At 40.1% G+C, this 288,358-nt stretch overlaps 5 protein-coding genes, 3 long non-coding RNA genes and 1 pseudogene across 15 annotated transcripts in view; 6 read left to right on the forward strand and 3 right to left on the reverse strand.

The window, feature by feature from the left end:
- Positions 1-628: 628 nt before the first annotated feature.
- Positions 629-1,112, reverse strand: LOC124512086 (40S ribosomal protein S11-like; annotated as a pseudogene).
- Positions 1,113-15,003: 13,891 nt separating this feature from the next.
- Positions 15,004-68,030, forward strand: CDKL1 (cyclin dependent kinase like 1). Of its 3 annotated transcripts, none has more exons than XM_047079692.1 (9): positions 15,004-15,174; positions 44,558-44,679; positions 55,593-55,665; positions 58,071-58,161; positions 58,771-58,971; positions 61,170-61,252; positions 64,080-64,136; positions 65,340-65,530; positions 67,844-68,030. In XM_047079692.1, the coding sequence occupies exons 1-9, from the start codon at positions 15,004-15,006 to the stop codon at positions 67,950-67,952; spliced, it is 1,098 nt and encodes a 365-aa protein (XP_046935648.1). In that variant the 3' UTR covers positions 67,953-68,030. The 3 variants fall into 3 exon arrangements, with proteins under 3 accessions (XP_046935648.1, XP_046935649.1, XP_046935650.1); XM_047079693.1 differs by having other exon boundaries at positions 65,340-65,495; positions 67,845-68,030; XM_047079694.1 differs by lacking the exon at positions 65,340-65,530 and having other exon boundaries at positions 67,845-68,030.
- On the reverse strand, positions 64,679-80,804 carry DMAC2L (distal membrane arm assembly component 2 like). 5 transcript variants are annotated; one of them, XM_047079696.1, is made up of 6 exons: positions 80,762-80,804; positions 74,259-74,370; positions 72,940-73,148; positions 72,196-72,367; positions 71,031-71,141; positions 67,626-68,126 (listed from the first exon to the last, which is right to left on the reverse strand). In XM_047079696.1, the coding sequence occupies exons 2-6, from the start codon at positions 74,363-74,365 to the stop codon at positions 68,042-68,044; spliced, it is 684 nt and encodes a 227-aa protein (XP_046935652.1). In that variant the 5' UTR covers positions 74,366-74,370; positions 80,762-80,804; the 3' UTR covers positions 67,626-68,041. The 5 variants fall into 5 exon arrangements, with proteins under 5 accessions (XP_046935655.1, XP_046935652.1, XP_046935653.1 ...); XM_047079697.1 differs by lacking the exon at positions 80,762-80,804 and adding an exon at positions 80,668-80,753; XM_047079695.1 differs by lacking the exon at positions 80,762-80,804 and adding an exon at positions 77,487-77,649.
- A 157-nt stretch (positions 80,805-80,961) lies between these two features.
- On the forward strand, positions 80,962-121,942 carry L2HGDH (L-2-hydroxyglutarate dehydrogenase). The gene is made up of 10 exons (XM_047079700.1): positions 80,962-81,143; positions 84,879-84,994; positions 85,724-85,875; positions 92,385-92,516; positions 99,258-99,420; positions 101,411-101,445; positions 107,602-107,769; positions 108,727-108,884; positions 110,347-110,478; positions 121,545-121,942. Exons 1-10 carry the CDS (start codon positions 81,004-81,006, stop codon positions 121,738-121,740), a joined length of 1,392 nt encoding a protein of 463 aa, XP_046935656.1. The 5' UTR covers positions 80,962-81,003; the 3' UTR covers positions 121,741-121,942.
- Positions 121,943-128,084: 6,142 nt separating this feature from the next.
- Positions 128,085-217,363, forward strand: SOS2 (SOS Ras/Rho guanine nucleotide exchange factor 2). 2 transcript variants are annotated; one of them, XM_047079702.1, is made up of 23 exons: positions 128,086-128,190; positions 151,694-151,819; positions 154,448-154,579; positions 155,693-155,857; positions 159,353-159,556; positions 162,716-162,859; positions 165,764-165,874; positions 169,923-170,021; positions 181,672-181,799; positions 182,533-183,188; positions 184,627-184,708; positions 186,084-186,206; positions 190,310-190,413; positions 192,228-192,450; positions 195,607-195,726; positions 195,895-196,057; positions 199,789-199,906; positions 200,897-201,069; positions 204,144-204,260; positions 205,540-205,801; positions 206,332-206,373; positions 214,688-214,797; positions 215,628-217,363. In XM_047079702.1, exons 1-23 carry the CDS (start codon positions 128,104-128,106, stop codon positions 216,135-216,137), a joined length of 3,999 nt encoding a protein of 1,332 aa, XP_046935658.1. In that variant the 5' UTR covers positions 128,086-128,103; the 3' UTR covers positions 216,138-217,363. The 2 variants fall into 2 exon arrangements, with proteins under 2 accessions (XP_046935659.1, XP_046935658.1); XM_047079703.1 differs by lacking the exon at positions 206,332-206,373 and having other exon boundaries at positions 128,085-128,190.
- Positions 217,364-217,466: 103 nt separating this feature from the next.
- On the forward strand, positions 217,467-225,485 carry VCPKMT (valosin containing protein lysine methyltransferase). Its single transcript, XM_047079704.1, has 6 exons — positions 217,467-218,281; positions 218,379-218,489; positions 218,658-218,730; positions 219,547-219,666; positions 220,907-221,011; positions 224,366-225,485. Exons 1-6 carry the CDS (start codon positions 218,016-218,018, stop codon positions 224,378-224,380), a joined length of 690 nt encoding a protein of 229 aa, XP_046935660.1. The 5' UTR covers positions 217,467-218,015; the 3' UTR covers positions 224,381-225,485.
- Positions 225,486-251,933: 26,448 nt separating this feature from the next.
- On the forward strand, positions 251,934-261,930 carry LOC124512354 (uncharacterized). Its single transcript, XR_006962108.1, has 3 exons — positions 251,934-252,144; positions 253,578-253,676; positions 261,291-261,930. It is a non-coding gene; the product is annotated as an uncharacterized LOC124512354 (long non-coding RNA).
- Positions 261,931-278,472: 16,542 nt separating this feature from the next.
- The window catches only part of LOC124512213 (uncharacterized), a 10,855-nt gene continuing 969 nt past the window's right edge, over positions 278,473-288,358 (forward strand). The window contains exon 1 of the long non-coding RNA XR_006962091.1: positions 278,473-278,625. This is a non-coding gene — a long non-coding RNA (uncharacterized LOC124512213). The remainder of the gene's footprint in view (positions 278,626-288,358) is intronic.
- The window catches only part of LOC124512212 (uncharacterized), a 1,330-nt gene continuing 108 nt past the window's right edge, over positions 287,137-288,358 (reverse strand). The window contains exons 1-3 of the long non-coding RNA XR_006962090.1: positions 288,350-288,358; positions 287,427-287,512; positions 287,137-287,302 (exon numbers count right to left, since the gene is read on the reverse strand). The exon at positions 288,350-288,358 is cut by the window's right edge and continues 108 nt beyond it. This is a non-coding gene — a long non-coding RNA (uncharacterized LOC124512212). The remainder of the gene's footprint in view (positions 287,303-287,426; positions 287,513-288,349) is intronic.

Genomic DNA, 288,358 nt, shown 5'->3' on the forward strand with positions numbered 1-288,358 from the left:
TCTTTTTCCCATCCATTTATACCTGACTTGTGGGACTTTTGTTTGAAAGACCAGTGTTCCCAATTAGATTCACATGATGTACCTATTTTTATAATTTCTGAACATCCTTCTTCAGACTAAGTTAGGGACATGGAATAGCAGTGACTGACCAATGCACTAAAGCCCATTTCTAAGTGCCAGAAATGGCATTTTTATTCAACAAATTTTAGTTAGGTACCTGCTATGTACCAGAAAGCATATTTTTAGACTATTTCTGTCACACTTAGGCAAAATGAACCTGTGGCACTCATGGTAGACCAAAGATAAGAGTGACGTAGATTATAAAACAAAGGAATGGAATATAGAACAGTCCAGTTAGCAGGGTGGCTCCATGTCTGCCTTGCCCATAAGGACAGAATTTCAAGATAATTAAGTAATCCACAAAATGTTTTTTCTTTCTTTCTTTCGTTCTTTCTTTCTTTCTGTCTTTCTGTCTTTTTCTTTCTTTCTTTCTTTCTTTCTTTCTTTCTTTCTTTCTTTCTTTCTTTCTTTTTCTTCTTCTTCTTCTTCTTCTTCTTCTTCTTCTTCTTCTTTTTTTGACTGAGAAAATAACTTTATTTCTTTAGGGGTGTGGGGTAGATGTCAAGTTTCAAAACTTCTGGAACTTCTTCTTGGTGCCAGTGGCCTTCGTGACTTTGAGCACGTTGAAGCGCACAGTCGTGCTCAGGGGTGGGCACTCGCCCACTGTGACGATGTCACTGATCTGGACATCCCTGAAGCAGGGGGACAGGTGCATGGACATGTTCTTGTGGTGTTTCTCAAAGTGATTGTACTTTCTGATGTAGTGGAGACAGTTTCAGGGGGTGACAGTGGTCCTATGCATCTTCATCCTGGTCACCACACCAGACAGAATCCACCCTCAGATGGAGACATTACCAGGAAAGGGGCATTTTTTGTCAATATAGGTGCCCTCGATGGCCTCCTTGGGTATCTTGAAGCCCAGACCAGTTTCTGTAGTATCATGGGAGATTCTCCTTGCCAGGTCCTCCAAGCAGGACCCTTTTCTTATTTTGAAAGACAGTTGGTGACTTTTGGTAGGCAGGCTCAGTCTGAATGACCACCATCTCCTCGGCCGCCTGAAGAAAAGGTAATCCACAAAATCTTGACTTTTCTGCCACTTGTTGTGCTAATGTTTTTACTGAGTCCTGCTAGCGGCCGCAGAGGCACTGGAAAGAGCACACCCTCCCTCATCATTCTGAGGTCCTTTGGTGTCCTTTTTTTCCCCCAGGAGTTCGAATCTTTCAAGGGCACAGATATTTCTGCTTTCTCTTTTTAATTTGTTTTTTATGTTTATTTCTGAGACAGAGACAGAGCATGAGTGGGGGAGGGGCATAGAGAGACAGGGAGACAGAGAATCAGAAGCAGGCTCCAGGCTCTGAGTAAGCTGTCAGCACAGAGCCCGACGCGGGGCTCAAACTCACAAACCATTTATGGCCTGAGCCGAAGTCGGTCGCTCAACCGACTGAGCCACCCAGGTGCCCCTTAAATTTTTTTTAATGTTTATTTATTTTTGAGAGACAGAGCATGAGCAGGGGAGGGGCAGAGAGAGAGGGAGACACAGAATCTGAAGCAGGCTCTGAGCTGTCAGCACAGAGCCTGACGTGGGGCTCAAACTCACAAACCACAAAGTCATGATCTGAGCCGAAGTCGGACGCTTAACCGACTGAGCCACCCAGGCGTCCCATCTGCTTTGTCCTTTCTGCTCCACATCAGAACCTGCTCTCCAAAGCCTCCATTTATAGCTCCAAAGAGCTAGATGGTGATTCGGTACCTCACACTCCTTCTCGTAGAGGAGAAAAGCCGAGAAAGGGTAACCAGTTGCTCAGGATCACACAGTTATTTACAAGGAGATGGGATTTGAGCTCAGACCTCTTGATGCCCAGGTGAGCATTCTTTCCAACATATGAGGTGGTCTTGTATTAACACGTCATTTATAGCCTAATGGCCCTCCTTTTTCAGATATTTGCATTTTCTCAAGAATCACAACTTAAGTAAAATAGTAACATGGAGCTTTATATTAGCTAGGACATTAAGGGAGTCATAGAGCTCTTTTGAGGTTCCTAAAAGTATATCCTATAGCTGCCTACATAACACCCTAATGTCACCCAGGAAGTAACTCACAGCTTGCATTTTATTGAGACAAAGGAGAAGGATAACATGATTGGCACCTGCCATGTGCCAGACATGGTGTTACACATTTTACCTCGGGGACCTCAGTTCATCTTTAAAACAAGTCTGTTAGGTAGCTATGACTATCCCTATTTATAAACAGGGTGGGGGAGTAGAGTATATATTTCTTATGCCTTGTGGCTGTCTGTGAAAACTTTTCCTATGCTGGAATAATTTCCTTCACTAGGAATCTGGACTCTAGGAGGCAGAAACTCAGACTCCCTTTCCCAGCGTCTTAGCAGCCGGGGTACAGATGCTCCCAGCCAGACTCACACAAGTCTCAGTCGGAAAGAGAGCAGCATGAAGCAGCGGTGCTGTCCCGAATCCCCTCTTCTGGCTTGGATGGAAGAGAGGAGTCTGGTCTTCAGTAGCCTGAATGATGGAGAGTCTTGCGTGTAGTGTCCCGCCACCTGTAGCACCGCCAGCAGCAGCCCCGGGGTCTAGCTATGCAGCCCCGAGCCCTAACTATCTGACTTTCCTGGAGATGCTACAAACTATTTAATATCTCTTAATCAATCCCTTTCTGCTTAAACTAGCTGAAGCGGCTTCTATGGTTGGCAACTAAGATCCCAGTCCACAAATGAAAACCACAGTGAGATGCCACCCCACACCCACTAGAATGACTACCATCAAGAAAATAAAAAAAAAAGAAAGTAACGAATGTTAGTGAGGATGTGGAGAAATTGGAACCCTTGTGTACTGTTGGTGAGAATGTAAAATGGGGCAGCTGCTGTGGCAAACGGTATGGTAGTTCCTCAAAAAATTAAAAATAGAACTACCCTATGATCCAGCAATCCCACTTCTGGGTATACCCACAAGATTGAAGTCAGGGTCTCAAAGAGATATCTGTGCATCTGTATCAATAGCAGCATTGCTCACAATTGCTAAAATATGAAAGGTACCTAGAGTAGTGAAAACCATAGAGACAGGAAGTAGAATGACAATCGCCAGGGGCTGGGGTGGGGGGAAGGGGAAGTTATTGGACACTGGGTACAGTTTCCATTTTACAAGATGAAAAGAGCTCTAAGCTGGTGGTAATGGTGGCAGAACAGCAGGAAAGCACTCAGTTCCACTCAACTGTCCACTGAACATGATAAAGACAGTAAATTTTATGTTATGTGCCTCTCAGCACAATTTAAAAACAAAGAAAAGACTGATGGCGCCAAACACTTTCAGAGACGTAGAGCACCTGGGACTCTCGCATTTTGCTGGAGAGCGTGCAGAATGGCACAGCCATTTTGAAAAGCCATATGGCAGTGCCTTAGGAGGTTAAACAGACATTTGCTGTGCAGTCCAACCATGTCGTCTCTGGGTATTTATTTACCCACCTATGCCCACAGAACTTATTCCCAAGCAGGGGTCAGAGAGGGGGATGAAGGGCGATATGAGGGATGCTGTGGTGATAGAACTGTTCTGTAGGTTGGGGCACCTGGGTGGCTCGGTCGGTTAAGCGTCCGACTTCGGCTCAGGTCATGATCTCACGGTCCGTGAGTTCAAGCCCCGCGTCGGGCTCTGTGCTGACGGCTCAGAGCCTGGAGCCCATTTCAGATTCTGTGTCTCCCTCTCTCTGCCCCTCCCCTGTTCATACTCTGTCTCTCTCTGTCTCAAAAATAAAGTAAAACATTAAAAAAAAAATTAAAAAAAAAAAGAACTGTTCTGTAGGTTGACTTCATCAACATGCATATCCCGCTGTGATGCTGAACCATAATTTGGCAAGATGTTACCACTGGGGGAAACTGGGGAGACAGTTTACAGAATCTCTACAGCTGCATGGGAATCAGCAATTACCTCAAAAAATTTAATTAAAAAAAAAGAAACTGAAAGAAGAAAAAAAGTCCCAGACTAATACAAGAAGTAATTTTCCTGGTTTCACACAGCAAAAAAAAAAAAAAAAAAAAAAAAAAAGGGTAGAACCCAGGTTTGAACCCGGGTCTGATTGGCCCTCCATCATACCCTGCCTCCTTCCTTGGAGACCTTCCATCCAGCGGCAGCGCCTTGTGGTGGAAACAGGGCTGCTCTCCCAGTGAGAAGCACTGGCTTCCTGAGAAGAACCCTGCAAGTGTTGCTTAGGCCTCTGAGTGACTAAAAGGATATTCTTCCTTGACTGGTAGGTGTTGAATGAATCTATAAATTTACATGTGCTCTCAGTGAGGTATGGAATACGTTTTATTTAAGATTTACTCTTTGTGGGTTTTTTTTTTATTTTTATTTTTATTTATTTATTTTTTTTTAAATGTGTATTTATTTTTGAGACAGAGAGAGACAGAGCATGAACGGGGGAGGGTCAGAGAGAGGGAGACACAGAGTCTGAAACAGGCTCCAGGCTCCGAGCTGTCAGCACAGAGCGCGATACGGGGCTTGAACTCATGGACCATGAGATCATGACCTGAGCCGAAGTCGGCCGCTCAACCGACTGAGCCACCCAGGCGCCCCTGTGGGTTTTTTTTAATGTTTATTTTTGAGAGAGAGAGAGAGAGCACAAGTGGGGTAGGGGCAGAGAGAGAAAGGGACAGAGGATCCCAAACGGTCTCTGGGCTGACAGCAGTGCCTGATGCGGGGCTGCAACTCACGAACTGTGAGATCATGACCTGAGCCAAAGTTGGACGCTTAACCGACTGAGCCACCCAGGTGCTCCTGGAATACATTTTAGTAGTAATTGAAATTCCCACCTGAACAGAAAATAGTGTGTAGATTATTATTAGCATGGCGATAATAACAGTAAAAGCTAATATGGATATAGCATGCCTGTAATCCCCATAACAACTTGGAAGGTAGCTAATTCCTGTGTTGCAGATGACACATATGAAGCATAACGAGGTCAAGGAACTTGCCTGACTCCTGACAGACGGCTCACAGCAGAACTAGAATGGATCCCAGCCTGTCTGGCTCCAGAGTTCACTCTCTTTGTAGGAAAATCAGGTCAGATGATACTGTAGGAAAATAAAGATGTTGCTGTGTGAGATGCAGGATTTCTATTATGCAGGGGGAGATATTTAAATGTGTATTTTTTATAAGGACCTGCATATGGATTTGTTTTCGATGCCTCCAGGACCTCACTGCTAATACTTGATGAGCCGTTCCTGTGAAAGCTGCTCACAATGATAGGATTTCCTCCTGTGGTCGTAACTATGATCTTCACTCAATCCTTGGCATGTATGCAGCTTCAAGAGGATCTTATGAAACTGTTTAGATCTTTTGGATCAACAGACGCCTGAGAATTCAATGGTTGACATGGGAAATGTATCTAGGGTGCCAGTAGTTTCTGTTTGTTTGTACAAAAAGTTATTTAGAAACCAGTGAATAAGCATCACAGAGTCTCTGTAAGGAGGGAAAGTTGAGAGGACTTAAACTATTAACTCCATTCGAGAAAGGGGTGCATTTTTATAACAATCTATATGAAAAGAAATCTCACGATAAGGAAAAAGTATTTTTAAAGTGCAAATAATTCACACTCCCTGTCCTCTCTTTCCTCCTCCCCCACCTTATCACACACATGAATATTTCTATTTCGATACTGGGTTTTTTCAAAGCAGATTTCTATTTCTTTAGCCATATAATTAGAGTCACCTAGGGGAGCCTGGGTGGCTCAGTCGGTTAAGCGTTTGACTTAGGCTTAGGTCATGATCTCGCAGTTCGTGAGTTTGAGCCCCACGTCGGGCTCTGTGCTGACAGCTCAGAGTCTAGAGCCTGCTTCAGATTCTGTGTCTCCCTCTCTCTGCCCCTCCCCTACTCATGCTCCATCTCTCACTCTCTCTCTCTTTCTCTCAAAAATAAATAAACATTAAAAAAAATATTTTTTTAGGGGCGCCTGGGTGGCGCAGTCGGTTAAGCGTCCGACTTCAGCCAGGTCACGATCTCGCGGTCCGTGAGTTCGAGCCCCGCGTCGGGCTCTGGGCTGATGATGGCCCAGAGCCTGGAGCCTGCTTCCGATTCTGTGTCTCCCTCTCTCTTTGCCCCTCCCCCGTTCATGCTCTGTCTCTCTCTGTCCCAAAAATAAATAAACGTTGAAAAAAAAAATTATAAAAAAAAATATATTTTTTTAGATAATAGAGTTACCTAATTTGAAGCAGCGTTGTGGCATGGCAGGTGGAAAGAATACAAATCAGAATACAAACCAGAATTTTGGCCTGTTTGCTGCCTAAAACAATTTTTTTTTTTTTTTTTTACTTTGAATGAGTCCTTTGCCTTTTCTCTGTGTCTTCAAATTTCTTCAAATACCCTTGGGAAGTAGTAACACCTTGGATTGTGAGTAACTTGTTCTGTGAGTGTTTCGCAAGACGAACAAACATTTCTAATAAATTTTAACTTGATAAAAATGAGCGATGTCTTGCAATACGAGTAGTACCTGACGCCAAACATCACATGATCACAACTGAGCCAATGGTTCTTGAAATTCCCTTTGATATACATGTGCTTTGGATCACAAGCATGTTTCTGGAATGAATTATGCTCACAAACCAAGGTTCTACTGAAAAGCCCTCCATGTTCTCCTCTCTAGTTTCCTTCTTGCTGTAAGTGGACTTGGAAAGGAAATCGTTTCATGGGCACGTACAGAAAATAGTTCATAACCACCACTTAGGGACACTTATGTTTCAGGCTCAGTAACCACATGATATCCAATCTTTATAATAATCCTACGTGTTGGACATATTAACTAGTTGGAATTAATGGCCCCATTTTATAAAAGGAGAAGCTGAGGGTGGAGAGACAGGAGCGCTGGCTACACACGCTGACACGGTGCATCAACAGCAGGGAAGGAAACAGGAGAAGCTGAACCTGAGAGTGAGCAGAGCCGGGTGCTGGTTTCAGCTGGCACCTTGAGTCTCTGGTCATCTTTGAGCAAGTCTCACCCCCTTTCTGAGCCTCTGGTGCCCAGCGTGGTGGCGGGCACATGCCAGCACTCAGGGAAAGCCTGCTTTCCAAACAGCTGTTTGTGTGTAACAGCTTTAAGCTGAAGTTCAGAAAGTCACTAATGTTCTTTCCTATTTCTTCAGTCTCATAAATTTACCTTTGGGAATGTACCTTTTTCCCCTAGAACATACGATTCAAAATCATAAAACAGAAACGTACATAGATTGCCTTATTTAAGATAAGTATGGTTAGCAATCCATTGTCCAAAGTGGCAAAGAGATGTACACCCTGAGGTTTTGACACTTTCCTGAAGACGGATCATGGATCATCGGATACAGTGACTCACCCACTGGTAGTCCAGGGTCAGCCACATAAATCTCCCAAGGTTTTAGTGTTAATGTTGCTGAGCTCTTGTGGCATGTAGGTTCAAGGGCGAAGGTACTGGGTGGTGGTTTTAAAATCTGGAAAGGCAAAAAGGTGTTGAGGTTGTTAAAGGGAGATTCAGAAACAAAGAAAGCCCTTAGAAGAGGAGGTGCTTTAAAAGGATGGTTTGCCAAATGGGAAATGCAAGAAGTACTTAAAGGGAAAACACCCACACAAAATGACTAAGGTTATGTTAATAGGGATGAAAATACTCACTTTTACTGTTGGCTAGGCCCACAGAGAAAGTCAAGGACGATAGGCCCTTATTTTATTTACATTTATTTTCCAGTATTTTGGAATTGATTCACCAGTCTCCAGATAAAGGGAAAAGTTACTTACACGCCTGGCTTTGTAACATTTAGTAGTGATTTGTCAGGATGAACTTGGGTGACACCTGGCTTCTCTTTAGGCTGTTCACAGGGTGTTCTTAGTTGCCACAGTTACGTGTTAGCACCTCCAGAGCATGGGCTTTGGAAATAGGTGGGGCTGAGTTTGAAACCTGCCTTTCTTTAGCCCTGGATACCTGGATGGCCTTGTCTACTTTGACCAACCTCCCAGATCCCCAGCTTCTTCTTTTATAAAATGGGGCAGTTAATAATTCCAACCAGTTAATATATCCAACCATGTAGGAATGTTATAAAGATTAGACATCATGTGGTTATTGAACCTGAAACATAAGTGTCCCTGAATGGTAGTCATTAACCATTTTCTGAATGTGCCATGAAATGATTTCCTTTCCAAATCCACCTAAAGCAGGGAAAGTAAAGTCAAGGATTTCCTCGAGCAGCTGTATTGTGTCATTGTAAGATCACTGTGACTCAACTCCCTTTCCTTAAGGAAATATAATTGGAAAACTAACAAGCAGAGAAACTTCCAGCATCGCCCTGTGTTCAGCACTCGGATGAGGTGTCAGCACTCTGCCCTGACCTTGGGGAGGTTAATTCTCCAAAGTGTCAGAGCCGCACACAGATGAAGTTTCTGGTCTTCTGTGAGAAGGAAGCGTAATGACAAGACTCATCTTCCAGGCAGCTGAAAAAAAAAAAAAAAGGAGAGCGCTACACTGTGTGTGGGAAGTACAGTGGATCAACTCCCAGGGTCCTATACCCTCATTCCAAAATCCTGACAGCCACCCCCAAACATTCGGTGATATTAGCAAAAACAGTTAGGAGTAAAGGTTCTGGACTCACTGCCTACAATCCCATGCCTGCTTCACAACTCACTAGCTTTGTGCCCTCAGACAAATCACCCATTCTTTTTTTGTTTTTTATGATTCATTTTATATTTGAGAGAGAAAGAGAGAGACAGAGCGTGAGCAGAGGAGGGGCAGAGAGACAGAGATAGAATCCTAAGTAGGCTCCAGGCTCCAAGCTCCGAGCACAGAGCCTGACGCCGAGCTTGAACTCAGGAACCGTGAGATCATGACCTGAGCCAAAGTCAGACGCTCAACAGACTGAGCCACCCGGGTGCCCCTCACTTACCCATTCTAAAGCTCACTTTCCTCATCTGAAACCTCATCTGAAATTATCTAGTGATGATGTGGATGCCCATCTCCCAGGGTTGTTGTGGGGCTCACACAGAAAATACTCCAAGCACAATGCCTGTCACGAGGTTCACACTAGTTAACTGGCTGTTGTTATTGTTTAGGCAACAGTAACTATCTTGCACAAGATCAAACACTAGTAAGAAGGTAGAAATCCTAGTCTTCCGACTCCAAATCCCAGGCTCTTTGTCTTATCGTGTGTTTCCTTACTGAATGCTTATTGCTTCCTTAAGTGATTAAAATACCACAGCACTGTTTATGTAATACAGGGACATTGACGTATTCTAATTATGCAGAGTTACAAATAAAAGATCACTGTAAGTAGGAAATGATAATGTTCTTTCGCTGTTCTTTGCTCTCGCTTGAGAAAAAGAGCCCACATATCAGACCATTTCTCAGCTTCCCAAGAACTTTATTTCCCAGGAGCTGTAATTCTTTTACATCAAAACCAGTTTCAGTCCTGCCAACTGAAAGCACTGCCTGTGATTTGACAGTAGAGAGGCCACAGTATCCTCTCTGTTTGGTGCTAAATGGTGACATCAACTGTCTGTCTCCTTTTCAAAGCTGTCCTCTACTATTTTGCTCCAACTTCCTCCAAACAAAACAACTGGTCCAGCTGCCAGTCACGCTGACTTTCTGGTCCACTGCCTACTTAGGCGTAAATAAATAGTGCACTTGCTCCCTACTTTAACTACCACCGAGCTTGGTACAATTCCAGGCCCCTTGGGTACTGAACCTTGTAGAGTCCATAAAGTTAATTTTCCAGACTAACCGTAGCCTGGTATGAACTTCAGACAAGGCAGCTCTGGAGCAACTCACACTGACTTTCTCATATCACTTAAAAATAATTTTTTTTAACTGTCAAAAAAGAAACATTCACCAACATAGACCATATGCTGGGTCATAAAACAAATCTTAACACATTTCGGAGAATTTAAATCATACAAAGAGAGTTCTCTGAAAATGGTGGAGTTGAGCTAGAAAACAGTAATAAAAAGATTATCTAGAAAATCCGCAACTAGTTTGAAATTAAACAACACACCTCAAATAACCCATGGGTCAGATAGGAAATCACAAAAGAAACTGAAAATACTTTGAGCTGAATGAAAATGAAAACACAACATATAAATAGTTCTGGGATGTATTTAAAGTAGTGCTTTGAGAAAAATGTATGGCAGCAAAGGCTTATATTATAAAGAAGAAATACATAATGATCTAGGGGCACCTGCACGGCTCAGTCAGTTAAGCGTCTGACTCTTGATTTTCAGCTCAGGTCACGATCTCATGGCTTGTGACCTAGAGCCCGTACTGGGCTCTGTGATGAGTGTGGAGGCTGCTTGGGATTTCTGTCTCCCTCTCTCTCTGCCTCTTCCCTGCTAGTGCATGATCTCTCTCTCTCTCTCAAAATAAATAAATAAACATAAAAAATAAAAACAAAATTAGTGACCTCTAGGTGTCCATCTTAAAAAACTAGAAAAGGCAGCTAAAAGCAAAGCAAGCAGAAAAAAGAGGTGAAATCATTGAAATGAAAAAGAGAAAAAAATAGAAAATAAATTAAATCAAAAGCTGTTTCTTTTAAAAGATGAATAAAATCAATAAGACTTAGTCACACTGATCAAGAAAAAGGAGAAAAAAACAATTACTAATATCAAGAATGACATAGGGAACACCACTATGTGTACTATAGATATTAAAAGGGTAATAATGTAATAGTATTATGTATGAACAACATTAAAAAGATAATAGTGTAATATTAGTATATATGAACAACCTTATGCCCATAAATTTAAATATCTAGACAAAATAGACAAATTCCTTGAAGACACAAACTACCAAAATTCACTCAAGAAGAAACAGATATCCTGAATAGCCCTATACTTTATTTTTTTTTTTCAACGTTTATTTATTTTTGGGACAGAGAGAGACAGAGCATGAACGGGGGAGGGGCAAAGAGAGAGGGAGACACAGAATCGGAAGCAGGCTCCAGGCTTTGGGCCATCATCAGCCCAGAGCCCGACGCGGGGCTCGAACTCACGGACCGCGAGATCGTGACCTGGCTGAAGTCGGACGCTTAACCGACTGCGCCACCCAGGCGCCCCATTAGCCCTATACTTTATAGAAGAAATAGAATTTATGATTTAAAACATTTCAACAAGGAAAACTGCATACTCAGGTGGCTCTACTGAAAAATCACAACAAACATTTAAGAAGTAAATAATACAATTTAATGTAAGCTTCTCCAGAAAACAGAGGAGAAGGAAACACTTCCCACTCAGTTTATGAGATTAGTATTACCCTGGCTCCAAAGCTAGACAAAGACATTATAGGAAAACTACAGATCAATATCTCTCAGATATATTAATGCAAAAGCCCTCAATAAAATATGACTAATTGACTCCAGCATGTATCAAAATGATGGAACATCATGCAAGTTGGGTTTATTCCAGGAATGCAAGGTTGATTTAACATTTTTAAATCTATGAATGTAATTCACTATATCGACAAACTAAATAGGAAAAATCATGTGCTCATCTCAATAGATATAGAAAAATATTTGGCAAATTCAACATCGATTCAATATATTTTTAAAAATTCTCAGTAAAAGGAGATTACAGAAAACATTCTCGATCTAATAAAGGGCTTCTGTGTTAAATTTATATTGCAGCATAACAACCCCAAAACATAAATATTAAACCTTTGTTATCTCATGGTTCCTGGAGATTAGGAATCCAGATATGACTAGCTAAATGCCTCTGATTCAAGGTCGCTCATAAGATTGAAATTTCATTGTCACTTGGAGCTACAGTCTCATATGAGGGCTCCCTGGAGCGGGAGCTCACTCACATGGTTGTTGGCAAGATTCAGTGCCTCACAGAATATGAAACTGAGTGCCTAATTTCTTGGCTGTTTGCCTCTTCAGAACCTTGCTATAGGGATCTCACAACACGGCATCTTGATTCCATCAGGGAAAGTGAGCAAGAGAGTTCCCAAGGCGGAAATCTGTCTCTTTGTAAACTAATCTTGGAAGTGATATTCCATTACTTATGCCATATCTTATTCCTTAGAAGAAGGTTATTAGGTCAGGCCTACACTGAAGGGAAGGGGAACACATAAGGGCATGAATACCAGGAGGCAGGGCTCCTTAAGGGCCATCTTGGAGGCTGCCTGCCACAGCATCTACGAAGTGATCTAACTAACATCCTACCTAATGGTACAAGACTGAATGCTTTCCTCCTAAGATCAGTAATAAAAATGGCTGCTCTCATTGTTCCTATTTAATGCACCTACCAAGTGCAATAAGTCAAGAAAAAGAAATAAAATGTATACCAGTTAGGAAGCACTAAACCTGTCCCTATTTGCAGATGACAGGGCTGTCTACTTAGAAAACCCCAAGGAATTTACAAAAAGCTAGAACTTATAAGTGAGAAAACATCCAGAGAGTAAAAAGTGCATGGAAAAACTATTCAACATTAGTCATTAGGGAAAAGCAAATTAAAACCACAAGAGACAATTACCTACCTATTAGAATGGATAAAAATCAAAAGAACTGACTGCCAAGTGCTGGCAAAGATGCAGAGTAATTGAACATTGTTGGCAGGAATGTGAAATGGAATGGTCACTTTGGAAAACATTTTGGCAATTACTTACAATAACATATACTTATCCGATGACCTAACAGTAGTCCTAGTATTTTCCCAAGAGAAATAAAAACGTATGTTCACACAAAAGACCATGCATGAATGTTTATAATGGCCGCAAAACTAGAAACAACTAAAATGTTCTTCAACTGGGATAAAGTGTGGTTTATCTATACAATGGAATACTACTCAATGAAAAAAAAAATGAACTAGTGATAAATGCAACAACATGGATCAATCTCAAATGCATTATGTTAAATAAAGGAAGCTTAGTTAGCCTCAAAAGCTTACATAATGTAAAAATCCATTTATATGACAATCTGGAAAACACAAAACTATAGAGACAGGAAATGCATCAGTGGTTGCCATCTGCAAACAGTTTCTAGGAGGTTCACAGACCACCTCTAGCTCATCCCTGGACCCTATCTATATGTGACTTCAGCCAAGGCAGCCCTAATTCCTCTCCTCCCAGTTTCAGCTCCTTCCTGAACCGTATCCAGATTTACTTTTAATGGTATGCTGCTTGGTGTGGAATTGGTCCCTGTTTCATAGACAGTATGGCACTTTCCTCTCCTCAGATATCACTTCCCCAGCAAACAGCCATCTCAGTGCTGGGCATATGGAATGGGATAGATGATAAAGTACTGGGGCAGTCTGCCTAGTAGCAAATTATTTCATTATTTCCCCAGGTCCATTAACTTCCCACTATTGTGCTTAGACCTGGGTGAGTAGGACCCAGTTGGGACAAGGATGGGAATAAGTAAGCTAAGACAGGGGCATCTGGCTGGCTCAGTCGGTACAGCATAAGACTCCTCATTTCAGGGTCCTGAGTTTGAGCCCCACACTGGGTGTAGAGATCACTTAAGAAAAGTCAGAAAGGGAGGGGAGGAAAGAAAAAATAAAGAGGAAGGAAGGAAGGAAGGAAGGAAGGAAGGAAGGAAGGAAGGAAGGAAGGAAGGAAGGAAGGAAGGAAGAGGAAAAAAAAAAAGAAAAGAAAAAAAACCCCTCCTAAACCAAGGCGGGCTCTGTAAGTCTCCCATATCAGAAAGCCCAGCTATAGAGGAAGTTAATGGTGATGGATCCCAAACTAGTGGAAGGAAGTGCTGACTGCAACCAGTTTCAGTCATCATACCTTCCTCTCCCTCTTTTCCTCACTCTGCTTTCATTCATTCATCATTCACTGGACTGGATGCTACAGCACTGATGAGCACAGACACAGAAGCTGCCCTCAATCCGTTTACATCCTAGCGGAGGGCACGGGGGAGTAATCCCGCGTAGTACCGGTAGGATCTGCCCCGCCGGTGAAGTACAGATTGCACGAGGGTTGGGGAGGGGTGCTCCCGGCGCAGGCGTCTTCCCAGCCGACTCTGCTATAGCTGCGTTCTACACGACCTGCTGGAGTTTGCAGTCCCGCAGGCCTCCTCTCCCGGCAGAGGGTCGCGCGGGCAACCGGGCCCTAGGGCCCCCCCACCCCCCAGGGCCCTTCCCCGCAGCCTGGCTGGCGGCCCGCTCCAGAAGGGCAGCCGGGGCGCGGCGGCCCCGCCCAGGCCAGTCCGGGGCGGGGGCCGGTTCCCATAGGGATTGCGGCCGGGGCGGCGGCGAGCGGAGCCGGCAGAGAGGCGGCGAGGCGGGAGCAGGGCCAGGCCGGGCCGCGCGGCGCCGTGAGTCCCGGGCGGGGAAAGGCGCGCGGGCCCGGACGGCGGGCCTGGCCGCCACGTGGTGCCGCTCGAGGCTGCGCTGCGCGGACCGGGCGCGGGTGGGCAACCGGGTGGCGCTGGCGGCCGGGCCCCGCGGGGGCGGCGGGAAGGCGCGGCCCCGCTCCCCGCCGAGGCCTGCCCGCGCCTGGGGTCGCCGGGCTCCCCCTTCGGGCGCCTGCCTCGCCCCCGCGGGGACCCGGGCGGTGTCTCCTTGCCCAAAGGAAATGAGACCCGAAATTAGAACCGGGGAATCCCTGAGTCTTCCTTCTCCGTCCTCTAGCAGGCTCATGTGTCTTAGATCGGATGAACTATAACATTAAACAAGATAGATTATCTTACAACTCCGTCCGATTTAGGATAACGGGTTGCATTTTAACTTGCAGGGTGTGTACCAGACGATTAGAATTGGATTACCGGAGACGAGCTCTAGGCTGTCATCCCGGATCTCGTTGCGGTTGCTGAGGGGCGAGGCTTTAAGGACAGGGGTCGATTCCTAATTCTTTAACAAGTGCCCTTCTGTTCTAGGTGCTTGACAAAGACCCATCGTTGAGTGGGGCTCTAGTACAGTCAGTCTGTTCGTGCCAGTATTTCATAAGCGACATTTTCAAACTATGTGAAGATCCATTTTAAGATTTATTCCTCCTCTATGATGGAGAAGTATGAAAAAATTGGGAAAATTGGCGAAGGATCCTATGGAGTTGTTTTCAAATGCAGAAACAGGGACACGGGCCAGATTGTAGCCATCAAGAGATTTCTGGAATCAGAAGATGACCCTGTCATAAAGAAAATCGCCCTTCGAGAAATCCGCATGCTCAAGGTAATGGATTATTTAAAGTGAATTATCAGGGACTAAAAAACTTAAGTGAGTCGTGTTATGTTTAGTAAATGTGTTAAGATGTACAGGTCACCAAATGCATAATGAACCAGAAAGCAGAGACATCAGTGCAGAGAAAGATGCTATTCCTTTTCAGAGATGCTGTGGGGTATTTTATTTTTCTTCCCCATCGCTTCTTGATGTCAGCTCTAGATCTGAGTCTTCAAGAGCCCTCAACTTTGATAGTACAGGAACAACTCCAATTTTCTGGCATTCATGAGCTTTAAACTTTCAGGCCATCTTCTGTTGATATTCTCAGTCCATTAAGATAATTAATCATTCACCTGTTTTCAAACTGTTGGAAGCTGACAGGTTTTCTTTGCACCTCACGTTTTATCTGCTGCTGAACACCCTAATGTCCTTTCTCTAGGAAAAGGGTTCTTCTTAAAAAAGTGAAATGATCACTTTTAAAATGTTTATTAGTTAGCTATAGGAGACCATAAAATCAGAGCAGTGGAAACAGTTGTTACTTACAAGCTGAAAGTATTTTTTTTCCGTAATAGAAAGAGGCCACTTTTCTGAATTTCTGTGAAGATGAGACCCAAATCCCAACACAGGACATGCCATGTAATGAACACAGTGGGGTTAACTTGGTTTCAAACAGGGCCTCTGTGTTCCAGCATGTATAACCAAATAAATGATCAGGAAAGAGCAACCTAGTGGGAGATGAGTGGAACATTCAGGGGATTTTCTCTTATCGCTGCCTCTCTGTTTTCTCCAGGCCTCTCTAATAGTCTTCTCTTCCCCATGGCTGGAGTGTATGGGGTTATCTGAATGTGAAGTAGCAGGCTTTGGGTAAATTTAAATGGGTGGAAAATAGGAAAACTCTCTCTTTAGGTTTAGGATGGTCTTTACCAGCAGGATGCTATCTATTGTGAGAGGACACTTCCAGGGTTTCCCCACCCCCACCCTGTTAGGCCCTCCCCTAGGAAGGGCTGAGACCAGCAGGGCCCATCTCAGGGCCTGGACTACTCTGCCCTTCCCCACTGTCTACACACAGGGACAGGTTCTCACCCTTTCTTTTGGGCTGATGGGGGTTTTTCACTTTCTCAGGTTTCCCTTAGGGCAGAAGGCGATAATCGTATTTAAAGGATTCATTTACTCTAAAGAAAAGACAATCTGGTTCTAGTGGAGAGGTACTCTTTTTCTGATGCTGAAGGTCACCTGTGAATGCCTCGGAACCCTCTCAGCACCCTTTAGCAATACTGGGTTTACAGGTGTAGCTCCCTGAGTTAATTGAGTTCCTCCAGGATGGAAAGCTCTGTTTTTCTGTGTGGACTTCTAAGCAAGTGTGCAGCGGGCTGGGCCCCCAATAAATAAATGTTACTGTTGGACTGAAAAATAATGTTAACAAAATAAGCTCTTAGGTAGGGTGGTTGTTCACAATATATTAGGAAGTCAGAATGCATTCTCCCGAATAACTGAGTATTGATACGCCTTAAAGGAAAGAGTTATGGGCACAGGAGCCCATTTTCAAAGCACAGAGCTCCCCATTCTTCAAAATCAAGTGCACAAATGTAGACTCCCCTAATCTATATGAGAGAAGACTAGATTATTGATAGAGTCTGCTCTCTAACGCCCTAACTTTTTAGCTTTCTGTGATATTCCTAACACATAATAGGTCCTTAAATATTTGCTGAAAAAGTGAATTGAGAGTTTAAATGAAGTCACATTTTCTCCATATATTTATTCAGTAAGTATGTATAGAGCCTCATTGTGCCTAAAACAGTGTTTATAAGAAGTTGTACATCCTATGTTTCAGATGCTTAATTCACAGAAGGGAAGGAAGATAAATTTCCCCTTGGCTCTCACTCCTGATAAACTGGGTTCCTATTGGGGCGGGGTTTGTGTCATTTACCTTGTATCCCCATGCCTGCCTGACAAGAACCCTCTAAATAAAGTGATTAGAGGTATGTTTAAGCTACATTTTGAGGTATTTAAGGATGCATGGAATGAGAAATAAGGCATTAGGGCAGACAGTCTGTCCCAGGAAAAGGTGTATGTGTGGAAAGCAGTATATTGAGGGAACACAGGTTATAACCCTAAAGTCTTAGCCAGGATTGCCTGCTGGATGACAACAGGAGAGGGAGAGAAGGAAAGCAAAGGAAGCCAGGGTTCAGTAGAAGGGGGTGTGAGGAATTTCCTGGAAGATAGGTCTGGCCTGGGTTAAGTGATGCTTAGCCCAAAGCGGCACCTTGGTCCCAGGTGGCCTTTGGGGTTTGGTGCCTGACTCCAGAGGACATGTTGTAGTCCCAGAGAACAGGAAACTGGTGACATCTAGGCAAACAGTTTAGGGCCCCCATCTGAGCTGGAATTCAAGGGAGAGCTCCAGTGGGCTGTGGGAAGAAGAATACTAAACTGTGAGCAAAGCACAGCTCTGTGGGCCCAGGGGAAAGTTGCAGCTCAGTGAGTTTGAGTTCCTGGTGTTTTCCTTGCACACCTCTTGCAGAGCTGGGGCTTTTAATGACCCTTACTAAGGTCAGGAACTAGGAACCAGGGAGGTTGAGGCTGAAGGTTACCTCAGAAGCCTTAGCCAGAGTAGGTGAGGACTGGCAGGGGCTGACCCCCTGACTGCTCCTATTATAAGGAAATCAAGACAAATAGATTAAGACCACATGTAGAAGACTTTGAATGCCTGGCTAAGGAGTTTGGCTTTCTTCTGAAAAGAAAGAAGCTAACCAAGATGCCTTTAATTAGAAGGTTGTCATTTGTAGACTTTTGGATTTTTTTCTCTCCCCCCCCATTTATTAAGATATAATTGACATGTAACGTTGTGTAAATTTAAGGCATACAATGTGATATTTGTTACACATGTATTATGAAATGATTACCACAATAAGGTAGTTAACCCCTCCATCACCTCGCATAATTACCATTGTTTTGGTAGTTAGAACATTTAAGATTTACTCTCTTAGCAGCTTTCATTTATATAATGTGTATTGTTAACTGTAGTTACCACATGTATATTTAATCACTTGGAACTTACTCATCTTATAACTGGAAGTTTGTACCCATCTCCCCACCCTCCAGCTACTGCCAACCACCATTCTACCTTCTATTTTTATGAATTCAGCTTTTTTAGATTCCATGCATAAATGAAAACATTCAGTATTTGTCTTTCTCTGTCTGACTTATTTCACTTAGCATAATTGCCTCAAAGTCTATCCATGTTGTTGTAAGTGGCAGGATTTTCTTCTTTTTATGGCTGAACTATATTCCATCACACACACATACACACACACACACACACACACATGCACACATTTCACGTGTGGATTTTTGGATTTCATGTACCTGTAAAATTTAAAAAATTTTTTTTTTTTTTACAGATTGGGATAGTGTCCGCATTTTAAAAAACCAACTACCAACTACTTTCACCATCATTTCATAAAAGACAGGACATTTTAGTATTTAAAAAAAAAACATAGGGGCGCCTGGGTGGCGCAGTCGGTTAAGCGGCCGACTTCAGCCAGGTCACGATCTCGCGGTCCGTGAGTTCGAGCCCCGCGTCAGGCTCTGGGCGGATGGCTCGGAGCCTGGAGCCTGTTTCCGATTCTGTGTCTCCCTCTCTCTCTGCCCCTCCCCCGTTCATGCTCTGTCTCTCTCTGTCCCAAAAATAAATAAACGTTGAAAAAAAAAATTAAAAAAAAAAAAAAAACATAGGGGCCCTTGGGTGGCTCATTCAGTTAAGTGTCCAACTCCTGATTTCAGCTCAGTTCACGATCTCACAGTTGTGAGATTGAGCCCCACAATGGGCTCTGTGCTGAGTGTGGAGCCTGCTTGGGATTCTTTCTCTCCTCCCTCTGCCCCTCTCCCCTGCTCACTCACTCTCTCTAAAATAAAAATTAAAAACAAAAAAAACCTAGGAAAAACACAATTTTCGAAAAAAGCACAGTCTTCCTGAGAGAGTAGTTGGCAACTACAAATAACATCTATACAGATACCTTCCTGCCGTATGTGAATAATGGATTGTGTAATTATGTGTGTGTGTGTGTGTGTGTGTGTGTGTGTGTGTGTGTGTACCATTGCCCTTATTTTCTCACTTCACTATCCACTGATGAAAATGGTGACGTCATTTGTTTTGTGCGGCTCAATGTCAGGAAAGTTAGCACTATGTCTGAGAAGGAGAAGCTTCCCCAGATCAGGTGATGCCCTGCTTAGAGGATCCATAGCTGATACAATGAAATACTAGCACACGACAGAAGAACTGCATGGTCCTTGGATTTTGTAATAATATTTGGCCTCCCTCCATCCTCAGAGAATTCCTTGTGTGTGTGTTTTTAAAACTTTACAGTTTAGAGTAACTCCCGATAGTTGCTGTTGGACTGTTCTGAAAATTATGGTTGTTTTCTTGGAAGCAGATGAGATCATGGGAGTGTGTTGTCCAGCGTTTAGCTGCATAATTTCAAGGCAGCACACCTGCAATGGTTTCCGTTCTTGGTGTGGAAGCTTATATAAGGACGTAACCATCCATTGGTAAATGCTCTTGAGGATAATAATTATCAAAAAACTGGTTTGCTAGTATTTTTAGAAAACATTTTTTCCTGAAAACTTGAAACACTTTTTAAATAACATTCTTTTGCACCATTTGAAAAAAAAAGTGACACATTTTTATGAGATAAATGTAGTGTTTGTACTAGCAAACTGCTTTCAAAATTTTTTTAAGTGTTTATTTTTTTATTTTTTAACATTTATTTATTTTTGAGACAGAGAGAGACAGAGCATGAACGGGGGAGGGTTAGAGAGAGAGGGAGACACAGAATCCGAAAAAGGCTCCAGGCTCTGAGTGGTCAGCACAGAGCCCGATGCAGGGCTCGAACTCACAGACTGCGAGATCATGACCTCAGCTGAAGTCGGACGCTTAACCGACTGAGCCACCCAGGCGCCCCTAAGTGTTTATTTTTGAGAGGAAGAGACAGAGTACAAGCAGAGGAGGGGCAGAGAGAGAGAGACACACACACACAGAGACACAGATTCCAAAGCAGGCTCTAGGCTCTGAGCTGTCAGCACAGAGCCTGCCTGACATGGGGCCCAAACTCATGAACCATGAGATCATGACCTGAGCCAAAGTCGGATGCTTAACCAACTGAGCCACCCAGGTGCCCCTAACAAACTGCTTTTTAAACTAAATATAATTCACTGTTCACCAAGAGGTCCTATTGCAGTCAATCCTTTAATGTTTAATTCTGAATCTTATTTTTTCCCAGTTACATAGTTAGGCTTTTAAAAATATAAACGCTTGGAACAGTTATAATCAGCCCCCTCATACTCTAAAGACATACTCTAAATTAAGTACTATTTAGTGACAGTAATAAAATTATACTGCAGTACCTGAGCTCAAAGCAGCTCTCCTACCCTTTCTTAAACTGACTTTCCAATGTGGAAAAAAAAAAAAAAGGAATTCAACATTTTCATTGTTTTTGATGAGACACTTGTGCATAAGAGGGTTGCCACATGTTAATCTGGGAGCTTTTTACAGAACTTCTGTATGTAGCAGGCATTGTTCTTAGCCCTTGCCCTCCAAGTAAGGAGAGACTGACAGTAAAGAAATAATTATATGTCAAGTGGTAAAATACAAAGCGTGGTAAAGGGGTAAAAGGTGATGAAGGGGCTGGCTTGCTTTTTTTATAGAGAGGGGTTAGGAAGAGCCTTTCTGAAGAATGACATTTGAAGAGATAACAGAAGGAAATGGGAAGGAGTGAGTGATGCAGGCTTTCCAGGCAGAGGGAATAGTAAGTACAAAGGCCACAGGCAGGATCAAGTGATGTGTATTAGGCGTGGTGTGTTCTGGTGTGTTCTAGGAGGAGTAAAGAGATCAGTAGGTCTGAGGCACAGTAAACAAAGGGCAAAGGTCATAGAAGATGAAGTTAGAGTGGTAAGGGGTCAGAAGTTAGAGGGGTAAGGGCTTGTGGGTCTTGGTAGGAACTGTGGATTTTACTTTGAATGAGATGGGAGCCATGAAAGGATTTTGAGCAGAGAGGTGCCTTGGCATGACATACATTCCAGAAGAATTCCTCCAGCTACTGATTGCTCCAGCTCTTTAAGCAAGACAATCAGAAGACTGTTAGAGCAATCCAACAGTTAGATTAGGTGGTTAGATTCAAGATTAATTCTGAGAGAAGGGTACATAGGAATCTGGTTGTTGGATGAGGAATCAAGAACGGATCCAATGGGGCACCTGGGTGGCTCAGCCGGTTGGGCGTCCAACTTTGGCTCAGGTCATGATCTCAAGGTTCATGGGTTCAAATCCCGCCTCAGGCTCTGTACTGACAGCTCATAGACTGGAGCCTGCATCAGATTCTGTGTCTCCTTCCCTCTCTCTGCCCCTCCCCACTCATGCTCTTTCTCTCAAAAACAAATAAACATTAAAAATTTTTTAAAAGAACGAATCCAAAGTTCCTGACTTGAGTAACTAACTACAAGAATGAAAAGATCGGGTCATTCATTGTGATAGGGAGACCCAGGTGCAAATCTAGGGGAAAGGAAATCAAGAATTCTATTTTGGATATGGTAAATTTGAGATGCAAATCTAAGGAGACTATTAGGTAGGCATTTAAATATACAAGTCCGGCATTTGGGGGAAATCCAGGTTGGAGATATAAAATTGGGAGATATCAGCATAACAAAAGCATTTAAGGGCCTGAGCCTGGGTTGCCATGGGGAATGGAGAGACAAACACCAAAGACTGAACCCTGGAGTTCCAGCATTTGGAGGTCAGGAAGATGAGGAGGAACCAGCAAAGGAGGAATAAAAGGGGGTGATCATTAACGTAGGAAAATCTCTAGAGCAATGTTCTTAAATGTCACAGACTATGAGTCTGGAGTTCTCTCTTGTCCAGTAAGAGAGCAGGCACAGAATTGAGGCTAATGTCTGGGACAGATAAGAGCCCCAAACAAGGGGTTTGCTTCCATATTTATTGAGCTCTCAAGATCTTACATACGTGGTGAATGTGAAGAAAACGATCAGACAGTTGTGTGTGTAAGAAGCAAAGGGTCTGGAGAGCAAGTGCAGTGTGTGATCAAAATATATTGGTGCCAGATGGAAAGTAGTTTCCTGCAGGTGATATAACTTGTGTAACTTGTGTTACTCTTGATCCTATTATAATATCTCACTAACTAACCTTGGGCACTTCCGCCCTGTGGTGGCAGCTTTCCGCCCTAAGCTTGTTTAACCCATTTATGTAAATATAAGGAATTCTTGCACCTATTTCCCCACACTTAAATGCTTAGTGAAGAAAAGTTTCAAGAATGAGGGGATGGTCAGAATGAAATCTTGCCCTTTGCAGTGACGTGGATGGAGCTAGAGGAGATTATGCTAAGTGAAATAAGTCAGAGAAAGACAAATACCATAAATACCATATGATATCACTCAGACATGGAATTTAAGAAACAAACAAAAATGATCATGGGGGAAAAAAGAAAGAGGCAAGCCAAGAAACAGAGTCTTAACTATAGAGAACAAATTGATGGTTACCAAAGGGGAGGTAGGTGGGGGGATGAGTGAAATAGGTGATGGGGATTAAGGAGTGCACTTGTGATGAGCACTGGGTGTGGAGGTGTTGAATCACTACAGTTTACACCTGAAACTAATATTATACTGTGTTAACTAACTGGAATTCAAATAAAAGCTCTTATAAAGAAGAACAAGGGAATGGTCCAAAGTGTCAAAGGTCATGATTAGTATAGACTTAGAATTAGTCAGTGGCTTTGAAGATATGAGGGTCATTTGAGATCTTGACAGGAGCTGTTAGGTGGAGTGGCAGGAATGAAGGCTTCATCAGAGAGGATTTGACCGAGGATGGGGAGAGCAAAGTGGAGACGGTGATGGTGATATAGGCAACTCTTTTGGCGAGTTTGATTATTTAAAAAAAACTGAGAAATAGGATCAAGAGAGTTTTAATAGTTGTTTTTAATATGGGAGAATAAGTATATTTGTATGCTAATGGTATCAGTCCAGCAGACAAAGAAACTTGATGTTTTTTTGGAGGGAGAGAATTCCTGGAGCCATGACCTTGAGTTAATAACCTGCACTAAGGCCAAAAATAGCTGTAATAGTGTAATAAAAGACCGATTCATGGACCAGCTAGATTAGGCTACTTGGAATGTTGCTAGGTTCTTAACATATCCTTAATCTTTACAGGACCTACAGTTATCTCCAAGCTATGTGTGTAGAACTTCTTCCACCTAAGTATGTGACATGTCCTGATTTGCATGTGACCCATGAACCCTATAGGAAAAATTCAACCCCCTTCCATGACTAGGGTTTCAAGCATATAAAGATATTTTAGATGGGAAGTGGGGCAGTCATGACAGAAGCTAGATTACGCAGAGACACAAGGATCCTGCAAGAAAATCACCTTACATCAAGAAGTCTGGCACGATAGGCTAGAGTCATCACAGGCCTTGTGTTGGGAAGTAAGTACTGGCTCTGCATAAAACAGGTGGCTTAACTGAACCCAACCCAACTCCTGGGGACTATCTATTTGTCCAGGAAAGAAAGGGCCTTGTGGTTGAAAACAATGTGAGCCAGCCAACCCAGGAGAATTGTATTACTGAAGCCCCCCAGCCTTTATGATGTTAAACCTTCTTTCTGTGGCATGAAAATGGTAGAACAATTGGAAGAGGAAGCAGAGATTTCCAACAGGAGTGGTAGGAAGAGTAGATGCTCCCAGAGGAGTTGAGGTAAAGGACAGGACAGAACCACTATGCGGTGCCTGGGCAGACCTTTAGCAGTGTGGAACATGGTATGGGGGCCTGAGAGTAGATCAGACCGACATCAGTCAAGGGCTGAAAGCAGCAGCTAGGACATTGTCTGTGGTAACCTGCCTCCAGAAGACAAAACAAGATAGAAGCAAGCAGAAGGAATGACGTATCGCCATTTGGTGACCCAGTAGACTTAGGCAAAGTGCCAAGTATCATTACCCAGGAGGCACAAATCATATTTATCATGACCTTAGTAGGTGGGTATTGTTATCTCATTTTACATATGGATTCAGGCTGGTTAATGATATGCCATGGCCTCCTGGTTAGTAAGCTGGAATGCAGACACAGTTCTGTCTGTCCCCAAGTCCATGCTTTGCTGCTCCCACACATCAGAACCATCACGTTATACCAAACACCACACTCTGAAGTCTCTCAGTGACCGTCCTCAGGATTTGTCCTATCTGGCAGGGTGTTAGCTGTGGGACTTATGGCTTCCATGGAGCCTGGGTGCAGATTCTTGCTGGAATGGCAGTTCTTTCCAACTCTCATTCCATGACCCTGTAGATTATTTTAAAGGGCAAAATTTATGGTTTGCGACCAACAAAGACAAGAATAAGCACGGGGGAAAATGTCCATTTACAGCTTTACTATAAACATTACAGTACCTGCTTTCTTAATGAGAACAACATCACCCCCAAGAGGATGAAAATTGGTCTCAGGGAATGGGTAGGGGTAGTGTAACTTTTACTGTATAAAGCACAGATTCTGTACAGCACATATACAGTAGATGTGTGGAGTTAAAATTTCATTGGGAAATGATAAGGGGAAAAAAGACTCATTTGGGGATAAATATGGGGGAAAAGCTCCTTTGGGGTTGGTGAGAATATTGAGTGTGTTCTATGTGCCAGAAACATGCTCTCATTTGATTTTAATTAATCATGAATAGTAAGAACCTACGGAATGTTCAGAACATTCCCTTTTTTTTTTTTTCCTGTTGTCTCCTCGCTTTCAGTAACCTTCCAATGAGGCTGTCAGGCTGTGTGACTGCATGGGGACAGGAGCCACAGTTGAGACTTGCAGTTTCTGAAATAGCTCAGAGCTGTGGGGTGACCTTGGGCAAGCTCTGGTGCGGCTTGGAACCTGGCCCACCAATTCACCTTGATTTATGTCTGTGTTTGGCACTGTTATGCTGACTTTTTGCTGAGGGGAGCAAGAGTGCTCTTGGGCCAAACATTGAACAGTGGTCAAACAGCCTTAAGGATGCAAGGGCCGAAAAATAGAGGGTCAAACAAACAAACAAAACAGTTGCATAGGGAAAGACGCATATGTGGAAAGGCAGAGAGGTGGGACTTAATACCAAAGATAGGCACTGTAGGTGAAGGACTTCACACGGTCTGTCCTGAGAGGTTCACTGCAGTAAACTGGGCAAATTACCATCCCAGGGATGAGAAGGCACTGTGGCAAATACATCTGACATGGTTCCCTGTTATGCAAAGAACTTATGAAGTGTTTAATTCCATGTGCTCTTGTGCCAGGGCCCCCATTCCACCGAATGCTAACAGAGTACCGTGTAAATGCTCCCTAGTGTTAGGATCTAATTAGAGACTTCATAATTTTAAATTTTCTTTATGTCTATTTATTTTTGAGAGAGAGAGAGAGCACATGCATGAGCCAGGGAGGGACAAAGAGATGGGGGGACAGAGGGTCTGAGGCAGGCTCTATGCTGACAGTACAGAGCCCAACATGGGGCTCAAACCCAGGAACTGTGAGATCATGACCTGAGCCCAAGTCGGACACTCAGCCGACTGAGCCACCCAGGTGCCCTAGATATTTCATAATTTTTAAAGGCTTCTGTTCCCCTAGTATTAGTTGAAGGAATATTTTCCCAGTATTAGTGGAATAATATTCCACAACTCAATAGAAGTCTCAATGGGAAGTTCTGTGACATTTAGTGCTGCCGTTGCTAGTGTAGATGTCATTTCTAGGTTCCTTCTCTTCAGATTGTTTAATTGGCTTGTTGAAATGGATTTGTAACACATTTCTAGAAATTGCTTTAGCCATGTTCAAAATTCTCTGTTATGGTTTATGTGAGATTGCAAACTCAAATGTTTGTGGGGATCACACTGGAGACAAAGGATTGAAGCAGGCTGAATGTACGACAAGATAGAAAGTGGACTTGGGCAGACCAGAGACTTCATGGCTTGTAGGGTGTGTAGGTGGGTGGCTACCCCTCCACCCACAGAATGCAAGCCCAGGGTGCTAGATTTTCAGAGTCTTTTTCTAAAAACCCCCAAATAATTTTATGTAAAATCTCTGGGTTTTTCCCCCCACAATTCTTTGTTTTGAAAAAAAATTACAAAATACATATATAGAAGTGGAAAGAATAGTATAATGAATTCCTGCATTCCCTTAACTGGATTCATTAATCAGTTGTGAAAATTCTGCTTCATTTCCTTTCTGTCTCTGACACACACACACACACACACACACACACCACACTTTTTTGGCTGAATCATTTCCTTAAGTATGCAGCATGAATCTGCTAGAATTCTTCTGTGTAACCACAATATGATTTCCACAATATGATTTATCATTGACTCAATACCATTATCTGACATACAGGCTGTGCTCAAATTTCTCATATTGTTCCAATAATAGTTATGTAGCTATAACTATATAACTGTAACTATAACTACACCTATATATTTAAATCCAGGATCTAATCAATGACCACACATTGCATTTAGTTATCATGTCTCTTTAGTCTCTCTTAATATTGGCATTTTTGAAGAGTGCAGACCAGTTTGTTAGAATGTGCTTCAACATAGATTGTCTGGCTATTTCCACTATAGGAGTGAGGATGGGTCCGTCACACTAGTTCTCAGCAGGAGGACACTAGTTCTCTACACAGTATCAGTGTGTCCCATAACTGGTGCTCTCAGCTTTGATCTCTTGGTCCTGATGGGTCTTCCATATTTCCTAACTGTAAAGAAACATCTTCTCCTTTACAGTTAATGTGTAATCTGTGGGGAGATACGCTGAGACTCTTTGACCACCTTGTGCACCAACAACTTTCACCCAGTAATCTTTGCTTGAATAGATTATAATAAGAGTTATTGTAACAGGTGATTTTCTCTTTTTTAATATTTCTTTGAGAGAGAGAGAGAGAGAATGAGCAGGGCACAGGCAGAGAGAGAGCAAGAGAGAATCCCAAGCAAGCTCTGTGCTGACAGAGCAGAGCCTGATGTGGGGCTCAATTTTATGAACTGTGAGATTATGACCTGAGCCTAAATCAAGAGTTGGACGCCTAACAAACTGAGCCATCCAGGTGCCCCATAAAATGATGATTTTTAACAGTTCTTTCTACATTCATTATTTAACAGTTTTTCTGCTCACAACAACAACAACAACAAAACAACCTTTCCTTCACATACTACCCCTCCCACCACCTCATACACTGTTCAGTATCACTGTGAATTTGTGGATTTTTTTTTTCTTCAGTTTGTTCCAAACCATCACTGTCATTCTTCTTTTTGATTCTCAAATTGTCACATGTTTGGCCCTGTGGGACTCTTTAGATCCCACTCCTCTGTCCTGAGAGATGCTACCATTCCTTGAATACTTTTTTAAAGTTTATTTATTTATTTTTTGAGAGAGGTGCCAGCACAAGTAGGGGGAGGGGCAGAGAGAGAAGAACCCCAAGAAGGCCCCATGCTGTCAGCGCAGAGCCCAACATGGGGCTCGAACTCACAATACCATGAGATCATGACCTGAGCCAAAACCAAGAATCAGACGCTTAACCGACTGAGCCACCCAGCCTCCCCTCCTTGAATATTTTTTTATTGTGTGTCATAACAAAATGTACCAGGCTCATCCTGCCCCAGGTGTGGAACCAGCCATTTTTCCAAGGAGCCGTGGTTCATTTCAGTATGAAATCTGACTTTAAAAATGTTGACAAGCAATTTTTTAAAATGTCGAACACCGTTCAGGCCAAACAGAACACATCTGCAGGTAACGTTTGACCCACAGATTCAGTTTTGGGCCTTTGGAATGTACAGCTTTCATTATATGCAGATGTTCTCAGTAGAGACTGGCAGATCTGGCCCTTCGATGTTCATTGCTAATACATAGATAGGTATTGGGGGTTCATGGAAACTGGTTGTCAATAGTGCGGAGGACAAAGCAGGGCATTCCCTTGCCCACAGTGATAGAAACTAAACAAATTCCCCTTATCATCATCTTTCCCTATTTGTTCAACAAGTGGAGACCTGTTTAATTTGAGTTTTACAAGATAACATACTACCTGCAAATAGTAACAGGCTGTTTTGTTTGTTTATTATAAGATGTTTTGGCTTAGCTCACAATTTGTTTATACAGAAAGATTGTATTTCTGCTGTGTAGTGAACTCCTAAGTAATAAAGCTGCCGTACAAATACTTCAAGAACAAAAGTAGCAGAAATCAACAGGCTGGCTCATTACCGTCATAGAGACACTTAGTTTATATGGAGATTAAGCACATGCCACTGTGTATCAGTCCCCTAAACGCTCCTACACACATCCTGCCTACACCTTACACTGTAGAAAATTAAAAAATATCACAGAGCAATAGAAGAAAATAAGCGATTTTAGAGTGCACATTGCTAAAAAAAAAAATGTAATTAAGCTATTACTTTCTTAGCTACTCAAATTGCTTTTATTTTCAGCAAATAAAAAATTTATAAGTAGACAGTCTGTGTTACATACAGTCATTATAGAACAGTGAAACCATACTAGGAGGTAGTACTTTTTATACAGAATGGAAAATTTTTTTAATGGGCTAGGCTTGTCTTTCATTTCCGTTTAAATTTTTTTACTGTTTTACTTCACCTTTTTATTTGGCAGGATTGATGTCTTAGCCACAAATTTGCTTTCACAGGCATATGTTCTTGCTAATTATTAGCCTTCTTGATTACTTAGTAACTTTAAAAGCACTGTAGTAAAAATGCTATTGGATAGAATTGCCTGGTTGAAAACTTTGAACTCAATTCCTCTTTTTGTTTAGAAAGGTGACTTTCTAAACTGGTGGAAGCTATCAACCTGTGTATAAACCAAAGAAATAATTTGTTTTTAACTATCAGTACATTGCTGCTTTAATTTTTGGCTATGCCATTGTTAACTTTCATTTTGACCCCATTTGCACTATTGCTTCTTTTCTGGAACTTTTCATACACTTTATTAGTCAACAAACCAAATCGAACATCCACTGTGCACATCCTTAGACTGTGCTGGGAAGAATCCAGAAGAGATTTCATGACCAGCCTGGCATACCCTGTTCTGTCCACGTTGTCTACAGGAAACTTAAAATAAATACACATCAAGCCCCTCCCCACCTCTCCACTTGTGATTCCAGCTTTTTCAATACTTTCCTGCTTCATATGTCACACCCTTTCCTTCTCTACTCGTCCCCAAAACAAAACATTAGCCAGGGTATCTACCGTGGCATTTGGAAGAAATACGAGATGAAGACAGCTTTCCTTTAGCAAAAGCGTTAAAGAATGATTCCTCAGCCACACCGTGAGGGGTAAAGAATATTTTCCTCTTGGCTGGAGATGGTGGTAGTAATTAAATAGCCTTTTATTTTATTTTATTTTATTTTATTTTATTTTATTTTATTTTATTTAAAAAAAATTTTTTAATGTTTATTTATTTATTTTTTTTTTTTAAATTTTTTTTTTTTCAACGTTTATTTATTTTTGGGACAGAGAGAGACAGAGCATGAACGGGGGAGGGGCAGAGAGAGAGGGAGACACAGAATCGGAAACAGGCTCCAGGCTCTGAGCCATCAGCCCAGAGCCTGACGCGGGGCTCGAACTCACGGACCGCGAGATCATGACCTGGCTGAAGTCGGACGCTCAACCGACTGCGCCACCCAGGCGCCCCTAATGTTTATTTATTTTTGAGACAGAGAGACAGAGCATGAATGGGGGAGGGCAGAGAGAGAGGGAGACACAGAATCGGAAGCAGGCTCCAGGCTCTGAGCCATCAGCCCAGAGCCCGACGCGGGGCTCAAACTCACGGACTGCGAGATCGTGACCTGAGCTGAAGTCGGCCGCTTAACCAACTGAGCCACCCAGGCGCCCCTAAATAGCCTTTTAAAGAATGAAAATAGCTTTTTTCCCCCCAAAGGTGGTGTATTAACTCTCTGAAACTAACTTCAAAATATTTATTTTGGTTTTATAATACAGTGAAGACACATAAATCTTTTTATTTTTTAAAATTTAATTTAATTTTACTTTTTAAAGTTTATTTTACTTATTTTGTGAGAAAGAGAAAGAGAAGGAACATGGGTAGTGCAGAGAGAGGGAGAGAGACAATCCTAGGCAGGCTGTGCACAGTCAGCGCAGAGCTTGATGTGGGGCTCGAACTCACAAACCATGAGATCATGACCTGAACCAAAATCAAGAGCCAGATGCTTAACCAACTGAGACACCCAGGCACCCCTAAATCTTTTTAAAACCATTTGTATGATGAAGTAATATATGCTCATGTAAGAAAAAACTGAAGGTATAGAAGAATGTAAAGTGAAAAGGAAATTGACTTTACCCTCTCTCTCTGGCATTACCCCAGAGGATTTCTGTGCTTGTACAAAGACATATATTTCTTTTTAAAAAATACATACAAATACTATCATATAGTGTATACATTCTGTAATTTCTGTTTTACACTTAACACTGTATCTTGGACATCTTTCTAAGTCAACACATACGGATATGCTTTATTCTTTTTAGCAACTGCATATTGTTTTATCATTTGAATGCAATATAAAGTCCTATAGTTTATTTAACTAATCACCTCTTAATAGACATTCAGTCAATAATGTAAACATAGAGCTCTGCAAATTTGAGAGAATATTGGGAATAGGAAGCATGATTTCCACAAGTAGATCATTAGGAGTGATGATAGAGAGTCCAGTCCTATTTCTGCTCCTGGTTCCCAGACCCACTGGGAATTAGCCAGAGTGGATCAGCCACTGAAGACACAGCACCATGTGGGTCAGTGCAGATACCCCTGAAGGGCTGAGGTACGAATTCCATCTTCCATTAGGCTGGTTAGTTGTAGTTGATGAGGTATATAGCAGAACTAGTGGATCCCATGGCCATGTGCTAACTGTCATGTCTCCTTTGCTATAAAAATGGGCCTCTTGGTCTGATGTTATGTGAATTTCCATGCCAGTAAGGCAGGCTTTCTCTAAGCCCTTGGATTGTGGTGTAGGAAGGAAAGGCAAAACTCGTCTCTAAAGTTAGTATTGGGGAGCGGGGGGGCGCCTGGTTGGCTCAGTCAGTTGAATGTCCAACTTCGGCTCAGGACATGATCTTACGTTTGTGGGTTCGAACCCTGCATCAGGCTCTGTGCTCACAGCTCAGAGCCTGGAGCCTGCTTTGGATTCTGTGTCTCTCTCTCCTCTCTGATCCTACCTCACTTGCACTCTGTCTCTCTTTGTCTCTCAAAAAATAAAAGAAAACATTAAAAACATTTTTTTTTTAGTTAGTATCAGGGCACCTGGGTGGCTAAGTCAGTTAAGCGTCGGACTTCAGCTCAGGTCATGATCTCATGGTTTGTGAGTTTGAGCCCCACTGTCAGCAAGGAGTCTGGAGCCTGCTTCAGATTCTGTGTCCCCTTCTGTCTCTGGCCCTCCCCCACTCACGCTCTGTCTCTCTCTGTCTCTCAAAAATAAAATAAACAAAAATAAATAAAACATTAAAGCTAGTATCAATTCCAGTGAGGACAAATCACTATCCCCTCCACATAGCAGCCACTGTCCTTAAAGGACAGCGCACCTCTGCGCCTCAGTATCAGTCGTTTCTGCTGTCAGGTTGGGTAACTCAGTAGCAGCAGTAGCCAGATCAGCCTTGCAGAGAGGGGGCCGTGCTTTGGGGCCATTCATAACCACCATTTCTGCAGCCATGACCACTGTGTTCATGGGTCAGTTACACAGGCACTGGGGTGGCCAAGAACGGAGCAGGCTCACCCCCACCAGAAATACATCTGCCAGGTTTCTCAGTGAGTTTTCTGTAGTAGATGCTCTCTGGTGGGCATTAGTGTGAAGCCCAAAGATCCTCAAGGTCTGTGCTCACTCCCACAAGTGCAATTTATGCCTCTTCTCCAAATGACCTTTCAGCCTTGTCCCTTCCATACTCTTAGTCAACTAGAAAGCTATCTGCCTCTACCCACGGGTCCATATATATCTCAGGTCCTTTCTACCTTCATACAAAGTGAGCCATTGAGTGCACCACTTGAAGCTATGTTCGGTGGAAGGATGCCCTTTCACCATTGTCCTTCAAGGCCCCTCCTGGTGGCAGTTCATTTTCAGGTAGGGCCAGCATACTGAGCTGAGCCATCTGTGAGTTGGACTTGAGGTTTTTCTCCCATTACCTGGAAACTCCCATTAAACCATGTATGTACGTTGAAGGAGAGGTGACAGTACAATAAAATAGATGGCATGGGAGAATTGACCACCTCTTTTTGTCTTGCCCGTTCCCTCCAGACCTGCTTGAGCCTGATCACACATGTATCGTTGTCACAGCATAGAGTACTGCTGCTGCCTCCGTGCAATCTTATGGGATGGGTCTCTGTTACCCACTTCACAGCGGGCAGCTCTGGCAGCTCTTGGGCACATAATCACTCGATGTCTCGTGGTCAGGTGCTCAGTCTCCATTAGGGCTCGTGACACACCAGAGGCTAGACAGCACTAGCGTGATTGGATATACTGACTCACGTCTATGGCCACAGTGCCCTGAACACACCCGATCTTGTCTGGATGTACTGACTCATATGACCTGAGTGGTACGGTAGCTTTGATGTGCTGTAAAGTTCTATCTTGGGTCCTACTCAGTATTGGCAGCCTTCCTGATTACCTGGTGAACGAGAGCAGTATTCCCAAGAGCTAGTCCGTGGTGCACATGTTTAAGATATGCTGCCTCCCGAATCTAAAGAGACCCACCTAGTGCAATGCCTTGTTTTAGTGGTGGGCAATACAAGGTGCAACAATTTGTCCTTTAGAGTGGATGTCTCAGCATGCCCCAGGCCTTTGGACCCCTAGAACGTTAACCCATGACATACCCATGAACGTTTCTGCCACCCTCTGGCATTAATTGGGCATTCAGAATACTTGTCATTTCCTGCTCACCAGAAGGTCCATTTAACTTGAAGTCATGAATACGGTAGACCAGCATGATATTCTGTGGAATGTCAAGATGATCAAAGTCCCTTTAGACTCTATTGTAACACAGAGCAGAAGAGTTAACCTAGGCCTTGGGCAAAATAGTGAATGTGGACTGCTGTCTGTTCCACAAAAAATGAACTGCTTTTGATCCTCCTTACTGATAGGGATTGGGAAGAATACACTTATCAGATCAATGATGAATGCATGATCTGATGAATTGCATGTCAGGTGCCAGAGACTGTGTAGATCTCTTCCAGGAGAGATACCACGTCTGGCCCAGCACCTGCATTTGGAGGTATGACTTGGTTGAGTTTATAGTAGTCTACCAGGTGAATTGAGTGGGATTATGATGCGGACTGCCACCCCTGCATCCTTTACGTCTTTGATGGTGCTAATCCATCATTTCCTTTTGGGATGTGGTTTGTTCCGATTTCCTCTTTTGGCCAGGATTGGGTTGGGGAGTGTGTGCAATTTCAAGGCCTTCTCTTTGGCCCTTTCTGCCATATTGCCTCTTACTCCCAACTGGTTGTGAAACCAGTGTGAAGGTTTGTGAACTACTAGTGTATCCATCCTTATTATGCACTTGGAAGTGGAGGAAATAACCTCAAGGGCAGAACTGTGGACCCAATAGGCCCCACTGTGAGCCATTACTCGAAGCTGGGGCCATGACAGCATTTTGGATCCCCAGATGTCAGTGCCAGCTCAGACTTTGCAGCTAGCCACAGCCCTTGAAAGGTCTGAGTATTTCCCTTTCCCCTGTTACTCTGGTAAACAGCCACAGATCCCTTTGGGAAAGGATTGAGAAATACTTGTGGTGGCATTGCAGGATCCCTCGGCACAGGACTCAATCAACAGCACTTTGGTACACACCGACTTAGATCTAGAAACTGGGTGAGAAACTGTAGTTTTCCATTCTGACGGGCAACCTTCTGTTTGTCATTTCTCAATTGTTTCTGGTAACACAAGTCAAGTAACACACCTGCCAGCCGCTCTTCTATTTCACTTATAAGAACACCATGGTTAGTTTTTATCTGGGCATCAGCACAGATTTCGGGAAGCATCGGGCCTCGCTTCCCATAATGGTACCAGAGGGCCTAGTTCCATGGGAGCATCTCCAGCCGAGAGAGGATGGCTGCCACTGAGCTTCTCAAAGATACCAGTGACCTCCTTGCCTGTGCCTTCTATACTGCGTTAGTGGAGGAAGGAAAGACTGTCTCCAGGTGTCCTTGTCAGGAAATAAGTCCCAAGTCACAGGACAGTGCTCCCATATCAGTGAATTTCCCTCTCCAGCCTTATATGTCACCACTGCCATGGTCGAAGGCCCCAAGATTTCTGCCGTACTTACCAGCCAGGTCTTGTAACGCTTTCAGTTATTTCCTCCTGGATCAAGAGCCACCTTTCCCTGCTTGAGCTCTGCTCCAGCTGCATCCTAGTTACACAGGTCTGTGGCCCTGGGAAGAGTGGGGATAGAATCTAAGGAGGACATGCATCATCCTCCCAAGAAGACACCTGCCTCAGTGATATTTCTGGTATTCCCACAGTCTCTGTATGAGAGGAAGTGTTTCACCTTTGGCAAAAGAGCAGAAGCTGTTTCTCCCAGCCCAGAGGGTTCAGGGCAATTTGAGAATTTAAGATTCTCAGGCTCATTACCCTAAGTGTCTCTATTCCAGATCTCAGCGCCCCTCTCTTTTCTCACCAGAGCCTTGCCTTTGGCATAAGAGACCCGTTGAAGCTGTACATCGTCTCCTTTGTATCTCTGCTGTTCTTAAGTCCTAAGCCTGATTTTAGCACCATCTGTCCTGTGTCCGCAGGAGATAAATGTCTCTTTAAATACTACATAGAGGCCTTCTGATTCTCACAGTTTGCTGGTGGCTAACCCAAACCTGTCATTCTCTTTTTTTTCCTTCAACGACCTGAAGGTGTTAACAAAAGCCAGCTCTCTCAATAACCCTGTAATTACCGTTAGCCCATACCACTCACCAGCCGCTGCTATTGTATGAGCCAACCGCACTGCCTTCAAAACCACTCCTGACAACAGCCTTACTAATTATGTTGAGGCAGTTCCCCAGGGCTTCCTCTCACCTCACTTACCACCAGCAGTGGGGTCCCTGTTGCCATCTGCCTGGTGGATGGATCCAGTTCCAGAATCCCATTCTGAAGATCCGCTAGCTACGGCCACTTCTAGTACCAACTATCTCAGCCTGTGCACCTCCTATAAAGTCAAGTCTGAGATCAGGGATTGCACGTTCGTAGTTTATTTGGGGGAAGTAATACCAGGGAGCAGGAGTAAGGGACAGGGGAGAGGGAAATGGGGAAGGAGGGAAAAGCAATGAAAGAGACAACAGGGACTCAACCTGCCAGGTCTCTGTAAGGAGCCAGAGGACTGAAGAGATAAGCATATAGCTACCACTTCCTGTCCCCCTTGCTCAAGGGTTCCCCCATGGAGGACTGAAGAGATAAGCATATACCTACCACTTCCTGGCCCCCTTGGTCAAGGGTTCCCCCATGGAATGTTAACTGCTGCAAGTTTGAGTCACCCACCAGCATCCTGTACCTCAGCACCCCAGAAGCCCTGGGGCAGAAGGCAAAAGATACAGAATGTAGCTGAGATGAGGGCCTGTTGGATACATCCACATGAAGCTGGTTGCTGCAGCAACAGTTAAATTAGAAGATGGGCTGACACTGACCTTGCTGTTCGAAATACTCCAGGCAGGAGTGAGACCCATTGGAATGGTAGATCCTTCTGCCTGGAACATGTTTCTGGCCATCTCCATGGCTTGTACCTTCTTCAGATCTTTTTTTAATTTGTCACCTTTGCCCTGAAGTCTTCCCTGATCACCCTGTTTTAAATTGTATCCCCCACCATGCTACTACTGTGCCCCATACCTTCTTTCTTTCTTTCCGTAAAATTTATCACCATCCAGGGTACTCAACTATAAGCTCCCTGAGAGCAGAGATTTTTCTTAGCCATGTTAAGTATGGTAATCTCAGAGCTTACAGTAATGTCCAGCACAAAGTAGGGCTCAGCATAGGTTTTTGAGTAATAATATATAAAAATGAATATATGAAAATAGAACTTTTTCATATTTTTGGATTACTTCCTATTTTCCTACATATTTTTAAAATTTTTATTACTGAAGTATAGTTGAAATACCATGTTATATTAGTTTCAGGTGCACAATGTAGTGATTCAACAATTCCATACATGACTCAGTGCTCACCATGATAAGTATAGTCACCATCTGTCACCATATAATGTTTTTACAGTCTTATTGACTGTCTTCCTTCTGCTGTAATTTTCATCCTGTGACTTATGTATTTTATAACTGGAAGTTTGTACCTCCTAATCCCCTTCACCTATTTCTCGCATCTCCCCCACCCTATTTGAATACATACATATATATGTAAAAATATACATTAATTTATAATATACAATATTATACATAAATATATATATTTAAATTATGAGTGGGGGAGGGGCAGAGGAAGAGGAAAAGAGAATCCCAAGCTCCACATGGACAGCGCAAAGCCCAGTGTGGGACTTGAATGCACAAACTGTGAAATCATGACCTGAGCCACCTAGCTGCCCCAATTTTTTTTTCAGTTTATTTATTTTTGGCAGAGAGAGAGCGCAGGAAAGGGGCAGAGAGAGACGGAGAAAGAGAATCCAAAGCAGGCTGTGCACTGGGATCGTAGAGCCCGACACAGGGTTTGAACCCACAAACCTGAGCAGAAACCAAGAGTCAGACATTGAACTGACTGAACCACCCAGGTGCACGTAGGTGCCCCTATTTTTATATATTTTTAATGAAATTATTCAGTAGTTTCTATTTTCATATATTTTTATAAAATCATTCAGTGACTTGCCTTCTTTATTCAACATTCCATCATTGTCATTGGGCCAGTAGATAGACCCATGTTAATTTTGTTCTTTTTAACCATTACAAAGTATTCAGTATTTCATGCTTTGAATGTACCACAATTTATTTTACCATCCTCTTTAATAAAAGATGTTGGCGTTGTTTTAATTTTTTGCTTTTACAAATAATGCTGCAATAAATACCCCTGTACATATATTTTTATACAATGGGCTTTTATTTATGTAAGGTATATTTCTGGAAGTGGTGTGCTGGGTAAGATAGGTGATGTGCGTGTATTTCCATAAACTTTATTTTTTAGAACAGTTTTAGATTTCCAGAAAAATTGAGATGATCATGCAGAGAGTATCTACATAAATTACTTGGAATTCCTGTACATAGACTTACTTATTCTCCCCTAATCATTCATTCATTCACTCATTCAATCAGTCATTTATTTATGTTAGTAGAGACTCATGGATATTTGTGTCGCTATGACATATCCCCATCAATGCAGTGTTAGTGTTTGTTTTGTCCTAGCACTTTCCTTGATGGCACTATAAGATGCCCCAGCCTCATCTTGTATTTCTCATGCCTTATCTAGAATTATCCATTTTCTCTGAGGAACTCTGGTTCCTTCTGCTGGAGAATGAATGGTATTAGAAACCAAGATCTGGGCTCCATGTGTACTTCTTGCTGCTAGGGTGTGGTTGCTTCTAGGCTCTCTCAGCTGACAGAGCAAGGAAATATGTGTGTGTATACTAACCTGTGCGTATAGACGTACCTGTAGTTATTCCTGTATGTAACCACCTGTATCAATACTAAGCTAAACATGAGTTCCTGCTGATGTCTCCAACTCTAACCCATGGATGGAGCAGATCATGGATTACACTAGCCTCTTCTCCTTGCTTATCATTAACCCTGTGCCAACAGGGGAAACTGGTTTTCATTATCCAGCATTCATTTACTTGTTTAATTCAGTGTATAATGTTATTAGAATTGTCAATTCCGGGGTGCCTGGATGGCTCAGTGGGTTAAGCGCCTGACTCTTGATTTGGGCTCAGGTCATGACCTCACAGTTCATGACATGGAGCTCTGCGGTTGGCCTTTTGGCTTTGCCCTGACAGTGTGGAGTCTGCTTGGGATTCTCTCTCTCTCTCACTCCCTCTGCCCCTCCCCTACTGGCGCGCACATATGCACTCTCTCTCTCAATATAAATAGACATAAAAAACAAACAAACCAGAATTGTCAATTCCTATTCCCCTGAGAAACAACTTTATCACTAAGAGTACCTTATTGATACTTTTATGTGTAGTTCCTTTTGCCTTTAGTCTTACAGACTCTAACCACCTCCAAAGTTACTCCCCTCGCCCCCACCCCCACTGCCACTGAAGTTGTTTCATACATTAGTAATACAGGTAGATTTTTTTGTTATTAGATTCTGCATTCTAACATAGGATTCCCCAACCTCCTAAATGATTTTTTAAAATTTGCATACATTAAGGTTCACTCTTGGTGCCGTAACATTCTGTGGGTTTGGACAAATGCATAATGTCACATATCTTCCAATACAGTATCATGCAGAATAATTTTACTGACCTAAAAATCCTGTTTCACCTTGTATTTCCCCCCGTGTCCCCTGAACTCCTGGCAATCACTGATCTTTTTACTGTCTCCATAGTTTTGCTTTTGCTGGAATGTCATATAATTGGAATCATACAATATGTAGTCTTTCCAAACTGGCTTCTTTCACTTAATATGCATTTAAATTTTATACATGTCTTGTCATGACTTGATAGCTCATTTCTTTTTATCTCTGATGAATATCCCACTCCACTGTGGATAGAGCACAATCTTTTATCCTTTTGCCTATAGGAAGACCATTTGCTTCCAATTTATGGTGATTATAAATAAAGCCATCATAAACATTTGTGTGTTTTTTAAAAAATTTTTATTTTAGAGGAAAAGAGAGAGAGTGCACACACATGCATGAACTGAGGTGGGGAGGGGCAGAGGGAGAGAAAGGGAGAATCCTAAGCAGGCTTCCACTCTGCATGGAGCCCCACATGGAGCTCAATCCCACCACCCTGGGATCATGACCTGAGCTGAAATGAAGAGTTGGATGCTCAACCGACTGAGGCACCCGGGTCCCCCTGTGTGCAGCTTTTTATGTGACATAAATTTTCAAATGATTTGGGTAAATACCTAGGGGTGTGACTGCTGGATCATATAGTACAACTATGTTTAGCTTTGTGAGAAACTACCAAACTGGCTTCCAAAGTGGCTGCCCCATCTTGCATTCCCACCAGCAGTGAATGAGAGTTCTGTTGCTCAGTATTGTCATCAGTATTTGGTGTCCTCAGCTGTTTTTGGATTTTAACCATTCTAATAGGTGTGTAATGGTAGCTCATTATTTTTTTTATTTATTTTTAAATTTTTAAAAATATTTTAAAAAACTTTTTTACATTCATTTATTTTTGAGAGAGACAGATCATGAGTGGGGGAGGGGCAGTGAGAGAGAGAGAGAGAGAGAGAGAGAGAAAGAGAGAGAGAGACACACACACACACAGAATCCGAAGCAGTCTCCAGGTTCTGAGCAGTCAGCACAGAGCCTGACGTGGGGCTCAAACCCACAAACCGTGAGATCATGACCTGAGCCAAAGTCAGACGCTCAATGGACTGAGCCACCCAGGGGCCCCAATGTTTATTTATTTTTGAGAGAGAGAGAGAGAGAGAGACAGAGACAGAGACAGAGTATGAGTGGGGGGAGGGGCAGAAAGAGAGGGAGACACAGAATCTGAAGCAGCCTCCAGGCTCCGAGCTGTCAGCACAGAGCCCGACACAGGGCTCAAACTCATGGACCTTGAGATCATGACCTGAGCTGAAGTTGGATGCTTAACCCACTGAGCCACCCAGGCACTCCGGTGTCTCATTATTTTTGTAATTTGCAATTCCCCAGTGAAAATATGTTGATCATCTTTTCATATGCTTATTTCCCATCTGTATCTCTTCTTTGGTGAGGTATCTGCTCAGATCTTTTGCCCACGTGTTTTGGGTATATTGTTTTAATAAATACTGCTCGTAACTTTTCCAAAAAGTCTAACCAACCAAGTATGAGAAGATCTGTTTCCCTATATCCTTGGAAGCACTGGATGTTAGGAGTTTGTGAAATGTTTACCTGTTAGGAACCTGAGTCGCCTTACCTTGTTGCTCTGGTTTGCCTTTCTCTGACTACTAGTGAGATTGAGTATCTTTCCATGTCTCTTGGATCATTTGTATTTCCTCTTCTGTGTATTACCTACTTATATCTTTTGCCCATTTCCCTGCATAGGTGTCTTTTTCTTCATAATACATGAAGTATCTTTGTAATAGAAGGGCTATCACCCTTTATTTGTCATGACACACATTTCCCTGCCAATTATGTGTCTTTTGACATCGTCTTGAGTGTTTTTGTTTTTTGTTTTTGTTTTTGTTTATTGTGGTAAGTTACACAGAACATAAATTTTACCATTTTAACCATTTTTAAGTGTTTAGTCCGGTGATGTTAGGGCATTCACAGTGGCATGCAGCCATCACCACTGCCTCTACCACCCCTCCTGACTTTGGTCTGGTCAGACCTTTCTCTCCCTCCAGGACTCAGCTCAAGGCCACTTACTCAGGGACAGTTTCTCTGAGGTAGCCTAATCCCTTGTATATGTGGAGCTCTTCGTGACACTTCTTTGTTTAATGCCTGAGTCTCCTGTCCCCTTTGACCAGTGTGCCTCTAGTGCCTAGAACAGTGTCTGAGATGAAGCAGGTGCTCTGTGGATCTTTGTTGAATAAATGAACACAGCCAGGACAGGGAATGATTTTAAAATATCTGCTGCTCTGGAATGTTTTCTGATCACCCAGAATCCTGGCAACCTAGAGACCGTTAATAATTTAGTTTAAAGTATTTAATATTTAAAAGTCCCAGTCAGAATTTAGTCTTAGCAATCAATTTTTCTAAATTAAACTTGTTCTTAAAATAAGTGGAGAAACAATTTATTACCCATTTTCAGTTATATGCAGATTATCTCGTGGGGGGAGTTAGGAGAGACAGGTGGTTTAAAAGCCATATGACCTGTCTTGCTAGAAGCAATTTGATGATATATATCACAAATCTTAAATGTCTAAGTCCCTATCTGTTTGTCTATCTATATCTATAGATAAATTTATATGTAGCTATCTATATATAACTATAGATCTATATATATAGCTGGCCAATGTATGGTAAAAAGTACTCTCATGCTCCTGACCTAGGTGTAAATATCTGTGATCCTTTTGGAAAGCAATTTGGCCTTCTTTAGAACCATAAAGCTGTATTTTTGGTGCTCTAGATAGTGTCTACCTAACTTCCTCAAGATCTTCCCTGGACCACCCACCATCCGCAAACTAGGCACCCTTGCCTTGCTTTTGGTAGCATTTATCATAGCTGTAATTACTTGTTCAGTATCTCCTTTCCCTCTTAGATTCTAGGCTCTTGGAGGGTAGGGGCGTGACTCACTTTGTCTCTATGTCCTTAAGACTTTATCTCATGCACACTAAAATCAATAAGTAGCTGTTGAATACTCTGAGTAGAGAAAATCATCCTACGTAAAAATAGATTTAACTCCAAATAATAATATCAGCAGTTACCCTTCATGAAGAGGCTACTGCACTCAACTGACACTGTTCAGTGCTCCTTGTGTGGCATTATCACAGCAACCCTTGAGCTTCCTGCTCTCACTGATGGAGGTTGAGGCCTGAAGTGAATGTATTCAAAGTTAAGGTCAACCAGTGAGTAATTTGTTCACCAAAACCTTACTTACAACAGCCACAAATTGGAAAGAATCTACGTGTTATCTGAAGAGACTATCTTACAGTTACTAGGGTTTTGGCTTTGCAAAGGTGTATAGTAATAGAAAGACGGGTGTAGTATATGTTTAGTCCCCCTTGGTTCAGTGGATACTGTTGTAACAGTGCCCTTCACCTCTCACGGGGTACCCACGCTCGGGCTCCAGCACTACAGTGCCTGGTTAGTGCCCACTAGGTGCATCAGGGTTGCGGGGGAGGAAGCCAGACAGAGAAAGTGACATCCGGATGAAGGGAGTGTTCCAGAGAGAGAGCCAGGTGAGCAGGTCCTGAGAGGAAAGGGAGCACCAGCCTTCAGGGAAGTGAGTGAAGTTGAGGGCCTTTGGGAGGAAGTTATGAGAGATGAAGCTGGAGACATAAGCAGAAGCCAGACTGAGAGGACCTTTGGGGTTTATCCTGAGGTAGCAGCACCCTGCCACAATCCCTGCAGATGTGCACATGACAAGGTGGGGGCACCAGTCTTGGTATCCAGAGAAGGTCTGGGTATTCATTTGGGTACAATTGATCTATCTGTACTTGTGCTTCAAAGGCTGGCTGGAGATATAAATGAGGACTGCATATCGAACATGGAAAATTAAAAGAATCTAACATTTGAAGTCTGGACCTGTGGACAGCGATTTTTCAGAGCCTGAAAGAAAACCCCTGCTTTCTGCTAATTATGTCGTAATGCTACTGTTTCGGCCCTTTGAGCTGATTGTTTGCTGTTTGAGACATCTAAGTCCGTGCAGTTTTTTTTTTTAGTTCAAGACAGCAGTCAGATCTGCCCTACTCTGTCTGGAAAATGTTAGTTCAGGCTAAACGTTTCCAGGTATGTTAACATAAATAAGAGATTTTATAGTTTGTAGGGCCCTCTGTTCTAAGGCCCACCTGGGACTAATGGCCCTTAGAGTATCGTGGCTTTGTTTTACCAAGTGTAATATCTACGGGAAGAATTTCATATCTTGATGGTTACAGAGGGATTTTACAAAGAAAGCGAGAAAGTACCTGTCTCGTTTAGTATTTCCCTTGCTGGCTGCTTCTCTTCTCACTGCGCGTACAAATATCACATGCAGTTCAAGATCTTCACTTTTTCTCCTACCTTTTTTACCTTTTATGAAGTATCTGCTCATCCGTGATTAATACCTCTGGCTACCTCTTGAATCACCTGGAGAATTTTGAGAGAAAACAAGATGCTTGACCCCTAAGACCAATTCAGTGTCTCTGGGCATGGGGCCTACACATCTGTGGTTTCAAAAGACCCCCTGTGAGCTGGTACAGGTTCTCCACTGTGGCATAAACTTAGTAGTTTCAAGAAAGAGTGATGTTTTATTTCTCACAATTCTGTGGCTTGGGGAAGGGTTCCTTCAGTCGGTCTTGCCCGGTTCACTCAGGCAGCTGAATTTAAGTTGGCGGCGGCTGGGGAATGAGCTCAGCGAGGACACCTGGGCCTCTCTGCCTGAGGTACTTCATCCCGGGCTTCTTCAGGACTGAGCCTTGTGCTTTGTTTTCTTGGACTTCTAGAATGAAGCGGCAGTAGTGTCCCCTGGCTTCTAGGACCGGCCTTAGGAAGCCTTATGGCTCCTTCTTTTGTTTCTTAGACCAGTGCCTGGAGGCCTTCACATCCTGGAGAAAGTTAATCACTGTGTCTCCCTTCACAATTATTAGTTTGCCTAGTTGTAGTTCAGACAGGATTATGGACAGAAGCGTCCAGGAAGCTAAGCGCAAGGTTTATCTTTGGCAACACAATATCTATTCCCCACTTTTTTTTTTTTTTCCTCTACATGCACACCTTCAGGCACATCATTTTTCTGTCTTAAAACGTTTCATCAAGCTAGGAAACATGATTTACTCCTTCTTTCACAAATAATTATCAAATGTCTATTATGCTTAACCGACTGAGCCACCCAGGCACCCCCCATCTATTATGTGCAAAGCCCTGGGCTGGGAGGACAGCCACATCGTTTTGAGGCAACAGGAGAATCCTGAGGTCATGATTCTTCTTTTCATGGAATATTGTATCTATTGACAGCAGAGGATGTTAATCAAATGAATGATCTTAGTAATTCCAAAGGATTGCCAAGGAGACATAGTTCAGGGGGGCTAGGAGACATACAAGGACACTGAACCAGCCTGGGGAGGTCCAAAGACACCTCTTTAGGAAGGGACATTTGATCCTCATCTGAAGATGAACTTGCATTAACTAAATATCGCCCCCTCTTTTTCATTCTCCTTTCTTTTCTGGCCTTCCCATCTCTCTCTTTGCCTTCACCAACCACCTAGGTTATGCTGTAATCATTTTTTTTTATAACTTTGTTTTTATTTTTAATTTCTTTTTAATGTTTATTTTTGAGAGAGAGAGTGCACAAGTGGGGGAGGAGCTGAGAGAGAGCTGGGGATAGAGGATCTGAAGCAGGCTCCTCACAGACAGCACAGAGCCTGACGTGGGGCTTGAACTCATGAACCCTGAGATCATGACCTGAGCCAAAGTCAGAGGCTTAACCGACTGAGCCACCCAGGTGCCCTTATGCTGTAATTATTTACAAGCCGCTGACAAACAGCTCCTCGAGAGAAGTAAGATCATACTGTTTACAGCCTCCTTCAGTCCAAGACAAGAAAGTTCCCAAAGGACAAACAGCTCTCTTTTAATTGGATCAAAGTTGGAGAAAGCGGTCTTTCACGGCCCCAGCTTAGCACCTTGCTTTTTGTGTTTTCAGCAACTCAAGCATCCCAACCTGGTTAACCTTATCGAAGTCTTCAGAAGGAAGCGGAAACTTCACCTGGTGTTTGAGTACTGTGACCACACCGTTCTCCATGAGTTGGACAGACACCAAAGAGGGTGAGTGATCCATCCCTTACAAATGAAACACGGCACCACACGCCAGGATTCATGAGGGAAAATTAGCAATGGCCCCTTTTGCAGATCGGGCAAGAACAGGTTTAGTCCGCTGCTGGGCCTGACAGCAGAAGAGTTACTGAAAAGGCTGGGAAGCGGGTCATAACTAATTGTTTTCATGAAGAAAGCAGCAGCATTATTAGGTTGAACTTCATTTCTTTGTTATATTATCTGTGCATAGAAGCCCTCTTGGTCTCTAAGAAAGAAAAGGAAGATTACTGGTTAGTCGTGCCTGACTAGGGAGGTATAAGGACTCAGAGATTGAAGGCAAGAGTCCAAAGACGACGGCCAATAGGAGGCTTAAGGCGAAAACAAATTTAACACTTCAGCTGAAGCGATCTGGGAGTCTGGTCTGGTGTCTTGGTCAGGAATTCTTTGGTTACAGGTGACAAGAACCCACTTAAGGCAAGTGTAGGTGAAAAAGGAATGTTGGGGTGGCTGTGGCCGGGAAGGATGGCATGACTTGGGGGCTCTGGTGACCTTATCACACACCCCTTTCTGGCATGGGCAGCTGCTTTGTGTGCATTACAGGAAGGCTTGGTGAGCAGACAGAGCTTTTGTTTGAAAAAAGAAAAAAAACACACAAAAGTGTGTGTGTCCCTTCCTCTGGTTGACAGTAGCCTCTTGCCAGAGTAAGCGGAGTGCAGGCTGGACTTGGGCACCCACCCACTCCTCAACTGGATGCTTAAAGCACCGTCAGTGGTGCATTTTCTCTCTCTCCCAACTCTTCTCTGTGCTGGCTTCATTCTGCCTTGCAGAGGAGTCTTATAAGGTGGCTTTGGGAGAGTATGTGTCAATGGTATACGATAGAAGGGGGAAAATACGAAATAGGAAGCATTGCCACGGGCTTTTATCAACCTATGTAGCTATTCTAGAGGAAAGAAAGTTCTAGAAGAAGGTAGCATCTGCATATAAAGTCATTGGAAGACTCTGCTTCAGTTCAAGTGATGGAGCTAACCTGGAGGCTAATCACTGTGGCCAGATGGAGAGGGTAGAATGTTTAGCAGGCCTGGAAGATAGGATTCAACGTGGATCCAAGAAGACTTCCTGGAGGAGGTGGCCTTTGAGTTGAATAGTGAGAGACTTCAAACATGTGAGCAGGGAAGGATAGCCCATCCCCTCCTTTTGCTGTGCTCCTGGGAGCCCAGCTTTGGCTGAGGACAATATGCAGAGTGGCCTCGTGTATCAGAATGGTGGACTGGTGCCCCATCCCTGCTCACAATCACACCCCGTGACTGGAACCTGTGGCTCTCTCAACAGTGCTTTCAAACCCCGGCCAAGTGTTTGCTCTTTGCCACGTGGTGGTAGTTATGTGATCAGCCATGATATCCAGACAAATAGGATTAAAGCAGCTTGTGGTTTGTGAGTGACCATGGCATAGGCTTTTCGTGTTAATTTACACAGCCAGAGAGAGCCCAGAGAACAGACGCTTCTCTGCAGAAAGTCATTGATACAGAGAAATTATGTGTTCAAGGGAGGAAAACTGTTAGTATGTTGATATTTGCTCTTTTGATAGCTTGCAACTGACATTTCAGTTAAACCTATTAGTATAAATTACTCCTGGCTATGTGCTACTAGGGAGATGTTGCAGGGAGCTTGATGAATCATGTTAGGTTGAGTCACTTGGAAACACTGATCAGTGGGGGGCTGAAAGCAGTTGGGAGTCAATTCTTTTTTTGGCATATAGTTTGAGCAGAAGAAAAAAGGAAAGGACAAGGAGTGATTAGAGTTTGGAAGCAGATTTTTTTTTTAACTCCACTGGCTAAAATATGTTATGCATGTTCCAGGAAATAGAAAGTGCTTTAATATGGAGGTGGGTAAGGGAAGGACCAGTAGATACATGTGAGGTTAAGTACAAGCAACATTTCCAAATGATGATGTGCTGTGGTTTGTTAAATAGAAGATTGACTGAAGGAATGCTGATAAATGAGCAAACTTAAAAAATAAGATTTATTCTAAACCAAATTATATTCATTTATTTATTTTGAAGTTTTTTTTGTTTTTAAAAATAAAAGTTACTTTCCATTATACTGAATAGTTGACAATTCTCCAATCTATTTTAAATGCTATTTCAAATTTTTGCTTGTCATCATTAAGGAGTAAATGTCATTAAACTGCATCAACCAAAGATTTTGAAATTCATAGGAAACCTTTTGTTTTTCAACTTAGAAATTTCCCATATCATAAAATAGCACTTTATAAGTACATCCCCCGTAAAAGTGGGTCAACATCACATGTGTGACCTTTGGCAAGTTGCTTTCAGGTGTTCTCACCTGTGAAAATGAGAGTTTAGGACCAGGTGAAGTTTAAGGGGACTCTCAGGTCTAAAGTGCTATGAATTGTTGATCTGATACCCTAGAGGTCAGAAGACGGCAGGTCTCCTTCAACATCATGTTTAATCTGTTGGATAATATCAACAAAGGATAGCATGCGGACGCCGGTGTTTTCCTGGTGTCAGGTGGGGTCCTCCTTCGGTTTGTGCACTCACTCCAGAATGTCCCGTGATCACCATTTTGTATTTCTAAGTACAAATTTCTGAAATACAAAGTGGATATTACCAGTCCTCTTTATAAAACCCTGTAATAGCTCCCCAAAGCTTACTGATGTGATCCTAACATGGGACACCAGGTTTCACAGCCCCATTTCTCCCCAGATTGCCACATAAAACGTGACACTGCCCCATGGAATCATTTCCATTCTGAGCCTCGTTCAGTAGGACAGTTGCTTTCTCAGTCTGCATTGCCCTACCTTCTCTACTCTGCCTACACACCCCTGCCTGTCCTTCAGATATGACTCAAATATGACCTCCTGTGTGGTAACTATTTTAGCTGATGGTGAGAAGAGTCAGGAGTTCCTTTCTTTGGTATCCATAGTATCTTCTGGGATTATTTCTATTACAGACTCCATTTGCACAGTAAATTGTAAAAATCTTCAAGGGCAAGAGCTGTGCCTTCCTCCCCTGTGTATCCCCAGTATCTTGTACCTTAATTCTCGGCACTTGGTATATCCCTAATACTTGTTGTGGGATGACCAAGTTAGCAGACCAATAAACTGATACTTACAAAATGATTTTGAAGAAGGGTAATAACAACAGTGTTTCGATTATTTTTCACTTTAAGATAGTTACTTTGACTAAAACTTCTAAAATCTGGGGAGCCTGGCTCGCTTAGTTGGTAGAGCATGTGACTCTTGATCTCAGGGTAGCGAGTTCAAGTCCCACTTTGGGCGTGGCGCCTACCTAAAAAATAAATAAAATTCTAAAACCTAATATTGTGAAAGGAAATGATCAGTACACTGCTGGAGCAGCCTCTCCAGAGGGCAGTTTGGCGCATTGTGTATTAACAGCTTTAGAGACAAATCTTAGACCAAGCAACTCTACTTCTAATAATTTATCATAAGAAAATAATTGAGTATATGCACAAAGGTTTAGTTATACAAGTGTTTATTATTAAAGGATTTTCTATGTTTTTTTTTATTAAAAAAAATTTTTAAGTAAGCTCTACACCTACTGTGGGGCTTGAACTCACGACCCTGAGATCAAGAGTTGCACTCTTTACCACCTGAGCCAGCCAAGTGCCCCGTTAAAGGATTTTTTTATAGTGTAAACATTGGAAACAACTGAAATGTCCAATAATAGATGGCTGGTTAAGTAAATTACGGTATGTCTTTACAATGAAATACAGTGGGGCCACTAAGAATCATGCTTATAGATAAAACATACATTGAAATAGGGGTGCCTGGGTGGCTCAGTCGTTTGAGTGTCTGACTTCAGCTCAGGTCATGATCTCACCATTCATGGGTTTGAGCCTCATGGTGGGCTCTGTGCTGACAGCTCAGAGCCTGGAACCTGCTTTGTATTCTGTGTCTCCCTCTGTCTCTGTCCCTCCCCCACTTGCACTCTGTCTCTGTCTCTCAAAAATAAATAAATGTTAAAAAAAAAAAAACCCAAACACTGAAATAGAAAAATGTTCATGAGTAATTGCAAAATGAAGAAAAATGCTATAATAAAAATACATAATTTCCTTTCATAGAATTCATATATATATAGAAAAAAAGAAAAATAATTAATACACTTAATATTTTAATAGTGATACCTTGAATTATGATTGTTATAGTTTTCATTTTACTTATTTTTTAATGTTTATTTATTTTTGAGAGAGAGAGTACAAGTGGGGGAGGTGCAGAGAGAGAGGGGGACAGAGGATCCCAAGCTGGCTCTGCGCTGATAGCAGAGAGCCTGACATGGGGCTCGAACCCACAAACCATGAGATCATGACCTGAGCTGAAATCAGATGCTCAACTGACTGAGCCACCCAGGCGCCCCTGTTTATGTTTTTTAAAATACTTCCCCCATGTTGCATGTATCACTGTGGTTACATTTTAATCATTAAAAATAATTCCTGACAAATAAAACTCAAAAGACCTGTCTCTACTTTGAATCTGAAATGGACACTAATTCATTTCCTCATTATCATGTTTGTAACTTCTTGTACTCCTTTGGAAAGCTTTTGGAAAAGATTCAAATTCATGTTGCTACTAACAAGCAAGTTTGTGCCACAAGACATGTATCCTGCTACAGTGACATAAATATGTATCCATTATAATTTCCAGTGTGGTGCTTATGTTGTTTATATTTGCCCTCAAACAAACATATTACCGTTCCTTATCTTCTGAAGAACTTAATATACTTATTCTTAAACTGTTGGTCTGTCCCCAGTCAAAGTTTGGTAAGTGACTAGTTTCTGGATTCCCTCCTCATTTTCCTATCCCTCTGTAAGTGCAGCCAGACATAATACTTCTTTCCCATTACCACTGGTTCTGCCTCTGACTCTGATGGAGTTTGTTCAAAGAACATCTGGTGGGGGAAGGTTATTACTGCAAGTTTTCAGTTTCTGGCAATGGAATTCCACAACTTTTATAAAACACTAAAACTCTTTATTTTTAGATTAAAAGTGATACATTGTTTGTTGCAATAATGTTTCAAGCAACACAGAAACATAGAAATAAAATTAACAGGTTGAGAAATAGTTTTCTAATTATTTTTCTATGTATATCCATATTTAAATAGATTGTATTCTACATCATTCAGTTCTGTGTTTTTTAAAGAGTATTCAGGCACTATCTCCTGATTCAAACATACCTACTTTTAGGGACACCTGGGTGGCTCAGTCGGTTAAGTGTCCCATTCTTGATTTCCGCTCAGGTCATGATGACCTCATGCTGTTAGCATGGAGCTTGCTTGGGATTCTCTCTCTGCCTATCCCCTGCATGCGCTCTCTCTCTCTTTCTCTCTCTCTCTCTCTCTCTCTCTCACTGTCTCTCAAAATAAGTAAATAAACTTTAAAAAAATAGATAAAATGGACTGATTATATATGTTTTATAACTTGCATTGTTTTATAATTGCATCCCCTAATTTGGAGATGGATGCAAAGAAGCTAGCCCAGGCTAGCAGTCATACTGCCTACTTTCCCTCATCCCAATCCTTTGCCTGCCAAACACCATTCTGATTATAACTTGACTTTGTTTATGGAATTGCACACAAGAAAAGTATAGCCTGGTACTCAAAATTTGAACATGGATGTAGACTCTTCCAAAGCATCTGTTTGTTAAATACGTTCATATTTATTTGAGATGGTATAAGGCAGAGGGCATGGTGGTGACAACCCTCAACATGCCTGGCTCTTGAGTCAGCTATTCCAATCTGGACAAGTTGTTTTCCATGCCTGGAATGCCGTTATCATAGAACATCTCCCTTCACTATCCTCCAGGAGATTCCTGTTGCTTCCTTCTTGTGTGTCAGGCATCCAGTTTTCTCTGTTTCAAGTAATCTTTTATAGTCTACTTCTTTGGGTGGGGTGCTTCCTCCAGGGGCTCCCTGAGAAACGGTGTATGAGAGGTCTAAAAAAGAGAGTTGGGGGGGTGCCTGGGTGGCTCAGTCAGTTGGGTGTCCAACTTTGGCTCAGGTTCATGGTCTCACCACTTGTGAGTTCAAGCCCTGTGTCAGGCTCTGTGCTGACAGCTCAGAGCCTGGAGCCTGCTTCCCTTTTTGTGTCTCCCTCTCTCTTTCTGCCCTTCTCCTGCTCACACTCTGTCTCTTTCTCTCAAAAATAAACAAACATTAAAAAAATAATAAAAATAAAAAAGAGAGATTGAAGTCTTGCCTTTGCACTTTAAAAATTCTTTCACACAGTTGATTGGTATTTTGTGTGAATATAGATTTGTATGTTTGTTTTTTTTAGAAAATAATAGTCCTTCAAAAAAATTTTTTGATATTTATTTATTTTTGAGACAGAGTATGAGCAGGGAGGGGGAGAGAGAGAGGGAGAGAGAGAATCCCAGGCAGTTTCCACGCTCAACGCAGGGCCTGATGCAGGGCTGACCTCACAAGGTCATGACCTGAACTGAGATCAAGAGTCAGACCCTTAACTGCCTGAGCCACCCAGGCTCCCCTTGAAAGCATTTTTGAAGTGCCCTCTATCTTCCAGTGTTAAGAAGTCTGTTGCCATTCTATTTTCTGCTCCTTTGTGAAGTCCGTTTCTTTTTTTATTTCCAGAAGCTTCCTCTCTTTGTTCACAGAATTCTGCATTATGAAAATCATGGGCCTTGCTTTTTACCCCTTATGCTGGCACTTGGTGGGCTCCTTTTGTCTGAGAAAGAAAATTTGAATTGTTTTATTACTGATTTACTATCCTTTGTTTTCTGTATTTCCTTGTTCTGGGCCTTTTGTTATTTGGATTCTGGACTCTAATTGGTCCTTTTGCTTTTTTTATAGTGTCTTTTTCTTGTTTCGTGGATGCAACAGCTTTCCTTTTCTCTATTAATGTTTTTCTTTTTTTCTTTTTCTTTTCTTTAAAAAAATTTTTTTTTTTTAATTTTTTTTTTCAACGTTTATTTATTTTTGGAACAGAGAGAGACAGAGCATGAATGGGGGAGGGGCAGAGAGAGAGGGAGACACAGAATCGGAAACAGGCTCCAGGCTCTGAGCCATCAGCCCAGAGCCCGACGCGGGGCTCGAACTCACTGACCCCGCGAGATCGTGACCTGGCTGAAGTCGGACGCCTAACCGACTGCGCCACCCAGGCACCCCTCTTTAAAAATTTTTAATGTTTTATTTATTTTTGAGAGAGAGAGAGGGCATGTGTGTGAGCGGGGGAGGGGCAGAGAGAGAAGGAGACACAGAATCCGAAGCAGGCTCCAGGCTCTGAGCTGACAGCACAGAGCCTGACGCTGGTTTCAAACTCATGAACCTGATCATGACCTGAGCAGAAGTCGGCTGCTTAACTGACTCAGCCACCCAGGTGCCCCTGTTTTTCTTTTTTTAAAGTTCTTGTCACCCTCCACGGTTTCTGTTTCTTTTAAGTTGTTTTCTTTCTGTTTGTTTTGATCTCTACCCTTCTCATTTCAGGCTTTCCTTGGACATTAGATAATGCCCATGGTTAAGAGTAGGGTGCTATTGGAAGCTCTGGGCTTCACTGTGGGGTTATCTGGCTGGTTCATTTGCTGGGGAACCCTAATGTCAGAATTTTCAGATCTTTCCTCCTGAGCTTCCTCCATAAAAGTCTTCCAGTATTTTCCTTGGAGTGTGAAGTCTGGCCGCCAGCTTTGTTAGAGCCAGTGAGGGAAGAAGCCTGGGGAGTCTCAGCATTCGCCAGTTAGTATGTACATAATCATTTAATCCTCCGTTTTGGGAACAGTATCCACCATCTCAACTGTACCAAACATCCTCTGTTTTACACTCTCCAGAAAACAAAACTCCAGCCTTCTACTAGGTTGGGGGAAGAGTGCTCCCTACTGGGATACAATAGGGGGAGGGATCTAGAGATTTCAATTTTTCCAAAACAGATTTTCCACACTCCTCTGCCCCTCCCACTTCCAGAGGGATCTTGGCTGCCAGGTCTTGCACCCTTGGAGGTGCACCCCCACCTTTGGAGGATTCTTTGGGACAAATTGGTTGGTCTTCCACTCTCTCCTCTTCTGGCTTAGGTTTTGGCTTTCTTGGATCTGCTGTCAGTTTTCATTCATCCGCCTGCTTTCCAAATTCCAGAATGTGTTGCTATTATCTCTTCTCCTGTTCTGACCATGTAGGTTTTGGTCTTGGAAAAAACCTCTCAGTGTGGCTATAGTCAGGTTTGGAGAGGGAGTGAAATTAGATGGGCTTGTTCAACCTACTGTCTTAATCCACAAGTCCTTTGAAACACTCCCTTCACTTGGCTTTGGCGACACTGCTTTTCTGAGTGTCACCTTATTTTCCCCCATACTCAGCCCCAGTCTCTTGCTGAATTCCTCTCTGCTCTCTGACCTCCACCTGTTGTAGGGCCTCAGGACTTTGACCTTCTCTTCTTTTTCTGTATTCACTTCCGTGGCTTCCATCTAGCCCTAGGGCTCCAAATATCATCCATATGTATATACTTCCCAAATTTATATTTCCAGCCTGACCTCCCTTGTGAATTCAGAACTGCCAACCCAGAGGCTTTCTTTTGCTGTCCAATAAGCATCTCAATATATTCACCTTTCCTCCCCCAAACCAGATCTTCCCTCAGCATTCTCCTCAGTAAGGAGCCCCACCATGGACCAGCTAGTCAAGCTGAAACCTTGGTATCATTCCTTGGTTCCTTTCTGTCTCTCCTATCCAATCTTTCAGAAAATCCTGAAGATTCTATTTTGAAAATATTGCCCAAATCTGGCCACTTCTCACTCCCGTAACCACTACTTCAAATGTTAACTTAAGCAGAGAAGCTCTCTGGACCACGCTACAGAAAATAGTGCCCCTTCCAGCACAGAACCCTGTGTACCTACGTGTATATCCAGTTCCAACCCAACACAACAGAACGGATTCTATTTATTTCCCTCTTATCTTTGTAACTCCCTTCTTCAGCAGTGAAAAACTTGCCTCCTATCATCATCAGCTAAGAAGGATCTTAGAGATGGACTCTGAGGCCCTGGCATTTTAGAGAAGAAACAGAGTAATAAAGTGAAGTGAGTAGCTAGCTCAAGATGACCACTGGATGGTTTTGATGTTTGAGGACTGTGTAATAATGGGCCCAGCTTTAGAGGAGTATTAATAAGTATGCTGTTATGATTTACTTTTAAGTGCTCCTTTTGCATAATTTCTTTAGGGAAATGTTTTTAGAGACTAAAGTGGTCTGGCACTGATAACCTTATATTAATATTTAATTCATTAAATAATCAAAGTATGGTCCATATTTTTTCTGGACAAGAAGGTGAGGCTGGGGGAAGCATTTTCTCTAAAGTGCCCTCTTCTTAGTTGTATTTTTCTAGGCCTTCTTTCTAAACAGGTGAGCTTTCCTGGCATTGTAACAGTGTAGCACTAGGACAAGGAAGAGAATTTAGAGAGAAGATACTTCAATCCCAGGGACATGGTTCTGGTCCAGAAATGTCCCAGCTCTTCCTGGCGGTGGCCTCTTCATTTCCTCCACATTGTCCCATCCTCTGTTCAAGCATCCTCTGATCTACTTGAAAGGATTTCCTGAACATCTGGTCTGGTGACAACAGTGGCCTCCTGGCCCATCCCAGAGCCTAGAAGTGACTTGTTTTGGTCACCTAAACACAACTACTAGAGAGAGTTTCCTCCCTGGTTTACTTATTAGTTCTGGCTGAGGACCATAACACCATTGTTTAACGTCTGATTCATAAAAACAGTAAGTCCGGATGGTGGGTGGGAGGCTCTAAAAATAAATGTACTCTCTCTGTAGTCATTTCACTCATTGCCCGATATATATTTTAAAGGCTCCCAGAAGAGGAGTCTCTTCCTAATTCGCACGAAGCATCTGACAGGGCTACTGGTTGCCCTGGTTATGTAAGCTGAGAGTCAGGGAAGAAGTGGGAGGCTGGGGGCAGTGGCACCAAGTGTAGACGACGGTGATAGAGGACAGGGCAGAGAGATGTGGAGTGGGATGCGGCTAGCTGCCAGAGAGAAGCAGTGTGGGAAAGAACCACTTATTCACTTTTGTTACATGCTGTGCAATGTAAACCTCTTCCCTCTTGGCAGTAAAATCTTCATTACTTAAAAAAAAAAAAAAAAAAAAAAATGCTGCCTGGGGAGTCTGGAGAAACCATGTGCCCATGCATGAAAGATGAATTCTGTCTCAAGGCATCAGTTTGAAGCCACTTGAAAAAAGCAAACAAACAACAATACCTTTTATGCTATGTATTAGCTAACTTTTCATCAACAAAAAGCTCCTGGTAGAAATGGAGCTCAAATTACCAGGCAGGTTTCCAGTGGTGTCACAGATGTTTGAGGTAGGTGATCCTAAGTATTTGTGGAAATCCCTCAGTCTTCATGGTCCCTTTCTGTAGACGTCGATGTTAGTATTGCTATTACCTTGCTGTCCCTAGAATCCCACTGTGTGTTGATCACATGCTCTTTACACTTTGGATTTGCTCTGTGAGGTAGATGACGGTATGTGTCACTACATAAGCCTGTCTTAGTTTACTCTTTCCTTCCTTCTTTCTTCCTTCCTTTCCTTCCTTTCTTTCCTTCCTACCTCCTTCCTTCCTTTCCTTCCTTTCTTTCCTTCCTACCTCCTTCCTTCCTTTCCTTCCTTTCTTTCCTTCCTTTCTTTCCTTCCTTCCTTCCCTTCCTTCCTTTCCTTCCTTCCTTCCCTTTCTTCCCTTCCTTTCCTTCCTTCCTTCCCTTCCTTTCCTTCCTTCCTTCCTTCTTCCTTCCTATCCTTCCTTCCTTCTTCCTTCCTTTCCTTCCTTCCTTCCCTCCTTCTTCCTTTCCTTTCCTTTCCTTCCTTCCTTCCTTCCTTCCTTCCTTCCTTCCTTCCTTCCTTCCGCTGAGTTCCATGGCTACACTAAAGAATGTGTTTATGTTGCTTCTTTATTTTTATTAGGGTACCAGAACATCTTGTGAAGAGCATAACTTGGCAGACATTGCAAGCTGTAAATTTTTGCCATAAACACAACGTAAGTCTCATGATCGCCCTTGAAAAATCAGAAGGCTGCCCTTAAGCTGAGGTAGAGCCTTTGTACAAAATTTACATCCTACTTTTGTGGATATGATTTTCACCCAAATCTTCTGAAGCCTGGTCGGGGTTAACAGAGGCTAAAAATGCCAACCTGGCTATTCTTACTTGTTCAGGTTACATAAAAGATGTATTGTTACAATGTTAAGAAAGTAGTTATAGGTTTATATTGGTGAGAAACTGCTTAAAGTAGAATCTGGAGTCTGCATTGATCTGGCACCCTCAAAAAGCTCTGAAACTGGAGAGAGGAGCCCCAGGTGGCTCATGCCTGTTTAGTTGCAGGAGGTGGAGTCCCACGCGCCATGCACAAATGCTGGTGTCTGTGTTGGTGAGATAAGAATGCCAACGCTGGAGCACAGCAGCCCAGCGGACGTCTCTGAGAGTCCTGGTCAGAGCTAGGCTGCGTGGGAGGCACAGGGGGCTGCTGCCCAGGTGGTAAGACACCATGAACACTGGGCAAGTGACTGCTCCCTCCAGTACAGCACTGCCCCCTCCCTGCACATGGAAGCCAGATTCCAATATTTGAGCTTCATTTTGGCCATCAGGGCACCTTGACTGCAATATGTCATATCCTATCTACTGCCAGGCTCAATTTAGCCGGTGGGCTGAATCCCCTACCTTAGGAGGTCCTAAATGATTTTTCTTGAAACTGCCTTTCTGGAAGGAGAAAATACAGAAGTCGCCAGCACTTCCCCCTGTGGAGCCTCCACTCAGCTGAAGGCTACAATCCTTGTCAAAATGCATGTATCCCAGAGAGCATGGACACCTTATGCTGCTATTTATTGCAAGTGGGGGTGAGCACTTTCCTGAAGGCAGGTGTTAAGACGGGGGAGCAAGAGACACCTCCTAAAGGCCCTGGTGGGGAAAATCAGAGACAGTAAAGAGGAATACAACACATACCACTGTTCCCTGGAGAGTCCCTGAAGCTCTGGGCGGCCACATATACTGATGTGGGGAGGGTGTAGAACCTTGTAAAAGAATTCCCAGAACAGAATAGGAACACATTCTTGCTTGTGAGTCCTTCTGACCATCTGTCATCATGATATTCATGGGTGTACCCATTTATAGTAATATGTGAAGCCAGTGGGAAAAGAATGGCGATCTCAGGAACATTAATTGCCGAGAACCAGATAGATAGTAACAAAATAATTGAGAAATTGTCTCCCCCCACCCCCAGATTTTCAAGAATAATAAATACCCATGGGGAAACATGCACACTGATCTCTCACCCTGAAGGTCCTTTGGAGGGAGAACTAGGCCAGGCCCAAGAAGAACCTCTGTCCTCTCTCCAAATTCTAGAAAGTCAAGAATACCCCAGGGTTTCAGCTGTAAGCTAACGAGGGTCTCTCAGATTGCAGCAGGATCCAACATTCTTCTCCAGAGAGGAAAATGCTTGGGAGAAGGGAAGATTATTGGAAATTGGGATTTTGACCCAAATGTTGTTTTTATGTAATCCTTAATTAGGTTGTTGATTTGTTCTTTGCCAAGAGAATTGTTATTTAATAAGAAAATCATGTGAAGATTCTTCAACTTTCTTCTAACATTAGCCTGTTAAACAATGTCAGCTGTGGTTTGGAAACCACAGGTGATTTGAGTCTAAGTTATGGAGTGGGGGCTATGTCCCGTGGGGGTGGATGTCGCTCTAAGAACGCTTGTGTGTGGGACAGAGCTGACATCTAGCGACTCTCCCCAGAGGCTAAGCTCTGTCTACCCTTGTTTATCTTGTCAGGATGAATTCCAAGAGCTGGAAGGGAGGTCTCTTGGCAAGCTCTGGTTCCCGCCCTTCTCTTCCCCAGCTTATCTCAGCAGGCCCAGGGCTTGTCCTGTTTACCAGGCGGACTGTGTTCTGTTCTCAGCTAAACAACTGAACTGTGAATTCTGCTTATGTATCAACTTGCAGCTTCTGCAGCCCCGATGCAGGCCTCACCCAGAGGCTTTTAACATTTTCCCTTCCACCTAGGCTTACCAGAATAAATATAGGGCACCCAGTTAAATTTGAATTTCAGAGAAACAATCTTAACTTTTTAGTATAAGTATGTCCCAAATATTTCATGGGATGTACTTACACTGAAAACTTATTTGTTGTTTATCTGCCTACCCTGTTTTCATTTTTTCTTTCTTCCTTTTTGGTCCTCTTGGGTCCTTTAGGAATTTGGAGTGATTCAGGCTATAATAAGTATGGTACTAGATTTATTTTAGGCTGCTATTTTGTAGCCTATTATCCAAACAGCCAGTACAAGGTTTTAATGATTTTTCAGATATTTGCTAAATATTCATGAGTTCTGTTTATCCCATACATTATAGTTCTCCTTGCTAATCTGTTTTTGTTTTGATTTTTGTGACTAGTGCATACATAGAGATGTGAAGCCAGAAAATATCCTCATCACAAAACATTCAGTGATTAAGCTTTGTGACTTTGGATTTGCTCGGCTTTTGAGTGAGTGCTGATATTTTCTTAAATAATTGTAAAAGAGAGAGAGATTTCTTTATATGAGAAAGGCTCCTGATGCTATAAAAAGCTAGTTCTTATATGTTTAGGGCATAAGCATGCCCTAAATTACAATTCTGCAATTACTGAAAACATGTAGATACATACAGTGGCTTAGAAATGTATGCTATATAAATTATACCACAGTAGTTATTATTAAAGAGTATGTTATTCTCCTGGTTTCTCCCTTTTTTTTTTTTTTTTTTCTTAAATAGTGATCTCAGAAGTACTATTTTAGAAGAGTGGTGGTTTTCAGCTTTGGCTGCAGATTAGAATCATCTGGGGAACTATTAACTATAACTATAAAAACTACACTGAGAACTCACCAGCCTCTCCCCCAGGAGTTCTGGTCTCACTGGACTGAGATGGGGCCCAAGCATTAGTAATTTAACAAATACTACATTAATGATTTTAATATGCAACCAGTATGGAGAACCATTGATTTACAAAAGCCACAAGATGGGGCACAAGCTTGATTTCTTAGGTCTTCCCCCTCCCTGTTTTGATTCCAGTCTTCCACTGCTCTCTCTCTGTTTTCCATGTACCATCACTGGCCAGCTGGACCAAGTGACTACTACACAGACTATGTGGCTACCAGGTGGTACCGCTCCCCGGAACTATTGGTGGGGGACACCCAGTACGGCCCCCCAGTAGATGTGTGGGCTGTTGGCTGTGTCTTTGCTGAGCTGCTGTCAGGGGTGCCTCTGTGGCCGGGGAAATCAGATGTGGATCAGCTCTATCTGATTAGGAAAACCTTGGGTAAGTGGTGTTTTTGTTATGCCTTTTGGGAAACTGAATAGTTTGACCCGTGTCAATACAGGACGGAGCCAAGTTCCCAGTCTCATTCGATGCCCTTTACAGTCACAAAGGAGGGGTACTCTAGAAGCCTCACTTAAATAATTCCATTAAAGGTGTCCACATTTGGGGGTACCTGGCTGACTCAGTCCATAGAGCATGCAACTCTTGATCTCGGGGTTGTGAGTTTGAGCCCACCTTGGGCATACAGATTATTTAAAAAAAAAAAAAAGGAAAAAGTTGTCCACGTTTGTTTTTAATAAAAAGAATTAACTAGAGTGAATACATACCGATTGTTCAAAAGGACACAAGGTTCTCTCTTCAGCATAGTTTGGATAAAGTTAAACTCTGAATAATGATCATAGCAACAGTAAAAGCTACGTTTCTGTATGGGCCTAACAGTTTACAGAATGCTACTGTGTTTTATTTCATTTATTAGGATTTCATTTATTAGGATTTATTCTTTATTATTGTAATTTATTCTTTGGGTATCCTTCACTCTAGCCTGCCAGGCTAGATTGGATCACTGAGATGCTATAGAAGATTCTAAACCTTCTAAGTGTCAGGAAGAAAGGCTGGATCTTCTGGTGTCACTTTCGTTGTCTTTCTCTCTACTCTTGGGGTGGGATGGGGGAGGGAAGGGGAGGAGAAGAGAGACTTGGAGAGGAATGGATGAAAAGATCTATAGTCAGTGACTGCCTTCTTCAAAAGTCAGGGAATTGCTACTACTCCTCAATTGAAAGCAAACTTCCTCCTCTAAACTCTTGGAGCATCTACCATCACCCTGTCTTGTCTTGTACTTTTATCTCTCCAAAGATACTGTAAGCTACCTGAGGGTGAGATCATGTCTTACATTTCTAGATTTCCTCCACCAATATCTGCACATAGTAGGTAGTAGGTATTTGCTGATGGGTTTTTTTGAGTAGTATGTAAGGCACCTTGGAGCGATTCCAGGGGCACTCAGCCTTCCTTTGTTTCAGGGCACCCTCTTGTGTCTCCACTTCCAGCACCCTGATGGAAGAAAGTTGTTAAGATACAAGCAGTGTGCTCATGATGAAGTTCACTGAGATCCGGGGCAAGGTAGTAGAGAGTTGTTTTGGCTGCTTGTACAAAATGGGGCAAGACAACAGTTTTTGGATTTGCATGAGAGGTAAAGTTCCAAAACAAATCTATAAAATTAGACAACTTGATACCCTGGGGTGGAAACTCCAGTCCAGTTTCTGGGTTAGCAGTATTTCTGGGTCCCTGATTGGGAGGTTTTTGCCGTTCACTCTGCTTTGGGAAGTGGGCCTGGGTGTACCCCAGGGGCACCCTGCTGAGTATCTTCTGGTATTCTTGGAACAAAATTCCTCTTCACATGTAATATCCCTAGAATTTTACACAAGGGTGATTTTAGCTGATTTGGCTGAAATGTGGGTAGGATGAGCCTCACCTTATCCTCCAGAATATAGAAATGCTTCTTTTGTTTCATTGATTCATATTGTAAATGCTTTCTAAGCAGTAGGTAAAATGGGATTTCCAAGTGATCACTATTTGATGAAACAAGAAAAGGTGGTTCCAATTTGGAAATGAATTCCTTCTAGCTAGAAGATCTTCCATGATTTCTTCTTGCCTTCTTACCTTGTTTTCCTCCTCCTACCCCTCCTCCTTCCTTCCCTCCTTTCATCCCTCTTTCTTCCTTCCTCTCTTCCTTTTTCCCTTGCTTTTATCCTCGGATATTTATTGATTGCTTGTATGTGTCGGGCACTGTTCTAAGTGGTAGGCCAGTACCCTTTTATATCCACCCATCAGAATTCAGTTGATACGATTTTGCTTTGTATTTGTTGCACGTTGGCTATTTTTTTAAAAGGCATTATTGTGTGTGTGTGTGTGTGTGTGTGTGTGTGTATGCTTCTGAGTTGTTTGGATTCCTCAAATACATTGTGAGTCTTTGAGGGGCAAGAACCTCATAGCCTTCAGTTTCTGTGCATGCCTTCTCTACACCTAACATGGTGCTTCATCCACTGAGGTCTTAGTACATGTTGTTGAGGGTTGCCTCAACATATCCTTCTGACTGAAAGAGCAGACTACAGCCTTCACTGGTGGTAGGCACAGACCCAGCACTGATGGAGACAAACCGTAGATCAGCCCTTGCTAACCAGTCTCTTTCTTCTTGTCCAAAGGAGATCTCATTCCTAGACACCAGCAAGTATTTAGTACGAATCAGTACTTCAGCGGGGTGAAAATTCCAGACCCTGAGGATATGGTGAGTGACCCATTTTGGAAAGAGCTCTGAATATGGAGGCTAAGGTTACCAGGGTGTTTAGGTGGTAATCATTCTCTTTATATGGGGAGTTGCAGACTAACGAGGTTTTGGTAGTTACTTGCCTGCCTTAGTGCCGTGGCCCACTCTGCACTGGAAAGTCCATTTAAGAGTGAAAAAGAAAATCGGGGCAAATTGGCTAGCAAGACCCTGGCCTTCAATACCAATTTAGAAGTTGCTGATAGCAGAGGTTAGCCAGCATGTTGGACAGAAATGCAGAACTGCCTGCCTTCTCCTGTCCTGCCTTGTTTTCAGCAGCTGAAGCTAGGTACCTCACACAGTGACTTATCCAGGAGGAAAATCCAGCATTGCCCAAGTCCCCTACTCTACTGTACTCTTACTGCCCAGACCATGGTGGGAAACTGTAATGAACTTGCTTGGCAAGCCTCATTCTGGTATCTCTCCTCTACAGCCAATGTGGAGAAAATACTCATTTTTTAAAATTGAAAAATTTTAAATGTGCATACTCTTAACACACTTTCAAGAATTTATTGCAGTGAAACCATCAGACAGAGGCATCAATATGTGACATTAGAAATTATTTCCTTTAGTGTTCCATCCATAGGGGATTCATCATGTAAGTTATGATATATCTCTACAATAGAAATGCCACATAGCCAGTAAAAATAATTAGATTTATTATTCACCTGAATAAAAAGTCCACAATGTATTGTTAAATGAAAAAGGCTATAAACAGTACTAATAATTTGACATAATTTTAATAAATGTTTAATAAATGCACAATTTATGTATGTATGTACTCATACATTTACATATATAAATAAAATGTGACTGCTTCTGGAAAATCACACAAAGTTTTTTACATTTGTGAAATAAATGGCTGCAAGGTTATATACCAAAATATTAACAGTGGGTATCTCTTTGTGGTGGCATGATTTCTTTCTTTCTTTATGGTTTTTTAAAAAAATACTTTTGGGTGTCTTCCAATGAGCCTGTATTATAATCAAAAACATCTCAGAGCACAATTAACGTTTGTGAAATCCTGAGTTTCTACCGTCTAAGGAAGGTACTTTCAAACTGAAACTAAGCCTCTAATTGCTCAGTTTCCAGATGGAAGTTCTGTCAAGCTCCATTTGAGCTCTGTGTTCACTCATCCTCCTGGCCTGTCCCACGGTGAAGGCTTTCACCTTCCCCTGCTGCCTCCTTCTCCGGCACCACTACAAATAGGAAAAGTGGGTCATGCTGGGAGCATGCTGGGACCGAGAGGCAGGAATGACACCTGGCATATGGGAGGTGACCCAGCTGGCTCCCTTGTGACCTGGACATTCCCAGTTCCACACTAAATATCCCTTAGCGATTTCCTCTTCACTTGTCTTACAGTGAAGACTCATGAACAACCCGGGGTTTCATAAATGCAAAAGGCTTCCCAGGGTCTCCCAGAGGTTGTCCTGCAGGGGATTTCCTGTTGACAGAAACACAGGAAGAAGTAATGCGGGGGCTGCACTGGTTGAACATCTGTGCCCGAGTCCCTCTGCCGGTCAGTCATCCTGCTGGAGGGAGGCCTGCTTGCCTCTGGCACTGGGAAACCAGCTAAGCAGGCAGAATGGGCTCTCCTATCACAGCCAACCAGCGGGCCTCGTCCCAGGCCAGGCGTTGTTGCTGAGACAGCAGAGCTCAGTGTCAGCAATGTCATGTCAATCCCTAGCAGTGCCCAGATTTAACACACACAAAAGGCAAGAGAAATATTTAAGATATAGTTGGGGGTGGGGGAGGCTACTCTCAAGGTTCTAATACAAATCTGCTGTAGGATTTTTTTTCCCTGGTGATCTTAGGGAACTCCAAAACTGAGGTTCTTATCTCTTACCCTTACGGTGATTGGTAAGTGCACACTCGGAATTTGAGTGTTGGGGGCTGATTCCCTGTGCAAAAATGACACCGTGCTGTGCTCTTAAGCTTGACCACAGCACTTAAGAGTGGTATTGCATTAGATGAGCCTGGCCAGTCCCTCCAGCTCACATCTGCCATCTCTTTATACATGTGATGCACTCCATCCAGCTGCCCTCCTTAATTAGCCTCTGTTAGTGGTGTATCTCTTTAACTGGCCTGTCTGGCCCCCTGACATTCAGCATTCCTCTTGCTTTATAGTGCTTGTTATTCCTGATTGCCTCCAGCATGTGACTGGAGCAAAATAGCCTTATATGGCCAGAGGGAGATTGATGAATGTCTGCCCCAGAGACTCTTTAAACAGCAGGATGATCAGGGAAACAGCAGGCTCTTGTGGGAGGAGAAACCAGTGTTTATTCCAGAAAACCAAGAAGCATCTGTTCACCTAGGTAGGGAGGAAAAATCTATTTTGAAGCTTCCTTTATGTAAATGTCAATAGATGCAAAAATTAGGGCCTCTTTTAAATGCCAATGTAAGTGCCAAAAATTACTCTAAGGAAAGGCAAGTTATAGAAATTGAGGCAGAAAAAAAAAAAAAATAACAGTTGCTTCACAAGTGTGTTTCTTTCTTCCATGAATGCTCCCTCATAATTTGCTACCTGCACCATTTCTTTGGGAAGTGAAGGGAGTGGTGAGGAGGAAAATTTGGAAAAGAAATTTGGAGGCGGAGAGAGAAGGAGCTTGTGAAACAGGCCTTGTTTCAGCTGGGAGGTGGGTGGGGGAGGCAAGAAAGGTGCCAGGAAGATGCTTCTGTTACTCAGAAGACATTCAACCTGAGGTCACCTTAGCTTTGAATACATACTGTAAATAAAACCCCCTTTTCTTCTTTTTTTTTTCTTCTTTTTTTTTTTTTTTTTAAAAAACAGGAACCACTTGAATTAAAATTTCCAAACATCTCTTCTCCGGCCCTGGGGCTCTTAAAGGTAAAATCATAGCTTCTAACAGACCGGAAGCACACAGTAGCTGGTGTCATTGGGGAGTCTAAATGATTTATATCAATCCATGAATTGAAAAGTGTTCCTTTTAGAATTCTCCTTCTCCTTTGGGAAGTATAAATACGTTGAATTTTTATTTACATTGTTACAATGAAAACATCTGTAGGTGTTTGTCACTTTAAACCCAACATACTGTATATAAAATCTAAGTTACAGAAATTTCAGATGGATAGTACTTGTTTTATGCAGGGATCCTTTTCTTCAAAAAATGTTGGGCCATAGGATTCATTTAAATAGTCAACTCCCTAGTATATCAGAAGTAGGTTTTGATTTTAAAACTTGATTTGTATATACATTTTCAGAGATCTATAGCTCTTATGTAAAATCGAGTACCAACTAAAACATTTTCAAGTTATAGTCCATGCCCTACCCATTCAAAGTATTTAATGCATTTACTGATGCATTTGTAATATAACCAAAAAAAACCAAAAAAACAAAAAAAAAAACAAAAAACGGAGACAGTTCCTTGGGGTATATAATTGTGAGATTTCATCTACTCAAGTATGAACCCTATGGCCTACTTAATGGCAAAGCAAATAGTTCAGAATGATGCAATCTAAGGGCATGTATACTATGCTTCTCCTTCCATGCATGCATATATACACTGTAATGCATGGACTATTTCTGGAAGAATATACCAGAAAAAAAGGAACAGCTGAATCTGGAAGGGGGAATGGAAGAACTAGAGTGGTGAGGAGACTTTGCTGTGTTTTGTATACATTTTATTTTTACCATGTGTGGGTATGAATTTTTTTAATAAAAACCCAAATTTTCACAAAGTATACACAAAGGACCAAACTGGTTATGTGGATTATTCCCATTGGATACTGAGACAAACTCAAAAATCCTATCTTACTCCCTCAGGGCAGAGTACCAACTGCCTCCAGAACAGGGCAAGGTGGAGAAAATGATTTTTTTGTTACTATTCCTAGAACCTATCTATTTACTTATTATGTGGTTACCCATTTAGGAATAATTGTGGAAGGAACCAAAAGCATGTTTGGTGTGTTTCTCCTACTTTTCCTCCTTCCTGTTCCCGAATGAAGGGTTTGATCTGTCAAAGAAAAAAAAATTGATTTCAGTAAGTTAATACAATTTTAAAGAAGAATGGAGACTTGTCTGTTCTTTTAGGGCTGTCTCCACATGAATCCTGCTGAGAGAATGACATGTGAACAGCTGTTGCAGCACCCGTATTTTGACAGCATCAGAGAAACAGAGGATTCAGCAAAAGAGCGTGACAGACCAATAAGGAAGACGCTGAGACAGAGCCGAAAGCACCTGCCTGGGGTAAAAATGGGGCACTGCTTTACACAAGTGTCCCGGGGTTGTAGTTTCCAATGACCTCATGCCTGCCACCTGGTGCAGGGAGTCTGTATCTATTCTCGGGGCGGTAACAGCGGCTTGCAGCTCCAGCACCTTCCTTGCAGAGCACGGTGACGGGCATATGATCTGTCAACCAAGGCACTGAGACATCTGCCTCCAAGGACCCCCTTCTCCCTGAATCCTGAAGGCGTCCTTGCCCTGCAGTTCCCTGCTGCCACAGAGGGGTTTTGTTGTGCACGAGCATGGGTCTCAGGTACACGAGCGTGAGCCCCGCTGAGCGTGCTTTTTGTGCTTTGGAGAATGAAGTCAGATTTATCCCAGGCAGCTCTCTGTCATCATGTTTACTTTCAGTATTGATTGACGTTCCAGGTTTATCCAAAAATGGACCTGTTTTCCCCTCTGTTCCTTTAAATTTAGTTTTTTTGTTTTTTTTTTTTTCAACGTTTATTTATTTTTGGGACAGAGAGAGACAGAGCATGAACGGGGGAGGGTCAGAGAGAGAGGGAGACACAGAATCGGAAGCAGGCTCCAGGCTCCGAGCTGTCAGCCCAGAGCCCGACGCGGGGCTCGAACTCACTGACCGCGAGATCATGACCTGGCTGAAGTCGGACGCTTAACCGACTGCGCCACCCAGGCGCCCCTCCCCTCTGTTCCTTTAATCATCAGAGTTGGCTCCGGTAGATACAGTGCCGAGTGCTCTCAGTGATATCAGAACAGCTGATTTAACCAGAGAACAGCATCCAAGCTGCACACAGGGAGCCTGTGAAGAAAAAGACTGGTATAAAGTGGCAAAATAGCCTTGCCTTAAGTGTAAGCCTGTTACAAGCCAAAAGCTGTAGTAACTTAGGATGGACTGTGGTTAGAACCACAACTAAGATGAGCTGGCTACTCCTGGTCATTTCTGGATCTGCCTAGGTAGCCCTTAATCTATAAATTATTATGCCTTAGTCTTTCCCTTTGCAGACCCCACTGCCCAGCATGCTGAATGGCATCCGGGTTGTGTATGTGAGGTTTGGAGGAGAGAAGGGGATGGACAACCCATTAGAAACAGGTAGAGCATGAACTGCGGGGTCCAAAGATAGACCAGAGTTACAAAATTAAGAAAGCTTTATTTTATTGTCATATATGACCCAGGTAGCAAAACATGCCAGAATTAGACTCCCCACCCCCACCCACCCCGAGTTACCACTTGCTGTTAATCTGTGTTCAAGAGTAGAGGGTCTTGATGCAAATATTTTTACTTGGAAGAATAGGGAAGCCCACTAATTAATTAGTGTATTGCATATAGGCCCTGAAGGATTCAACTGTTTGAAGTATTAAAAAGTAACCTCTGTTCAGGGACTCCTGGGTGGCTCAGTCCATTAAGCATCCTGCTCTCGATTTCAGCTCGGTTATGACCTCACAGTGCGTGAGTTTGAACCCTGAGTTAGGTTCTGACATCGAGGTAGCCTGCTTAGGATTCTCTCTCTCCCTCTCTCTCTGCCCCTCCCCCGCTCACCCATGGTCTCTCTGTCTCTCTCTCAAAATAAATAAATAGACATAAAAAAAAGTAACCACTGTTCAGATACCTAAGGCCATGTAGTTCATCTATTTTTTGTATGTTCTCCTTACTTTCATTTGACATTGACAATAAATTCAAACATTTTCTGGGAGCATGAAGGGAATAGTTTTGCCTTTTTAACTAAGGAGTAAGGGGGCAAATTGTTTAAGTGCTCCAGACACCAGTTTTCTTGGCTCTCAGATCATGCATTGGCTTAAATGATCCCAAAAGTCCCAGCAAGCTCTTAACTCCTGTAAATCTATGTGGTTTTTTCCTAATGTTAATATGTAGATTTTTCCTTCTTTTTCATATTCTCTAAACTTTCTCAAATGTGCAATGTTTTGCTTTTTAATATAAAAGAAATCTTTAGGGGCGCCTGGGTGGCTCAGTCGGTTAAGTGTTAGATAGACTTCAGCTCGGGTCATGATCTCACTGCCCAAGAGTTTGAGCCCCGCGTTGGGCTCTGTGCTGACAGCTCCGAGTCTGGAGCCTGTTTTGGATTCTGTGTCTCCCCCTCTCTCTGCCCCTCCCATGCTCATGCTCTGTCTCTGTCTCTCAATAATAAATAAATGTTAAAAAAAATTTTTTTAAAGAAATCTTTAAAAGGAAAAAGAACAAATTGAAACATTTTGTCTTCACTCAGAACCTGGGATTCTGTGCAGAAAAAGGATTTCCATGCTGAAAAATGGACTTCTTTACCTCTTTTGTGATATGTTATCAATAACAAAAAGAGTGTGTGGTGTTGAACCTGATCCTGTGTTTTGTATTTTCAGCTGCAGTACCTACCCCAGCTGACTAGCAGCAGCTTCCTTCCAGCTTTGGATAATAAGAAGTACTACTGTAACTTGAAGAAACTCAACTCCCGTTTTCCAAACATTTAAGGAGCTTGAAGATTGATGATGAAAAAGGAACCGAACTTACAAACTTGATTGAAAATAATCATAATGCTTTAAGAACATCAGGAGAAAACCTAAGTAATAACCTGGGGGAGGCCAGCTGGCAGAATCGGAAGGGGAATTACAGAGGCAGCCTTGTTCCATGCTTCCTGATGGTGACTAGAACAGAAAGGAAAAACTTGTTTGGATTTTCACTTGCATTTTTGTTGTATCTAAGTAGCTGAGTTTATTGACAGAAATATAAATTGTAGCTGCTGCCTATATATCTGGCAAGATTAGAGATGTGATAAAGATTTATGCTTCAACTGTACTATATGCAACAAGAAAAATGGATTACAAAACACCCATACGTATTTCTTGTATCCCTTTCACATGGAGTCCTATCCCCTGCCTTTTAGTTCCTGAAATCAAAATGTTTAAAATCCCATTTCCTGCTTGTTCTATTTCTTGATTTTCCTATTTTAAAACATTTTTGGAATATTGAAGAGTTGCTTAATATTTTTAAAAATCATGGATTATCATAACAAAATTACAAATTTAATGATATTTCTAGACATTTCTTACATATGCTTTGGTCTTTACCTTTAGTAAAGGATGCATCTTAGTCATTTTTGCAGGCAAGATGGGTTTATATAACCCATCCACAGGTTACCCAATTCCCCATGCAAACAGTGGTGTGAAGGCTGGCGGCAGACCAAGGCAATCAAGAGGTAGAACGAGCCCTACAGGCTTCCTGGGAACTGAGCCTATCAGCCTGAGAGTAATTATTCTTCATTCTCTCCAGCTCAGCCTCAGACTTGGAGACAGATTAATGGGCAGGACTATCTACAGTAATCTGGGATTTGGAAGAAATTGCTTGAGTTTTTACTTGGATCATGAAAGACTTGAGGTTGTAAACTCCTATTTTTCCTGAAATACTTTTTTATGCTATCTGTATGTATATGTGTATACATATGCATATGTGTCTGTACACATATAAGTGTGTGTATACATATACTATGCTAAGAACTGATAAAAATAATAATAGAGTAGTCCAAATTGATACTGAAGATTCCTAGCTTTGTATTGTGAGACTTGAAATGATGACCTATAATTAGCTTTGACGCGGGCTACCACTCTTCAAAAAGCTTCATCACTCCTGTCCCCTGAACACAGGGTAAAATGAAGCTCACGTCTGTTTCTTATAGCTGACTGCCAGTTTTGGCTGATGGGCTGCTGCTGTGTCCTAGTCATTCTCAGCCATAGTTTTAGATGTGGTATTTTATGGTATCTTTAGAACATTTCTTCTGTACTCTTACTAGTTTACTGCTATAGTAACTTCCTTCATGACAGCATATGACTTTATTCTTTACTGCTAAGTAACTCACCAAATTTAGGCATCTGTTCAATAATTTTGGCCACTCCAGCCAGGTTAATGATATTCTAAGGCTTCCTGATGTATGTGGCTTCTTTCAAGGAGCTGACAGTGGGTTAAATACTAGTCTCGGCATTATCTGATTCTTCTTATGTGGCTTTGATTCAAATGGCAAAGAAGGACAGCCCACTTCTGTGAAGAGTTTACATTTTGTGTTTTTCTTTTTAACCCAAAACAATGTACTTGACGAGGCAGATGATTATAACTGCCTAATTTATCCAGTAGTTTCATACAGAACCATTTAGAATACAAAAGTATTTGCAGACTAAATTGTGGTGAATCAGTTGCCTCACCACACAATAAGCAAACAAATCTGAGATGGAAGCATTCATTTTTTTCTAATGAGTTCTAAATGTGCACTAATGCTTAATTCAACCATATCTGTAATCATTCATTCAGCATGGAGTCACTATTGTTTCACATAAGACTGTTTTACAACCTAGTCTTTTTAATTTGTTATTTTCTGATTTTGTAAATGACAGTGGCAATTATTCGTAAATAGTATATCATTTGTGGTATGTGCTATTTACATAAGCTGGTTTCTAAACACAATTAAAATCCACTTTTTCTACCCCAATGCTGCATCATACAGTGTTTATTTTAAAATTATTTCCAGCTAAGGTTCTATTCAAGACCGTATAGTTTATGTTCAAGAACCAGACATACAGAAATCTACAGACAAGTTGGCCTATAATTAACAATAATAGAACCAGGGCCATTTCAACAGGTAAAATTAAAGATCTGTTTTTACCTATTTGTGATATTCTTTATCACTGCTTTCTAGATATAAATTGAATTTTGTGTTTATACTTCTTTTTGATGTCCCTTGAAGTCATAGGAAGCAGTACCCAACATATATGGGGAAATTTAAATTAGTTTCTAGTTGGCATGTCAAAATTTTTGGTTTAAAGCAGTATTTTAATTTAAGCAAAAAGTATGGTCTTCATGATTATTTCCTTTGTTCTACTGCAGTTGCAAAACTATTTGAATTCAGCCAAATATTTATGTCTAGTTTTAATAAAACACCCGACTAAGCTTACAAAATAGACAAATTAGCCAGAAACTATTCATTCAGAGAAAGGTGTAGGTTATAAAGAACAAAGGAATGTAGGGTCATGAGAAATGAATGCAAATCCTGGGAAGCAATATGGATGCCTCAACAACCAATGACTGCCTTTCATAATTCATCAATGAATCTGAAACTTAGCTTTCAGTTTTTCATAACTATACATTTATAGTAACATGCTTCAATAGCTTTAAAGTAAAATGTAACATTAACATAAATTACTGATAAAATACAATAAAGAATATCTGTGTTGCACATTTAAATCACTTTAAAGAACTCTGTCAGTATCTACATACTGTACAGATTTCTATATAAAATGAGGAACATATTAGAATTAAACTGCTACCTTGTTTCCATTTTTCCTAAAAGGATTTAATGTACATATATTTTTACTTCCAACTTACTAACTTCAGTGAGTCATGTCTGAATATTTTCTACATGATGGACTCTGCTTCTAAAATGTCATGACTGAATATCCTTAGGGTCTGTTGATTATTATATAATATTTATGATGTTTAGGATCAACAATTTCAAATGATACTTTATATTGAAATACAATACTTCTTAAATATGATTATTTTACTTCAAGTCTAATTTTAGTTCCAGAGAAGGCAGTGCTGTCTTAAAGGCTCGGATAAGGTTTTCTTTTTCTCTTACTCCAGGAAGATCACTTAACAATAAATATTTCAGGTTTCTGCAAAAAGAGAAGGAAAAAAAAGCTACTTTGGTTTTGCCTTTACTCTTATAGCATGAACAATAAACTGTATTCACTGGCCTAAAAAACACTGCACATAGAATGTGTTTATATTACACTATACTTTAAAAATGACTTTTAGAACAGTAGTGTTAAGAGTGCTATTTTAAATGAAATTCATTCTAGGAGCTAAGCCAGACTTTGGAAAGTTGAGTTGTTCTGAATTATATCAGTAATTCTAGCTGGATCTTTCCAAATACAGTGTATGTATTATGCCATAGAACTCCTTTGCATGTGAAACACTAAATATGAATCTTAATCCAGAAAAGAAAAAAAAATGGGAAAGTTCTTAAAAGAACTTCATTAAAAGATGAAGCTTCAAACCTTCAACTAATATAAGAGACAGTCTACTACTTTTGGTTCTGATGCTTAAAATTTCTCTACTAAAAAAAAAAATAAACTTAAAAGTGGGGGTGGGGGAACCTGGCTGACTCAGTCAGTAGAGCGTTGAGACTCTTGATCTTGGGGTCGTGGGTTTGAGCCTCAGGGTGGGTACAGAGATTACTAAAAAAAATTAACTTAAAATTTCTCAAACTGTCTGTGATACTGAGGTTATTGTCAGAACATCAGGAAAAATTCTTCAAAAGATGGACAGGAAGGATAATGGCAAATGCCCATTGATGGCCTATTGTAGCAGTCACCATGCTAGATGCTTGATGTACATTTACTTTTTAAAGAAGATGCCCCTTTAAAAATGCAATAAAACAATGTATTAAGGTTGATAATTTTAACTGTTTTATTTTGGAAGAAAGTTAAGTCATTTTCTTATATTTTTCTGAATTTAAAAAAAAGCCTCCACCTCTTAATTGTTTTAAATTCTAATTATTCAGGGAACCTGTCTGGCTCAGTTGGTAGAGCATGCAACTCTTGACCTTGGGGTTGTGAGTTGGAGCCCCATGTTGTGGGTAGAGTTTACTTAAAGTTTTTTAAAATTTAAATTCTAATTATTCACTTTTAACATTATCAAGTTTCCATTTTGGCACTGACCACCTACCTTAAGTGATATAAAGCAATGATGCCTTTGTCTGTGACATTCCCACATGAAATTATTTCCATTTCCAATACGCTCTTTTGTAAATTTTCAAGTTTACCAAGTTTCTCCAAACAGTCATCCTCGATATAATGACACTTGCATAGCCTTATTTTTTCAACATGCTGTAGGCCCTCTAGGAGATAAAAGATACATTTTAAGAATCTGCTTTACCATTAAGATAACCAACTATCCTAGTTTGCCTAGGACTATTCTGGTTTTAGGATTGGAAATCCTATGTCCTCAGAAACCTCTCAGTCCCCAGGAAAACTTGGATGATTAGTCACCCTATTAACCATACAAACTATTCACTATATAATATAGGTCCATTCTGTAATCAGATGCCCATGTACTGGAGGAAAGAAGGGCCCACACCAGCAAAAGCTGTATGTGTACAATTATTCTCACATTATTGAGGGTTTCTCAAATGACAGAAATTTGACAGTTTGATAAACCAGGCCTTGAATTTTAAACCAATAAGCACAAAATAAAGGCATGTAGAGATAAGCTTAGTGGAAGGAGAAAGGAGAGGAAGGTGTTTGTAATATCTATTTAATTAAAAAAAAATCATACACAGGAAAAAACAAGCTGGATTGTACTGACAAGGGCAAAAAAGGACACACCTCTGACTGCAACAGTGAATCAACTGCAACAAAATGTCACTGCAAAGCACCTCCGTTTCCCATAAGCAAATGACAGGGTAGTTACCCATGTAATCAAATCCAATGCTCATGATACAAGAGTCGGTGGCATCAATTGCCTGAATCTTGTACTTGTCCAGAGGTCCTGTGGGGAGGTGGTTGTAGTCCTTCTGCCACCTCTCCTGGCCGTGGTAGCGCACCATGGCCCCACAGCGCAGCAGCCACTCCGATGCTGCCCTATCGGGTCCCACATCCCTGATGCGTTCATAATCCACTCTGTCGGCAAAGAACAAAAATAGTTCGTTTTTAGTATAATTGCTAGCTGCTTAATAGCAGTCCGTCAACATAAATACAGTACAGCAACAACTTTTCCTTTCAAATGACTGAGAGGGAGGGAAGTATACTCGTGAGAGTCATGTAACAAAACATGAGGGCTCTTCCGGCTCCCTTTTTTGTTTTTCTTTTGTTCCCAAGTGAACTCTGTCTAGGCCTATTGTTTGTATATGAGTTTATCAGGCAGACATGTACCTTCATTGATTCACATGTAGCACAGTGCTTGACACCAGGAGGTACTCGGTAACTACGTGTTGAATGAACGACTATACTGGGTTATTGTTTTTTTTTTTTAATGGTAAAAGATAAAATGGAATAATTTCAAATCTGTTCAAATTAATGTCATTAATTTTTAATTATTTAATTTTTACATTTGCCTTTCTCGCTAGTTGGTGGTATTAAAGCTGTATTAAGCAACAAGCAGATGAGTTTCATTAGTTTCAAAATGATATTTCATTTTTTTAAATCTTTAAATGTTTATTTTAATACAGGGAGAGAGAGAGAAAGAGAGAGCAAGTGGGGTAGGGACAGAGAGCAAGGGAGAGACAGAATCCCAAGCAGGCTCCACACTGACAGTGGAGCCCGACACAGGCTTGAACTCACAAACAATGAGATCATGACCTGAGCTGATATCAAGAGTCAGACGCTTAGCTGACTGAGCCACTCAGGCACCCCTCAAAATGATATTTCAAAGCATGCCACCCACTTTTTAAAAAACTTGAGTCCCCATGGTACTATTTAAAAGGCTAACTACATCCTGTAAGATCCCTTTCATTTTAGAAAACTTGAATGGTATGGAAAGGACAAATAACAAAAATGACTGAAATCTTGACTGGGACCCAATTAGTTAATATTTTATATTAGTAATGTTAATATTTTCTGGTCTTTATTCAATGTTTGTATGTATGTTTTGTTATTAAACAAAATTAGGATCATATTGCACATACTGTACAAAAAAAAAAGATATTTGACATACAAGAAATAACCAAATTAGCTACTGGAAACTCATCAGCTATAATAATTACCATGTTTCTTCACCTTAGAGTAACTTACTTATTAAACACTGCATTCAACCAGCCCCAGAAGTATCTGCAGTCACATGACCATGGGAATTTCTTTAAGCCACACAACTGCTGGGAAATTTTTCCAAACAGCATCATTTGACCTAGACACACAAAACAGTATTCGTATTAGGTTATCAGCTGGCAATCAGAGTCCCAAACACACAGTAACTTGCTTTACAACTTCAAAGTCAATGCTCTTGTGCCAATGAAGTTGATGAGTCATTTGCCACTCAAAGTTATTGAACAAGTCACTCCTGTCTCTGTTTCCTGGTTTCTTTGCTGCAAAAAAAAAACAATAGAGAGGCTGGACTGGATGGTCTGGAAGGTTCCTTCCAGCCTTGATATTAAGTTTCATTCTTCAACTTTGGGTTGGAGTCTGCCTGCAGTGTCGCCACCTGATGACCATTCAGGCAGTCCACCTACACATTTGCTGAAACCAGCTACTCCCAATCTACATTTCCAGTATCAAAATGACAAACTAAAATCACCTAGGGAGCAATGTGTTGAGGTTAAGACGCTTATATTCAGGAAGGGAGAGGCGACGTGAAAACAGACCTTTCTAAGACAAGGTTGCAAGTAGTATCACCAGAATAGTGCAAACAAAGGCAAGGGCAGCTAGGACAGACTGGGCAAGTAACTTCACCTCTGTGACCCTTGTTTTTCTCACTTGTAAAATCAGATGATTTGCTCAGGTGATTTCCACCTGTAAAAATCTATGAGCATGAGTTGAGAAAGTGATTTCTGAACTGAGTCTCAATCTGATTTAATTCAGTTCAAGTTTCTCTAGGAGTGTGCTAAGTCAGAGGAAAACAAAGAAAAATGAAGTGTGGTTTCTGCCTTTGGATTGCTGAAAACTTACTGTGGGGTGAAGTGAGCTAAAACAAGTTATCAAGTCGTTAAAATAAATGATAGAACCTGAAAAGTTCCTTAAAGAGGTAAAATAAGGATAGACCAGGATTTCAACCGGCAAAATGCCAGGAGAAGGTATGTCAGGTGATTAGCTGAGGCAGAAATATTTAAGGCATGCTGTAGCTCAGTTTGGTTAGCACATGGGGATCATGAGAAGAGGAGGCAGACAGTTTACACAGTCACATCAGGAAGGGTCTCGCCTGATCAGCCAGGGAATTTGGATTATCTTCCACAGGCAGTTGGGAGTCACTGAGGTTTTAGCAAAGAGCACTGGCATGTTAGAGCTATGCTTCAGAATGTTATTTGGACAACAGCATTAAGACTGAGGGTCAATAGAAAAAAACAAAGAAACAGCTAACAAGGGCTTCAACTACACATAGCCATGGGAAAGGACCAAATGGGGAAAGAATGGGAATGACATTACAGAGTGGATTCCACATCTCAGTGAGATGTTCTGGCAAGGGCCAGAATAGTTGAAGATGACATTAAGTTTTGGTCTTGGGTCACTGGTTGGATGGTGATGCCATGAATAGAAATCAGTGTCAGGAGAACCAGCTGTAGGTTTCTCCCACCCCCATCCCCAGTTTTTCATATCCTAACTATGAAGTGTTAGCAGAACTTCTAAGTGGAGATAACCAACAAATTATTAGAGTGACTCACAAAATGGGAGAACTGGAATGAACTTAGACCACCTAGACCATTTAGAGATGAGGAAACAGGCCCTCATGTTAAGTAACTTGCTGACACCCTAAATCCCTTCTGGAACAAGGTGGAGATTTAATAACTGCATATGTTTAAAAGAACTTACTCAATGTTTCATGGCTAATTGGTGGTAGCACGGAGACCTGAACCTAGTGCTCTCTCCTACCAGTCCAGAGCTTTTTCCTCAGTCAATGGATGGTACTAGAACTTGGGAATAAGAAGACTAGAAAGAGGCCTGAGTGGGAACCACCCTAGAGCTGAGAAGTGACTGCAGATGTTGAGGCTATAGAACAGTGAGAGATGAGGTCTGAGGACAGAACCCGGGATCACCTCCATTCTTCATTTCTTTTCTACCATCATCTGCCTTCATCACTGCAAACCTCCCACCTGCTATCACTATCTCATTCTCAGCCCTTTCCAACTTTTTGTTAAAGCTCTCTCCACCTGTGCCCACCTCTGATAACTCAACTGGCTGCCAATCTCATTTATCTGGACTTTTCAGCTTCAACTTAGGCTGTCCTATTTCCTGTCCCTCCCCGATCTCCATCCCCATCCTGTCTGTGGAAATCTTACCCAGCCTCAAGACCTGATTCAAATGCCATCTCTACCCATCCATTCATTCATTCACTCAGTAAGTATTTATTGAATATCTGCTATACTTAGTGCCAGAGATACAATGGTAAGATTAAAAAACAACAAAGGAGAGACAGAGAAAGACAAGGTTCTTTGTCCTCATAGAATATATACTCTAATGAAGACAGACAACATAAAAACAAATAAATAGCATGCAATATGTCTAAACAGAGGTCTTAACAAGTTCTGTGAAACACAAGAGGAGGGAGGGAAGGGAAGGCTTCACACTAGAGGTGTCTTTTGAGAGGGTCTTAAAGGATAATTAAGAGTTTCTAGTTAGGCAGACAAAAAGAAAAGTGTGCAGAGGAAAAAGGAGAGCAAGGATTACATCTTATTCATTTCCATTTTTCTTAGCACCTAGCACATTCCCATCCACCAAATGCAAGAGTTTAATGGATATTTACTAATTAGTGGTCTTCAATGGTTGATATATTTCCATAGAGAAAGGCAAACCAGAGAGACTGTCATTAAGTAAATTAGAGTAGTCTGTGAAAACTGAGTACCTTCACTTGATTCATTTTGGTTCACCTTACAATTCAGTTTAAAGGAGAGGCTAAATTTACTCCAGCTAGGATCTCTAAAAATACTAGATTATTATACTTAAAATACTTTAAACATGAATATAAAAATTTTACTTGGCAATAAAGGTAAAAAAAAATAATAAATTGGTAGGGTTTTACATTCTCAACTGCACCCCTGCTGATTTTAGAATTCAAGCAGTTACTTCCGGAAATGTTTTCTATAGGGAAAGAGGAGACCTCTAGTGGTGAGTTGGTGAATTTAGCTCTAATGATTGGGGGAAAAAAACAAACCAGTTAACAGCAAGCTAAAAAAAAAAAAATAGCCACTACTAAATTATTGCTTCAATAAATAATTCAGAAATTAAAAAATCATTTAAAAAAGCTCCTTCTTACTCTCATAACCTGGCTGAAAGCACATGTTTCTAAAAATTGCAATTATGCTTGTTACTTACAGAAGGCTAGATCTCTGTTTGATTCAAAATAGGATGCACACAAAATGTTTCTGAGTAAGTTTGGTTGAGGGTTCCCCTGTTTGCATAAGAAAAGTAAGTTTTTTTTTAAAGTGGAAGTTCTGGGGTGCTTGGCTGGTTCAGTTTGTAGAACATGCAACTCTCGATCTCAGGGTTGTGAGTTCAGTCAAGTCCCACATTGGGCATGGAGCCTACCTAAAATTAAAAAAAAAATTTTTAATAAAAATAACAGTGGAAGTTTTGTTTTTACTTAGGTGGGCTATCCAAAGCGATGGCTAACTAAGTGGCCCAAAAGACTGAACTAAAGAACTATTTCTTGAGGGTGATAAAAATGTGAAGGGGCAGATTTGGGGAGATTTTCCCCCAAATTACAACCCCACCTCACTGCAAATCACCCAATATTGATGCCAACTCTTATTCCTGAGGTGTATAGAGTCTAGTGAAAAGGAAGAGAAAAATTCATTAGGAATTGGAAGCAAAGTTCCCCAAAGCCATTCCTCGGCCAACATCACATGGGATCCAGTGAAGTAATGTCTTATTCGTTCTGACATAGATGGAAGATGAACTTGAACTCTCAGCTGAGGGTGGTGTCATGAATACAAAATGTCACACCCAAGACATTACAGGGTGTATGAATGGAAGGTAAGCTCTTGACTTGAAATTACTTAACTGAAACAAATTAAGGTACAGTCAAACCTAGGGGAAGGTAAGCAGAAAAAAAAGTTATACAAAGAGCAGATGTATTGTGAGTTCTTTCATCTTGCTAAACAAAGAAGCATGTACTCAAAATTACATGGTAAACAAGTCACTACTTTGGGCTCAAGCATCCCATGAAAGTTGACCATAAACATGTGTAATTCTGTATTCAACCTAGTAATAAAAATCCACTACCTCCAGTGCAAACTAAAAAATAACCATCTCCACTAAACACCTATCAGAATGGCAAAAATTAAAAACAGTGACAACACCAATTGCTGGTGATAAGAACCAGATCACTCAAAACATTGCTGGTGGGAATGTATAAAGGAACAGCCACTTTGTTTTTTGTTTTTTATTTTAGAGAGAGACCGAGGGACTGGGGGAGAGGGGCAGAGGGAAGAGAAAGAGAATCTTAAGCAGGCTCCATGCTCAGCGTGGTGGCTGATGCAGGGCTCTATCCCACAAACCTGGGATCATGACTTGAGCCAAAACCAAGAGCGGGACGATCAACTGACTGAGCCACACAGGTGCCCTGGTACAGCCATTTTGGAAACAGTTTGCCTGTTTTTTACGACACTAAACATTTGTTTATATGACCCAGAAATTGGACTCTTAGGCATTTATCCCAGAGAAACAAAAACAGGTTCACACAAAAAGCAGCACATTAATGTTCATAGCAGCTTTATTCCAAATAGCTAATTAGAACTCAGATGTGTTTCAACGGGTGAACGGTTAAACCTATTGTGGTATACCCATATCATGAAATACTACTCCCCAATAAGAAGGAATGAACCTTTCATACATACAACGATCCCAAGGGATTACACTAAGTAAAAAATAGCTAATTCCAAAAAATTACAGATTGGGGAAGGGGTGCCCCGAAGGAGTGAAGTTATAAAAGGGTACCCGTAGATCCCTTGTGGTGACTGAACTGTGTTGTAGCTGGACTATGGTGGTGACACAACAATCTACACATATGATAAAAACTAAACAGAACTAAATAGACACACAAATGTAAAGCTAGGGAAATCTGAGTAAGATCAACGGATTATGTCAATGTCAATTTCCTGGTTATGACACTGTCCTACAGATTTGCAAGATGTTTTCATGGGGGGAGAAGGGGTAAAAGGTACACAGGATCGCTATTGTTCCTTACAACTGTATGGGACTCTACAATTATCTCAAAACAAAAAATTGAATTTAAGGAATAACCATCTCATTATTATTATTTTTTCATTTGTGATGGAAAAAGCAGGTTAACATTCTATGTTGTTTTCACAAACAAAGGCATTCAACTGTCCAGGAGGTAAAACCATTTGAACATAATAAAAAGTCATTTATCCAGTGCAGTTGACCCTTCAACAACATAAGGGCTAAGGGCAGTTGAAAGTCTGCATAGGATTTTTGACTCCCCTCAAATTTAACTAACAGCCTACTGTTTGATTAGAAGCCTTACCAATAACATAGGTGATTAACACATATTTTGCATGTTATATGTAGTATACACTATGTTCTTATAATAAACTACAGAAAAAAAATCATAAGGAAAATACATTTAGAGTACTGTACTGGATTTACTGAAAAACATCTGCCTCCAAGTGGACAGGAGTTGTTCAAACCTGTGCTCTTCAAGGGTCAACTGTATTTCACTCCGCTAAACACCCTTGGGCTTTATTTCATGTAATGCACACAACAGCCCTGTGTGAGAGACACAGCTATTACTCCTAGTTCACAGAAGAGATCTGAGGCAGAGACGAAGTGACTTCCCCAAGCCACCGGACTAAACAGTTGGAACCAAATCAAAGTCCTTCCAGCAATAAAGTTTTTAACATTCTAATTTTGTTCTGTTCAGCTGTCCTGACCCTAAAAATGAAAAACTGCCGATAAGCACTGAGCACAGGCGTTAAACGGCCACGGTGAGGGCGAATCACAAAACTTCAGTCGGAAGGTCGCTTAGGGATTCCATAGCCCACCTCCTTCACTTTACAGATAAGGACACGGGGTGAAGAGACCTGTACGGAAGAGCCCCGTATTCCCAGGTCCGCACAGTGGATTTAAATCTGTATCTTCACCCAGGATTTAAGACAAGGAAACAGACTGCCTAATGATGGCAGAGACAGAGCCATCTGGTTCTTCTAGGCGCTCGATATTTACAACACCAAGAAACGACACCGTCAGGAGCCCTACAAAAAGAAGTCCAGAAGACTGCAGGCTACCAGGCGTTGCCGCGACAAGGCCTCCGTCCCGAGCGAGAGCTAGGGCCGGACGGGCAGCGCCCCTCAGTGGGCAATTCGCCTGCGGGTGGCCAGCAATGGGCCTCCCGCACACAGGGGCCCAGCCGGAGACAGGGAGGCCGCTGGGCCCGCCCAAATGAGAGCTTTCACCCCAGTCACGCCCGCACTCGCTCCCAAGGCCCCGAGGACTCAGGGCCTGAGATGACAGGACGCGCGGCTCGGCGGGATACCTTTTCAGAGAGCCCCGCAGTGCGAGAAGGAAAAGGGCAGAGCGTAACCACCACCCTACTCCCGCCTCGCGCGGGGCCTAGCTCCTCTACTCACGGCATTGGAGGAAGGGAGGGAGCGAGCGAGCGCGCCCCGCGTCTACGGCGCCGCCGGCCTGCCCTTCGCCCTCCGCCGTGCGCGTCCATTGGCTACTGGCGTCGCTCCCACGTGGGGCGAAGACACGTGCTCCATTGGCCCCTGAGTGGGAGGCGGGATTAGACAGCGCCGAGAGTCCCGCAGCGTCCCGCTCGAGGGACCACCTCTGGGGGCTGAGGGAGGACGGGGGAGGGGCGCAGGCGATGGTCCCCGCACTGCGCTGTATCCGCGGTGCCTGCGGCCCGGCCCTCGGAGGTTTCCCCGGGGGGTTCTCCTCCGCAGGCCGGCCGGCGCCGGGGAGGTCCTGGCCGCTGTGCCAAGGTGGCCGCCCAGCTAGCACCCGGTGAGTAGCCGCTGGCCTGCCCTCGCCGCCTGTGCGACCGCTTCTCTCGGAGGTGCCTCTTGCTGGACCTCTGCCCCTACTCTACTTCCCTGCCCCGGGCGTGAGTGAAGGTGGGGTCCTGTGGAGCCCTGGCTGCAACCTCGGATCCCAGGAGTTACCTGTAGGATTCACTGGTTGTGTTTGTGTGACGGATGAAAAGAATAAGGCGGTGTTGAGTGGAGCTCTAGAGCAGTTCTGGTTTTCAGTACTACCCTCCACTTCCCTTTCAATTCTTGGGTGGGTTACTTAAGCTTCTTAAAGGCTCAGTTGTGGGTAGGAGCCTAGTCTCTCCCGTAGGTGGTCGTTTTAAGGGTTAAAGGACCTATCACACTAAGCAATCAAAGAAACTGTTTATTAGCTGGCATCCCTGATGTTACTTGGATGATTTGAAACCATTCTTAAATCAGTCAGTTCCTGGCAAACACTGCATAGAGTTGCCCTGTGAGAAGCAGTTCAGTTACTAGTCAAAACCTGCACAAGTAAGTGTCCTGTGATTTGAAGTTTGGAGGTCACATTAGAAACCACGGTCTTTCTCTGCTCTCTGTGAAGGAAATGGCTTATGCTAAGGCATTAAAGCTGGAAAGCTCTTGGATATTTTGAGAAGTAGAAGGTGGGCAAATTGAATGTGGCTGGAGCTTAGTGGAATAGAGATGGTGTGGCATGATACTGGAGACAGGCTACATCACAGCAGAGCTTTGATTTGATTTTAACTACACATTGAACTTTATTCTAAAGGAATTGGGAGACTTAGAGGGTTTTTAAGAAGAGGGAGTGCTTAAATGTTGAGGTTTCAAAAGTTGACTGGCTGCTGTGTGTTAATTTGGAGGATTAGAGTGGTATAGGATTTGTGATTCATAGTGGGGGTATGTAGACAGTTATTTTGGGAATGCTTTTCTTAAGGAAACAAGGTAGAGTTAGTGAGGGTTTTGTGTATACTTTTTATTTTGATATAATTCTAGACCCACAGGAAATTGCAAAAATACAGATTTTAGGTAACCTTCAGCCAGTTTACCCCAATGATAGCGTCTTCCCTAACTATAGTATAATATCAAAACTAGGAAATTGACATTGGTATGACACAGACCGTGTTCAGATTTCATCAGTTTTTAGATGCACTCATTTGTGTGTGTGTTTCTATGCAATTTAATCATGCTGCTTTGTGTAACTGTTATCACAAAATACACCACAAAGATATCTCTTATGTTACCAATCCCTTTATATTCACATACCATCTCTTCACCCTTCCTAACCCTTGGCAATCACTAATCTAGTCTCTAGCTGTAAAATTTTGTCATTTTCAGAAGGTTTTATAAGTAGAATTACACAGTATATAACCTTTTGAGACTGGCTTTTTTCACACAGCATAACGTCTTGGAGATTCATCCACGGTGTTGCCTATATTGACAGCAGTTTCCTTTTAGTTGTTGAGTAATATTTCATCATATGGTTGTATTACAGTTTGTTTAACCATTCACCAGTTGAAGGACATCTGAACTGTTTGTAATTTGGGGCTCTTATGAATACAGCTGCTGTGACATTTATATACAGGTTTTTGTATGAACATCAGTTTTTATTTTTCTGAGATAAATGCCCAAGGGTGTAGTTGCTAAGACATATTTAGTTAGCACATGCTTAGTTTTTTGGTTTTTTTTTAATTTTTTTTTTTTAACGTTTATTTTTGAGACAGAGAGAGACAGAGCATGAACGGGGGAGGGTCAGAGAGAGGGAGACACAGAATCTGAAACAGGCTCCGGGCTCTGAGCTGTCAGCACAGGGGCCCGATGCGGGGCTCGAACTCACGGACCGCAAGATAGTGACCAGAGCCGAAGTCGGCGCTCAACCGACTGAGCCACCCAGGTGCCCCAACATATGCTTAGTTTTTTATTTTCATTGTAGGCATGGCTTTTAATATAGGGCCATAAAAGGAATATCCATTGAGAAATACTGAGTATTGATTTATAAAAGAAGAGTACACCAGAGGTTCCCAAGGAAGTATAAAACATGAAGTCATGCACCTGGGATCCAGGTTCTGAATATTAGAATTTCCCTTACAGAAAGACTTGAGATGAATGGAGTCCATGTTTGGGACTCAAAAAGAGACCATTATATCCTTTAAGTGGGAGATCTTCAACAATCCAAAGAATGACCTGAGGAAGAGTGGGAGATCAATGATGTGGCCCAAATTGGGTAAGATATAAGCCCAAAGATCTGTTTTTCCTATGTACGAGTGAGAACAGAACAAAGGAGGTTGTGCCAACGTCACGGCCTAAACCAATTATCTTACTTGAGTGGAGTGTGTTATACAACGGCAAAGATAAATGTTTAGTTTTTTAAGAAACTGCTATATTCTTTTTCCAGGGTGGCTGTACTATTTCACATTCCTACCAGCAGTGTGTGAATGATCTAGTTCCTCCTCATTCTCACCAGCATTTGGTGTTACCACTTTTTAAATTTTAGCCATTCTAAGAGGAGTGTAGTGACATCTTATTGTAGTTTTAATTTGCATTTCCCTAGTCATTAATGGTAGTGAACATCTTTTCATGTGCTTATTTTCCATCTGTAGATCTATCCTCTTTGATGAAATTTGTTCTTATCTTTTGCGCATTTTCAAAATGGCTTATGTGGGAGTTCTTTATGTATTCTAGATAGGAGTCTTTTGTCAGATATGTGGCTTGCAACTAACTTGTTGGTTGTCTTCTTACCCCCTTAACAAAATGTTTTGCAGAACAAAATTTTTAATTTTGATGAAGTCCAGTTTATCAGTTTTCCTTATATGGATCATGCTTTTGGTGTCTTCTCTTCACTTAGCCCTAGATCCCAAAGGTTTTTTCCTTTGTTTTCTTCTACAAGTTTTATGGTGAATATTTGATGATATAATACATTTATTGTAAATTTTTAAAAATTAGAATACTGGTATTGTGTGCATGTTTTAAAGAAGCCTTTTAGAAATAACATATTGAAATATTTACAGATGCTGTTTAGGATTTACATCAAAATAATTTAATGCAGGAGGAGGTGAAATAGATGGGATATAGAAAAAGCAAGATTAGCCATATGCTTACAAAAGTAGATATGTTGGGCATGAGGTAGGTGCTAAAGGTAATCTTTTTCTGCTTCTCATTACTGAATTAGATAGGCTATACATGCCCTTCCTAATCTTTGAAATGGTTGTATAATCCAGATTTATCATGGCTGAAATTGTGGCTGTAAGCCTATTTCTGGATCAGTTATTTCCCTAAGGTTTGAAATTCTCACTGGCTGTTTCCTTCTCAGTAGAAAAAAGTTCTTGCACACTGAAGACTTGAGTGTCTTGAAGGACCTAAGTCTTAAAGACCTAATGTGTTGGTTTATCCTCAAGAATACTGCACTTGAGTTTTAAATGAATAGTTGGTAGAGAAGAGTGTGATGCTTAACACAGAGTAAACACTCTGCCCAGGCAGAGTGCTGTGGAGGGTGAGATTGAGAGAGGCTTGGGAACTAGTTACCCTGCCTGCTGGGTGTGGCAGCTTATATTACTGACCCAGCAATGCATGTAATTCTTAAAGGCTTTTTCCTTTAAGAAGACAATATCATAAAGCCCAGTAAATATTTGATTGTAATGATTACAAATTAATAGTTTGATGAAAATTATGCACATGAAATTTGATGAGATCTACTGTAAACATGCAATACTTTAAAGGTGACTTTCTCTTAAAGCTCATTTGATGTAGTCGTTATCGGTGGCGGAATTGTGGGCCTTGCCTCTGCCAGAGCACTCATCCTGCGACATCCAGCACTTTCCATTGGTGTTCTGGAAAAGGAGAAAGATTTGGGTATGTATATTACCAGTGTTGCTCTTTGGGCTTAACCTGAATACCTGCTCATTATTTCAGTTCTGCATCTTTCATGTTGAATGTCATTAGTAGTACCTTAGTTTGGGTTCTTCATAAAGCAGAGCCTGGGACCAGAACTTGAGTAGAGGTGATTTATTTGAGATGTTGTTTAGGAGGCAGAAGTGAGGAGTGTGGAGAGTAAGCCTGAAAGGAAGAAAAGCCACAGGAGGGTACATAATCAAGGTTGCATTTGTGAGCTTGATTCCTCTGGGACCTCTGAGGAGCAACATAAACATTTCCAAGGATTGTGCTCATTTTTCCATCAGCTAGTGTTTCTACTGGCTGAGGATTGCCCCTGGGGACATTGAGTTGTAATCTTCTCCCTCTCCCCTCCTGTCACATTAGAAAAGGCCCTGGGGCGGAATACCCAGAGCTATAGTGGGTTTGCCAGCAGGGAGAGTTGGGTTTGTGCACCAAAGTTTGCTAGTAGTGAGGAGTGGGTTTGTGCATCAAAGTTGTAACTGAAGTGAAAGATGGCCTGAGGGGATGTGGCATGGATACCAGGGATGGCTACTAGAAGAAATTACCAGTGTCCTGCCTATAAGAACAAACTCAGGCAGAATTTTCAATAATGTGGTCTCTACTAACTTCAACTTTGTTTGTTCCTCCACTTTGTAGCTTTTGAATACTTTGTTTAGTTTCTCTTATCCTGTTTCTCTTGTCCGGTAGCTATTCACCAGACTGGACATAACAGTGGTGTCATACATAGTGGAATTTATTATAAACCTGAATCTCTAAAAGCTAAATTATGTGTACAAGGTGCAGCCCTCATCTATGAGTATTGTAAGCAAAAAGGAATTTCCTACAAGCAATGTGGTAAGGTAAGGCATTTTACTACAGCCTTGACTTACTTATAACTAGCATTTTCTTAGCAATGTTTAATGTTGAATTTAAAAAAATGGCTTTTCTATCTTTATGTAATTTTCAAAGTCTAATGTTAGAAAATAACTTTAGAAAAAGTGGTATGACTAACTCCACGTAATTTAAAAAATAACAGTTTTATTGACATATAATTTATATACAGTATGTGATACAATTCACCCTTTTATTGAAGTGTTCAATTTGGTTTTTAGTATATTCATAAAATCATGCAGCTGTCACCACTGTCTGATTTTAGAACATGTACATTACCTCAAAAAGAAACCTTTATGCATTAACAGTCATTGCCTATACCTCTCACTTCCTATTCCTACCTTTCCCTGGCTCCTGGCAACCACTAATATACTTTCTGTCTCTGTGGATTTGCCTATTCTGGAAGTTTCCTATAAATAGAATCCTACAATATGTTGTCTTTTGTGACTGGCTTCTTTTACTTAGCATAATGTTCTCAAGCTTCATTTATCTTATGGCGTGAATCAGTACTTTATTCCTTTTTATAATCCATTGCGCAGCTATACCACATTTTATTTACCTATTTATCAGTTGACGGACATTTAGGTTGTTCCCATGTTTGACTATTATGAACACTGCTATTAGACTATTACGTATAATGCGGCTATGGACATTTATGTACACTTTTTTTGTATGGACATGTATTTTTTTTAATATATAATTTATTGTCAAATTGGTTTCCATACAACACCCAGTGCTCATCTCAACAGGTGCACTCCTGAATGCCTATCACCCACTTTCCCCTCTCCCCCAACCCCCCATCCACCCTCAGTTTGTTCTCAGTATTTAAGAGGCTCTTATGGTTTGCCTCTTTCCCTCTCTGTAACTTTTTTTTTGGTTCCCCTTCACCTCCCCCCTGGTCTTCTGTGAAGTTTCTCAGGATCCACCTATGAGTGAAAACATATGGTATCTGTCTTTTCTTTGCTTGACTTATTTCACTTAGCATAACACTCTCCAGTTCCATCCACGTTGCTACAAAAGGGCAGATTTCATTCTTTCTCAGTGCCAACTAGTATTCCATTGTATATATAAACCACAACTTCTTAATCCGTTCATCAGTTGATCGACATTTAGGCTCTTTCCATAATTTGGCTATTGTTGAAAGTGCCGCTATAAACATTGGGGTACAAGTGCCCCTATGCATCAGCACTCTTTTATCCTTTGGGTAAATTTCTAGCAGTGCTATTGCTGGGTCATAGGGTAGGTCTATTTTTAATTTTTTGAGGAACCTCCACACTGTCTTCCAGAGCAGCTGTACCAGTTTGCATTCCCACTAACAGTGCAAGAGGGTTCCCGTTTCTCCACATCCTTGCCAGCATCTATAGTCTCCTGGTTTGTTCATTTTAGCCACTCTGACCAACGTGAGGTGGTATTTCAGTGTGGTTTTGATTTGTATTTCCCTGATGAGGAGTGACATTGAGCATCTTTTCATGTGCCTGTTGGCTGTACGGACCTGTATTTTCATTTCTCTCAGATACATACTTAGGAGTGAAATTCTCAGGTCATATGGTAACTCCAAGTTTAACATGTCGAGGAACTGCCAAACTTTTTTTTAAAGTTCCACACTATTTTATTTTATTTTTAAACATTTTTAAAAATGATTTTTATTTATTTTTGAGAGACAGAGAGTATAAGTCGGGGAGAGACAGAGTACGAGCTGGGGAGAGGCAGAGAGAGAAGGAGACACAGAATCTGAGGCAGACTCCAGGTGCTGAGCTGTCAGCACAGAGCCTGATGTGGGGCTCAAACTCGTGAACCACAAGATCATGACCAGAGCTGATGTCAGACACTTAACTGATTGAGCCACTCACATGCCCCAAAGTTCCACACTATTTTAAATTGCCATCAGTAGTGAGGATTTCCGTATCTCCACATCCTTGCCAACACCTGTTATTGTGTCTTTTAGCCATTCTAGTAGGTGTGAAGTGGTATGTCAATATGGTTTTGATTTGCATTTCCCTAGTAATTAATGGTGTTGAACATCTTTTCAACATGCTTATTGGCCATTCAGTTATCTTCTTTGGAGAAATGTCTATTCAGATCTTTTCCCCATTTAAAAATTGAGTTTTTATTCTTGAGCTATATGTGTTCTTTATATATTCTTGATACAGTCCCTTATCAGCTATATGATATTTACTAAAATATTACTAAAATACTGAAATATTTTTATGTATAAAATAAAATAGTAATAATAGTAATGGTAATAATAATAGTAATGGTAATACTTTAACTGTTACTAAATATTTTTTCCTATTCTGTAGTTTGTTTTTTTTTTTACTTTCTTGATGATATACTTTGAAGCACAGAAGCTTTTAATTTTGATGAAGTCCAGTTACCTTTTTTCTTTTGTTGCTTATGCTTTTTGTGCCATATCTAAGAAATCATTGCCTACCCTTAGATCATGAAAAATTACTCCTACGTTTCTAAGAGTTTTATTATATCCTTAGCTTTGACATTTAGATCTATGATCACTTTTTCCCCCCAGTTGAGTTGATTTAACTCCAGGTGGGACAGAATTTGAGGTAGATCAAAGATTGAAGAACAGACTTTGGCAAGATCCTGAGCTGGGTTTACTCTGACTTCAGAGCTAAGGTAGGAATGGCTGAGTTAGAGGAACTAAAGAGAAGATGAGCCACTGTAAGATTTTTTATTTTTTATTTTTTTTAAAATATTTTTTTAATGTTTCATTCATTTTTGAGACAGAGGAGACAGAGCGTGAGCAGGGGAGGGACAGAGAGAGAGAGCCAGACACAGAATCCGAAGCAGGCTCCAGGCTCTGAGCTGTCATCACAGAGCCCGACTCAGAGCTCGAACTCACAAACTGCGAGATCATGACCTGAGCCGAAATCGGCCGCTTAACCGACTGAGACACCCAGGCGCCCCAGGATTTTTTATTTTTACAAAAATGTATTCTTAAACATACAGCAGGGTCCAAGATGACACTTTATTCTAGCTGTAGGTGGCAACAGATACTATGGCAGGTAATCCAAATGTTTAAACAAGAATGGAATTAAAGATCACCACTGCCTCAGGCCTCAGGCACAAGGAACAACTTATTTTTTTTTTGCCAGATTTCTTAATTCCAACTGTGGCCAGAAGATTGTTTCCCACAGCCTTCACTTTTAGCCCCCTGAGTTTCTTCTCTTTTTGTTTCTGCTTGAATGCCTTATCTTCCTAGTTCATTTCCTTGGCCTGCTTCTTTGGCTATTTCAGGGGCTTACCACCTTCACAGCTGGCCTCCTGCTCCTTCCCCAGACTCTGCCACCAGAAGCAGAGCCCCCCACCCCAGCCCTGTACCTGTACTTACAGTATATGATCACTTTAAATTGATTTTGGCACATAGTGTGAGGAAGGGGCTCAAATTCATTCTTTTGCATGTAGTTACGCAGTTGTCTCAGTACCATTTATTGAAAAGACCGTTCTTTCTGTTGATTCTAGCAATCAAAAGATTGTTTTGACACCTTTATCAAAAGTTAGTTGAGCATAAATGTAGGATGGTATATTTAAGATTCTCAGTTCTGTTTCATTGATGTACATCGATCTTTATGCCAATACCGTAGTATCTTGATTATTGTGGCTCTTGATTATATTTTGAAATCAGGAAGTGTGAGTCCTCTAACTTTGTCCTTTTTTCAGGATTATTTTGACTCTTCTGGGTCCTCTGCATTTCCATATGAGTTTTAGGGTTAGTCACTTTCTCCAAAAAAGCAGCTAGAATTTTGATAGAGATTGTGTTGAATCTATAGATCAATTTGGGGAGTATTGCCATCTTAACAATATTAAATCTTGAAAACCATGTGCATGGGAATGTCTTCCCATTTTTTTTTTTTAGATCTTTAATTTCTTTCAACAATGTTTTGTATTTTTCAGTGTACAAGTCTTGCATTTTTTTTGCAAAATTTATTCCTTAGTATTTTATTCTTTTTGATGCTTTTGTGAGGAGAAATGTTTTCTTAATTTCATTTTGAATTATTCATTGCTAATGTATAGAATATGATTTTTTATATATTGTTCTTTTTTCTTGCAGCCTTGCTAAACTCATTATAGTTTCTTTGTGTGTGGATTCCTTAGGATTTTCTATATGCAGGATCATGTCATCTGCAAATAAGATAATTTTACTTCTTTTTCAGTTTGGATACCTTATATATATATATATATTTTTTTTTTCTTGCCTAATTTCCCCAGGTAGGATCACAAATACAGTGTTGAATAGAAGTAGTGAAAATGGACATCCTTGTATTGTTGCTGATTAGAGAGAAAGCATTCAATCTTTCACTATTAAGTATGATGCTAGCTGTAGGTTTTCTGCAAATGCCCCTTATAAGATTGAAGGAATTCTTTTTTATTGATAGTTTTGTTTTGTTTTGTTGTTTAAGATTTTTATTAAAAAAAATTTTTTTTAACGTTTATTTATTTTTGAGACAGAGAGAGACAGAGCATGAACGGGGGAGGGTCAGAGAGAGGGAGACACAGAATCTGAAACAGGCTTCAGGCTCTGAGCTGTCAGCACAGAGCCCGATGCGGGGCTCGAACTCACTGACCGCGAGATCATGACCTGAGCCAAAGTCGGCCGCTTAACCGACTGAGCCACCCAGGCGCCCCTAAGATTTTTATTTTTAAGTAGTCTCTACACCCAACGTGGAGCTCAAACCCACAACCCTGGGAACAAGAGTCGCATGCTCTACCAACTGAGCCAGCCAGGTGCCCCAAGTTTGTTAAGTGTTGTTTTGTTTTTTTTATCATGGAATGGTGTTGGATTTTCTGTCTCATCTTTTCCACTTTTGTTGAGGCAATCATGTTGTTTTTATATTCTATTAATATGGTATATTACATTAATTGACTTTTGGATGTTAAATTGATCTTACCTCCTGTAATAAATCCCACTTGGTCACGGTGTATAGTTTTTTATGTTACTTCACTCAGTTTACTATTGTTGTGTTCAGGATTTTTGCATCAATATTTATATGGGTCACTGGTCTGCAGTTTTATTTTCTTTTGCTGTCTGTGTTTGGTTTGGGTATCTGGCTAATACTGACCTCATAGAATTAATTAGGACGTATTCCCTCCTCTTCTGTGTTTTGTTTTGTTTTGTTTTGTTTTGTTTTGTTTTGTTTTTTTGGCGGGGGGGGGGGGGAGACAGAGTGTAAGCAGGGGAGGGGCAGAGAGTAGGAGACCCAGAATCTGAAGTAGGCTCCAGGCCGACGCTGAACTCATGGGCTGTGAGATCATGACCTGAGCTGAAGTCGGAAGCTTAACTGACTGAGCCACCCAGGCGCCCCTCCTCTCCTGTTTTTTGAAATAGTTTATGCAGAATTGGTATTAATTTTTCTTTAAACATAGGGTATCATTCATGTGTAAAGCCCTTGGGCCTGAGCTTTTCTTTATGGGAAGTTTTAAAGTTACTAATTCAATCTCTTTACTTGTTACAGGTGTATTCAGATTCTTTTTCTTCTTGAGTTAGTTTTAGAAGTTTGTGTTTTTCTATGAACATTTCCATTTCATTTAGATTATCTAATTTGTTGCCATACAGCTACGTAATTTGTGAATATTTTCAGTCGTTCTATGAGTTGTCTTTTCTCTTTCTTGATAGTGTCCTTTGATTCCACTTTTATTTTTGAGGTTAATCATTTGTTGATTTAAATAACCTTTATGCCTTGATTAAAAGTATAATCTCATGAAATTCTGGTGACTTCTTGCTGTGAAATAGCAATTTGTGAATTCTAACGTACCTGTGAATATGCATCTCTGCTTTTCTTTTCTAGTAGCTGTTAATTAAGGAAGAAACTACTTCAAAAAGATACTTTGCCTAGAAATAAAATGAAAAAGAATCCTAAGTAAAGTTGATTAATTTACTGTTTTTTTTCCCCTCTGCAGTAGAATGCATTAGTAAATATTTTATAATATACTTTATTCTAGGAAATAAAGTGAATAGTTTTTCTGTTAGTGATATCCATTATACTGAATACCACTGTCTTTCTGATATATGGGCATTTTACATTCTCTTATAAAAAGAAGGCGGCCATTCTGTTTTTCTGTTTGTTCTGTTTTTTGTTTTTGTTTTTGTATTTTAATTGTAAAGACAAAGCCACCTGTGCTTCTCACTCTTTGGGATTGAGGGAGTGATATTGATGACAGTTGCTGTGGCCAAGATTCTTGTAGCAACCATGATAGCAGAAGGGGAGATTGAGGCTACATCTAACTTTTGGGGAAAATTTGTTTTAATGCAGTTTTCTTAAGATAACTTTTTTCAGTGGTGGAGGAAATTGAGGTCATGAAGAAAGAGAAGTAGATAAAAATCAACTGAATTTGAATCATGCAATAATGTATGATTTTCTGTTGACTTTATCTTTTATAGCTAATAAAAGCTATATGTTTAACTCTATCCATATTCTTTATCTTTTTTTTTGTTTTTTTTGTTTTGTTTTTTTTTTTTTTGAAGCTTATAGTAGCTGTTGAACAAGAAGAAATTCCCAGACTTCAGGCCTTATATGAGAGAGGCCGTCAGAATGGTGTCCAGGGCTTAAGGCTAATCCAACAGGAGGATATAAAAAAGAAGGAGCCATATTGTAGGGTAAGTGATTCACTAACTCTATATACATGCTCACGGGGACATTTTTGTTTAGGGCTCGGTACTGTGACATGGAGGCTGAGGGTGAATTTATAGGAGGCATGAATTACTGCTTCTGTGACAGTGAGGTGACAGACACAAGAGGGCTTGCCATAAACTGAACACCTGATTTCTTCTTTCTTTGTGAGAAAATACCAAATCTGAAGAACATAAACAAAGGCAAGAGGAGGTCTGAGACCATATGGCATATTGGGAAAGCATTGAACAGTGAGGTATGGTTGAATCCTAGGAATGTAGGGAGAGATAATAGATGTGACTAGAAAGGCAGGATTAGGTGTGTGTAAAAGGCCTGATATTCCTGCTAATAGCTTTGAAATTAGTAGGCATGGGGAGCCACTGAAAATTTTTGAGGAGGGTAGCTACATTATCCATGAGTGTGAAGGGTAGGTTGTAGAGTATCTTGCTTAGAACATGCTATGGGGAGAACAGATCTTTTCTTTAGGAAAGAGACATGAATAATATTTTAATAGTTACTCTGCATATTGACTTTCTTTGATAGTCTTTCAGAGGCTATCAGTCCAACCCCCAGTTCCACTAACTGTTCTAACAAATGGCTGTTATCTCCTGTTCTGCCCACCCCCTCCATTTTATTGACCATGTACAATAGCAGGACTCTAGGTACCGGTCCTAGAGAATGTGACTTTGAACTCACTGCCGGGCAATGCTTATCAAAAGCTTGGTGTATGGGAAATAAAAACACAATTTATGAGCGGTATCTTGAAGGATAGGTAGACCTCTTATTCCCATACACAGTGGCACACCTTCACTGCACTGTTTGTCTCTCCCCATGCTACTCCTCTATCCCAAATTACTCTCCTTGAATTGTTCTTTGGTTTTATGGCGTCAGCCTAAGGAGAAGGTCATTGTGACACCGTGGTCTCTACTGTTAGGATGGGGTCAAGGACAAAGGTTGTTCATTTTGTTACCCAACATCTCTCTCTCTGAAAACCCTCAGGAGAAATTTTCCTCAAACTTCATTTCTAAGAATAATTGTGTTCTTTATGAGCACAGTTGGCTTGTTTTTATCTTACAAACACTGAATCCTTTCATTGATTGTGTTGTTGTGTATGTCTTGACTGCCAGGAAGCTGAGAGACACATTTGTGCCACACTCCTGCCAGATATTTAGGTCCTTAAGCATACGTTTTTATTTTTATGTCTTAACTTCCTTCTTCATTTCCTTATATCTTTCTGCTCTCATTTCCTCTCTGCCTTGATTTTTTGGACTTTTTTTCATTTAATCATAACATATAACAATCATAAATGTACAGCTTGGTGAACTTTCATAAACAGCAGAACATTACCAGCCTTGCGGTATTCTCCTCAAGCCCCCTCTATCACTACCTTTCTCTTAAGAGTAAACACTATCTTCACTTTTTACATCACAGGTTTGAATTGTATTTAAGTGGAATCATGTAGTATGTGCTCATTTTTGACTGAACTTAGTTATAAGTTTATAACTGTAGTTATAAGTTTCCTTGCTGTACTATTAATAGTCCAATAGTATGAAGGTAGAGGTCAAGATACATTTTTTTTTCCATATGGATACCCAAATGACCCAGCACAGTTTATCAAAAAGACCATTATTTCTGCATTGCACTGCAGTCTTACCTTTGTGATATCAGGTGACTGTATGTGTGGGCTCTATGTCTGGACTCTGTTCTGTTACATTGTCTCTTGTTTTACCACTACCATAATATCTTAATTACCATAGCTTTTTAGTAGGCTGAAATACCTGGTACAGTAATTTCTTTAGTTTTGTTCTTCAACATTATCATGGCTGTTCTTGGATCTTTGTATTTCTATATACATTTTAGAATTAATTTGCTAAACTCCACAAGGTAACCTTTTGTGATTTTAATTGAGATGGCATTGAATCTGTAGGGCCATTGGAGACAATTTATATCTTCACAGTATTTAATCTTCCAATCCATCAACATAGTAGATCCACCCATTTATCTGTATCTTCTTTAATTCATTGCAAAAATGTGTTATAATTTTCAGTGCAGAGGTCTTTCATATCTCTTAGTTTCATTTCTAAGTATTTGATGTTTTTGATACTCTCATAAATCGTATTGTTACTTAAAGTTCATGTTCTACTTGTATGTTGCAAATGTATGAAAATATAATTGATTTTTGACCTTGCATACATCTTAGTTGTTAAATTCACATATTCTCGTAGTTTGTCTATAGTTTATTTTATTCTTTTTTGGATTTTCTATTGACAGTAAAGCTGTCTGCAAATAATTCTTTCTTTCCAATTCATATACTTAGCTGGCTCAATATGTAATGCTAGTGTCAATTGTTTTTAAAAAATTGTTTTTAAACGTTTACCCATTTTTGAGAAAGAGAGAGTGAACAAGTGGGGGAGGGGCAGAGAGAGAAGGGCACAGAGGATCTGAAGCAGGCTCTGTGCTGACAGCAGAGAGCCTGATGTGGGGCTTGAACTCACAAATCCTGAGATCATGACCTGAGTCAAAGTCAGACACTTAACTGACTGAGCCACCCAGTCACCCCTGTTTTTTTTGTTTTTATTTTAGAGAGAGCACGCATGAGTGGGGGAGAAGGGCAGGGGGGAGAGAGAGAATCTTAAGCAAGCTCCATTAAGGTGCCCGATGCAGTGGGATCATGACCTGAGTTGAAATCAAGAGCTGGGTGGATGCTCAACCAACTGAACCGCCCAGGCACCTCTAGTATATATTGTTTTGTGTTCCTTGTTTGTTTTTACAAGCTGCTTCAAATCTTTTCTGCAAAAAAGACAAGGTAGAAATAGATTTTTTTCCCCTAAAGTTATCTTTAGTTGTATAGTTGAAGTTGGGTTTAAATACATGGTTCTCTTAGGGCTCCTGGATGGCTCAGTCAGTTAAGTATTGGAATTCCACTCAGGTCATGATCTCATGGTTCTTGAGTTTGAGCCTCGCATTGGGCTCTGTGCTGACAGCTCAGAGCCTGGAGGCTGCTCCAGATTCTGTGTCTCCCTCTCTCTCTCTGCTTCTCCCCTGTTCATGCTCTGTCTCTCAAAAATAAATAAATGTTAAAAAAATTTTAAATAAAGAGTTCTGTCTAAAATAAAAAAAAAGAAAGAAAGAAACCAGCTTTTCACACATCATAAGGTTAAAGATGAGTCTGGATATTGTGCTATGCCCCGATCATGTGATCTTTACGGGTCTCAGGATGAGGTAGATGAGCTATGTGTACATAGATCATCAAATTACATATCTACATGTATTTTTTGTCTTAAAAATGAATAAAGTGATTCAGTTACTTTGCCAAGGTCACACAGCTTCTAAAGAGTCCCCTGCCCCCAGATCTGATTCAGAATTGGTATTTCTTCTATTCAGTTCCACCAACATTTTCTTCTTTACTAAATGCCAAATACTATGGTAGGTACTACAGATAAGAAGATGAGGAAGAAATGGTGGTCAACCTAAAGAAAGTTACAGTGTAGCAGAAGATGTAATTTTAATACAGTGATAAGTATTTTGATAGAACTGATACTCGGTTTATATCGATGTACAGAAAGGCTTTTAGCTTCATCCAGGAGCTTAAGAAAGCATTCTTTAGGTGAACCTTCACTTGAAAGATAAGTAAGGAGTGTAACTTATAAAGGAGGCACATCTTGCTTTTCTCTGCGGCCTCTGCAGAACTGATCTACTTTATATAATGCCACATTAGCATTATCTGACACTTTATATAATGGCACATTGTAATTATCTGTGCCTAGATATATTTCATGGTGGCAATGTATAGTGGAAAATACAGTCTGGTTATTTCAGAAAGGTCTCTTGAGTGAATTTCTCCCTTGTCCTTCAACCCTATGCTACTACCAGGACTGGTGGGCAAGATTTCTATGGTATGGGGTCATATCTGTTTCTTCCAGCCTCTCCACAAAGAAAAAATTTATCAGGGCAGCTCTAATAGGTCTCTTTTTGGACCAGGTCTCTTTAAGGAGGAGATTAAATAGGGGCACCTGGGTGGCTTAATTGGTTAAGTGTCTGACTTTGGCTCAGGTTGTGATCTCTCGATTTGTGGGTTTGAGCCCCACATCGAGCTCTGCACTGGCAGTGTGGAGCCTGCATGGGATTCTCTCTGCCCCTGGCCCACGCTCTCCCAAAAAAAAAAAAAAAAAAAAAAAAGATTAAATACCAAATACCCCCAAGGGGAGCATCTCAAAAAAATTTTTTAATGCTTATTTATTTTTGAGAGACAGAGAAGGGATGGGAAGGGCAGAAAGAGAGGAAGTCACAGAATCCTAAGCAGGTTCGAGGCTCTGAGCTGTCAGCACAGAGCCTGATATGGGGTCCAAACTCAAAAACCATGAAATCATGACCTGAGCCGAAGTGGGATACTTAACTGACTGAGCCACCCAGGCGCCTCCACCTTAGAAAATTTTTAAATGCCTTTGTAAACTTTGAGTTTAGAGGATAGGTCTTGCCAATTCTCTGTCTGGGCAAATCCTGATTGCTCACTCTGACCTTAGCTTTCCTGATCTTGCTGCCCTTTCTTAAACACTGTTGGTCAACCACACATTCATCTGTTCCTCTCTCCTCCTGACTGACTTCCAACTCCCAAATTTCTGTGTCCTGCTTGCCTGGTTCTTTTCCAGCCACCTGACCTGCAGTGGCCTCAGATTTCAAGCTCTGACCTGCTAACCTGTATGGTGCATGCCCAGCCCCCTAGCTGACAGCCAGCCTGTCCACCAGTCCCATCCTGCGCCAGGGTATTGGATTGCTTAGCAGCAGTGACTCACTCCACCTTACCTTCCCCCAACATTTACGTAGAGTGGGGCACACCGACATCTCATGAGGAGGAGCAAAACCGAGACTAGAAAGAGAAAGAAAAGAAGGGAGACCTTTAAGGGAAGGTAGAGAAGGGGGAATATCTAGTATGTTTAAAGACAGTCCTCAGAAGTTCATTCAATAAATGTTTGAGTGCCTTCTGTGTGTCAGGCATTGTATTGGGTAATAGGAAAATAAGATGAATATGGAAGATATTTGGGTTTCTAAAAAACTATTGATATGAAGCACTTTTACAGCATGTTTTTGTCCCTCTGTTATCTTATTTGTCATGTCGTTTATGCAAATTGAGTTTTTGTGACTAAACTCTTGGTATTATCCTAAGGTAATTTTTCCAAGGGTATTGTACCCTAAATATTGTTTATAGTTTGAAGTTGGATTATAACTATTGACTTGTGAATTTGGAAGTGGTCAGGCAATATAAGGTCTAATATAAAAATCTTAAACTTGTATCTACTACATTGAGACAGAAGGAATGATTTTTGTGTTTGGCAAATGATCTCATATTCTGGAAGCAAGAATAAAGTTTGCCAAATGTTGCTTTCAATTTATGACAAGAGACTGTTGTGTGTTTTATGTGCCTTTTACCCCTGGTGTGATCTGGACATTTGGAATTAATGGTCAGGGATGGGTAGCAAAGTTAAAAGCTTTTAAAGGCTAAGCAAGTAAATGTATTGGAGTTGCGGTGGGACTGACTATAAGAATAAGATATTTAAAGTAATACTATCAGATATTATTATAAAACTGCAACAACACCAGTTCCCTGCTGGCCAGACAAGAGAATGGTAGCATTTACCAGTCACACTCAGCTTCTCGGCATTAGTTGTACCAGGAACCAGGCTACCACCCTCTTAGGAAAGTTGATTAGCAGAACTGATACACTCACATACACAGTAAGGCAACAGAAAATGATGCTATTCCCAAGGATCCACCAAAATCTAGTCAATACTTGGTGTGTGAAATTCTGTTCTTATTCTTTTTCTTTTTAAGTTTATTTTAGAGAGAGAGAGGGTGTGCAAGTCAGGGAGAGGGGCAGAGGGAGGGAGCGAGAATCCTAAGCAGGCTCCACGCTCAGCATGGAGCCCAGTGCAGGGCTCGATCCCATGAACCCAGGATCATGACCAGAGCCAAAATCAAAAGTCAGACACTCAACCAACCGAGCCATTCAGGCGCCCTCTATTCTTATTCTTAAGAATTAGAAAAGGCCAATACACATTCAGCATTTGTTGAAAAAGCTAAACAAGTATGATTGTAGACCATTCATCTGTAGGGTTTAAGCATGTTTTGAGTGGCAAAACAAAAACAAACCCCACAAAACAACAACAAAAAACTCAAGCTATTAATTTCTTATATTACCTGAAGTGAAAGTTTGCATTAACTACATAAAATCTCCATTCAGCATTTGTAGTCTGAAGATAAGAGTCTGCAGCAAATTAGATCAATACTCTGCAAATGTTGTAAAAAGCTAGAACAACTCTGAGTCTTCACTGAATGTGCATGGGAAAATCTCAGTGGAGTTTGTTTAAAACAATCATATGGTGATACAGAATTTGACTCCGAATTTGACTCACTATCAGATATGGTGAGGGATGAATAAAACTGAAAAACTCATTGTAGCAGCAAGAAGAGCCCAGCAAAATTAACTTCCCTAGAGGAGAATTATTTCCTAAGTATAGAGATTTTCTTACTTAGCTAGTATTATTTCTTTATTTACTAGACACTTTATTCAACATCAAATTTAGGCACTGAATTTTTGGCAAGAAATGATAATACATGTGATCCATCAAAGTTAACAGTAAAAAAGTTCAGCCGCAAATAAAATTTATTGAACAACTATCCTCAATGATTTTTAATTGTATTATCTTGACTTTTTCATAAACCTATCTCAGGGTCTAATGGCTATTGATTGTCCATACACTGGCATTGTGGACTATCGGCAGGTGGCTTTGTCATTTGCCAAGGATTTCCAAGAAGCAGGTGGCTTTGTCTTGACCAATTTTGAAGTAAAAGATATTGAATTGGCTAAAGAAAGTCCTTCAAGAAGTAAAGATGGTAAGCTTTTCTTCTGAATACTAGTATTGACTTCTGAACCAACTTGGAACTAGTTTTGGCTGGCGTGGTGCTGGTGGGAGGGCCTCCAGGAACTAGGCTAAAGTAGGGAGCAAAGCTGGATGCATGTGCAGAAGGGATGAGTGTGAGATTGGACGTGGGAGAACTGGGGCTTCTGGTGAGTCTTGTGCTGATAGAATTTGTCACTGATTGGACACTTCTGATTGTCGCTAAAACCTGAACTGCCAAGGCTGTTAATAGAAAACCAGCCCCCAGACACTTGCTTATTTTGTAGGTTACAGTCAGAATTCCTTGGGGATGCTTATTAAAAATGCAGATTTGGGGGCACTTGGCTGACTCAGTTGGAAGAGCATGCAACTCTTGATCTCAGGGTTGTGGGTTTGAGTCCCATGTTAGGTATAGATATTACTTAAAAATGAAATCTTTAAAAAAAAAAAATGCAGGGACACCTGGGTGGCTCAGTTGGTTGAGTATCTGGCTTTTGATTTCAGCTCAAACTTTCTCTCCAGGTAATATGAGAAATTAATAGCCTGAGTTTTTTCTTGTTGTTTTGTGGGGTTTTTTGTTTTCGTTTTTACACTCAAAACATGCTCAAACTCTACAGATGAATGATCTACAATCATACTTATTTGACATTTTGGAATAAATGTTGAATGTGAAATTGGCCTTTTCTAATTCTTAAGAATAAGAATAGAGGGGTGCCTGAATGGCTCAGTTGGTTGAGTGTCTAACTTTTGATTTTGGCTCTGGTCATGATCCCAGGGTCATGGGATCAAGCCCTGTGTTGGGTTCAGTGCCGAGCGTGGAGCCTGCCTAGGAATCTCTCCCTCTGTCCCTCTACCCCTTTCCCTCATGCTCTCTCCTTTTCTTTCTAAAATAAAAAAAAATAATAATAAAAGTTAAAAATTTTTAGCATACTCAGTCTTAGTGGATCAGACTATCTGGAGACAGGGCACAACTGAGCCCTTTTGAAGTCCCCTTGCACTGCGCCCCCCCCCCCCCCCATTGTAGACTACTTAGAGCTTGTTTTGTTTTGCTTTGTTGTGGGGACATTTTATTCCTTTTTTTTTTTTTTTTTTTTTTTTTTTTTTTTTTTTTTTAAGTAGGCTTCATGCCCAGCATGGAGCCCAAGGTGGGGCACAAACACACAATCCTGAGATCAAGATCTGAGCTGAGATCAAGAGTTGAACATTCAACTGATTGAGCTACCCAAGTGCCCTGCTGACAATTTTTTTTAAAACCCAATAAATAGATTTGTAACCTTGAATTTTTTGACATTTTTGCTATTGGGAAATTTGAAGGAGAAAAAGTGTAGTGCTCAGTTCTTCCTTGACAGGTTTTTAAGGAGATCTGAGCCATCTGAATCATTTTCCCAGTGTCCTTCTGAATTGTAATATGATGAACAAAACTGTTAAATAATATTGGTATAGGTAGGTAGCATAAAATCAAATTTATGATACAAATAGATTGTTTCTTTACTTGGTGTACATATGCTTTTTAAGACTTTGAGACCCCATGTGTCTGACTGGGAAATAATTTTATAAATAGTTTATGCTTGGAACTTTTTGTGTTGCTTCTCTACACAACCCAGAATCTACGAAGACTCAGGTTACCTACACTTAGACAAAAAAGCATTCATTAGTCCTTTGTGAAAATACATACTGATTAATGATCTTTTACAAAATCGTTTCTAGGATTGTAGTTCAGAGAAGAGCCAGAACTGCTTGTGTTGGATCTGAAGTGGGGAGTGGTCTATTAGCATAGATTCAGTGAATTAAAACAAGTTTAAAAATATGCCAAGAGTTTTATATATTATCAAGTATGAACTAGTTTAATCTTGTTGCTTCATAAAAAGCTTTAGAATGAAAGTGGGAAGCAGAAGAAAATTGTTTAAATTTGATACTAGTATAATATTTCTAATAATGTAGGCCTTATTTTACTAAAAATCTTTCACTAATTCTTTTTTTTTCAGGGATGAAATATCCAATTGTTATAAGGAATACAAAGGTAAAGATTCTTAAGCAAAACTACTTTATCTAATTTAACCCCCCTCCTCCCTCAAAAAGTTTAATCACAGTGCTGTTTTCTATGTGTGTGAATGAATTTTGTATAATGTAGAAGTTGTTCTGAGAGAAATTCTTTGAGGGCAATTCAAAAGCTTGCTTTCTAAGAAGGGTTTCAACTTGGAAATTTATTCACAAAGTGATTGTGCCAGCCAAGAATAGGATTATAAGCACTTGGAGTGTTTAAGGCAACACTGATAAATACTTTATTGCTCCGCCTACTTATCTGCATTTACTTATTAGCTTTCTACCAATTAGAGGACTTTGGTGGCAGGTAGATTGCTCAGAGGGAAATGAACTGGTTTCCTTCATCTCCACGTAGTCTAAAACCAGAACTATTGGATGGCAGAGAAGCATTACATTTGCTGTGTGTTCTCTGAATGATCAGAGTTCAGTCAGGCAAGTTGAATCATTAATGAAGTTGTAGGATTCATTATAGGAATTAGGCATTACACAATTGTGAGGGCTTCTGGGGAAGCAAAGGCTCAGAAGGGGAGTTGGTAGATCAGAGGCATTTCCAGCCGGTCTGAGAAGCCAAGTGTGTCCAACTGCTAAAGTGGGACTGCAAGTGGGAAGCTCATGAGGCATTCTGGGGGAGCTCTTGCCTCTTACCCAGGCAGTGGGCTAGGGCAACAGTTAGTCAGTAGGATCAGTAGTTGGGAAGCAGAGCTAGATATGGAACTGTCATTCCCTGAGCAGTGAGTTTTGTCACCACATTGGACTAGAATGACCTTCAGAGAGTAGTGGCTGCTGCTTTACTTCTGCCTGCCAAATCATATGCAATTCCTATTTTGATCAATTTTAAGTTGGAACCATTACAGGGAAGGGAATTCTGTCAGTTACAGTTCCCACCTTAACCAAATCGACAAAGATAAATGCCTGCAGTCCATTCCTTTTCAACTTGGCATTCATTCACACCCCTTTTAACCACATGTAACTTCCAAGTACAGACAGTAGTAAAATTACTGTTCCACCTACAAGATGAAATTATCTTTTATACAACTGAAGACATGGTAACTCTTCGAAAAAGATAGGAAGTCCACTCAATCCATCTTTGGGTGATGTTCATTTCTTTTTAGCTGAGTCACATTCCCTCTTTGAGATCCTTTAACTTAAATATTGAGATACAAGGTTAACCACTATTTAAACTTATTAGATCAATAGTTCTCAATTGGAGGTGATTTTGCTCCCAAGGGGATGATATTCAGCAGTGTCTGGAAACATTTTTGTTGGTACAACTGATGGAGGGGGTCAGCACTACTGGCATTTAGCAGGTAGTGGCCAGGAATGCTGCTAAACATCCTGCAATGTGAGGAATAGGCCCCTGTAACAAAGAGGTATCTGGCCCCAAATGTCTGTGGTACTGAAGTTGAGAAACGCTGTGTTAGATAATGGAGAAATGGTAGAGATGGTATTAATCTCTTTGGGTACCATAACAGAATACCACAGATGAGGTGGCTTAAACAGAAATTTATTTTCTCATAGTTGGAGTCTAAGCAGTCTAAGATCAAGGTGCCATCAGGATTGGTTTCTGATGAGCTCTCTCTTCTTGTCTTGTAGATGGTTGCCTTCTTGCCGTGTCCTCACATGGCCTCTTCTCTGTGCATGCACATGTACAGAGAGAGAGCAGTCTCTGAAATTTCTTACTCTTATAAGCACACCAGTCCTGTTGGACAGATTAGGTGAGCTCAGTTAATCTTCATTACCTCCCCAAAGGCTCTTGTCTCCGAATGGCCACATTGGGAGCAGAAGCTTCAGTGTATGCCCTTGTGGGGGCAGACACAATTCAGTCCATAACAGTGAGGATAAAGAAAGAATTAATAATATATAGACAGTAATATAGATTACTAATATAGTATATAGATAGTATGTAGATTACTAATATAGATATTAGTAATATATAGATAAATATATTTATTTCAAAGTCAGGAAGAAATATTCATAACTACTACAGTTCATAACCACTACGATCATGTGGTTATAGCTGATATTTATAATTTCCTTCTTTCACTACGTATTCCATAGTTCCTTTGCTCTTGGCAAGCATCTCAGCTGGTCATGTTCCAGTGTGGTGGGATAACTCAAACTTTCATTCCCAGAGTGTCTGTGCAATTAGCAGCCCTGCCTGTTTTGGGTTGTGGTAGTTTCCATTAACTTTTATATCAATCATAGGAGTACTAAGACATGCCCTACGAGATCTATATTTGGGACGCATTTCTCTTTATCACCCACAAGCTCTCTGTGTGGTAGCAACTCTCATTCTCCTTGAGAGTTATTTTCAGTTTCCCATTAAGTACAGTAATCCCCTCTGCCTGTTCACTGATACAAGGAACTCAAAGTGGCCAGGTATGGCGGTGTCAACTTATAGGTTAATGGAATCAATTTTTTATTCTCTAATGGCAGCATTTCTCCCTTGGAAACTAAGACTTCTAGACATCAGAGCCCAAAGTTGTGAAGATAGAAAGCAAAAATTTCATTAGTGGATTATTCTAATAGTAAGGAGCTACTCCCATTTCTACCTCTTGATTTCTGGCTCTGGAGAAACAACACCATATATTAATCATATAGAACATCCTGGAAGACATTGCCCCAGACCTGCAAGGTGTTGCCAGTCAGCTAGTTTTGTTTTGCATCTTCAAAACTGTTTTTCTTTCTGTCACCTAGCAGCTTCAGGATGATGGGGAACGTGGTCAAATCAGTGATCTCCACAAGCATGAGCTTATTGTTACACTTCATTTGTTGTAAAATAAGCTCACTGATCAGAAGTAATGCTTCTGGGCAAAATATCCTAATGGTGAATAAGGCATCCTGTAGGTTCACAGATAGTGGTTTCTTCAGAAGCATTGTGGGCAGGGAAGACAGATTTATATTCAGAACAAGTATCTATTTCAGTGAGGACTAAGTATTGCCCCCCCCCTTTTTTTAAATTGAAGTGGTTCAGGGACCATATCTTTGGCTCTATTGATCTCTACTATTGGCAGATTGAGCATTCAGCCATGGCTATGGACAGACCAGCCTTAGGGAGTAAGTCCATGTTGCTGAACCTATCACCACCTCCATCCTTTTTGCTATAACCATTTAGTTCATGAGGCTATTGGGTAAGGACAGGGATGCCTGGAGAAAGAGGCTAACATCCACAGAGCAGGTCATCTTGTCTACTGATTATCAAAATCTTCATCTGCCATGGCCTCTTCAGTGAGCATTCCTATGGAGCTCATATATCTTTTACTCTCTGAGCCTGTTTCCATTCATGTACTTTTTTTTTTTTTTCCAGAGCTCCTTTTCCTAACTAACCAGCCATAACATTAGTCATTGCACATAAAGCAATATAGATCCATACCTTTAGTCATGTCTCCTTCTAGGTAAGATATATAACAGGTATGGTGTTCAGAGTTCTGCCTACCAGGAAGATTTCCTTTCACTGCAGTCTTTTAGGGTCACTCCTGAGTGGGACTCTGGTTTGTAGCTGTTTACTTTCCAGTGCCAGAATGTTGTGTGCAGAACTATTTGTAAATCAAGCCTGTAGTTTTTCTTCTTTGGTCAACTGATCATGGAGAACTTCTCATAGGGCCACAGGAGCAGCTTGAGAAGGAGGAAGTAATTTAGCAGGACTAGGGGCCATGGGAATTTGAGCCACCTGCCTCCACAATCTATGTGTGCCTGCAGGACCTGCACAACCCTAACCTTGTATATTCTGCTACCCCTTGATGACAGGGTACTGCTGTACACACCCCATTTTGTGGCTTGGTGAGTCAGACAACATACAGTTAATAATGAGTAGTTCACATGGTAACTTAGTGACCTGTGGTCAAGTGTTGAGTCAAAGCCAGAAGTACTTTCTCAAAAGGAAGACAATTATCTGCAGAGGATGGTATAACTCCTCCCAAATCCTAAAGTTCTGTGCTGTGATTTGGCTATAGGGACCTAGCAAAGTCTCCATAAGACATCACTATTTGCCATAGACACCCTGATTACCATCAGATCCACTGGGTCATGTGGCCCAGGTGACAGTGCATCTAAGATTTCCATTCAAAGAAGGATTAAAAGTCTGTTTCTACCCTTGCCCTCATCGAAGGGCCATCTTTACTAGAGTATGGCATCATGTGATGGAGGATATGCAGGGACCTCTGGGATGCCAGTGAGTATGTATTTCAACCCCAGATGCTATAACTGTTGCCTTTTATTTGGGCATTTACTTTTAGTATAGTTAGATATAATGTAAAAATTTTGAGTCAGCTTATCAAATTGAACTTCTGTGCTTTTATGAGAGGTTAAAGTGATTAAATTAATAAATTTGGGGGGAGAGGTTTTGCAAACTAAAGATTTATACATATTAGGAAAAACTTTGTTTTACTTCTGAAATAGCAATAGAGATGCATAGTTTGTTTTTTTAAAAGAGATTTTTGTTTGAACAAATACATCATTCACTGTTTATCTAAATCTCCATTTTGGATGTGAAATTAATGTATTACTGAATGTAGTTATTATTTCATGTGTAGCATAAAATGATTTCAGGGACCTATGATAGGTTTTAGTCATTTCTTCCTTTGGAATTGTTCCTTGAGTTTTTTAAAGAGAACTTCTAGGTTGTTGCATACTGGTACCATTCTACAAATTCTCTTATCTTTACATTTATCCAGAGTTGTATTTACAATTTATGTTGCAAGAACAAAAGAATTGCTGACCTTTCAAGTAGGAACTAGTAAATTTATATCACATAAAAATCTTTCTTGTACTTCTGGTATAACTCTAGATGAACAGGAAAGATATGAACCTATTTAAAAGAAGGCATTTTTTGTTTTTGTTGACATAGCTCTTTTGACTTCAAGGGTTTTTAAACTATTATGGTTTAGTCTAGCTAATTTGACTTCATTACAAAAAAGTTTCATCTGACTTTTGTCTGAAGTGTGAGTTGTATAACTCGAAAAGAAGCTAGGGGTGGGTGGATGACTCAGTCAATTAAGCCTCCCAACTCTTGATTTCTGCTCGGGTCATGATCTCACAGTTGTGGGTTCGAGCTCTGCATAGGGCTCTGTGTTGTCAGCGCGGAGCCTGCTTGGAATTCTCTTTCCCTTTCTGCCCCTCCCCCGCTTTCTCTCTCTCAAAATAAATAACTAAACTTAAAAAAAAAAAGAGGCTTACCTTTGCAGCTAGGCAAAAAGAGGATGTAAAGATAGAATAAGGCTGAATCAATAGGGGCTGGAAAGAAATGTTGTTGAGACAGGTAAGAATTCTGAGGCTTCAGAAACAGGTTGTCTGGGAAAGAAGTCTAGGGACAGCAAATTACTTGGAGCAAGGAGGTGCTAGTTGTTTACTCTGTAAAAATTAAAGAGATGGGAATTAAAGTATAGTGGGGAATTGGGGTTAAAGGAAACCATTTAGGAAATAGGGTGGCAAATTGACTAACCCTGGCAGGATAAGGCAGAAAAATATGCAGATGATCGCAAAATAAAATGTATGGGAAAATGCAAACAGCCTAAGATTAGTGGTCTCCTAGTCACTAAAGCAAACCTTGACGATAGTGTGTGTTCTCAGTAAATGTGGACTGAAAGGATAACATTTCAAACGTAGCCTCAATTTGCAAAGCAGATATTGATCAGGAAGGAGAAATCGGTTGATGGGTAGGATACAGTTGGAATTGAGCTAGATTATTGAGTGTGAGCAACCTGAGAGCAACAGGGTTAACTCCTAGATAAGATGGGAGAAGCTGTCTGAAATACAGAAGAGGCCAAATTGGGGGGAACCATCCAGTTAAATGAAGTTTGTTTCTTAATATAGCAAATAGTTAAGTTTGATGCTAGGTCTTAGTAAAATAGGAGTGTGTGTTTGTCTAATTTAAGTATCCTTGCAGGGTCATTGATTGTATCTCTAAAGTATAAAATTTAAGGTGACATCCTCCTATGTGCCACTACCGTAAGTTTCTAGCTGCTACCTAAATGCTGCAGAACTTATTTTGCTGATACTTGTATTTGATTTCCTCTTTTAAAAGAAATAGAGAAAAGTTCATTTCTGTACCCTTATTATCTTTTCTGTCATCTTTTACCCCCCTTGACCTATTTTTCTCCTCATTGCTTTCTACTCATATTTTCTTTTGCACTAGGGAGAGGAAGTTCAGTGTCAGTATGTGGTGACATGTGCAGGACTTTACTCTGACCGTATTTCAGAGCTGAGTGGCTGTAATCCTGATCCTCAAATTGTGCCATTCCGAGGAGATTACCTGATTTTGAAGCCAGAAAAATGCTATCTTGTAAAAGGAAATATTTATCCGGTAGGTAATGATGTTTCTGCCTTCTTACCTTTCTCAAGATGACTATGGGCAAAAAGGAAATGAAACAAAAACTTTTACTTGGGTCAGAAGTAAGAGCTATTTTGAAGGGCCTTTTGGGCAAGTCTTTCACCTGTTTCTTTTGTCATTAAATCTTTAAATCTTTATCCTAAAATCAGAGTTATGAAATTATAATTAACTGCCCACAAGTGCATGTCTCTAGAAAGCATGAGTGCACCTCAGGAAGGGCTATCAAGAAGGAACCTAATTCTTCCTCCTTTCTGATGAAAGGGGCACTCATAAGGGAACTTTCCCTTACAAGATGCCCAGATACCCAGCTGTCTTTCTTAGTTCATTATCGATAGGTGCAGGAAAGGGGATGTGGTTACTATAGTTTCATGGTATAGACAGAACCATTTAAATGAAGAATTCATTCTTCTCTCTGGAACTACTGGGTTGAACCAGGTGAAATTGCCACTATTCAGCTATTTAATGTTTTTGATGGTGCCAAAACATACATTTCATCTGCCTTAACCTATTGCATTTCCACTTTCCAAAAGCCTGTACTGTAAATGTGTGTTCTTTTTCTGACAGCTCTGAGATTTTACTTGCCAGACACATAATTGCTAGTTGGTGGGTGAGGGGCTGGGAAGTGGGGAGTAACCTGAACTAGGACGGTTCTCTCTCTTTCTCTCTCTGTCTCTCTCTTTTTATTTCAACCTAGAAAGAGGAACACGTGGGACAGTGTATATTGGTATCAATAGTATCAGTGTTTCCTGTGTGGCATTTCTAGGCAGAAGCGTGTATACATAGAAAGAAATATCTGAGTAGCAGATCAAAAGTAATGCAAATTAAATGCATGGGAAGAAAGTGTTTTATATTACCAGTTGCATGTTTGGATGTTTAATAGAATGCAGTTTGAAGTGGGGCTAATAACTCTTTACCATGTTGAATCCATAGGTCCCAGATAGCCGGTTTCCTTTCCTAGGGGTTCATTTCACACCAAGGATGGATGGCAGTATTTGGCTAGGGCCTAATGCAGTTCTTGCCTTTAAACGAGAGGGCTACAGACCCTTTGACTTCAGTGCCAGAGATATTATGGATGTAATTATCAAGAGGTAACTTTATTTACTTAAAAAAGATTTTATATGCTTATATTTTTAAGATGGGAAATTTTGTCTTTCTTGATAATTCTGTTTATTGCGTAAATCCTCTTATTTGTGATTGGTATGTTGATTTTTTTTTAATTAATCTGGATTCAGAGTTTCATGTAATACACGTAATGTTTTAACTACTTAAAGAAAATTCTGATGAGCCAGGGTGGTGTCTTGGTCAAAAAAACAAGACCAGGAGCCAAACACATATCTGACAACCCAAATCTTGTTTGGCTAATCTTCTAGTTGAGTTTGAAAAAAAAAAAAAAAAGTTTCTTTCAAAATCAGTAGATGGCTTACTTTGATAAGATCATTTCCAATCAGTCACCATCATTTTGAAAACCACTGGAGAAATTGCTGATAACCAGTGTTGTTTCCTTTTGTGGAAAACTGACGATAAATTGTGTTGACCTGTATGGCAGATTCTTTATGGTTGTAAGAACTACTCAGTGAGATATTTTGTTTGGTCCTTTTAATAATGTTGCGCTCTACAGTTTTACATCAAAATCAGTAGAAAGCTTATTAAGCTATACTAGAGTCTCACCCTTCACTGATTCTGAAACAGGTTTTAGGGTGGGGCTTCCCAGCATGTGTGCTTGTAAAAATACATTTACATAGGCTCTGTAGAGTCTGGCTGGAGGATCTGGAATATTTTACCTCTGGCTGACCAAAGAAAAGTAGGGTAAATATTCCACTTGCTTAATGGCTCTGATTTAAAGATCTGTTAATGCCTTTTAGGTGTGGCTTCGAAAGCACCTAACATTTGCATTAGTAAACCTGTTAAAACATGGATGGAGCTAGAGTGTATTATGCTAAGCAAAATAAGTCAGTCAGAGAAAGAAAAATATGATTTCACTCAGATGTGAAATTTAAGAAACAAAACAGATGAACATAGGAGAAAGGAAGGAAAAATAAGATAAAAAGAGAGAGGGAGGCAAACCATAAGAAACTCTTAAATACAGAGACAAACTGAGGGTTAATGGCGGTGTGTTGGGTGGGAGGATGGTCTAAATGGGTGATGGGCATTAAGGAGGGCACTTGTTGGGATGAGCACTGGGTGTTAATATGTAAGTGATGAATCATCGCTAAATTCTGTTCCTGAAACCAATACCAGACTATATATTGACTAACTTGAATTTTAATTAAAAAAAAAAAGAAAAGAAAAGAAAACCTTGCTGTTGGCAGGCTTCATAGAGTCTAGCTTGAAACCAGCATTCCCTGGGAATTTAAGTTTGGAAGGTATTCCTTTGATGAAGTTTCCTTCTTATATTGGCCAAAAGTTGATTTTCTTTTAATACGTGTTTTTTTCTGACTTTGCCTACATTTCTGTGATGCCACCCCCCTAAAAATCTCATAGTTGTAAAGATGTTTTATAGTAATAAAGAATTCCTTTCTCTCATAAAGATTTTAAATTTTTTGCTTTCAGTGGCTTGATTAAACTGGTGTTCCAGAATTTTTCCTACGGAGTTAATGAAATGTATAAAGCCTGTTTTCTCAGTGCAACAGTGAAGCACCTTCAAAAGTTTATCCCTGAAATTACTGTCAGTGATATACTTAGGTAAGGAAAAGCTATAAGGATTGCAAATATGGTCATGACCTATGTGAATTTGGCAGGTGGTTCTGACTTGGTGATTCGGTAAGCATACTTTCAGAGTCAGCGTACCCAGTGAATCTTTGTGTGTCCTCTCTTTCCCAGCAAGTTGTTGAATTCCCTTTTCATTGCATGCATTGGGCCTTGCTGCTTCGTGCCCCTTGGTGCCTGAACTAGGTTCATTTATAATTTTCTAGACCACTTTACAGCATTAAACTCAAATCTCCACTGCAGCTGTATTGTGATGCCACTTTTGCCTTCATGTCTAGGTATCACGATAAAAATATCTTGCCTGAAATTTTTTAATCTTCCTGACTACTTACTCTTGTCATTGCAAAGCCATTTGATTTAAACTCTGTATGAGATCATTGATTGCTATATTAACTGATTAGGTAATAAACACATAAAAAATTACATTTTGATTACATTTTACAACCTGTTAGACATACTCCTATACATGACATCTTACCTGCTTCCTCTCTTCCTCTTTTGTTCTTTCTTGGGCGCTACTCCACTCAGGGACTCTAGTTGGAGGACAAAAGTGGGAAGAATGTGGTAACAGTCTGAGTCTTAGTGCTGTAGCGATGTGGGGCCAAGGAAGGATAACTTAAAAAGGAAGGATAACTTTTTTCTCAAGGATAAAAGGCTCTCTGGACTTGAGCTGCACATTGTCCTAAATACCACCCAAGCCAATTTTCTTTTTCCATTTGGTGATATTTTAGGATGTTCACCTTTTTCCCTGGCCAAGCTACTGTTAGGCCTAATCAGCAGTGTACTTTGAAGTACTCTCTCTCTGTGAATCCATCCCTCCGTGAAACTCTAGGGCACTGAATGTCTGTCTTCTGAGGAACAGCTGCTGAACTTGCCTGGGAAGAGAGCAATAATCATGTCAGCTGTCTCCCTTAGGGGAGCTAAGTGTCCTGGTCTAAATGTGACACTAATGTATCATTCTCAGACCAGCCTCTTTGAATCCTTAGAAGAACTATTAAAACCCAGCTAATGTTTTTACTCTTATCTCTCTCATCCCTTCTACTCACCTCTTGAAATGGCAGGGATAAAAATATCTAGGCTTTCCTTTCTTTCACTCACCTATAAAGAAAAGCCTTTTGTGTTTTCAGTGGTCTGCTTTAGTAGAATTGTTATGTTTTATATCTGAAAATATATTAATCAAATCTGGCATCTGTTACTGCTGTTAATATTCCTTGAATAACACAATAGGTGGACATCGTGAATTCTGTATATAAACAGTTGCAGTGAATTCAGTACCCATATTCTATTACCACCCTTTCATAGAAGCCTGGGGAAAACTCTTTCAACCAGTGGGTTTCATATGGTAGAACTGGGTTTTAGTGAATATTGCTGTCTCTGAGTGTAAGGGTGTGAATTTCATTTTCCAGTTTCATTAGCATGTAGTAGAAAAGGACACACAGCACTGTAGACAGGTTACATTTAGGGACAAATTTAACCCAATCAGAGAGTTTCTCTTTGGAGACAGAGAAGCTGAACACATTCAGCAATTCCATCTTTCCCTTAATTCCTGTAGCTATTAAAAGGAAGAAATTTGGGGCGCCTGAGTGGCTCAGTCGGTAAATGTCCGACTTCGACTCAGGTCATGATCTCATGGCTGGTGAGTTTGAGGCCCCGCATTGGGCTCTGTGCTGACAGCTCAGAGCCTGGAGCCTGCTTCGGATTCTGTGTCCCCTCTATCTCTGTCCCTCGCAGCTTGTACTCTGTCTCTTTCTCTCTCTCAAAAACAAACAAACAAAAAATTTTTAAAAGAAGGAAATTATCAGTAACGAAATGGAAGTTGTAGAAAATATATTTGATAGCATTTATATCAGTTTAAACAATATCATACATAGTTTAGGGATTCTATATACCATGTGAAAATAGTAATAAGCACAGGAGTCACCTAATGCAGTAGAGTGGTTACCTCTCGGGAGAGGAAGGGATGGGATCAGAGAGCTCCACAGGGGGTTTCTGTCATATCTATAAGCTTTATTTCTTAAGCTCTTTGGTAAGAAAATAGGTGTTTGTTATGTTATTCTCTGTACCTTGGTATATGCCTGCAGTATTAAGTCATCATAATAAAATCAGATCGATAGACTTTCCCGCATTATGAAGCTTAAGTCCTACCTGTCTTGCAGCTCAGTGCAGTGGAACCATAAATGCTCTATCATTAATATTGAGGCAGAAGCATATTAAGCAGTTTTAGATAGTAAGAGAACTGAAGCCACACTTTCAGCGGGATGTTTAGCTCAAGAGAGTGTCCTTAAATTGCCACCAAAGGGCATCCAAAAAAATTCCAAAAAGCAAAACCAAAGGGCATCCAGCGTGACTTCTTTCTGCTTAGCCAGAGCATTTGGGGCGATAATTGACTAGTGAACATTGGATTGGAGTGTAAAGTTATAATCTGTCAAGTACATGTGTTAGGTGTATAAATTCGTCATTGTTAAATGATGATCTCTAAGGTTCTTAATTTTATCTACGAAGTCCTTTAATTTGTTCTGTGATAAATTTGACATGGTAATCTAACAGCAGTAAGAGCATAAAAGATGAAGGCACACATGCCAAGATCTCCTTTTTCTTCCCACCCTTTATTTTAAAAAATGTCTTATTTGGGGAATTGTAAATTTTTAAGCAAGATGTTTTTATGGTGAGTGATAGCTAAAGACTATACTATGTCATTGTGAAATGCAAAGGTGAAAGCCAAACAGTTCTATAATTAAAGTGATCTAGATCAAGGTTTCTCAATCTTGGCACTACTAAAATTTTGGCCCAAATAATTCTTTGCTGTAGGAGACTGTTCAGTTCATTGTGGAATGTTTAGCAGCACCTCTAGCCTCTACCCACTAAATGCCAGCAGTACTCTCCTAGTTACAACCAAAAATGTCTCCAAACATTGCCAAATGTCCCCCAGGGGGCAAAATCTCCCTTGGTTGGGAACATCTAGTCTAGAGTTGGGCAACCCTCATACTACAAAATACCAGAGTCTGGAGAAAATATAAAAATCCCTTGAGATACATATAGCTGTGAATGCAACAAAACAAGGGGCATCCCAGGAGCAAAAACAAAAAGGAAATTGAAAACCCATGTACTAAGAGGAATTGGTGCTGATGCTATTCTGGGTGGAAGGGGGTTAGATTTGCTGATTTTGATATAAATATAACAGTTTTATTTTTAATTGATACATGATTTACATACAGTAAAATATGCAGATCTTAAATGCTCAACGGATTTTGGCAATTGTATAAGTTCATGTATCTGCCACGTAGAGCAAGATATAAAACATTAAGGACATATGTTTTAACTGCAACTCAAGTGCTGGGAAGGAGGCTTATATATAAAAGGTACAAACTTGGAACTGAGACCCCTGTATAAAGCCAGGGACTCTTGAAGGGCTATACCCTCAGTGAAAAGGAAGTCTAGAAAAAAAAAAAAAAATCCCCTTAGCACCAGAAAGTGTTAAGGAATATTGTCTGTCCTGGCCTTGGGGGTAGAGGCAATGTTGGATAGGTGCAATCTCCTCTAAAGATTTAGAACCCTGGGCCCGCCCTCACAAGTGCTTAGAGTTTGACTTTGTACCACCACTTGATCTAGGAACCTTAAACTAAGAAGTTAACTTAAAAAGTAGATCCAGGGGGCGCCTGGGTGGCTCAGTCAGTTAAGCGTCCGACTTCGGCTCAGGTCATGATCTCACAGTCTGTGAGTTCGAGCCCCGCATCGGGCTCTGTGCTGACAGCTTAGAGCCTGGAGCCTGTTTAAGATTCTGTGTCTCCCTCTCTCTCTGACCCTCCCCTATTCGTGCTCTGTCTTTCTCTGTCTCAAAAATAAATAAACGTTAAAAAAAATTTTTTTTTAAAAAGTAGATCCAGGGGCACCTGGCTGGCTCAGTTTGTAAAGCATGTGACTTTTTTTGTTTTATTTTTTTTTAAGTTTATTTATTTTAAGAGAGTCAGAGATAGCATATTGGGGACGGACAGAGAGAGAGGGAGAGAGAGAATCCCAAGCAGGCTCTGCCCTGTCAGCGCAGAGCCCAACCCAGGGCTTGAACCCACAAACCGTGAGATCATGACCTGAGCTGAAACCAAAAGTTGGATGCTTAACTGACTGAGCTACCCAGGCACCCTGAGCATGTGACTCTTAATCCCCAGGTCATGAGTTCCAGCCTCACGTTGGGTGTAAAGATTACTTTAAAAAAAAAAAGTAAATCCAGCTTGTTCAGGTCCTGCTTCAAACTAACCATTTCTCTCTCTCTCACTTTAAACAAATTAGAGACAGTGACAATCAGGGTAATTTGACCTCAGACTAAGTATTACTGATACAAAGCAATTACTAGTTTTGAATTATTATTTTTAAGAATCCTTTTATTTTTATGATTTTTTTAATGTTTATTTATTTATTTTGAAAGAGAGAATGTGCACATGTATGTGTGAGCAGAGGAGGGGCAGAGGAAGAATCCCAAGCAGATTCTGAGCTGTCAGCACGGAGCCCAACACAGGGGCCCAGACTCATGAACTGTGAGATTATGACCTGAGCCGAAATCAAGTCAGATGGCTTAACCAACTGAGCCACCCAGGCACCCCTTTAAGAATCCTTTAAAAAGAAATGAAGTAAAATGATATGCTATCTAAGATTTGCTTTAAAATAATCCAGTGAAGAGAGGTGGACAGTGAGTGGAGATGTAGATGAAACAGAATTAGCTGGGTGTTGATTATTGTTGATACTAGGTAATATATACATAGCAGTTCATTATGCTATTCATTTTACTTTTGTATGTGTTTAAAAATATCCATTAAAAAAAAGTGCTCCAAGGATGGTAATACTTCTGAAGCACTGGATAGAAGCAAATGTAAAACCTCCGTGGAGGACATAACCTCAACCCATCCTGTATAGTATTCCCCCAGATAAAGTCCTGCTGAACAGGACGCCATCAAATATTACAAAGCACCATGAGTGAGAATAAGCACGTAGAATAAATACCAGAATTAGACCCCTAATAACTTTGGGTAATAGTAATATTAGAAACCATAAAGTAACCTAGTGAATTTAAATGGTTAATAGTAATATCAGAAACCATAAAATAACCCAGTGAATTAAAAACAAAAAGGAACAGAAAACATGAAAAAGACTAAGACACCCCTTCCACCCCAAAATCTGAGCAAATTTGCAAACCAACTAATTAGAATTTCTAGAATAGAAAAATATACTTCTTAAATTTTAAAACTCAAATGACTAAGTTGGTAAGACCTACCTTAAAAGAAAATTAATAAGTTGAAAGATAAATCTGAAGAATTTAGAGAACATTGCAAGATAAAGGTGCATGACATAGAAATTAAGAGAGAAGAAAAGAGAAGATTCCAGACTATATCTCATAGGATTTCCAGAGAAATTGAAAAGAGGCAATACTTTGCAGAGGAGTATTTGAGAAATTCCTAGAATTGGCAAAATGACATAAGATTCACAGGATGCACGGTGAATCCCATCTCATAAGTAAACGAAATACAAGAATGGAAATAGATTATATAACTTACAATTTAGTACAGGAGGAAAGAAAAATAGAGAATATTCAGTAAGCCAAGAAATGAGATGAGAAAAACTCAGAAAAATCAGGTTAAATAGCATAATATAACAGAAATCAAACTTATTGGTGATTACAATAAATGTAAGTGTACTTAATAGTTAAGGCAGAAATTGTCACATTGGATTAAAAAATGCATCTATGTGCTAGGCAAATGGCTTATTGGAAGAAAGATAAATACTGGGTCATTTCAGATAAAATACAGTCTAAGGCAAAAATTGTTAGAGATAAAGAAGGTCGCTATAAACTTGCATATAACAGAGATATGAAAAAAGAACAAAAATGGACATAACTGCAAGCAGAAATCAACAAATCCACAATTGTGGTGGGTGATTTTAAGACATGTCTGTTGATAGAAGGTAGATCAAGCAGATAAAATATTAGAAGATTTGAATAACACAATTAAAACTCTTGATTGAATGGATGTATAGAACTCCCCAAACCCCATTACAAACTGCTTGTATTATTCAAGCCCTCAGAAAATATTTACAGAGACTCAAAAAGCTCTAATCCCTAAATCAGGTTCTCAACAAAATTCAAAAACTGGGCATAGAAAAACCATATTCTCTTGTCACAATCCAGCTAAGGTGAAGATAAGTAACAAAAATACTCTTCCTTCATGTTTGGAAATTAAGATGGAGTAGTTTACTTTCCCCATACAATATGCTCATGCGAACTTCTATTTTTAGATTAACAGTAGATCCCATGGTGAGTTTTATAAAATACTAAGTTGTCCTATTTGGAACTGGTCAAAGACATCAGTTTTAGCCTTTCATAGTTCTTTTCTAGCTCACAGGTTAATGCCTGCCACAGAACAATATAGCAATAAATACAGCACTTTTCAGATGAAGGAATGCCATTAGTTACATATTCATTTTTTTTATTAAAAAAAATTTAAGGTTTATTTATTTTGAGAGAGAGAGAGATTGAGAGCAGGAGAGGGGCAGGGAGAGAGGGAGAGAGAGAACACCAAGCAGGCTCTGGGCTGCCAGCGCTGAGCCCAATGTGGGGCTTGATCTCACAAACCATGAGATCCTTACCTGAGCCGAAATAGAGTCAGATGCTTAACTGACTGAGCTACTGAGGCGCCCCTATGTTGTTTTTCATTTTAGAGAGAGAGCGGGCGCCTGGGTGCCCCAGTCAGTTAAGCGTCCCACTTCACCTCAGGTTATGATCTCATGGTTCATGAGTTCAAGTCCCGCGTCAGGCTCTGTGTGGACAGCTCAGAGCCTGGAACCTGTTTCATATTCTGTGTCTCCCTCCCTCTGCTCCTCCCCTACTCGTGTTCTGTCTCTCTTTAACTCAAAAAATAAATAAACATTAAAAAAAAATTTTTTTAGAGAGACAGTATGCACAAATGGGAGAGGGATGGAGGGAGAGAGAGAGAATCTTAAGCAGACTTGACACAGCACAGAGCCCAACGTAGCGCTCAATCCCTCGTCCTTTGGATCATCACTGGAGCCGAAATCAAGAGTGGGACACTCAACCAACTGAACCACCAAGGCACCCCTCATATTCACCTTTTGTTTCCAGACATATTTAAGCGTCTAGAACTTATATTCCCATTAAATTTAGCCACAGATAGGGTAAAATACATAGCTACAGATAGCTCTAAACAATTAAATGTAGCTGAATTAACAAATACTAAATTTACTAAATTGTTCTTTCAGCTATTAAAATGGAGTTTTAAAGAATTAGAAGTTAAAAAATTAAGTTTCTAGTCTTACTGAGTACTTACTATACACAAGGCACAAATCTAGACATGAGGGTGAGGTAGGGGTGTTGTAGAAGATGCTGACCCTTAAGAAATTTATGGCTTATCTTACCTGAAATTTCAAGTGATAATACTCATCTCAAGCTGAGGTGTTCTGAGGGGGAATGCCTGTATGTAATCGTGCAAAGAAAAACCCTGAAGTTGCATTAAGTGCTGAAGAGGAAACCTGAAGAATTTAGTAAACATTTCATGTTAGGGGCACCTGGATGGCTCAGTCGGTTGAGCCTCCAACTTTGGCTCAGGTCGTGATCTCACAGTCATGGGTTCCAGCCTCTCAGCAGGCTCTGTGCCCCTAGCTCACAGACTGGAGCCTGCTTTGGATTCTGTGTCTCCTTCTCCCTCTGCCCCTTCCCAGCTCGCGCTTTGTCTCTCTCAAAAATAAATAAACATTAAAAAAAATTTTTAAACATTTCATGTGAAATAGTTAACTTTAGCTTGAGCTAAAGTGAGATCCTTAGAAAAACAATATTGTATATTGTTTTTTACAGTTTGGATTATAGGTTTTGAACATTTGGTCAGGAGGGGACACTGAAGATAATTGGTGTTTGTAAGAGAAATAAATATGAGACACATTTGTAACTGTAGTTAATCAGTATTAACTTATTTTTGCTTAGAAGGGAAAGTTAGGGGAATGTACTAACTAAACCTCTGTAAGAAAAAAAAGTTTTGTTTTCTTCACTAAACATCAACGGCTGGTCATGCCACTCTGTGCCCCCTCCATGTTGGCCTTCTACCAGATAAAAGGAGTGGAACAAGAAAACTCTTGGAGGTGCTCTTAACAGCAACAGCAGCATTGTTCAGGAAAAGAAGGGCAAATGCTGCTTTGATGGGTTGCGATAAGCTACAAAAACAGAATGTACAAAGTGGAGTGCGTGCTGACTGATAACATGGTGTGTCAGTTGATACGTATCTTTAAGACATCTTAGCATCAGTCCAGTTCTTTTTATGTTCTGTGTGTTGTATCTGATTCTTACTTAGAAATACTTACACCTCAAAACTCTCCTGTCCAGATTCCTTGCAGCCTTCTGTAAGAATATTTACCTTTATTATAGAATCTTTCACCCTTGTTGTAATTCTTATTTACCTCTCTACAAATGAATAGGATAGCTCTGTGACTTGAGGCAGCTTATTTAATCTATTTCTTTGCTGTTAAATATATACTTGTATCAGCCTCTTACAGTTGTTGTCAGAATTAGAATTGCTAATACAGAGAAAGCACTTAGTAAATAGCATATTATTATTATTATTATTATTATTATTATTATCATCATTATCGTATTATCATTAGAGGGCAGTGATCTCCTATTCTGTCTTCCTCAAGTACTTCTCTTCGTTGGCCCAGAATCATTAAAAATGTTTAATATGGTTGCCTTATTTGTTGAGTCTTGTGGTGTGTATAAGACAGCTATTTTTTTTCTCTTTTTTAAAAATTATTATTTTCTTTAAAGTAAGCTCTGTGCCCAACATGGGGCTTGAACTCACAACTCTAAGATCAAGAGTTGCATGCTCTGCTAATTGGGCCAGCTAGGCACCCCTAAGGCAGCTGTTTTCAAACTGTGTTTTCTGAACAGTTTCAAGGGAGGTAAGTCTTTTTTTTTTTTTTTTAGGTTAAGTAGGATTTATTTTCATTTGTAAGTGAACCCTCTTGCAACAGGTTTATTCAATTCTCCTAAAAATGGTAGCATTCTTTTAAACTCTTCTTTTAGAAGCAGCAGTTACATAGGTGGAATATTGGATTCAACCTAAAAATGTGGTCCCTAGTTAACTTTGTTATTCTGCATATAAGCATGATAAAAGATTAGGATAGTCTTCACATTTCCAAATAGAATACAATTTAAAAAGCTTGTCCTTACCAAACCCCTAAAAACAGCCATTTTTAAAAATGTTTGTTTATTTTTAAGAGACAGAGCATGAACAGGGGACGGGCAGAGAGAGAAGGGGACAGAGGATCTGAAGCAGGCTCTGTGCTGACAGTAGAGAGCCCAATGTGGGGCTTGAACTCACGAACCTGAGCTGAAGTCAGATGCTTAACCCACTGAGCCACCACCCACGTGCCCCAAAATAGCCATTTGAGAGTAAGCCAGCAGAGCATTACATCACCCCAGTGAAGTGTGGGCTTCGTTATATGCACCAGTAAGCCTACATGGCTAGCTTCTGCATCCCACTTTTACAGATTTTACACCTATTATGCCAAACAGCATTTTAAACACTGACGTATAAACTCCCTAATAAGATAAAGCAAGGACAGAAATGAGAAGTGTTTATCAAAAACAGGATACACTATCACTTAATAGTCTTCAAACAGTATTGTACTTTAATAGTTTTGACAATATGCTCTTGGAACAATCTGCAGACAACTCATTTTAACAGACAAAGAACGCTTTTAAGCTGACATGACTGTCCTAAATTGTTTATTAGGTAAGAATGTTACAAACATTGCTTACATTAGTGGTACCAGCAGAGCTGGAGAGGATTGCACCTTCTCCATGCTAGGTGGCCAGAACCACTAACAGTGTGGTGGAACTTGTGACCCTCTCCAAAGGCTGCGTTCTTGCAGCCTGCAGATGTCAGTCCTTGCATCCTCCTGTGCTTGTGGAGTGGTTTGGTGATCCAGTGGGTGTCAGGATTTCTACTGATGGCTTTATGGAATGGATCAAAGAAGATAACCTCAAGAATTTGTATGTGGAATCTTCACAAACCCAATAAGAATTCAGGATTCTCAGAGCCCCACAGTGGCATCCAGCTTGCTCATGTGCAACAGACTGAAGGCTTCCAGTAAACTTTTAGCTGGTTGGCACCATGATGGACAGGCTTGCCCTAGGTCACACCCTTAGGAACTGGGAGTTTGCAGCCACCACATGACACACAAATCCAATCTATGACCTAACCTTGCTTGGCTTTGTACAAGGGAGGTAGTTTTGGATTCAAAAATACTCTATTTAGATTTCATTTGTAAATTTTAACTATCTTTAAAAAAACTAATTTTTGAACTCAAGTGTTATAAAGCAGAACTTTCAGTAGTAAAGCCTCTTACTGTATGAACATGCTGCCAGGTTGTGCTTTTTCTATCATCTCTGTTTAGCTAATTGAAGGTTATCCTGATAGTGAAGGCTAAACTGTTGAAAATAGAAACAAATCACAAAAAAGAACTTGTTGCCATTTGTAAATATTTTTCTCTATAAATGTTAATTTATACTCAACAAAATGAAAAAATAAATAGAATCCTGTCGCACATATTTAGGAATGCAACTGACATACATAACTCCCACTTCTATTGCTTTTTATTAGTCAGAAGAGACTTATTATTCCCATTGGTTGATTTTGTAATAAATTCATCTTATAAATCCAAATTAAAAATGCATCTTTTAATTAAATGTGGGTTTATCTGCTACTTTGGGAAAAACAAATATTTATAAGTAACTTGCCATTTGTGTATTCATTTGGTAAGCATTTATTGACACTGTAATGTGGCAGGCATTATGCTCTAGGCTAAGGATATGTTTGACAGGCTACCCTACCAAACTGATAGCCTTTGGCTAAACACAAACCTATTGGGTTTCCACATAATGGTGCATTTAGAAGAATAAAGACTTTATTGCTTTAAGAATACTCTGAAACCACTGATCTGTAAAGTGTCCTGTCTCTCCTAGTCAGTTGACTACCATCATGTTTTTGCAGAGGTCCAGCTGGAGTAAGAGCCCAAGCCCTGGATAGAGATGGAAATCTGATAGAAGATTTTGTATTTGATGGAGGAGTTGGGGATATTGGAAATCGCATTCTTCATGTGAGAAATGCACCTTCCCCTGCTGCTACTTCTTCTCTTGCAATTTCTGGAATGATTGCAGATGAAGTGCAACAAAGATTTAAATTGTAAATAATGTAAGGAACTAAGTATGCATTTTAATTTCCACATTCAGCAACAAGAATATACTAATTGTATTCTTTAAGGACAATGATTTGAAAATCTTATTGTTAGGTATCTCATTTAGATAACAACTGAATTGTTAGAATGCTGTAACATAGAAAAATAATTTTTTAAAGTCCATGATCCTTTGTGAATAAAGAAGCAAGGTACAGTTGTGTCTGTACTGAATCCTTGACTGTTATGGACCTCTCCTCACCAGCCATGATCTGGAGATTTGACTCTTAGAATTTCTGGAAACGATGGCAAAAAAATTGATTATTCCCTTAACTTTTTGTCTTTATAGTATCTAAGCTTTTTTTTTTTTTTCTCTCCTAGATCAGAAAATATAGTATATTGTAGGTTGCAAACCTCCTTTTAACTTTGAAGGATCAAATGAAAGCTCACATTATTTAGAGCAACAGTATTTGTATTTGGGAATTTAAAATTCTTGATTTAAAGAAAATTTATGAAATTTCACATTTTTAAGTAGTTTGAATAAGATTCTATCTTAGCTATAATATTTGTAAGAAATAACTTTGCAAAGGAAATGCAAACCCTTTATTATTCCCAGTCTTTTTATAACTGACTTGGTGTAGGGTTCCCATTAAATCCAAACAGCAGTACACTATGAATGGTTGTTGCCTACTCTTTAGTCTTCTGTGGTTGCAAAACTAAAAGAACTTAGAACTGATAGGTTTTTATGTGAGCAGTTTTAGAATTCTGCCACTGATATATAGAACTCTGTCATTTTAAAAATTTACCTCTATATCTCTGTTTTTCAGTCATACCAGGTTTCTCAAACGTTAGCCAAGATCACTATTTTATTCATGCCTACTTGGTTTTCAGGGATCCTATGAACTTTTATGAGGATATTTCTTCATTTTGAGGAAATACCTAACTTTGAGGCATTCACTTTTGTAAACCGCAAAAGTGCCTTACATTCACGTGTACTTCATGAGTATTTAAATTATTGCCCAGTGCCAATACTGTATACTGTATATATGTGTGTGGTATCTGTTGAAATGATTCTTGCAATTCAGAAAGTTGGAAAATAGAAATGTAAATGAATTTATGGCAGCCCATTGATTGGGGAAACTTTATTACAGCACCACCAGTTAGGCGAGACATTTTCATCCCTTCCCTCATATATACTCTCTCAGGATTAATCTTCCACTCTTCATTCTTTCCTCTTATCTCTCCAAATCTGTGTGATAGATGACTAAGAAGGATGTGCATTTTGACTGAAAGGAAAAACTTCTGTTTTCTTCTTTTTCACTTCAAGCCTCAGTGATTACATTGTCTGAGCTACCTCAACCATTAATTTGAAAGGCTACACCATCAACTCATGTTCAAGAAGTAGCACATCCCAGGTAGAGACTAGGCAATTATTTGACACTTGGGATGAACATATTGAAAGCATTTAGAAATCATTCACAGAAGAAATTAGCCCTAATGGTTCTTCATAACAACTGATTCCTCCAAGAAATGTGACACACAGGATATTTTTCTGTTCCATCGCAAGACTATTAAGAGATGGAAAATTTTACAATTCTCTATTTCATAAACAGTGAGATTACATATATACTAAGCTGTGAAAGACTGAAATTATAAAAATAACTGTCCTCATTAAAGCAACCCTCATTCCATTTGAGTCTATATTATACCCCAAAAAATATAAGTGAAAAAAGTTACTGAAAGTGTTTTGAATGTGCAGGTTATTCTGTTTGCAAAACATTTTATATTTATATCAATAGGGTTTTGTTGTGTAATACTGATATAATATTTAAAAGTTTTGTGTATTTCTGAGATAAGAAAATGTAAATTAATATTAAAATATTTTAATGAGTTTTTGTGTTGTAAACATAATTTTTAGTTTCATAAAACTGATTCAAGTGAATTTTTTGTGTGTAAAACATGAACTATCATAGCTTTAAATAGCAGCCAACCTTAGAAAAATGAAAAAAACTATTTGCATTTAATATAAAAATGAGGTTTATATTTTAGGTAAAAAGTAGAGCACTTCCCCATTTACAAAAATGGCTTTCCACTTGGTAGTGGTGGCAATATCTGGCTCACCTCAGTGTCATCTTCATACCCCCAGAGCACCAGGGAACATGGTTTCTGTTCCATAGCAGAATGTATATATAACACATAAACACACAGTGCTTTGCAGGCAGTGGAGGGGACAGTAAATCAATCAAATCGGAATTTCATAAATCATTATAGTTTCTCTTAGGAAGACATTCTGGTATGCTATCTTTTACACAGGGGGTTGGATTTCTGGGCATAAGCCTCATATAAGGGTGATAGGGCACATGATCTGTCTGAGAGCCTGCTCCAACTTCTTGCCAGCAGGTGGATTATAAAAGGACCAGAGTTAGCTACAGCAAAAAACCATGAAAGTGAGTGACAATGACATTTATTGTTTCCTGTGGCCTTGCTTTGGTTTGCTTCTGACTGGCAGCACTTGTAGCTTTAAATACATCGAGGAAGTAGGAGAGAGTAAATGGGAGAAATGTTGAGTAAGTCCTTCTTGAAAATGCTTTTCAGTGCAAGAATATTACTGTTAAAATTTTCACTGCCTTTTAAAATTTGAGATGTGCTTAGATTATTCAAGTTATCTCCCAAAAGCCATTCTAAATTCTAAAAAGACAAAATTAGTACTTGTCAAATAACTAGCATATTAATTTTAACTCAAATTTATGACCAAGTATAGTATCAGTATGTTTAATACTCCAATTTTTAAAAAAGATTTTGTTTTTAAGTAATCTCTACACTTAATGTGGGGCTCGAATTCACAACCCCGAGATCAAGAGTAGCATGCTTTACTCACTAAGCCAGCCAGGTATCCCTAATACTTCCATTTTTTAACACTTGAAGCAAGTGTTTATTATTTTAAAAAAATTTTTTTTTAATATTTATTTTTGAGATAGAGACAGAGCATGAGGAGGGAGGGACAGAGAGAGCGGGAGACACAATCAGATCATGCGAGATCACTACCTGAGCCAAAGTTGGACGCTTAACCGGCTGTGCCACCCAGGTGCCCTGTATTATTTTTAAAATGTTTTTTAATTAATCAGTGTTTTGAATAAGTACAACATTCATATGGTTGAAAATTCAAAATTCCCCAAATGTACTCCATGAAAGAATCTCCTCTCCTCCAAGCCACCCAGTTCACTGATTCATGAGGCAACAAAAATTGTCAGTATCTCTTGTGCAGCCTTGCAGAGATATTATACATAAAAAAATATTGCCTCCATTTCTTTTTACACAAGTGGTAGCATACTCTGCATACTAGATTATACACCCTGCTCTTTTCACTTTGCACTGTCTCTTTGATAATGTTCAAGTGACCTGAACACAGTGGCCTGGTTCTTTTCAAATGATTTTATAGCTTCCATTCTGCGAATTTACTATTATTTGTTGAACCAGTCCCTGATACCTACTGACAATTATTTAAATTATTTCTCGGGCATTTTTGTTTTGCTTTTGGTGTGACAGTACTGCAGTCAATAACTTTGTGTTAAATCATTTCACATTCGAGCAAGTGTGCCAAAAGGACATATTCTTCGAATTTGCTGGGTCAAAGCGTATGTGCCTTTGCAACTTTGATAGTGTCAAGTTGCCTTTGGTAGAGGTTGAACCAATTTAAGCTCTCACCAATAATATATTAGAGTATCTGTTTCTTCATATTCTCACCAACATAGTATATCATCAAACTTTTGGATCTATGTGGCTATTCTAATAGGTAAAAAATAACGGCATAATTTAAATTTAAATTTCTTGTAATGAGTAAAGTTGAGCATCTGTACTATGTTTAAGAGACATACTTCATTTTCTGTGAACTGTGTTTTTTCGTATTTGCTATCCTTTTTTTCCCCTTAAGTTTGGTCCTATTAATTTGTAGAAACTCTTTTAGATATTGGGGAAATAAACTATTTAGAAAATGAGTTACAAACATTTTTTCCAGTTTGTCATCTGCTTTTTGCCTTACCTTGTGATGGTTTTTGTTTTTGCCACACATTAAAAAAAAATGGATTGGGGCGCCTGGGTGGCGCAGTCGGTTGGGCGTCCGACTTCAGCCAGGTCACAATCTCGCGGTCCGTGAGTTCGAGCCCCGCGTCGGGCTCTGGGCTGATGGCTCAGAGCCTGGAGCCTGTTTCCGATTCTGTGTCTCCCTCTCTCTCTGCCCCTCCCCCGTTCATGCTCTGTCTCTCTCTGTCCCAAAAATAAATAAACGTTGAAAAAAAAATTAAAAAAAAATGGATTTACCAATCTTCTAGATTTTATATCATAGTAGGTCTTTTGTACTCTGAAATTATAAACAAATTATTTTATGGTTTTAACTTTTTACATTTAAGTCTTTGATACATAATGGAATTTATCCTAGCGTATCATGTGGGGTATGGATCCAACATTTTTTTCTAGATGGCCCTTTTGTCTGGTTGGGATTTTTACAGGAGTAATTCTTGGATTATCCCCCTCATGCAGGTGGATCACATTTCTGTTTGCCTAGCTCAGAGATCACAACTCAGATGCCTGTAGAGACTAGGCAGGTTACATAAAAGAGTGAAGAGTGCCAGGTAGGGAGTATAGCCAACTGGAAATGGGATGGCATACTTTTCTAAAGAGGGCAGCCACTACCGATTGCCTGCTTGCTGACTATTCCTTTGTAGGAATGCAGCAGCACCCAGTGTTGCTGGATTTTTGTCCAGAAGCTGGAAATCCATTTTTATATGAAATCTCTTGATTTAAAAATATTAACAATTTTAAAATTTAAATACAGATTTGGGTAAACAGAATGTGTCTTCAGCCAAATTTGACTCAGAAGGCTTCCAATATCCTCCTTGGCCAAGAATGAAACTTCCTACTGACCACTTTACTCTCTTGTAAGAAAATATAATGACAGTCTCGTTTGACAGCCTAGTAGTTTACAGCTGGAGTTCCGGACGAGGAGAGAAAAGTAAAAAACCGTCTGTATAAGTCAAAGTCTGCCGTCACTGAAAAAGTAATTGGAGAAATACAAGCATTTTACTATCCTACCCTTTATCCCAAGTACATGGGAATGTGGATGTGACTTTATTAGAAGAAATTCGTGATTCCGTGGGTACTTGGATTAGAAAAATAAATTTTCCAACTCTGTCTTTCCGATTTTTGCCAAATGACAAATTGAGGTGTGTTTGAGAAGAGGATAATTGTTGAGTTACTGATCCTGGAACTGAAGTATACAGCATGTACTCCCCCGCCCCGCCGCCCGTTCTTTCTTTCCCTTCCTCACTGGTGGCTGAGGGCTTTCCGCGTCTCACCTTTCAATCCCCAAAACATCACACTATGAAATAGTTAACTACCTCCTATGTATACACATACGTTAAACATCGTGTCCAGCCCGAATGTCCCTTTCTCTCCCCGTCCTGAATTGCTTCCCATGACTGTCGTCCTCGAAGAGTGGCACCGAGTCAGGATTGTCTTGCGAAGGTCGAGAGAAGGGAGCGTTCGTGTTAGACACAGTAAGTTGAAGAGTCGATCTGGGACAGGCCCCCAGCAAGTCCCTAGCACAGGCCGACACCCACGGCCGGGCCCCCGCGCCTCTGAAAGTCCGCGACCGGCCGGCGCCTCTGCCTGCTCCGCGGCGCGCATGCTCCGTGCGGGGCTTCTCCGGCGACCCGGGATAATGAGCGCCGGGCCGAGGGGGCGGGCCGAGAGGCGACTGCTGGGGCCCGGAGCTCGGCGGCGGCCCCGGGGCGCTGTGCGCGGCGTCTGAAGGGGCGGCGGCGGCGGTGGCCAGCACTGTGCGCGCCAGAGTGTGGCTCGCTCGCCCGATCCCCAGGGCCCTCTGGAGGTGACTCGAGCGGGCCGGGCGGCGTTGCCTGTTGGGAGGGCGGGAATGAGGCGATGAAGAGACGAGCTGCCGCCGCCGCTCTCCGCCTGCCGCGGCCGTAGCGGTAGTTGGGGCGGGGGCGAGGGCGAGGTCAGCTGTACCCCGCGCGGGACTGCGAACCCAGACAAAGGAGGAGGAGCCGCCCGAGGAGCGGGTCAACGCCGCCGGGAAAGGAGGCCGACGTCTCGGTCGCAGCTGGGGGTAGCCCGGGTTCTCGGGCCGCCGCGCTTCCTCTGCGGACTCTGCGCGAGGCGAGGCCGCCCGGGCCGAGGAAACCTCCCCCGGAGCCCCCGCCCGCCCGCCGGCGCCGCCCCCGAGCCGCCTCGGCCGTAGCTGCGGCCCGGGCGGCGGCGGCCGGCGAGGCGAGGCGGCCCGCGCCCTGCCTGTCAGGCCACCCGCCCGGCCCGGCTCGGTCCGCGGGCCGCCCCTGATGCAGAGGCGCTGCCGCCGGGGCCATGCAGCAGGCGCCGCAGCCGTACGAGTTCTTCAGCGAAGAGAACAGTCCGAAATGGCGGGGACTGCTCGTCTCGGCCCTGCGGAAGGTCAGTGCCGCTCCTGGGCGGCCGCGGGGGCCCAGGGAGGTGCCGGGGCGGCCGCGAGCTGCGTCTGCGGAGCCCGGCAGCAGGCGGGCGGGGGGGGGGGGGTGCCGGGCCCGGGGCCCCCTGCGAGCTTCTAACGGAGAGCTGCACATCCTCCCAGTGCCCGTGTCCCGCGGGTCCAGCTGTTGCTCAATGGCTGGCTGTGGGGGGGCTCAACAATCGCCTGTTGCATCCAGAGGGACGTTTTCTCAAGTTTTTGCCTGGCCCCGGAAGGAAGGTTTTGTTATGATCATAAAAATGGATTTCATGTTGCAGTCATTTTGTCAGGCGACTTCCGCCGTTGGCCAATTTGTTGTCCTCAGGCTGGATTCGGGCAGGAGAAAGTCTCGCTGGTGTTTACATAGTTTCTAAAACAAAAGTTCATTTCCAGACCTGGTAATTACTTTTAATCAGGTTCTTTGGGGGTGTTCCCCTAGGCAGTTTGCTTGTCAAGGGTGTCCACTCACTTAAGGGGCAGTACTGTTTTGTAATATGAATGTGTTTCACGTGTGAAATGTCAGTGAGCCGTAAGACTCCGTTTACAATTCTTGAGGTAAATTTAAAGTGCCTTCTTAACTTCCTGCCAGAAGTGTCTTATCTGTTTACAAGAGATTTCCCCTATAAAATTTGGTGTTTCTTCACTGGGTGCAGTTTAGAACTTGGAATCATTTTAAGGGGGCAAAAAAGGGGCAGCTCATAAAAATCAGTCTTTCAAGTTTGGGTGTATATCGCCTGAGTGCATCTCTCCTGTAGGTGATGTCGGTCTTCGTTTGTGCATTTAGATAGTAATCACACTGTCATTTTTAAAATAAACCTTTTTGTAAAGTCAAGACAGAGACTGCAGGATTAGACATGACACCTGCTGAACATGGGCTTCCATTGCCATTGATGCAGGTTTAGCCCCATCCGCATTTTGTGCAAAATAACCAAGAATAAACTTCAAAATAATAAAGAAAAATAAACATTAACTTAAAAGACTGCACTTGGAAAATAAATGTTCATACAATACATTTCTGTAAGTGAAAGGAAGAGGTATATTTTAAAAGTAAAAACATTTTCCACCTGCATTCAGTTTTAGATTTTCCATTGTTTTCATAATTCTTACAAGGAGATACTGCCTCCCTTGGGCCAAACACCAAGTCATGTCTTTTTAGAGAACTTAGTGGAGGTAACCAGTGGCAGTTATCATTTCATTGGCATGCTGGGTGTTGAAGTATTAAATTGACTTTACTTCCATGGGCAGCCTGATTCTAAACGGAGGGGGAAAGAAACGGGTATGTGCTGAGTAGTGATAATGAACTCTGGCCTGAGTTGAAAGTAAAGGGGGATATGCTTAGATAGTAATTGACTTGTCCGTGAACAGTTGCACTCAGCAGAAGTGTGAGTGCAGTTATCAGGTAGGCATGTATTGTTGGCAGTGTGACGCACGTATCTACCTACAGGTACTTTCTGGTAGCAAATAGTCTTTGAATGTATGTTGCATAACTTATTCAGTAGGTAGCTTTTACCCTAATGATCCTGCATGCACAGATTTACTTCTTCAGGTTAGGCTAGAAACAAAGCCAGAACAAGCCTGCTAGTCCATTGCTTTGAGACTGTTATTTTGCATTTATTTTCTGTGCTTGTTTACCTGGAGCTCAGGTGTTTTGTAGATTTGTATTGTCTTATACCACAGTTCTCGTATATCCCATGCTTATGGAATCAATACACCTAAGAAAATGTGGTCTTAGGTGAATTGAATTCAAAAAGCAATTTTTTATTTAATTCATTAATTTACTGTTATTATAGAATTGAGATATATTCCTAAGGAAGACATTTTTCATATTTTGGGAAAATTTTTGGTGTTAGTAATTTGAATTACGTTCAGTTTTGTGGCATTTGGGTATTTGTGGTATTGCAACCTGTAGGTTTGTAGTGCCTGCTAAGAGTTACAGTTCATAAAGAGTTCAAGGTTCACTCTTTCTTTGTAGGATGTGTTACATTCTGGTATGTGTCTGCCACCCATACCTTTGTACAATGAGAAATCCTGCCATTTCCTGGGACGCTCTGTCTTTACATTGAAAGCCTCTAGAATTTGGCTTCCTTCAGCTGACAGATAGTTATAAAGACGACCAGGATTAGTAATTGACTTGTAGCAGTAGTTTAGACCACTAGGATTTTTCTCCTCCAGTTGGTTTTTCCTCCATTGAACATGTGGTATACTTCATTTTTTTTCTTTTTTTACTGTGCTTTATTTTTATCCCTGCATTTTTAAAAATTGAAGTATGATTGCAATTAACATTAATTGAACACATTTTAGGTATTTGGCACCATGCTGGAACTAAAATTACACAGATGAATAAAAGCAGGGGCCCCACTCTAAAAGTGTTTACCATCTACACTGAGAATTCTAAACTTTCTCGTTTTGGTTTATATAAATAAGATAGCATTTAGGAACTCAAAGTTATGTAAAGAATATCTGTGTGTGTGTGTGTGTGTGTGTGTGTGTGTGTGTGTGTGTGTGAGTGTGTGAAAAGAGCAATGTAGTTCAATTGGCTCTATCAGATTCTACTTGGTGGAACCTCGAAAACTTGAAGTATAATTTTCAGAAAAGTAAAATCATAACTGTCATGCAAATATAAATGAACATGTGTTAGTGAGTTTGATTTAATGCATTCCTTAATGAGGGAACTCACAAGATGTTAAGGCTTCTTCATATGAAAATTTTAGGAGGTAGGTATTTATAGATAATTTAAAAGTAGTATTAAGATTGTTGGGTAAGATACAAAATTAGTTAATATCCTATAGGAATATAAACACTGAGTTGTGGATTGTCTTTTCTGTTGATTTGAAATTATCTGTTTCTGTACCAGACAAAACATCTTTATGTTAATCTTACAGATTTCTAAAATAATGCAGTCATTACAGAGTAATCAGAGCTTTGAATACAGCATTGTACTGAAAGACACCTAGTAATCTCTTTTGCTTATTTTCAAGTTTTGGCTAATTTTTATGAAAATCAAATAATATGGTAAAGTCACCATTGTTGGCCCTGGAAACTACAGGGGTCTTTTTTTTTTTTTTTTTTTTTTTTTTAAGAGAAAGCGCACACGTGAGCTAGGGAGAGGGGCAAAGGGAGAGAGAGAGAAAGAGAGAGGGAGAAAATCTCAAGCAGGCTCCACATCCACGTCAGAGTCCAGCTCAGGGCTTGATCCCACAACCCTGGGATCATAAACCGAGCCAAAATCAAGGGTTGGATGCTCGACTGAGCCACTGAGGCACCCCAAAACCACATTTTTTAAACCAACTTTAAATATGTATTTCGCTACATAGAAACACTAACATTGAAAAATAGATTTATGGAAAAATGATTTTGAAAATAAAAATGTGTTCTGTCACTTTTTGTTTTGTCTTTGTTCTTTCACTTTTTGTTGTTGTTATTTAACTTTTATAACAGAACTTCATGTAGAGCATTTACGTACGTAAAGAACTAGAGAGGGTAAAGCAGAGGGAAATGACATTACTAATGGATGATACATGATTGTTAACATTACTGCTAAATTATGTATCTTCCCTAAAAGAGCAAGAAACATAAATGCCTTCACCACTACTCCCTAAGAAAATTGAAGCTATCATATTACTTGGGAGGAAAAAAGAGCACAGGAGTATACTTGTAAGTGCAGCTTATTACCTGTGTCTTTGAAATGCCTTTGGTACTTTGTGTATGTGCTATTGAGTGTATGCTGCGAAAAATCAGTGTAAGCATTCTACGTATGGGAAACATACCTTAAAATCATTTTAACAGTTTTTTAGTCCCTGATGTTTCCCTTGTGGATGTCTTTTCCTTCAGGTGTTCTTCACCAGGCTAATTATGGAAAAGAAAATATCTGATGTCTTACTATCTGTAGCTACAAATGTCATAGAGAGAAAGAATTGGTTGAATTACATTATTCCTGACTCTAACTTAATTAGGTTAAATATGAACTCCCCACCCCAAATGTTAAAGTTTGCTCTTAGATAGCTGTCTAAAATATAAGAGGTATGAGAGAACGTCTGAGTTAATTAAATAGCAGTCTGTGGCAAGGAAAAAGAGGGTCGGGGGTTTTGGTTTAGAAATGCTTTTGTGAAGTCTGTAAGATCTAGTGTTTCTGCCTTTGTACTAATGTCTCCTGGAGCCATTTTAGAAGACTGCTCTGGATCTTTCTGGGGCCCAGAAAAAAATCATTGGGTGCTTTGAGAAAATAAACTTGGTGTCACTAACATAAGAAGGTGAAGGAAGGCTTTTCTAGGGAAGTAACATCTGTGCCGAGTTGTGGAGGATATATTCAAATATTTATTGAGTGCCTCATAGGTTCCCGGCACTACTCTTGATAGGTTGTAGTAAGGCCCCTGCTCTCATAAAGCTTCCCTTCTAAATGGCTGTGTGGGAGAGGACTGAGAAAGACAATAAAGAAGTAAACAATTATCTGAAAGATCAATAGGAGTTGACAAAGAAAGGGAGTGGGGGTGGAGAAAGAGTTAGTTGGTAAGACCAGGTTAACGTTTCTACCTGAAAATACGAAGTCCTGTAGTGTTATTTATGTAACAAAATAATTAGATTAACTTGATCAAATTGCTTTTTTAAAAGATAACTGCAACTGAAAGCTAGCAACAAATAGGATATCCTATGATTTTTTGTGACGTCAGTCCTGTTCTGGATTTCCTAAAGCCAGTGAATATAAAAGTAGAACTCCAGGGAGTCATTTGGAATTATTCCAAACTAATAATGACCCAAACTGACCCAAGGGGTTCAGCCAGAACTGGATGAGCATTAGGAATGCATTTTAACTTGCTGCATTTAGTTCCCTGTCAGCCATGATTTAGTAGTCGTCCTCCATTTTCAGTTTAATTTTGGTATGGTATATTTGGAGCGATAATATTCCATTAAAGTGTTTTATGCTGACTATCCAAAGCATTACCTGTGTTACCACTTGACATAAATCCACTATGTGTCTTTTATATTAACCATGGCCTCTCTTTCAAGGGAACGGTAGTTTGATTATATCCTCTGTTAGCCTGTATGTTTGAATCAGGAAGGAATTTTAATGGAACTAATGGACTTAGCATTATCTCGTGTAGTCACGTTAAAAATTAACAACCTGAAACTTTTCTTCTTTTATGTAAGAACATATGATAGTAGAAAGCCTTTGTAATGTATGAAGTGTTGTGCACTTCACATTTTAATGTGTGGAGATGAAGCAATACAATGAAAATAACATCAAGATGTAGATATGAGCACTAGTATTGTCTCTTCCAAGGAAAGTTTTCAGTCTCCCTGTTTTCTTAAGTCCCTTTGTAAACTCAAACATTACCTCTTACTTACATAGCACTTTGCTTTCTTAAGTAACCCATTAGCAGCATTTGGCGGTTGAACTTCTCTTTCTTGAACTCCTTTTCCTTGTTTGGCTTCCAGGATGCCAACCTCTGTAGGTTTTCTCCCTCTGGCTATTCCTTCTAGGTCTTCTCCCTTTGTTGATTCCTCCTCATCTTCCCTAACTACTTCATCCTGACTTCCCCAGAGCTTAGTTTTGGGACTTTTGTTTCTATTTACAGTCACTTCTTGTGGATCCCATCCAGCCTCATGGCTTCGCATGTCATCCGTATCTGATGATTTCCATATTTTTATTTCTGACTCAGACCTCTCTCCTGAGCCTAAGCAACTTCTTGCTTGATACTTCCACATGTATTTGTGATAGGCATCTCAACCAATACTGAGCTCCTTCTCTTCCCCTGCAAAACCTGCTCCTTTTGTAGTATTTCTTATATCAGTAAATGGCTACTCCATCCTTTTAGTTGCTCCAAATAAAAATCTGGAGTTATTCCTAAATCTTGTCTCTCTAATCTGTCAGAAAATCCATTTAGCTTTACTTCGAAAACAGTAGCTATATTCGTTCAGTCACCATTTCTTACTCTTCCACTTCTACCACCTGAGACCAAGTCATCATCAATCTCCTGGAGTATTAAAATACTCTATAACTGGCCTCCTCTCTTCTGCCCTTGCCCCATTCAGTCTTTTCTTAACATAGTAGAGGTAAGTAAGATCATGTCATTCCTTTGTTCAAAACTCTCATTGCTTCTCAGAATAAAAGTCTAAGTCCTCTCAATAGGTTATTGCACTCTATGCTGCCCTTTACCTTTACGCCTCTGACTTCATTTACTACTGTCCCTTTTTTGCTCTGCTCCTGCCCATAGTGGCTATCTTGTACCCACAGATAGAGACATTCTAATCTGTAGACGATGTATTCTAATCTCTGGGCTTTTGTATTTGCTGTTTTGTCTGCCTAGAACAACCTTCCTGCAGATTGAAAACATGATTGGTCCTCGTATCTCCTTTAAGTCAAACATCATCTTAAAGAGGACTTCTCCTGAAGCCTATTTAAAACTGCTACATCCCCTGCTTCCTAGACATTCCTATGTAGATGTTCACAACATAACCCAATCCAAGTTTATTATCATCTTCCAAAACCTCCAGTATAAATGATATACTCAGTTTTCAAGCCAGAAACCTGGTCATCATCCTTCCCTTCTGTGTCACACTAGGCTCAAATCTAATCAGCATGGAGCCCTGATTCTCCTAAATTAGAGGGTTTGTTTTTTGTTTTGTTTTGCTTTGCTTTTTTTTTTTTTACTTTTATTGCTATGTATCCCCAAAAGACATTTTTTTATATGTATAATTTATTGTCAGGGTGGCTAACATGCAGTGTATGCGTGTGCTCTTGGTTTTAGGGGAAGATTCCCATGATTCCTCACTTACATACAACACCCAGTGCTCATCCCAACAAGTGCCCTCCTCAGTGCCCATCACCCATTTTCCCCTCTTCCCCCACCCCCATCAACCCTCAGTTTGTTCTCTGTATTTAAGAGTCTCTTATGGTTTGCCCCAAAAGAAATTTTTTAATTGCATGTTTTTATGTTGACATTTAAAATTTTTCACATTCTAATAGTTGCAGAAGATATAATTTTATATATGTTCTAGGGGGCGCCTGGGTGGCTCAGTCAGTTGGGCGTCTGACTTCGGCTCGGGTCTGATCTCCCCATTTGTGAGTTTGAGCCCCACGTCAGGCTCTGTGCTGACAGCTCAGAACCTGGAGCCCACTTCAGATTCTGTGTCTCCCTCTCTCTCTGACCCTCTCCCACTCACACCCTGTGTCTCTCTCTCAAAAATAAATAAACATTAAAAAAATGTATATGTGTTCTAAATACTGACTTTTTTTGTTTTTGTTTTAGAGAGAGAGAGCATGAGTAGGGGAAAGGGCAGAGGGAGATAGAGAGAATCATAAACAGGCTCCACACTCAGCACGGGGCCCTGTGTTGACAGGGCTCGATCCCATGACTCTGAGATCATGACCTGAGCTGAAGTCAAGAATTGGACACTCAACTAACTGTGCCACCCAGGCACCCCTAAATACTGATGTTTTAAAATAAAACAGTTCTGGGGCGCCTGGGTGGCGCAGTCGGTTAAGCGTCCGACTTCAGCCAGGTCACGATCTCGCGGTCCGTGAGTTCGAGCCCCGCGTCGGGCTCTGGGCTGATGGCTCAGGGCCTGGAGCCTGTTTCCGGTTCTGTGTCTCCCTCTCTCTCTGCCCCTCCCCCATTCATGCTCTGTCTCTCTCTGTCCCAAAAATAAATAAACGTTGAAAAAAAAAAATTTTAAAATAAAACAGTTCTATCAGTCTTTTAAATAAATCCAGTGAAATCTAAATACCGTAACAAGTTGATATCCACCATTCATCTTTTTATAATATACATGACAAAGTTCTTTTTAAAAAATGTTTTTATTTTGGGGCGCCTGGGTGTCTCGGTTGGTTGAGCGTCCGACTTCAGCTCAGGTCATGATCTCACAGTTTGTGAGTTCGAGCCCCACATCGGGCTCTGTGCTGAGTGCTCAGAGCCTGGAGCCTGCTTCAGATTCTGTATCTCCCAGTCTCTCTCTGTGCCCCTCCCCCACTCGTGCTCTGTCTCTCTGTCTCTCAAGAACAAATAAACATTAAAAAATATATATATATTAAAAAAAAGTTTTTATTTTAATTCCAGTTAGTTAACATACAGTGTTATATTAGTTTCAAGTGTACAATATAGTGATTCATCATTTCCATACAGTAACTGGTGCTCATCATGACAAGTGCACTCCTTAATCCCCATCAACGATTTGACCCATCCCCCCATTTCTCTCCCCTCTGGTAACCATCATTTTGTTCTTTATAGTTAAGAGTCTGTTTGTTCATCTCTCTTTCTTTTTTCTCTTTGCTCATTTGTTTCTTAAATTCCATATATGGGTGAAATCACACGGTATTTGTCTTTCCCTGACTTAGTTCACTTATCATTATACTTTCTAGCTTTATCCATGTCATTGCAAATGGGACAAAGTGCTGTTTTTAACAGCTGGAAATTTTATATCATTCTTTTTTCACTCTGAATTTTTCCTTCCACTTCCTCCACATAATTATAGTCTAATATATTATTTTTATGCTTGAGAGTCTTTTATCTCTTCTTTATAGTTACATTTTCCTCAACAAAAGTGTCTACATATTGAATTTTTAAAACTCTTCAGTGACTATAAAGTGTTAAGATCTTTCTTTTAGGGTGAATTACTAGCAGGACATGGTTGATCAAAAGAACATGTATGTCATGGATTTTGAACAATTAGTACTTATAAAGTTTTATTGAATGTGCATTATTCAGTGACACCTATGTAGTTGTTTGCATTGTTTTTAAATTAGTTCATGTTTTGTGGATGACTTAACTGCTAGAATAAGATAGGGTCTTGCAGAGGTGAATCATAGTTCAGTGTTAGTTCTATTCCTATTTCACATTTCTATAGATGTAAGCCCTGAGACCCCTTGTTAACATAAATAGAAGAATTTAAAACAATCAAACTCATTTTTAAACTTCTTTCAAAATTATATGCCAAAAATTATATTGTGATCTATCAAAGAGTCTTAATGACATGTCACCCAGCAACTCATTTACTTTAAACTCCTTTTGTTAAAGTAAAAAGTTGGAAACCACCTGACTTGCAGAATGATTTGTTGCCTGGTATTTAGAGCTATTCACTTTTTTATTTTCTAGCTTTTCTAGAACGTGTCAAATGACTAATAATTATAACTGTTACTTTTTCACTTTTTTGCTTCCAAGTACTTTGTTTAGTCCAGTATATCTAAGAAAAATTGGGAAAATGAAAACAGTATTAACTTTAGTACACTTTAGCTATGACAGTATTTACTAATAAAATATATTTTACCTTATCATATTCTTTAAACATTTTCTTTTTTTTTATGTTTATTTGTGGAAGAGAGAGAGTGCATGAGCAGGGGAGGGGTAGAGAGAGAGGAAGAGAGAGACTCCAAGCAGTCTCTGAGCCGTCAGCATGGAGCCCGACAAGGGGCTTAATCCCATGACCGTGAGATCATGACCTGAGTTGAAATCACGAGTTGGATGCTTAACTAACAACTGAGCCACCCAGATGCCTCATCTTTAAACATACTTTCATTGAATTCTTGGAGCTGTAGATCTAGTTCATTGTATTCATGTTCTGCTGTGTAACAAATTATTACAAGCTTCGTGGCTTAATACAACACAAATTTATTGTCTCAATTTCCGTAGGTCAAAAGTCTAGGCACAGCTCTTACCTGGGTTTTCTGCTTAGGGTCTCAGTCAAGGTTTTGGCTGGGCATGCAGTCTCATCTGAAGCTTGGTAATCCTCTTCCAAGCTCATGTAGTTATTGGCAGAATTCATTTCCTTGCAGCTACATGTCTGAGGCCCTCAGCTCCTGGAGGCTGCTGCCATTCCTTGCCACACGACCTTCTCTATAACATGTCAGTTTGTTTCTTTAAGGCCAACAGGAATGTATCTGGTGCTGTTTCTTATCTCATACTGTAGACCTTCTTTTAAAGGATTCACCTGATTTAGTGATAATCTTTTGATTAACTCAAAGTCCACTGATTAGGGATCATATTCACTTTTGCCTTATATGGTAACTTGATCATAGGAGTGATATCCTCATCACATTCACAGGTCCTGCCCACACTCAAGAGGAGTACACAGAGCACGTATATCACGGGGTGGGAATCCTAGGGGCCACCTTAGAATTCTGAGTACCACGCTCATTTGTTTAATGCAAAATATCCACCATATAACCAAATTGCTAAGGTTAGTTTTAATTGTCAAGCCAACCAGCCTCATCATATTTATCTTCTTTGAGACAAAGTCTGACTTAATTTTTCAGTTCAAATGAATGCGTTCAAATGAATGTGTTAATACATGTCACATGCCAGCCATCTCACTTCTGAATTCTAATTGTAAGATAGGAAAGTAGATAAAGTGTGAAAACTTGCTTTGAATTTTTTTCTCCTGAACGAGATAAGGTAATAACTGCCTTTTAATATTTCTTAAAGATGCTTTCTTTTCTTTGTTTTCATGAGTTTTTCTCCTTAGGCTGTGTTTTTTGATAGTAGGCTAGCAAATGGAAGAAGCAAGGTACTTTTTAAATTATTTATTTATTTTTGAGAGAGAGAGAGAGAGAGAGAGAGAGAGAAGGAGAGAAGGAGAGAATGAGCAGGGGAGGGGCAGAAAGAGAGGGAGACACAGAATCCAAAGCAGGCTGCAGACTCCGAACTGTCAGCACAGAGCCCGATGCGGGGCTCAAACTCACAAACCGTGAGATCATGACCTGAACCAAAGCCGGACGCTTAACTGACTGAGCCACCCAGGCACCCCAAGAAGCAGGGTACTTTAATGAAAAGTATTTGTAATTGTCTCTTTGTTTAGTGTCCTAGAATTTAGTTATTAGTTTTTTATTGCACCCCGGGGCAACACACCATAGTGACATTCAGAGTAAGTTAGAGATCTGCCTCTTCAGCAAAGTGGGAGGGCAGCTGAGAAGAGGTGGGAAAGGAGAGCCTGTTTACTCTTTGAGTGCAGGTACCTTGTCAGGCAGATCTTCTTTAAGAAAGAGTACATACTAAAAGTTTTGGTAGTATGCTGAAGGAAGTGCGTATTTGGCACTAGGAGTAAATATCCTTTGAATAAAAGCATATTGAGAATAGTGATCTTTTCCTAGTTCAGAGGGGGAAAAAAGCCAATATTAATTTTTTTCAATTTTATTTTTCTCTCGTAAGTTTTTCTTAAGTCTATGGTGTGTCTGCTACAGTTTACTTGCTAGTGAGTAGTGAAAGATAGTAACACAAATGAACAAGAGATACAGAGATTTTGCAGGAAAAAGTTTGGCACTTTTTGTTTTTTCTTACAAACATGTGCCTATAGTTTTCAGTTTTGTAGTCATTTTTACTAATATTACACCTACTCTCTATGATGAAATATAAATGACTTAATATTTCATATTCTGCTAAGAGCAGTGTAACTTCGAAATGCTTTGTCCCTGAAACATCGCAGAACCATTGATCTAGCCTACACTTTCTTGGCTTTATAGGCTAATGGCCTGCCTGTATGGGAATGTACTTAATATTCACATGACAGATCATATGCCATTGCATTCCATTTAAGGAAAATTTTAATGACAAAAATGTTAGCTTCCACCAATAGTTTTCTCTACGTGCTTTGATTATTTTATGGTAAGCCCTCACATAATATTAAGCTGAATAGAATAAAATTCTTGTCCTGTACTTATCTCCATTTAAAAAAAAAACTTACATTGAAAACCCCTCAAGATTTCAGCTCAAGTCGTGATCCAGGGTCATGGGATCAAACCTCATGTCGGGCTCTGTGCTGAGTGTGGAGCCTGCCTGAGATTCTCTCTCTCTTTCTCTCTCCCTCTCCCCTGCTCATGGGTGTGCACGCGCTCCCTCTCTCTCTTGCTCTCTCTCTCTCTCTCTAAAAAAAAAAAAAAAAAGAAAAGAAAGCACCTAAGAGCACTGAGTCTGAGAAGTGAATATTGATAGTGAGAACGGAGGAACATAGATTGGAAATCTCATTTGTAATGTTATATGGGATAATTGAGTCTCCAGTGCATATCCAGTGAAATAAAAACTAATTTTATGGAGTTCTCAATTTTCGCCAGTGCCAGATGGCCAGATTTCAGTGAGGCTAAGAAATCTCTTTGCTACAGTGAATTTATTTATTTAACAGGTATATACTGAGTGCTTTCCTTAGGCAAAGCATGGCACTAGATTACCTGTATATTAGAATAAAAGGGTGGGGAAATAAGAGGAAACCAAAAACATAAGAAATGGTTCTGACCTTAAAGATTTGATAGTGTACAGCTGCGGTTTCAATTCTTCATTATATACCCTAGTTAAAGAAAATGCTACCTTAAAATATTATATTTTTATTTTCTAAAACTATTGGGAGTATAATTGACATATAATAAACTGCATATATTTAAAGTGTACAGTTTGATAAGTTTTTGTGTATGTATATATCAGTGAAGCCATCACAAAAAAATATTGAATATATCCTCAGCCCCATAATTTCCTCTTGACTCTCATAATTCTCCCTCCCAACCCTCCCCACTTCTTGTACCCAAGCAGTTACTGTTCTGCTTTCCATCACTATAGATTGCATTTTCTAGAGTTTTATAGTAATGGAATCATACGATATATACTCTTTTTGTCTGGCTTCTTTTACTCAGCATAATTGTCTTGAGATTCATCCATTTTGCTTCATATGTTAATAGTTCACTCCTTTTTTATTGCTCAGTGGCATTCCATTGTGTGTATACCACTGTTTATCTCGTTACCTATATGTGTACATTTGGTTTTCCAGTCTTGGCTATTACAAATAAAACTGGTATGAATATTTGTGTACAAGTCTTTATATGAACATATATTTCCTTTTTTCTTGAGTAATTACCAAAGGGTGGCTGGATCAGACAGTAGATATATGTTTAACTTTTTAAGTAACTATCAAACTTTTCCATTCAAACTGTCTTACAGTTTTACATTCCCACCAGCAAAGTATGAGAGTTCCAGTTCCTCCTGCCAATATTTGGTGTTTAATTTTAGCCACTGTAATAGGTCTGTCTTGGTATCTCCTTGTGGTTTTTATTTGTATTTCCCTAGTGATTAATGATGTTGAACATCTTTCATGTTATTAAGTTTTGTCCTTTCCTTTATGCCTGTATTAAAAATCACTCATCACTCAGCACCTGGCTGGCTAGGTCAGTAGAGTATGTGACTCTTAATCTCAGGGTTGTGAATTTGAGCCCCATATTGGATATAGAGATTACTTAAAAATAAGATCTTTTATTTTTTTTTTTTTTTTTTTTTTTTATTTTTTTTTTAAATTTTTTTTTTTCAACGTTTTATTTTATTTTTGGGACAGAGAGAGACAGAGCATGAACAGGGGAGGGGCAGAGAGAGAGGGAGACACAGAATCGGAAACAGGCTCCAGGCTCTGAGCCATCATCAGCCCAGAGCCTGACGCGGGGCTCGAACTCACGGACCGCGAGATCGTGACCTGGCTGAAGTCGGACGCTTAACCGACTGCGCCACCCAGGCGCCCCAAAAATAAGATCTTTTAAAGAAAATTATTCATCTGTATCTTTATGGCTTTCTTTCTGGATTCTTTATTCTGTTCCATTGACCTTTTTGCCTGTCTTTACAACAATACTACACTGTTTTGATTGTTGTAGCTTTATAAAAATTCTTGAAATGAGGTAATTTTAGCCCTCCAACTTTGTTCTCTTTCAGAGTTGTTTTGGTTATTCTTGGGCCTTTGTAGTTCCATAAGAATTTTAAAATCAGGGTATCAATTACTATGCAAAAACCTGGAATTTTTATTGGGATTGTGTTGAATTGATAGATCATTTGAGAAGAATTGACATCTTAATGATATTGAGTCTTCCAGCTGATAAAGTTTATCTTTTCATTTACATAGGTCTTTTAAAATTTCTGTCAGCAATATTTTACAGTTTTTTGCGTATATTTTTAGAATGAAATTTGCTTTTCCTTTTTAAATTGAATTTTTTTAATGTTTATTTTTGAGAGAGAGAGAGACAGAGCGTGAGCAGGGGAAGGGCAGAGAGAGAGGGAGACACAGAATCCAAAGTAGGCTCCAGGCTCTGAGCTGTCAGCAAAGAGCGGTCGCGGGGCTTGAACCCACGAACTGAGAGATCACGACCTGAGCCGAAGTCGGATGCTTAACCAACTGAACCACCCAGGTGCCCCTAAATTGAATTTTAACTCTTTTATAACAACAACAAAAACTTCCAGTATTCTTTTTTATGTTTATTTACTTTGAGAGAGAGACAGAGAGCACATGAGCAAGTGGGGGAGGGGCAGAGAGTGATGGAGAGACACGGAATCCCAACAGGCTTCAGGCTCTGAGCTATCAGCATAGAGCCCGATGCAGAGCTGGAACTCACAAAACATGAGATCATGACCTGAGCCAAAGGCAGATGCTTAACTGACTGAGCCACCCAGGTGCCCCTTAAACTTCCAGTATTCTTAATATTGATGTTTGAGATATTTGCATCCTTGCAAAAATCTTGGCAATGGAAGTGAAGAATTTGGCATCAATAAATGTCATACTGTGTGGCCAAAGGGATTTATCTCTACATTGTACAAAAACTCAAATGTTAATTGATTAAATAAATGCACTAGCAAGAGTTTTTTATTTGATTGTGAATATGCAGAACTGAAAGGTACAAATTAGGAAATGACATTTCTGAAGTTTGTATAGTGTTTATCTCAGTAGGAAAAAATTTAAAGTTTAATGTTTTTGTGCATGAATCTATATATAGAATCATGACTATTCTTTTTACAGTGTATGTATAGGGAAATACTTTCTGGCAATTTGAAAAAATGGTGTAACTAAAATGCAGGTCTGACTTGTTGATCTACTGTTAAGGACTGAAAATTATTTTAATTGCTCTTTTTCTGACTAGTCTTTCAGGAAAATATGATAGGTGAGTTTGTTCTGATGTGGTAATTTTATTTTTACTGTCTCTTACGGTGCTGACATAGTAAACACTGTGGAAGTGCAAAGTAGGGTTATCGTTTATTGTCATCTTGATGTCCTATTAGTATTTATGTGTGGGATTTTAACATATATTTTTATGACTTTTCATATTTGCACTTACTTTAAGAAGTTTGGTGTAAGAAATTTTGATGCTAAATGTTAAAGTTGCTTTGCAGGTTATTTACCAAAATCATAATCACAGGAAAAAAAATCTATCCCAGTTGGACATTATTTTAATTCTCATGCACAGTCACTTTTACTGAGTAGGGCACTTGGCTTTTATGGAAGGATGTTATAAGAAACAGTCTTATGAATGCCATTGCTAAACTTCCAGTGTAAATTCTTATTTTTTTTAATGTTTATGTATTTATTTTGAGAGAGAGAGAGAGAGAGGGAGAGAATGGGCATAGAGGAGGGGCAGAGAGGGAGGGAGAGAATGCCAAGCAGGCTCTGTCAGCTCAGAGCCTGACACAGGGCTGGAACTCATGAATCATGAGATCATGACCTGAGCCAAAATCAAGAGTCAGATGCTTAACCAACTGAGCCACCCAGGCACCCCAATCCTTATTTTTTATTAAAAAAGGAAAATTTTAATTCTATTGATCTAATAGAAACATATGGTAAGATGTAATTAAGTTTCTTCTTGTTATGTTAAAGAAGTACATGATGTAAGAGAAAATATTTCCCTGAAATCTATTTTGAATTTATAAAAATATTATAAAGCCTGTCATTTTGGATGTTGGTCCTGTATAAATATCTAACTGCCTTACTTTAAACTCTTCTTATCCAAAGTTCTTGAAAAAGTAGTGTTTATCATTTCTAGTTTTATGTATCCTTCTTTTTTCCTACTTCCCCAGTTCAGATTATATTTCTTTATAAGTTAGTTTATATTTTATCAAAATTATTCCTGCAAATAAAAAGATAACTAACTTATAAGAAAAATAACTTGTAAGAAAAATAGCAGTATCTCTTCTGCATTCACAAAATTTTCTGCTTTCCAGAGATAATTACTTTTAACTTTCAAAGTGATTTGTTTCAGTATTCTGTATCTCTCAGGAAAAAAATTACTATTTCTTGATTTTTCTGTTTTGGCCATTATCTGTTAACTTCCTACCATGGAAGATAAAGATTTAATATTCTTTAATACACATATACATTTCCCTCCTTCCCCCATACACATCTACCTTACCATACATAACATATTTCCTGTTTCACCCCACACCATGGTTATATCTTAGTTTTGTTTGGATCAGTATTTACAGTTTACATTATTATGACTGTAAATTTTGTTTATAGTTAAACTGCTTTTCCTTTTCTACCTAACCTTTTACTGGAGTTAATAATTGTCTTGTTTTCATATTTGTGTAGTTGTTTATGTACTTACTAATTCAAGATTAAAGTCTCTACCAGTTGTCTAAATAGCCTCTTAAGATTTTTAGATCCATCAGATACTCTTATCAATTTCATCTTTTTTTAAAAGTTTTTATTTATTTTAGTAATCTCTACACCCACCATGGGGTTTGAACTTACAACCCTGAGATCAAGAGTCACATGTTCTTCGACTGAGTCAGCCAGGTGCTCTGTGATTTCATCTTCTTGAGATAGTTTCTCCCAGAGTATTCTGATCTGCAGTCTGGACTGTTGACCTTATGCCTGTTGTACAACTCTCACATTTTTCCTTCACTTCATGCTGGTTACTCCTTTGGCCTTTGTTCTGTATTAGTTCCTTCATTTCCTGTATGCCATTTTTTCTCTTCCTTGATTCATACTCTTCTTTTACTGTTACAAACTATAAAAGCTTAATGAGAATGTGTGCATGGGAGACAGAATTTTTGACCTTGTTATGTTTAAGCATGTCTTCATTTCACTATGACATTTGATTGATAGTTTATTAGGATATTATTCTAGGATGAAAATCATTGCCTTCTAGCTTCTAGTATTACAGTTGAAGTCTGGAACTAGTCTAATACCTACTTTGTATAGGACCTGCTTCTTTCCTTCACCCTCAGCTTGTAGGATATTCTCTTTGTCTCCAGGGTTCTGACATTTTTTTTTTAATGTTTATTTATTTTTGAGAGAGAGAAGAGACGGAGCATAAGGAGGGGAGGGGCAGAGAGAGGGGGAAACACAGAATCTGAAGCAGGCTCCAGGCTCCAAGGTATCAGCACCGAGCCTGATTGTGGGGCTTGAACTCACAAACTGTGAGATTGTGACTTGAGCCTAAGTCAGATGTTTAACCAACTGAGCCACCCAGGCACCCTTGACATTTTAATTTCATTTATTAGCTCGTGACTAGGAGGGTCCTTTTGACTTATTTTTTTTTGTAATTTCACCCCTTGATTTTCTGTTTGCTAGATGATTCTCCAACATTTTAAAACCTTATTTATGGTGAAGTGGTAAAACAATAAAAAATGCATAAAACATAAATATACAACTTAAGGAACACTTATTTAGCGCTTTTCTCAATAGAACTCTCCAGAAGGTAACCACTTTTATGGTAATAACTGCCCTTTTCTTTTATATTTTTACCTTTTAAACGTGTCCCTAAACATTATAGTTTAGTTTTGTTGATCTTGAGGTGGAATTCCATGGTATATATTCTCCTTATCTGACTTCTTTCTGCCAACATTATTTTGAAGATATATCCATAGCTGTAGTTACTCATGTTTCCTCCTATATTCAATTGTATACTATGCTATAATTTATTCCACTTTAGATAGATATTTGAGTTTCTTTTTTTTTTTAATTTTTTTTTTAATGTTTATTTTTGAGACTGAGAGAGACCGAGCATGAACAGGGAAGGGGCAGAGAGAGGGAGACACAGAATGAGAAGCAGGCTCCAAGCTCTGAGCTGTCAGCACAGAGCCCGACGCGGGGCTCGAACTCGCGAACCGTGAGATTATGACCTGAGCCCAAGTCAGAGGCTTAACTGACTGAGCCACCCAGACGCCCCTAGATATTTGAGTTTCTAGTTTGGTGGTATCACTAGTAATGCTGCTTATGAGCCTTCTTGTACATGTCTTCTAGTAAACCCATGTGCTAATTTCTCTAGAACAGTGCTGTCCAATAGAAATATAATGTAAAAACATAGTTTTACATAGTTTTACATAATGAAAAAACAGTTTTCTCATAGTTGTATTAAAAAAGTAAGAAGAAACAGATGAAATTGATTTTAATAATATATTTTATTTAACCCAATAAATCTAATCATTTTAGCATATAAACAGTAAAAACATTGAGATATTCGACTTTCTTTTTTTATATCTTTGATATCTGGCATATATTCTATACTTAAAGCCCATTTCAATTCAGTGGAGCTACATTTTAGGTACTCAGTAGCCACAGGTGCCTAGTGTCTGCTATGTTGGTCTACATAGCTTTAAACATAGGGTATGCATATCCTTTTAAACACTTTATTTATTTATTTATCTACATATATAAGATTTTATTTTTAAGTAAATTCTACACCAAATGCCGGACTCAAACTCATGACCCCAAGATCAAGAGTCATATGCTGTACTGAATGAGCCAACCAGGTGTCCTTAATTTTTAATTTTTTTAATTGAGTATAATTGATGTACAGTATTGTATTAGTTTCAGGTATATATACTTTACGAAATGATCACCACAATAAGTCTAGTTACCATCTGTTAATATACGAAGTTTTTACAGTATTATTGATTACGGGGTATTGCATATTTTGCATTTTTGTAGATAATGGCTAAGTTTTCATAAGTGATTGAGCCAAAAAAAATAAAAATGATTGAGGCATTTTGCACTCCATTTGCAGTGTCTGAAGTTCGCATTGTTTTTTTTCCCCATTGTTCTACATGATTACTGGTATTATCAGACATTTTAGTTTTGCAGTTTGATGTGAGTAGGTAATAGTTTTCATTGTGGTTTAATTTGCATTTCTCTGACTACTAAAGAGCCAAAGCTCTTACTGGTCATTTGAATTTCTTCTATTATGAAGTGCTGATTTTTTTTACCTGTTTTTTCTTTTTTTTTTTTTTTTTTTTTTTTTTTTAAGTAGACTCCATACCTAACATGGGGTTTGAACCATGACCCTGAGATCAGGAGTCACATGCTCTACTAACTGAGCCAGCCAGGCACCCCTGTACTGGAATTTTTATACTTTTTTTCTTACTGAATTTCTTTTTTTCTTTTTTTTAAGTTTATTTATTTTGAGAGAGACAGAGACAGCGTGAGCAGGGGAGGGGTAAAGAGAGAGGGTGAGAGAGAGAGAATCCCAAGCAGGCTCCCTGCTGTCAGCACAGAGCCCTACTTGGGGCTCAAACTCCCAAAACCCCGAGATCATGACCTGAGCCAAAACCGAGAGTCGGATGCTTACCCAGCTAAGCCATCCAGGTGCCTGTCTACTGAATTTCTAGGAGTTATTTTGTTCTGGATATGAGCCCTTTTATTTTATGTGTTACATTATTCTTCTCCAGTGCTAACTTTGATGAATGTTAAGTTTTAAATTTTAATATAGTTATGTTTATGAATCCTTTCCTTTACGGATAGTAATTTTTGTGAAATCCTTTCCTATCCTGAGGTCATGAAGATAATATCTTGTTTTATATTATCAGAAGTTTATTAGGTTTTTATGTGTAATCTAAAAAAATCCAACTAGAATTGTTTTTTGTGTAAAGTGTGAACTGGAGTTAAGTTTCGTTCTTCTCCATATAGGTATCTAGTTGTTTACTGTTTCTGGGCTTCTCCACCTTCCCATGACCCCATCCTCATACTCTGTAGAACTACCTTTGTTGTAAGTCAAGGGTCCATATATATATGTGGACTTGCTTCTGTATTCTGTTCCATTCATTTGTTTGTCATTATAACAGTATCACATTCTTACTGTAGCTTTGTAATAAATCACAATAATGATTAGAGCAAGTACTTACACTTCTTTGATTAAGTGGCTGGTTTTCTTAGCCTTTTGCATTTCATATAAGTTTTGAAATTATGTTGTCAGTTTCAGCAAACAACCTTTTCGGTTTTGACTGTGATTTTATCTCCATAAAATCAGTTTGAGAATTGATACATTTACAATATTAAGTCTGATAATTCACGAATATGATTTTACATTTCATGTATTTGGATCTTTAATTCCTCTCAGAGTCTATAGTTTTTTCCTTAGGGATCCTGTACTTGTTTTGTTAAGATAAATTCCAAGGTACATGATACATATTTTTATTCATTGTAAATTATATTATTGAAAATTTTTATTTTCCAACTTTGTTGCTGCTACACAGAATAAAATTTTATTTTTTATAAATTAAAATAATGTATTTATACAATATTTGATTTTCCTTCATGGGTGTATTAGTCTGGGGTCTCCAAAGGAACAGGAACACACACACACACACACACACACACACACACACACACTCTCTCTCTCTCTCTCTCTCTCTCTCTCTCTCTCTGTCTCTGTCTCTCTAATAGATGTAGAGGAATCCAAGATAAGCAGTTAGTAAGCTGGAGAACCCATGAGAGTTGGTGTTATAGTTCTAGTTCAAGTTGTAGTTTATGTCCTCATTCAAAAGCAGAAGACCAAAATACTCACTCAAAGACAGGCAGAGAGAAGGAATTTTCTTACTCACCCTTTTATTCAGGCAGGTCCACTCACATTAGGGAGGGCAGTCTGCTTTACTCAGACTTCTACCAATTCAGATGTTAATTTTACCCAGAAACCCTCATAGACACACTCAGAAGTAATGTTTAACCACATGTCTGGGCATCCTGTGGCCCAGGCTATTTGACACATAAAATTAGCTATCACAATGAGCAATCAAATCATCTGTAAATCTATTTTCCTACACTTTTATTTCTTTTTCTTGATGGTCTGCACTATCCAGGACCTCCAGTACAATGTGGAATAGAAATGACGTAGCAATTGTCCCTGCCTTTTTCTTTTTTTTTTAAATTTTTTTTTTCAACGTTTATTTATTTTTGGGACAGAGAGAGACACAGAGCATGAACGGGGGAGGGGCAGAGAGAGAGGGAGACACAGAATCGGAAGCAGGCTCCAGGCTCTGAGCCATCAGCCCAGAGCCTGACGCGGGGCTCGAACTCCCGGACCGCGAGATCGTGACCTGGCTGAAGTCGGACGCTTAACCGACTGCGCCACCCAGGTGCCCCAGTCCCTGCCTTTTTCTTGATCTCAAACAGAAAGCTTTCGGTATTTCACCATGTTGACTATAATGTTTATTGTAGGGTTTTTTTGTAGTTATCCGTTTACTAAATTAACTTCACTAGAGACTTTTTAAAAAATGTTTATTTATGTATTTTGAGAAAAGAACACAAGCAGGGTAGGGGCAGAAAGAGAGAGAGAGAGAGGGAAAATCCCAAGCAGGCTCCACACTATCAGTGCAGAGCCCAATCAAAGACTTGATCTATGAACTGCAAAACCATGACCTGAGCCAAAATCAAGAGCTGGACATTGAACTGACTGAGCCACCCAGGCGCCCCAATTTCACTAGAAAATTTATTATGAATGAATGTTGAGTTTTTTAGATGCTCTTTGTACATTTATTGATATTATCGTATTTTCCTTTTTAATCTGGTAGGATGGTAAATTGCTTGATTTTACAACTTTAAACCAACTTTACATTGCTGGGATAAACTCACTTGGTTGGTCACGTATATTTTTTATATATATTATGGAATTTAGTTGATATTTTATTTAGGCTTTTATTTCTAGGCTGATGAGTAAACATGGCTTATAATTTTCATCTTTTTAAAATTTTTATATCAAGGTAGTCTCAAAGTAAGTTGGGAAGTCTCTTGTTCTTTTTCTATCTTCTTCCTTAAATGTTTAATAAGTTTGTCAGTGAAGCCATCTAGGCCCATATAATGAGCTATAAAAGCAAGTCTCAACAAATTTCAAAAAATTGAACTCCTGGAAAGTATGTTTTCTGACTACAGTGTGATTATTCTAGAAATCAATAAAAAAGAGAACTTAAAAAAATACTGTAAGTTTAAAAATTAAGAAATAAACTTCTAAATTCTAAAAGTCAAAGGGGAAAACCATAATGGAAATTAGAAGCTATTTTGAACTGGATTATTAAAAATATTCCATATTAAAATCTGTGAGTTATTTTTTCAATTTTTTTGTTTTTGTAAAAGTAGATCTTAGACTACTTACGTTTTCTATTTTTATGTCAGTGGCATCGGTACCTTCTAATATGGCATAAAAAGAGCAATACTTACTTCCCTCAACTATTCTTTTTATTTATTTATTTATTTATTTATTTATTTATTTTTTGAGAGAAAGAGCATGAGCAAGGGAGGCACAGAGAGGGAGACACAGAATCCAAAGCAGGCTTCAGACTCTGAGCTGTCAGCATAGAGCTCGACACGGGGCTCGAACTTACAAACCATGAGATCATGACCTGAGCCAAAGCTGTATGCTTAATCAACTGAGCCATCCAGGCACCCCTTTCTCTCAACTATTCTTTAAACAAATATTTACATGACACCTACCATGTGCTAAACACCATTTTTTACCTTATTCTTCATATCCAGTTCTATTGGATTCTTTTTTAGGATAGTTTACTAGGTTCTAATTAAAAATTAACAACCAAAAAGGCTCACCACAGCTATATAGCAGCAATAAGGAATGTATACGGGCACACCTTCTTTTGTGCTTGGCTTTATTGGGCTTTGCAAATAGTGTATTTTTTATAAATTAAAAGTTTGTGACAACCCTGTGTGGAACCAAGTCTACTGGTGCCATTTTTCTAACAATATTTGCTTACATCATGTCTCTGTGTCACATTTTGGTAATTTTTGCAGTATTTCATACTTTATTATGGTGATCAGTGATGATGACTTGTTGGAAGCTTAGATGATAATTAGCATTTTTTAGCAATATTTTAAAATTAAGGTATATATATTGTTTCTTACACATAGTGCTATTACACACTTACTGGACTACAGTATAGTGTAAATATAACGTTCATATGCATTAGGAAACCAGAAAATTTATTTGACTTGTTTTATTGTGATACTCATTTTATTGTAGTGGTCTGGAACTGAAACCAGAATATCTTTGAGGTTTGTCTGTGCCATGCTAGAAGAAAGCTGACTAGCACCTACCTCACAGAGCAGCTCTGTAAAGTAGTCTGGTTTTTCAGAGATATCTCCATTGTTGGGATTCATGACCTAGTGTTCAAAGACTTCTAGTAGATATATTAGTTACCTTAAGGGTATGGGTAACTACTATTCCTCTGAAATTATATAGAATATTTTATCTGTATATGCTTTTTTTGGCAGTAAGGAGTAGAGAGGGGCCAGTGGCTTTCAATAGATTTTCATAGAGTATAAAAAAGCTTAAGGAACCCTACTCTATACGTTCAGAAAAGTTTATAGAGAGTAACAAATAGAGGTGAGTTTTTCTTCCCACTTTTTGTGTTTTATGTCTGTATTTGAATGACTAGTCTAGTAAAATATTAATTATAAAGAAGATTCTCTGGTGTTTGTCATTAATAATTTGGCCTGTACTTTAACTAAGAACTTTTTTTTTTAAAGGTTCAGGAGCAAGTACATCCCAATCTCTCAGCTAATGAAGAGTCTCTCTATTATATTGAAGAGCTGATTTTTCAGCTGCTTAATAAATTATGCATGGCTCAGCCAAGGACTGTTCAAGATGTAGAGGTAAAAACTATTTTGATAGTTCAAAGTCACTGAACCATTGTACAAATGAATTTTTAAATCTATATCATTCTGAATTATTGTGGAAACTAAAACCATTGAAATCATGTGGGATAGGTGTGTGCTAAGTTCATTTTCAACAAAGATATCAAGGCAAATCAGTGGGGAAGGAAAGTTTTTCAGCAAAAAAGAGTGCTAAAACTACTGAATAAATTTATGGGGAAAAAAACCCTTGAAACCTATTTCACTTAAAAATTAATTCAAGACAGATCATAGTCTTTTTTTTGTAATTTTTTTCAATGTTTATTTATTTTTGAGAGACAGAGACAGAACATGAGTGGGGGAGGGGCAGAGAGAGAGAGGGAGACACAGAATCTGAAGCAGGCTCCAGGCCCTGAGCTGTCAGCACAGAGTCTGTGGCGGGGCTCGAACCCATGAATTGTGAGCTGAAGTCAGACACTTAACCGACTGAGCCACCCAGGCACCCCATGACAGATCATAGAGTTGAACATAAAGCTGAAACTATAAAGTTTTAGAAGAGAATGCAGGAGAATATTTGTTTAACCTGGCGTTAAGCAATTTTTTTTTTTTTTTTTACAGAGGACTCAAAACACAGTTAAGTATTAAAGAATAAAATTATCGAGAAAATGAAAAAGGTGTGAGTCACAACCAGGAGAAAATGTTTGCGATATATATTCCTTACAAATGACTTGTATCTAGAAGATGTTTACTCCTACAAATCAATAATAAAAAGACCCCCTCCTTCCCCAGATGGGTAAAAGTCTTGAACAGACACTTCATAAAAAGAAGATATGCTAATGGCCAATAAGCACATGAAAAAGGTGCTCAAGCTCTTAAATCACAGGGAAATAGAAATTAAAACCACAATGAGATACCATTTCACACCTCTTTCAAGGGATAAAATTAAAGACTAATAACACCAAATGAGATGTAGCCTAACTGGAATTCTCAGCACATTGCTGTAGGAATATAAAACAGTATAACCACTTAGAAAAGTTTCTTATAAAGTTTAATGTTTATTTTTTCTTACAAAGTTTCTTGTAAAGTTAAATATACAGTATGTCTAGTCTGTGCCCCAACAGTTTTACTCCTGAGTGTTGAATCTAGAGAAATGAAAATACATGTTCACAAAGAGACTTATACATGAATATCCAAGCAGTTTTATTCATAATAGCCAAAAATTGGAAACAACTCAAATTTCCATCACAAGAAGATGAATAAACAGATTGTGGTTGATTTATAAGATGGAATACTACTCAGTAATAAAATGAAAGAATGGGCTATTGATAATGTACAATAACATAGCTATAATTCAAAGATATTATATACAACAAAAAAAGCCAGGCCTCAGAGAGTACATATAGTAGGATACGTTTCTGTGAAGTTCAGAAGCGCTAAAATTAATGGTGATAGAAGTCAGGATGTGCCTATGAGGGGTGGGGAGTGAGATGTTAGAATCTTTATTAGGGTGATGGTTACACAGGTGTAACCATTTTTCAAAATTCATTGAATTGTACACTTAAGATCTGTGCATTTTACTGCATATAAATACTGCTTCAATAAAGGACTAATAAAAATCTTTTGGATATTTACTGTTTGATTAATACGCAGACACACTTCTAAAAGATGTGTAAATTAGTACTAAAATATTTGTATTGGCTCAGTTACATGGGAGTATTTTTAGATTTTTAGAAATACCTATCAGCACAGCTTTCAAAAATTAACTTTTTTACTATACTGTTTACATCCTTTCTTTTGAATATTGTTTCTGTAATAAGGCAACAACTTCCAGTATGAAGGAAAATCTTAATTTGGAGTAATTGAGCTATTAATATTTTCAGGGACTCTTGGAATTAGAGTATTTCTTCCCTAGTCTCAGCTCTAAGAATTAGACATTAAGTATAAAAAAAAAGCAAATTTCTCAATAGCTAAATATGCTAAAAGATGAGAGTATAATTTTTAAAATAGGAAGTCCTAAAAATTGGAGTTTGATTCAGTTATCATTAGTTCTCATTATTCATGCCAACCACTGGTTAAATTTTGATTAGATGAGCCATAATAGTAACCTGTAAGACTTAGATTATTTTTGCCAAGAGATGTATTTCCTTAAGACATTCTGAGCTTTGTCACCTACTTGATCCTCTAACAGGTACATGACATCTCTTATTTTTAAAATTCTTTATATTAAAGCTCTAAGGTTAGCAAAGGGAAAGTGACTGCATAATAATTATTAATAATGAGTTAACAACTTCTGCCAGGTAAATAGTTTTAATCCTAGGAGCCTTATTGTAAAATCACTGATGAGTATTTCATGCTGGCTTTAATCTCTCCTAATGTTACTGCTTTTTTCTAGTTCCAGTTCCATTTTAATTATGCTTATGCTTAAAGCTTTCTGTTTAAAATTCACTTTATCTTTATTCATGGGAATTATGTAGGAAAAAATTTTGAAAGTCTTGTTGATCCTTTTAAAAAAGTAGTTCTTACAGGAATCAAAACATGTTGTGGCACTGTTATCTGCTAGCATTAAAGATGATAATAAAATTTAGTTTTGCATGAATTTTCTAGTTATGAACACTTCAGTTAACAATAGTACTGCTATGATATTAACAGGAACGTGTTCAGAAGACCTTTCCTCATCCAATTGACAAGTGGGCTATTGCTGATGCACAATCTGCCATAGAAAAACGAAAACGAAGAAATCCTCTCTTACTGCCTGTGGACAAAATCCATCCTTCATTGAAGGTAGTAAAAACAAACATTGGGGGAGTTCTTTATGACAAATAACACTTTTTAAAGTATTGGTGTATTTTTTTAGTATTTATATAGTACGGCCTATATTAGTCTGTGCATGTGTATGTGTGTATACTTGTACATATACATATGTATATATATTTCTTAATGTGTGTACAAATAAAAATAAACACACTCTAATAAAATCATATTGCCTTTCAAATAATATTAAAAGTTAATGATAAGCAATAATGCATCTTTGTGTCATCTTCTGATGAGTACTACCCCTGACTGACTCTCAACCTTTTGTTGATTAAGAAAATATATATTGTCAAAAGCTATGGTGAGTTCAGAACTGTTTTCAAATATATCACACGGGGCGCCTGGGTGGCGCAGTCGGTTAAGCGTCCGACTTCAGCCAGGTCACGATCTCGCGGTCCGTGAGTTCGAGCCCCGCGTCGGGCTCTGGGCTGATGGCTCAGAGCCTGGAGCCTGTTTCCGATTCTGTGTCTCCCTCTCTCTCTGCCCCTCCCCCGTTCATGCTCTGTCTCTCTCTGTCCCAAAAATAAATAAACGTTGAAAAAAAAAATTCAAATATATCACAGATACATACATTGGAAAAAGTAGACTAGGGAATATTATTTAGTCAATAGAAAATACTTGGTGTATATGGATTTGAATGCCCCTGGGTAGCAATTTTGAGAGCCCCTAACTACCCCCCCTCACATGCACACATCTTCCCCTGAATAAAAACCACTGGCATTTGGAAATATTGGTTACAGGTCCTTGAAAATAGTAGATACTTGTCCAATGGGTTTGGGTAATGTATTAATTTAAGAGGTTTTCCATGAAGTCCTGACCAAGATTTCTATATTGGAATCAATAATCTCTTCTTACTTGATACTAAAGGCAGATTTGTTAGATTAGATGTCTCTTTAAAAAAAAAACAAAAAACTTCTGACACTGGGACCTATGGCTCATTCTATGTCCTTTGATATCTGTAAGTTTAGACATTTGGTCTATAGAAAGTTCTTTATAAGCAAGAATATTGGATAATTTTTTAAGTGTTTAACTGATACTTGGCAGTCCCATTTTTTGGAATTAAATTGTTTATTTTTTCCACAGGAGGTTTTAGGGTACAAAGTGGACTATCATGTATCCCTGTATATTGTGGCTGTACTAGAGTATATCTCAGCTGATATTTTGAAGTTGGCTGGTAATTATGTTTTTAATATCCGACATTATGAAATATCTCAGCAGGACATTAAAGTGTCAATGTGTGCAGATAAGGTAAGTAAAAGGTATTTTTAACACTTGTATTTTTAACTTAACTTGAATAATAGTGACTATATGTCACTTCTATCTCTTTTATACATTAGTAATTTTTAGAATTCCTTGTATTGGAATACATAAAAATGCTAGCTTTTTAGATAAAACATGGTATTTCCAGGTTTTCAGCATATGACAGGATGGGAATCCCCCCCCCCTTTTTTTTTCCCCCGGCAAGAGTCTTTTACCTACAGGAAAAAAACATCCAAGGCCTCAAACCAGTTTAGGAAAAATAGTTTGAATTTTATCTTTTTAGAAAGAGAATATAAAGAGAATCTACACAGAGCATTCAGGTACTTTTAAACAGAAATAATTTTGAAAAACATACTTTGGGGCACAAGTAGAGAGCAAAAGACTTCAGTACTAATGTTTCTTCCTTCTGATAAATTTTTTTGTTAGTTACCTTTTTCCTTCCTGGCTGTAAGCTACTGGGGGAAGAAATTGAGTCTCTTATTTATTTTCCTCTCTCCTCCTTTTTACTTTTTCTTTTTTTTACATTTTAAATGAAAATTTTTGAGTATTTGTTATATGCCAGTCACTGTCCCAAGTGATGATAAAATACTGAATAAGACAGCAGTCCCTTGTGTTAGAAGGAGTTTATTTTAGTGGGAAATAAAAATATAAAAAAAATTGCAGCACAGTGTGATTAAAACTATTAGAAGTCAAAGGTGCAGTATAGAAAGTGTTGAACTCTGGCATGGGGTAGTCCAGGAACACTTCAATGAGAAGATGCCTAAATTAGACCATTAAGGGTAAATGACCCCTACGACTTGGCACATGCCTGTGTTTCTCTCCTTTGTACATCAGAATTACAAGAAAGCTTTTAAAGATTCTGATGACTATATCTTACTCCCAAGAGGTTCTGATTTTCTTGGCCTGGGTTAGGACTCTAAGCCTGGAAATAGTTTGAAAGCATCCCAGGTGATTCTGATTTACAGTTATGGTTGAGATCTACTGTACTCTGAGACAGTCTCAAAAATGATTTTTCACTTGAATTTAATAGAAATTCCTTGATATTTCTATTTTGGCTTCTAAAATTATGATTGCAGCCTGTTTTTTACTTTTCTCTCTGACTTTTAGATAAGTTACAAGTACTTCTTGTGCCCTGAACCACTTGAGAGTAAGTTGCCAACGTAGTTTAGTGTGTCCTATAAATGAAAACATTCTTCTGCATAACCACAGTCTGGCAATCAAAATCCAGGAAATTAATTTTGATACATTATACTATCTAATTTTCAGACCCCATTTAGGTTTTGCCAGTTGTCCCATTGGTGTCCTTTATAACAAAATGATCCAGTCCAGAATCAGTCATGTATCCTTCAGTCTGGAATAATTCCTCATTCTTCTTTAACTTTTGTGACCTTGGTACTTCTGAGGATTACTCTAGTTATTGTTTAAAATGTCCCTTACTTTAGTTTTTTTCTGAAATTTTCTCTTTATTAGATTTGGGTTATAGATCTTTGGCAGGAATATCATAGAAGTAATGCTGTACTCTTCTCATTGCATTATTCACATGCCACACAATTTTGATGTGTCCAATTACTGATGTTGTTCATTTTGATCACTTGATTAAGGGGTTGTCTTCCAGGCTTCTCTATCTTGAAGTACTATTTTCCCTTTTGTAATTAATAAATATTTTGTGGAATATTTTGAAATTGTGAATATCTTATTCCTCATTGTACTTGAAATGTATTCATTTATTTTAATATAGACCCATGGATTCTTACTTAATGTGCTGTCATCTGTTATTTCATTACTTGTTTTGATATTCAAATTGTCCCAGATCTGGCCAGTGGGAATTCCTTCAAGTTGGTTTCTCTGTCTGTATCCTTCTTTGAATACTTTGTTTTGACAGATATTCCAGGTTCAACTTTTCTTTATATGCTGCTCAAACCTGGAATTAGGCATTTTCTAAAAACTCCTGGTTCCTTTTAGTGGAGAATGGTACTTGGAAACCAAAATCTGGGTGCTACATAAGCTGTTAGAGTGTAAATGCTCTGGTCTCTTAGAGGCCAGAGTTGGGGCGTGTGTGTGTGTGTGTATACATTATATACATGCATACACATACGTATTTATTTCTTCTCCATCTTTTTGTTATTATGGTAGCCCAAGAAAACTAATACAAGTTGTTTATTTTCTGACATAGGTGATACGTTAGCACTAATCTACATTTAGGTGGAGGTGGACCTATAAAGTGTAATTTAGCTCTGCTTAAAAGATAGTATTTTATTTACCTATTTTTGAGTGGTAGAACAGTTTTGAGGTAGAACATTTTTGGAAATCTGCTTTACCCTTCTCTTAGGCTTAGGCTTCTTTTCTCTTTTTTTTTTTTAAAGTTTACTTATTTGTTTTGAGAGAGAGAACGGGAGCCAGGTAGGGGCAGAGAGAAAGGGAGGGAGCATACCAAGTAGGTTCCATACTGTCAGCACAGAACCCGATGCAGGTCTTGAACCCACGAACCATGAGATCATGACCTGAGCCAAAATCAAGAGTTAGACACTTAACCAACTAAGCCACCAAGGTGCCCCTCTCTTGGGCTTATGCTTGTAACTCAAGGACTACCTTGTGTCTACCAAAAAAAGCATTATCTGTCTTTATATGAATTCACAGATCTCTCCAATCCAAAACTACTACCACAGGGTTCATTTTAGCTTCCCCTTTTTCATGTTTGTAACTGCCTTCTCTGACACTGAGAAATCTGGCTCCCATTTTTTTAATATATTTTATTTGGTCACTTCTCCTGTACGTAACCAATCTGACAGTCCTATCTAATAGCACTGGTGTAGGCACCTTTCTTAACTCCTTAGTACCAGTTACTGGTATAGTAAATATGCATTAGAAAAGCATCGTACTATGCTCTATCATGTGCTTCTACAATAGTGTCCTTTCATTTTTCTCCAAGTGCATACAGCTTTCCTTACAATAGGACAAGGAACTACTACCATTTTGAACACCTATTTGCCAGACATAATAGTATGCATTTTATGTACATTACCTCATTGAATTTTTTCATCAGTTACATTTTACATGTAAGGAATCTGCTTTCAAAAGAATAAATAACTTGTCTGTAATCACAGGTGAGTAAGTGGTTGAACCGGGATTTTGGCTCAGATTGTTGTTCTTCAAAGGTATGCTCTTTTTGGCTTTTATATATGTGTGTTTATGTGTGTGTATGTATGTATATACACACATATATATGTATACACACACACATATATTTCACTACTAGGTTTATCTTTTTTTCCATAAATGTTTATTTACTTTTGCATATCCAGTTTTATTTGAACATTTTTTCCCTTCAACTTTTCATATTTCTCTTATTTGAATTTTCTTATATAAATTAGCCTGTAAAACACAAAACTCATTGTTTAATAATGTTTTAATTCCAAGTACCTTGAGACCATTTTATAAAAGTGAGAAAAACAAGTTTATACATTACTGATTTATATTTCTCAGGTTTTGATGGACATGTTTGATCAGGATGACATAGGTTTGGTTTCTCTCTGTGAAGATGAACCGAGTTCTTCAGGTGAATTAAACTACTATGACCTTGTCAGAACTGAAATTGCAGAAGAAAGGCAGTATCTACGGGAATTAAATATGATTATAAAAGTGTTTCGAGAAGCTTTCCTTTCTGACAGGAAGCTATTTAAACCTTCTGTAAGTACCTTTTTTGTTTGAAATACTATGTACCCCAAAAGTTAAATAGCAGCTTAAAATCATAAATAGTAACTTTTTATACTTTATGAGTATGTAAACCAATATTCTTTTATGTGGTATTTATAGTTTTTAAAATATGTGAATTGTTATACTACGTTAAGGCCAGTGACAATGATAGTTAGACACAAGTGCATACAGCTACCCTTATTAGAAAGGGAGACTACACTGGAATGAAATCTTTTTCTGCTATGAGCTATTTGAGGTTTATAGTCCTTCATTTGAAGATAGTGAAAAAGATGTATGGTCTACAAAAGATAGACTTAATACTTTTTCATATCTTCTGGTAAATACTTTAAGGCAGAGGCTTAAAGTTTCAACAGTGGAACTTTTTTTATTATTATTTTTTTAATGTTTTATTTATTTTTGAGAGAGAGAGAGACAGAGTATGAGCTGGGCAGGGGCAGAGAGAGAGGGAGACAGAATCCACAAAGCAGACTCCAGGCTCTCAGCTGTCAGCACAGAGCCTGACGTGGCACTCGAACCCGTGAACCACGAAATCATGACCTGAGCTGAAGTCGGACACCCAACTGACTGAGCCCCCCCAGGCGCCCCAACAGTGGAACTTTTTAAGAAAAAAGTGTATGCAGAATGCCACATAAACACAGGTAGAGCTGCTGTTGGAAAACGGGGTAGGAGTGGTGTGAATAGGATGGGAACCTTGTCATCTTTTTCTTACTTGTGTAGCTTCTAAAGTCAACTTAAGGAATCCAGCTAGACAAATCCTGTCTCTCTTTTTTTTTAATATGAAATTTATTGTCAAATTGGTTTCCATACAACACCCAGTGCTCATCCCAACAGGTGCCCTCCTCAATACCCGTCACCCACTTTCCCCTCCCTCCCACTCCCCATCAACCCGCAGTTAATTCTCAGTTTTACTACTTGGCAATGAGAAAGAATGAAATATGGCCTTTTGTAGCAACATAGATGGAACTGGAGAGTGTTATGCTAAGTGAAATAAGCCATACAGAGAAAGACAGATACCATATGTTTTCACTCTTATGTGGATCCTGAGAAACTTAACAGAAGACCATGGGGGAGGGGAAGGGGGAAAAAAAATTAGAGAGGGTGGGAGCCAAACCATAAGAGGCTTTTAAAATCCTGTCTTTTTAAAGATTTTTTTTTCTTTCCTTCCTTTATCCCATGATTCATTTTTCCTTAGATGTCTGTGTGTCTGCCCTTCACTTTAAATACTCAGCCTTTTTTCTACCTCCTGATTTCCTCCCCCAAATGACTATTATGTGAACGAATGTGCAGTGACTGAGTGTTTAAGACTAAGATGTGATTTTGCCTCTTTGATTATTTTCCAAAATCATGAGTTTCAGTGATAATTTAAGGTTTTTTAGTTGACATCTGTCCTTTTTTTTTTTGTACGTATGTTTAGTTTAATGTTTGATAATATAATAACTCCCACTGGACTTAAGTAATCAGCATTTTGTAATTTTCAAAATACTGTCCTATTTTATGTGCCCTTATAATACTCCTCTGAGTATTATCATCCCTAACTTACTGGTAAAGAAATTGACACAGGATGGTTATGACTTGGTAAGTTAGTTACAGAGGCTGAACTTGAATTTGAGTTCTTTTATACCACAGTGTCATTGAGTTCTACTTAAGAATAAAAACCTAACAGATGCTGATAGCTAATATTATTTTCTTTGCCTTGTCTGTGTCCCATTAGTTTTCATTCCTCAGGAATTAATTTTTATGGGATCTCTTTTTATTGAGTTAGTGCTGATTTGATAGAAAATTTCTATTATACTGAAAGCTCAAGAGAAAGAGACAGTCCCTTTTTCTCTTTTTCTAGATCTACTGTACCTTTTTTAGCATTTAGATATAAATTATCTATATTTACTGTATTTTTCCACCGTATTTTTTTTAATCTCAAAATACTAAACTTTTGAGATAAAGACCACCTGAGATCAGAGCATAGTACTCAGCAAATATTTGAGGAGGATTAATATTAAAAGAATGAATGACTTAAAACTAGTCTTAATTTACTCCTTTGGGCTCTACCCCTGTGTCTTCAAAAAGCTCAAGTTTGTGGAGGACCTAATATATGCCAGGAGCAGTTTGTAGAAATCATCTATTTAATCCTACTAAGAACCTTATTAAGAACCTTATGAGGGTAGATGTTAGTATACCAGCTGTGTGATCCTGAGCAAATTACTTACCTGCTCTGAGCTGGTTTCCTCATTTGTAAAAATGAGGATAATGATAGTACCTATCTAATGAGGCTGTTGTGAGATTACATGTCAAGTACTTATAATAGTGCCTGAAACATACTCAGTGACCTAATCCAGAGTCATTTATCTAGCAAGTGCGGAGCTAAGATCCATGCTGAGGTCTGTCAGGTTCTATAGCCTGTGATGTTTCCATTACGAGATGGAAGAGCGGGGGGCACTTGGCTGGCTTAGTTAGTGGAGCACGAGACTCTTTCTTGATCTTGGCGTTTTAAGTTCGAACCCCACGTTGGATGTGGAGATTACTTAAAAATAAAATCTTAAAAAAAAAAAAAAGATGGAAGAGTGAATGATAGTTGGCCATAACCTGCACAGTCAGTATAGGGTCTGTGTCCAAAGGACTTAACATTTCTTAATCCTGATGTAATTCACACATGAAAGCTTGAATGAAGTCTTTAATTCCTCCTCAAATTCAGGAGATAGGCTGATCGCAAATTGTGAAACTGGGTTGTATCTGGGTTAGGAATCAGACCTTCATTTTGATCCCAGCTTTTGTCATTAACCAGCTCTATAAGACTTTAATCAAGATTTTTAGCCTCTTAACCAATTTTAAAATACTCAAATGCCAGGATTCTTTATGAATGCATAGATTCATCCACAGTATGAGTTTCAGAATTATTAAACAAAACTATCTACAGTCTGTATTTTACAGTGAATTTACTATGTGTAATCCAAGAAGTTTTTTATTTCACTTTTGTGTTCATGATTAACTTTTGCTTTGTTATAGAATATATCATGTCTTGTAATATATAAGTATGCATTGAGTGAAAATACACCCTTAACACTTATAGTACTTATATTTTATAATTTTTAAACAGAATTTCAACCTCATATATCTTAACCTTTTTCTTTTTTTCAGGATATTGAAAGGATTTTCAGTAACATTTCAGATATACATGAATTGACCGTGAAACTTCTAGGTCTTATTGAAGACACAGTTGAAATGACTGATGAAAGCAGCCCTCATCCATTAGCTGGCAGCTGTTTTGAAGATTTGGCAGAAGTAAGTTTACAAAACTACTTGATAATTCTCATTAAAGTCCTAAATGGTGTATTAAGAAATTTAGTAAGATATTCTTTGTGAAAATTAGAGGATATTGCTGACTACTGTAAAACAATACTTAAGGTTTAGCCAGTAGCAAACTAAATTGTCTATATTTTTAGTGACACTTTTTATAGTGTATTTATGATGCTATTTATAGTGAAAGTTGGTTGAGTAGTAGCATTTAGGATTTTTTTTAATGGCACGTGCATTAAAGGTGAAAGAAAATAAATTTTATTGACTATAGCTATTTAGCTTTTGTAGATCTTGGTCTTAATTTCCAAAAATTGAAAAGGAAGTTTATGTTTCAATTTTTTTTTCCCCAAAGTGAAAATCATTTTGTCTTTTAAATGATTATAAAAGTAATGTAGTTCATTGTAAAAATATTCAGGAAAATAAAGGCAAATAAAATAAAAATCACTCCATTTTGCAACACCCAGAGATAACTTATCCTTACAACATACATTACTTAATCCTTAAAAATGTTTTTCTATATGTACATACAAACTCATTTATTTACAAAAATAGGCTGTTACTATTATAAAATCTGCTGTTCTCAATACATCATGAACATTTTCCATGTTAATAGACTTACACATAATTTTTTTATATATTAGTTGAAGATTAGTTGACATATGTTACATTAGATTATGTGTAAACTCAACAATTCTATACATTACACAGTGTTCACTGCTATATGTGTAGTTAACCATCTGTCACCATATAACATTATTGTAATATTATTGACTATATTCCCTATGCTATACTTTTTCATCTCTGTGATTTGCTCCCATTATAACTGGATGTTTGTGCCTCACATCCCCTTCACCTGTTTCTCCAGTCCCACTACCCTTCCTTCAATACTGTTTTTGAAGTCTTAATTAGTAACATGTTATATGGAGACACAATAACATATTTTAATTCCTTACTATTAATAAGCATGTAAGTTGTTTCCATTTTTTGTTATTGTAAACAGTACTGTAACAAACGTATCTACATTGTCTTCATAGTCTAATAATTATTTTAGGATGTATTCCTAGAAATGAAATTGTAGTACTAAAGATTAGGAAATTTTTAGAACTTAGAAACATTTTGCCAAATTTACTTACAGGTAAGTTCTAGTATATGTGGCTCTTTTTTCCCCACATCTTCACTAAGTCCAGGTGTTATTCCATTCATTTTGGTCAGTCTAATGAGAAAAAAAAAGAGCCTCATTCTTCAATTTGTTTTAATTTTTAAACTAATCATGTTGAACATCTTTGTATACTCATTGGCCATTTTTATTGCTTTTGGAAAACAGGGTTTTAAAAGTGCTTTCTTTAGTTTTCATGTAAAAAGATTTTCTTACTTTATAATCTCTGCCTCTATTTTTGAAAATATACATTACTTTTATTATATCCATTTTGTAGATAATGAAACTGATAGTATAGAAAGATTCAGTTACTAATACCTAACCCAAATATTCAGTCTTGGTTCTTATTAGAAAGTTTTTATATTATAATATCTTAGCATATTAATCTGTAGTCTGGTTGCTTGCTGTTCTCTTAAAGATATCATGATTCAAAAACATGTATTTTCTAATTTTTATTTTGTTTTTTATTGTAGTAAAAATATATATATAACATAAAATTTGCCATTTTAACCGTTTTTAAGTGTACAATTCAGTGGCATTAATCAAATTCACAATATTATACGACCATTACCACTATCTTTTTCCGAAACTTTTTTATTAGCCCAGACTGAAACTCTGAACTCATTAAGCAGTAGTTCCCTATATCTTCCCTCCCTCCTGAGCCCTGGTAACCGCTAATCTACTTTGTGTCTGTGTGAATTTGCTGATTCTAGATACTGAATCATAACAATATTTGTTCTTTTGTGTCTGCTCATTTCACTTAACATGTTTTCAGGGTTCAGCCATATCATGACATGTATCAGAACTCATCCCTTTCTATGACTAAATAATATTCCATTGTATGTATATATCATGTATTGTTTATCCATTTATTTGATGATGGACACTTTTGGTGTTTCCATCTTTTGATTATAGTGGATATTGCTGCAGTGAACATTGGCATACAAGTATCTGTTTGAGTCTTTTTTTCAGTTCTTTTGGGTACATATCCAGTAGTAGAATTGCTGGGTCATAGGGTAATTTTTGTTTAGCTTTTTGAGGAACTTGCTGTTTTCCACAGGGGCTACACCATTTTATATTCCCACTAGTAGTGGATGCGGATTTCAGTTTCTATGCATCCTCGCCAATATTTGTTATTTTCTGAAAAACATACTATATTTTTAAAATAGAAAAATGAAACAAATCTCTGAGTTCTATACTTTGAGTATACTGATTATTATCAAATAATAGTAATGTATTTAAATATAAACATTGTACAACATATGGGGAGTTTCTGCTGTGTTATTTTACTATATATTAGTCTTTGCTTTCTTTTTCTAATTTTGAAAAGTGTGGAGTGGATAAAACAGTGGTACATTTTGCTTCCTTGGAAGTATCCTAAGTATAAATTCATTTCAATCTAGGTAAGCCTAACTGAAATTTCAAATCCCAACCTTCTTTTACTAATAAATCCTCTCTATTTACTGGGGATAAATGTGCATAAGCACTAAGTTTGATAACTTCTGACCACAGATTCAGTCACCTATTTTAAGACCTCAGCATCTATCACTCAAGATCATTACTTACATTTAAAAAAATTTCCTGGTTATTGTTTGCCCCTTAAAAGTAGAAAGCAAAAAGTTCTGAAAGTTAGTTGAAGACTTTATAAAAATTTGCCATTAAGTAATCTGTGCCGTATTAGTAGAAAAGATGTTCTTTTAAACCTAACACGCTCTCCTTTTTAAACAAAATAGGAGCAAGCATTTGATCCTTATGAAACATTATCACAGGATATTCTGTCTCCAAAATTTAATGAACATTTCAGTAAGTTGATGGCCAGACCTGCAGTGGCTCTACACTTTCAGGTAAACTTAAATTGAATGTTATTTTTTTTATAAAGCAACTAAAGAAATATTTCACCATCTTATCCTTCAAATATTTGCAGTTCTAGAATCTTTTCATAAAGCACATAAGGAAATAATTTGCAAGTACTTCAAAATATGTTCACTGTTAGCTTATTTTAGATTGTCTTCTATTTTTGTCTTGAGTTCTTTCAGTCTGTCCTTAATGTAGAAATCTTTTCTAGAATATTATTATACATTCTGATTGCTACAAGAATATGGCACATTCTAGGTCTGGGATATAGAGATTAATATGCAGAGCTATTTCAGGATCTTACTCCCCACAGGAATAAGAAATCATAAAGAGTAGAGAATTCCCTAGAACAGAAATCATAAAGAGTGGAGAATATCCTCATGTAATATCCATACAATATCCAAGTCCGGTGGATATTTTTATTTCATATTTATGCCTGTAGTATTTGTTAGTCCCCTCCTTGTTCTTTTGGCTCCCTTGATACTTTGTCCTTATTTTTATCTTACTTCGTTGATTTCTTCTTAGTCTCCTTAATTGTAGATGTTTTCCAATTTCTGTTATCAGCCCCTGCTTTTCTGCCCCTCTGTGCTTTCCTTGGGTAAGTTTATCTGTACATTTTGCTTCAGCTGTTGCCTATATGCTAATGACTTCCTATCTTTATTTTCAAACTGCTCTCTTTGGAGCTGTGTGTGTGTGTGTGTGTGTGTGCGCGTGCAACTGTACACTTTCATATAACCAGCTGCCCTTTGAGCTAATTCACTTGGATGTCTCACAAGCAATTCAAATATAATGTGTTCAAAACTGAACTTACCATCCCTCTGCCTTCATCAGTGTGAATTCCCTTTATTGTCTCCTACTTCTACTCTACACTGAGTAATTTGTCAACTTGGAATAAAAATGACACCTAATTCTCAAAATTTACTTCAATAAAGGAATAGTTTTCTTAAGCTAAATATTCTATATTCATATAAGCCATAAAGTAAACATTATGTAAATGGGACAGTCTGCCTGTAAGATCTTTGCATTTCTTGTTTCATTCCTATTTTATTAGGAGTTCTTACTGTGCGATTTGAATGTTTAGGACCCAGTTATTTAAGCTATTGCTGCAGATATGAAATGAAATTCAAAGACTTAGATTAAACCCTTTTCAGGCCAAACTCACTTGTATTGTATTAACTTTAAAAAGACTCATTCAGTGTAAAGTGAAGAAGGTAATGCTTCGTTAAGAAAAACAGAAAACAAAAAAACTTGTTTAGAAGATGTATAGCACACTTTAAGAACGTGAGCTCTGGAGTTAGAACTTCTGGCTTTGGGCCAGTCAGTAATTGTGTTATCTTGAGCAAGTCACTTAATCTCTGAGACTTTGTTTGCTCATTTGTGAAATGATCATAATGTATATCTCTTATGGTTTTAAACTGTAAAAACCAAATGGGAATACACTAAGCACATTTGGCACATGTTAAATAGACATTTGCTTGTGTGATTTATGGTTCTTACACTATAAATATACATTGCATTAGCACTTGAGAATATGCTTTAGTAGCCATTTCAGTGCTAATTAACAATATAGATGATCTTTGTAGATTTAATTTTAAGTTTCATCTTGGTTCCAGTTAAAGCATTATATATAAAATATATGAAAATATATCGAGTGATTGACATCACTTTCATTAATTGAATGGTGAAAGAAATTAATCTTTAGGAAAGTAAGTTGACTGTGCATCTTATGTTAACAAGTCCATTGAACAAATTATAATTTAACTTCAGTGAACAATTTATGAGAATTATGGCAGTGTTTGTCTATGAGGATATTTTCACTTTTTTTTTTTTGTAAAGTTTATTTTTATTTTTCGAGAGAGTGAGTAGGGAAGGAGCAGAAAGAGAGAGAATCCCAAGCAGGCTCCACGCTTTCAGCACAGAGCCCTAGATGGAGCTCGATCTCACGAACTGTGAGATCATGACTTGAGCCAAAGTCAAGAGTCGGACACTTAACCAACTGAACCACCCAGGCACCCCTTGCCTATGAGGATACTTTCAAAAGCATCATATGAGATTTTTTCCTCCTTTATTGCTGTTTTCTATATTTATCTAATGAGGAGAAATACTAGTTTAAGTCAACCTTAATGACATTTAAAATCAATATGAGTGACTTTTATTTTTTTTTTATTTATTTTTAAAAAAATTTTTTTCAACGTTTATTTATTTTTGGGACAGAGAGAGACAGAGCATGAACGGGGGAGGGGCAGAGAGAGAGGGAGACACAGAATCGGAAACAGGCTCCAGGCTCTGAGCCATCAGCCCAGAGCCCGACGCGGGGCTCGAACTCCTGGACCGCGAGATCGTGACCTGGCTGAAGTCGGACGCTTAACCGACTGCGCCACCCAGGCGCCCCAATATGAGTGACTTTTAAATCCCTTCTAAATTTTAAAAAATCATTTATTCTGTGGACGATTAGTTTTCAAAACTGGGATATACCTAACCCTAGCTATTCACTAAGATTTTTCAGGTGATATAAGGGCACAGACAGCTTTCAGGGAATCAGTTTCTAGCCTACCTGCTACCTTGTTTGTGTTTTTGCATTTTCTCTTCCAACTTTCCTTACACATTACCCTTGCCAGCAATATTTAATTTCCCATTATTCATTGATCCAAAGTATAAAAACCTGCAGGGTCCCAGCCAGGGAGAACACAAAACTTTTGCTTTTGAAGGAGAATTCATTGAGTACAAAGCAAAAGGGTTTCAAATAGCAGGAGGTGGGTTTAATTGTGTTAAAAATTCTCAGTAGCTAAAATGTCATGTCATATCTCTGTCTTGTTGTATCTAACTATCCGAGGATTAAGAAGTAAGATGTTTGTTACAAGGGTGAATATTAACTTCCTAAAAGAAAAGTACCTCATCTTTTTGTTTTTAAGTTTTTAATGTTTATTTATTTTTGAGAGAGAGAGAGACAGAGCATGAGCAGGGAGAGGGGCAGAGAGAGAGGGAGACACAGAATTTGAAACACACTCCAGAGTCTGAGCTGTCAGCAGATCCCAACGCGGGGCTCGAACTCACAAACTGCGAGAGCATGACCTGAGCCGATGTTGGACACTTAACTGACTGAGCCACCCAGGCACCCCGAAGAGTACCTCATCTTTCATTGGACATTGAAATAATGGAGAGGGAAGGCTTGTGATGTTCTCATACCTGGATGCACTATGTTAGAAGCAGTTATAGATTCTTTCAGATGGTTTCTGTACTTCAGACTGTGACATTAACGTGTATTTGAACTTAAGAATGCAGCCAAGACTTTTTGAAGACATTGTCTGATCTAGCTGTTTATTTTGACAATGAAGATCGGCTTTGTCAATGTTGTTATATGAGAGATGTCTTTATAAAATAAGCTAAATTTGAAGTTTATTTAATCATTGTTTGGTGAAACATATTTAAATCACGTTTACAGTATGCAACATTCCAAAAAATACATCCTTTGTAATCACTTAAAATATTTCAAATGATGATACAAAAATGTGCAAGAGGATACATAGCTTTCAAAAATCTTTTAGGGTATGGGAAAGCCAAAACTTTTGAAAAAAAGTTGTATAGGACTATTGTGAAAGTTATTTTGGCTGTATAAGAGATGAAGAAATGTATATATCTAATAACTTAAAGGAGGAAAAACCCTTGATTTTATAGTGCTTCTCTTTCCATATAGAACATGATTTCCATTATTGTTTTGGTTAAGTCTGTTATCTTATATCTTTAAAAGTTTTTTGTGTTAAGGGGCACCTTGGTGGCTCATTCGGTTAAGCATCTGACTTCAGCTCAGGTCATGATCTCATGGTTCCTGAGTTTGAGCCCCATGTTGGGCTCTGCGCTGACCACATGGATCTGTTTGGAACTCTCCCTCTCTCTCTCTGCCCCGTCCCCACTTGCACACGCGCTCTCTCTCTCTCTCTCAAAACAAATAAACTTTAAATAAAAAGTTACTTGTGTTAGGCACTGCTGTTGTACATTCTTGATACCAGAGATATACTGTTACATCTTTTTACTTTACAGTCCATTGCTGATGGTTTTAAAGAGGCAGTTCGTTATGTCCTTCCACGCCTTATGCTGGTGCCTGTATATCATTGTTGGCACTATTTTGAATTATTAAAGGTAAGATGAAGTCTTCCTGAACCGAAAGTACTTGCATTTATGAGGCTTAAGAACTAGTTTTAATCTGGTCATATTATTTTTCATACTTTCTATTCATAAAAATAAAGTACCTTAAATGTCTACCTTCTTTTCCATGGATAAAACCCTATGTTTCTTGTCTTCATATCATTTCCAAGTGGTAGAGAGAGGAAAATATGTCTTTATCTGTCATTTTGTAATACAGAATTTCAAAGTACTAATATAGAGATTACTTTTTCATTAATTTTTGAAGGCACACAATAACAGTGATTTGCCTCTTACATTAATTAGTAAAATGCAAAACATTGGTCTAAATTTCCATCATTTTAACTTATTAAGAAAAGCACTTCTTTTTTCCATACAGTATAGTATTCTTCCTCTCATAGCTAGAACCCAAGCAACATATAAAAAGAATTACAGTAAAACTTGAACTCTTTTTAAAAATCAGTAAACATAAAAATATATTGAATTGTTAAAGGTTCTAATAAATAAAGTATAAACTTATTAAACTTAGTAAATTATATTACATATAGAAAAATGTAAAATATAAACATGTTATATAATAAATGAATGTATAAACACACCAGAGGTAAACCACAATGCCGACTTGAATGGCACTTACTTACATGCTTTTCTTTACAGTTTAACCATATATATATATATCACTAAAAATATATATAGCCTGTTTCTGAACTTGATATAAATTAGTTCATGTTATATATATTATTTTGTGTCTTGTATCTTCTCTTAAAGTAATATTTGTAAAATTTATTGATATTGTATGTTTTTCTAGTTTTTCTTCCATTGTTTGAATAAATTGCAAATTTATTTATCCTTTCCTAGCTGATGAACAGTGTTTTGCTATTGCTGATAACGCTTGATATGTACATTCTTGTACATATCTCTTGGTACATATGTGCATGCATTTTATTTCTCTAGAGTATATACTAAAAGATGAAATTGCTTGGTTATAAGATGTGCATATTTTCAAATGTAATAGATAATGCCAAGCAGTTTTCCAAAGTGGGTTGTACAGTTTACACTCTTAAGAGAATGCATGAGTGTTTATGTTGCTCTTTATGCATATTTTCAGACTTTTAAATTAATGGTCATCTGGTATATTTATAATGGTATCTGGTGTTTTTAATTTATATTTCCTTGATTATTAATGAGCTTGAGTATATGTTTATTGGCCTTCTAGATAACTATTGTAGTTTTATTGAAGTCTTTTGCCATTTTAAATATCTTCTCTCCTGTGGCTTGTCTTTGCATTCCATATTTCTATTTGTTATTATTGTTGTGCATTAATTAAAAGTGAGTATATTCTATATTTAATCTAAGGGTTATAGTTTCACTGATGAGATACGGGTGGTTTCTCATTATTTATTCCTTGAAGCCTTTAAAGCACTACTACTTAGTTACAAAAGAATATCTGCTGCCTTCAGGCATCACGATTCGTGAGTGTATGTTTCTTTTTCTACTCCACGTTCCTTTTGCACTTTAACTTGATCTTTAGGACTGTTACCCAAGTCAGCATGTGGAGAGATAGATATTTTCAGGGTACCATACATCCTCATTTCTCTATGTCATAGCTACTGATCTTCATTGACTCCAGCTAACATCTAGGACTTTTGTCTACTTTCAGATTAGTTCCCTTTTTCATTTGTAATTTCAAAATATCTTGCTTAGTAAAATTTTCTTCTGCAACATTTTTTAAAAAAGTTTTTGAAGTTTACTTATTTACTTTGAGAGAGAGTGTGTGAGCAGGGGAGGGCAGAGAGAGAGGGAATCCCAAGCAGGCTCCGGCTGTCTCAGAGCCCAGTGTGAGGCTCAATCTCACAAACCTTGAGACCATGACCTGAGCTGAAATCAGGAATCGGACGTTTTGCCCACTGAGCCATCCTGGCACCCCCTTCCACATTTTAAATTACTTTTTAGAAGCTAGGCATCTTTCTGCGTAAGTATTTTGTACATCTCCTTTAGGATACCAAGTTGTTATTTTAGATAACCTGTTCAGACTTTTTCCATCTAACTCTTTAGTAATAATATTAAAGCCAGAATAACTCTGTATCTTGTAGGCACCTAGGCAAGGAATTCATTTGGTGATTTCTAATGAGAAGCTATCTCAAGAATTCTTTTTGGGGGCACCTGGGTGGCTCAGTCGGTTAGGCATCCGACTTCGGCTCGGGTCATGATCTCGCAGTTCACCAGTTCGAGCTCTGCATCGGGCTCTGTGCTGACAGCTCAGAGCCTGGAGCCTGCTTCGGATTCTGTGTCTCCCTCTCTCTCTGTTCCTCCCCTACTTGCACTCTGTCTCTCTTTCTCTCAAAAATAAGTAAAGATTAAAAAAAAATTCTTTTTTTTTTAAAGTTTATTGATTTATTTTGAAAGTGACAGAGACCATGCAAGCAAAGGAGGTGCAGAGAGAGGGAGAGAGAATCCCATGTGGGATCCCATGTGGGGCTCTATCCCATGAACAGCGAGATCATGACCTGAGCTATAACCAAGAGTCTGATGCTCAACTAACCAAGCCACCCAGGTGCCCCTCAGGAATTCTTCTTTATGAAGTCTTATTACCCATAATGTGTGATGCTAAAGTTTTTGAGCACAAATAGGTGAACATCTTGATTCTGAATGTCTCTGTGGAGACAAATGGATCTCTAAAGAGCTCATAAAAATAATTGCAGCCTTCATTATGAATAATATATTGTCTGCCCTAGGTGTATACTTAGATTTCTAAAATTTTTTGGAGAATGTTCATGTCTAATTGGAAGTCCTATCATTAGTCTTATAATTGCCTTCTAGTATGTGCCAATATTTAAAATCCTTGTTTGACTTTATAATTGAAGCTTACTTTTTTTTCCCCTATCTAGATGATTGGTTTTTAAAATCTTCAAGGTTAGGGCACCTGGGTGGCTCAGTCATTTGAGCGTCTGACTTTGGCTCAGGTCACGATCTCACAGTTCGTGGGTTCAAACCCTGTGTTGCGCTCACTGCTGTCAGCACAGACTCCAGTTTGGATTCTCTATCCCTTCTCCCTCTGTCCCTCCTCCATTTGTACTCACTCTCACTCTCTCTCAAAAATAAATAAAACATTAAAAAAATTAAAATGTTCAGGGGTGCCTGGGTGGCTCAGTCGGTTGGGCGTCCGACTTCGGCTCAGGTCATGATCTCACAGTCTGTGAGTTCGAGCCCCACGTTGGGCTCTGTGCTGACAGCTAAGAGCCTGGAGCCTGCTTCGGATTCTGTGTCTCCCTCTCTCTCTGCTCCTCCCCTGATCATGCTCTGTCTCTTTCTGTCTCAAAAATAAGTAAAAACATTAAAAGAAAAAAACATTTAAAAAAATTAAAATCTTCAGGGTTAATTTTACAGCTATGTCTGCATCATTAATAATGATGGCCTGACTTATCTTGAGACTGATCCTGGTAGCTGTTTTGCCACCAGTTAATCACTGGACTCCATGTCCTCGTAATTGGGACTGAAGTTGGTCAGCTAATTAAACAGTCATTTTGAATATTATATACATTTCATTCTCATAAACACACACAAAACCCCTATAGATCAACATTTGTATGTATTTATGTGCTAATCTGTTGACTTAGGATAAAATCTTTTCTTTGACTGTGAATCTTTCTTATATCACAAAAATTATCTTCTGTGATTTCTATTTTCCATTTATTTATTTTTTATAATGCGTGTTTAAGTTTATTTATTTTGAGAAAAAAAGAGAAAGGTGGAGGGGTGGGCAGAGAGAGGGAGACAGAGAATCCCAAGCAGCCTCTGCACTGTCAGCACAGTCAAAACAGAGCCCAATGTAGGACTTGAACTCACAAACTGTGAGATTATTACCTAAGCTGAAACAAAGAGTCTGTCACTTAACCAACTGAACCACCCAGGAGCCCCTCTATTTTCCATTTCTTTTAGATGGTACATGAACTTGAAGATGTTTGTAAAACAATCTGAGTGCAAAAACCTAGGTTTTCATAATTTTTCCAAAATTTTTATGTCATTTTCCTTATACCTTTTTAAAGGAGCTTGCCTTTAAAATTATTTTAGTTTTCATATAAATATCTCCTCTTATACTTCTATTTCGTTGACTTATGTAGTGAGTAATTGAATTACATAATTACGATATAGGCACAACTTGCATAAACATATTTGGAAACATACACTGATTCTTGCTAAGCATACGATTCAATTAGTGGGATCACAAGGGCCCAAATATTGTAGAATGTGGTCCAGTTATTAGCCTTTATTGTCCTGTGAGAATCATTCTTTATGTTATATAGTGGGAGTGATCCACAATGAGAAATGCATTTAACATCAGATCAGTGTATATGTATCAGATCAGTGTATATGTACGTATGTGTACACACACACACAAACATATGAAACAAAAACTTTCATGAAATGCTACTTAACATTTTGTGCTGTGTCTGTTTATATTCTGTTCTGTTTCTTTTAAAAAATGGTGGTGATCCACTAATGGATTATGACAGGCAGTTTGAAAAACACTGAAATAAGGAGTAATTCTAAACACAAGCTAAATGGATTATCACATGAGTAGATGAGAAACTACTTTTTACTCTTAAATCTTTTCTGACTGTGATACTATTGTTTTTTTTTCTTTTTTTGCTGTTTATTTTGAGAGAGAGAAGATGACATGAGTTGGGGAGAGGCAGAGAGAGAGGAGGAGAGAAAGAATCCTGAGTAGGGCACTGTCAGCACAGAGCCCAATGTGGGGCTCAGTCGACATGGGGCTCAATCTCATGAACTGTGAGATCAGGACCCGAACTGAAATCAAGAGTCATTCAACTAAGTCACTTAGGTGCCCCTGATACTGTTGGTTCTTTAAAACATAAAATTGTTTGTAATTACGGTAAAATATACATAACATGAAACTTACCATCTTAACCATTTTAAGTATGCTAAGTATGTTGTTATGGAGCCATTGTGTGACTAGACATTTGGGTAACTTCTGTTCTTTGGCTATTGTAAATAATGCTGCTGTGAATATGGGTACACAGATATCTCCTCAAAAGTCTGCTTTCAGTTCTTTGAAATATATACCCAGAAATGGAATTGCTGAATCAGATGGTAATTCTATTTTTAATTTTTTGAAGAATCACTGTACTTTATCCCATAGCACTATACCATTTTACATCTCCATCAGCCATGCACAAGCATTCCAGTTTCTCCACATCCTCATCAACACTTGATATTGTCTGTATTTTTTAAATGTTTATTAGTTTTTGAGAGAGAGCATGACGGGGAGGGGCACAGAGAGACAGAGACACAGAATCTGAAGCAGGCTCCAGGCTCTGAGCTATCAGCACAGAGCTTGACGTGGGGCTTGAACTCACTAACCATGAGATCATGACCTGAGCTGAAGTCAGACATTTAACCGACTGAGGCACCCAGGTGCCCCTGTAATTTTGGCTTTTTATAATAGCTGTCCTAATGAATGTGAGGTGGGATCTCATTGTGGTTTTGATTTGCATTTCCCTAATGATTAGTAATGGTGAGCATCTATCTCTTCATATGCTTGTTAGTCATTTGTGTATCTTCTTGTGATAAGTACCTATTTAAATCCTTTGCTATTTGGGGGGGGGGTTACATTTTTGTTGTTGTGTTATAGGAGTTCTTTATATATTATGGATATTAGTACTTTATCATATATATCAGATGCAAATATTTTCTTCCATTCTGTAGATTGCCTTTTTGTGATATTGTTTGGCTCAAGTACTCATCCAAATGAAATTTCATTTCATGTTAAGCTTACTTTGGGAAGAGAACCATAAGAAAGAAAGCTAAGCCAGTGTAACTTAAGGCTGTCACATTCCTTAGGGAATAGAAAGCACAATCCTGGAGCAGTTTTAAACCTGTTTTAATCTGAAGTATTTGCTTCAGTCATATACCAAGGAATATTTATTTGTGGACATAGCATTTAAATATTATTCAACTTTTGGGGCGCCTGGGTGGCTCAGTCGGTTAAGCATCCGACTTCGGCTTGGGTCATGATCTCCTAGTTCGTGAGTTCAAGCCCCGTGTCGGGCTCTGTGCTGACAGCTCAGAGCCTGGAGGCTGCTTCACATTCTGTGTCTCCCTCTCTCTCTGCCCCTCCCCTGCTCATGCTCTGTCTCTCTCTCTGTCTCAAAAATAAACATTAAAAAAATTAAAAAAATAAATACTATTAAACTTTTATTTCCCAGAACCAGAATTTATGATAAACAAAATAGAAAAATGACTACATAAGGAGAAATTATGGTATATCACATATAGTTTACTTGAAATTACTTTACAGTAAATTGTTATATTATTGTTATTCGTAGCAGTACTTTAAAGTTCATCTTATAGGTAATATATTTCTTTTTGGTTCTTTTCAAATTTAATCTTTCTGAGGTTGATGACAAACTACTTTCATTTTTTAATTTTTTTCCTCAGATAAATTATAGATTTTTTTCTTAATACATAATTCAATCCTTATGTAAGAGGAACAAGAAAAAAATAATTCATTTCCTGGTTTATAAGTAACTTTGTTATTTTCTAGCATATTCTATGTTTATTCTTCTGTTGGTAAGAACTTATCTGGTCTCACTTCAGAATTGATGTGTTCAAGGCCAAGTAACATTCTTTGCTTCTCTGGTCATTCCTTGGAAATTTAGTCATGGAAAGAATAAAAAGTCTCCTGTCAAGAGAACGTAACCCTTCTTAATTTAATTTAAAGCTTAACAGGAGGACCTATTAGTAATAATTCTAATGAGGCTCATTGGGAAAGAGAAGACAATATTTCGATATGAGACGATTGAGTTTCTTTAGGAAATACCTTTTTACTTTGAAAAACAGAGAAGAGGTGCAAAAATAGTATAGTGTGCTCCCTTCACCTAGGTTCACTAATTCTTAAGATTATGTAACATTTGCTTTGTCACTGGCTTTGTGTTCCTGTGTGTGAGTGTATTATAACATTAAGACCTTGAGATAATCTCTATTAAGAGAAATGTTCTATCTATTGAAAAAGACTACAGGAAATATTTTGCTACATAATTAGTATTCTTTCAGTGCTGCCACATGATTCAAGGACATCCTAAGGAAGATAATGCATTTTTTTTCAAAGCATATAAAGAAAAGGATAGGTTTTAATGAGTTGAATTCTCACCAAATTACTAAAACACTATTTTTATGAAAATGTTGAGAGAACTTTATTATTACAAAAAAAGAATTGATCACATATATTATTTCACACCAAGACTGCATTCCCAGTACAATGAATTAGAAACAAATTTATAATTTATTATAATTTACCTTCAGGCACACAGACATCCATAGTAGATACAGCATTTTTATAGGAATTCAAGAGAATCATGATAAGTATTTCAAGAAGTCTCATAAAGAAAAAACTTACATGGTGTGTAAAATCTCGGGATATACTTATAGACAAGTAAGGAGAATAATGATTATCAAGTAAGCAAGGAATATATTCTTTAGTCAAGTTCATAAGATATGACATCTTTTTAAAAATTTTTATTTTTTATTTTTTAAAATTTACATCCAAATTAGTTAGCACTTAGTGAAACAGTGATTTCAGGAGTAGATTCCTTAATGCCTCTTACCCATTTAGCCCATCCCCCCTCCCACAACCCCTCCAGTAACCATCAGTTTGTTCTCCATATTTATGAGTCTCTTCTGTTTTGTCCCCCTCCCTGTTTTTGTAGTCATATGAAGTCATATGATTTTTGTCTTTCTCTGACTAATTTCACTTAGCGTAATACCCTCCAGTTCCATCCACATAGTTGCAAATGGCAAGATTTCATTCTTTTTGATTGTCAGGTAATACTCCATTGTATATATATGCCACATTTTCTTTATCCATTCATCCATCGATGGACATTTTTGGGCTCTTTCCATTCTTTGGAAACTATTGTTGATAGTGCTGCTATTAACATGGGGGTGCATGTGTCCCTTTGAAACAGCACACCCGTATCCCATGGATAACTGCCTAGTAGTGCAATTGCTGGGTTGTAGGGTAGTTCTATTTTTAGTTTTTTGAGGAACCTCCATACTGTTTTCCAGAGTGGCTGTGCCAGCTTGTATTCCCAATAAGATACTACATCTTAATGAAAGATCATTTCCACTTTATTGCTTAGTTTAGGCATATATTGAAAGGGCATTTCTCTCCTTGACCTCTTTTCCAAAGCACACCAACTTCATTTTATTTCTTAAACTGTGTAATTATCCAGTTTGTTTTAACATTGAGGGGGTCCCCTTCAACTCATGGTCACCAGATTTAGGCAGAAACCAGTGTTTTGCATAGTGTCTGCATCATTGTAGATAGGCAGTGAGTGTAGTGCACAGCAAAAAACATGAACCCTGGAATCGGAATTTCTGGGTTTGAATGCACTCTGCTGTTCATCTTGGGTGAATTACTTAACCTTTCTGTACCTTGGTTTCTTCATTTGTAATATGTATAATCATAGAGCCTGTCTTACAGAGTTGTACCAAAGATTAAGTAAGGTAATGCATAAAAGAGCATGCATAGAGTAAGAACTAAGTAAATGTGTATTGCTGTTATTTGTCTAAACATTTAACAAAATTATAAGTATTTATACAGTAGTCATTCATTCAAATTACCTTTGGATATCTACCATGTAGTATACTAAAAATGAATAGGGGCTCCTGGGTGGCCCAGTTGGTTGAGTGTCTGACTGTTGGTTTCAGCTCTGGCCATGATCTCACTGTTCATGAGTTTGAGCCCTATGTCAAGCTCTGCACTGTCAGCACAGAGCCTGCTTGGGACTTCTTTCTCCCTCTCCTTCTGCCCCTCCCCTGCTTGAGCACACACACTCTGTCTTTTCACTCGCTCTCTCAAAACATAAATAAACATAAAAGTAAATAAAACGTATCCCAGGGTTTAAGGAATTCATGGCTTAGTGAAGAAAATAAACATTAAACAAATAATTACAACAAGTAAATGTAATTAAGTGTCTAAGAAGTAGTACTGTGGAATTGCTGAGGCAGGAGTAACAATGTCTAGGGAAGTAAGAAAAAATTAATATGGGCTCTGGGGATATAGGGATTTTTATCCTACTTTGGTGTGTAATTTATTTTGGGGAGCAATGAGAGGTAAATGCTGAGGAGCTTTTGCAAATTAAGAGTGGCAGTAAATCACAATATGTGTAAATCAAATCATGTTGTGCATGGTAAACTTAGGTAGTGCTGTATGTCAATTATATCTTAATAAAACTGGAAAAAAGAGCCAGTAGAAACCTGACTGCATCCTGTATTGGAGGTCAAATTACTCTAAGGATTATCAGGACATTGACAAAATTGGATATGCGCAAAATTAGATAATAGAACTTCATGAATGTTACATCTCCTGAAGTCAGTCACTACCATAGAAGAGTATCTTTGCTATAAGATGCACTGCTGGCATATTAAAGGAATGAAGGGGAATGATAGTATTTGAGAGTAATTTGTGTATCTCTTAAGTTTTCCTTGTATTACAAAAACCATCTCAAAACTAGCAGCGGTTCTCCTTCCTCAGCAAGGAACTGAAAGGATAGCATCACACACTACCCTCAAATAGTTCAGGGGTAAAATGGTGCACATACCCTCACACAGAATAAGGAAGCATATGTAGCAAAATGTTAAAAGTTGGTTACTCCTATTATACAGGAATTATTTGTATTGTTTTCATAAATTTTTTATAAATTTGATATTATTTTAAGAGAATATAAGGAGGGAGAAAAAGGAAGAGTTTCATAGAGAAGAGGCATTTGAGCTGTCCAGAGGCTAATTTGCCAGGTGGATAAGGAGGAGCAGAGAAACCCTATAGAAAGCCATAGAGATGTGAAAGAGCTTGGCTTATTTGTAAGTAGTTCAGTATGGTAATTTCTGTGTTGCCGTAAGATGTTTAGAATACATTCTTTCAAATGTCTATAGACAGCTTGGGTATTTATTTGATGTTTATTAAATCTCACTGATCTTAATTAAAGTTCAGGAAATGTTTAGCAAATTGGTGAACTAAGATCATGGCAAACAGAGCCACTGCTTTATGTACTTTGATCACTAGGAAATCCTATGCTTTAAATACCCTGAAATATCCTCGAAATATCCTTTTTTTCCTGCTCCTTGACAGCCTTTAATTATAACATGGATATTTAGAAATGACATGGCCATTTATATAGATGAGTTTGAGCAGCCTGAAGACTAAGTAGACTGTAGAAATAGTATCCTCATACACCTAAATAGAAGAGCAGCTCTCATTTTGGTGGACTGTCATTGTTAGAGATAATTTGAAATTTGGATTGACAGAAGCAGTAAGAAAAAAACTGTAATTAAGCATTTTATATCATCAATACCCATATTTACTAAGGAAATGTTTTAGAGTAGAGCTGAGAAGAATCCTTTTGCAAGAAATCTTTAAAGCAGCAAAATAAGTGATTTGGCTAGTAATGTTTCACCTTTAGAAGTCCGAATGACCAAGCCCTGATCCTTTTCCAATTTCTTTGGTATTTTGCCTCTTTTACTTTCATCCTCTCAATTTCTTATTTCTTAATCTAGAAATTAAGGCTTTATTTCTAATGATAGTCTCTTCAAGTATTTATATTGCTGATCTTTTGGTAATAAGACTTCTACATGTATCTCAAAACATGCCACAGATGATTCTGTGTTCTGGAGAATAATTTTTAGGATATATAAATGAAAGGTAATGGACCTAGGAAAGCCTGGCTGGCTCAGTCAGAAGAACATGCAGCTCTTGACCTCAGGGTCATGAGTTTGAGCCCCATGTTGGGTATAGAGATTACTAAAAAATAAATAAACTTAAAAAAGGTAATGACCTAGCACTCAAACAATTTTTATTCAGTTCCTTGCTGAGGAAAGGGGATCATTATTGAATGGTTTTCAGACTGTTCTTGGAATATCAGGAAAATTTATCACAAAATTTCTAGCAAGGTGGTTTAAAATCATGAAATAGGTTTAAATTTTTAAAAATTTTCTGAAGTGATTATAAGTTTTCCGTATTTGTTCTTGCATAAATGTTAATGAGATAGAATATTGGCTTTCATGGTTTCTTGATATTTACTACAGTGGTTGAATTTTATGTTGTAAAAGATACCAGTTGAATCTCAAAGATGCTGTTTGCAGAAAAGTTTATGATGGATTGGGTTGCTTAATTTTGTATACTTGATTATGTTATATAACAAAGATATGCAAGCTTTTAGACATTTCTGAAACATAAGAACTTAATCATTCAAGAATATGAAATAACTTATGTGGTTATCTTATAGTTACTAACAAAAGCAACCTGTAAGCTTCATGTTTTGCATATTTCAAACTATTTTTATGTATCTGGAAAATGTCCAAATGTTTTTCACACTTCTTTTTCTGATTGCTCTGGCAGTAGTACTTTATATGTGTATTATATTTACATATGTAGAAAGAGAGTTGGTTTTGAGAGATCAGGTATGTAATGAAATAAAAGTATAACTGGTTTTATTAAGCATATATTAAGCATATTATTAAGCATATTTAAAATTCATTTAGAGTTAATAATTTTTGTTGCTCTTTCCTCTAACTATAAGAAAAGAAAGAATTGAACAATGCAGGTTTAATATTTGTTTGTTGTTTTTAGCAATTGAAAGCATGTAGTGAAGAGCAGGAAGACAGAGAATGTTTGAACCAAGCTATTACTGCTCTTATGAATCTCCAAGGTAGTATGGACCGAATATACAAGCAGTATTCACCTAGACGCCGACCTGGGTAATTCCAAACTGTTGAAAATATGAATGCTTCTGCATACTTCATTTATAGATCTGATGCCTAATTTTTTAAAAGAAGTCTTATTCGTAATGATAATTGCATTCTTGAAAGTTATACTTTTGTTTTACATTTTTCTTTTGGTCTTTGAGTTTAAAATTGGCATTGTCAGGAGCACCTGGGTGCCTCAGTCACTTGAGCGTCCGGCTCTTGATTTTGGCTCAGGTCATGGTCTCAGGGTCCTGGAATCAAGCCCTGTGATGGGCTCTGCCCTGGGTATGGAACCTGTTTGAGATTCTCTCTCTCTCTCTCTCTCTCTCTCTCTCTCCCTCTCTCCCCCACCTTCTGTCCCCACTCAAACTCTCTCTCCCTGTCTCTCTCTAAAATTAAAAAAAAATTTGATTGGTATTGTCATATTGTTGAGATAGTATATCTTTTAAAATTTTATTAAATATAGTCACTTTTGTATGTTATATAAGAAATTTAGGATTCTTTGTAACTTTAGTTCTTATGGCATTTGGAATGAAATACAGTTTCTGTAGTACTTTTCTTTCACAATAATGAAATTGAGGCATGTGTCTGTTGTGGCAAAGTTAGTAGGAGGAAGTAATGCTGAGCGCAAAATCTATTGTTTGATTATTTAATATTTTTATCACTTGATTTGAGGTAGCTTAAAGAAATTTGGATTGCTTAGTCATTGAAAAAGCTAAATTTATCTTTTTTTTTTTTTTTTTAGGGATCCTATTTGCCCTTTTTATAATCGTCACTTAAGAAGCAAGCATCTGGCTATTAAAAAAATGAATGAAATTCAGAAAAACATAGATGGATGGGAAGGCAAAGATATTGGACAGTGTTGTAATGAATTCATTATGGAAGGTCCATTGACACGAATTGGTGCTAAACATGAACGGCATATTTTCCTCTTTGATGGCTTAATGATTAGCTGTAAGCCCAATCATAGCCAGTCACGCCTTCCAGGTTACAGTAGTGCAGAATACAGATTAAAAGAAAAATTTGTCATGAGGAAAATACAAATATGTGATAAAGAAGATACCTGTGAGTGTAAACATGCTTTTGAAATAGTATCCAAAGATGAAAACAGCATAATATTTGCTGCTAAGTCTGCTGAAGAGAAAAATAATTGGATGGCCGCACTTATTTCTCTTCACTATCGTAGTACACTAGATCGAATGCTAGATTCAGTGTTATTGAAAGAAGAAAATGAGCAGCCATTGAGATTACCAAGCCCTGAAGTGTATCGTTTTGTGGTAAAAGACTCTGAGGAAAACATTGTTTTTGAAGACAACTTGCAAAGTAGAAGTGGAATTCCCATCATTAAAGGAGGAACTGTGGTGAAATTAATTGAAAGGTTAACATATCATATGTATGCAGGTATGTGAAACTCATTACAAATGCTTGCTTACCTGGGTTGTGCCATTTTTGGGGCACCCGAGTGGCTCAGTCTGTTAAGCGTCTGACTCTTGATTTTGACTCAGGTCATGATCTCACAGTTGGTGAGTTCGAGCCCCACATCTGGCTGTGTGCTGACAGAACAGGGCCTGCTTGGGATTCTGTCTCTCCCCCCCGCCTCTCTGTTCCTTCCCTGCTTGTGCTGTCTGTCTCTCTCCAAATAAATAAATAAACTCAAAAAAAAAGTTTGCCACTTGTGATGAGCACCAGTTTTTGTACATAAGTGATGAATCACTAAATTCTACTCCTGAAGCCAATATTACCCTGTATGTTAACTAACTAGAATTTTTTTTAAAAACTTGAAGCAAAAAGAAAAAAATGCTTGAGGCATGGAAAAAAAGGGATTGCTTCTAAAATATAAAAAGAATTCCATAGGATCAAAGGGAATAAATAACTAATTAAATGTCTCTAAAATACAGTATTGTTGGTGCACATGGGGTGGCTTAGTTGGTGAAGCGTCTGACTTGGCTCAGGTCATGATCTCACGGTTCATGGGTTTGAGCCCCACGTCGGGCTCTGCACTGACAGTGCGGAGCCTGCTTGGGATTTTCTCTTTTTCCCTCTCTCTCTCTGCCCATCCCCCACTGTGCTCTCTCTCTTTCTCTCTCTCTCTCTCTCTCTGAAAATAAACTTAAAAATATATATCTATAATATTGTTAACTTCATTAATTATTAAATATTCATAAAAATTGTATGACTCTTAAATTGGAAAACAGTCCTCATTTATCAAGAAATACCATGGGGTGCCTGGGGGGCTCAGTTGGTTAAGTATCCAACTTTGGCTGAGGTCACGATCTTACGGTTTGTGGGTTTCGAGCCCTGCATCGGGCTCTGTTCAGACAGAGCCTGGAGCCTGCTGTGGATTCTGTGTTTCCCTCTCTTTCTGCCCCTCCCCTGCTCGTGCTCTGTCTCTCTCTGTCCCTCAAAAATAATAAACATTAAAAATTGTTTTTAATTAAAAAAAAAAGAAATCCCATAATTGGCAGGAAGACCATGGTGGGAGGAACCAGAATAAAAAGAAAAAGGAAAAGGGGCACCTGGGTGGCTCAGTAGGTTAAGCTTCTGACTTCTGCTGAGGTCATGATCTTATTGTTCAGAGTTCAAGCCCTACATTGGGCTCTTTGCTGACACCTCAGAGCCTGGAACCGGTTTCAGATTCTGTATCTCCCTCTCTGTCTCTGCCCCTCTCCTGCTCTCACGTGTGCACGCTCGCTCTCTCTCTCTCTCTCTCTCTCTCTCTCTCAAAAATAAATTAACATTGAAAAAAAAAAGGAGGAAGTCCTCCAAAATATGCTACTTTGAATTAATGAAACTGAATAAATTGAACATACGTCCCATTTTATACTCTTTATCTTTTCAGATCCCAATTTTGTCCGTACTTTTCTTACTACATACCGTTCATTTTGTAAACCACAGGAATTACTAAGCTTACTGATTGAACGGTAAGAAAAATATTTATTTTACTTAACACTTGATAAAAAGTTAACTACTTTGTTCCTTGCAAAGTGATGGGGACCTAGTATGTGCTCAGCTAGTTTTTGAACATAATATATTTGGCATTAAATTAGTAGTATTACTGTTCTCTTCAAACAATGTGCTGATTGAAATATCTTTTATAACAGAGGTCTCTTCAGATCATAGCAATATTTATAGTGGTAATCAAAAAGACCCAATTTTGAGTATGTATTTAAATGAGTTTTTGGGGGGCAATAAAAACTTCCTTAAAAGAGACTTTTTTACTTGTCACTTTAAAATAGACTTTTTACTAAAGAAAATTTCAAACCGTATAAAAGAGTAAATGGAAGAGTACAGTAAACCCCATTTATTCATCATCCAGCTTCAGTAATTATCAACCCATTTTTCATCTCTTTCCCTACTGACTTCAATACTCTAACCCAGGATTATTTAGAAGTAAATCCTACACAACATATTTCATCTGTAAATATTTTCATTTTCATTTTCCAAAAGATACATACTCTTATTAAAAACATAATTAAAGTCTTATATGTAAAAAAATTAACAGTTCCTTCATTATGATTAGTTTTTTAAAAACTCTAAGTTTTGGATTGAATTTTTCTTCTTTAGATAGTGTCTGGGCTCCAAAGTAATTTTTGTTTCACATATAAAAACCTAATACCAGAATTACATCTTCACCTGTATCATTATGTTGTACTGTGAAACTAAGTTTACCAGACTGAATCAGTGTAATGTGCTATGAAGATCTAGTTAGTTGTATTTCCATGTCCAAAATAAGGAAAGCACATTTCTTAGACTCCTATTTTAGCTATATTTCCTATGATTGGGCAAGGTTTCCTTTTATTTGTTTGTTTTAGCTTTGATTGTTACCTTATCCACTTAAGTGTGTTCTTCAAATATTGTTTAAAATTCAGTTTGGGCCTTCTCTTGTATGTAGTCATTTAAGGAAGTTTTGTCTACTTTAATTTTAACAAAATAAATATTAAGGACAGATTATTAGATATACCAATTCTGTTACATCATTTAAGAAAGTTTTTCTCCTTATAGATTATTTTTATATAGCTTGATCTTTTTAATTGACCTTTTCTGTATTGATCAGTGCTAGTTACCAAACTTGTTTTGATAAAAGTAAGAATATTAAACCTTCCTACTGTATAGCTAAAGAACAATTTCTTACAGTATGTAATACTTCGGGGAAAGTTTATCAGTAATTGCACTTTTCACATAAATGATAAGAAAGAAAGTTGCTTAAATAAAATATTTTTTCTGTTGTATTTTAAATCCTTTTCATTTGTATATGAAACAAAAAATTTCTCTCATTTTGCTTCTTTTTTTTCTTAGATTTGAAATTCCAGAGCCAGAACCTACTGAAGCAGATAAATTGGCAGTAGAGAAAGGCGAACAGCCAATCAGTGCAGACCTTAAAAGGTTTCGCAAGGAATATGTCCAACCAGTACAACTTAGGTTTGGCCTGAATATTTTATTTTTTATGTGCTGTTCAATTTTCAATATACAGTTAGCATACCAGGATACCTGTTAAGTAAAAATTATAAAATTTTATGTGAGTGTGCCTACTGTCAACTTTGCTCCTCCTCCTTTGTGATCATTTAGTAATTCTGGGCTATTTTATAGTTTATGATATTTATGGAATCTATAGCTCTTTCCCCATTATTCTCACACAAAACATAGACATTTATTACTTCATCTAAAAAACCATTTCAGGGGCGCCTGGGTGGCGCAGTCGGTTAAGCGTCCGACTTCAGCCAGGTCACGATCTCGCGGTCCATGAGTTCGAGCCCCGCGTCGGGCTCTGGGCTGATGGCTCAGAGCCTGGAGCCTGTTTCCGATTCTGTGTCTCCCTCTCTCTCTGCCCCTCCCCTGTTCGTGCTCTGTCTCTCTCTGTCCCAAAAATAAATAAACGTTGAAAAAAAAAATTTAAAAAACCATTTCAGCAATTTCTAAACATGTTAATTGATAATAGCAGCTGCCAGCTGTTAGGTACTCACTGTGTACCTAAATGCCTTATCGTTTTTATCTCATCCTCATAACACATTTACTACTTTATATATGAAAGAAATTGAAACTTATATGAGGAAATTGAAACTTAGCAAGATAAAGTAATTTAAGATAGGTCATATAAAGAGAACAGCAGGACAGGTTTCAGACTCCATTCTGACTTCTTAAGCCTGTGTTCGTTTTTTATACCACTGAGATTGGAAATTGGAAGCTCCTTTGACTAGCTTTCTTTACAGTCCCTAATTGTACATGATCTAAATATTTTTTTCTTTGTAAATATTAAGATTCCTTGATTATTGCTAACTAATAAATTACAACTTTGGAACTGAGTATATGATTTATTTTCCAGGATAATTGTCACAAATGAATGTAGTTTCAGAGAAATGATAGAGTTCCCAGCTACATGACTCTCAGCCAAAACTTTAAAAAATTTAAGGGGTACCTGGCTGGCTCAGTCAGAGCATGCGACTCTTGATTTTGGGGTTGTGAATTTGAGCTCTGTGTTCGGTAATAATAGTTATTCTATTTTAAATGTTTAAGTGGCTTTAAAAAATATATCCCTATATAATTTGAGCAATAGCTAAGATTAGCTAGGGGAAGCCATCTTGGAAGAGGTAAATCTGAGTGCCCCTAAAGGGTGTATAGGATTTAGGTAGGTAGAAAATGACCATAGGTATTCAAGGTCCTGGGAAATAGTATGAACAAAGGCAAGAAGACAAAAGTGAGAATGGTGTGCAGACGAAATAAGTACGGAAACTGACTCAACAGAAATGAAGACAATGTATTGCAAGAAGTAGTAGGTGGTATTAACTATATGGAATGAATGGGGTGGAATTCAAGATGGCCTTGAAATACAAGCCAGGTTGTTAAAACAGTCCTACAAACATTAAAGAATTTTTACCAATGATGGTAATTTTTATAATGATTGTAACATTTTCTATTGTTGTATTGCAAAATTTTTAACATAAATGAAATTTGAGGGAATTTTACAGTGAGAGTTCATACATCCACCACCTAGATCTACTGTTAATTTTGCTATATTTATTTTATCACACATATATTCATTTATTATTCTTCTTTTGGTCCATTAATCGTCAAATTTAGGAGATGTATTTCAAAGTACACTTCTTAAATACTTCAATTTGTATATCATTAAAAGTGCATTATTTGTTTATTGTACTTTTGCATCTTTTTTTTAAGTTTATTTAAAGAGTGAGTACATGTGCATACACATGCACACACATGAGTGGAAGAGGGGTAGGAGAGAAGAGGAGAGAGAATCCCAAGCGGGCTCTGAGCTGTCAGCACAGAGCCTGACGTGGGGCTTGATTTCATAAACTAAGATTCTGACCTGAGTCAAAATCGAGTTGGTTGCTCAACCAGTTGCCCCCCAGTAGCCCCAAAACAATCACATCTTAAATGTACTTCAGTTGAATTTTAACAAATACATACATCTCTATAATCCAAACTCCTTTCAAGATATAAATGTTCCCATCACCTCAGAAAGTTTCCTCATGCCCATTCTAATCAATTTTTGTCCTCATTGCCCAAAGCAGTATTCATCTTCCTCCATAGATTGGTTTTACCTGTTTTAGAATTTCATATAAACGGATTCTTATGTACTCTTTTGTGTCTGACATTTTTCACTCATCATGCTTCTGAGCATGTTTTTGCTTGTGTCAGTAGTTTCTTCTGTTTTATTGCTAAGGTAGCAATATGAATATACCACAATTTTTTTTTCCCACTGAAGGACACCTGGGTTCTTTTCAGTTTTTTATTACTATGAATAAAGCTGCTATGAACTTCATTTTATAAATCTTTTGTGAATATATTTTTTCATATGTCTTGGGTAAATAACTCAGAGTGGAGTGGCTAGCTTTGTAGAGTATATTTTTGGTTTTAAAAGAAACTGTCAAATCTTTCCCCAAAGTGATTGTTCTTTATTACACTCTTACCACCAATGTATGAGAGTTCCAGTTGCTCCATATCCTCACCAACATTTAGTTATGTCAGTCTTTATATTTTAGCTGAACTGGTGGGGTATAGTGGTATGTCTTTGTAGTTTTAATTTGCATTTTTCTTTTTTTAAATTTTTTTTTACATTTATTAATATTTGAAAGACAGAGCACTAGTGGGGGAGGGGCAGACAGAGAGGGAGATACAGAATCTGAAGCAGGCTTCAGGCTCTAAGCTTTCAGCACAGAGCCTGATGCAGGGCTCGAACTCACGAGCTGTGAGATCATGACCCAATTGGAAGTCAGACGCTTAACTGAGTGAGCCACCCAGGTGCCCCATCTGTTTACATTTTCTTAATAATGTCTTTTGGTCAATGGAAGTTTTTAATTTTGATGAAGTCTAATTATGAGATTTTTTTCCTGTACATGATACTAATTTTAAAATTACATTAGCTGCTGTAGAAATTATGAAGGACAGAAATTGGCAACAGATTGACCTAAGTGTGAACTAGAAGTTAACAGTTTTGTTTCTTTGAAATATTTTCTAAGCCACCGAGTCTACCAGGCACACAGTAACTTAAGATTGTTTTATTATAGATAACATGACAGAGATTGGGAATTTAAAGTTTTTTCTTAGCCTGGGAGAAAAACTAAAGTCGGGTGGGGTTGGGGGGGGGGAGAGAAGCTAACCTACAAATGGTCATTTTTTAAAATAATGAAGAAAAAATTCTAAAGTAATTAATTTACACTATCATTATGTAGTGTTATATTTGTTATATATAATGTTATATTTATACAGATAGATTAAATCTCTGCAAGGTTGTAAAAGTCATTTTTGAGGTACTACAAAACAAAACAGCTCTGTCAGAAATATTTTTATCTTGACATAAAATAAGGAAATGTGGGCATAACTGTAGATAACAGAAGTCTGATAATAGCACTTGAGTTTGGAAACAAATACACTAATCTTATTTGATTTGCCATTTTATGTGAAAAATATATCAATTTAGATCTTTAAAAAAAATCCTTTTCAATTTAAGAATTTAAAATAGTGTTTGTACTGTACAGAAGATGAATTTTCTACATATCTATAAAGAAAAGTTACTTTTCCTAAGCATAAAGAGGTAGTTAAATATGGAAACTACAATTTTTATGCTTATAAATATTTTTAAAGTATAATTTTAAAACAGTAAATTAGTCTTGAGACTGGTTTTCACATCATTGAAGTACTTAAGGTTTTTTTTTTTTTTTTCAACGTTTATTTATTTTTTGGGACAGAGAGAGACAGAGCATGAATGGGGGAGGGGCAGAGAGAGAGGGAGACACAGAATCGGAAACAGGCTCCAGGCTCTGAGCCATCAGCCCAGAGCCTGACACGGGGCTCGAACTCACAGACCGCGAGATCGTGACCTGGCTGAAGTCGGACGCTTAACCGACTGCGCCACCCAGGCGCCCCCTTAAGGTTTTAACTAAATACAAAATAGAGACTCTGAGTGTTATATTGGCCCTTGTATATAAAGTTGTCACTATGATATTAGAGAAGTAGAAGAAGTTTAGGTTTTGCTAAAATGTGTTTCTTTCCATTTTTTTTTTTAGGATCTTAAATGTGTTTCGGCACTGGGTTGAACATCATTTTTATGACTTTGAAAGAGATTTGGAGTTGCTTGAGAGACTAGAATCCTTCATTTCAAGTGTAAGAGGTATATTATTTAAAGGTTTGATTGAATCTTATGTTGCACATGAGTTGATTTTTAAATTTGACTTTTAAATAAGCTAAACTATTTTATGTATTTTAACAGTTGAAATAACATTTGGTATGGTTTATAGACTCTAAGGAACTCACATGTTAGAGCCACTGGAAGTCTGAGAACCTTACCTTTTCAAGGTTTTTAGGAGAATCTTTCTTTAAAAGAAGTTATAAGTCTTCTTTAATAAACATTTAAAATTTTATCTCAAGGTTTCCATTCTTTCAACTAATTTTATCTATTTTCGTGTTCTTCTTAATCTTATTCTTTAGTTTTGAATGGTTAACAGCTTTTCAAAATGATATTTACTTCTGGAAAAGTCTTTGTATATTTTTAGCACCTGAAAGATAGGACTTTCCTATCTGAAGTTTCAGAGCACAGCCCATGAAATTAAATTCTGCACCATGAACATTTAAGCAAATGTATATTATTGAATCAAGATCATTTATCTAACAGTATAAGGCATTAATTAAGAATAGTTTAAACCTAACTTCTCTCCTACTTGTTTTTACTTAAGGGGGATTTTATTTAAAATAGAGACTGTGATTCCTTTGTTTCAGCTTTGAGATGTTTAAGATACATTATCATCATGTGTGCCTTGATACTTGTTTTTGGTAGTAAATTAATTTTTTTATATTATTTTCTTAATGAGGACACTAAATTATATATGATCTAAGAAACTGCTAAAATAATATATGTAGGGGCACCTGGGTGGATTGAGCATCTGACTTTTGATTTTGGCTCGGGTCATGATCCCAGGGTCGTGGGATCCAGTCCAATGTTGGGCTCTGCATTAAGTGTGCAACCTGCTTAAGATTGTCTCTTTCTCCCTCTGTCCCTCTCCCCCACTCACACTCACTCTTTTTCTCTCTCTAAAATAAAAAAATAAAATACGTATATGTATTAGAATAAAGCAAGTAAAGGGTTATGTTAATGTCTAAAGTTGATGTCGTAAGGCCTTTCTGAAGTAAGTTATACCACAGCATAACCAAATAGTGATGAGGGAAAGTTTCTTCTTATAAAAATATTTTAACTAATAAATGGAGAAGGAATGATAGAATTAGAATATTACTATTTTTCAACTCCCTAATAATATTGTAACAAGAGAAGTAACTGGACATTATATGCTGGCTGTTGGAACTATTCGTGCAAGTATTCATGTCAAAAAATTGATCCTATATCGTATCACATCTCTGTGCGTATGATTTACAGAAAAAACAGGGAACAGAGATACCACAAAAACAATTGGAAAAATTCAGACTTGGGAAATACCACAAGGCAGATGATTCCATTTTAACAAGTGAATTGCAAGCAAAAATGAGAGAGAAAAGGAGAGACTGTAAATTGATGAAAAGAGATTTGAGACACTGACTCAGTGCAATTTATAGTTCATGTTCAAACCCTATTTCGAAGAAACCAACTATTAGAAAGCATTTATGAGAGAATCAGGGAAATCTGAGCACTAATTAGATATTTGGTGATATTAAGTTATTGTCATTTTTATATATGATAATGGTATTGTGGTCATTTAAAAAAAGTGTTTAATTTTTTAGATACATACTTAAATACAAATGAAATAATATGATATACTTGTTTCACAATAACATGGGGGGTGGAGGGAGGGCATGAGTGGGGTTAGATGAAACCAAAATTGGCCATGAGTTGATAATTATTGAAGCTGGGTGAAGATCAGAGATTATATAAAGATTTGCAGTCAGTCTGTCAAGTAAAAGGTTTTTTTTTATTTGTACTCTGCAACACAAACATAGGGAAAGCTATGAAGAAGTGGGTAGAGTCAATTGCTAAGATCATCAAGAGGAAGAAACAAGCTCAGGCAAATGGAATAAGCCATAATATTACCTTTGAGAGTCCACCTCCACCAATTGAATGGCATATTAGCAGACCAGGACAGTTTGAAACATTTGATCTTATGACACTTCATCCAATAGAAATTGCACGTCAGCTGACACTTTTGGAATCTGATCTCTACAGGTAAACAATTAATGTTCATTTGCTGCTCTGTTTTCAAGAATCTTAAACATACCTCTGTCTATTTTCAGAACATTTTGCAAATTATTTATGAATGCTTAAAAATGCCTCATGTCGGGGTGCCTGGGTGGCTCAGTCGGTTGAGCATCCGACTTCAGCTTAGGTCATGATCTCACGGTTCATGGGTTCGAGCCCCGCGTCAGGCTCTGTGCTGATGGCTCAGGGCCTGAAGCCTGCTTCAGAGTCTGTGTCTCCCTCTCTCTCTGCCCCTCCCCTGCTCACACTCTGTCTCTCTCTCAAAAATAAATAAATATTAAAAGAAATTTTTAAAAAAAAATCCCTCATGTCTTCTTGTGGGCTTGGAGGAAAGCTCACAGCACAGTTTTTAACTACAATTTTTTTCTATAGGTAAAAGTCTTATTGCTGTTTAGGCCTAAATCCTTCACTAGAGTAGTGGTGGAGAGAAACTATGCAGCAGAATAGCAACACTTTCAAGGCAGTCACCCAGCTTCTGCTCCTAATACTTTCTCAGATTGCTTTAGTTGGAGTTGGTTCAGCTAAATCAGTCAGTATGGATCGGTAGACTCTTAAAGGCAGCTGAGTAAATAGAATGTTGAGTGAGACAAGCTTTATTTTCTTTTTTCAGGTTCTACATAATCAAAATTTCAATTTGGAGTTTGAGTTAGGTTTGCTAGGCAATTGAATAACAAAATTTTTAGAAGAATAAAGATTCCATTATTTTTTGAAAGGAGTCTTAAGTACTTCAGCTGTTTGAAGTCAGTATTAACTTTAAGGCGTCTGGGTGGTTCAGTTGGTTAAACATCTGACTTCAGCTCAGGTTATGATCTCACGCCCAGCTTGTGAGTTCGAGCCCCATGTTGGGCTCTGCTGTCAACACAGAGCCCACTTCAGATCCTCTGTCCTCCCTCTGCCCCTCTATTTAAGTTAAAAATTCATATTAACTTTAAAGAAAAGTTATTAGGTGTGATGATGACCCATGCTTAAAACTTCTGAACCACTTTCTTTCATTTGTGAAATTCATTAGAAATGTGCTTGGCTGTTTACTTTGATCTGTATCCCATCATCTGTCTTTACTTGTAAAACACTTCCTGCCATTACCCTGTATCCATGCAGATCACCCATTCACAACCTAACCTTTACAGTTTCATGGTTTCATCACTTCCAATGTCATTCTCCACTCCAAATCAAAACACCCCTCGTGGTCATATTCCATATCTTGTTATCACTCCAAATCATTCTTATTTCAAAATTACTAATTCAAGCAGCTTCTAACTATAGTCTTCTCTCCTTTCAGCTCGCTTTTATCAGCTTCTTCCTCTACCATCTTTTTTTAAACCACTGTCCCTTTCCCATTACATTAGCCCTATTCTGTCTTCTTCCTAATTTAAGCTTTCTTCTTTCATTTACAACCCAGGCTCCTATGAAGAGTACAGGCCTTGCAGGTAACTGCCTCCTCCCCCAACTCTGTCAAAAAATGACCTCCCACCACTGTCATTCCATCAAAAACTTTTCTGCATTTCGGAATCCCTTCCAAAATACAAATACCTTTAAGAAGTTATCCTGACTGGCAGCCACTTTTTTAAAGGGAAAAGCAAGAATATACAAAATTTAGTGCTAATGGAGAATGTAGGAAGGCAGCAGAGATAAAAACTTTTCCTTCTTTAGAATTGGGCTTCTGGTTCGCCCTGGCCGTGCCATTCAGAATTTAGCACACACATCAGAAGTTGTCAACATCTGATTCAGAGTATTGTGTTGTATTTTAAGTAATTTGGAGTTCAGGTTGTTTTTTGCTTTTGTAAAGGTAGGAATGAGGGACTTGTTATATGAGATTAAAAAGCAAATAGTATTGTATCAAGTTTTTCCTCATAAAGTAACTGTTACATGAGTGGACATCAGAAACAAAACAAAAACACTTAGCTCTATGTGGACCTGCCTTCAGAACACAGAAAATAGGTTTGTTAAGTGATATGTGTATTATGGATTAAGACTAACATGTAAAACGTTGACACTGTAAACTGAATTTCTGGTGAAATAATAGAACCACATAAGAAAACTTATTTTAAAAACTGTTAGCAAGTATCCATGTATACTTGAATCTACTGATTAAAAACCTTTTTTTAATTAATAGCCACGTCTGTAGGACATTGATGGGTATGCCACTGGTCAATTTTTTAAATATGTAATCCTGACTGACTGTATACAATGATTTAATCTGCTTTTATGTCTGGTTTTTTAATGAAGTAGTTCAGGTATTTAAAAAAATGTAGAAAATTACATAAGGAGGGCTCATGAACAACAAAAGCATTACAAAAATGAAATCCTTACACTAATTCCTCTCAATTCCATTCCTCTTCTTTCTCCCAATAACCACTATCCTTTATTTGGTGTTTATTGTTCTTATGTATGTCTTTATAATTTATATACATACACACATTGATCAACAGTATATAATATTGTTTTGCAGATTTAAAATAGTTTATACTTATGTATCATTCTGCAACATATTTTGCACTTAAATTGTTTCTGGTATTCAAGTTGATGAATATAGCTCTAGTTTGCTTATTCTAATTACTGTGTGATATTCCATTATATGAATGCTCCATAATTTATCTAGTCTCTTGATAATGAACCTCTAGGTTGTTTGTGATTTTTCACTCTTGGAAATAATGACTGCTTCACTGAATATTCTTACTCATGTTTTCTTATAACCTGGTGTATCTAGAATATATACCTAGATAGAATTGTGGGGTAATTGAATATGTATATCTTCAGTATTTTGAGAAATTGCTAAATTTATTTACAAGGTGATTGTTATAGTTTTCACTTGCACATTAGTGTTGGAAAGGTGCTGTTTTTTTCACATCTTTACCCATTTGGTATCATTAGACTTTTGTTAGTCTGACAGGAGTGAAATGGCATTTTGTTGTGGTTTAATGTTCTTCTCCCTGAATAAGAGATAAAATATTTTTTCATGTTTATGTGACTATTTGGGTCCAGTCCTCTGTGATTTAAACCTGTTTATATGTTTGTCCATCTATCTTTTGGGTTGTCTTTTCCTTACTAAGTTTTAAGAGATCTTTAAATAATTTTGATACTAATCATTTGTAAGTTAAGTTGGATTGATTTTTGGTTCCACAGGAAAGTCCAGCCTTCTGAACTTGTAGGGAGTGTGTGGACCAAAGAAGATAAAGAAATAAATTCTCCAAATTTATTAAAAATGATTCGCCATACCACAAATCTCACCCTCTGGTTTGAAAAGTGAGTGTTTACTTATTCTGTCTTATTACTTCTTAATAATCATAATAGAAGTCATCTATAAGCTTAAATTCTGGCTAAAAATACATTTCTTCTTTTCTACATGAGGTGAGGAAATTGCATAATTGCATTTTAAGCCATGATTTTTTTTATTTTTATTTTTTTGGTTAGGTGCATTGTGGAAGCAGAAAATTTTGAGGAACGGGTGGCAGTACTAAGTAGAATTATAGAAATTCTGCAAGTTTTTCAAGATTTGAATAATTTCAATGGTGTATTGGAGATAGTCAGTGCAGTAAATTCAGTGTCAGTGTACAGACTAGACCATACTTTTGAGGTAAGTTTTAGGCTTAAATATTTTATCTTTTTTGGGGGGGAGATACAATTGATGTAAAAGACACTGGTTCTACCACCAGTAGTTTTGAATGAATCCTTTATAAATCATCTTATTCCCTTAAATATATCAGTATACACTGGTAAGCCTAGGATTCTTCAAGGAATGTATGACTTGAGACTCTGTTTAATATGCTACTTAAATGTAATGAAGTTCCAAACGGATTTTTCCAGTGACACATTGATTGTTTCAAATAAATGACAAGCATTTTAAATATAAGTATACAAATTACTTCAATTACCTTTAGTTTAATGTATACAGTCAAAGAAAGAGGAACATGGAGAGAAGTCTTTCCAAAACTTAAAATTTGGTTTTTTTAATTATATATAAGAGTACATGTTTAGTGTTTGTTATAGAAAATTCAGAAGATACAGAAAGTATATGTTAAAAAACACATACTCTTGGATCCAGAAATAAAAGTGCCAGACTGTATGGTTAATGTACAAAGATGTAGTTTCTGCAGCGTTAATTGTAGTAGCAGAAAACCACTAGTGGTAGTACTACTACTAGTAGTAGAAACAACCTGTATGTCCATAAATAGAATGACTTGAATACATTGTTCTACACCAACAGTGTAGAATACTATTCAGCTATAGAAAAAAAGTGAGTAGGATCTGTGTATTGTATTAAAATAATATTTGTAATATTATAGGGGAAAAACTTTTGAACAATGAGTATAATACGATTTCATTTTTATGTAACAAAACAGAGCAAACCCTAAACATGTTAATGGAATTGCATGAGCATTGAGAAGAGTATGGAAAGATACATACTCTTTTCTTAACATTGGTTCTTTCAGTTGGTTATGATTAGAGGGGAGTGGAAGGCAAACTGCTTTCGTATATGTATTTTTCTATTTGGGTGTTTGCATTTTATTTATTTGTATGAATTTTTCATATATGAAGGATATTAACAGTTGATTATTGCCAAATATTAATCTATTTAATAGATTAATAATTTTAATTCTGACTTTGAAAAACTCTAAAGTGTAATGTATTTATTTTGAGAGGTTTAAGTTTTAGTCTCTTAATATTAGGTATAGAACAATATTTATAAAATATGTCTAAAGCCGAAAGAATAAAAATACAAACAACACCTGTATACCTGGTATCCAATTTAAGAACTCCCAATTCCATCTCCTTTTTCATCAGTTCAGAGCCAATTACCGTTCTGAATTTTGTTGCTTATTATTTTCCTATAGTTTTATTATTTGTATCTCTAAACAATGTACTATTTCATTTTGCATGTTTCTTAATTATATATGAATATAGTTTTTCAAATGCTTTTTTTATGCAACATTATCTTCCTAAAATTCATCCAGGTTGGGGCACCTGAGTGGCACAGTCATTTATGCATCCAACTCTTGATCTTGGCTCAGGTCAAGATCTCACGGTTCGTGAGATAGAGCCCCACATCAGGCTCTGTGTTGATAGCGTGAAACCTGCTTGGGATTCTTTCTCTCCCTCTCTCTCTGCCCCTACCCTGCTCACACTCTCTTTTTCTCTCTTTCCAAATAAATAAACTTAAAAAAAAAAATTCATCCAGGTTGTATCTTGCTGCTATAGTTCATTCTTTTTCATAGCTGTATCATATTATAAGAATAGATTTACCAAACTTTATTTATTTATTCATTACTTAATGGCCATTTGCATGTTTCCAGTTGAGGCTATTATCAGTTATAGTGCCATGAACATTCTCTAAATAAATCCTAGTGCATGCATGCACAAATTTCTCTGTTATTTACCTAGAACTACTAGATGATAGGATATGGGTATCATTAGCTATACTAGAAAATGCCAAATTGTATTCCCAAGTAATTGTACCACTTTATACTCCCACCAGAAATGTGTGAGTTCTGGTTGTTTTACATTCTCACCAGTACTGACATTGTCAGTCCTTTTCATTTTCTAGTCTTGTGGTTTTGGTTGATAAGCCCCTGATTTCTAATGAGTTTGAACCTCTTTTTAAACATTTATTGTTCTTTGTATTTCTTCTTATGGAAATTTTTTGACTTTTTAATTGTTGAGTTTTTCTTTTGAATCTGTATGAGTTCTCTTATATACTGGAACTTAGTCTTTTGTCAGTTAGTGTGTGATAATATCTCTTGTCAGATCTTCCCTTTTCACCTTTTTTTAAATGTCTTTTGATGAACAAAAGTTCTTAATGTAGTCAAATTTACTTATTTTGTCTTTTATAATTTGTGCTTTTGGGTGTCTTGTTTAATTGATCTTCCTCTAAGATGTTAATGTTTTGTCTTTCACATTAAGTCCTTAATCCAGCTGAAGATAAGTTTTTCTTACATTTTTTAAAATGTTTATTTTGGGGAGGGGGAGAGAGAGAGAGAGAGAGAGAGAGAGAGCGCGCGAGCGAGCCTGAGTGGGGGAGGGGAAGAGATAGAGGGAGACATAGAAGCAAGCTCCAGGCTCTGAGCTGTCAGCATAGAGCCCCTTGTGGGGCTCAAACCCACCAGCAGCGAGATCATGACCTGAGCCAAAGTTGGACGCCTAACTGACTGAGCCACCCAGGTACGCCATAGCTGGAAATAAGTTTTCAGTATGGAGTGAGGTTGAAGTTAAATTTCATGTTTTGTTCCATATGGCTGGCTAGCCAGTTGCTTCCATACATTTATTGACAGTTTGATGGGAGTTGCATTGGTTATATAAATTGCAGTTGGTTCAATTGATGAAGAACTGACAATTTTACAGTGAGTTTTCCAAACCATGATCATGTGTATCTCTCCATTTATTTATTCATTTAATAAAGTTTTATGGTTTTCTTCATGAAGATCTCATACCTTTTTGTTAGATTTATATTAGAATATTTTTTAATATCTTGTTTTCTTTATTGATGATATCTAAAAATGCAATTGATTTTTGCCTATTAGTTTTATATCCAGAAACTTTGCTAAATTCTCTGATTAATACTCTATATGTAGATTTATTTCTTCACAGACAGTTATTTCCTCTGTGAATACTGACAATTTTTCTTTTCATTTTCTAGAACTTTATTTTTTTTTGTTCATGCTAGTTAGGACTTCTGTATAGTACTGAATAAAAGTTAACAATGCAGTCACCTTTGCTTTTTCCTTAAGTTAAAGGAAATGCATTGAATAGTTTCTGTCAAGTATGAAGTTTGCTCTGTGTGTGTGTGTGTGTGTGTGTGTGTGTGTGTGTACTTACAAGGTTAAAAATAAAGTAATTAATTTGTAACAAATGTAATAATGAAATATAAAAGAAATGACTCTGCTTACTTGCTTTACTAAATTTTCATTCAATTCTTCTCTCCCTCCCACACCCTTCTCCTCCTTAGCAAAATCTTACCCTTAACCCCAAAAGACCTTTCAGTAGAAAATACAAAAATATTTGAATGCTTTGGGACTATATTTCTCTCCTATAGCTATAACTTGAAACTCTGGCTAATCAGAAATATAACTAATAAGGTCTTGGGAAGAATTTTTTATTGCTTAATCATCTAATTTACATCAAAAAAACTGAAAAGTTTTATATTTATAGATAAATCATTTCAGGCAAGTACAGAAAGAAATACTACACATCCTTAATTTAAAAAGTTATTTTTCAGATATTTGCAGAATTTTATAAAATTCCAAACTCTGTGTTCATAAAATATGATTGAATTGTAAAAAACAAATTATATTCACTTCATATATTTTAAAGGCATTGCAGGAAAGAAAAAGGAGAATTTTGGATGAAGCTGTGGAATTAAGTCAAGATCACTTTAAAAAATACCTAGTAAAACTTAAGTCAATCAATCCACCTTGTGTGCCTTTTTTTGGTAAGTTACTAAATATAGATTTATGCTTACATTTTAGGTACAGTTTTTTGTAGCCAAGAGATACCAGCCTTTAAAGGCAGATTGTCCCAATTTTTATATCTGAGCATATCTCAGATAGTAGCTGTTCATATTGATAAATAAAACTTAAAGTCTCTACTTCCCTGTCTTTAACATAAGGTTATAAAAATTATCTCATAGAGTTGTTGTAAGGAGCTCTGTAGAGTCTTTCTATAGAAGCACTAATCCCATTCACTAGGGCTCCATCTTCATGATTTAAGCACTTCCTGAAGACCCCATCTCCTAATACTATCACATTGGGCATTAGGATTTCAACATAGGAATTTTGAACAAACATGTATGCCTGTGTATACACACACATACACAACCAGTTATGTTAACCAAAAACATCTCTAGCCAATCCCAAATATCCCCTATAGGACAAAATTGTCCCCCCCATTGAGAGCTACTGATTTAAATGAACTCATAATTATGTATGAAAAAGAAGCTAAAAACTTTCTTACTATCCCAGAGTGAGGAATAATTCTTTTTCTATCTAAATTATGGGCTTTGGGAAAACAGAGGATTAGTTTATAAATCTGTAGTCTTATCACCAGAATTGGCTTAAAATTTATTTATTGATCATTATTTAAGATCATTGGCATTAAATATTTATAATCAAATATTAAAATGGTTAGAACATATATAACACTTATAATTTAGACTTTGTGAGTGAATCCTTTTATTTTAGGCTATTAGTCTAAGAAAGAAATTAAGCCTTTTCTAAACCCTAATTTTCTTTTTATTTTTAATTCTTCCCATGTTAAAAAAATTCCTAATGTAAAATTGATTAATACACCTATCAGAGACTTAACATTTTAGGGGTAGAATTGCTGGATTATAGGATGTCTTTCAACTTTATTAGAACAGTTGTTTTTTCAAATGGTTGATTAAGTAACAAATTTTATAACTTCAAATACTTTTTTTTACTAGGAATATATTTAACAAATATTCTGAAAACTGAAGAAGGGAATAATGATTTTTTAAAAAAGAAAGGGAAAGATTTAATCAATTTCAGTAAGAGGAGGAAAGTAGCTGAAATTACTGGAGAAATTCAGCAGTATCAGAATCAACCTTACTGTTTACGGATAGAACCAGAAATGAGGGTAAATATTTTCTTTGCTTATCCTTAAAAGAGAACATAATAAATCCTCTGCAATCTGTAAGAAATATCATAACCACGCGTTATGCCACCTATTTTACTATAAAAATAATATAGTAAGTTAATAATTAATAGATAGAAGTAAATATTAGATGTTCTGTGCTAACAATATGCAGTAATTATTATTAGGTACTGGAGGCCTGGCTGGCTCAGTTGGTAGAGCATGTGGCTTTTGATCTCAGGGTTGTAAGTTCGAGCCCCATAGTTGGGTGTAGAAATTACTTAAAAATAAAATCTTAAAAATACATATATTAGATAGTTTCTCAGAGTATTGCTTCTTTGTGCAATTGTTTCAAATAATACGTTCAAAAAATGAATGACGAAATGGAATGTAACTCTGATGTCCATGTAGTAAAAAGAAAGTCCGCTACTAGTGCTATCATTGATTGATAGCCATTTTAGATATTTTACATGTGCCAATGTAACATTAAGTGTAATTAATTTCTTCATAAAAACGCTGGGTTTAAAATAGGGGAAGAGGTTGGTTGTATGTATGCATAGCAAAAAATTATTTTTTTTTAACATTCTATCAATTGATATTCTATTTTGAGCAGTGGTTCATAACATTGATTCTGTAGTACTGTAAGATGTGGGATAGCATCTAAATCATAGTAAATTATGATACTATGTTTATGTTAAATGAATTTTATTGTGTTACACTTATTTGAAATTCAGAACAAATAATAGCTATTGGAATAAGTTCACCTGTCACATTAAAAATTGTGTTAAACTTTCAGACTTAATCTGCAGGTTAGGGATATTAAGTGAAAATGGCCACCATGACTCCCACCCTCCTAAATTATAAGATGGTAACTATTCTTTGTTCTGAGTTCAAAACAAAATACCCTAGTCCTAAGAAAGAATGACCTAGGGTACACCATTATGAAAACATAGATACCTGCTTTAAAGAAAATGATGCTGGTGGTCCCATATTTCATTCTCTTCCCTCAACATTAGGCCAGCCCTCTGTGATGTGCAACTTCATAGGTCTAAAGAAATATATTCTTGAAGCCCAGATTAGAGTTTATAATACATTTTCCCAGAGAAATAATGTTAAATTGTAGTTGGGTATATTTCAAATAGAACTTTTAACATTCATGTCTCAGTAACTCCTAATAGTTTTTTGTGATCTGGTCTAGACTTCCTACCATCATTTATAGCATTCTTCTTGGGGATGTGGGAGCAAAGAATGCTTTCTTTATGATTAAGTCAAAGTAAATTTAAACATAGACAAAGTAGCTATTCACTTTTCAAGCCATGGTTAAGTGGTGTTTAAAAATAGAGCAAAGGGTGAGAAAATCAAGAATATTGCTATTATAACTTTATTAAAGTCTTTAAATTACTGTTGGTTCATATGATTTAATTTGGCTAACCTGAATATAAGAACAAGTTGATTCAATATTGTTAGAATAATATAATTTTCTTGACATTGGCAGAAAGCCTGAAAAATGGAGAATTTTATATCAGAAATTCTAAAGCTCATTTTGCCTACCCTTAAAGTGAAAAACAATACTTATTTTTACATATGCTTCTAAACCACTTCAAAATTAAATAAAGTTAAATCTAATGATTTGCTTCTAAGGAATTTTTCCGAGGAAATCATCAGAAATGTACAGAAAACTATGCACAAGAAGTTAATAATAATACTAATTATTGTAATAACAAAGAATTAGACAGCACTGTTGTGGATAACTGCCTATGTGGAGATAAGTGAAATATATTTTGGAACATCCATATGATTAAATACACCAGAGCTAAAATTTGTGTTTTATAAATAAGCCACCAATAACTGTGGTGTGGTCCCAATTTTGCAAAATAACCCCCCAAAACTAATATATGTATACATGCATATATTCACACAGTAAAAACATTGGAACTATATTCTATTAGTAAAATATTAACAGATCTCTGGTTAGTGAGATTGCTTTTATATTCCTTTTTGTCCTTTGCTAAATCATCTAAATTTCCTACCTAAAAACTTAAATTTAAGCTTAGAAAATATTTTTCCTTAAAGACAAGAAAAGTTATTTTACTAGAGGTTAGCACAGATAAGTTTATAGTTATTCTTGAAATTACTTTTGAATTTGAATAGAACTTAATCCAACTTATCTTTTTTTTTCTCCCCAATTATCAAAAGTTTCATTGTGGGCACCTGGCTGGCTCAACATGCAACTCTTACTCTTGGAGGTGTGAGTTTGAGCCCCATATTGGGTGTAGAGATTACTTAAAATCTTTCTTTAAAAAAAGTTTTATTTTGAATTTTAACTATAATTCTGTTCTAAATACTTTTATTTTATTTTATTATTTAAAAAAAATTTTTAATGTTTATATCTGAGAGAGAGAGAGAGAGAGAGACAGTGCAAGTCGGAGAGGGGCAGAGAGAGGGAGACAGAATCTGAAGCAAACTCCAGGCTCTGTGCTGTCAGCACAGAGCCCGACGCAGGGCTCCAACTCACGAGCCATGAAATCATGACCTGAGCTGAAGTCAAATGCTTACCTGACTGAGCGGCCCAGGTGCCCCTACATACTTTTATTTTGGAGAGAGAAAATGAGTGTGAGCGGGGGAGAGGCACAGAGTGGGAGAAACAGAGAAAGAGAGAGAGAATCCCAAGCAGGCTTCACGCTCAGTGCAGAGACGCTTGTGGTTCAGGGCTCCATCCCACAACCCTGGGATCATGACCTGGCTGGAATCAAGAGTCAGACATTCAACTGACTGAGCCACCCAGGAGCCCCCTAAACACTTTTGATAGCTTATTGGTGATAATCATCTTGTTGTTATACTGAATAGAAGTAATGTTAACTGAGGGATACTGAGCCATTAAGATGGTAATAAATGAAAATCTGTTCATCTTTATAGAAAATGAAGACTAGAATATACAGCTCCCATAGAAATTATACAATTTTATTTGCAAGGAGGGAGATTGAAACAATCTTGTGAACTCTAAGACATGATCCCTTAGTATGTTGCATATTCCAAAAAGATCTAAAACATACTTACAGAAATTTGTTTAATTCCAGAGATTCTTTGAAAACCTTAACCCCATGGGAAGTGCTTCTGAAAAGGAGTTTACAGATTATTTGTTCAATAAGTCACTAGAAATTGAACCCCGAAACTGCAAACAGCCACCTCGATTTGTAAGTTCATTACAATTCTGGAAAAATTGTGGTTTTTAAAATTTTTTTGGAAAAATTGCTTTTTTACAACAGTTTTCAATATTTAATATAACATTACCGTTAAAATTCTAATTTACTTGAATAACTATTTTTCAGTCTTTTGTTTTACACTACTATACTGTTTCTAAAGTTATATATATTGTGGGGGGGCAATGTTATTAGCCTTTTGATAAAGTCTGGTTTATCGTTTATCTTAGTAGGACTTATTTATCTGTCAGCTTTTAATCCTTCATAGTATAAGGGGGAAAGTTGTGAGAAAGTGAAAACCTAAAATGATAGGTAAGCTGAATGGAACAGGAAATGAAAAGACCTGGGAAAAGGAGTGAGCAAGTGTATCCCGGTTTTTCTGGCTTAACCATGAGTCCTGTCGTTAGAGCACCATAGTCCGTTGTTGCCAGTGGAACGAACTTCGTGCTAAAAGTTGCTGCTACAGTTCCTAGTTATTCCTGGGTTTATAGTGGCAACAGAAGTAGTGGAAGACCAATTCTAAGTAGTTGAACTGGAAGCAAAATGTGGGAGAAAGTGAAATCATTTATAACACACCTACTTTGGGCCAAGAAGTAAGCATGGTAGTTTCATGTTATCTCCTCTTGACAGCAATTGTAAATATAGATCTTATTCTCATTTTACAAATCTCAAAACTGAGGCTCAAAGAAGTTAAATAACTTTTTCAAGGCTGCAAAGCTAGATATTGGCACAGTTGAGATTTTAATTGAAGTTACTGGAATCTGAGTTACATGTTTTTTTATTAGGTTACCACTGTGAGAGTTTAAAAAGAGGGGTGGAAGTTGAGGGTAGGAGACAATGATAGCATTTTTCCCAAAGACTTTAAAGTGCCATCATAGAGGTTGGCGATTTACTGTTAGGAAGAAAAAAAAAAGACCTTTTTTTTTCCTGATGCACCTAACATATATTGCACATATTGTGCCTACAGTAAATATGTATAAAATTGATATCAATGAATTGAAGAATTGAATTGTTTGGGGAGCAACAAGTTTTCACACAAATTTTCAACATTTTTATTTCTGCAGTATGAAAAGAGGTTTACTTGTATTCAAGTCCATCTTAAAATTAAGGCAATCAAATTCTGAAGTGTTCTACTAGAATGTTACAGGGTGTTTTGCAGATTGGGATTTGACTGTACTGTCTTAACTACATGATAAGAATTAATAAGGTTGTGCTAAGCCTTAAAAATAAAGTATATGCAAATTAGTAATGGTAGTTATTTTGCTTTTCCTAGCCTAGGAAATCAACTTTCTCTTTAAAATCTCCTGGAATAAGGCCTAATACAGGCCGACATGGCTCTACCTCAGGCACTTTACGAGGTCATCCAACACCATTAGAAAGAGAACCATATAAGATAAGCTTTAGTCGGATTGCTGAAACTGATCTTGAATCAACTGTGTCAGCACCAACCTCTCCAAATACGCCATCTACTCCACCGGTATCTGCTTCTTCAGACCTTAGTGTGTTTTTAGATGTGGATCTCAACAGTTCCTGTGGTATGTATTTGATAAAACCGTTTGTTAAAAAAGGAATCTTATGTTTCAGATAATTCTTCTCATCATTTTAATTAGGGAACTTTAGAATCCTTTGCACACTATATTAGTGTGGAAAGTGGCATTTAAATGTGAAAATAATGATTAACACAAGGGACTAAAGCATCATTTGTGTATTGTTTATGCATTTATTTTCTAATTTATTCATTAAACAAATACTTATTTAGTACCTTTTGGGCCCCACTACTACTCTAAAGGGAGCAATAGACAGTAAGAAAACAAGAGATAAGTTTTGTGAAAGAAGTTTAAAAAGAGTCTGTGCTAGAGAGAGAACTACTCATGCTAAGAAAGGAAAAACATCCAACCTACAAAGGTAACTACGCAGGTTCATTTCTTTTAAAATATGGCAATAGAGGATGATAAAATTCTGTACTCTCTCTGTTACTACATTTGTTACTTTATGCAAACATATTTTTAAAGTAAAACCATACATTTTACCTCTCTTTTCAAATTAACTTTTCTCATTCCAATAGGCAGCAATAGCATCTTTGCTCCAGTCCTCTTGCCACATTCAAGTAAGTGAGTTGATTCTAATGAAATGACTGTACAGATAATAATCGAGTTGACTAAATTTGTATATGGGTATTTGGGTTTTGGCAGCATTAAAATTTTTTTAAGAAATTAATAAAATTCTTATAAATAAGTGTAATTATTTGCTTAAAACTCAGAATTTTGGAGGCACTTGAGTGGCTTAGTCAGTTAAGCGTCCAGTTTTGGGTCAGGTCATGATCTCACAGTTCACGAATTCGAGCCTCACATTGGGCTGTCAGCACAGAGCCCGCTTCAGATCCTCTGTCCCTTCTCTCTCTGCCTGTCTCCTGTTTGTGCTCTCTCTCTCTCTCTCTCAAAAATAAATAAAATGTTTAAAAAAATTTTTTTAATAAAAAAACCTCAGAATTTTGAAGGCATTTTCCCATTGTCCTCTTGGTTTCGTGCTTGCTTTTTAGAAGTACAATGTCATTCACTCATGAATTATTCATGCATAGTTTTAATTTTTATTTATATTTTTAAGTTTATTTTGAGAAGGAGGAGAAGGGGGAGGGCCAGAGGGAGGGAGAGAAAAAAAATCCCAAGCAGGCTCTACACTGCCAGTACAGAGCCCAATGTGTGGCTCGAACTCACAAACCATAAGATCATGACCTGAGCCAAAATCAGTAACTGAGTGAGCCACCCAGGCACCGCTCATGCACAGTTTTTAAATGCCTATGTGCTGGGACTAGTCTAGGGTGCGAGAGATAGAACACTGAACAAAATAAATAGAAATCCTCTGTCAGTGACCCTATAGTTTCAGTCCTTTTTTTTTTTTAAACTAGAGTATACTCACGGTAGCAAAGGGACCCCAAAATACAGTGCCTTAAATGAAATGGAAATCTGTTTCTCACAATTGCAGGCCAAGTAGACAACTCTGCTCCACAAGCTAGCAAGGCAATTCAGGATTCTCAAAGTGGGGCTTCCATCTTTGAGTTTTGACCAACTGGTTCATTTTCCAGCCAGCAGGAAGGTGAAGGTCAAGGAGTTTTGTTAGAAAAACGTGATCTGGGAGTTGTTCTCTCACATTACTCTGCTTTCTTCCCAAAATTTAGTTACACAGACATTCCTAGCTACAAGGGAGGCTAGGAGATGTTGTCTGTAACTGGGAAGCCTTTTGTCTTGCTAAAATACATAGGATCCTATTACTGAAAGGAAGAAAAGGAAAGGTGCACTGGGGGACAGTTAGCAGTGTTTACCACAATATATTCAAGAAACTTCTAGGATCTTCTGTTTTTATTTCTAATGTTCTACACATATACAATGATCTGCTTTGATATGGGTCATTTTTTTCTTTCATTTTACTGTCTACTTATTAAGCCCTTTAAATTTAGAGATTCATGTCTTTGATGTCTATAAAATGTTCCTTGTATCATTGGTAATAATTTCCTCCCAAACACATTCTCTGACTTCCTTTTTCGAGCTCCTTTTCCATATTGTACATCCTAGATTGAGCCTCCAACTTTATTTTGTCTCCTGTTGTCCATATCTTTGTTTTCTTGTTCTGTTTTTCACAAGATTTCCTCATTTCATCTTCCAACTCCTCTATTTTTTTTTCATCTACAATGATTTTGAATTTCCAAGAAATTCTTTCTAGTTACCTCTGATCATGCCAATTTTATGTCACCCTGTTGTCCTGGTTTTGTGGATTCACTGTCTTATCTCCTGTATGATTTGGTGTTTTTTGGAAAAAATTTTTGCTTTGTTTCTTATATTATTTCCTTTCTGAGTTCCTTCTATTAGTTGTAGTCTCTTGTCTTTCATATTAGAGGTTTTCTTTTCTTGTTTGGTATCCTTAGCTTTTCATATGTTAGAGTGAGGCAAGATAAAGTGATGGGAAATACTATATCCATGGGCAAAGCTTGTTGACTTCTAGGTTTCACTGTGAATAGAGTGATGAGAAATTTTTACTTAGGAAATCTCCAAATGTCAGAATCTGTGAGGCCTCTTCTCTAGGAATGTTTAGTTTTTCCAAAGAAAGATCTTCAAGTCTTCTGCCTGGGTGGTCTCAGCATTTAATATAAAATCTGTGTTATCAGCACAGTCCAATGTTTAGATTCACCAGAAAATAAAATCCCCAATCTCCTATCGAGTTTTAATTGTTCCTTACATAGATTTAATCAAGTCTTTTGTTTTCATGTCCATGCCTTCCATTATACCAAGTGCCTTTAAGTCCTGATCCCTCCTTTAATTCTGTGGACACATTAACTGCTGTTTGACAGTATCACTAACTATAGACATTTGGGTTTCATCTTCCTCCATTTGTCTCCTTCATGTACATTGTAGTCCACCTTCATGTACTGAAACTTCAAGATTCAGTTGTTTCTTGGCTTCAGTGAAGTTTGTATGTTTCTTTTTTTCCTTGTTGTTCTGTGTGGAAATGTTTTTACTATGTATATTTGTTTCTTCTAGTGCTGCTATAACAAAGTACCACAGACTGAGTGACTTAAAAGAACACAGTTCTAGAGGATATAAGTCCAAAACTCAAGGTGTTGACAGGGCCTTGCTCCCTCTGAAACCTTTGAGAATCTTTCCTTGCCTCTTCTAGTTTCTGGTATTTGCTAATTATCCTTGGCATCTTTTGGTGTATAGGTGCATCACTTCAGTCCCTGCCTCTGTTGTCACATGGCCATCTTCTCCCTGTTTGTTTCTTTGTCCCTACTCCTCTTCTTATAAAGACACCAATCATACTGGTTAGGGCCCACTTTGATCCTAACTTGATTACATAGCTGTGAAGACCCCATTTCTAAATAAGGTCATATTCACAGGTACTGAGGGTTAGGACTTCAGCATATCTTTTGAGGGGACACAATTCAAACCATAACACCATGCCATTTTAGAACCAGCAGTTCTAGACATTATTTTGGATGGCAATAAAATATGCTTTCCATATGATAAATAAAATTTCATCTTGAAATTTAATGGAGGATGTTAAGAATAGCTGCATAAAATTCTGACTCCCTAAAACAAATCCTGAAAGAAAGAACATTGTACATATGAAAAGTGCTCACATACAGTGAGTAAAACAGCAAGACTCCATTAACAGTGGACATGAATAGACAGTTCACATGATAGTAGGAGCAAGCCTATGTTAAAAGGTACTCTCATATGTTATTTATCCCTTGTAAATTGGTGTATTAGTATGACCCTTTTGGAAAGAAATCTGTAAACAATATGTCAAACCATAAAAATGTTCATCCCTTTGGCTTACTCACGCAGTAGGGAATTGAGTACTTTGTAACAGCTACCCTGCTAGATACTACAGATTCAGTGACAAACCAAAGATCAAGTTTCTGCCTTCATTAATACAAAATACCAATTTTGGGAAGAAGTCACATACATGATCACATTGTTCCTCCCACTCTCTTGGTTCTTCTGTTTTACTTTCAGCTCACTAGTCTGTCTTGCTTGTTTCTCTTCATATTTCCAGTCAGCAAAGATTGGAAGGTTACAAGATTCAGTCCCTGGACCTCTTCTCACTCACTTGTTTGGCCCATTCAGTCTTATATTATCTCTATATTAATAATTCCCCGTTTTTTTAATCTACCTGGAACCACTTGACTTTTTGACTCATATACTCAGTGACCTTTGACATCTCTATTTGGACATTGAATAAGAATCTCAAACTTCTCCAAAACTGAACTTGTTTTCATCCCCTGCAAAGTAGTTCTTCCCATAGCCCCTTATCCCAGCTTTAACTGTATCTAATTGCTTAGGCCAAAAATATTAGAGTTATCTTTTATTTCTCTTTCTCATACCCCCAATGTGATTCATCAATAAGTCTTGTTTACCCTCAGAATATATCCAGAATGTAACTGTTTCTCACCATCTCTACTGCTGTCACCTTGATCCAAGCCACCACTGTAGTAGCATTTTAACTTCCCACCTTCCCCACAGTCTGTTTTCAATATAGCAGCCAGGTCCTTTTAGAATGTAAGTTAGACTTGTCTCATAGCCCCCCAGTGGCTTTCCATCTCAAGTAAATGCCAAAGTTCTTGCAAAGGGCCCAGAACATCCAATGCATTTTAGCCTCTTTGGATATGTCAGACTTCACCACCTACTGTTTTCTCCCGTCACTCACTCTGCTCCAGCTACTCTGCCTGATGCACACAATAGATGCATCCCCACATTAGGACTTCTGCCTTTGCCATTCCCTCTGCTTAGAATGCTCTTTACCCAGTTGGCCTCATGGCAGGCTCCCTTGCCTCCGTCAGGCTTTTGTCCAGTGTTACCTGAGTGAGGCCTTCCCTAGTCACCCTATTTAAAATTGCTCCCCTCCTATCTTTTCCTGTCTTCCTTCCCTACCTAATATATCTTCTTCTAATTTATGACCATAATACTTTTACTTATTTACCATGTCCACTTTCTCTCCCCAATGCAGAATATAAGCTCTGTAAAGACATGAATTTTTGCCTGTTGTGGTTCACTACTATATTGCCATAGTGCCTAGAACAGCGCCTGGCACTATAGCAGGTGCACAATAAGTATTTGTTGAATAAATGGATGGACGGATGGCAAAAAAATTGGAAGTAACTTACATAGCTAACTAATATTACAGAAATTGTTTAGTAAATTGTCCTACATTCTAGTTTTAAACACTGAAGCTATTTAAAATGCTCACAAACACTAATCTTGTAGGGAAATGGGTTTTTTTTTATCGTTTTTAATTTTTTTGAGATAGAGGTAGAGCAAGCTCATGAGTGGGGGAGGGGCAGAGAGAAAGGGAGACACAGAATCTGAGCAGGCTCCAGGCTCTGAGCTGTCAGTACAGAGCCAGGCATGGGGCTTGAACTCATAACCTGTGAGATCATGACCTGAGCTGAAGTCAGAGATTTAACCAACTGAGCCACCCAGGTGCCCCAAGGAAGTGTTCTTGATAGCAAAATAAAATTGTGTTGATGCTTCAGCAAGGATTGTTGACTGCCTGCTATGGAGAAGTATAACAGTGGTTTTGTGGTCTGACTGTAGAGTCAGACCTATATTCAGAAGCTGTCACAGCTTTTCTACCATCATTTAGATATTTTCCACTTCCATGAGTGTGTGTTTCTGTAAGGAAGGGAAGACCCACCTAAGTCTGACTTAAACAGTAAGAAAACATTCTGATTCACATAACTGGAAGTCTAGAGGAAAGCTACTTTAAGATTTGTTGAATCAGTGGCTGAGTGATGTTATCAAAGACCAGGTTTCTTTTCAACTCTTCATTGTTTTGGCTAAATTACCAGCTTTATCTAAGACTGTTTTTCTTCAAGGTCATAAGAGTGGTAGTGGGAGCATAACAGTTTGTGTGCTTTGCTTCTTTATTCCATCAGGTAAGAAGAAAAGAGAGGTACAGAAAAGAGAGACAAACTGGCAGAGTACTTTTCCAGAAGGGCAGGGAACTTTGTTTTCAGATCTGCTAGCACATCTTCCAAATGTGAACTAGGTCACATGCCTTCAGCTAAACCAGTCACTGTGGCTGAAGGATTGGATTACTCTATTGATTTGGTCTAATCAGGTCCCATCTCCAGACTTAAGGGATAAGGTCAGCTTTCCCTGAAGCACAGGGCTACATGTATAAAAGGAAGGTAGATTAGAAATCTGATCATGTTAAAAGAGTGAGTCCAGTGCCCCCTTCTTTGTTTTCCTTTTTACTTTTAAAAACATATTTATTATTGGGGCGGCCGGCTGGCTCAGTCATTAGAGCATGCAGCTCATGATCTTGGGTCATGATTTCAAGCCCCATGTTGGGCATAGAGCTTACTTTAAAAAAGTATTTATTATGGAAGTATAGTTGACATGCAGTATTATATTAGTTTCGGATATTCAACATAGTGATTTGACAGTTCTCTATATTGCTCCATGTTCACCATAAGTGTTGTTATAATATTGACTATATTCCCTATGCTGTTTTTTTCATCTCTTGGACTTATTTATTTTATAACTGGAAGTTTGTGCCTCTTAATCCCTTTCACCTATTTTGTCCATTCCCTTACCCTCCTCCCCTCTGGCAGCCACCAGTCTGTTCTCTGTGTTTATGAGTCTGTTTCTGGCTTTTTTTTTTCCAGAACTCACATAAAAGTGAAATCATATGGTATTTGCTTTTTCTTTGTCTGACTTATCACTTAGCATACCCTCTTGGTCCATCCATATTGTTACAAATGGCAAGATCTCATTCTTTTTTGTGGCTAATATTCCAGTGTGTGTGTGTGTGTGTGTGTGTGTGTGTGTGTGTGTGTGTACGCGCGCACGCGCACACATGCACCCCATATCTTCTTTATCCATTCATCTACTTTTTAAAATGTTTATTCACTTTTGAGAGAGAGACAGAGCATGAGTGGGGGAGGGGCAGAGAGAGGGAGACACAGAATCCGAAGCAGGCTCCAGGCTCTGAGCTGTCAGCACAGAGCCCCACACATGGCTTGAATCCATGAACTGTGAGATCATGACCTGAGCCGAAGTTGGACGCCCAACCAACTGAGCCACCCAGGCGTCCCTATCCATTCATCTATTGATGGATACTTGAGTTGCTTCTATATATTGGTTATTATAAATAATGCTTCACTGAACACAGGGGTACATATATCTTTTTCAGTTAGTGTTTTTGTTTTCTTAGGGTAAATGCTTAGTAGTGGAATTACTGAATCATATGGTATTTCTATTTTTAATGTTTTGAGGAAACTCCATACTGTTTTCCATGGTGGATGCATCAGTTTACATTCCCACCAACAGTGCACAAGGATTCCCTTTTCTCCACATCCTCACCAACACTTGTTATTTCTCTGATTGGAGTTGGGGTGCACTAGGCCAAATTGGCCAACTAAACCACATGAGATAGACTCACTATCACCAAGAGTAGTTTGCATCCAAAGACAGGGCAAAGGATGTTGGGCAGGCCAAAGGAATATATCCACAGCACATAGTGCTCTGCCTAACATCCCACAGCATCTGCCAAGACCCCATAGGCATACTTTTTCCACTACTGACACCCTGAGGTAACAAGACCCATGAGGTGACTGCAGAGTCACATGATCAGGACAGCAGTTTTTTACGTGGAGTAACGAGATTGACATCTTTACTTGGATATTGCATAAGCAGTTCATACACAATGTGTTTAAAATTAAACTCGTCAATTTTCCCAACTAGTTCCTGTGAACTCAATCTTAGTATAATGATAAATGAGACATGGTCACTGCTTTTATTACAACTGTTTATGGAGAGAGATCAAATAGACTTGGTCCTTAACTATAGGCATTTTTGTCATATGAAAAACAAAAGAAATAAATGAAAATAGTACTTTTTAAATGTTTGTTTGTTTGTTTATTTTGAGAGAGAGCGAGAGTGGAGGAGGGGCAGAGAGAGAGGGGGAGAGGGAATCCCAAGCAGGCTCCACACTGTCAGTGCAGAGCCTGATGCGGGGCTCAATCTCACATACCGTGAGGTCATGACTTGAGCCAAAATCAAGAGTCAGACACTTAACCGACTGAGCTGCCCTGGCGCCCCAGAAAACAGTTCATACTCTATGTCTATTTGGCATAGAATTTTCTCCTGAATACTTTATCATCTTGTAAATTCTCTTTAATGTGGTTATATAACATGTCCTTTATCAGTGAGAAACTTAACAAAGAGAAAGGGTTATTTGATACAACCTTACCTTTTGCTCTCCTATTTGGAGGTTTTATTACCTGTGTAGAAATGTATCTGATACTAGCTGCTTCAGAATTATGTATGATTATGTATGCTCTTTCTCTGGAAGTTACTACAATATATGCAAATATGTTTGTTTTAGATTTTAAAAAGGCTTTTGAGATACAGAATCTCATTATTAATTTTAATTAAATTGTATATCTTCATGTAGCCATGGTACCTGCCATATATCAAGCACTACCACTGTACTAGTGCTTAGGGATACAAAAATAAATACACACTACCCTCAAAAAGCTTACGGTTTTTAGTGGAGAGGATAGGTAAACCAACCATCAGCTACAATACATTCTGACATTTGGGGCGCCTGGGTGGCTCAGTCAGTTGGGCGTCCGACTTTGGCTCAGGTCACCATCTCGCGGTCCGTGAGTTCGAGCCCTGCGTCGGGCTCTGGGCTGATGGCTCAGAGCCTGGAGCCTGTTTCCGATTCTGTGTCTCCCTCTCTCTCTGCCCCTCGCCCGTTCATGCTCTGTCTCTCTCTGTCCCAAAAATAAATAAACGTTAAAAAAAAAAAAATACATTCTGACATTTGCTGTAGCAGAGTTGATCACGTATTGAAATAAAGTCTTGTCTTATGATTGCACTGTGAATTGTGGTTAAACTAATCTTTTTTACCCCTAGAGTCTTTCTTCAGTTCATGTGGTAGTTTACATAAACTAAATGAAGAGCCACTGATTCCTCCTCCACTTCCTCCTCGAAAAAAGTTTGATCATGATGCTTCAAATTCCAAGGTAGTCAACAGGACTTAGGTTTGCCTTAACTTACTCAACTTATTCAAAGTTGTGAATCTTCAGAACAGTGCTTGTTCTTATAAGAAGTCTGTCAGTTATAATTTGGCTACCCTTTAAGGTTTTAAAACACTTTGGTTTTATTTGAAAAATACTTTAAATAATTGCTTAATTCTTGGAATATTTTTTTCTAAAAAGAGGCTGGGCAGATTCACATATACTTAGAAGTATGTTTTCTTTCTGGTAGAAATGGAAAAAACTTTAGTATTCAAAGCATTCTTGAAACTTTAAACCAGCACTTCTCCAACTTTACTGCTTCAAAATCACCTGGGAGGCTTGTTAAAACCAGATTGCCAGAGTTTCTGATTGAGTAGGTCTAGGGTGGGGCACAACAATTTGCATTTTTTAACAAGTTCCCTACTGATGCTGGTGCTGCTGTCCCTGGATCACACTTTGAGAACCTCACTGGGGAAAGCAGAAGTAGATGACCAGAAAGCAGAAGCTAGGCATTAAGTCCCCTTGGAATTATGTATTTTAATGTTCACAAAACTATACATCCTTTTTAGTCGCTTGCCTATTATAATTACAAGATAACCTGAGGCTTTATGTTCTAAGATTTCAATTAAAACATCTCATATATAAAAATATTAAACTGGGCCCCAAGTTATACTAGAAGTAATTTATTGATAAATCTGATCATTAAATTAGGTTAACCTATTTTGAACCTCTGGATTTAACTGAACACATAAGAATTTTTCAGTCTTTTGAAACCTTTCTTAACAGATTTTTCAGGAGAATGGAGGTATAATTTAATTTTTTTTTTTTTTTTTTAGGGAAATACGAAATCTGATGATGACCCCCCTGCTATTCCACCAAGACAACCTCCTCCTCCAAAGGTAAAACCCAGAGTTCCTGCTCCTACTGGTGCATTTGACGGGCCTCTGCATAGTCCACCTCCACCACCGCCGAGAGATCCTCTTCCTGATACCCCTCCACCAGTTCCCCTTCGGCCTCCAGAACACTTTATAAACTGTCCATTTAATCTTCAGCCACCTCCACTAGGACATCTTCACAGAGATCCAGAGTGGCTCAGAGACGTTAGTACCTGTCCAAATTCACCAAATACTCCTCCTAGCACACCCTCTCCAAGAGTACCACGTCGATGCTATGCGCTCAGTTCCAGTCACAATAACCTTGCTCATCCTCAAGCTCCCCCTGTTCCACCAAGGCAGAATTCAAGCCCTCACCTACCAAAACTGCCACCAAAGACTTATAAACGGGAGCTTTCACACCCCCCATCGTACAGACTGCCTTTGCTAGAAAATGCAGAAACTCCTCAATGACCTTAGCCATATGTAGTCATTGACACTGGAATGGTATTTGTAAAGGTTTTTTTTTTTTTTTAATTTATTCAGAAAAAGGCATAGTATTTTAGTACTTTTTACAAATAATGCTCTTACAAAAATGCTACTGATCAAATAAGCTTTTAAAAATCAGAAAAATAAAAATACAGAAGTCCTTTACCATGATCCTCAGGTGATCAGTAGCATTGCCTTGTTTTGGATCCTCAGTGCTGCCAAAAGGCCAGTATAAAGAATTTATATTTGCACTGTAGACTCTGCTAAAATATGGTTTAAAGTGACATTGATTGCACTGAAAAAGGGGATAGTGCATTTGTGGAATTTTTCAAATTTGAGTAATAGATGCCTTTTTAAGGCAATGAATTTACACAGATTTAGGGGGTGTATGGTATTACTGATTTTTAAAACTCTTTGACCATCTTCTAGTTTTTACTTCTAGTTTTTACATGTAGGAGAATTGTGAAAAACACCCACTGTTCTTAAACTCTTTAATGCCATGTCTTAAATGCCAGAATTTGCTGCTGAAGACAAAAATGAAAAATAGAATGAAAATAGTAGAATGCACTGTAAGTGTTTATTATTTTGTCAAAATGTATACAGAGACTACCTAACCCAATCATAGAGGGAGAAAGGGCATGTATCTCATTCAGATGTGCCTTTTGTTTTTGCAGACTATGGTGTCTTTAGCTAATGAGTTGCCTATTGTTTTGGAAAACAAAGTTAATATGCCATGTATGTACAGTTTTGTTTATATTGTATATTTAAAGATAATGCTAATAACCTATATAAATTTAAGTGACTCGAGGCCTATAATACAATCTGCTACTTTACTAATTCAGAAATTCAGAGGAAAAATTCTTATGGCATAGGAACCAACTGCTTTGCCCTCAAAACCTAGTAACTTTATAAATTTCATGTTAACTAAAAATTTTTAAAATATTTTTTTTTACATTGGTAACATTTAAACCAGCAAATACTTAAAGCTTTATTAAACTTTTTATTCAGAGAAGTGAATAAAACTTTTATTTGCCATTTGGACTCCTGGGTTCAAAGTGATGAAAAAGCGTGTTTTGCTAATAGTGTTGTAGCAGCAGTTGTAAAGTAGCCAAAAGCCACGTTGTTTATTTACTGGTCTGTGGCCTTTTACTGTGCTTTGTATCAGAGTTCTTAACAAGATTAATAAATTACCCCAGTCTTAATTTTTAAAAGATTTTTAAAGTATGTGTTTTCATTTTAAGAAACAAGGGGAGAGATTGTTGAGTTCTGTGGAAATAAATACACCTACATTATTTACAATATTTTGTGCAATTTACCTTACATAATCCCAAAGAATTTAAGTGATGTAAATTTTAGAGGGATTACTTTTGTCTTAACCTTCAAAATGCAGTCAGCAAGCTTCCAGCAACTATTTTTATGCATTCAGATGAAAAATTAGAAACATGCTAGGGAACTCTTGATAAGGATTATAGCCTTCCTTGGTAGGATCTTGGAACCTGCCTGGGTTTAAGGCCAATAACTACCATGTGAATTAGTCTCCAGGTAAAAACACTCTGAGGTTGCCTTTGTTTTTTAAAGAGCAGTTTATAATCTTAGCTTTGGAAGAGTGATTTAAACTACCTGTTTGTTAGGCCTGACTTGTAATTGAGCGGAGTGAGGCAGACCAGCACGCTGGGGAAGCGGGTGGCCTCGTGCTCGACCACGCCCAGGTAACGCTGCCTTCCCGGCTTTGTGCCTTTGCGCACGCGCTGTGGAGCCCAACTTCGCCGCTAGGAGGCGCCGGGCCCTCTTCAGGTCGGCCCTTGGGGCGGTGCGTGTGGATGTGACGTCACCGCGCACGCCGCCTCTTGTTGCCGGGCAGCGATGGCGGCTACCCTGGAGTCCTCCGTGGAGGACCCACTGCGGAACTTTGTTCGAGTTTTGGAGAAGCGAGATGGCACAGTGTTACGACTGCAGCAGTATGGCTCTGGCGGCGTGGGCTGCGTTGTTTGGGATGCTGCCATTGTTCTTTCTAAGTACCTGGAAACGCCCGAGTTTTCCGGCGATGGGGCCCACGCTCTGAGCCGGCGGTCGGTGCTGGAACTGGGCTCTGGCACAGGGGCCGTGGGGCTCATGGCCGCTACCCTCGGGTAAGAGCTGGCAGGAGGGGGCGCCGCTTTGTTCGGGAAACCCACATTATTGGTTTACCATACTTGTGCCTACACCTCAATCCACCTTATTTTACAGGGCTGATGTTGTAGTCACAGATCTTGAAGAATTGCAAGATTTGCTGAAGATGAATATTAATATGAACGAGCATCTTGTCACTGGTTCTATTCAAGCCAAGGTACTGAAATGGTTTGTATGGCCTTTCAGCTTGTTTTAAGTAATGATTCGTAGTTTGCTTTAAATTGCATTTCACTAAAAGCATAGTTAATACGAAGGGGACTTTTCAGGCCTTGTTTATAAAAACTGTATTTTAAATTATTAAAGCAACAGTTAAAATATTTGGTTGACATTTTTAAGGGGGGAAGAAATAGAAGACTTGTCTTCTCCACCAGACTACATACTGATGGCCGACTGCATATACTACGAAGAGGTAAGTACTCAGTGGAGCGAAGTGCCCTTCCTTTAGAAATGGTACCATGACTGGTGGATTTCGTAGTGCACATTTCTTCCCATTTTAACATCTCTAAATGCAGGATATTTGTCCTAAAGTTGATGACACAGTAAAGAGAAAATAAGTTTTAAGGAACTGTATATGTACACTCAGGATAAACATATATACCTCTGAAACAGTTGAGAAAAGTGTCATGTGCATTTTACTAGAAGCTTCTGTAAGATTTTAAAAGGATTTTGCCATTTGGATGTTATGAAAAGCCAAGTTTTTTAAAGCTCTTCCTAGTGAACATGTTGACCATGACATTGAGAATTAAGTTGCTTTGTAAAGAATTCATTTTTCTGTGGCAAAATTATTCGGAATGATTTTTAAAAATCCGTTTGTATAGCATTGTGGGCATCACTCATTTTTAAAATAACAAGGGTCGAGCTAACTTACTTTCAAGGTATTGTCAGACTTGCCTTTGTGGGCAAAATCCTAAATTAAAATAGATTAAATAAAATTAATTTTTTAAGGGTGAAGTCAGTTCTATTTGTTTTCCCATGGGCATTCCAAAATGCAGTCACTTAACTCCTCTCTTTGGAAATTGAAATCAGTGTAATGGTTGATTAGTTAAGAGAAGTTTACCAGTCATTAGTTACAGAGCTTTAACCACATGTACTTTGTTGGATTGATTCAAAGATGGATAAGTTGGAGGGGAATTATGGTTACCCTCCACTTCCCCTGCCCCCTTTTTATAGTAAAAATATAAATTTTTAAAAATCATAAATAAAAACTATATCCTTTTTTGAACAGTCTTTGGAGCCATTGTTGAAAACTCTAAAAGATATTAGTGGATTTGAGACTTGTATTATATGTTGTTATGAACAACGAACCATGGGAAAAAATCCAGAAATTGAGAAAAAGTATTTTGAGGTAAGTACTGTACTAGATATGTTTTTGTACTGATTACCCTTCTGTGAGGCTGTATGTGACTGTGTGTTCAAGTATATTATGGTACTCTTGAGTGGGGAAAACATTCTGGTTGTATGAACCCAAGGAGAGGATCTTTCATTGCCCACCGTTCTATTAAGACTTCCGCTTTTTTCATCTTTTCTAATCCTTTATTTCTTTTTCTTTCTAATTAGGTGATCTAGTATTTAGAGAACAATCTAAAATAATGTTTCTTGATTAAACACTGTGCTACCTTTGGGGAACATATTGATGTATGTATTACTTTTGGAGTATACATCATGGAAACATTGATATGTGATATGTTTTTACCTCTGTGGTTTTCTCTATGTTTTTATGAAAGCTTTGACCAAGATATTGTATCTGCTTTTTTTTTTTTTTTTAAGTTTACTTATTTATTTTGAGAGAGAGTGAGCAGGGCAGAGGCAGAGAGAGAGTGAGAGAGAGAATCCCAAGCAGGCTCCCTGCTGTCAGGGCAGAGCCCAGCATGGGGCTCAATCCCAAGAACCCATGAACTGTGAAATCATGACCTGAGCTGAAATCAAGAGTCAGACACTTAACTGACTGAGCCACCCTCGTGTCCTGGAAGAAAACCTATCTGCTTTCAGTTTCTTCCCCTCTCCCCTCTCCCCTCTCCCCTCCCCCCCCTCTTTTTTTTACTTTTTACTTTGAAATAAAGATTCACACAAAGTTGCAAGAGTAGTACATAGAGTCCCATGTATCTTTACCCATCTTCCCCTGGTTGTCACCCAAACGCTTTTGATGGGCAAAAATCCATCACTTTACAAGTGACTCCTCTTGAGGGTACATCTACACAGCCCTGAAAGGACTACTTTACTTAAATGAGAAAACAAATATATGACTCTGCCTCAGATATGTGCTAAAATGGTTTATATTTTTCTTGACAATTAAAGTTAATGAACTTTTGAGAGTATAATTGAAAATTTTATATTGCTAAACTGTTTCAGTTGAATTAAAACACATGTACAATGCACATATATCCAGTGCTCGGCTCACTTTTTCATGTGTATACACCCAAGCAACCACCACCCTACATAAAGCTATAGAACACTTTTACGACCTCAGAAGGCTCCTACATGCCCTTCCCTAGTCAGTACTCTAAAATTAACCATCATTCTGACTTCTGTCACCACAGGACACTTCATATTACTTAATTTAAAGTATATCTCTTTTAAATTTATAGCTACTCCAACTAGACTTTGACTTTGAAAAAATTCCTTTGGAGAAACATGATGAAGAATATCGAAGCGAAGATATTCATATTTTATACATCAGAAAGAAAAAACCGGTAAATATATTCCTAGCTCCTTTATCCTCTGAGGAGATTTCATTAGCTGGGCATGGTCTCTGAGCTAATGTGTGGTGTAGATGTTGATTGTGATGTGGGGAAACTGCTCTGATAACTCACTGAACTAAGGCACTTTCAGTGTTAAGATAATCTCCTTGGCCTTGGATTCTTCCTTTAAAATTAGGCAGGCTGCTTTTATAAAGGTCCTTTCCATCTGTAAGTAATAGAGGTTTATAATTGGACATCAGCTTAAGCAAGGAACTCAGCTGTTTATAAGTTTGTATTGTCTCTTATTAGTTCTGACTTTTGTGAACTTTCTCCAATCATTCAAAATTTATTTTAAATTTATTTATTTTGAGTGAGTGAGGGAGGGGCAGAGAGAGAGGGAGAGAGAAAATTCCAAGCAGGCTCTGCACTATTGTCAGCACGGAGCCCAACTCACGGCTCAAACTCACGAACTGTGAGATCATGACCTGAGCCAAAGTTGGATGTTTAACTGACTGAGCCACCCAGGCGCCCCAAATTCTTTTAAATTGTCAGAGTAAAATATAATAAGGTAGGTCTGTACAGTAAATAAAAATGCACTCTGTTAAATAGAATTTATGTATGTTTCCCTTTTTTGTTGCTTTCTTTACCTGTTACAGTAATTATATTTTATGCAAGTTGCCTCTGTGATGCCTAGAGTTTGAACCTGTAGAAAGGAAGAATTGTGTCTCATCCATTTTTGTATCACCTTCTGTATATGTGACTAGTATAAAGCAAAGACATGGTCAAGTTTATGCATTAAAGATGCTTAATTTAGTAAATCCCACTTGTTTCTGTTCTCTTTGCTTTGATTGAATTTGTTGAATTTGTTGATGAAGTTTTCTCATTATGTGAATTCTAGCCAAAAGCAAATAACTTGCAATTTGGGAGATCAAGGCTAGGTGTTAGGAGTATAAAGAAAGAGGACTAGTGGGGTTAGTAATTCAGATCCACTAACTTTTATTTGGCATGGTGCTGGAGATATAAAGATAAATTTAAAAATGTTTTAGGTCTTAAGGAATGTGGTTTTAGCTCAGGCTGTTGTACAGGGTTTTTGTTTCTGTAAAGGTTTATTTTTAGGGGTACCTGGTTAAGCATCCAACTGTTGATTTCAGCTTGTATCACAATCTCATGGTTTGTGAAATTGAGCCCTGCATCAGGCTCTGTGCTGATAGCACGGAGCCCGCTTGGAATTCTCTCTCTCCCTCTCTCTCTGCCCCTCCCCAGCTCACGTTCTCCCTGTCTCTCTCAGAATAAATAAACATTTAAAAGAAGAAGAAAAAAAAGATTTATTTTTGAGTAATCTCTGCACCCACCATGGGGCTCAAACTTACAATACCGAGATCAGGAGTCATGTGCTCTACCAACTGAGCCAGCCAGGTGCCCTCGTGGTGTAGTTTTGAAAGTAGGATTTTTTTGAGGCATAAAGATTTTGTGTTTCCTAAATGTACAGGCTTCCTTTTTTTCCCCCCAAAGAATCACTTTTTTTTTTTTTTTTTAATTGTTAATTGTTACAGAGCACAAGCAGGGGTCGGGGAAGAGAAATCCCACAAGCATGAGCAGGGGAGGGGCAAAGCAAGAGGGAAAGTGAATCCCTAGTGGGCTCCACACTGGGGCCCAACAGGCTTGATCTCACAGCTGTGAGATCATGACCTAAGCTGAAATCAAGAGTCAGAAGCTCAACCAACTGAGCCACCCAGGGGCCCTGAGAGAGAGGGAGAGAATCTTAAGCTCCACACTCAGTGCAGAGCCTGATGCAGGATTCAATCCCACAACCCTGGGATCATGACCTGAGTAGCTCAAGAGTCCAATGCTCAACCCACTGAACCACCCAGATGCCCCAGAATCAGTTTCTTTTGAAAAAGTTGGTAACATTCACACACCATAAAATTCACCCTTTTAAAATGTACAATGCACTAGTTTTATAGTATACTCACAGAGTTGCACAGCTGTCACTTTTTAATTCTAAACATTTTTATCACCTCACAAAGAAACCCCATACCTGTTAGCAGTCACTTCCTATTCCTGCCTCTCCCTAGCCCTTGGCAACCACCAGTCTGTTCTCTATGGATTTTCCTATTCTGAACATTTCATATAAATGGAACCACACACTGTGTGGCTTCCTGTATCTGGCTTCTAACAGCACAGTGTTTTTAAGGTTTACCCATGTTGGAGCCTACATCATCAGCACTTAACTCCTTACAGTTTTTTTTAGGTATAATATGTTTTTTTTAATATAGTTTTAATATTTCTTTGCATGCATATACTACACCTTATCCATTCATCACTTGATAGGCATTTCAGTCATTTTCACTTTTTGGCTATAATGAATAATACTATTATGAATATCCATGTGAGAATTTTTGTGTGATCTGTGTTTTCAGGTCTCTTGGGTATGTACCTTAGAGTAGAATTGCTGGGTTATATGGTAATTCTGTTTAACTTTTTGAGGAATTAATAAACTGTATTCCAAAGCTGCTGTATCACTTTACGTTCCCACCAGCAATAGCTGAGGGTTCTAATTTCTTTGTGTCCTCACCAACACTTGTCATTGTCCATTTTTTTTTTTTTTAATTTTTTTTTTTTTCAACGTTTATTTATTTCTGGGACAGAGAGAGACAGAGCATGAACGGGGGAGGGGCAGAGAGAGAGGGAGACACAGAATCGGAAACAGGCTCCAGGCTCTGAGCCATCAGCCCAGAGCCCGACGCGGGGCTCGAACTCACGGACCGCGAGATCGTGACCTGGCTGAAGTCGGACGCTTAACCGACTGCGCCACCCAGGCACCCCTGTCATTGTCCATTTTTTGATTCTAGCCATCTTATTAGTAGGTATGAAGTGGTATCTCATTGTGGTTTTTATTTTCATTTCCCAAGTAACTAATGATGTTGAATATCTTTTCATGTACTTACTGGCCATTTGTATATCTTTACAAAAGTACTTTGCCTGTTTTTAAATTGGGTCGTCTTTTTATCGTTGAGTTGTAACAGTTCTTTATATATTTTGGATACTAGACCCTTACCAGAACGTGACTTGCAAATACTTTCTCTCATTCTGTGAGTTGTCTTTTTGTTTTCTTGATAGTATGTCCTTTGAAGCACAGAGCTTTTTAATTTTGATGATGTCCAGCGTATGTCATTTTTCTTTGGTTGCTTGCATTTAGGTATCAGCAACGAACCATCTCCAAAAATTATGCATGGCTATTCCTTTGAATTGCATTTAGCCATTACTAGGCATATTACCTAGTATTAAGTACCCAGTAAGTACTTAAAGTTTCTTTTTAGAAAGCGTCTTTAAAGTTTTAAAGTTTCTTTTTTTTTTTTCTTATAGAAATCTCCATCGTGAAATCTTTAGTCATCTTACCCAAGTCTCTAACAACCTGGGTAAGCTAAAGATGTGAGTGGAGCATGTGAATACAGCATGGGAAGATTGTGTTCACAGATTATTCCAGCATGTCCGTAGAGATTTGATATATAAATGAAAACTACCATGGGCTGCCTGCAATTCGAAAAATGATTACTGACTGCCTGCCTGCCATTGGGCCTGAAATCCAACTTAGTTTACTTTTAGCTCAGCATCAGGTTCTGCTTAAAAGAAAATTGCATATCAGTCACTCCTCAAATGAAAATAGATATTGTGATTTGCCAAAGTCTGCCAGAAATAAACAGTGAAGCAGCATAACCATGACTTGGTGTATCTTCAGGAAACCAGGGATAAATTGATCCAATTTCTAAAGAGAGACATCTATTACTATGTAATTATGTTTAAATTGAAACTAGTAAAATTTAGTTGTCTTCAAGATAGATAAATCTAAAAAAAGATTTTTATTTTAACATTCTGCAGTGGTTTTATATATACCTTCCACTTCATTGCTGTTATTAAGATAGCTTTAGTATTTAAATTTTCTTTTATTTAAAAAAAAACAAAAATACTGTTTTCTATATTTAAATTAGCCAAAGTTTTATTCTTTTCCTCCACCATACATGTCTATGTGAGTTGGATAGTAAATTATACTGTAATGAGTTGGTAAGAATGAAAGTAAGAAATCAGGAGTGGGGAAAGGTATCTTTACAGAATCTTCCATTTGAGAATGGAGTGAGAATAAAAAGCCCACTTTCAGGCTTGTGCACTTATGTGGCTCTTGCACTTCTCCTTGTGTGTATCTTCTAGGAAAATGACTAAAATCACTGGTGTTTTTACATGGAACAGAGAAAGGTTTTTAAGTAACTACACATGTAGTTCTGTATACATTTAGCAAATGATTTTGGTTCTGTGTCGTCTGTTTTATGTTAGTGATGGTAATCATCTGCTCAGACTCGGATCTGTCAAGGACTTCAGTCATACCAGTTGTGAAGAGTAATACTAACTGGATGGGATTCTGGTACTTACAGGCATTGGTGCTTGGTGGCACATTTTATGTATTAAAATAAACATTGTTTTTGAGACCCTGTGATTTTGTGAATGTTTCAGAGATTGTTTTGAAGAAAATGAATGTCTAAAGCAGGCTTTCTAGCAAAAGAACCATTCTTTCCTCCAGGCTTCCTTCAGTCTTTAAAATTTGTTTTGCTGTTCTTTCTCAAAATACATTGTTCATACTGCCCTTAGCATTTTATTAAGCAGTTTACTAAACAGTGTAAACTAAATATATGATACTTTGTTAGTTACAGATAGCACCAGTTATTATCAGTGAAGTCTATTTAGCCTTTTTGGTAACGTTGTAGAACTTGTAGAAGTAAGTCTGACATTGACCAGCTATAGTGATCCACCCAGATTCCTCAGATCCCTGTTCACCCTCCTCCCCTGTTCACTATGCTTCTAATACTCAGTACCTCCGGGTCTTCGGCCTGAAGTGCTCCTTGACATTTATGTATGAAAGCCCAGCTCCTTTACCTCACATAGGTGTACATTTACACTCCGGAACTCTCTGGAGGAGCTGGGTTGAGGTCAGCCTCTACAGCTTGGTCAGAATCACCCCTTTGCTTGGGCGTGCTTCCTTCCCTGTCCTATTCCCACTCCTTCTTACTTCCTTAATAAGTCATTCGCATACATTCATTGACATCTGTTCTAGAGAACTGACGTAAGTTACTGACTGCAGATTTAAGTAATTTGTAACATTAAATCATGGGATTTTTCTTTTCCTATTCTGTTTTTTTTTTTTTTATTTTTTTTTCAACGTTTTTTATTTATTTTTGGGACAGAGAGAGACAGAGCATGAACGGGGGAGGGGCAGAGAGAGAGGGAGACACAGAATCGGAAACAGGCTCCAGGCTCTGAGCCATCAGCCCAGAGCCTGACGCGGGGCTCGAACTCACGGACCGCGAGATCGTGACCTGGCTGAAGTCGGACGCTTAACCGACTGCGCCACCCAGGCGCCCCCTCTTTTCCTATTCTGGAGTAAGACCAAAACAGAGACTAAAAGGTACCAAGGTAGCAAGTCTCCACGTTGTAAGATCAGGGCACCACTGGTGGTTAGGACCCATGAGCACTGCAGGGCTTACCGAGGGCTGCCAGTTTGTGGAACGTCCTGTGCCGAACCACCATTCCACAGACAGCTGGGAGGCTAGGGAGAAGCAGTGTTGGGGAATGGGATTTAGTCCTTTGGGCTGTCATGAGAGAAGGGACAGGGAGCATCTGTACTCAGAAACCACGAGAGGGAGGCCTAAGGGAACAATTCAGGATGCCTTTAAGAAGGGAACCCAGCATTTTCTCCACCTGGTTGGATTTGTGTTTACTCAGCAGGTTAGCATATCTGCGTTGCTATTCCAGAGCACAGGAATAGAATTGGAGGGCGGGGGCTGCCAGGCAGAGAGGTATTGAAGATGGGTCCTGTCAGCCTAAGAGTTGGAGGACGTGTGCAGTCACATGAGGAAGTTCAGGGGCAGGTGCTATAAATGAGAGAGGCGTGGTGCTAGGGACTGGGGGTCAGCCAGAATGCAGCCAACTCTCAAACCTCCAGGGACTGCCAGGGCTGGGTTGCAGGGGAGGGGAAGGAGGGGTTGCCACTGTGCACCGTGAAACCCATAGGCCCGTTATCAGCATGCAGTTGTTGCCAGTTAGGGAGCCCCTTTTGTAAAGCAGTGATTCTCAAACTAGGCTGCGTGTGGAATCACCTAGAAAATTAAAAGCAAACAAAAGCCATGTTCAGGTACCAGTTCAATTAAGTAAGAGGCATGGCATTTTTGTCAAAGGGCTCCAGGTGGTTTGGGTGTTTGGTCTAAATTGGGAACCACTGCGTTCCAGCATCTACTTCCCAAGAGAAAGCAGAGAAAAAGGAGGAGAAATAAGAAAACAACCCGTCCATGATTAGAGTGGGCCTGTACTGCATAGGGAAGGAAAGAGCTTTGAATGCGATGTGGACTGGTCTGTGAAATAGGGTTTAAACAGGACTGAACTTTAGAAACTATTTACCTGAAAATTTAGAGAATCCGACAAGGGGAAGGTGATGCTACTCAAGAGGAAGAGGGAGGGGAGTTCAGTAGTTGGAAAAAGGAAATTGTTGCAGGTCAGTCTCCAATGACTTGAGTCTTCCCTGCATACCAGTTAAAACTAAAGTTTCTTGAGGTTGCATAACTTGAATCTCAATCAGGTATGGTTCATAACCAAAGTGTGATAAACTTGGGAGTGAAGTTAGGTTATTTTTAATTATTTTAGGAAATATTATTCCAGAATGATTGTTAGTGGGATTTTTTTTACACAGCTGCTGTTTTTTTCTTGCCAGATGATACCAAATGCAATATTATAACTCAGACTATAAATGCTCTATTAATTTAAAGAAGCGTGGGTTATAGAAATAGGACTGTTGTTCTAAAGTTTCCCTGTAGATGGCATTGCTTGACTTTGTCTTTAAACAGTTTATAAAAAGAAAGTTGCTAAAATAGAATATTTTGAATTAGAATCACACTTGCATTTTAAAGGAGAACCAAATTAGATTTTAAAGAATAAACATACCTGGGTGGCTCAGTTGGTAGAACATCCAACCCTTGATCTCAGGGTCATGAGTTCAAACTCTACATTGGGTGTGGAGCCTACTTAAAAATAAATAAAATAAACCTACCTATCATGAGTTGTTTTCCAGTATAACATGGTTGTCTTAGTGTGTTTGGGCTGCTGGAACAAAATATCCCAGACTGGAAGGCTTATAAACAACAGAAATTTATTTCTCATGGTTCTGGAGGCTGGAAGTCCAAGATCAAGGCAGCTTCCAGGTCCAAGATCAACTTCCTCATAGGCAGCTGTCTTCTCATGGTAACTGCACATGGCAGAAGAGACAAAGGATCCCCCTGGGGTCACTTTTATAGGGCACTGATCCCACTTTTGAGAGCTTCATCCTCACGACCTACTCATCTCTCAAATGCCCACCTCCAAATACCATCACATTGGGGGAATAAGTTTTAACATAAGATTTTGGGCTGGGCCAGGTCCAACATTCAGACCATAACAACAGTGTAAGTAAAGTGGAATTTTTTCTTATAAAATTGTATTTGATTTATCGTGATGTCTATCGCATTCTTTTTCTTTAAAGTTTATTCATTTTGAGAGAGCACTTGCGCACAGTGAGGGAGGGGAAGAGAGGAGAGAGAGAAAATCCCAAGCAGGCTTCACACTGTCAGTGCACAGCTTGATGCAGGGCTCAAGCCCACTAACCATGAGATTATGACCTGAGACGAAGTCGGAAGCTTAGCTGATTGAGCCACCCAGGTGCCCCGATTGCATTCTGATATACCTTTTGAATTTCTGAGTGTTATTCCTAAAGCTACAGAAATTGCAATTCATAAACCATTTCCCTGCTATTGATATCTTCTGTGAGAGACATTTAAGAAACGAAATTAGTTGGTCAAGTTCTGAAAAATTGACCTTGAAAGTACCTTTTATATAATGCATGATTTTATGTTTGAGGTACTTGAACCTTCTAATTAATTTTAATTAGCTTTTCAAACCAGTGTACTTTCCTCACTAGAGTAATAAGTAGCTTTTGCATCACAAGACTGAAGCTCTGTCTGGCTGTACCATCGTCCTGTAGGCTTAGGCCAGCTTCTTGACATTCAGTTTCTCTTTCTCCTCAAGGAACATCAGGGTTTGAAAGAGTTTTTGATTCGTTGATAATAAACATTGTAAAAGTAGAATATTCAGTTCTCATACCATGGAGACCTTCAAGCTAATTCAAATACAGAAAAAAAAATGTGGCAACAAAATCTGACTGAAAAGTAATGGAAACGCAAAGTTTTCACTTTACATAGTTTTGAGTAAGAAAGCAGTGAATTCTCAAACCATTTACACCAGTTAGGTAGGTTAAAACTGTTACATACTTGGAGTCATTTAAGACATTGTCTTAGGTTCTTAAGTATTAGTTGGAGTTTTGTGAAGACCTAGTGAGCCCATCAATTGTGAGATAGATTTTATGTCAATTTTTATTAACAAGATAGTTTCCAAACAATAGACTTAAAAATGTGTTAGAGCAAATTATCTCCATGATAATGTTTTTTTCATGCATTCTGAAAACCATGTGTCAGCACAGGCCTAGAGACCAGATTATCTTGGCTTGAATTCCAGTTCTGCCATTTACTAGCTGTGTGACCTTGAGGAAGTTATTTAAACTCCGTGTGCTTGATTTCTCATATGTAAGATGGGGATCATAATAGTATCCACCGAATAGTTTGCCATGGGGATTAAGTCAGTTTAATATGTGAAATGCACTCATGTGCCTGGCACGTAGTAAGTGTTCAATATATATTGTGGTTATAGTAGAGGTGGAATTACTTTACATGTAGGGACTAGGAAAATGTGTATGGTATAAATCTATTTTTATCTATATGACAGTATAAAATCTGGACATCTGTTTGAGAGTATAGGATCCGTGTAAACATCACTCCCCCATCATGGGGAATGGTGGTTGGGGTAGGAGGAGGTTGAGAGCACTGTTCCACAACACTGTTACTTGAACACGTAAGCAATTTTAGAAAAAGGAAGAAAATGGACTGGAAGAAAAACATTTGTTTGCTGTTTGTGTGGTTTTTTTTTTTTAATATTTTATTTATTTTTGAGAGAGTGTGTGAGTGGGAGAGCGGCAGAGAGGGAGACAGAGAATCCCAAGCAGGCTCCCTCTTGTCAGGGCAAAGCCCAACGTGGGGCTCGAACCCACAAACCATGTGGTTATGGCCTGAGCCGAAGTAGGATGCTCCTACCAACTCAGCCACCCAGGCACCCCTGTTTGCTATTCATTTTAAGGTATTATTTTATTTTTTTATTTTTTGAATATTTGTTTATTTTTGAGAGAGATGCAGAGAGACAGAGCATGAGCAGGGGAGGAGCAGAGAGAGGGAGACACAGAATCTGAAGCAGGCTCCAGGCTCTGAGCTGTCAGCACAGAGCCCAACATGGGGCTCAAACCCACAGCCTGGGCGATCATGACCTGATCCGAAGTCAGAAGCTTAACTGACAGAACCATCCAGGCGCCCCTCATTCTTATGGTTTTAAAGTATGTGCCATGGGCATTCAAAGGAATCCTCATTTCAAATAGAATTCCTCATTTCTAAATACAGGAGCCTGATCTTGCTGTCTGGTGCTCCAGGATTAACATTCCACCTCCCTGGACTTTTAGCCACTTCTTCGCTCTGTGATTCTTATTATCACATCTGTTAAACTGAGACCAGTTAGGTAATAGGTAATTAAATGTATAGCAGCAGACCATTTTTCTGAAGTCTAGGACTTGATGTATCCACATAACTATTTTCAAAGTTTAGATGTATTAACTCTAAAAGCAAGGTGAGTCTAAAACACTTCTGTAGCAGTTACCTCCCAGATGAACAATTTTTTACCATGTCATGTGAATGATGGGTTCCAGGAGTTTAGCTTAACTAATCCCTCAAACCACCTGACTATATACCAACAGACAAGAATGAGAGAACGCAAAGGAATTGTATCTGCTTCCTCATCAGCCAGTGTAAAGAGGCACATGGGCCTACCTACATTTATTAAATTTCCAAGGCCTTTTTATTTTTAAGTGATGGAAAAGATTGTCATGAACCCTAAATAGCTGGTTTTAATTTTTAGGAGCATTTATTACTTACCTATACTGCACTAACTTATTTTGATGAAGAGTAATTTGCACTTTTTAATATTCACAAGGTTGAAAACTGACATTTGTTCCTTGCAGAGCAAAATTAAGACTTTTGGAAAAGAACTATTATAGATGTAGAGCTTACAGGCTTAAATGTTTGAATAGTTATCAGATTTCCTTCATGTTATTAGCTCTAATAAAGTACTACTGGCAGTCTATTAAACCCTTGATGGATCAGTGCTTTTAAACACTTTTGAGTAATTTTTTTTTAAGTTAACTTTTATTCCATTTTGTTAATTTACTGAAATCCAGGCATCAACAGGGTGAGTTTCAGGTCTACCTGTTGGCTCATCATTGCTTTAATAAATTAATAAATGATTGCTGGAGTTAAGAGTGTACAGTACAAACTTCCCATGTGTCCACATTCAGTACCTGACTTTGTTCTTTAGGAATCTGTCCTGAAAACCCGCTTGTACTGCAATGCACAGTACAGCTGAGTATTGGGGTGCCCCAAATACAAATAGCATATTTTATCCAAAACTTAGATGAGAAGCTTTATCCTTACATTTAGAATGAGTGTAAAGAATAATCTCGTGGCATATAATTCACATCAAATGTAGGCCTGGTTTCTTGAAACTTAAAAACAGGAAAAACAAGTCACACTCTCATGTGAGTGTGTTCATTGTTTAACCAGAGCATGTCTTTGGATTTCTGTGACGTTTATGAACGTAGGCACAAAAAATATGCTTTTAAAATAGCTATCTTCTTTCTAAATATTGTCACAAAGATTTTAAAAAATTTTTTGTTGTTCCAAAATTCTCTTTGCACTCTCAAGCGTGTATGTGACATCCATGTTCGTCTGTTACTCTGTCCAAAGTAAGTGGTTGTTAACCTGAGATCCCAGGGCAGAGGAGAGCCCAGTAGCAGCCTAGTATGGCCAGTAGGAACAGAATTCCCCATTAGCCCTGGAAGACAGCCCCAGTTCCATTCTGTGTCCAGTCACTTTCCCTTTATGCACCCACGCTTGAACATTATTTTTCTCTTGAGAAAATCGTTCACTTGATTACTACCTAATCTGGCTGTGTGTCCTTGGGCAACTTGACCTCTCTTAATGTTAATGTCCCTTTCCATAAAATGAGAATGCTGCACACTGGCCGGCACTGTGGTGATGGTTAAACTAGATAATATATGGGCACGAGAGCAGGGAGGAAGGCTTCTCCTGAAAATTGAGACTGGTCAACTCTTGCAAACTGGAGAAGTGTGAAAGAAGTCATCCCAAGTAAACAACACATAACGTGGTCCAGGGGAAAACAAAGCCTCAGTTGTCAAAAAGAAGCGATTCTGTTTTGCAATATGTCTATCCATTACTTTTATGTCCCACTCTGACTTTTTCACCTCCTCTCTAACTCCACCTTCATCACAGGAAGGGAGTAGGAGGTCATGGGGGAGAAGAAAAGAGGTTGCTCTTACCAAAACAAAAAACAAAAAAAACAAAAAACCCTGTAAGGCTTTAATAAGCTATTAGGCATTACTGGTTTGGTACTTCCCAGCAGAATGTAAAACTAAAATGAAACAGAGAAATAGCCTCTTGAAGCCCTGAAGATCCCATTGCTGCAGACTAGCAGAAGCAGAATTTAGCAGAGAAGTTACTGGAGACTCTTCAAAATACTCTAAAGGGAACAGCAAGTGAAATATGGCCTGTTGCTGTGCTTCCACATTTAACTGAAAGCTGAGGTCCCATATGTAAAGTAGCTAGAATAACACCTGATGTAAAAGGATCCTCAAAACACTTAAGTTCTCTTCCCTTCTCCTATTATCAAATCCACCCTCGGTGGTTTCTATGAAACATTTGACACATTTTATTCAACTCTTCCAATTAGGTCCAGAAGCAGGAGCAAAACAGGTATCCCTTAGGTGTCCAGTATACACATCAATACTCTGTTAGGTACTAGAGGCAAATAAATTGATAAAATGAGATCTATACCCTTAAGATGCTTCCTCATCCATAATGTGATAGGCATGCAAAAATAATTGCAACTCTGGGAGAAGTGCAATAATAAAGGTATGAATTAGCTACAGTGACTGTGCAAAGGAGGGTATGGTTAATTCTGCCTGGGTTGATCAGGGAAGATCTCATGAGGGACCATTGAGCTGATTCTTGAATGATGAATTGGAATGCAGTGAGCAACCCATCAGGTGCTCCAAACCAGCACCTTCAACTGCATCAAATGAGGTTTGGTGTTGTTGGAGCATAGGGTGTATAGATGACTGACTGGTAGGCAGGAGGGCAGGGGAAGGACATGGGGAGTCTTATATAGCATATTCAGGAGTGTAAGTTGAATTCTCTAAGCAATGAGAAGATATTAAATGGGAAATTACTCAAGTGAAATCATTTTAGAAGGATGTTCTGACACTAACCTCTAGGACAAAACATGAGGCCAAGAGATCAAGAAGGAGGCATTAAAATGGCCCAGCAGAGAGATGTTGGGGTGGAAGTAAGGGGCCTCAACTCAGGCAGTAGCAGTGAGAATGGACAGGATGGGATGGATTTGAGAGCCATTGTGGATGCAGGCAGAGCAAGAAATGACAAAGGTGACCATGGCGCATCCTGGTAGAGTCAGGGCCTCCACAGCCCACATAGTGCCCTTGTGCACATCAGATAGGATTCTTTTTCCGTAAAATACTTTGTATTGGGGCACCTGGGTGGCTCAGTCAGTTAAGCGTCGACTTCGGCTCAGGTCATGATCTTGCAGTTTGTGAGTTCGAGCCCCACATCAGGCTCTGACAGCTCAGAGCCTGGAGCCTGCTTCGGATTCTGTGTCTCCCTCTCTCTCTGCCCCTCCCCTGTTCATGTTCTGTCTCTCTCTGTCTTTCAAAACTAAATAAATGTTAAAAAAATGTTTCTAATACTTTCTATTTGAAAAGTGTTGTAATATGTTAATTTTATCAGAACTAGAGATTTTACTGCCATCTACCAGAAAATTGTCATGTATACAAATTGTATAAATTTGGAATCAAATTATAATTAAAAAATTTTTTTATTCAAAACAATATCCACAATGTGAATGGTGTCCCCTTTCAATGGTGCTTTTTGCAGTACACAACCTGAACAACCACACATTGCAGCCCTGGTAAGGTATAATGTAACAGGCAGCTAAATATGTAGGTTTGGGGGCAGAGAAGAGGGTAGATAGTGAAAGTTAAGGTCTTATGGATCACTCCAAATGTATAGATTGAAGAAAACATCCAAGATAATATCCTGGGAAATATCTGAATTCAAAGAATAATTGGAAAGAAGGTAGCTAATAAAAGAGAAATCTTGGAAATGTCTTTTCCCTTGGCCTCAGGAACAAGCAGTTCTCAATTTAAATGATTTGATGGTCATATAACTCCTATTTGTGTATTTCAAACACCAAGATCTCTAACCTGCCTTTCATTTGCCAAGTTCAGATTCTGTACCTCTGTCCCCAAATCAACGTAGTAATTAATGCTTACTGGTCAATAGTTTCATTGCAGCACAGCGAATAATTATTTTAATACTTGGTCCACATGCTATAAAAATGAGAGAAAACCCAAAAGAGAATATGGTGTTACTAATGATAGGATGCTTAGGTCTCAAATTAATACAACTTAGACAAGAGTGGAAATACTGGTTCTCAGAAAGCTGTAAATCTTTAGCGTCCATGGCTGCTCATTGGACTGAGTTTGGTTGTGAGTTCACTGTAAAAAGGATCAAGGAAAATGTGAAATAAAGAGTACAGAGCCAACACTGGAAATCTTGATGTTGACCATGGAGATCTAATTCATTTTCTCTTTGGGAATGGAACTCCCTTCCTGTTTGACTTCAGTAGGTTCTACTTTCGCCTTCTGCCCAACGTCTGGCGGCTCCTTCTCAGTCACCATCCTGAGTCCCTGTTCCTTCTCTGTTGCCTGCCTCGCGATTGCCCAGACTTCTGTCCTTCAACAGCTCACTTCTACATACTCTCCTTCATGGATGGTGCAGTTCTTGTGATTCCAACCACAAGCTCATTGGAGATTCTCTCTCTGTCTTGACCTCTGGCTCTGCCCCTTCTCCTAAGCTCCGGCCTCGCCTCTTAGCTGCTTGCCTGATCTCCTCCTCTGCTTGCTCAAGCAGCAGTAGGTCCATTTCAAGCAAAATCTCTGCCATTTAGACTCTCCTGCCTTGTTTTCTAGTTTTACTAATAGTATCATTCTCACATGGTCTTTAATTCTTTCTGCCTCTCCATAAAACTGGAGTATCTTAGGATGCCCTATCAGAGAGACTCACCGTCTTTGTCCCCTTTCTGTTTTTCCTGCCACCACCTCAGGTCGGGCCTCATTACCTCTAATTTATGTTCCCACTTGGAGTATCTTTCCACACACATCTGTGCAAACAATGGTGGGAGAGCACTGTCCTAATTTGGGAATTCCAAACCGTTCATCCTCCTGCTCGGAAACCTCCCCAGAGCCTGCTAGGTTAAGCAGAAACTCCCTGCCAGGTGTTCAGTACCCTTTACAATACATCTTCTGCTTGCCTCTTGCTCTCTTACCAAAGTTTCTGGATATACAGTGTGTTTTCCTGCTTCTGTCTTTACTCATCATCTTTCCACGTAGTGGCCCATTGTAGCAATACCTTCTGTCCTCCAGCAGACCTTCTCCCAACTGTCTGATAAAGACCAAATGGCTAAGAAGAACCCACTGCACTGACCCCTCTGCCCACCCTGTAACCAAACCCTGCCCAATCGCAGTGTAGGGATGGGTGTCACGTGACCCAAGCTAATCCCAAAGAGCCCTCCTGGATCAGAAGCACTTCTTTTCTAGGATAGCTAATGCTAATGATAAAGTAAGCCTTGAGCTACCCAAGAATAAAGGCCAACACAGAGGGAAGCAGAGTCCAGAAGCAGAAAGAGAAATTGGGATTCACTTTGAGCCTCTGGAACTAGTCACACCTAAAGCCAGCTATACTTTCTGGACTCTCCAGTTATATAACCTTGTTAGCTTTGGTTTGGGATCAGGTTTCTCTTCCCTGTAGTGGAGCAGGTCCTAGCTGGTGGAGTGTTCAAATCTTTCTGCTCTTTATTTATTTTTTTTTTAATTTTTTTTTCAACGTTTATTTATTTTTGGGACAGAGAGAGACAGAGCATGAACGGGGGAGGGGCAGAGAGAGAGGGAGACACAGAATCGGAAACAGGCTCCAGGCTCTGAGCCATCAGCCCAGAGCCCAACGCGGGGCTCGAACTCACGGACCGCGAGATCGTGACCTGGCTGAAGTCGGACGCTTAACCGACTGCGCCACCCAGGCGCCCCTCTTTCTGCTCTTTAAACCCTACTCCTGTGTTAAGATCCTTTTCAATGACTACGTTTCTCAGAAAGTGATCTGCTTTTTAAGTCTTCATTTAGTCCATAATACCAGCCAAATCATGTCAGCAGTTGACTTACAAGCCTTCTAGAATAGTGTTCGTTGCTGGTAATACTATGGAAATCTTAACCTATCAAACTACAAAAGTAAACATCACAAAACTAGTCAGAAAGCAAAAGCGAGGAAACAAAAACCCGTTGTGGGAATGGTTTGATTTAATGTGTTAACAAAAGAGCAAATCCAGCACTTTGCATCCAGAAAATGTTCAAGCCTCCACCTCTATCCCGATCCTGGATTATAATTTAGAGGGATTAACTCAAGAAGATGAATTGCTCAGGAGAGAGGGTAGATTCTGAAGCTGGACTAACCCTCAAGGTTAGGGAATGCCTGGAAAGTGGAGGGAAAGTTACAACATGCATCGGGAGAGGTCCTTAGGCAGTAAGGAGATCCAGAGAGCAAGATTAGGAACGGGAAGTGTCGTCTCAGAAAGATTTAAAATTCCTTACTGCTTTTCTCCTGGGTTACAGGAAAAGCCCACATTTAGCATGGAGTTTTCACTTTTATCTTTTTTTAAGTTTATTTATTAATTTTGAGAGAGAGCGGGAGAGCATGAGCAGGGGAGAGGCAGAGAGAGAGGAGGAGAGAGAGAATCCCAAGCAGGCTCCCAGCTGTCAGTGCAGAGCCCAAGGCGGGGCTTGAACTCACAAACCATGAGATCATGACCTGAGCCAAGATCAAGAGTCAGATGTTTAACCGACTGAGTCACCTAGGCGCCCCCAATTTTTATCTCTTTTATTGTAATTCCTTTTAGTTACGCAGGGTTCAGGAAAGCAACACCTGGGTATAGCCTACCTGTGGTGGCAGAAAGTGAATAAGCCAGTGTAAGGAACATATTTGTCCACATTTCCCTCTGGGGATGTCCACAGGAAGGAAGCAGCATTCTCTGCATGGGGACAGGTCTGGAAAGGCCAGGCAGAACCTACTGGATGGACAGGGCAGAGCTGGAAGGACTAGGGAAAGCACCTGCACTGGTGGGTCACTCAGAGATAAAATCCCTTTCCCAGTATATGCCAGAGGGGGGCCCTGTAATAGATGCAAAGCTGACCCTTGGGATGCAGATGTTAAAGATACAATACATATTTTACTGGACTTCAGATGTACTAGTTCAGAGCAAAGTATTTGAAAAGATTGCAATGAGCCTAATTTTTTTTTCTATCACCAGATTTGAAGCTGTCAATACAATTTATACTCACATCATATTATTCCAAATAAATTGGTAAGGTAGTTTTAAAAATGGTGAGTTCTTTTATGGGCTGTCTAAAATTTGTCTGTTGCGACTACATGGCATCCTAAAACCAAACTGAGGAAAAAAAAAACTAAAATAAAAGCATGATTTTAAAAGTTTCCAGAATGATCCCTGAGTCTCATAAGGGGTAATTTATGAAAGACCAAAGAACCATTCACTTACTATTCCCACAATAGAGCCCTAGATTGATTTTAAATACAGCTTTGATGATTGACAGGTGATTGACTGCAGTTATAGGAGAATTAAATTACCAACCAGGAGGAAACCAGATTAAATGTTGGGGCTGCATATGGATGGGCTCAGGACTGTCAAAAATGATATAAGTGCCACTTGATGTGATCTTGCTTAATGTGATCAGGGCTAACATAAGACTCAAGCTAATATTGCCACTTAGCAATTCAGAGTTTTGCGTTTAGATAAAGATCTCTCCCCAGACCTGTGTAATGTGAGCAGAGAGAATGATGGTGTGTGTGTATAAGGAAGGGTGGAGGCTCTAAGCAGGTTTTTAATTAGTTGATAAAAGGCTGGAAGAATTCTACAGCTTTATTTTTCTTACCAGTGTCTGGAGCACAGTCACATCTTGCCAGATAGCCTTGAAAAATGTGACTGTTACTCCAGAGGAAAAAGAATGGCATTGTTTGCTGTCCTTCCATGAGGACCTGGCAAGGAGGGTGGAATTCTTTCTAAAGAGAGACCCAAGGATGCTGGCCTGCCCACCCTCCTGTGCTCAGGAGGAGAACAAAATGGCTCCAGCTTATGTATCTCCTGAGAAATGTTTCTCCAGCCACAGGAGAGTTCACATGACTCTCGGCTGATCCATAGTTCCCAGAGCGTTTTGCTACCATGCATTGACTGTGATTTGCAGAGTCCCCTCAGGTCACACTGCCCTCTCCTGATTAAAGGTTTTCCTCAGCACCTTTTGGGGAAAACTCTCTGGGCTAGACGAAGACCAGACGGTGAAGGCTGAGCTCCTACTTCTGCTGTGGACGGGCTGTGAGTCCTTGGGCAGGTCCCTTGGTCTGACTTTGTTTCTTCATCTGTAAGATAGGGATGATGATGGTGGTGGTGGTGGTGGTGGTGGTGGTGGTGACATTTGTTCTGCCCACCCACGGAGTTCTTAAGATGCTCAGATAGGAAAATGGGTGTGAGAGACAAATGTCAACCTCAAAGCCCAATGGAAATGTGAGTTACTGCCTTTGGTGCTCACCTTTGACAAAAGGCGTGATTCCTTCTTCCCCCTACTCAGCCCAGCACGCTCCATTCGGGAACAAACAGTCATTTCTCCAGGAGCACTAGCTATCTTGGTTCGCAGCAGCTGTTTGTGGATCTGCTGCGTCATTGAATGAGCAGGGCTTCTTAGCCGAAGGTCTGCAGAGGCGAGTGGAGGTAGACTATGGATCAGTTCCCCTCGGTTTCTCAGGCTTTCTTCCTCTCAGACTCTAGTTGATCTTGGGCCAGATCTTATCAATCTTCTCCCTCACTTTTCCTCTTCACAGGATGAATGAAGAGACAGAGTCACCATCTCTCTTCATTTGTGTTCAGTGGGCCAGGCCTCATGGTGGGGGCCGGGGAGGCCAGCGAGCTGTAGTTGCTTGCTGGCATGTAAAGGAGCCAGCTCCCAAAAGGAGTTAGATGCTGTAGGACAGAGCCCAAGCTATGCCAGCCATTTTAATAAATACTAGTAGTAGTAATCGTAGTATTGGAGCATAGAGGATTGGCCTGCTTTTACAAATGTTTCCTTTGACTTCTCCAGCTTATCAAATGAAAGGACTCCTCAATTCAACACTGTGTCTTACTCCATCGTTTCTGGAAAAAATTTAGGGTTGCAGGTCACCAAGGCAGGCTATCAAACGCTGCTTTGGCTTATGGAGGCTCCCGGGGCATTGGAAACCCTGCTGGGGAGACTGAGGCATTCAACCCTGGGCTTGCAGGGCTGCCAGGGCCCCTCAGGGCCTGGCTCATTGGACAGGGCTCTCCCTGGAGCTGAAGCTCACAGGAGAGCTCAGCTGCAGGAACCCACTGGGTCAGCTCTCAGCTGCCAACTTTGCTCAGAGAGGAAATTCTGCGGCTGCCTGGAAGGGCGGGTCCTGCAGGGGGTGGAGGACGTTGTGCAGAGTGCAAATCGTTCTGAGGTTGCCTTGCACGCTCCAGTCTTCAAAGCATCACTCCGCCCTTGGCAGCTGGCAAGGCTGTGGCACCCCACCAGGGAGAGCCAGGACCAGCCGGCTCCTCGTTCCCGCTTTAGTCCTCCAGACACTGAGCAAGTGCGGCGGATGCTGATTCATGCTCTGAGTTGACCACTGCTCAGAGCCCATTTGTCCACTGGCGCCTTCCTCCTTCCTAGGACACCGTTCTTTTCGACCAAAGAGAACCCAAAATACGTATTATATTCATTTTATGTAAACCCCCGGTTGTGGTACAGTGGCTGGGGTTCCCCTTTGGTCCTTGTACTTCTCTATAACTTTGTTGATTTGCATTTACGTAAGTGCTGGGTGGAAACAGGAAGGTGTTTGTCTAGCCCAGAGGCCTCTCTAGATGCCTCCTCCATTTTAAAGATTGTGTTCTGTTTGTTCACAGTGTGGCTTTGGTGACAGTTTTTCATGTGTCTTGTTTCATGTGTCTTGCTAACTCCACAGCCCCCTCCTTGAAGACAAGAACAATATCGTGCATCCTCTAGGATCCTTGCACTTATTGCTAGAGGAATATTCCATTATCCAATTCAGTAATTACTCCAGCTATCTTTTCTTGAGCTCCTACGGTGTGTTGAATAGGTCCTGAGAGAACACAGACATGAACAGATGTCAATGAAAAGTGAGGCAATGGAGTGGAAAAAGAGTAGTAGCTTTAGAGTTTGGTGTGAGTGAGAATGTTAGGGTTGAGAGAAGGCAGATAAGAAAGGGTGAAAGGGGAGGGGTGGTAGCTGAAGACAAAAGAGGGTTACCGGGGTCCGGAGAGGCTACTAATCTATGAAGTGAGATGCGGAGGATCCCAGACAGAAGGAATGAGATCCAGAGCACAGGCAGATGAATTGATTCTGGAAAGAAGAGGGTCACCCTTTCAGTAGACTAAGGAAGGAAAGAGGATGGAGCTACATTTGGACATGGATGTGGAGGGGAAAGGGGCTCACCACTAATGTCCTTGGGTTTTCACTGCTAAATGAATCAAAGGCACATGAGTCCTGACATTAAGGAGCTTATGCTGCTAAGGATCCGTGGCTGGGGTGAGTTGGCAGTGGCATCTGTGACACAGAAATGGCCGTGTGGCCTGACTGGGGGAGATCTGGAAAAAGGGAAGAGAAAGAAAAGCAAAGCTGGGAGACAGAGTTATCCCTAGGATCATCTTTCCCTCCCTCCCCTGCCCTCACCCCACGTACCAGGATCCAGAAGCTCCCAGGGAACACTCCACTGAACTGGCCTTCCCCAGGCTCCCAAGTACCCCAGGCCCAACCTCCCCTCTTCCCTCAGAATGCCCCTTGCCTTCTACCTGTCAACTAAGTGTTGCTGTTGTTTCAGTAGCTCATGGAATTGGGTACTTTTCTCTCTCAGATAATAGTGTGATATTCTTGACGGGTCGGGAGGTCCCATTAGATTTTGGCTCGCACAGACTTACATCAGCTCTGGATCAATAGACCCAATTGTTAATTCTCAGAGAGACAGTTCAACGAAGTATCAATTTACCATATGGCCAACTTGTCAAATTTACCAAAATAACCAACTTCCCAAAGCTTGTTTCAAGGAGTACTCTCTGTATGAATATATTCATGCATATATTTTTTCTCAAATAGAGTCAGTGAATATAAATACATTCTTCATGCATAGTCAATGATTCTGAAGATGTTCAACAAATAGGAATGTATTTTTATTGTGACTATAGTTAATAAACATGTACTTATTATGGGCTGGATAGTGCCCCTCCGAAATTCATATGCTAAAGTCCTAATGCCCAATACCTCAGAATGTGACTGTTTGGAGATAGGGTGTTAAATGAGGTCATTAAAGTAGACCCTGACCCCATAGGACTGGTGTCTTTAAAATAAAAAGAGGGGCACCTGGATGGCTCAGTTGGTTCAGCATCCAACTTTGGCTCAGGTCATGATCTCATTGTTCATGAGCTCAAGCCCTGCATCAGGCTCTGTGCTGACAGCTCAGAGCCTGGAGCCTGCTTCGGATTCTGTGTGTGTCTCTCTCTCTGCCCCTCCCTGCTCATGCGCTTGCTCTCTCTCTCTCTCTCTCAAAAATAAATAAAAACATTTAAAATTGTTAAAAAAGAGTCTCTATACTTTATTTAAAAAAAAAAAGAACAAGAAGAGATTAGGACACAGGCACAGAAGGAAGACAATGTGAGGACACAGGGAGAAGACGGCCATCTACAAGTCAAGGGCTGAGGCCTCAGAAGAAACCAAGACTGCCAACACATTGATCTTGGACTCCTAGTCTCCAGAACTGTAAGAATATACATTTCTGTTGTATAAGCCACCCAGTCTGTGGTCCTTTGTTAAGGTGGCCCCAGCAAACTAACACAATAATCTTATAACTATATTTTAAAATAGAAGATCTATTTCCTCAGTATTTAAAGGAATGTTTGAATTTGTCAAAAGGCTTGAGTTTTATAGTAGTCTTCTCAAATATATTCAAGAAGATACTCATTTAACATTTTTAAAGTCTTCACATAAATCTGTTCAAAATCATTGATTCTTTGCAGGAAGAATATTTCTTAAACCAAGATTTTGATAAATGTGGCAGATTGGTCATTGACCTACAGCAAATCTGGCAGCTTCCCCTGTGCGTACGTGTGATTAGACGGTCCTCTGTACAGAGGGGCTGACAGTGTGGGGGGTGGGGGGTCTACATGGAAATTCTCATTGCCCTTCCTGAGTGCACACCCCAAACATGATTCCCTGAATTCTCACAACAGGCTTAGGAGATAGACGGTATCCCGTGGTATGTGCAAGAATATAAGAACTTAAAGCAGTGAAATAACTCCCCATGGTCACAGAGCTAACCATTAGGGAGAACATTCCCTAGTTCTGATAGTTCTAGATAGGTTAAGTCCCAACTGTGTGACCTAAGATAAGTGGATTAGCTTCTCTGTACCTCAGTTTCTTCATGTATAAAATGGGAACAATACTACTATTCACCAGATTGACTTGTCGAATGGATCAAATGAAACAGTATATGTGCTTGGCTCCAAGCCTGGCACGTACAAAGTCCTCTAATGTTAGCTATCGCTATCAATTTAGGAAATATGATAAATATAACATAAGACATTATATAGCAATGTTTCTGAAGTGCTTTCAGTTTTTGAGATGAGGAAATCAAGGCCGAGAGAAGTTGAGTGAGGGACTCAGTTGGGGCTCTCCAGTCTTTTGTTCTATTTAGGCCTTCAGCTGATTGGCGAAGGCCACCCACATTAAGGAGGGCAATCTGCTTTACTCAGAGTCCACCAATTTAATCTCCAAAAATCTTCCTTCACAGAAACATCCAGAATGGTGTTTCACCAAATATCTGGGCGCTGTGGCCTAGCCAAGTTGACAAATAAAAGACTAACTAACCATCACAATGTCTTTGCTCAGCTCCATCAAGAATTTCCAGAGAGCTTACATGTGTCACTGAACCTCACCCTATGCCCCTGATGCCCTGGGAAGGGGAGGAGGGGTTGCGGGAGAAGTCTGAGTCTTGAGTCTGGCTCTCCATCTTTTCTGGACAGAAGAAAAATGCTGGAATGAAACCATTTACTGTGTTGTATCAGGCTGGTAGGGTTGTAGGTGAACATTTTTTTTTTATGTCATCATTTCTTTTGATATGGTTGTAATGTTTTCATTATTTATTAACTATAAGCTAACATCCAACTTAATGAACCAGAGGGAAAATGTGTTTATAATCTTCTCTTTAATTATGGTACTTGCTTAAGGTTTGCTTAAGCAATTGCCCATTTTTTAAAAATCAATATTATTGAGGTAGAACTGCTGACTTCAAAAAAAGATTTTTTAAACATGCTGTATCTATGTAGAAAGGGTATGAAACTCAAAGCTAAAGTCTGCATCAACTAAAATCTCACCATCTTGAATGTCAGGGGAAGATGCACCTTGGAAACTGGCCTACAGTGCAAGGGGCAAAAATCAGCTTTTTAAGTGTTAAAACTATAAAACAGAAATCATAAGGCAACAGCTGTGTGGCAGTATTAAGATTATTATAATTATTAGGTAAGCTTGCTAAGGTCAGTAGGTAGAAACTGTCACCTAGTAAACAATGCAAATAATAATGCTATAGGAATACTCAGCTGGCCAGATACCTAAAACATGCCAGAGGAAGGACTCTAATAAAAACAAAACCCTTATATTTAATCACCCCCATGATGCAGGAAGGCCAAGACACCATTTTTCTTCTTGAGACCGAGAGAGGTTCCGGGTCCTATGGCTGCACAGTGGCAGGGAAGAGATGAGACCCACGTAGTCTTTCTGTAACATCACATTCAATCCAGCATCTTTGTTGGCTGCCTGGGACACACAGCCAGGGTACAGGGGCGAGTTGGAGGAGAATAATGGACAAAAAGTAAATTAAGGCCATTTTTGCTAACAGGCCCACCTCGAAGGAAGTCCGTTCAAAAATGGCACTATTTCGAACTAGAGACTTCGCATCCTGTAAATGTGCAGGGCTGCCCAGAAGCGGTAAAGGCAGAAGAAAAGAAGAGAGGATGAGCATGTTAATACAGTTTGCAGATTACTGCTTTTCTCACCAACAAAAAAATCTCCCAAACCTTGAGGAGTTGAGGTGGAGGAGGGTGGCGGAAGGAGCAGCACTGCTGACAGGTTTTCTCCCTGAGAGGCGGGAGTCACACCAGCAGAGCTGTGAAAATGAATCACGTCTTTTCTATCAAGGCTTCGCAAGGATTTTCTGGGAAACTTGTCATTGAGGATACAATAGACATGACTGTCCTTTTTGGTAGCTGAGCGTTTTCCGGAGGAGACAGTAAATCAATCGGGGGATTAAATTGCAAATTAAAGCAAAAATTAAGGTGTGTAATGTGGCTTTTGTGGGCTGTGTTTACCTTTTCAGGGAGTCAGCAGAGCCAGCCTAGTTGAACGAGAAAATGTCAGATTTGGTTGCAACAGTGTAAAGGGGTGACCTTTTTGGTCCCCCCCTTTCATGCTAGGAGTGGCTTTTTTCAGAATAGCACTCAAGAGCATCATCTGTATGGCACCTCTCAGTTTACAAGGCAATCCCATGTGCATCATTATATTCAAGCTTCACTAAAGCAGACTTATGGTCCCTATCTTCTGGATGAGATAATGTAAGGCCACGACTAAGGACACACATTGTTTTTTTGTTTGTTTGTTTGTTTGTTTATGTATTTTGAGAGAGAGTGGGGAAGGGACAGAGAGAGAGGGAGAGAGAATGCCTCTGCACGGTCAGCGCAGAGCCCGATGTGGGGCTTGAACTCATGAACTGTGAGATCATGCCCTGAGCTGAAATCAAGAGTCAGATGCTTAACCCACTGAGCCACCCACGTGCCCCTGGGGCACACATTCTAACTTAAAGCCCATTCTCTCTCTACTTCAGCACAAGGTTGACCCACTCAGTCTCTAGAGAGGGGTAGAGTGGCTGATGGGATTCCTTGTTGACTCCTTGTCAAGGAGACCAACCATCTCATTTTCCCCAGGACTGAAGGGTTCCCAGGACATGGGAGACTCCTGGGCCAATTGAGACAGCTGGTCACCTTACTTGTTATGTTACCAGAAGTCCTCATAGGATATTCTTCAAAAGGCACATTGAGTGGTAAAATTTTTAAGAGGACAGTTTTGCATGCGATTTGCATGTAATTTACTTCTACTCAAACAATATTTGCAAGCATTTTAATATTTAATATTTTGCTATTCTAAGATTGTCATTTTGACTATTTTTTCTTCTCCATTTCTTCTCCATTGTTACCCCAAATCTCCAACGGGTGGATGTGGAGGAAGGATAGAAACAGGAAAAAAATAGGTGAAGAAAGACATTTGCTCCCATTTTTAACATGTGATCTCGGTTGCAGTATGTTGAGGACTGATCTGTAGTAATCATCAAACTTGAACATTGTGGTAGACGGCCCCTGAGGTGGCCCCCAATGACTCCTGCCTCTTGGTATTCATGACCTTGTGTAATTCTCTTCCTCTGAGTGTAGTCGAGATTTGGATTTGTCTTGGGGAAGTCCTCCTCCCCGCCTCCCAGATTCTTAGCTCTGGGGAAAGCCAGAGACCCATGTGGTGAGGAACTGAAGTTTCCAGCTGGTAGCCGGAGAAGACCTGAAGCCCTACGAAAGGCCATGCCAGTGAGCCTAAGAGTAGATCCTCTAGCACCAGTGGACTCTGGAGATGTTTACAGCCTGAACCAACACCTGGATCACAGCATCAGGAGAGACCCTGAGCTAGAATCACAGAGCTCAGTCACTCCCTATTTTTGACCTATAAAAACTCTGAGATAATAAATGTTGGTTGTTTTCAGCCTCTGCGTTTGAGGGTAATTTGCCCAGAAGCGATGATAACTAATACAAATGTGCATCAGAATCACCTGAATAACAACTTGATAAAATGTGTATTTCTGGGACCCACCCATGGAGATTTTATTCAGTAGATGTGTCCTGAAGCCTTTCCTTTCCATCAGGAATCCGCAGAAAACCAGAACTGAACAAATCTTTGCTTAAGAGCACATCTCTAGAGTAAACACTCCCTGGGAAGGCCTGGAGGGAGGGAAGACTACAAAGAAGGTGTGGCTGCCAGATAAAACACAGGACACGCAGTTATATGTGAATTTCAGATAAATAACAAAAGGTGTTTTAGCATAAGTTTGCCCTGTGCAGTATTCGGGGCATATTCATACTGAAACATTATTTGTTATCCGAAACTCAAATTCAGCTAGGTGTTCTCTATTTCTGTGGCTCAACGCGATCCAGAGGTAAGGCCCCACAGAAGTGAAGGCCCAGTGGGAAGTGAAGTGGTGTATTCATGTGGCAAATGGTAGGATTTCCTTCCTGAGTGGCTGATGAGAGGGCTGCAGGCTGCCTGGCTGGGCCCTGCCCCTCTCCCACCCCACGGGCAGGCCGCATCTAAGGGCCCTTGGACGGACGGTCTCATCAGAGGGTTTAGGGGAGCGGCTCAGGAAGCCCTTCCTCACAGCCCACCCCACTTCTGAGGGGCTGGAGGCCTGAGAGGAGGATGCAGGGTTGGTGACTGACCCAGGGTAGCCGAGTGGTGGGGGCGAGGAGGCCCAGGGCACCAAGGCCCAGGGAGAGGCTGGCCCCACCCGTGTGGATGCTGCTGCCTGATGGGTGCCACCCACGGTGCCGGGAACTTGTTCCTTTGGGTGCTGTTGGTATCAGCCTTTTCCAGAGCAGTGAATGAATGCCAGACTTCTCCCACATCCCTCCAGGAACTCAGCTGAATGCAGCTGCTCATAATAAATGTGTGCATGTCTTATTCTGAGTATGTCTCAGTCTCTGATGAGTTCTATTTATTGCAGCTCTCCACCCTGTAAAGAGGAGGATGGTTCCAGAGACATTCCTTAATGACTGAGGTTTTAAGAACTCTGGCTTGTAATTCTTTCAGATACGCTTTCTTGTCACAGGCAACAGTCTTAATTTTGATGTGTTTATTTTCAGCTATGAAACATCCTCAAAGAGAGAATGAATGAGGATATGAGTGTGTGTGTGTGTGTGTGTGTGAGAGAGAGAGAGAGAGAGAGAGAGAGAGGGAGAGGGAGAGAGGGATTGGCTGGTAGACTGAAATGCTTAAGGCTGGGAAGGAGGATAAACGTTCAGAAAATGTGCAGCTGCGGTAAAATCAAAGACTCAAATCTGTGCACTGTAGCCAGACACGGAAAGTGAGGTCTTCTCCCTCCGCACTCTGGGTCAGCCTTGCCCAGAGGTCTGCCGCAAGTTGGGAACTCACAGGAGGGGAACTCGGCTGCATCTCCCTCCTGAGTGGAACTGTGGAGGGCTCTGAGTTTTTGCGAGGAAGGGAAGAGGTTTGGAATCAAATGTGCAGAATCTCTCTTCTGCCGCGGAGACTCTTGGGAGGGTTCTCGGAGAACTCCTCGGACACTGCTTCCTAACACCAGCATGGCTGAAACAAAACAAACTCGAAAAGTAGAAATCCAAGGGTGACAGTGCCATTTCACACCTTGAATGTCAGGGCAGTCCCATGGGATCCGTTCCAGGACCCCCCACCGCACACATGGCTGACTTGGAAGGCCTGAGGGTACCACTGATCTAGATACAGAGGATGATACAGAGCTGGGAGGACCTGGAATCCCGGCTCCCTCTTTGGCTTTCACCTTGGCCTCTCTGGGTATCTGAAAAATCAATAACTGCCTCAGAGGTTTATCGTGGGTATTAAGCGCAATGACGTATATAAAGCACTTGGGACTCAGCACTCCGTAAATGGGAGCTGTTATTATTTTACTGTGTGTGTGTGTGTGTGTGTGTGTGTGTTGTGTGTGTGTGTGTGTGTGTTCAGGTGTGTGGTGGCAATGTTGGGATCAGAGGGGAGTGCTTCAGTGTAGTTTAAAAAAAAAAAAAAAAAAGCCCAGCTGAGACAGGATTCATATATCTACCTGGAGTCTTTTGGGCTGGAAAGAACCACCAGAGCATTTAATGCAATCCCTCTGTTTTAGAGATGATGAAACTCAGATGCAGACAGGTGAGGGCTTGCTCAGGATCTTACAGCTACCTCCTTTTCTGGAATCCTAGATCTTGCCTACACAGTAAGGAAACTGCCATCCTTTTAGCCTAGAAGCTCCACTGAGATGGTGTCCGTTTCTGCAGCAGCAGCTGGAAGTCGCTAACACACCACCCCCAGCATTCCGCTGAATCCTTTCAGACATCACGACCACCACCGTGAGCACCTGAACTTTTCGTGGATGAATGAAAGTGCTACGTTCTCAACTCCTGAGAGAAGAACTAATAATTAAGTACAAAGGCAAGTCTGGGTTTGAAATTAATGACTATGGAATTCCAAAATGATCTTGAGATAAAATGAATACTTTACACTAATTTGCGCGGCACTAGACAACATTGCTTAAGAAAAACTGCTCTGTTAAACTTAGGAGACAAAGATCATGTCTGTTATTTTAATTCATGGCCTCGGGGAGCTTGGAGAGGGGAGAGGCAGTGAGGGGTTTGAAGCTTTTAATGCTTACTGTGCAGAAATACGACTGTTTTCTGAAGCAGATTAGCTTTTAAGGATGTAGCATTGATTGAGTACTTGGTATATGTTTCACTTCTATTTACTTGTGTAATCTTCATGATAGTCTTAGAAGATAGGTGCCAGAGTTACCCCATTTTACAGATGAGAAAGCTAAGAGCAGAGAGTAACTTATTCAAGATCAAATAGCTAATAAATGGCATCACCAGGACTGAATCTTGGAATTTGGCTACAGAGTCTTACCCACTCTGCTCTGCCACCTTGAGAGAAGCAAGGTATGGAACCTAAGAGACTAGGAACTATTGAGATGTTCATTCCTCATGAACATATACTTTTCATTGTTATTACTATTCCAAGGTCAAGTATATGGGGCTGAATCCCATGGTCCCTAATGCCACCCAGCTTCCCCTACAATAGCTGGACTGGAAATTCCCTGGAAACGTAGGTGGGATCTTTGATAATCTCCAGTATTCACCCCTGACTTTGTGCTGCTGAATGAAAATCAGGACCCGGCTCTGGCTCTTCAGTCTACAAATGGCATAAGGAGCCACACCAGGCTCAGTATTATAGATTTTTGTAAAAGATACTTGCATGTACCCATCCCCAAGACCCACCAATGTCAGCTTAAAGGGAGCAGGATGTCTCTGTGAGGAGAACAAGATAGGGATGCCGTGGTAGCAAATCTATTCCATTTTTTCCTGAGGCTATAAAGAGGCAACAGTTTCTTAGTCCCTTTTTTCCTTTTTGTTTTGATTCGGAGATAATGGTATCATTGCTTCTCAGGACAAGTTAGTCCTCAGAAATCTACAGTAAACTCAGTAGCAAGTAAATACATGAAGAAGAGGCACTTGCTGGTACTTTAGTTTAAATAAATGAGGGGCACCTGGGTGGCTCAGTCGGTTAAGTGTCCGACTTCAGCTCAGGTCACGATCTCGCGGTCCGTGAGTTCGAGCCCCGAGTCAGGCTCTGGGCTGATGGCTCGGAGCCTGGAGCCTGTTTCCGATTCTGTGTCTCCCTCTCTCTCTGCCCCTCCCCCGTTCATGCTCTGTCTCTCTCTGTCCCAAAAATAAATAAACGTTAAACAAAAAAAATTAAAAATAAATAAATGAATGAATGAATGAATGAATAGGGGCACCTGGGTGGCTCAGTTGGTTGGGCGGCCGACTTCGGCTCAGGTCATGATCTCATGGTTCGTGAGTTCGAGCCCCGCGTCGGGCTCTGTGCTGACAGCTCAGAGCCTGGAACTTGCTTCAGAGTCTGTTACTCCCCCTCTCTCTGTCCCCTCCCCAGCTCATGCTCTGTCTCTGTCTCTCAAAAGATAAATAAACATTAAAAAAAATAAATAAATGAATAAATGCTCCAATACCCTTTTTATATGCAAGGAAGCATCCTGGACGTACACACACATGCTATCCACACTGTGCCCACGCCACTGCCCCTTTGTGTTTTTTCACTTAATGTATCCTGTAGCACGCTCCATATTCAATATTATCACCTAAAGATTTACCTCGTTTTCTCATGATGTCATAGAGCTGCATTGTTTGGATGTATCAGAATTTATTTAACCATCATCTGTATTAAAAGACATTTTTGGGCACCTGAGTGGCTCAGTCAGGTGAGCATCGGACTTCAGCTCAGGTCATGATCTCGTGGTTCATGGGTTCGGGTCCTGCATCAGGCTCTGTGAAGACACCTCGGAGCCTGGAGCCTGCTTCAGATTCTGTCTTCCTCCCTCTCTGCCCCTCCCCCACTTGCACTCTGTGTCTCTCAAAAATGAATAAATATTAAAAATTTTTTTAAAAAAGAGACATTTTAATTGTGTCTATTCTCATACTCTCACAAACAATGCTGAAATTACTGTTTCCACACACGTGTATTTTTGTTTTGCCTCGGTTTTGCTATTTTGGGAAGAAAATTCCTAGAAGTGGAACTGTTAGGTCAGAGGATATTTGTATTTAAATTTTTAGTCAATATTTCCTAGTCATCCTACAAAGAGTTTACACCAATTTGCTCTCAATGAGAATGAATTTTATTTAAAAATTTTTTTATTTTTTATTTATTTATTTATTTATTTTTTTTACATCCCGCAACTTTACTGAAATCATTGATTAGTTACAACAGTGTTTGTTTCAGTCTTTGGGGTTCTCTCTATATAAAATCATATCATCTCCAAATAGCAACAGTTTTACTTCTTCCTTTCTGATGTTGATACCTTGTATTACTTTGTCTTGCTTCATTCCCCTAACAGGGATTTCCAGTAATACACTGAATAACATTGGTAGGAGTGGGCATACTTGTTTTAAAAAATTTTTTAAATATTTGTTTTTGAGCGAGAGAGAGCGCATGTGCACGCGTGCACACGTGTGGGGGAGGGGCAGAGAGAGAGAGAGAGAGAGAGAGAGAGAGAGAGAAAGAGGGACACAGAATTCAAAGCAGGCTCCAGGCTCTGAGCACACAGCCCGAGGCGGGACTCGAACTCACCAACCTTGAGATCATGACCTGAGCCGAAATCGGACGCTTAACTGACTGAGCCACCCAGGCACCAGGAGAAGGAATTTTAAACACTGAGTCTGGCACCCTTGTTATCTGAGTAGATTCTCAGATGAAATGCAGCTTTGCTGTGTGGTTTAACAGGTAAGACTGATGATGAATGTATTAAAGGGAATGGGTGCATTTGTGAAGATATTTTGAGTTGGTGAGGGGAAGGGGGAGAGCCTGCTGGAGCCCTGGCGGTAACAGTTTCATGGCAAAGGAGAAAAATTGGGGGCCTGGCAACTGGCAAGTGGTCACTTGCATCGGATATTTTCCATATTTCACTGGGACGTCCTAACACTGTAACTCTTCTGATCTACACCTAGGTTGGTAAAGGGAATATTTGTGATTCAAACTTGTACACTTTACTGATTACATCAGATAAGCACATGGAATTCAGATCTGTAAAATCCACTTTTCCCTCTGAAATATACATCTTAAAGTGTGCATTCCTGGGTCAGGTTAAGCTGAAGTGATTTGACTGTCTTCATCCAAGTCTCCTGAGAATCCAGCAACTCCTTTGACGTGTGGCTTCTACAAACTCCCACCTGGTCTGGAGGGTTCTGTATGTAGGTAATGATGCCTTGGGACTTTTTCTCCTCACCTGAAGTTGTACAGTGGTAGAGAAACAAGACTGGCTATGAGTTGTCAGCAGAGAAGATAAAAGCTGTCAGCCACGGTAAGCATTGTAGATTAGCTATGAACTTCTGGGTAAATTCCATTGTCATCCTTCATGACCAAGGGTGGTAACAAGTCAACCACATTACTAACCTATTCTACATCTGGTATGAGTTACTACATTGTCTCAAGGCACCTGCAGGTGACACCTAGCCTAATCTAAAATCATACTTAGATGGTAGAAAATAAATTTCCTGCTGTGCCACACCCATATTCTGTTAACGGAATGTGCTGAGTGTCTACTCCATGTCTAGTCCTGGGTCAGGCATTATGAGAGATATGAAAGAAATATTAAGAAGTCAGACACAGGCAAATTGGAGCAGAAAAGAGTACATGCAGAGAAGAGAATACTAGGAAGCTGGTTGAGCGATTCAGGAAGGAGAGGTGAAGGCTGGACTAGGGTTAACGCTAGCAGAGGCAGGAGAGAAGCAGCACATTTGGGAGTCACCAAAGGAAGAATGAATCAGACAGCACATCACAGTAGAGTGCAGAGGGCACAGGCTGGGTTCTGCTCTCTGCCTTGCAGCTGTGTGGCCGAGGCCCCGAATCGTTCTGAGCCTCTGTTTTCCACCTGTAAAACTAGGACACAAATACTGTCCCCACCAAGCTGGATTATTGAGATCAGTGAGTTGGCATACAGCACGGGGTCTGTCTCATCGCAGTGAGTGCTCAGAAATGTTTGCTCCGCTCCTCATCTACCCATCTCTGTGCCCCACCCCCATCTTGTGGGAAAGGGTTGCCTTCAGAGGAAGATGGGGGAGAAGAGGGCTGAACAATGACGTCTGTTTTCCAGGTGGTGCCATTAAGCAGATGGGGAATGTTCAAAAGGGGCAACTATTCAGAAGGGGACCATAGGATTGACTTTTGATATTTGGAGTCTGAAGTGATGGTAGGCTAGTCATGATGGTGGCTGGAAACCCGAGGGCTGAGAGCTGGCACCAGAGGCCGGGGAGGCGGGAGTCCTGAGCAGGGAGACCAAGGTTATTCAAGCCACACGTGTCTCTGAATTCCTAGAAGGGGAAACAGCAGCCATGGCTAAGGTAAGCAAGCAAACCTGAGACCTTGGGGCTCAGGAATAAAGACCCTAAAGGTAAGCCAACGTAGTGTCACTGACCAGACCACATAGAAGAGTAGGCATGCCCCTGAGATAGATTAGACACCTACATTAGGGTTACAGGCTTTCATCCATTTTTGAGTTGAAGAGAGTAAGGAGACTGATGTCAGAACCCACCGTTTATGCTTTCATTATGCATCCAAGTATGTCTGAGGGTCGTCTGGATTAACTCCTGGAATAGGTGCATATTAATCTGTGTATATCAAACAGATTTCCTGCTGAGCTAGGGCCAGAAACAAACAAAATCATTCTGTCTACATTTACTGAGTTCCTCCCTGAGGTCAAGTGCCCAGCATATACAAGACTCTCTCTGTTTGTAGGACTGGAGTTGAGAAAGGGCATGGGAAACTGAGAAAGCGACCAGAATCGCTGGCGATCCACTGGCTGGCGCAATGCTGAATCTCGATGAGACCGCTTAGGTAAGAGATCTGCCTGCCCCCCACTTTCTTGAAGACAATAGGGTGAAATTGTGACTCCTGACAGTAGCTGCCAGCTACTGTGAGCTTTGGTGAGCCACTCAGTCTCCCTGTGCCTCAGTTTCCTCCTATGCAATAGCAGAAAAACATCCCTGCTCTGTGGCAAGGCTTTGTGAGCACACATGAAAGCACTCTGTATATTGTCGAACTCTGTGAAGCCAGTAATTAGTGCTGTATTCCAGGCCCTTCATGATTGTCTTGAGTTACCTCAGGAAATTCCTCTGCTTAGAATCAGCATCTGAAGGGCAGCTGTAAGAAAGTGAAGTTTATTTCCCATCTGTAGTGGGGTGAGTTGTGGCCCTAAAAAAAAATAAGGTCCAAGGGCGCCTGGGTCACCCAGTTGGTTAAGCATCTGACTCTTGATTTTGGCTCAGGTCACGATCTCACGGTTCATGAGTTCAAGCCCCAAGTCAGGTTCTGTGCTGACAACGCGGAGGCTGCTTGGAATTCTCTCTCTCCCTCTCTGTCTCTGCCCCTCCCCCACTCATGCCTTTGCTCGTGGGCACGTGCTCTCCTTCTCTCTCAAAATAAATAAACTTATATTAAAAAAAAGGTCTAAGTCCTAATAGCCCCCTCCTCTCCCACCCCACCCCTGCCCTGCAATCTGTGAATGTGACCTTATTTGGAAATAGAATCTTTGCAGATGTGATTAAGTGAAGGATCGCGGGATAAGATCATCCTCCATTGAGGGCTGGCCCTACATCCAATGATTGTCCTTATACGGAAAGGAGACAAATTTTGGATACAGAGACTGGGAAGGCCTGCAGAGATTTGGAGCAATGTGTCTACACAATGAGGAGCTCTGAGGGTTGTTAGCGGCCACCAGAAGCCAGGAGAGAGGGATGGAACAGATTCTGTTTCAGACCTTCCAGAAGGAACCAACACTGCTGATGTCTTGATTTTGGACTTGTGTCCTCCAGAACTGTGAAAGAACAGATTTCCACTGTTTTAGGTCATTAAATCTACAGTCATTTGTTATGACAGTTCTGGGAGAGTAACACCCCATTCCCATTGAGAAGCCTTGTTATGACGACTTGCCAGGCTGCTGGTTCCCCTGGGCTGTTCACCCTGGTTCATCTGTCCTGGAGGACCATGTTTTCCCTTGGCTGTTGATGCTCCCTTTGGCAAATTTTGGTATGTTACCACTTTGATAACGCTGCTCCCTTTCTGAAGCTGCAGTGAGTTCCAGATGATTCCAAGTGACATTTAAATACATTCTCACATCTTAACGTTTTGTTCTTGGGGGAATGGCCTGGACAGTCTCATTGCCTAGGTCCATCAAATTTGTCTTACTTTGCAACAAACATAGCAGTTGGGGGGTAGTTGACAAAGGAAACCATAGCATGTGGTGATCTGTCTCTAGTTTGTTGCTTAGAGCAGTGGTTCTCAATCTTTTAGGGTGAGTTAGAATCATGTGGAAGGCTAATGAAAATACAGATCATTGGCTCCTTCCCTTCACTCCTCCCTCCCCACAAGTTTCTGATTTAGTAGTTCTGGGGTGGGGCCCAAGATTTCTCATTTCTAACTCGCTCTCAGGTGAATGCCAATTGTTCTGGCCCTGACTACACGTGGAAACCGCAACAGCTCAGATCCGTGGTTCGCAAACTTTGCTACATATTAGGATTACCTGGGAAGCTTCTCCAAACCCCAGGCCTAGGCTGCAACCCATATCTATTAAATCAGAATCTCTGGGGATAAGACCTGAGCATCAGTATTTTTTAAAGATCCTCAGTGGTTTTAATATGCAATCAGATTGAAAGCCAATGGCCTAGAGGCACTCCCCTGTCCCCCAGCCAGATGGGGACAGGTTAGGAGGCTGGGAGATGCCCTGGCTAAGCTTGGGGCCCAACCCTTGCAGCCCGGCCTAGTGCCCCACTCTATGGATGGATAAAGGAAGGAGACAGCGGGGTTCTAAGGTGTCATCTCCCTGTGGCTACTGCCGAAGGTCTCCATCTGGGGACCCAGCAAGAGAGTGAGGCTGTATATAGCTGATCTCAAAGCCTTCGTTGCAAAGTCCTATTTTCTGACACTGCTTGCTTTATGAATTTGATCAAGTTGTTTAACTCCTCTTTGCTTTCCTTTCCTTATCTACAAAACGAGGACAATAAAAATACCTACCTGAAATCAAACCTGGAGAAGATTAGAGAAGATGTATTTGAAGCACCTGGCCTAGGTGCTATAAAGGGCAGACACTCAGTAAAGGTTCATTTCCCTTCCACACCTCCTGGGCTTTCTGTTCCCTCCTCATTCTCAAGTCTGAACCGCTGGAAAAAACAGGCCTGCCCGCTTGTCCCTTTCTCTTTTCTGTCTTGTTTCACTATAGGAGCTTGGAACCTGATCTCTTAGTCACACTCCTTCTACCATTAAAAAAAATCTTTGGGTGGGGGAGGTGCTGGGTGGCTGGCTGGTTAAGCATCCGACTTTGGTGACTTTGGCTCAGGTCATGATCTCATGACATTGGGCTCACTGCTCTCAGTGAGCCTGCATCAGATCTTTTGTCTTCCAATTTCTCTGCGCCTCTCCCCCGCTTTGTCTCTCTCTCTCTCTCTCTGTCTCCCAAAAATATATAAACATTAAGGAAAAAAGGTGGGGAGGCACCTGGGTGGCTCAGCCGGTTAGGCCTCTGGCTTCAGATTCTGTGTCTCCCTCTCTCCCTGCCCCCTCCCCACTCATGCTCTGTTTCTCTCCCTCTCAAAAATAAACAACAAAAAAATTTTTTAAGAAAAAAGTGGGGGGGGGCACCTCGGTAGTTCAGTTGGTTGAGAGTCTGACTTTGGCTCAGGTCATGATCTCACGGTTCGTGAGTTTGAGCCCCGTGTAGGGCTCTGTGCCGACAGCTCAGAGTCTGGAGCCTGCTTTGGATTCAGTCTCCCTCTCTCTCTGCCCCTCCCCCGCTAATGCTCTGTCTCTCTCTCAAAAATGAGTAAACATTAAAAAAATTTTTTTTTTAAATCTTTGGGGCTACCTCTTGTTTTTGTTCTTAGATTTCTTTAAAAAAACATACATACTGATCTCCCCTTTCTAAACGGTAATCCACTTTATACCTTTTTCTCCACTTTGCTTTTTTCCACTTAACTGTATATCTTAAAGGTTAACTCCATAGTGGTATATGGAAACATTGTCTTTATCTCGTTATAGAGCGGCAGAACATTCTGGGGGGGGGGATACACCATAGTTTATTTTTGCAGTTTGCCATGAAAGGACATTAGGGTTGTTACCAGTCGCATACTACAACAGTGCAGCAAAGAACATGCTTGTGCCTGTGTTTCCTGTTTTCCCCGTGTATCTTTGGGAAGGACTCCCCAGGTGCTCCCCTGCTGCTGCGCCCCCACCTCAGCCTGGTTACAGACACCGGAATGATAACTGCAGCCCCCTCGCTTCCTTTCCGTGTGATGGGAAGGCCTCCACAGCAGAAACCACAGAAAGACGGCCTCGACTTCATTTTGTCCCTGTCTCCTACCAGGGCATCTCCTCGGAGCTACCTAAGTCACAGCCAGAACCCTAGCTGTAAAGGAATCTGGGAAGTGTAGTTTGGGGGTTTCTCATCTCTGCCACACAAGAAAGCTCCCCGAAAGGGGGTTGAGTGCCAGTCCCCACATCCCTCTCACCGACCCAATTTCTTTGTTTTACAAATGAGGAAACAGGCCTGGGAGGGGTATGTGAACTGCCTATAAGCACGCACAGAACACAGAACCGGTTCACGGCTAACAGCCCTGGCATCTGCCCCCTCTCTGTCCATGCCAATAGGAATGCTTGTGAATTGAAGTTTCATGGAGTCGAACACCTTAGAAAGGCAGAAGCCACTCCACACAACAGGAACTTTTAATTTTCTGTGTAAAAAGAAACAAAAACCCTCACCGGCTCCTTTTTGGTCTATTATAATCAGTAACTGTTATGGGCTGAATTGTGCACACCCCCCAACCCCTGTCAATCCGTATGTTGAAATCCTAAACCCCAGCACCTCACAGTGTACCTGATTTGGAGACCGGGTCTTTAAAGAGGTCATTAAGTTAAAAAGAGGTCATTAGGGTGGACTCTAATGCAATATGACTGGTGTCTCCTAAGAGAAGGAAATTTGGGCACAGACTGGCTGGGTGGGGGGAGGGGTGATGTCAAGACATGGGGAGAAGGTGGCCATCTGTAAGCCAAGGAGAGGGGCTCAGAAGAAACCAAGCCTGCCAACACCTTCATCTCAGACTTGTAGCCTCCAGAACTGCAGGGAAAATATATTTCTGTTGTTTAAGCCGCCCATCGGGGGTACTTTGTTAGGGTAGCCCTAGCAAACTAATCCAGAAACCAAGGTCTGGTAAGAAAAAATAAATAAATAAACATGCACTGGTAGGAGATTCATTTGGTCTCTTGGGTAAGTTGCTTCCCTCAGTGTTTCTTGCCACATACATTTCTCCTAATGCTTTCCTTCTGGATGTTTCTGCTAAGCCAGACTCTTTTTGGCATCATTCTCTATGTCGGGATCTCTCTCAGAAATATGCTTTCTGAATCTTGCACATTTCGGAAGTCTCTGGAATGGTGAATTGGCTGTAGATTTAAAAAAAATTTTTTTAAGTTCATTTACTTATTTTCAGACAGACTGAAACAGCATGAGCAGGGGAGGGGCAGAGAGAGAGGGAGAGAGAGAGAGAGAGAGAGAGAGAGAGAGAGAGAGGATCCCAAGTAGGCTCCACACTGTCCGTGCAGAGCCCAATGTGGGACTTGAACTCACGAACCATGAGCCAACATCAAGAGTTGGGCACTTAACTGATGGAGCCACCCAGGCACCCCAGACTGGCTATAGCTTTAAATGGCCGTAGGGTCGCCAGTCCCCACAGAAAGACAACCTGAGCACCTGAGAGCTTTCACCTCACTGGTCACTCTTTGAGGACTGTCCCTTGCTTTCTTCTTGGGAAGCTGTGGCAATCTTGCCCTGAATGTATTTTCCCCCATTTTCACAGGAGGTAAATGTGGCGTGCAAAATGCATTTTTAACGACTGAGAGCTGCATTCGAAAGTATTTTCCATCTTTGCTGGGTCATTAAGCCTTTAAATCCTTCAATATTTTAATGACTTTTGTAGTGCAGTGATGTGTAGGTTTGTTCAAATTTTCATTGTCTCCATGCTCCCTTGCCCATAAGATGTTCCAGTAAGAGCCCATCAAAGGCTTATTGAACACACGGCACTGTTCTGAATGGGTCCTTTCTGGGCAGCCTGTCTCCTGCACTGGCAATGATTAGAGCAGAGGCACATCGTACCCAGGCTTAGGTGCTAAAGACCATGAGGATGGTCCAAACGACCCTTGGAAATCCTGTCAGAAGTTGCCGTCTCGGAGACCATGCCACCATTTCTCACTAAGTCTGGCAGGCCCAGCTTTCCCTCCAGTGTTGGAACAGAATACTGTCTCTTCAGCGCAGCCCCAAGTGAAGGATAGCCTGGGTCCAGGGCTGTGCTAGCTAGTTCTTACACAAAGAGAAGAAGGCAGGAACCAAGGTCTCCTGGGAACAGCAGACTCCTATCCATTCATTGAATGGAATTGCAGGCAGAATTCTGTCTCATTTAAATAGCACTCTCCCTCTCCCTCTCTCTGTTAATTTTAGTTTTGCTGAACACATGTACAACATGGCTCAGTACGATATGGCAGAGCATTGGCCTGGGATCCAGGATACCCAGGCTGCAAAGTCAGTTCAGCCACAAACATTTTGGAGAATACTAAGGCCAAGGGACTTAAGGGGCCATAGACTTTTATTAGACTTTTATTTTTTATAATTTTTAAAGTTTACTTATTTTGAGAGAGAGAGAGAGAGAGAGAGAAGCAGGGAGGGGCAGGAAAGAGGATAGAGAGAGAATCCCAAACAGGGTCTACACTGTCAACACAGAGTCTGACCCGGGGCTTGAACTCATGACCTGAGCCAAAATCGAGAGTCAGATGCTCCACCGGCTGAGCCACCCAGGTGCCCCAAGGGGCCATTGACTCTTAAAGCAAAAAGAAGTCCTTACTTTCTCTCGGGTTCAGTTTCTTCACCTGTAAGATGCGTGTTTGGGGATCGGAAGATCTCAAGGCTCCCTTGGTAAATTCAAGTTCAGGCTCTCAGCTGAGGAAGACTGGCCATCTAGGACAGCCTTAATAACCCAGTGTTCTAGAAAAACGCCAGCCCTTTCCCCACTCTGCCTGGGAGCGCCATAAGACCGAGTTTGGTAAAAGGAAGAACAAAGATGAGCAGTGGGTTCTGGAAGAGAAGGCCTGCTTCAGTTCAGCAAATCTTACTTTAGCACCTGGTAAAGACAAGCCAGGGTGCTCAGCATCAGCAAGGTAAAGACAGAGAAACTGTCCCTGGCAGTGTGGAACTCCCACTCTCGGTATCATTTTGAGTGTTTTATTACAAGTGAGAAAGCTGAGCTTTTTTTGTTTGGGGGTGAAATCCCCTGGGAAAAACTACGGTGTATCCCAGCACCTTTTTGCCCTTAATTAATTTCTAAATGCATATCTCTTGACGGCTGTGGTAATCATGTGGTGTTCATCAAATATTTCCGTTGTCTTCCTACTATGCACATAGTAGGATTATCTATTTCTGAGCTACTGCAGCCACGTGTGGCTGTGTGACTTGGTTTGTCAGCGAAATGTGAACGGCGCGTTTTACTTCCAGGCAAAAGCCTTATAAACCATCCCAGGGCTCCCCTGTGGCTCTTCCCCTGCTGTGCCACAGGACCAGCGATGCGCGGTCGGTCGTGGAAGCTCACTAGGGTCTCTCTGCGAGGACAAAGTGGGAATACCTCGCTGATCCGTGATGGGCATGTTACATGGCCAAGATACAAATGTTTGTGGGGCGCCTGGGTGGCTCGGTCGGTTAGGTTAAGCGTCTGGCTCTTGATTTCTGCTCCGGTCACAATCTCTATTCCTGAGTTCGAGCCCCATATCAGGCTCTGCGCTGACGGTGCCTGCCTAGGATTCTGTCTCTTCCTCGCTCTCTGCCCCTCCCCTGCTCGTGCTTTCCCTCTCAAAATAAATAAAACAATAAATATTAAAAAAATACATTTTTGTTGTTCTAAGTCAGGGAGACTTAAAAAACCTTTATCATGGAAATTTTCAAACCTATAAAAGCAAAAACAATAGTGTATCCAACCCACTGTACCCATTCTTTAACTGCCACGATTATCAAGACATAAGCCTCGGTGTTTGGGGGCTAGTTTGCTACTTAGCACAACCTAGACTAGGGGGAAAAAACTGGGGGAGGAGCATGATTTTATACAAATACTAAATGAATGACAGATAAGTAAAGCGCATGGAAACAAAATTTGAGACTTGATTTTATTTTTAAATGTTTATTTTTGAGTGAGAGAGAGAGAGGGAGCAGGAGCAGGGGAGGGGCAGAGAGAGAGGGAGACCCAGACTCCGAAGCAGGCTCCAGGCTCTGAGCTGTCAGCACAGAGCCGATGAGGGGCTCGAACTCCCAAACCGTGAGATCCTGACCTAAACTGAAGTCAGATGCTTAACTAACTGAGCCACCCAGGGGCCCTGAGACTTGATTTTTATGCCCTATTTTTCTTAAGGTTTTTAAATGCTTTTTAGGAATCCAGGAGAGCTGAACGTCCGGATGAATTCGCTGAAGGAAAAGTCGCTGGGCACCCCGAAGGGAACTCAGCCTAAATCCACCTGCTTTGACTGCGCCTCCAGCTCTTCCGGCAGCTGGCGCTCATCAGCTCGCTGGCTACACAAGGGTTTTCATGTGGGGAGATGCGTGCCCCGCGGCCTTGTGCACCAGCCTGCCTCAGCATTCTCTGCTTGGCTTCCCACATCTTGTGCCGCGCGCCGCTGCTGCTGACATCGGCAGAGAGTTCCAGAAGGTTGGGCCTGTGGAGCATTCAGTGCTGTGCTCGCCACAGAGCCAGTTTTAGGTAGTTCATTTTGAGTCACGCTGGGACCTCAACATACCTATTTTGTTATTCCTTAGGTATGCTTGTTACAATGATGGTGGCGTAGTAGAATGTCTCAACTAAACCTTAACCTGTGGCCTCACCCACAGAGAAGGCGTGTTTTTATGTCAAGTTTATATACACATGCAGCACATGGGTGTGTTACAGAGCTTTCTCTTCTGTTCTGCTGGCCCAGCTGACTGTTCCTGAGCCAGTGCTATGCTGTTGTTACTATGGTTTATCCTGTGTTGCACTGAGCAAGGCTCCCTTCTTTGCTTTGTCAAAAAGTTAACTTACTGGGGCACCTGGGTGGCTCAGTCGGTTAAGCATCCGACTTCGGCTCAGGTCATGATCTCACGGTCCGTGGGTTCGAGCCCCGCGTCGGGCTCTGTGATGACAGCTCAGAGCCTGGAGCCTGTTTCAGATTCTGTGTCTCCCTCTTTCTCTGACCCTCCCCCGTTCATGCTCTGTCTCTCTCTGTCTCAAAAATAAATAAAACATTTAAAAAAAAAAAGTTAACTTATTTCTTGAGCTCCCCCAAAAGAAATCCAACTGGAATTTTGAGCGGGATTGCACTGACTTTGTAGGTTAATCATTAATGTAATTAGGTCTTTATAGAGTCATCCAAGATAGGTCACCCTGTATTAGGTCACCTAGTCCAAAAGCATGGAACGTACTCTTTATTCAGATCATTTCGTTTTCTTTATTAAAATTTCAAAAACCTGTATGGAAGTTTTATGTATTCTTGATTAATACCTAGATGTTTTGTAGTTCTTGTTGCTGTTGTAAAGGGTATCTTTTTAGTAGTATCTTCTAGTAGCTATTGTGAGCGAAGAGAGACGCTGCTGAGTTGTGCAGGTTGATCTCGTACCTGGCAAACTTCCTAAACCTTATTAGTTTCTGATTTGTTCGAGTCTTTGTTTTTTCTAAGTTGACACTGTTTCTTCATTGCTGCAGGAAGAAACCTCCCCCATTTAATTTCTGTGGCAGGTAGCGGTGGTAATTAAAGGGGCCGACTCACTGGGGAGCAGTGGAAAGTGTTTCCTCCTCCCCCCACTACAGGAAGAGGGTGTCTCTGATGCTGACATCTGGGTTCTCCGAAGCTTCAGAGTCTTGCCTCCACCCCCCCCACACACACACACACCCCTGCTTGTAATGGGAGAGAAGGAGGCCTAAAGTTCTCTGGCAACAAGGAAAGGGGACGGGAGGGATTGTCACCCAGAAGTGAGAGGGAGAGATTTAGAGAGGAGGAAGAAGAGAAAAGGGAAAGACTCTTTTGAGGGGGACTTTGACAGGCTGGAGGCTCAGTCTGGGAGCCTGGGAAGTATCAGACAATAGATGGTAAAAAAAAAAAAAAAAAAAAGGTCTCTGGTTCCAGAAGAGTAGCTGGACCAGAGACCCACCATCTAGCAGTTTCACCAAAAATGCCCTGGAGGCGGCAGGGGCGGGTGTTGGTCACCTAATGTGGGGGTGAGGAGATCAAGCAGCTGGAGATAGGCGGGCACCTCCAAACCCCTCCCGCCTCCAGCCATGCCGACTGACTGATAGAGGCCCTGCCCTGTGACTGCTATCCCCATGCACTACTATGACCCAAATACCCAAAGCCACAGGGCCCAGGAACTTCCCAGGGTCTGAACTCTGTACTTCCCCAGAGCTCCTGCAAGTCAGAGCTGGATCCACAATGCACGGCCACGTTGAGAACCCTACACTTGGTTCTGAAAAGAAGTTTCCTGAGGGGAGGTCAGGAGTTGAGAAGGTTTTAACTAGGCAGCTTGTCTGCCTCGTTTAATGAGGAACCGTAGCTGAATTATTAAGGTTGCTTTGGTTTGAAAACCTCTCAGCGCATCTGAGAGAGGGCACAACAGGGCTGCCCTCTGCCCTGCACAGTATTTGACAGGACTGCTGGGGGCCAGGATGGGGTGGCCTTTGCCTTTGCCTCTTTTGCTCTTTTACTGACTTTAATGAATTCAGCAACCCAGGTTCCCAGAGCCCTGAATGTATGAATACTGTCCTTGGAGAATCTGCTGCCTTTAACACATGGGAGGAGCAGAGGCATCCAGGAAGTCTGTTCCTGTGGAGAAGCAGACAGATGCCTTCAAATCCAACTCAGACGCCAGACCCCTTGGGTCTCGGGGGCAGACAGGCCTGGCTGTGTTTGTAAGCAAGCCATGAAGAAGGCAAAGTGTGTTTTGTAAATTTATAACCTCAACACAGAGGAGGCTATTCTGGAGGAAAGAAGCCAGGAAAAGGAGAGATGGTAAGCCTGGTGAGGTAGCAAATGCCCTGACCTGTCCAGGTGCTTCTGAGAGCTGAAGGGCCAGGCCAGACCCAGGGCGTCCCCGAAAGCCTGAGTGAGACGGATGTTTCTGGGTGTGCTCCTCACTTCCTGTTGCAGCCTGTCTCCACACGCTGAGTGGCGGCGAAGCAACGGCTGGCAGTGACTCAGCTTTATAAATAGGACATCCACAGCGAAGATTATAGGAAATTCCCAGTCTTCTGCCTGGCCTTATTTTAGGTGTGCAGTTCATATGAGCGAAGTCCCAGCCACCCTCCTCCGGCCTTCCTCCATACCGCCCCCTGGGGCATTTGAGGCCCATCTCCTCTGCTTTGTGACTGGAAATCTCCCCAGGGGAGGTGTGAGCAGCACAAGGAATGGAGGTGTCCACCTCTGGCCTTGTTCAGACCCTCCTGGGGGAGAGCAGCTCATGCTTGTCTCGCACCCCCCGTGGGCCAAGGGCTCCTAACCTGCGTTGTCTCACTGACTTTCACTTTCTCCCTGGGGGAACTCGCATTATTATTCCCAGGTGGTAGATAAAGAAACCGGACTCCAGACCCATATCTGACTAATTCTGGATCTCCAGGATTAATGACAGATGCAAACTCTCCTAAACACAAAATAAGAGGGCAAAGGGACGATAGTGAAAAAGGGGGAGCTGTTTTCTGGAGAGAAAAATAGGAGACGGGAGCCAGTTCCCTGGCCCTCGGGTAATCCTGCTTTTTCCTTCTTTCCCCCAGTGACGCCTTCCTTGGCAGTGAGCTGTTTCTGGAAAGCCAGGCTTGAGCACTGAGGGGCTCAACAGCCCCTGCTGTAGCTGGGTTTGAAGAATCTGAGAGGGCTGTCTACACCGAGGAAGGAAGCTCTGCCACTGGCAGGGTTAGGACCCAAATACTATTCAATATTTGCCTAACAGCTCCCAGTTCCTTTGGAACAAGTAGCAGGAGGGGCCGTGCTGAGTCACTGGATGCTGAGGCATTAAACAGAAATGCGATACCCTGCCTTTTGATGGCTCTCATCCTCTCCTCCCTCATAATTAGCGGGGGGGGGGGGGGGTGTCTCTCTCACCAAGGGGCTGCAGGACCAGGCGGCACCTTCCAGGTTCTGGCGCTGGAGCTGGCACACCCACACCTTCCTCGAGCGGCTGGGACCCCCAGGCTTTCCTGAGCTACAGGGCTGCATTTCCAACAATCTATGAAATTTCTCCTCTTAGATGCCCATGGAACTTCCGCTTTCAGGTTGATAATAGAGCGCTCCAAACTTCTTGTATTCTCTCCTGCAGTTGATGGCCTCCCCTTCTGAGAGTCACCGTAGTTAGCAAATGTTGAGTCATCTTTATTTCCTCTGCTCCTCTCCTCCTCCCACTCTCCACGTGTAACTGATTCTCTTTGCCTTCGTGAAGGCCCGCAGTCTCCCCTCACTGCCTGGAGTGCATAGGCAGTCCTGGGGCCTGGCCACCCTGCTCAGCGTCCCCTGACCTTTTCTGACCCGGGCAGGTGCATGACCCAAGCTGAGTCCATCAGAGCCCTCTTCCCAGGGTTTTTCAAGCTGCATCAGGGAGTTGGACACCCCTTTCCTCCCTGGCTACCAGCTGGGAGGCCTGTGGCCATGCGCCCTGCTGCCTGGAAAAAGCCTGTCTGCAGCAGGGCAGAGGGAGCCCTTGCTGACGAGTGACAGGGAGAGAATTCCTGAGGGATGGAATTCCTAATCCAGCCTCCCTTAGCCCAATCCTATCCTCCACAGGGTCACCAGGATGCGGGTACCGTTGTTTCCAACTTTTTGTTTTAAAAAAGATCAAACTACAGAGAAGATTACAGAATAATTCAATGAACACCCAGCTCTTCTTCACCCGAGTTCACCAACTGTTAGCAATTTAGCCACCTGTGTGCTCTCTATATGCATGTACACATTCTTTTCCTGAACCATTTGCAAATAAGTTGTTAAGGGCGCCTGGGTGGCTCAGTCGGTCAAGTGTCCAGCTCTTGGTTTTGGCTCAGGTCATGATCTCACAGTACGTGGGATCAAGCCCTGTGTCAGGCTCTGCGCTAACAGCTCAGTCTGCTTGGCATTCTCTCTTTCTCCCTCTGCCCCTCCCGTGTGCTCTCACTCTCTAAATAAATAAATAAACATTTAAAAAAAGAAGTTGTTGATATCATGACACTTCTGTCCTAAGTATTTCATTGTGTCTCTCCTAAGAACTTGAACACTTTCTTAAATAATTACAATACCATGCTTGCATTCGAGAAATGTAACAATGACATAATATTATCTAATATATATCTGTATTCCATTTTTTCCAAGGGAAATGTGAATATGGATATGTGTTGGGTAATATTATAGTTTTTTTCCTTTTTCAATTCAAGATCCAATCAAGGTGACAAATTGTATTTAGTTGTCCTGTTTAGTCCCTTGTAGTTTAAATTTTTTTAATGTTTATTTTGACAGAGAGAGAGAGAGAGAGAGAGAGAGAGAGTGCAAGTGGGGAAGGGGCAGAGAGAGAGGGAGACACAGAATCTGAAGCAGGCTCCAGGCTCTGAGCTGTCAGCACAGAGCCCGATGCGGGGCTCAAACTCACAAACTGCGAGGTCATGACCTAAGCTGAAGTCAGATGCTCAACTGACTGAGCCACCCAGGCCCCTCTAGTCCCTTGTAGTTTAGAATCTCTAGTTCTTCTTTCCTTTTTTGATTTCACGATGTTAATATTTTTATAGCATAGCTGTCAGCTTGGATTTGTTTTTCTTTACGATTAGAATCATGCTATATATTTTTAAGAACAATACAACAGAAATGATGTGGGTCCTTCTCAGGGCATTACATTAAGAGGCACATGATGTCAATTTGTCCCATTATTGGTGGTGGTGTTTGATCACTTTCTAAAGGTGGTATCTACCAGATTTCTTTTGTGATAAAGGTACTGGTTTTCTTTAATATCTGGGAATAATTAAATATATATTCTTATGCCAGTTCCCTTAGCCCCAACTCCCACAGGTCAGTGCAAAGAGGGCCAGGTGACGCCTGGGCACATGGTGGGTTACATTCCAGGGGAGGAACCCCATGCTTAGGGAACCAAGCATTGTGTTATGGGCCATTATGCAGAGAAGGCATGATCTTTATCGTACTGGGCATTCAGCTTACCTGCACTTTGCTCCATGGGGAGACACTATCTCTGTCTTCCAAGACTACTTGCCGTACAACCTTCCCTGGAATGATAGCCCAGGAGAAAGGCAGCAAGTTCCACTGCTCATAGGACATCCACAAATGTGAGAGACCCGCAGAGAACTGCTTCTCAACAGGTCCATGAAAGTTCTCTTTCTACGACACAGTCCAATCATGCTCTCTCCCTATGGTGGCTGATTGTTCCCCAATATCCATTTTCTACATTGTCAAGAATGGAACCCTACTTCCCCACAGTGGCTGTGCTTGTGGTTCCTCAGAATTAAGTCTGCATTTCCCATCTTCCCTTGCGGCAAGGTGTGGCTGTGGGAGGAAGTTTTGAGGAATAGGCTTTAAGTGTTGTGTGCAACTTCCACTAAGTGCCCTTAAAGGATAGAAAACATGCCATTTTCCTTTCCTTTCCTCCTTCTTGTGACATAAAATAGCAACCTCTCTCCTCATGGCACTTCCTAATTCTCTCCTCTGCCTTTTGTTTCTCCATAGCATGTAACACCATTAACATACTATTTGTGTTGCTTATTTTGTGTATTGTCTGTCTCCTCTCACTAGAATGTAAACTCTATGAACAGTGCTGGTATGCCACAGTATATATGAACCAGTTGTTAAAATATTGAAACACTTCTGTACCAGTTAGCGACTAGCCACTGCCCCATGTCCCTCCCATGGTACCCAACAGTCAGATTGGGCTGCCATAACAAAATACCACAAACTGGGTGGCTTCCACAACAGAAATGTATTTTCTCACAACACTGGAGGCTGGGATTCCAATATCAAGGTGCTGGCCAATTCAATTCCTGGAGAGATTACTGGCAAGGGCTCTGTTCCTGGCATGCAGATGGCTGCCTTCTTGTGTACATACACACACACCCCTACACACACATTCACAGAGAGAACAAGAGCGAGAACTCTCCCAACTTTCTTCTTAGAAGAGCTCTAATCTCACTGAACCAAGGCTCCGACCCCATGACCTCATTTAACCCCAATTACCTCCCAAAGACCCCATCTCCAATACCATCACATTGGGAATTAAGGCTTCAACATATGAATGGGGGGTGGGGGGAGGTTCACAGCACATTCAATCCATGACCCCAACTACATAGACATTGACTTACACAGTAAAGGGCTTCCAGGAACCCACTTCTACAGTAGGGCCAGTGACATCCTAATTAACCAGTGCCTATTCTGTGCCCCTGAGGTGCTCAGTGAGGACTTGTTGGGTAAACAAACACATGCTAGATTCTGGCATGGCTCCATACCATTCCATCTTCCGTTTTGAACTCGAGGAGCTAGAATCAGATTTTTCAATAAATAAAAGTCAGGAAAAATGCCAAGGGGGGCAATTCTCTTCTATTTTTAAACAAAGGACTTTTCTCAAGTCCTTCCTGTTCCCTTCCCACCCCATGGAGAAGAGGAAGTGACTCTGAGCAGAAATATAGAGAGGGGATCATTTTTTTCCCCTAGAGATAAGTAATTACCAGGATCTTTCCCATATCAACCATAAGGGACTGGGGAGGCAGAGGCAACAGCAGTAGTGTGTGAGGCTGGGAAGGGAGCTGGAGGTCCTCAGTGCCACACACCTCTTCTCACTTACTTTGCCTTCCAGGAGGTCCTTCTGTGCTAAGGAGACCAGTGGTTTAAAGGCATGTATTTATTACGTTCAAACATGTGTGTGGGGGGGTGCATCTGGGGGGCTCAGTCGGTTCAGCATCCAACTTCGGCTCAGGTGATGATCTCACAGTTCGTGGATTCCAGCCCCATGTCAGGCTCTGTGCTGACAGCTCAGGGCCTGGAGCCTGCTTCAGATTCTGTCTCCCTCTCTTTCTGCCCTCTCCTGCTCTTGTTCTGTCTCTCTCTTTCTCTCAAAAATAAATAAATATTAAAAAAATTAAACAAAAAACATGCACAAGCTCTATAAACCAAGCAATTCCTTGTTGTGCTATCTAGCTTAGAGCAATGCTCACACGCATGTAGGGAAGCCTTGCTTATAACAGCAAAAAGGCTGTTTAAATAGCCTAGTTGTCTAGCAATAGGGAAACAGCTAAATAAAGTGTGCCCTTGCTACAACACACGGAAAAGCATTTAACAGTTTAAAAGTGATGAATCGATCTATGTGGACTGATGTAGAAAGAGGCCCCCCCCCCCAGTTTTGTTGTGCAGAGGAAAGTAGCAAGTTGAAAATAATACCTACAGGATTTGTAGAATTTGTATCTGAACACCCCCAAATACTTTGTTTTCTTTTAAAACTTCCTTAAATGTTATCATTTTAAGCATACAGGAAAGTTAGGAGAATAAAATAACAAACGTTTACTTGTAGACCCACCGTGCAGTTTCTTAGCCATGTTTACTTTAAAGGATTTTTTGTTTGAGAGAGAGAGAGAGAGAGAGAGAGAGAGAATCCCAAGCACCAAGCAGGCTCCGGGCTGTCAGTGCTGATGAGCCCATCGTGGGGCTCGAACTCACGAACCGTAAGACGGTGACATGAGCCGAAGTCAAGAGTAGGACGTTTAACCGACTGAGCCACCCAGGCACCCGTGGCCTCATTTGCTTTAAATAGGAACCATCTTTGCCACGCAGCATCTAGAAAAATACATGTTGAGCATACACTATATGCCAGGCATTGTACTGAACGTGGTGCCGGGTGATATTGGCATAATTGTGAACAAGACAGACGAGCAACCTGCCCTCATGGAGCTTAACAAACCCTGGGCAGACAGAACACAGCAGTATTTCATTATTACACATCCTAATGAATGCTAGGAAAAAAACAAGCAGGGATAACAGGGGCGACCTAGTTTGGGTAGGAGGAGCAGAGCCGAACCTTCAGAGGGGGTGAGCTGCGAACGGACGTCTGAGAGCTGAGCAAGAACAACCTGGAAAGAGCAGACGCGGCAGAGGCCCCCAGAGTTGCAGAAGCGGGACTGGCTGTGTAATTAGCTACACTATTGCAAAGGAAAATACATGCGGGCCCCCAGTCAGGGGTGGGAAAGTCAATCTCCTCTTCCCAGGGGCTTGCTGCTCCAACCCCCGGCAGATGGGAGACCCCCAAAGGATTTCAGCCTCAGTCCCAGGACACGTGTGATACCTGGATCCTGACTAAGAGCCTAATGTGCTGTGGGGCCACCAGCCTGAGCAGAGATCACTGCTGCTGTGCTCTGCCTAGAGATGTCACGTCAGGTGCCTGACTCTGACCCTCCCTACAATCCTGTACAGCCTGATGCCGCCAGGGGTGAAGGGTGACAGCAGAATGTGGGCCTCCCACTGCCAACGTGCCTAGTTACTGCTTCAGGCTCAGGGTGGCAGTGGTCATCAGGAGGACATAGAGAAAGGAAAGGTAGGCCAGGTGGGACCTGGGCCCCCTGGGAACAGGAAAGTGGCAGGAGGTGTGACCACAGTTGAGCCGAGGTTCCAAGCCTAGTGCAACTGGCCTGCTCCATTGTCCCATCAGGCGTCACTTGCAAAACACGAATTCAAAGATGATTAAGAAATTCAAGGGGCGCCTGGGTGGCGCAGTCGGTTAAGCCTCCGACTTCAGCCAGGTCACGATCTCGCGGTCCGTGAGTTCGAGCCCCGCGTCAGGCTCTGGGCTGATGGCTCGGAGCCTGGAGCCTGTTTCCGATTCTGTGTCTCCCTCTCTCTCTGCCCCTCCCCTGTTCATGCTCTGTCTTTCTCTGTCCCAAAAATAAATAAACGTTGAAAAAAAAAATTAAAAAAAAAAAATTCAAGAAGGTGGGGGCACCTGGGTGGCTCAGTTGGTTAAGTCTCCAACTTAGGCTCAGGTCATGACCTCGCAGTTGGTGAGTTCAAGCCCCGTGTCAGGCTCTGTGCTGACAGCTTGGAGCCTGGAGCCTGGTTTTGATTCTGTGTCTTCCTCTCTCTCTGTTCCTCCCCTGCCTGTACTCACTCTCTCTCTCTCTCTCTCTCTCTCTCTCTCTCTCAACAAGAAATAATGATTAAAAACAAAAAAGAAATTCAAGATGGTGGGGCCTCTGGATGGCTCAGTTGATTAAGTATCCAACTTTTGATTTCAGTTCAGGTCATGATCTCATGGTGCATGAGTTTTAGCCCCACATCGGGCTCTGCTCTGACAGCATGGAGCCTACTGAAGATTCTCTCTCTCCCTCTCTCTGTCCCTCATCCCACCATCTCTAAAAATAAGCATTTACAAAGAAAAAAAATTCAAGATGGGGGTGACCACAGGGTATTAAGCCCCAACTACAGGCTCCCCATCTGAGAATAAGGTCTGATGTGGCTACACTGGTCTCAGGCCCATGAAACTGACCCTGCTGAGAACTGAGAAGAGGCCATATGACAGATCACAGTGAGCAGTGGGCAGCAGATAAGGGCCAGGGGCCAGATAATGCCAGGATCTGTGGGTCCCTGCAAATATTTTATTCTTTGCATTTTGTTCTTCATCCAGTGGGAAACCATCAAAGGGTTTCAAGCAGATGAGTGACATTTTAGGTCACACTGGATGTGGTGTAGAGAGTGGATTGGGCCATGAAGGAGTGAAAATGTAGCCGACCGGTCCAGGTAAGAGATGGTAGTGACTTAAAGTCTGTTAGAGGCCATGGGAGAGAAGCAGATGGATGAGAGACCTTTTATGAACATAGGGCAAAAGAAATGGTTGATGAACAGATCAAGGAAGGAAGTGCCCGGGGAATGGGAAGATTCAACCAGGCAGACGTTGAAGTCCAAGAGTAGGAAGACGCTTACGGCAGAGTGGAGGGGGAAGACCACAAGGTGGAGAATAAAAGCCCACGCAGGGTCCATCACAGACCGGCCTATATCCCAGGTCTGGGAACCTCAATTTTGTAAATGGCACTTGGTTGCATTGTCCTGTGTCTGGATAAGCCAGGTAGAGTGAGGTGAGCTCCCCTCTGGCGTCCTGGCAAGTTGTGCCTCACCGGTCCGATCTTTCCTCCAGATCCTAGCCTGGAGGGCTCATCTTGTCACCTTGCAGAACAACGTGTGAAGGCTGAGGCTACCTGTCCTTCCCTGACGTGCCTCCCTGCATGGCTTGGCCTCTTAACACACACACATACAAATGGGAGCAAAGGCCAGACCACAGGAGGACAGGAGAGAGAACAATGGTTATATCTGTGAAGTCAACCTGAACCTTGGTTATCTTGAATGCAAAGTGTGACCTTCCTGTCTGCCCAAACCCCTTCCCCTTTTCAGTCAGTTCTGAGGACCTGACTGTGGAGATAAGGGGCCTGGCTGTCCTCCTAGGCAGAGGATTACAACTGGGATTCTATTTTCATTCAGATACCAATGTCAAAGAAACCTCATGGGTTTCTTTTTTGTAAACCAGTAACAAATGTCCAACAAGGGAAGGGGCACAGAGGAGAAGGGAGAGCGGGGAGGGAGGAAGGAAGATTATTAAGGGAGGAGGAGGGAAGGGAAGGGGAGGGGTTTGCTGAGCTGAGAGCTTTGTGAGAGCTGCCTGTCTGCCATCCAGCTTCTGGTGAGCTGTTGGCTTTGGAGAAGTGGCCACGGGAAGTAATGAGTAAGGAGAGCATTCTCACAGGCTTTGCTAATGCTGATGCGCACACAGAATGGGAGGAAATGCAGTCCTGGTTTGACCTAACCATTGGTCCCTCTTTCCTCATTATTAAAAGCCATCATTTTCTCCCTCCCTGGTGGCAAGGCTAGTTGGAAAGAAATTCAACTAAAAGTAATGTCTTGAACCTATTAATTTTGAATGGCCGAAAGGAAAAGGAGCCTGCAGAAAAAAGAAAACTGCTCGTATTTCCTGTTAACTGAGCCAAAGCAAACTCTCCTCCAAATTACTGAGCTGTTTGTTCTCAGAGCTCTGTGTTTGCACGGGGCACTGTCTGGCTCTGGGGCTATGCTCGAGAGCTCTCAGGACAGTCGTGTAACTGGGGACAAGCCGCATGGTGAGATCTAGCTTTTCTCAGTGTGCCTGCAGGAAGTTAATAAGAACTCCAAGGAAAAACTAGTTTGGGAAGCATTGGGTTCAAAGAAGTAAAATGGGTTTCTTTAGTATGTACAGCCTTAAATATACTAATGTGCAATGTCAGTCTTCAAGAAGTGTGCAGAAAACCCTGTGGATTTCCTACTCAACAACATTCCCTGCATCACTTCTTTGCTCAGAAAACCTGGCTTTTGCTTATGATACCTGTGTGTTTCGTGGGCTCCTCCCCTGTTCCTCAGAGGCATGGTGGAAAGTCTGGGCCACCGCCCTTGACAGTGATTGCTTTAGGTGTGGGCATGAGATGCAGTTCTGCCCATGGGACGTAAGGCACGTCAGCCCTGGGAACTTCTAGGAAGGTTTTCCTCACTTTTAAACAAACACAGGATGAGCATTTGCCTTTTCCTGTCTTTGGACACTATCGTGTGAAGACATGAGCTTGGAGCCGCTGCAGTCACGTTAGAGTCATGAAAACCAAGAACACCTCAGAGAAGCCGATCTCAATCCCCGATGCTGCTACGCTGTTGCATTAACTCTTTGAGCTTGTTTCTTTGTTGTTCAGGCCACAGGGCGTTCTGTGTTTTTTAAGATCATAGTATCCTGAAACTGAAAGGGACATGATATGCAGACACTCCCAAACTGGTCTATAAAGAAAGAATAATAAAACCTGCCTTGTCTACCTCACTTCTTCCATAAGGTGTTTCTACTGAGCCAGGACTATGCCTGGATGTGATGTTCCCGTGCACGAACACACACACACGCAGACACACACATACACATTCACACTCATAGGACACTCCTTCTGTCCTTCCCACAGAAGGTCCTTCCCGACTGGCACTCTACTGAGAACCCTTGGGGACAAGCCAAGGAATGAGGAATATGGAGTTGGAAGTTGGAGTCTCCAAGTTCTGTTTTAAGTTCTAAAACTCACATGAGCTTCTGGGCCTCATTTCTAACTTTGCAAAAAAAGTGTGTAAATGAAGATAACACGTCAAGTGCATGATGCTATGCGCGGCACATAGTAGATGTGTCCTAAATCGTTGCTGCTAACAAAATGGCAGGGGGAGGAGGACAGAAATAGACCAGTTTCAAATCTCATTTCTGCCTAAGAGTTATAACCATTCCCAATATAAAACCTGTTCTCTGGCCCTGTATCAGTTTATAGCATCCACTTGTCCTCCACTCAGCAGGTAAAAAATAAAATAAAGGCATCATAGATGTCCTATGCGAGCACCCTGGCTGAAGGGGCTATAGTCCCTTTCTCTTCTGCTGAAGCGAGCCTGGGGTTTGGCTGGCTGGGGCTCCCTGGATGGCCAGTGACCTTCTGTGCACGCTGATGGCTCCAGGTTGCTTCTCAGTGAGAATTACACATGTACCAGCTACCCAGCCTTCCCCAGGACAATCTCCAGTCTAGACACTCATGTGGATGCCAAGGGATTGAGTTCTTCCTCATCCAGAACTCTGGCTAGGACTCAGCAGCAGCTGGCAGACAGCTGACCCAGAGCTTTGTGTGTGCTCTCTCTGTCTCTATCTCTCTTGCCCTTTGAGACATTTTATTGTATGTATTACATCCCTAGAAAAAGAATCTCAGGATTTTCTCTCCTGTGTGTTTTCATCCATAATGCCAACTGAGATCATCAGCACAATAAAGCCAACTGAAGGGACAGGAGTGGGTTGTCCTGCCATTTTTCTAGCCCTTTGAGTTGGACATCAGATCTGGGGCTCCACACTTGTTTACCCTTCCTGTGAGGCTCACAAGTATTTTCCTACCTGTGAGCAACAATGATTTCAAATTCACCAATGTAACCATGCTTCATATCACAGTTAGGAACCGGACCATGACCACAGAACACGACCTAATAAGAACCTGATATTTGCCTTTCTTTTGGGTGGCATTGGTGCTCTTGAGAGCATCTGTCAGGACATTCATGAGCACCATTATGGTGGCATGGAAAGACTGGGGTTTTGCTCTGTTTTATTTGGGCTGACAAACAGTACAGACAGCAAGTGGCTATGAGTAGGAGTGTGTGTGTGTGTGTGTGTGTGTGTGTGTGTGTGTGCATGTGTTATCGTGCAGGGGAGCATCACATCCAGGCATAGTCCTGGCTCAGTAGAAGTACCTTATGGAAGAAATGAGGTAAACAAGACAGGTTTATTATTCTTTCTTTATAGACTAAGAACCAGAGATTCAAAGAGGCACAGTGGCCTGCCCAGGGTGACATTACCAGTCAATGGCAGAGCCACTTGTGAGAACAGGCCTCTGGCTCCCAGGCCATTGCTCTTACTACCCTGGGAAGAATACTTTGGGTGTTCATAAACTAATTGGATGCTCACTGTTTGAATATGGGGGAGGCAGATACACAAAGAAGCATTTCTACTGCAGCCTGGGACTGGGTTACAGGAGCCCTAACTTGTGAAACGTTACAAGTGCAGCAGTTGTGATGCCCAGTGTCAGTTTGGAAGAATACTTGATGGGTACGTGTCATTCCGGGAAGGTTTTCCGCAAGACGCGCTTTTTGAACTGAGTTATAAAGTTGTGCTTCTCATTCTCTAACATGTATAGGAATCAGCTGGGATCTGATTCTCTAGGGCTGGGGTGGGGGTCTGTCCTGCATTTCTAACAAACTCCCAGGTGATGCTGATGGTTTGAGTTACAAAGGCTGATTAAGAGTTGCCCCCATTGAAAGGGATTTTCAGAGAGGATATGGTTGTAGGCAAGCCAAAGCACAGGTCAAAGGTGAGAAGTCCCATAGAGAGCAGAGTGTGTGGGGTGAGGTGGATGACGGTGGAGAGGTGCATAGGACCTCTCCTAAAAGAGCAAGGGACAAGAGGGGCCTGCTAAGTGAATGAGGAGATCGGATTCAGCCCATGGCTCACAGTGTTTCTCAGGTGGGACTGTCTCAGCTCTACCAGAATCCTTCAGGCCCCACCTACCCGATTCTAGGGCTGGGCTGGGGAATCTGCAAGGCTAAGAAGCTCTCAAGGTGATTCAGATGCAAACCGGTTTGGCAACCTGTGTTGGGCAATTAGAGGGTTTCGGACTGGGAGTGCCAAAATCAGATTTGCATTTCAGATAGATCCCCTGGGAACTGGGGGAAGGCCAAGCTAGAAGCTGGGCGCCTGGTGAAGGGGTTGATGCGGTTGTCCAGGCCAGATAAGCTGAGAACTCGGGTCAGGATCCTGGCAATAGGAATGAAGAGGGGGGTGAATTTGAGAAATATTCATCAGTGACTCACTGATGAGTTGCTGGTAGACTCCCAGCAAGAGAAATGATGAGTTCAGTTTGAGACCTGCCAAGTTTAGGGAACATTGGGTAGAGAAGTCCACTGGGCAACTAGATTTAAGAGTCTGAAGTTCAGTGCAAGGACCTGGGTATAGATTTGAAACTTGGCACCTTATAGCGTATTTACCATTACACCTCGCAATGAACTTCATGTTGGCAAGTAGGAGGCTTTTCAGATTTTCCCAAAGACTAGGGCAGGAGAGGCATTTTGAGTACTACTTCTCTAATACTCTTATTAACAATGATGTTGATAACTTTGTGGGTGCATAGACCCTTCCTGGAGAATCTTGAGCAGAAAGGAACATAAGTTCTATCCCTTGGAGGTTTTCTGGCCTTTTAAGAAATGGATTTCGCTGCCCAGAATCAGTCTGGGAGAAGAGAGGAACTTGAGAAAGGGCTCTAGCAAATGCCTGTTGGGTGGCGATTTGACCTTGTAATGCACATTTTCAGACTCCAAGGGCAAATCATACCAAACACGATAGCATCTTCTATTCCTCTCCCTCTTCCCTTACAAAGCACTGTGCTAGGTTCTAGTCTTGAAGAAACTCACAGTCGGTTGAAAAAAGAAAGACATCTGTGGTGCTGTCTGTTGAGTGCATCTAAATAAAACTGGGGTTTCAGGAAAGGCTTTGTGGGAGAGGTGACACCTGTTGGATTTAGAAGGAGGAATAGAAGTTTGTGGATGATGATTGGAGGTGGAGGAAGAACCTTCTCGGAAGAAGAAACATCACGTGCCAGGCACGGGTTCATGAACAAGGACATGGTCAGAGAACACTGAATAATTCGATATGCCGGTAGCAAAGGGCACGTGTGGAAGAGTGTTTTGTTTCAGGAGCCAAATTAATGCTCAGAGACTGTTTGTCTTCGGTAATTTCTTTAACACAGGTTCACTGTGGGAATTTCACAAGCCAGTAGTGTACAGGATAATGTCTTTTAACAAGCCAATGAAGAAATAACACTCTAGGGGGCACCTGGGTGGCTCAGTCGGTTAAGCCTCTGGCTCTTGGTTTCGGCTGGGTCATGAGCTTACCGTTGGCGAGTTCGAGCCCTGCATTGGGCAGCACAGAGCCTGTGGAGCGTGTGGGATTCTCTGTGACCCTCTCTCTCTGCTCCTCCCCTGTTCTCTCTCTCTCTCTCTCTCAAAATAAATTAACTCATGTATATGTGTGTGTGTGTGTGTGTAATAAAAAGAATTTTTTTTTAATGTTTATTTTTGAGACAATGCGAGAGACAGAATGCGAGCAGCGGAGGGGCAGACAGAGGGAGACACAGAATCTGAAGGGGGCTCTAGGATCTGAGCTGTCAGCCCATAGCCAGAGGCGGGGCTCGAACTCACGAACCTTGAGATCATGCCCTGAGCCGAAGTCGGGCGCTTAACCGACTGAGCCACTCAGGCGCCTCGTGTATAATTTTTTTGAAAGAAGCAACATACTCCAAACCGGTGGCAGATGAATCACACTATTGTGCCAAGCAAGGGTAGATGGAGGGAATGGAGTTCAAATTTAGCGGAGGTCTGTGCTTTTATCAGGTTGCTGCTCAGGCCAGGCGCTTTAGCCAACCCGGAGGGACTCCAGCTGCAGGTGCAGAAGTAAGAGTCCCCTCCCTGTTGCTAGAGCACGTTGCTAGGGAACGAGGGTACGGTTCAAAGAGGATATCCTCTTTCTGGGTTGCTGCACAGGTTTTTACCCGCTGTCAGTAAGAGAACTAGTTTTACTGGCAGGAGCTAATTGTCCCCAAGGTCTTCAGAGAGCTGTTTAAATCAGTGAAGAGTCTCAGTGCCCAGATTGAACACTCTCCGTGCTCGCAAACTCTGTGTTTATAATCAAATGCCCCCTTGCCACAGCTGCTTCATTATGTTTTTATTGATCAGCCCCCCCGCAGGAAGGGCCCCTCTGTAGCCAGAGCTACTGAGTTATCAACAACAGATGAGTGGATGACATCCTGTCACAGCTGACTTCACTCTTAATCAAAACAACTTTACTCGTGGAAACAACTTCATTTTTGTCATAAACAAGTGGGTTTGAAATCCTATCAAATCAATATACACCAGACAGGGACAGGAAATGAGCCCGAGTAGGGACAGGAGCAGAGCCCATTGAGAAGAGCCACATTGTATGCAAAGACAGGAATTTGAAACACTCTTGAACACTCTAAGGATCCTTTGAAGGAGGGGCATTGGCTGTGATAGCTGGGTGTGGGGTGCAGACCAGAGGCTGCTCGCAGGGGACTGGAACCTAGACAGAACAGGCACAATCCTCAGCACAACCACTCTTGTTTGGCCCAACCCCCAAGCATATCTCCTGAATCAAGGCGAACGGCGAGGTCAGGTAAGAATCTGGGATTGAGACATGTTTCAAATTAACCACGGAGCGCCGATAGCACCTTCGCGAATCACGCTGTTTATTGCACAACTTTATCACACAACTTAGTCACACAAGAAGGTTAGAGGAAGGATTCATGAGCCACTCGAAGATCTGGGGAGGACCTGATCTGGTCTTCCTTCCCGTGACAAGGGTTGGCCTGGGCCGCGGTCAGGTCATCTTCTGTGCAGGCAGAGCCTCTGTCGGGAGCAGCCTCCCAACGTGTACGGTGCAGGTGGTTGATTGCCCTGGAGCTACTGCTTTAGGGTCCGCTTAGGTGGGTCTAACAATTACGTCCATTGATCTTTGCCATATCGGTGCAGTCTTGGTCTCACCCAAGTCTTTCCACAGGTATCTCCAAACAAGTTTTACTTATCTATCCATCACACAGCTTATCTATAGGGACACACTCCAAGTCCTACATTGGTCGTTGACACATAATACAGGAGTTCACATTGGCCACTGTGACTCTATCTTGTCTTACTCTTAGCTTATTCTCTGTCTTCTGTGACTAGGAATCACATGCAAAGTATCACAGCATGACATCGTTCTTTTCCCCATATCCAGCCGCCAAACAAGCCACCATCTCCCGGGGCCCTCGGCTCCCATAGGAGCCCCTGAATAGTTTTGCTCCTTCCATGTTTGTACTTCACAGCCTGTTCCCCACAGGGCAGCAGGAGTGACCTTGCAATGATATAACTTGCTTTATGTCCCTTCGCTACTAAGGCCCTTCAATGGCTTTCCGTTGACTACTCTTGGAAAACAAGCCAACCTCCTCACTCAGGGGCACTTGATCTGGCTGTTCCCACTTAGCTGACCTCGTTTCCACTTGCACTCTCTGTCCTTGTCTACACTCCTAACACGTGGTTCTTCTTTTATGCTAGTTCTTCCTCCTGCCTGGGTCCTCACACAGCTGGCAAATTTTTTCCTTTCATGCCATAATTTAAATACCACTTTCCCAGAGAGACTTTCCCTGATAGTCCCCTCCATCTACAGGAGCTACTCAGTGGTTCTCTGACAAATCACCGTGTTTCAATTCTCTGAGCAGCTCTTATTACTATCTAGTGTTTTCCTGTTTATTCGCCTCTATGTCTATTGGCTTCCTCCTCTATAGTCCATAGTCTCAAAAACTGGCAGCCGCCAATTCCTTCTCTCATATGCACCTGCTGCCCCACCCATCAAGATGTGAGGTCTGATTCTCTGTCCATTGAATCTGGACTGGGCTTTGGACTTCTTATTTCTTGTCTTGACTGACAGAATGTGGCAGAAAGGATGCAGTCTCAGTTCTGTACCTAACTTTTTTCAGAGGCTTGTCTGCTTCCATTTTCACTCTTGGAAGCCAGCTGCCACGTGATGGGTTCAACTACACCCATGGTGAGACCACCATGCCTTGAGGAAGCTCAAGCTTCCTCATGGAGGAGCACTGAAGTGACAGACAGGTTGTGATGCCTAAATGTAGATGAGTGAGTGAGTCCAGCCGACACCCACAGCAGCAAAAGAGCTGTCTAACCAAACCCTGGCCCGATTCCTGGCCAGAGAATTGAGACGTAATAAATCTTATTTTTTGAAGTCAGTAGGTGTTGGAGGTTTGTTAGGCAGCATAGGTAACTGATACATGCTCCCATGAGAATGAAGTTTCTCAGGCTTTGCCTGGCAGAACCTGTGGATTCAGTAAATACTTGTTGAATGTGGGAATTGGGGGATAATGGAGTTGACCACTGACCAGAAGTCCCAATAAAGCAAAGACGCCAATATTTGACATTGTGAATGCTGGTAACCAAGGAATGGAATTTAGAAAGTGGGATATTGGAAGGCGTTTGTTTGTTTGTTTGTTTGTTTGTTTTAACAAGTTTAGGGTTGTTGGAGTTTAACATTTCAGTTCTGAGTTTGAAGAACACAGACGAGATGGATGTGGCTGAAGTGGACAGAGGACAAAGCTCCCTGAAATTGAGGAAGGGTACAAACCTGAGGTAGAATATTGGCTGAGACACCCATAAATAATCAAACTTTTCCAGGGTGATGATGGACCAAGGTAAAAAGGATTCAGTGAGGAGACTACAGCACAGAGAGTTTACAGTGGAACAGAGGAGGGAGGTCAACCCAAAGGAAGGACTTGTCTGCAGTGGGGGAGGCAAGTCTGGGGAGCATCTGAGAGCAATGCTGGGCTCTCTGAGAGTCCTGCTGAGCACAGATGAAGCACTCTGGGCAGAAGTAAAGGATGTCCTGGATGAGATCATGAGGGGAGGTGACTGGCCTTCAGATTTTGGCCAGCCTGGAGGTAAAAGAGTTTAGTTTTCCTGCGAACATATCCAGAGGATAGATCATGTTTCCTGGTAGCAGTAGGGTCAGCAACCTGTGACCTTTGTTCAGGATTCCAAAAGAAATGTGAAAGGATGCCGGTGGGGGCATGGTTAGGCCCAAGCTGGTAAATACCCTGTGGGCCTATTGGCCTGGCACAGCCCTCCTGAGCAGAGAGGGGAGGAGGAGGCAGGCTGGGTCCTGCGGTGAGGGAGAGTGGGGCTCGCCTGGACTGGTGTCTCCACAAAGTTTGGCTTTAGATGAAGGGTTGGTCTGTTGGTCAGCATTAACTACATGGGACTGGTGCCCTAGCAGGGCTGTGGAAAGGTAAACTGGCTTGAGTCACATTTTTTCAAGTCCTTTTAGCAATAAACTACATTCTTTCATATTATAAAAGTAAAACCTTTTATGTGTAACATAAAAACTTTGTTTTCAAGTCTCCAAAGCCAAAAAAAAAAAAAAAAAAAAAAGCCTTCAAACCCATGTTCTTCAGCCCTGTCTCCCTCTAAACACAAAACAATAAGCACGAGTAAGAGATAAGTCCTTAACGTACTATTAAATTCTCATTTTAATAACACAGTTACAGTCTCTCTGGGCTATCCTATTCCTCGTCCTGATTCTCAAGTCAAATGGAACCAAGCAAAGGACAAGTGATAGAGGAAAACAATGGATTCCTTCAAGCTAGTCTATTCAAACTGAAAGGTATTTATTAAGCTCCAACCCATTAGATCTGTTTTGATTACAAGGGACTGAAACGCAAGGCCAGGTAACAGGTAGCTGAAGCCAAGGAAATGTATCAGTTTCTACAAATTTTAGAGAAAGACAAGTCCGGAGGGCGGGCTCAATCAGCTACTGAAATGACGCTGAAAAGAATCTCTCCCCTACCTGCTACACCCTCACAGCTCTGATGTTCAGGATCAGCTTTATCTCAGGCAGAATGTCCCCAAGTGGTGACTCCCAGGGGCTCTAGGCTTGCTTCCTGCCAACTTAGTAGCACCAGCAAAAGGGACCTTTTTTCCTGCAGCAAAATTGAGGTCTGGTTCTCATTGGTTGTACTTGAGTCACATGCACATCTGTGAACCGACGGTGGCCAGGGTGCTGTGATGCTCGCATTGGCCAGACCAGGATCACCCCTGGGGTAGCAGTGGTGGCATCAGTCACATCCAAGCCACATGGAAAAGGGAAAGGTCGTTTCCCACATTAAAACCACGATTACCAAGAAGGGCATGGCATGCAGGAGTGAGGCAATGGGCAGCTGCTCCATGGGCTGGTACTGTGGCCACAGGAGGCCCAGTACTTAGAAGGACACTGTGTTTGGTTTAATGCTATGGACACTGTGTTTGGTTTATTATAATGCTTAATAATTTTTTATAGAGATTTTTTTAAAATGATATTTATTATTGAAAGAGAAAGACCCTTAATCCGAAGAAGGCTCCGTGCTGACAGCAGCGAGCCCAATACGGGGCTTGACCTCATGAACCGCGAGATCATGACCTGAGTAGAAGTTGGATGCTTGGGGCGCCTGGGTGGCTCAGTCGGTTAAGCGGCCGACTTCGGCTCTGGTCATGATCTCACGGTCTGTGAGTTCGAGCCCCGCGTCGGGCTCTGTGCTGACCACCTGGAGCCTGTTTCAGATTCTGTGTCTCCCTCTCTCTCTGCCCCTCCCCTGTTCATGCTCTGTCTCTCTCTGTCTCAAAAATAAATACACGTTAAAAAAAAATTAAAAAAGAAGTTGGATGCTCAATCGGCTGAGTCACCCAGGCGCCCCAAAATTATTAGTAAGTTTTGAAGACAGAGACTTTGACCAGGCATCTTCCTCTTTCACTGGGTCTGACAAATTTTGCAGCTGATCTTGCTGCTACACTCCTGTGTGTACGGGGAAAGCTTCCTGGAACACGGAAAACAGTTCTCTCAGAGACAAAGAAGCATTAGGGCATATCTGGGGAAAAGCAGGTAGTCTGTGCCAGTTGAAACTTTAAGGAAATGATGGAAACTTCATTCATTCATTCACTTGTTCATTTAAAACTTGATTGAAGGAGGGTCCTGCTACTTCCAGGGAACAGGAAGAGGAAAACAAATGACCGTCCGAGACCCACAAGTAGCTCATAGTCTATTGGAAGAGGGGTAGAGACACAGCACAGCAGAGTAATGACTGAGATAAAAATAAGCGCCGAAAGCCTAGGGCAGAGAGAAGATGCCACCACCCAGCCTGGAGGTGGGTACGGTGCAGTGTTGTCCTAATGGGAAAGGCATGTGATTGACTGATAGAAGCCAATGGACACAGAGCATGTTAAGCCACTGGGTTGGCAGTTGATAGGGAAAGGTATGGAGATGGTTCCTCAGAGCAGGAGATGTACACATGCTTCCAGATAGTGGCTTGTGGATGAGCCATTGGGTAGAGTGCATGACACTCCCCAACAGCACCATTGTCCCCAAGACCCCCAACCCCACCACTGAATATCCTTCATGCCTGAATAGTCATGCAATCCAGCCCTAGACCCAAGTGTTAAGATTTTTGTAACTATTGGGGCGCCTGAGTGGCTCCGTCGGGTAAGCGTCCGACTTCGGCTCGGGTCATGGTCTCGCGGTTTGTGAGTTCGAGCCCCGCGTTGGGCTCTGTGCTGACAGCTCAGAGCCTGGAGCCTGCTTCGGATTCTGTGTCTCCCCGTCTCTTGGCCCATCCCCTGCTCAGGCTCTGTCTCTCCCTGTCTCTCAATAATAAATAAATGTTAAAAAAATTTAAAAAAGATTTTTTCAACTATCAACTCAGCAGATAAAATCATTCTTAAATCTTGAGCCGACCGTAGTAACTACTTGAATGACCCAATAAGGAGTCCACACTGAAACAATCTGAAACAGTTGAAACCCTCCAACCCCTGGACTTTTCATTTACACGAACCATCTTCACCCTGAAATAACAAAAGAATGATTTCTCCCCATGTTTTTCTCTTTCATTGAGAGTTTGGGCACCAATAAACTCCTGTTGGCAGTGTGGCTTTTCTCTAGCACACTTTTGACTATTTGTCCCTTTTGAGTATCATCATGGACTTAATGCTTTTCACAGACTCAACTGGTTCCAGTTAGCTGTGATAACGGGCTTCTCAAATATCGCAACTTGCTCAAAAAATAAAATTTAGACAGGGTCCCTATCCTTAAGGAAACTTACATTCTTTTTGAAAAAATGAGATCTAACATCCATGGAAAATGTCGTGAACAGAACAAAGTACCACATGGTTTTAAGGGGCTGTTCTGTCGCAGAATTGGGCAGCGCCCTTCCTCCCAAACAGTTCTTTGGATGGACCGATTTTCATGGGAGCTAAGAAATTTCCTCTGGGGAGAAAACCCGCATCGGTCCACAGATGGATTCAGATTCCTGTAAGCACGTTGGCAGGGAAGAGCGCTACCGACTCTACAAAACTGGGAGGGCCAGGGTCACGTGCACCAGTGCAAGACTTCCTTCAAGCAACAAGTAAAGGCTGCTGGTATCTATGGCTGAGTATCAGGTCACTGGAAAACTTAGTGACTTAAACAACAATCAATTTACCCTCATGGCTCGTGGTTCTGGGAGTTGACTGGAATCATCAGCAAGGCAGTTCTCGCCCAGGGCTTCTGATCTCCGATTTCCATGGTTACAGTCAGAAGGTGGCTGCAGCTGGAGTCATCTCAAAAGCTACTTTGCTTTTATGCTGGCTGTTGGCTTATGCCTTAGCTGGGGCTTTCTGCCAGAACACGCCTCTCTGTGTGGCCAGGCTCCTCAGAGTATGGTGTCTGGGTTCCAAGAGGGAGGCAGGGTGTGGAGGCTGCCAGTTTCTGAGGGCTTGGGGCCAGAAACTGGTGTGGCATCTCTTACCTATATTCTATTGGCCAGGCAGTTTCAGAGACCAGATTCAAGGAGGGGGTGACCCAGAGCACCATTGGTTGGGAGGTGTGTCCAAGAATTTGGGGGCCACTTTTAAAAACAGAAGCACTAAGTTTTTTTGAGTGTGAAGCATATGACACAAATTCTCTCATTTAACTCTCACAGCCATCAAAGCATTTCAATAGTTTGGGTGCAAACGAAGAACCAGTCACAGAGGGAACTAAAATTCAGAGAAAAGCTGGTGACTTGCTCAAGATCACACAGCACTCTAGCTCCAACGCCTATGTGCTTAGCTGCTACTGTCTGTTGGGTTCCCAGCACCTGGGGGAAAGAGGAATCTTCAAGGGGTTGAGGCCCTGAGTGGCTGGGAACCCAAGAAACCCTAAAACTGTGCACTGATGTGAACCTGATGGTACTGGAACAGAAGGTGTCCACCTAGAGCCCGCAGCATCCAGGCTACAATGCTCAAGCCAGCCTTTTCACCAGAAAGGGATTTGAGACCGGAAAGGCATTGGTGTGGGCTGACTTGCCCACCGAGGCCTACATGGGCCCTTTCTTCAGCTGGGCCTTGAAGGGCAGGTAGGATTTGAGTCATGCAGGCAAATGGAAAAGAATTACTAAGGTTTTCTTGTAGGTCCTTAGGCTTTGCTCTTCATTTGCTCCAGGGGAAGCCCCTCTCCCGATGCAGTACACCGGGATCTCATGTCAAAAATAAGTCTTCGTTTCCTCACATGTCTTCATTTTGGGGACATGTGGTTTGACAAAAGGCCATTAAGTTCAACTGAAATAGCTTGGTCTTACTATACATAAAACTTATGCATGGGTTGTGTTTATATATGGTCCCCTCACAGAACACAAAGAACCTTCCTCAACAGGAAACCTCAGTGGCTTATTCTCTCTGTGTGAGGGTCTGCCGAAAAGGGCAGGGAATAATTTGGCAGAAGAAAAAAAGCTGGAGTTACAGCTTAATTCTGGCATGATCATGTGGTTGGAAGGTCAAAACAAAAACCTGCCACATTGCCTTTTGTTCGAAGTTCACTTGGAGAGATTGCGTGAGACTCTTTGATCTTGTAGGTCAAGGCACCAAGGCTTCAGGGCTCTTGAATTTATTTTGTGGTGAGGCTTCTGGGTTTCTGAATAAAGACCTATAGTTAGAGTGTAATTTCCTGCCCTGCTCCCCACAGCATGGGCACCGACTACATCACCCAGCTCCTCTCGGGGGAAGGAGATCCGAGGCCGCAATTTTCCCAGATCCTCTAAACTAGGATCTAAAAAGGGTCCTCTCTGAGGAAATCTTGGAAAACCTTGTGATGAAAAGGCGTTTCCTTGCTTAAAGCCAGGGCGGTCTTTCCGGTGGACTGAGCCTAGAGCCATGTGAAGGGCTTGAGAGCTGCTCCCACTGATGGAGATGAAATAGATGTTTACCCTTATGAATGGTGGGGCTTTAGTCCCTGACCCGTAGAGCATCCAAGGGACCTGGATTTCCCTTGCACACAGTACACTTACACTCAGCAAGAGCAAGGCCAGCCTTCAAGTTGGAAGGAGAGCTACCCATTTCCAGTAGGCTACTTTAAGATTTTTTTCAACTCAGGGTGCCTGGGTGGCTCAGTCGGTTGGGCATCGGACTTCGGCTCAGGTCATGATTATCACGGTCTGTGAGTTTGAGCCCCGTGTCAGGCTCTGTGCTGACAGCTCAGAGCCTGGAGCCTGTTTGGAATTCTGTGTCTCGCTCTATCCCTCTGCCCCTCCCCTGTTCACGCTCTGTCTCTGTCTCAAGAATAAACATTAAAAAAAATTTAAAAATTTTTTCAACTCGAGAAATATATGCTCATTGTAGAAAGAGCATACAACTGCAGAAAAGAGACAATTAAAAAAAAAAAAAAGGCAGCCATCTGTAATCCTATTACCAGAAATAATCACTGTTATTGTGGTATATTTCCAGAACTTTTTCTATGCATATGTGCCTGTATAAATGGTTATGTGTTCACACCCTCCATGTTTTTGTTACTTGTTCTTTCTCATGTACTACCGTATCCTAAACACTTTTCATGTCAATAGATACATTTCAATGATATTACGTGTCTAAAGTTTCTTTGAAGAGTTGTATTATTTAATGAATCTCATTGGAAGTTAATGTTGACAACTTTTTTTTTTTACTATTATAATCAATACTATATTAACTCTTCTTAATATTTTCCTTTTGGATATGTTCTGAAGAATGTAATTGCTAGATCAAAGCTTATGCACATTTTTAAGGATTTTCATATCCCATCAGTCAGGATAGGCTAAAGGTTGTAACAAACACCCAGATCTCATTGGCTTAACACAGTAAAGATTTATTTCTCTTTTATTACAGTTCAGTATAGGTCATCTGGTTGGCGGGGGTGGAAGGAGCTCTACCCAGTCCTCTGGAAACAGAATTTATTCATATGATGGCTTTCCATTTGGCAGCGACTTGGAGTTCTTCAGCGGATCCTCTGATTTCAGCTGATAAGCAAAAGGAGGAGAAAATGAGAGAGAGGGAGAAAGGATGAGAGAGAGAAGGACAGAGGGAGAGAGAGAATGGAGAATTGCACAGGTGGTTTTTGGGCCAGGCTTGAAATTGACTCACATCACTTCTTCTGCCCATTTTCCAGTTGTCTAAAACTCAGTCACATGACCACTCCTAACTCAACAGAGGCAGGAAATGCAGTTTCCCTGTGTGTACAGGAAGAAAACACAGAGTTTGGTGAGTGCAGAGCATCGTTTCTGCCTCAAACATACATTACCGAGTTGCCAACCTATGAAATTTCTCCAGTTTAATATTCCCACCAGTAGAGTATGAAAATTCCTATGTCCCTACACCCTCAATAATGAAAAGGAAGACATTTTTTGTGTTGTTTTCTTTAGATCTACATAAGGCATTGATGCTTCTCTACACGACTAGACTCCAAATATCTGTTTTTCTCTTGTGAGATATCTCCCTGCGCTCAGGACCAAGCTCTCTGGAGAGTCAGGACAGCATTTCTGACTGCTTTCCGGATAGCAACCCTCATCTCTATCTCACAGGCTGGCCTGAGTTTCTGGGCCTTTCTCTCCCTGTTCTTCTGTCTCCCCCTTCTCTTCCCTGCTGTAGAGGAAGTGGTAATGTTCAGAAATCTGCAATATGGGCGACCCTTACAGGAGCCCTGCCCCACTCCCCTGGCCCCACATATCCCTGACTGCGTGGCTCACGCAGAGGCATGGGGAAAAGATTCGCACTCTGCATTTTCTGGGCCATCTCAGGTGGGTTCCGGCTTACATTTTCACAGAAAAAAAGTTCAGAGAACGGAATTGAGAAGACAGAATAGCAGTCCATACAGACTTGGCACATTGACCTTGACCAAACCGTCTAGTGTCTTGTCCTTAGCACTCAGTGTTCCTCCAAAATAATCCTTCCCGATTAAATCAGGAGGAGTAAACTGCTTAGCAATCATAAGGGGAAGGCGATAGAATTGTGCAAAACCTATTTTTTACCATCTTCATGTGAACTCAGGTTACTGAACAACCACTTACATCTGAGCT

The sequence above is a fragment of the Lynx rufus genome, unplaced genomic scaffold, assembly GCF_022079265.1.
Source record: "Lynx rufus isolate CCGP_SWC_20201006 ecotype Redwood Valley unplaced genomic scaffold, mLynRuf1.p SCAF_17, whole genome shotgun sequence".
In the NCBI taxonomy this organism is placed as follows: Eukaryota; Metazoa; Chordata; class Mammalia; order Carnivora; family Felidae; genus Lynx; species Lynx rufus.

Coding starts and splice junctions, on each gene's coding strand:
- CDKL1 (XM_047079692.1), top strand. CDS start 15,004: ATGATGGAGAAGTATGAAAAAATTGGGAAAATTGGCGAAGGATCCTAT. Junction 55,666..58,070: donor ATTTTTGCCATAAACACAAC/GTAAGTCTCATG, acceptor TTTTGTGACTAG/TGCATACATAGAGATGTGAA. Junction 65,531..67,843: donor TGCTTTACACAAGTGTCCCG/GGGTTGTAGTTT, acceptor TTTGTATTTTCA/GCTGCAGTACCTACCCCAGC.
- SOS2 (XM_047079702.1), top strand. CDS start 128,104: ATGCAGCAGGCGCCGCAGCCGTACGAGTTCTTCAGCGAAGAGAACAGT. Junction 183,189..184,626: donor AACATATCATATGTATGCAG/GTATGTGAAACT, acceptor TTATCTTTTCAG/ATCCCAATTTTGTCCGTACT. Junction 186,207..190,309: donor GTCCAACCAGTACAACTTAG/GTTTGGCCTGAA, acceptor TTTTTTTTTTAG/GATCTTAAATGTGTTTCGGC.
- L2HGDH (XM_047079700.1), top strand. CDS start 81,004: ATGGTCCCCGCACTGCGCTGTATCCGCGGTGCCTGCGGCCCGGCCCTC. Junction 92,517..99,257: donor AGAAGGAGCCATATTGTAGG/GTAAGTGATTCA, acceptor AACCTATCTCAG/GGTCTAATGGCTATTGATTG. Junction 107,770..108,726: donor TAAAAGGAAATATTTATCCG/GTAGGTAATGAT, acceptor TTGAATCCATAG/GTCCCAGATAGCCGGTTTCC.
- DMAC2L (XM_047079696.1), bottom strand. CDS start 74,365: ATGATGCTGTTTGGAAAAATTTCCCAGCAGTTGTGTGGCTTAAAGAAA. Junction 71,142..72,195: donor ATTGCTTTATATCACTTAAG/GTAGGTGGTCAG, acceptor CTCTTTTTGCAG/AAACCTGAAATATTTATTGT. Junction 68,127..71,030: donor GAACTAAAATTAGACTTGAA/GTAAAATAATCA, acceptor TTTCTGTTCTAG/TCACCATCAGGAAGCATGGA.
- VCPKMT (XM_047079704.1), top strand. CDS start 218,016: ATGGCGGCTACCCTGGAGTCCTCCGTGGAGGACCCACTGCGGAACTTT. Junction 218,490..218,657: donor CAAGCCAAGGTACTGAAATG/GTTTGTATGGCC, acceptor GACATTTTTAAG/GGGGGAAGAAATAGAAGACT. Junction 219,667..220,906: donor TTGAGAAAAAGTATTTTGAG/GTAAGTACTGTA, acceptor TTAAATTTATAG/CTACTCCAACTAGACTTTGA.